Source organism: Marmota monax, unplaced genomic scaffold (assembly GCF_021218885.2).
Source record: "Marmota monax isolate L192 unplaced genomic scaffold, Marmota_monax_Labrador192_F-V1.1 WCK01_AAM20220418_F8-fsc00029, whole genome shotgun sequence".
Lineage (NCBI taxonomy): Eukaryota > Metazoa > Chordata > Mammalia > Rodentia > Sciuridae > Marmota > Marmota monax.
Window position 1 is genome coordinate 7,952,300 of NW_026693024.1, and position 283,163 is coordinate 8,235,462.

At 43.8% G+C, this 283,163-nt stretch overlaps 2 protein-coding genes, 1 long non-coding RNA gene and 1 other non-coding gene across 12 annotated transcripts; 1 reads left to right on the forward strand and 3 right to left on the reverse strand.

Moving 5' to 3' along the window:
* Positions 1-13,455: 13,455 nt before the first annotated feature.
* On the reverse strand, positions 13,456-54,185 carry LOC124098654 (uncharacterized). Of its 2 annotated transcripts, XR_006853654.2 has the most exons (4): positions 53,951-54,185; positions 40,760-40,898; positions 21,121-21,232; positions 13,456-14,911 (listed from the first exon to the last, which is right to left on the reverse strand). It is a non-coding gene; the product is annotated as an uncharacterized LOC124098654 (long non-coding RNA). The 2 variants fall into 2 exon arrangements; XR_006853655.2 differs by lacking the exon at positions 40,760-40,898 and having other exon boundaries at positions 53,951-54,178.
* Positions 54,186-94,400: 40,215 nt separating this feature from the next.
* Rreb1 (ras responsive element binding protein 1) lies at positions 94,401-225,981 on the forward strand. 8 transcript variants are annotated; one of them, XM_058582385.1, is made up of 13 exons: positions 94,401-94,425; positions 156,990-157,110; positions 160,892-161,012; positions 161,631-161,843; positions 166,435-166,524; positions 167,500-167,663; positions 188,736-188,880; positions 189,444-189,580; positions 205,003-205,192; positions 206,026-208,960; positions 215,886-216,047; positions 221,015-221,833; positions 222,541-225,981. In XM_058582385.1, the coding sequence occupies exons 4-13, from the start codon at positions 161,673-161,675 to the stop codon at positions 222,993-222,995; spliced, it is 5,268 nt and encodes a 1,755-aa protein (XP_058438368.1). In that variant the 5' UTR covers positions 94,401-94,425; positions 156,990-157,110; positions 160,892-161,012; positions 161,631-161,672; the 3' UTR covers positions 222,996-225,981. The 8 variants fall into 8 exon arrangements, with proteins under 8 accessions (XP_058438368.1, XP_046309507.1, XP_046309505.1 ...); XM_046453551.2 differs by lacking the exon at positions 94,401-94,425 and adding an exon at positions 94,677-94,761; XM_046453549.1 differs by lacking the exon at positions 94,401-94,425 and adding an exon at positions 94,838-95,057.
* Positions 225,982-245,195: 19,214 nt separating this feature from the next.
* On the reverse strand, positions 245,196-245,302 carry LOC124098703 (small nucleolar RNA U13). Its single transcript, XR_006853676.1, has one exon. It is a non-coding gene; the product is annotated as a small nucleolar RNA U13 (small nucleolar RNA).
* Positions 245,303-248,228: 2,926 nt separating this feature from the next.
* On the reverse strand, positions 248,229-277,987 carry Ssr1 (signal sequence receptor subunit 1). Its single transcript, XM_046453376.2, has 8 exons — positions 277,824-277,987; positions 275,434-275,546; positions 271,583-271,670; positions 269,448-269,710; positions 266,835-266,911; positions 266,073-266,151; positions 263,929-264,022; positions 248,229-257,818 (listed from the first exon to the last, which is right to left on the reverse strand). The coding sequence occupies exons 1-8, from the start codon at positions 277,900-277,902 to the stop codon at positions 257,751-257,753; spliced, it is 861 nt and encodes a 286-aa protein (XP_046309332.1). The 5' UTR covers positions 277,903-277,987; the 3' UTR covers positions 248,229-257,750.
* Between the last annotated feature and the right edge of the window lie 5,176 nt (positions 277,988-283,163).

Genomic DNA, 283,163 nt, shown 5'->3' on the forward strand with positions numbered 1-283,163 from the left:
TCCCAAACTGAAAGCCAGACACCATTTTCCCAGCATCCCCTAGGATGGGGACAAAGACACGTGATGTTACCTTGACCAATCAGATACCCCTATGTAACCTCAACCAATCAAGTACCCCTGTGTAACCTCAACCAATCAGCTATCCCTGTGTAGCCTCAACCAATCAGCTATCCCTGTGTAGCTTCAACCAATCAGGTGCCCCTGGGTAATCTCAACCAATCAGGTAGCCCTGCATGATTTTTCTTCTAGTTGTGTTAGGAAAAGTTTCAGACAAGGATGCAAGTGGAAGAAACTCTGGGAAGATGGAGGAAAAGGCACAGTTTCCAAATCTCCCTGAATCTCTCAAAACAATAAAGACAAAGGAAAAAAAAAAAAACAAACATAAATCAACTAGATAGTGAGAGCAACCTGCCGTGAGCAACAATTACAGCAAAACTAAGTAATGGCATTTCCCCCACCAGTCCCAAAATACCAGCTCCTGAGGACGTACCCCTGACAGTCACATCCTCTGCACGGTCTCAGCCTTCGTGTGGGAGGAAGCAGAGAGAGGTGATTTATTATGAAGACAGACGAACCCTCCAAACAGCCACATATTTAAAGCAGAGTTTAGTGGGACCATTTGCCAAAAGCGGAAGGGCTTCTGCTGAAGCCGGGTGTTGTCATGTGAGTGCGAGGCCTTCAGTAAGGACTAAAGGGTCTGGAGAAGTGTAACTCTAGAGGATTCTAGAAACTGCAAGTAAGGCTCCCTTTCAGGACAGGGCCTCACACTGACCGAGAGACTTCCGGGAGTGGAATCAAAATCGAAGTGGGTGGACAAGAGATGGTCCAGTGAAGAGTGAAAGGAGAAGAGAAGCAGGAAATCTCAAGAAACACAGCTGCCGTATATTTTTTAAATACTTGATGAAAATAATGGAAGATAACGTTAGAAGGAAATCTCAAGGATTCTCTTGTGAAAAGTCTGTTCGTTAGTTTTTATTTATTTATTTATTTTTAGAAGTAACAAAACACCAAGATCAAGGCCCATGAAGTTATCATAAGAAAAAGAGAAAGCTGGGCGTGGTGGCGCATGCCTGTAATCCCAGCAACTCCGGAGGCTGAGGCAGGAGGATGGCAAGTTCAAAGACAGCCTCAGCAACCGAGCAAGGCCCTAAGCAACTGAGCAAGACTCTGTCTCAAAATTAAAAAAAAAAAAAGAAAGAAAGAAAAGAAAAAATGAGATCAGAAAGGGCTGGGGATGTGACTCAATGGTAATGTGCCACTGGGTTCAAACCCTGATTCAAGGAGAGGGATGGGGAGGGGGAGGGGAGGAAAGAAGAAGGAGGGAGAGAAAGAAAAAGAGAAAGTGGGCTTGGTGATCCTCGCCTCTAATCCAATGACTCAGGAGACTAAGGCAGGAGGACAGCGAGTTTAAAATTAATGTCAGCAACTTAACAAAAAACAGTCTCAATTTTTTAAAAAAAGAACCGAGGCTGTAGCTCAGTGGTAAAGTTCTCCTGGGTTCAATTCCTGGTATGAGAGAAAGAATGAGAATAAGAAGCTGAAAAACATTGCTATAGATAAAGAAAACCTACCAGAAAGACAAGTTATGCCTAAAGAAAAGACCAAAACTGGGGCTGGGGCTGTAGCTCAGTGGCAGAGTACTTATCTAGCACGTGTGAAGCACTGGGTTGATCCATAGCGCCACAAAAAAATAAAATAAAGGCATGCTATCTATCTACAACTACAAAAATATTTTTAAAAAATAAAAAGAGAGAGAGATACCAAAATTGTAATTTCAGGGCCAGGGGTGTGGCTCAATGGTAGAGAACTTGCCTAGCATGCCAGAGGTCCTGGGTTTGATCCCCAGCACTGTGGGGAGGGGAGGGGCATGGGGGGGGGGGGCGCAGATGTAACCTTCCATTAGGAAAAAAAAAAAAAAACTAAAAATTTTTTTTTTAATTTTGTTTGTTTGTTTACAATGCTAGAGATGTAACACAGGGTTTCTCACATGCAAGGCAAGTATTCTCCACTAAAACACCCTTTCCACCCCTAAAGTCCATTTTTAAAGGATGTAAGACATAAAAGAACAACATAAATCATGACTAGGAAAAACTCAGAAATTAGGTGAGAAAACTCAGGAAATAATTTTTTTGTACAAGATACTACCATTTCAGAAATAAAGAGAAAACTAGGGTGAGTAAATCCAGTAGATTATATCTTAAGAGAAGTAGAAAATAAAAAGCTGAACTTTGAAGAAGAATTAAAACCCTCTGAGCATCTAGGTGGAAGGAAAGGAGGGAGGGAGGGAGAGAAGGAGGAAAGGAAAAAAAAAACAGGCAAGGACTTCTAAGAAAAAAAACAAGTTTATCAAACTTTCTGATAATAAGACTTTATGCTAGAAGAAAATAGAAAATATATTAAAGTTTTTCAACCAAAAAAAAAGTGATCCAAGCATGTTATACCCCGAAAAACTAACTTTAGAGTGTAAAGGACACAAACTGTTGTGTGTGTGCTGAGGAATGAACCCAGAGCCTTGTGCAAGCGAGGCAAGCACTTTACCTACCAACTGAGCTGTGCCCCCAGCCCAGGACACAAACTTTTAACATGAAAAATGCAGGAAATATTGTTGCCCCAAAAGAATCTTCCTGAAGTCTCTTCTGGAGAACAAGCTTCAGATGACTACAATGGCCAGAGAGACAATGACATAAGAGCTGGCGACAGGCATTTCTGATGTGGGATGGTATGTGTCATAGTATCATGATAAGTAATGGGACTTGCAGAACCAAAACCAACTGAGGTGTAAAGGGGAGAGGGTGCTACGTGCAATGTCTACCTGCTCAGGTAAACTAAGGGTCATACAACTACAGGGAGAACAGGAGCCATATGCAAAAGATCGTTTAACTGTTCACAGTGACTCTATTGATGAGGATAATATTAATATTCTCATTTGAGACTACAATATTTTTGATTTGAGATACAGTAAAGTAACTAAGACATTCTCATTATATCATGCCCTGGATTTTGAGGACCAATATTTTCAGTATGGAAGAAAGGATGTATAGATTTTGATTCAGAAAAGGTCAAATTAAAAAAACAACTAGCCATGGATTTTACCAGGAAGTATGCATGGTGTATGTATACATAGTCACAGGTACAGGTGCATCCCCTAGCTTGGTCCACAGGTGGGGCCTAGAAATAACTGTCAACTCCGTAGCAACAAATGCTGTTTGCAGCCAGATCAAGGTTTTGAAAAGTCATTTCTCTCAAAAAGAAACAGGGCTTTGGGGCAAAAAAAAAAAAAAAAAAGCTGGTTTGACTTAAGACACAAAATGAACCTAAAACTTCTTATATCAGATAGTGAGGAAACTAAGACCCCAGAATCATGTCAGAAGGACTCAGGAGCCAAATGGAAGCGGTTTCTGCTAGCAAAACATAAGAACAATTTGAACTTTAAAAATGCTAACTGCAATTGATCGAAACTCAAGCTCATGAAATGTATTTTAATCCGTGAAGTCATGTTGATTTTTAAAAAATGATTTGGTCATAGAATTTGCAGGGAAATGGATGGCACTAGAGCAGATTATGCTTAGTGAAGCTAGCCAATCCCTAAAAAACAAATACCAAATGTCTTCTTTGATATAATGAGAGCAACTAAGAACAGAGCAGGGAGGAAGAGCAGGAAGAAAAGATTAACATTAAACAGATACATGAGGTGGGATGGAAAGGGAGAGAAAAGGGAAATTGCATGGTAATGGAGGGAGACCCTCATTGTTATACAAAATTACATATAAGAGGTTGTGAGGGGAATGGGAAAATAAACAAGGAGAGATATGAATTACAGTGGATGGGGTAGAGAGAGAAGATGGGAGGGGAGGGAGGGGGGATGGTAGAGGATAGGAAAGGTAGCAGAATACAACAGTTACTAATAGGGCATTATGTAAAAATGTGGATGTGTAACCGATGTGATTCTGCAATCTGTATTTGGGGTAAAATTGGGAGTTCATAACCAACTTGAATCTAATGTATGAAATATGATATGTCAAGAGCTTTATAATGTTTTGAACAACCAATAAAAAAAATTTAAAAAAATAAAAAATAAAAATAAAAAATGATTTGGTCATCTTTAGAGGATGATAAAGTAATAGGAAACAAGTTTATGATCTTGGAAACCAATAAAGGGAAAGAATGAAACATTTAACCTACTATTTGTTGTTGTTGTTGTTGTTGTTACCTGTTATAGTTTGGATATGAGGAGTTCTCCAAAAGCTCAAATGTGAGATATTGCAAGAAGGTTCAGAGGAGAAATGATTGAGTTGTGAGAGTCTTAACCCAATCAGTGAATTAATCCCCTGATGGGGATTTACTGAGTGGTAACTGAAGTGGTAGGGTGTGGCTGGAGGAATGGGGAATTTGGGGTGTGGCTTTGGAGTATATATCTGTATCTGGCAAGTGGAGACTTCTCTCTCCACTTAAGAGAGAGTCTGCTTTCTGATCACCATGTGAGCTGCTTCCCTCTGCCACACTCTTCCACCAGCCTCAACTTGAGCCCTGAGGAATGGACTGAGACCTCTGAAACTGTAAAACCTCCAAATAAACCTTTCCTCCTCCACAGTTATTGTGGTTGAGTTCTTTTAGTCAAAACAGTGAAAAAAAAAACTGACTAAAACATTACCTAAACAACGAGAACCAAAAAAAATAGAGTATTTTTATTAAGTTAATCCAACTAAAAATGCTTAAAGAAATGGCACAATTAGAATATCACCATTTTACCACTCATAGTGAATTAACGTATCTAGGCAATGATTATGAACAGGTGCTATCATCACACAAATAAAGACAACCAGCTGGGGGTGTCACTCAATGGTAGAGTGCATGCTGAGCACACCCAAGGCCTGGGTTCAATTCCTGACACCAAAAAATAAAAAATAAAATAAAGACAGCCAGATGTTATGATTCCTGATAAAAGAGCATCTCACAGGAGAAGCTATATTGGTCATAATGCATCAGGCTACATGGAACATGCCATATCAGATTTTCTCACTGTTTGGGATGCTATATGTGATCATTTGGTTAAGATGGGGGAGGGCACAAGATTTTGATTTGGAAGAGATTGTCAGAAAGAAATTAAAAATTAAAAACTAGGAGTCCTGGAAACCCAGCAGCTCAGGAGGCTGAGACAAAAGGTCACAAGTTCAAAGCCAGCCTCAGCAACTTATCGAGGACCTAAGCAATTCAGTGAGACCCTGTCTCTAAATAAAATACAACATGGGGCAGGAGATGTGGCTCAGTGGTCAAGTGCCCCTGAGTTCAATCACTGGTACACACCCCCCCCAAAAAAATAGGAGGAAGTCACCCATGATCCATTCTGGCAAGGTGGCAGAACACCAGGAAGTGAAGCCTCTAGCTTCCAAGGTTAACTTGGCAGAAGTTCCAAAAGCAGTGCCTTATGCCCAAGGTTGGCAGCAGTTTTCTACTGGAACAATCCAGCAACATGATCAATGCAATTCACTCATTGTTTCTAAGTTCAAACCTTTCCTGGAAATTTTCTGAGCTACCTGAATGCTGTTATTATATGCTTTTTTTTTTCCCTTAAAATGATTCTGTTCTTGGTAACTAAAGGATCCTACCTGATGCAAAAGATTGGCATGTGCTCACACTTAAACTAATGTCTCTAGGATGCTATTGACTTCTCCAAATTCATTTTAAAAACCTAAGTTGGCTGACAAAAATGAATTATTAGCTTTGGTCATTTTTTGCCTCTGCAGGCCTTGAAGAAGACAAATAGAAGCTTGGCGGTGGCAGAAGGCTGTATTTGATGACTCTTGGGAGTGTATGTACAGTAATCTTTGGTTTTTTACCAACCTGACAAGAGAGTGACAATGATAAGCCTTTCTCAGGAAATTCTTAAAGAATCATTTATTTTGGAAGCAATCAAGTCTAAAAGCATACTCAAGGCTAATATTTATACAGCATTACATGTCTTTTCTGTGCCCCACTTTCTTACACTTCCTACAAGTTATTTTGCATATAAATTATGGTAAATTGTAATAGTGTTTCCAAATATGGGTTGTCTTTGCCTAGGGGAGTTTTCCCAGTCGGGTCAGGCTTGACCACGTGACCTGAGTTGGCTATTGGACTGCGAGGAGATGTAAAGCTTATCACCTCTAAAAGCCAATTTGGCACTCCAACAACAAGTGCAGGTAACAACTCCTTAGGACTCTGACAGCTCAAGAATGGATACCAAGAATTAATAAGTGGGGGTGGCATCAAATCAAAAAGCTTCTGCACGGCAAAGAAAACAAGAGCATGAAGAAAAAACCTACAGAATGGGAGAAAATCTTTGCCAACTATTTTCTGACAGAGAATTAATTTTCAGAATATATAAAGAACTTTAGGGCTGGGGATATGGCTCAAGTGGTAGCGCGCTCGCCTGGCATGGGTGCGGCCCGGGTTCGATCCTCAGCACCACATACAAACAAAGATGTCCTGTCCGCCGAAAACTAAAAGAAAAATAAATAAATATTTAAAAAAAAGAGAACTTTAAAAAGTTAACACCCAAAGAAAAACCAAATAACCAAATCAAATAACTCAATCATAATAATAATAAATGAACTAAACAGACACTTCTCAAAGAGAAAAAATACAAATGCCAAACAAATATACAAAAAAGAGTCCAACATCTTTAGCAATCAGGGAAATGCAAATCAAAACCACACTGAATTTCTCCTCACTCCTGTGAGAATGGCAGCCACCAAGAATACAAATACTAATAAATGCTAGAGAGAGTGTGGGGAGAAAGGAACACTTTGACACCGTTGGTGGGATTGTAAATCAGTACAACCACTATGGAAATCAGTATGGAGTTTCCACAGAAGACCAGGAATGGAATCATTATATGACCCAACTACACCATTCCTCTTTTTATCATAAAAAAATTAAAATCAGCATACTATAGTGATACATGCATACCAACGTTTATAGTAGCACAATTCACAATGGCCAAATTATGTGACCAGACTAAGTGTCCCTCAACTGATACATGAATAAAGAAAATGTGGTGATATACACAATGCAGTTTTAATCAGCCATAAAGAATTAAATTATGTAACTTGTAGGGAAATGCATTGAACTTGAGGACATTGTATTAAATGAAATAAGACAAACTCAGAAAGTCAAGGGTCAAATTTTTCTCTCATGTATGGAATCTAGAGAGAGAAAAAATTTTAAAAAGTGGGGGCGGGGGAGAAGCTCATGAAAATAGAAGGGAGACTAGTAGAATAGAGGAAGATGACCAGGGAGAAGAAGGAGGGAAAAGGAGAGGTGTTGGGGAACAGAATTGACCTGATTTTATTGTTCTATTATATGCACATGTGAAAACGTAACAATGAACTTCACTGTTATATATAATTATAATGTACCAGCTCAAAAAAAAAAAGAAATAAAAGACACTTTATTGGAAAAAATGCTAAAGATCATCTGAATGTTGGGGGAATGGGACCAATGTCCTTGCTGGGTACAGGGTTGCCACAAATCTTCAATTTTCAGGAAAGGCAACATATGAATTTCAATAAAGCAAAACTCAATAAAACAAGTCATGCTTGTCCTCTAAAGGAAAATAAAAGCCAGTTTGGGATTTGCTAAGTTCTCTTTTTATTCTACTTCTATTCGATGTTCCAGATAGAAACATATCAGTCATCCTGAGTCTCAAAGGAAGATAGATGCCTTTGGGATTGATAACAGAGCAAGGGCTATAGAGCATAAGCAGGTAAGAAATAAAGAAAGCAATGAGCCACTGGGAATCAGGGTACGTTTTTCCACAGTGTAATTCAGCCCATCTTGCCTGATAGGTCTGTTAATTGCTTATTATTGATACTAGCCATCGTCTCTGAAGCATAGTTGGTAAAATATGCACTTGCCTTCTTACAAACTCATTGTGAGGTATTCATTTTCCCACTTCACAGACGAGGAGGCAAGACCTGTAGAGGTCAAATGACCCCAGATTATAGCCAGACTAGAGATCTGGACCTTAGTCAGTTTGATACCTAAGAATTCTGCTCTTAAAACCAAGACCAAATTGATAAACTCCCTGAAGACATCCTGTCTGTCACGTAGCCTCCCATAGCATGAGTGAGATCTTCCCTGAGCTCACACACTCAGCAACTTTTCTTAACCCAGACTGACTGAAGGTGAATGACTGAGTGTCTGAGCAAATAAAAGACGATTACTTGAATGTTAATGGAGAAATTACATTCTGAAAGTTATTTGAATCTCTCACATAGCACACACACACACACACACACACATACAGACTGTAATCTAGACTGTAATCAGTAAAATCTAGATGAGGGGCTGGGGCTGTAGCAAGCAGAGCCCTTACCTAGCATGCATCAGGCACCACATAAAAATAAACAACTACAAATTTTTTTTTTAATCTAGATGATGAAGAAGCAAGATAAAATTCACACATTGGAAACTTAAATGTGTGGAGAGGTGGAACCCTTTGGGAGGTGTTTAGATCATGAGGACTCCACCCTCACGAATGTGTCAATGCCATTATAAAAAAGGCTTCTTTGTGTGATTGTGCTCTTTACCACGTGAGGACACAGCATTCAAGGTCCCATCTTGGAAGCAGAGAGCAGCCCTCACCAGACACCACCATCTTGGTCTTGAACTTCCCAGCTTCCAGAACCATGAGAAATAAATTTTTGTTCTCTATAAATTACTCAATTGCAGATATTTTGTTATAGCCTCTCCATATTGATTAAGACACACATAGATCATTTTAAATTCCATGATAGGTTGGAATATCCAAGCATGGGATCTGTCTGGAGAAGAAATTGGATGAGTTGAGAAGAGTCTGAAAAAATCCCTCATCCAAGGGGTTGTCGCCCCCGGCCCTTTGTGACAGAGCACTGAGATGTCTCTTTTGCAGAAGATACAATCCACACTGATTTTTTTCCTTTAGTTAAAACTTCCTGATTTAAAAAAAAAACTTACACTCTAAAGCACTGTAAAAATTATAAAGGACGAAGAAAGCTCAATTGGAGGCATCTCCCATACAACATAAAATTCAGGACCTCTTATATTTGGACACTGTGAGAGATCATTTTCTCTCTGTCATCATAAAGAGGCATTTTCTCATCTGTCATCATATGTAAACATGGAAGTTCTCTGCACACATATGTGCATTTGCAATCAGGGCAAAGAGTAGACTGAATCTGCTGAATCTGCTGAAACCAGCCTATATCCACTTCTCTATCTTCTTTGCCCTAAAAAGTCTTCAAGATGGACTTTGTGCTCCCGGTTACTGAACTCTAGTGTGGGAAAGATCTTCAAATCAAGAAATCAAAAAGGAACTCACATTTACTAAGGGCTCTCTGCATGCCAGAAACTTTACATAAGTTATCGCTAATGTTCACAGCAACTCTTCAAGGTCTGAAGTTGAAGAGGATTATGTAACCTACCCAAGGTCACAGAGCTAACGAGTGACTAACGCAATTCAAATCGTAGTCTGCCTGACCCCAAAGTTCAGCCTCTGTCAAATAGACCAGGGACTGGCAGAGTACAGCCTGTGGCTAAATCCTGTCTACCACCTTTATTTTCATACTATCTATGAGTCAAGACTTTTTTTTTTACATTTATAAATGATAGAAGAATAAAAATGGTTTGTGATCTGTGAAAATTCTATGAATTTCAACTTTTTTTTAACTTCAAATTTCAGTATCCATCAAGTTCTGTTGGAATGAAGCCTCTTCTGTTTGTTTACATTTTGTCTATAGCTCCTTCTTTTTTTTTTTTTTTTCCTACAATGGCAAACCTGGGTGATTGCAACAGAAACTTTAAGACTTGCAAAATATAACATATTTACCACCTGGACACTTGCAGAAGAAAGTTTGCCACCTTCTGTCCTAGACCCCAAAGCTTTGTGGGTGATACTTTTACAGTTGAGAAAGCAGATGTTCCTTAGAAATTTAATAACTGTGCTCCAAATTAAAGAGCACATTAAACTCTCCTTACCCATGGACTGCTAACATTCTGCAGTTTCAGTTACCCAAGGTCAACTGTGGTCTGAAAATAATAAATGAAAAGTTCCAGAAATCCATATGTTTTAAATTGCACACCATTCTGACTAGCACAATGAAATATCCCATCTCAGTCCATCCCACCTAGGACATGAATCTCCCTCTGTCCATGACATATCCACACTGTGTACTACCATCTGTCACTTAGTGGATATCCAGGTTGTTATGGGTTGGGTATGAAGTGTCCCCCAAAGACTCACGAGTTGAAGGTTAGTCTCCAAGACAGTAATGCCCAGAGGTGGGGTTTGGGGGAAGTGATTGTCATGAGGGCTCTGACGTTATCAGTGGATGGATCCATTGATAACTGAATGAAGAGTGGGAGGTGGTAGAAACTGGAGGCAGGTAGACATGATTGGAGGAAGTAGGTCTCTGGAAGTGAGTCCTGGATGACTGTTTCCTGTCTCTGGCCTTTCCTCTCTCTGCCCCCAGGTCCCTCCGACATGCTGTCATGAGCTGAGCTGAGCTGAGCTGTCTTCCTCCGCCAATCCCTTTCCCACCATGATGCTCCTCCTCACCTCAGGCCCAAAGCAATGGAGCCAGCCTACCATGAATCGAAACCTTTGAAACTGTGAAACAAAACAAATCTTTCCTTCTCTAAGTTGTTATTCTCAGGTATTTGTCACAGCAACAAAAAGCTGGCCACCCTGGTCATGGGTTCCACTGCAGGCGTATGGCAGTGCTTGTGATCATTCATTTTAATTAATAATGACCCTAAAATGCAAGAATGGTAATATAGGCAATTTTATGACACTACATTGTCATAATTGCTTTATTTTACTTTCAGCAGTAGTGGTTAAACTCTTACTGTGCCTAATTTGTAAATTAAAATCTTTCATGGGTTTGTGTGTATGGGAAAACATAGTAAATACAGAGTTCAGTCCTGTCGATGGATTTTAGGTATCCAGAGTTCTTGAAGCATATTCCCACGAATAAAGAGGGACTAACATATATAGAGAGATCCAGTTTTGGCAATGAAAAAAAAAACAGTTTATAAAATATGATTGTCTTAATAAAAGAAGTTACATATGTATTCACATGTACAAATGCAGGGTGTGGTGTGTGTGTGTGTGTGTGTGTGTGTGTGTTGGTAGAAAAGAAGTAAGGAAATTTACATCAAGGCTTCAACTAGTAGTCCCTCTAAAGAGTAAGCGAGAAGAAGAAACCATCTTTTCCTTTCCACTTTACATATAAATTGTATTGTTCGGATTGTTATCTTGAGAATGTGCTTGTTGCAAAATCTGAAGATGAAAAAGCTGAGGGTGTAGCTCAGTGGTAGAGCACATGCTTACCATATTAAGGCCCTAGGTTCAATCCCCGGCACCAAAGATAGATAGATAGATAGATAGATAGATAGATAGATAGATAGATAAGCCAGGTGCACACCTGGTACACACCTGTCATCCCAGCAACTCAGGAGACTGAGGCAGGAAGATCACAAGTTTGAGGGCCAGCCTGAAAACCTTAGTGACATCATGTGTCAAAACAAAATTTGAAAAGGCTGGGGTTGTAACACAGGGCTAGAGTGCTAACCTACCATGCTGGAAGCCCTGGGTTCCAATCCCAGCACCACTAAATAAGTTAAATTAAAAGTTCTATCACTTACAAAATAAACAGACCCCAAAAGACTGTTAATTGTGTCTGGTGGAAGTAAGCAGGATGTAGGGCGTTATTCATTTGGTAAAATCCCAGATAAGCCTGTGGGAATCAGTAAATTGGCACCAACATTGACACCCCAATTTCAATAATGAAGCCTATTAGATAAGATGTCACTATTGGGAGCAGCTGGGTAATGAGTTCATGGGACCTTTCTATTCTATTTTTTCAACTTCTTGCTTGCCTATCTGTAATTGAAAATTGAAAGAGCTTTTTAAAAGACTATTATGCTGAGCTATGTGAAGTTCTCAATATTGAAAGCTTTTGACCCACAAATAGGGCGATTTCATATAGTTAACTACAAAATGAACCTAAAGGAAGGCTGTCAAGTAATTGTATCTGAACTTGTATTTGAACTTGAAGGAGTTTTGGTAACCAAGAGCGGGTACTCTGCGTGGAGTACAACTCTAAGCCAGAGAGTGTTCTGAGGACTGAACAGCGACATGGGGAAGGTGTGGTCCTGAGGCTGTCAGAGGGACCAGCTCCCTCTGTCCTGACTGCATCCCTGGCAAACAGCACTGGGGCAGGAACATGGGACACCGGTCCCTGGGAAGACATCTCTCACATGCAGGCTCACTGTCATTCCCTTAGGAGTTCATTAGTACAGTGCTGTTGGAACTGTTCTGGTGAGCGCACAAAATTAAGTTTCATGTCCTCCAAACCCAAGGTTAGCCCTTAAGCACGTGACGATCATAAGCCACCCCTTTGAGGACTTGACTACAGAGAGACAGCCAGACTGTCTCTGTGATGTGGATTCTGAGTGGTCAGTACCAAAGACACAACTAGGAAAATGGACTTCAGAGAGACCCACGATGAGAAGCAGGACTTTTCAGAACTGCTCCACAGAACCAGCAAGCTGGGGCTCTGGCGGCCCTTCCGACACGGGGAGAGAATGTGCAGTGTTAGGCTGAAGGAAAAGAGCATGTTCTCAGTTGGGTAGGCAATAGGAACTACGGGACTGGGTTGGAGAATAAACCACCCAGATTATTAGCTTAAACAATGGAATGTTAAGAAAGTCCCTGATAAAAACAGTCAAATAAATTGATCCAGAAAGAGTTTTTTAGCAGGGCACAATGGCACATGCCTGTAATCCCAGCGGCTCAAGAGGCTGAAGCAAGAGGATCTCAATTTCAAAGCCAGGCTCAGCAACTTAGCAAGGCTCTAAGCAACTCAGTGAGACTCTATCTCTAATAAAATATAAAAAAGAGCTAGGGATGTGGCTAGGTGCCACCCCTGGGTTCAATCCCTGGTACCAAAAGAGGGGGATGGTAATTTTCAGCACCAAAAAAAAAAACTTAAAGTCTTAAAATTAAACGGTGTATTTAATTTTTCCTTAATTATTTTTCTTGTTTCCAAGCTCTTTCCAGTACCAAAAAAAAAAAACAAAAAACATTTTATAGAACATTAAATAGGGCTGGGGTTGTGAGGCACTGGGTTCAATCCTCAGCACCATATAAAAATAAAATAAAAGTATTGTGTCCATCTGCAACTAAAAAATTTGTCTTAAAAAAAAGAACATTAAATTTTTAGTGAGAGGGAAAAATACTCACAGAAAACAATACACAAGGAGTGAGGTGCCCATCTGTGAAGAGGGTGGAGTAGGAAAATGTATGAATTTGCTGTGGCTACCATAGATTGGTGACTTAAGCAACAGAAATGTGCTGTCTCACAATTTTGGAAGCTGGAATTCCAAAATTGAGGTAATGGCAGATTAATTCTCTTAAAAGAAAAACAAGACAAATTAAATACAACAGAGTTTATTTGAGTAAGAAAAGATTCATAAATCAGGCAGTGCTCAGACTCAGAAAAGATTGAGAGAGATGCACTCATCGAGGTGAACAAGACCTTTTATAAACCAAACTTGGATGCAAAATAGAGAAATCACCTGATTGGCTACAATAGGATATTTGCCTAATTTGGGCAACATGTGATCAATTGGCTGCTTGTAATTGGCTGAATTTGATGGTCTGTGATTGGCTGGAAACCCACTTGTTACCAAAAACATACTAAGAGGTTATGTTGTGGCTTATGCCCTGGGAACTGTGAGTGTGGAGACATCCTCAGGCAACGACCTCCTGCTCATTTGGTTTAATCCTTGTTTCTGAGGATTGTGAGGGAGACTGCCCCAAGCCTTTCTCCCAGCTTCTTTGCTGGCCATCTTTGGTCCCACAGACTACTGAATCATCACCCAGACTCTGCCTTAATCACCCCAATTCAGCAGGACCTCATTTTAACAACCTATTATCTTCAATGACCCTATTGCCAAATAAGATCACATTCTGAGGTGAGGTGTGGGGGGCTGGAACATATGATCATGGGGTAGGGGGCACAATTCATCCCACAACATGTGCCAAAAGTCCTCATTCGCACTGACCCTTCCCACACGCTTCTCTTGCATTCACTCTTTTCGTGCTTGTCCCCAGTGAGACCTCTTTCATTAAATATGAAATTCATTAAAAGCAGATTCTCTGAAGCACCATAAAACTATCAAACGGGAATAGAAATATCTGATGGAGAATTACTTAAAATTAAATGGATCAAGCCATAGAAGGGTCCTTTGAAGGTATCTTACAGAAGGGGTGTGCTCTTGATGCTGACCAGCTGGGGAAATGTGTATCCCACTCTAGAAGACAGAGGGGCTGACCAGCCTGCTGTGACCCCTCCCTGTCCCCAAGGAGCTAGCGGAGCCTCTGAAAGGGTACGTGAGGAGGTCCACCCACTGGCTGTGGGAACCAGGATGGCGGCCCGGATAGATCCCTTTCTGCCTGGTGCTTTTCCCATGGCACCTACATCCCCCTGAGATTCCAGACGCAGCCCTTTCAGCACTAACTACAGGCTTTAAATCTAACCTGCCCTCAAAACCCCTGACCCACCTAAAGATCAGTAAGTCACCCCATAATCTTTTTAGAAGGCCTGGTGGCTGGACAGCCTATAATTTCCTGGGCTAGAATCACCCATCCCCACAGGACCCAGGATGGCTCTGGGCAGGACAATTGTTGGTATTTAGTAGACTCTGGATTTGCTCGTCTGGGCTGATGGTTTTTCACGGCCACAGTCCACAGAGGGCTGTCTGGACACCCCGTGCTGAAACCGAGTTTGGGCAGTTTTTCAGGTTTGCGTGAAGTCAGATCCAGCAGCCAGTGTTTGGTTTCTCCCCTCCGGTGCCCAGCCAGGATTTCCACAGGAGTCCCACACATCTGAAAACGGAAAAAATCACTAAAACCTTCACCTTAACTTCGACTTTCTGCCATGTCCCACTCACAAATAACATAAGAAGTTCTTTCTCTTCCTACCTTTGGGAAAGTTCTAAAAAATGGCTAACACAGATTGCTAGTTAGCGTTAGCCACAGGGAGTGGAAAATGCAAGATATTAATGTCACTTTTTTATATGAAACATTGGAGGATAATAATAAACTCCTATTTACAGGGTCAAACACCACAATATGTACCTAGCCCTAACGAGTGTTTGCAAAATAGGCAATAACTGCTCTAAATAGACTGTCTCGAAATGGCTAATAAATAATAAGCCTCTCGCCTTTAAAAGTAACAACAGAAAAGAAGTGTATTCTGTGTGTAGGCAGACACAGGAGGAGAGGGCCACAGGATGGTCCCATGACTCAGTTCTTGTCCTCAGCACTGCTCTGGCTCAGTGGGTAGACAGGGCCACGTGAATCAGCACAAAAGCAAAAACTACAAAGTATGCATGGCCTGAAAAAAAGAGAGACAGGGAAATTCCAGATTGTAGATGTGTAGGGAACTTCTGTGTCCCTCAAACTCCAGCTTGCTGGGTCTCAATGTGCAGCAACTTGCCCAAGGTCGTGCAAGGTGCATGAGAAAATGCCCATGGAATCTTCCAGTTTAAGGATGTCAAGGTTTGGGGAGTGGGCACAGAGTTCACTGGCCTTAAATCCAGGTGTCCTGCATTTCTGCCTCAATTCTGCTGCTGTGGGGACCTGGGATACATTGTTTAGTTTCATGGAGCACCATCATATTCCTCTGCAAATAGAAGAGGCAGCTTCCATCGGGCACCACGGCACACGCCTGTAATCCCAGTGTCTTGGGGGGCTGAGGCAGGGGGATCTCAAGTTCAAAGTCAGCCTCAGCAACTTAGCGAGGCCCCAAGCAACTAGGCAAGACCCTGTGTCAAAATAAAACACAGAAAGGGTTGGGGTTGTGGCTCAGTGGTTAAGTGCCCCTGGGTTCAATCCCTGGTACCAAAAAAAAAAAAAAAAAAAGTAGCAGTTTCCATTTCATGAGGTAGCTGTAGAGATTAAATTCCATAGCACATGGAACAGAACTTTGTAAACGAAAAAAGACACTATATGAAATGCATCAGGCCATACTATGAGGAAGAACTGCTATACATTTTAAGGTGATACTGGGTGCAATGATTATGAAATCTGAGAAACACAATTGCTTTCCAAATTGACAAACATTTCCATCTTTGCAGCATGAAATAATTGCCCCTTGGGTTTGTTTTTTTTTTTAATTTTAATGTTTATTTTTTAGTTTTCAGCAGACACAACATCTTTGTTAGTACATGGTGCTGAGGATCGTACCCTAGCCACACGCATGCCAGGCGAGCACGCTACCGCTTGAGCCACATCCCCAGCCTGCCCCTTGGGTATATTAACACCAAATATTTATGTAGATCTTTCCTGGTCATGAAGTGCCTTTAATACAGTCATCTGAAGTGATTCTCACTGAGGAAAGAAATGGGGAACCAAAGCTCAAAGGAACCAGCAAAGTCCCCAAGGCCACCACATTGAGGTGCTCTACCAATGAGATCACATTGCCTCCAGAAAGAAACCACCTGATCTGGACAGACTGTCAGCCCAAAGCAGTTGCCCACTGACAGAACCTCCTCAGGACCCGAGGCTGTTGCTGGGCTTGTTTGCAACATCACATGGAAAGTCCCTGAAGGTGGCACTGAACAGTCAGACTCTGAATTCATCTTCCGCCTGCACAGCATGGACCTCACACAGTCTTTAGGGTGGGAGACAGCCCTTAGTTTTGTGCTCAGTGCAGCAAGAAGTGAGGCTAGATCCATCATATCCTATTAATCAAGGCAAGAGTATAACCCTGATCTCTTTCCGGTTTCTGATCCCAAACCCCAATGGGGCCTGTACGCAGAAGCAATAACTCTATTCCTCAAGGAAAATAACTGTTCAAAGTCCCAAATCTCTGAAAGAACCTGGGAGGGAGGAAAGACATCAATCAAGTATCCAGATATTTTATGTGTATGGTACCCAAAGTGTACACCTGGGAAACGATTCTGCCAAATGCATGGAAGTTTTGGTTTTTATCAGAATACTTTTTCACCGTAAAGAGAGCCAAAAAGACACAAAGGAAGACTCTCTGTGCCTCACTCTCCTCGTGGTTTCAGTTTCCAGTTATTTCTGGAAGACTTTTTGGCATTACCCATCAAGTATTTTAAAATATTCACACCCACTGGCCCAATGACGATTCTTTCTAAGAATCATTATCAGAAATTAAGACAAAAAGACACGTGTGAAGTTCTCATCACCTACAGTTGTGAATAGCTGGCTTTCAACCTCAGTGTTCATCACCAGAAAGAAATGTGATAAAATGGTAACAGCCACTCCCTGCAGGCAATGGAGGGGGTAGAACTTTATATACTTTTTTTTTTTTTTTTGGTGCTGGGGATTGAACTCAGCGGCATCACTGAACCACCTCCCCAGCCAGATTCTACATTTTTTAATTTAGAGACAGGGTCTCACTGAGTTGCTCAGCACCTTGCTTTTGCTGAGGCTGGCTTTGAACTCATGATCCTCCTGCCTCAGCCTCCCAAGCCACTGGGATTACAGGCATGTACCACTGTGCCTGGCTATTTTTTTTTCTTTTTTTTTTTTATATGATTCTGTAATTTCCAAAATTATCTATAATGAGAAACAACCCAAATATATATATCAAAAATGGAAGGGATAAACAAAACCTGGTGTATATATGAAATGTGCTTAGCCTTTCAAAGGGAATTCTGATACCTGCTACAACACAGCTAAACCCTGAAGGCATTACACTCGGTGAAGTAAGCCAATCTTAAAATGAGGAACACTTATGATTCCACTTATAGGAAGCACCTAGAGTTGTCAAATTCATAGAGACGGAGAGGCCGGGAAGCTGTGCTGTAAGGTACAAAGTTTCAAGAGTTCTGGAGGTGGATGTTGGCAATGGGACCACTACAGTGTGAGTGGAACTGTCCACTTAAAAAATGGTCAAGATGGGCTGGATGCGGTGGCTCATGCCTGTAATCCCAGTGCCTCTGGAGGCTGAGGCAGGAGAACCATAAGTCTGAGGCCAGTCTCAGCAACTTAGTGAAGCCCTAGGCAATTTAACAACCTGTCTCAAAATTTAAAATAATTGGGCTGGGGACGTGGCTCAAGCGGTAGCGCGCTCACCTGGCATGCGTGCGGCCCAGGTTCGATCCTCAGCACCACATACAAACAAAGATGTTGTATCTGCCGAAAATTAAAAAATAAATATTAAAAATTTCTCTCTCTCTCTCTCTAAAAAAAAATTAAAATAATTAAAAGGGCTGGGGATGTGGCTCAGTGGTTAAGCACCACTGGGTCCAATCCCTGGTACCAAAAAAAAAAAAAATGAAGATAGTAAGTTTTGTGTTATGTGTATGTTACCAAAATAAAAAAATAATTACAGAAAAAAAATCCCTAAGTATGTAATTTACTCTGACACTTAGAAGAAAACAAGTACAATTAAGGTAAAATTAAGTGACCTTGATGGTTTTGACTAGATCCTCTCCCTTCAACTCCAGCCTTCTGTCCATTGATGGTCTAAGCACCTTTCAGCTTCCACACAGCCAAGGCCAAGCTAAAGAGAATGCATTAGATTCAAACTCACCTTCATAGAGAGGGCTAAATTTAGGTAGAGAGGATGAAGCCAGTTATTGCCTTCTAAGTTGCTTTATGTTGTATACTAGATATTTTTCAAAGGAAATTCCAAATTTAAGCTCCATGCTTTAAGTACAAGATAGACTTGTTTAGACTCCTTTCCCACCATAATTGCAAGAAGGAGAAATTGAGGATACTAATACATTGCCTGTGAATTTTCTCTATTATGCTACATTCATTCCATTTAAACAAGTGCTATTACTTGGCAAAATATGTCACATGCCTTCCTGTCCCATGAGCTACAAAACAAGATAAGGCAAACTCAAGCCATTGTATAAAAACCAACTAAGGAGTTGGAACAGTATAACTCAACTACTTTTCACAGGCTCAGATCAATGAAGTAAGAGAAAATGACTACAAATTAAAATGTGATGGACTTGTGTTTGTTTCTTAACCGATCTCCAATGTTGAGTGTGTAAGTCCAATGCAATTTTATTGTTGTGGTAGTAAAATGTACATAACATAAATTACCATCTGAACCATATTTGAGTGTGTAGTTCACTAAATATATTCACATCATTCTGCAATCATTAGCATCCATCTCCAGAACTCTTTTATTTTCCCAAACTGAACCCATTAAATAACAATTCCCTATTTCCCTTTCCCCAAACCCTGTTAAGCCAGGGTTTTGGATCTACATATTTATCTTTTTAAAAAATACTTTTATTTTATTTTATTTTTATGTGATGCTGAGGATCAAACCCAGTGCCTCACATGGACTAACCAATGCTCTACCAGTGAGCTTAAATCCCAGTCCCAGTTTGCCTTTTCTAACACCTCAAATAGTAAAATCATACTGCGTTTGTCTTTTTGTGACTGGCTTATTTTAATTAACACAACGTCTTTTTTTTTTTTCATCCATATTGTAACAGGTGTCAGAATTTTCTTCCTTTTGAAGATTCGAGAACATTCTGTGCTATGCATATATCACATTTGGTTTGTCCACTCATCCATCCATGGACACTTGGGTCACTTCTACCTTTGAGATATTGTGAATAAAGCTGCCATAAACCTGGGTGTACAAATGTTTAATGCAAATTCTAAGAATCAGTGAGCCCATCTGAGTTCAGGAAAACTAAGTAGGTGACCTCTGTCTCACTGGTACCAAGAAATCACTTATTTCATGGAATCAAAAAATGTAAGAGCAGGAAACAATTATAAAATCATCATCCCTATTTATTTATAGATTTAGACCTGAGGTAACTTAACCAGGATGACTTGTAAAATGTTCAGTTCCTTCATTTGGGGAGGACAGGCTGTTGGATAGGAACCCCTCTCCCAGGCAAAATTATCTAGCCAACTTGTCATGCCACATACCTCAAATTCCCCACCCTGGAGATTTATTTACTTAGATGAAGGCACTGGTAATTTTACCAGGAATCTCCTACTAAAATAAAAATAGCTCCAAGGGAAAAGCATTGTTGACCCACAACTCCTTGCCTTGAAAGACTGGTTTTCCATAGCCCAGTCAGCTTAGAGTGGGGTTCTGACAGACCAGAGCAGGCCAGCTGAGCTCAGGCTGGAGGCAGGAGGAATTTTAAGCATAGAAGCTCCACCAGGATACAGTTATCTCTTGTAGAGGTCCAGGCACCCAGGGATACCTGTGTTCAGATACTTCCAGAAAATTCTTTTAAGAGGCTCAAGACCAACTCGGGCAACATGACCATTTTCTCTCTGGTGAGATTGTGAGGGTATATTGTGCTTCAAGTCAAAGTACAGGACATCCACAAGTGACTGGGGGCCATACTCAAATCTGGATGTCAATGAAATATTTTCCTAAGCTTTCTCAGCCATTTAAGGACAAGCTTTTTTTTTTTTAACAAGAATGGAAAAATGTCCAGATATGTCACCAACTGAAAAAGAATCCAAGTTTCAACAAGTTTCAGCCTCTCCAGCACCAAATCAGTGTCATGGGGGCTCTGGGTTTGCTCTGTCAGGAAAACGCAGTGTTCTGGGACCAAGAAAAGTTCATTATAACTGGTTGGGATTCTTGAAGCCATCTCTAAAGGCTACTCTCTCTAAAATTAGTGAGCTCCATTTTATTTTTCCATTAAAAAAAAAGATATATAGCTCATTAGCATAAGCATCTGAACATTCCTCGGGTCAGAAACTGCTCTCTGTAAATACTACAACTGTATTAGCTCCATAACAATGAGTTTGATTCTTAAGAGGAGTGTGGAATGGCTCACGCTGATGTGGAAGAATAACAAGGGTGAGAGGAGAGTTATGGTAGCCCAGAGAGAGCGTGAACCTAAGATGTACTTCACTGTAACCACAAATGATGTACAGAGCCTTTTGCAATCCCCCAAATCAAGAGCAAAGAGACTAGAAACCTTTTCATTTGTTAAAATAATAATAACGACAATTATCATAAGACATGAGATCTACTCTGAACAGCCACAGAGGAACCAGAGGATGTGGAAATTGAGTAATGGAAACAAAATCAGAGGTCCAAGTAATTGAGAAAGTGTACACACCGTATCTCCATCGTTGATGGAACTAGGAATCTACCATGCTCAGGTGAGAATCCAGAGGACTGTCTACTTGGCCCTTCATATTCACAGATTCCACATCCAAAGATCCAACCATCTAAGGATAAAAAGTATTTCAGGAGAAAAAGAACTGCATCTTTATTAAGCACGAGTAAGCTTGGGTTTTTTATCATAATTCCCCAAACAATACAGCATAACAATTATTTGGATAGTGCTTGATGATCTTGTAAGTAATCTAGAGATGATTCAAAGTAAGAAGGAGGATGTGCAGAGGTTCTGTGTAAATACTACACCATGTATTTAAGGAGCCTGAGCATCCTAGGATTTTCTCAGGAAGGGGGTCCTGGAAACAATCCCTCCAGGATGTGAAGGGATGATTATAATTCCAAGATCTTGTCATTTTTAAAAAATATATGTTTTAGTTGTCAATGGACCTTTATTTTATTTATTTATATACAGTGCTGAGAATCAAACCCAGTGCCTCACACATGCTAGGCAAGCGCTGTATCAGCGAGCCACAATCCCAGCCCCCAAGATCTTGTCGTTTGATCTCTGCATTTGATGCATATTGTATCTGATAAGTAAAGTCCATAATAACAAGATAAATTCATATCAAGTCAAACTAAATAGTAAAGATAAATAGCAACACCCATCTGCAGTTCTTGGTTTTCTTCACTGACAAGTTAATTGAGTCAGCATCTGTTTTATTCCCTCCCCTATCCCAGTAGACCAAGCTCACATTACCTATTAACATCAGAGGGCCTCTTGTCCTCTGTCTTGCACAGTCTAAGGAAGCACATGGGACCCTTTGAAGCTAACCCTCGCTGACAGAGTCTGCAGTACAACCCACTTTCATGGATCCTATCCCATTGGTTGATGGCCCAAGAACAGGGATGGGATTATCAGAGCCATCTCTAAAGGCTACCCTTTCCAGCATTTGTAAGCTCCATTTTATTTTTCCTTTATAAAAAAATGATATACATGAACCATTATATTAGTATATTGTTGTTTTCAAACACTGAGGAAGCCAGGCATGGTGGTGGCACGTACCTATCGTCCCAGCAGGAGAGGCTAAGGTAAGAGGATTGCTTAAGCCCAGGAGTTGTAGGCCAGCCTGGGCAACAGAGCAAGATCCCTTCTCAAAAGAGAAAGAGAGAGACTGAAGGATTGAACTAAATGCATTTTTGACTTGCAATGTTTTCAACTTATAACAGATTTATTAGGATTCCTAAGTGGAGACAGAACCCTATCGGTACACTATTTTGCAAAGAGTGCTTCTTGTTTAACAGTTATGGTCAGATCCTTGGTCTTCTGTACATGCCTGCAGGCTGCTTAGCAAAGATGTGAGAGGGATTGGGCCCCTCCAGTGCCCCTTCAGAATCTATCCTTGAGCCGGGTGCCATGGCACACGCCTGTAATCCCAGCGAATCGGGAGGTTGAGGCAGGAGGATTGAGAGTTCAAAGCGAGCCTCAGCAACTTAGCAAGGCCCTAAGCAACTCAGTGAGACCCTGTCTCTAAATATAAAAAAGGGCTGGTGATATGGCTCAGTGGTTAAGTGGCCTTGGGTTCATCCCCGAGTAGAAAGAAAGAAAGAAGAAAGATGTGTGTGTGTGTGGGGGGGGGGTGTCTGTCCTTGAATTCTCAATCTGGTACCTCTCACCTGAGTAAAAGTCACATAAATGCAAAGAAATCTCTGTCTCTATAATATGCTGTGACCAGACTTGGCTCTGGCAGGAATAGACCACACTGAAAACCAGAGGTGCACATAAAGGTAGCAGGTGGGAGAAGGTACCATCCAAGGAGCCAGAGGGGTGTAGCGTAGGCAGAGCTGGAATGCAGAACAAGGGCTCAGAACAAAACAGAGGAGAGCTCTACACACAGGGTACAGTGCTGTGCGTGCTGGTCTGCCAGATTCACAGTTCCCAGGATGGGACAGATGGGGCGCAAGCCCCTAGGAGCAGGGGGAGGGGATGACAGAATAACCAAGCAGGAAAGTGAGGGAGGAAGATAACTGTGCAAATCTACTGGACTTGCCCCAGTGAAATTTGGAGGGAAAGACAGAAAGACTCCACATGACCTACCTTGGGAGAAGGTGGTGCAGTGACAGATATGCAGAAATGCGGAGTCAGAGCCCAGAGGCAGATTTCAGGGGATGAATGCAATGGATGCATAATGGTGGCCTTTTCTGCTGGTTTCTTTCTGCTCCCTGAAGCTATTGCCATGGTGAGTCCATGGAAGAAAGGGGCGACCGGTTAAGAAAGTTCTTATAGCTCCTTAAATAGGCCTCCTCCCTCGATCTGCCTCTCGTTGGGTTATCACTCTTGCTTAATTTTCCTTAACCTCCACTCAAATACATACTCCCTGAGGGACGCCCATCCAAGTTGGTCAGCCCTGCAGCACTGGATAAGGAATTCAAAAGGGATGTCAGCTTTGAGCGGCTAGTTCCATCTCTGACACCCAAGATAGAGTTTCGGTTACAGTTACGGTCATAACAGAAGAGACTCTGAAGCCCACCTAAGGTTTCCAAGGGTGACCAACTCAGAGAAGGCAAGTCAAAGTGGCTGGAAGCATCTTGCGATGATCAGAGGGGGGGCAATCTGTCTAAGGTATCCTAGTAGCAGCTGAGCCACAGGAAGTTGGAGGGAACGAGAGAGGAAAGATGAGAAAAGGCTGGGTACAGGAGACAGACATAGTAAATTCTGGGCCGTCTTCATGGAGATCTTCATGAAAAACTATCGGATGCCTTCAGGGAGAAAAGAAAGGAGATACAAAATCCCCAAGGCTTAGCAGTATTAGCAACTGCATAAAAACATTTGGAAACACCACAGCTCCTTTTGGGCAAGAGAGCAAATATGACGGTCAATGGGTTAAATTAGGATTTTTGAATGCCCAATGCAGACACTTCTCTGGAAGAATCTTTCACAGGTGTCCCTGCAGATACCTGGGACCAAGGTCTACCAGAAAGCCCACTTAACCAGCAGGAATGACTGACAAATCCAAAGTGACAATGTCCATTTCAGTCAAGGTCCAAGAGAATAAACTCAGGGATAAGGACAGAATAAAGGCTCTTGTCCAGGAACTAGTTCTGCCAGAAGGGAGGGCTGAGGGCCCCCGGGAACCTTTGTTCTTTCCTACTGTGTTCAAAAAACAATAGTAATGCAAGTTTCTCAAAAACAGAAGTAAAGCTACAGGAAGGGAAGCTATAATCATAACAAATAGTATTAATAGTACTAAAGTCACTTTTGGAGATGCATTTGGAGAGTGGACCAAAGAAGGGTCCCCCTGTGGCTTCCTAGTACCTGTGGCTTCACAGTACCTGAGCCCCAGCAGACAATTTCCCTGAGTTCTGGGACACCCCATCCCTCCCAGCACTTCTGCAAGTGCCATGGTAGAGGGACTTATTATCTGGGTGGTCAGTGTCTCTGGGCAGTGGGGGACCTGTATGCAGTACCATGGAGTCATCCCTCCGTATCCATGAGGAATAGACTCCAGAATCCCCTCCCTTCATGGATCCGAGATTCATGGATGCTCAAGTCCCTCATATAAAATGGCATATTGTTTGCATATAACTGTGCACATCTACCTATATACTTTATAAATCATCTCTTGATGACTTAGCCTACCTAATAGAATGTCAATGCTGATGAACGCGGTGGCACACACCTATAATCCTGGTGGCTTGGGAGGCTGAGGCAGGAGGACCACGAGTTCAAAGCCAGCCTCAGCAACTTAGTGAGGCCCTAAGCAACTCAGCAAGACCCCATCTCTAAATAAAATACAAAAAAAAGAGCTGGGGATGTGGCTCGGTGGTTAAGTGCCCTTGGGTTCAATTCCTGGTACCAAAACAGCAACAACAAAAAAAGAAAGTCAATTCGATGTCCATAGTTGTTACAGTGTATTGTTGAGTGAATAATGACAAGGAAGGAAAGCCTATTCATGTTTAGCACAGACTCAACATCATAGGCCTAACTCCAGCCACAGAACTTACAGATGCAGAGGTGGACTGGATTGTGTTGCCAAAGGGTATTTCTTTGTATTAACTATGTGTATTATAACACAGTAAATCAATCTTATTTCCTTTTCTCTCCCACAAGGTCCTGTTCTGCCACAAACTTTCTCCCCTTGCTTTTGTCCTGGTGAGATGCACTACACGAATCCCAGCCTTCTCAGGCCACATCTGCGGCTCTGGTTTTGAACGGGTAAGTGTGACTTAGGATCTACTGGAGGAGTTGGGGGGATAAGGATCAGTGGGGAGCGAGGTGAGGAGAAAGAACACAGTAGGAAAGACAATGGAAAGAGAAAGACAAGGGACACTGATTTAATCAAATTTACCTGGCTTAATTTCTTATTCCCCTGTGGCTCTACTGAAGTGTTTTTTTCTCTTAACGATAAGAACCATATATTTTCTACCCTACATTATTTAATTAATGATATCACTTCGATTTATCCCTACAGTTAGAGAGCAGTAATGGCCAGCCTTGGGGACACTCAGCTGTAACCCCAGCGGCTCCAGAGGCTGAGGCAGGAGGATCGCGAGTTCAAATACATCCTAGGCAATTGAGTGAGACCCTGTTTCAAAATTAAAAATTAAAAGGGTCATGGATGTATCTCAGTGGCAATATGTCTCTGGGTTCAATCCCTAGAACTGCCAAAAAAAAAAAAGTAATAGGTTAATGCCTAAGGGTCTTTTTTTTTTTTAAATCAATCAGCAATCTAGAAAGCCAAATTGTAGCAGTATTCATTCTTCAACACTGTTTGGACCTTAAGTCAAGGAATCTGATTTTTTAAGGTTTCATAATTACTTCACCCAAGTCAGGGTGAGTGAAAACTGCCTTTGTCTAGAATGGCTTTGCAGACAGCGACTGTGAAGCAATTGTATTGTTCCATTTCGCACCATACAATTTCACTGAAAGGCAGATTGATAAAAATCAGCCAGGCCAGTTTCTGGATCTTACCCGCCCTCCCTCCCGGAGGGCGAGCCTCGGGGCAACCTGTGCCTTCTGGCTGGTCCTCCCAGGGACACGCAGACTACCTGGCTCTCCTGGGGAGGTTCTCAGGCACTTGTCCCGAACACGCTCAGAAATGATGTGGCCACAGGTAAAGCCCAGGCCTTTGCTGTGGACGGATGGCTACCTCCCACTTCTGCGTCCTGGAGTCAGAGGACAGGGGTCTGTTTTCTGTCACAGTTGTTCTTCCTCCCTCTTCCTTGTTCACTGACTGGCCAACAGACCTTGGCTGCAGGTGTGTGCTAGGCCAGGAGCTCTGCCACGCTCTGGGAATACCTCGAGGAGCTTCCATCTAGGGATCATGGTGGGGCGGTACTAGCTACTCTCATTATTATGTTGTCATGATTTGTTTTCCTGCTGCATCTCATACTACGGATCACTCGCTTCCTTCTTCATTCTAGAAAATAGTTACAAACCAGTATGGAAGGTGCTGGCCTCAAGAGAAGCCCAAGCTCCAAAGAGCATATCAGAGCATGGCCTACACCAAGCTGGGGATGGAGCGGTCACAGTCAGGGAAGATTGCCCGGGGGAGGTGGCTCCAGCGCCTACATTCATTCCAGTGATGTTAATTGAGCAATTATCATGTGCCTGGCACTGTTCTGAGTACTGTAGATGTACAAGTTTCTTCATACTGGATATTCCCATTTCAGGAGGAAGAGACCCACTAATGGGCAGAGAAATGTGAAAGAAAGAAGCAGGGAGAGATGGAAAGGTGCTGTTTAAGGTGAGACACTAAGGATGAGATGGAAGGAAGTCAAGGAACTGGCCTAAGTCAAGGACAAGCTTGATGTAACGTGGGGAGGGGGATGACTGGGTTGGTTAGAATTTAAATGGGCCAAAGCAGCAGGAAGGGGTGGAGGTCAGAGAGCCAACAAGGACAGATTAGGCAAGGCTTTACAGACTATGGTTTCAAATTTGAATTTTATTGTATGCATCATGGAAAATCATCAAAGGGTTTTTAAAACAGACAGTGACAAGATCATGTGGTTGTGTCAGAGTGATCATTTTAGCTGCTTTGTGAGGCCATGGAGTGGTGAAGAGAGAAAGTGCTCAAAGGAAATAGCCCTGGGAGAGGTGGTCCATTCCACAGGATTGCTAGGCTGTTCTCTGTGGCCACCAGGTGGGATGGAGAGAGGTAAGGCTGGAGATGCAGACCAGGGCCAGATGAACAAGATTCTCACATGCCATGTCCATGTTCTCATGTGCCATTTTAAGCACAGCAGGTTTATATGGAAGATTATGGGTGGCCACTGAATGCCTAGAAGCAAAACTGATGTGGTCACAGTTTACCAAGCTCATTCCATGGTTTTTTGGATTGTGGGTAGAATCGAGGTAATGGATTCTCTGGATTAAAAGGACCCAGTGTACAAAATACATTCTCTCTTTAAAGACCCAAACCTACACTATTTTTCAGAGTTACTAAAACGTATTAACATGCTTCAAGTTCTTACACATGAAACAATGGCTTCCTCCTGCCCCAAAGCCCAGTGGGTAAAGGAAGGGAGTTAGTTATTCCAACTTAAGGCATGTGGCTATAAGACACAGATTTATATCAGGAATATATATTTTCATCAGAAATATAGATCTAAGTCAGAAAATGGGGGAGGTGCTCCTTTAGATAGATATGTGGTATTTTGTAAAGATGTGGGTTCCAGAACCAAGATGGCGCCATATCTTGCCAGTTGTGTGACTTGAGTCCAGTTCTTTGCCTTTCTGGTTCCAGTTTTCTTGTCTGTAAAATGGGAGGCCATACAAGACCCACTCAGAGAGCTGTTATAAGGTTTAAATTAATTAACCCAAGGAGTGTACCTAGACCAGAACCCCGGAACAGAGTGTGCACCCAGTACAAGCCACTCCCATTATTATGTTTTTATGATTTATTTTCCTACAGGATCTCACACTACTGATCACTCACTTCCTTCTTCAAACTCTCCTCCTTCCTTTGGCTTCTAGGAGTCTGGACTACTCTGGTTTTCCTGCTTTGCTCCTTTTGGGGTTATTTTACTGGTTCCTCTTCATCCTCTCCCTCCCTCCATCTGTCCATCCTGTCCTCAGCAACCCCACCCTGTGGCTGGCTGCAGCTGTTCTCTATCTGGACAAGTCCCAAGCCCATCTCCGGGGATCCAACCACCCCTGAGTACCACACCCAAGTCCCCAACCATGCCGCTCCCCCCGGATGTCACATCAGCAGTTCAGACTCAGTGGGGTCAAACAGCTCACCATCTTCCCCAAACCATTTCCTGCTTCTGAAGTTCTCTGGGCTAGTCCATCCATTCACTCAGTCCTCGGTCATTCTTGACTCTTCTCTCTCCCTCACTCTTCACACCCAGTTGGTTAGTGAAGCCCAGTCTGTTATTTCCTCACCGTCTCCAGAATATGTCCCCATTTCTCCTTCACGTTAACTGTTGCAACGGCCTCACAATGATCTCCTTGCCACTGGTAATTTAAAAATGAAATCTTTATTTTTAGAGGAGGAAAGTTTATTCGGAACTCCTGGTTTCAGAGGCCTACTCCGTTGCTCTAAGCCCGAGGTGAGGCAGGACGTCATGGCAGAAGGGTGTGGCCAAAGAAAGCAGCTAGGACATGGCACCGAGAAGCAGAGAACACTTCTGATATTTATTTATTATCTCTACTTTCTCTCCCCTCAAGTTCCAAACACCATCTCTAAGGGGGCCTCCTGATGCTCAGAGTCAAGAGAGACCATTAGGTCTGAATGTTCCCAGCCTTCCCCCCCCATCCAGCCCACTCCCCGATTTCTATGCCTACACTCATCCTCCAGTTCAACCTAATCCCCTCACCTGAACTCCACACTCGAACTTTTTCATCTCTACTCCAATTCAATTTCCTCTCTCCCTCCTCTATACAACCACCAAGATCTGATTTCCATGGTCACTATTTAGGTTCATTGCCAGAATCAAAGGGATTCTCACTAGGGCTGAGAAAATATGCACCAATCACCAATGCCCAGCCATCTCCAGGCCTTCTTCTGGCACGTGAAAGATAGCCAGAGATCACCCCGTGTTTGAGAAACCAGCAGACCAACACTTAACTCTATTCACTAAAGAAATTGGGCCCTGGGGAAATAAGTACTACAGAAAAGAGAGGAGAGCTTTAAATTAAGTATAATTAGTGTCCCGAGAGAAATGTGCAAGGATGCTAAATCCCTGACTGGCTGGCTTCGGAGAAAAAGAGCCATCAGAGTTATAGGGAATCCAACGATGCGATGGATGGCAGAAGGTCAGCCGTGAGGAACGAGCTCACTAAGTGGTAGACTGGGCTGATTGGCCCAAAATAAAGCTTAAAAGACCAAGAGATATCAAATGTGAACTAGAAGTTAAGAGACAAGAAGGCATGATCCATGAACCTAGCTACTTTACAGAAATTGCTGGATAGGACAGAGAGGATGGGGGTGGAGGGTGATAAAGAAATGGCAAGAATACTTTGCAGGGCTGAAGAAAGATTCAAGCATTCATGTTAAAAGGGATCAGTAAGTAATGTGCAAAAATAAACATTTTTAAAAAGTCACTGTAAGTAACCTTTATTTTCATAATTAAAAAAATAAAAGAAATTAAAATAGGCCCAGTGTGGTGGAGCACGCCTGTAATCCCAGCGGCTGGAGAGGCTAAGGCAGGAGGATCTTGAGTTCAAGGCCAGCCTCAGCAAAAGCGAGGCACTAAGCAACCCAGCCTCAGCAACTTAGTGAGGTCCTAAGCAACTTAGCGAGGGCCTCTCTCTGAGTACAACCCGATCTCAAAATGAAAAATAAAAGGGGGTGGAGATGTGGGTCAGCAGTTAAGCACTTCTGGGTTCAATTCCTAGTACAAAAAAAAAGAAAGACACATGGTTGGTCCTGTCTCAAAATTAGGGAAGTCATCTTACAGACCAATTTTAAATATAATAAATCACATGTTCAGTTTTTTTTTTTTTAAGTTAGGGAACTGAGGCTACCAGAGATGCAGAAATATATCAAGCCAGGCACAGTGGCACATGCCTTCAGTCCCAGCTACTCAGGAGGCTCAGGACAGAAGGATATTTGAAGCCAAGGAGTTCAAGAATCAAGACCAGCCTGAGCAACATAGCAAGACCCTGAGTCAAAAAAAGAAAAAGAAAGGAAGAAAAGAAAAGAAAGGTGAGTTAAAGAGGGAAGGGGAAAGAAAAGAAATAACCAGACACCACGGAGCTACACCAAGTGGTAGAAGTCTAATTTGGGGAAAAACAACCCCCCCACACACACACACGAACACCAACACACAAACAAGAGAGCATTGAAAATAATGAAGATATCTTCCTAAAGATTCTGAAAATAGTATAGTTGGTTCATTTTTGTAAAAATATGCCATTTTGTCCAGTACCAAAAAAAAAATTTTTTTTTAAAGTCCCCTTCTAGTGTGAAATGTGCAGGACCCATATGTGCCTGTGTGGAGACATCCCCGCTTGACACCAGTCCTGTGGGTTCCAATTCCATTTTGTGGAACTTTCCTTGTCCTTCTCTGGTCCTAGGGAGTGACAGAAGGCACCTCCTTTCTTTCTAACGCTAGACAAGCCCAGTTTCAAACAATGGTGAAGAGCTACTTGCCAGGGGCCCCTTGTAGGAGCTGGTCCCCATTTTTGTACCCAGTGAGACCAAACACTCCGCCTGCAGAGCCTCGCCATTGCTCTGCAGTGGCAGACAAGAAGTGGAACCATGACCTTGAATTCTAAGTGCTCCAGGTCAATATTTCCTGAGTGGTTTCCCCCTCTCCCTCTGGGCTGTGCACACGCTTCCTCCTGGGCTGCCCGTGTCTGCAAAAGGAAGAGCTGTCACAGCAATATGAGACAGGAAGCCAACGGCCAAACATGGTCAGTGCACAAAAATCAAGAAGGAAAAATGCACTTGGTGATCTAGCAACCCCGGTGCCTTCGAGTAAGCAGAGATAAGTCACATGCCAAGTCCCTGAGGGCATGTAGGAATGTCTTCCTACCCAACTGGCTTCAGACATTTGGTGGGCACTGTGTGCAAGGTAGTGAAGTCCTCCAGCCAAGTTCAAGGTACTGGATCACGCTCTTCTGTAAAATCGATTATTCTCTCAGATAGGTCTGACTTCTGGAATCCAGATCCAGAATTTACAAAAATCAAAAGAAGATCAAAACTAGCAGCACACAACTAAAGTGATTCAACAGAATTTTCCAAATAAGAACCCTTCCCTGATGGTACACTCAGGTGTCCAAGAACTTCGGCCCGTACCTTTGTTGTTGTGCATTTACTGGACACAAAGGCAAGTGCAACCCATCTGAAGCATCATGGGCAGCGAGCGCAAAGTGACACGAGATTGCAAAAGAGCCACTGCCCAGCGATAAAGGGGAAGGAGGGCAAAAAGAGGAGCTCAGCATTTTAAAAGCAGAAAAACAAGTCAGGGACCCCCCTTCCCCTCTCCGTCTCCAAATTTCCTTAGTAAAATGAGGTGGGAGTGGGGTTAAATAAAGATGGACAGAGTTTCCTTCCTATCTGGTCACAAAGGATCCGTGTGGTGCCTGGGACCTGGCCTGAAGGTTCTGCCTTGAGTCATCTATCTGTAAGGGGACAAGAGAGTAAAGGAAATTCAAGCTGCCCATTTAAGTGACTGGGTTGTATAGAAAGTTGGCTGCCATATAAAGTAGCAATAGGGAATTTCCTAAGGGAGAATTTTCTCTGGGAAAAATTAAAAGCAAAAAAAAAAAAAAAAAATCACCAATACTTTGGGAAATAATGAAACACAAGGAGAGTCACATCACAGAGTTGGCATGGGTGACTCCCTTAGTCATGCATGAAACCACTGAATACCTAGCCAATTCACCCCAGGATTATTGGTCCTGCACTGAATAAAACCCATGATTCCAATCATCTCAGGGGATTGTGACAGCTTTCACTTCTCAAATAAAATTCTTTTTATTTGTGTGTGTGTATGTGTGTGTGTATGTGTGATAATAGGGACGAAACCCAGAATCTAGTACACGTTACCACCAATCTATACCCCCAGCCCTAAAATTATTCTTAATTGACTTTAATTTTTTAAAAAACTATTAATCAAGGCATCAAATCAAACAGCGATATGAAAAGAACTAAAAAAAACACTTTAAATATTTGGGGAATTTTTGCCTTTTTTTTTTCTTTGATTCCTTCCTCAGATGCTACTACACATCTTTAAAAAAAAAAAAAAAATCTCCTTTCCTTTCTCTCCTCATTCAAATAGTTGAGGAGAACATGCCCTGGCCTTTGATGCTCTGACTCATGCATCAAACATCCAACCTCCTTCCCAGTCTTAGTATTTGCCTGTGTTAGGCAAAATCTACCAGAGAACCTCTTCTTCTTTCACACTGAGTAGATACAGAGCAGGAATCCTCAGGTGAGCATAGTAGAGTTGCTTCATCCACACAGTCCCATAATATAAAGCTCACAGCTGGGCATGGTGGTGCACGCCTGTAATCCCAGGGGCTTGGAGGCTGAGGCAGGAGGATCTAGAGTTCAAAGCCAAACCTCAGCAGAAGAGAAGCTGCTAAGCAACTCAGTGAGACCCTGTCTCTAAAATAAAAATACAAAAAAGGGCTGGAGATGTGGCTCAGTGGATGAGTGCCCCTGAGTTCAATCCCTGATACCCCCTAACAGCCCCCCCCCACTCAAAAAAAGGAGCTGATGGAAATGGGAAGATATAAAATTCAGGGAAATGGCTCCAAAATATACACTCAGAGACAAGAAAGTGTTCCAAATAAAAGTCTGAGGCAGCAATAACAGGGTTGTTGGGGTAGGGTGACCCTTGCTCTTTATCACTAGTTGTTTAAAAGATGAAGCACCACAGCCACTTCTACTATTATATTTTTTACTCTCTAGAAAATTTTCTTCCACCTAGGAAAAGTTCTGTTGTAGTAGTGCCCAGTAAATATCTGGATGAATCAATAAACAGGGGAGTCTTAACAATAAACAGAGGAGTCTTATATTGGTGTATTTATTCAACACATTGTCATTTATTGAAGTCCTGTGGTGGTTTTAAAATATGCACAAATTCTTTTTTCCTTTCTTTCTTTTTTTTCTTTTTTCTTTTTTTTTAATACTGGGGATTGAACCTAGGGCCTTGTGCATTCAAGGCAAGCACTCTACCAACTGAGCTATATCCTCAACCCCGCAAATTCCTTATACTTTACCCTTCCAAACAAAGATCCTAATCCCCCCTCCCACTGAATTTGAGCTGTATTTAATTACTTCTAATGAACTCAATGCTGTCAGTATGGCTAAAATAATGATTCAAGCAAGTTAGACTCCTGGAGGTATAGAAATTTCCTCTTTGCTCTTTCTCTTGGATCACCCCCACTTAAAGAATGTAATGGAAGGCTCTCAAACAGACACTTGGAGAATACCACACAGCAGTAAGAAGTGCAGGCTTCCTGCCAACAGCCAAGTGGGTGCGCCATCTTGAAAGAAGATCCTTTGGCCCATTCAAGTCTTTGGATGATGACAGCCCTGGCTGATATCTTGACTGCAACCTCATGACAGAACCACCCAGCTGAGTTGCTCCTGAATTCCAGACCCATAAAAACTATGACATAATGAGAGTTTGTTGTCTTAAGCTACTGAGTTTTAGGGCAATTTGTAATGCTGCCACAAATAACTAATATAGGCCTCTGTCCTACTATTTGCCAATCTCTAGAGGTACAACAGTACATAATCGAGTTCTGTCTCTGCCCTCACAGAGCTCACTCTATTAGGCAATCAGATAAAAACTAATTGATGCTCTCATACGAAGATGAAGAGTGAGGTACCCATGGGTCAAAGTTTAAAGGGAGAACATAGAGCAGGATCACCTAGTCCAGTCTGGAAGGTCATATCTAAGTGATATCTAAGCTTTAGACCTAGAAGATAAGCAGGACTCAGCCAGATGAAGGCATATAAGGGAGGAATAGTCTAAGCAGGTGAATTAGCATGTACTGAGGGTTATACCTGAGAGGTAACAAGTGAAATTGGGGGACTGCGAGTGCAGACAGAAGAGCTGGGGCGGGTCACAGAGGGCCTTCTGAGCCAAGGTAGAGCATTTAAACTTTATCCTTGGAGCAGAAAGCAATCGCTGGAAGAGTTTGAAGCAGGAGTCTCCTCTGAGAGTTATGGGGGTTGTCAGGAGCAAGGATTCACACACGGTAGCAGTGACGACACCGTGAACTAAAGTAGCAGTAATGAGATGGAGGGAAATAAAAAGATCCAGGTAATTATAGAATGGAACTGAAGGGAAAGGCTGTCATGGAGACAGAAACTGTCCCAAAGGGGCATCGACATCTTTCTAATGGACAATAATATTATTCTATGAACATTGTAAATAAGATTGCTACGAAATCCCAGGCACCACCAGAAATCTTCCCTTTTGCATTAGACCTTGTGCATATGTGGGTCTCTCTCAGCCCTCCCCGTCACCTCCTGTACCTCCAGCAAGTACATCTGCCCTGTCAGCAACCCTGCTCTTAGAGAGCAGGAGCTAAGAATCATTATTCTTATCACACGTTCAACGTCTACTACAGTGCCTGGCACACAGATAATGCTTATGGGAAGAGTCAATAAGTTGAAAGTGTATCTACACACCCCTTTTTAAAGCAGAGACATGTGGCTTCTAGGAGTGGAAAAAAGTTATCCATGAGGAGCCAGGGAAAGATTGGTCGAAGTCCCGGAGGTTTGCCCATATTCTAGATGAGAGGCGTAGAGATCCACTCTGACATGGAGCTCAGCCAGATAATGAGCCAGGCAACCAAGCAGCCTGACCGCACAGCAGGAAGAAAAGATAACAGCCAAGAAGAGTTTTGTTGGTTTTTCTGTCCTTGCTAGGGGAACTCCCTCAGAGGCAGCAGACCCAAGCAAGAAAGCAGTTGTATCTCTAGGTAAATGCTAAAGCTTCTCTGTCACAGGATGTAGAAGTGGTGAGGGCTCTGGTGACCAATGATGACTTGGGAACCCGGACCAACAAACCCCCCAATGTAATCCAGCAAAACCCAACACATGACATGACATTTCAAACCCAGCAAGAGACAAAACACAGACCCCCCCCCCCCAACAAAGAGGAAGTGATGTATTCACCCTAGCCAAACAATGAAGTCGACACTTTGAGGGGTGGAAAATAATCAAGTACAAAGCAACAGCCTAAATTCCCTGAAAGAGCACAGAGTTGGGACCTAAAACAGCTACAGCTAGCAGGATCCCATCTAGTCAGCCCTGTGGACCAAGACTTAGGGCTACCAGGTTCTGGAAAGAGCCTTCTAGAAACAAATCTTCGTGCAAATGACATTGCAGAAAAGAATCAAAACGAGAAGGGGGCCAGGCCCGGTGGTGCAAGCCTGTAATCCCAGAGGCTCCAGAGGCTGAGACAGGAGGATCGAGAGTTCAAAGCCAGCCTCAGCAACAGTGAGGCGCTAAGCAACTCAGTGAGACCCTGTCTCTAAGTAAAATACAAAAAAAAAAAAAAAAAAAAAGGGCTGGGGATGTGGCTCAGTGATCCCGTGTCCCTGAGTTCAATTCCCTGGTACCACCTCCCACCCACCCCACCCCACCCCCCCCCAAAAAAAAAAAACTGAGAGGGGAGGAAATGCCATGGAGTGGACAGTAAGAAAGGTGACCTGAAAGATCTTGAATGAGATTTATTCAGACGTATGCCTGGAATTGACAATAAAGATGTAATCTTCCACGTGAGGATGCTTTGCAGCGATGCCAGCTATCTCAAAGTGACATAAACATGGAGTTAGGTGTTCCCAGTGCCCCTAGGGGAATTCCATTTTCATCCTTCTTTTCACTGAGAAACTGAGGAACAAAGAAATGAAGGAACTGGCCTTAAGGATGGCAGTGTGAGTCAGCAGCCCCACCAGGAAGCCCGGGCTGTGCCTCCTCACTTCCTGGTTCCCTCTATAAATATTCGAGTACATTCCCTTCCTTTCCCAATAGGGTCTGTGGCCGCAACTCAAGGCTCAGAAATTCGGGTCACGTTGGCGAGGGGCGAGGTACACTGACACCATCAGAAACATGGGTCAGCAGAAGCAGATATTTCTTCTGAGATGGGGCTGTCTGTCCCCTTCCTTCTCTTGGGAACCCGATTTGCTCTGATGCCCTGACGTCCTCTCTTTAGAGGACCATCCTCCCGGCTCCCCATTCTCCAGCCCGTGGCTGCGCAAATTAGCAGCGCTCTTTGTCCCTAGAGCCCCGGAATCCAATTGTGTTCCAGTGCGTGCCAAAAAAGCCTCCAAAGTGTGCCGTGCTTTGTAAAGACACTGGCGCGTGCTCAGGCAAAGAATTTTGTTCTGCTTAAAGGCCACCAGAATGTTTGTTTGGCCATCCGTCCCTCTAAAGCAAAGAAAGGAAAGAAAAGGCTGGGGGACTGCTTATTCGACCCTTCCAGAGCTGAGTGGAAGTTTCACCAACTTCAAGGAAAGCGTGCACACACTAAACCCCCAACTGTCTGAGGACTTTATACTGTTTTAATCCACCGGAGCCAGATTCTGGAGCAAAGGGCAGCTGCGATCATTCTAGAGGTTATGTCATAGATGGTGTAACCTTACCTTCTGCCCACTGGGATCTTATCAGCTCTGTGTTCCTGGTCTATTTTGAGACCTATCTGAGCCAGCTACCTGGGACATGGATAGTGTGAACAAATCAACGTACAGCTGACAAGACTTAAATTTAAAGGGAGAGTATAAATCTGCAACTCTGACTCAAATCAACCAAGTAGGTGGGGTGGGTGGGGACACTCAGACACATCTTTCCACTGAGGTTTCTTTGTTATTCAGGCAAGAGGACTATTTAAAAAGTTGAGCTCTTTCCTTGAGGCCCAGCTAAAAGCGAGCATCCCAGGCAGGCAGGTCAGTCCCAGGCTGTGCAAAGGTCCCTGTTCATGGCCCGGGTTTTATGGATGGGAAATTCTGGCTTCTTTCTTTGCCACTGGCAGGTGGCCAGTTCTCAGAGCTGAACCTCACGCTATACTTCCAGCTATTTCAACAAAGCATGCAGCCTCTCAGTCTGAGAAGTGTTAGCAGCTTTAAGAGGCAGTACTCTGGTTGTCCTGCTGTCCCCAGTACCCCCAGGGCCAGCGACAGTGCTGGCTGCCTGACACGTAGCACATGCTCCCTGCCTGGCTGCCTGGCGGCTTGCTTGCTGGGACCCAGAAACCACAGTTTCTGACCTTGCCGAGTTGAGACACGCCCCTTCCTCCCAACTCCCAAATAAAAAAACGCTTCCTCTTATTTCTCCATTAAGTGACTGCTGAGGACTGAAGCCGGGACATCAGCTGGTCCTATTGCCTCCATTTGGTTTTTGTCTTCTTCATAAGACAGGGGAGGAGTTGGTTTACAGCAGACAATCTTACCAGATTTTAATTAGGGGTGGTTAGTGAAGCCTCATCTCCATCAAAATGAGAGGTACGGGCTGGTGGCAAAGCTCAGTGGTAAAGAGACTGCCTAGCAGATGGGAGGCCCTGGGTTCCATCCCCAGCACTACCCAAAAGAGCAGGGGGAGTATACACCAAGGAAAAGGACCAGCTAAATCATCAGCAGATGAGTCATCGCTAAGATGGCTTGGGTTCCTGAAAAGATGAAAGGTGTGTTCTCATCCAAGCTAGAAAGAGAGGCTTGGTGGGGGGTCGGCAGGGTCAAGCCCAGAAGATGTTCCACATTTTTAGCCGCCATATGTGTCCAATAGTGGGTGGCTCTTCCAGCTTCCACGTGGCATTTGTTGACTTAATAGCTATTGTGTGCAATATCCTTCTAATTGGCTTCTCCTTTGGCAAATAATAAACAAACCATCCCAGAAACTTTTCTGCAGAAAAGTTGGGGACTCATTTGCTTCCAAAATAATTTTCCCTCTTTTTTTTTAAGGTAGACTTAAATAAGTCTTCCAAAGTCTCCCCTTTTGGATGACGATCTCTAGAAGTGAAAAGGCCAGTATAATTAGGTTAAGTTACAGCTAAGCCAGGGCCATCTGTGCATAGAATGTGCGGATGATCTTGGTAGTGGTCAAGCCACTTACCAACCTACTATCCACTGGGAAGTGATAAAGCAAGAAGTGACTAAATAAGGGTGGGCTAAGGAAACAGCTGTCATTATTTGGGTTGTTTACAACAGTTCTTGTCTTTCCAAAGACAAGACATTAGATCGAAGAGCTAATGAGGAGGTTCCCCTCTGTGATCATTAAGGATCTGGATTCACGGAGCTAGGTTCAAATCCTAATTCGGTCACTTACTGGCTGCATGACCTTAGACAAATTACTTAGCCTCATTAAGTGTCAAATTCTTCATCTGTAAAATGGAAGAACCATATCTTCCTCACAGGGTTGTTGTAGAAATTACCATAAAATGCCAGGTGAAGAGTAAGGGCTTAGTAAGCGGTAAATGATTATTAGGAACTAAATAAAATGAAGAGGATTTGCTAATAAACAAGGCTCTTCCAACTAATCCACCTTCAGTGATGATCCGGGAGCTCAGTCTGTATCATCCTTCTCACCGGAAACCTAGCTCAGCAAGGATGCCATCTGCTTGCTTGATGTATGTAGTAATCCAAGACCAAAGTCCCTTTAAAAAAATAGCCTACTGAAGGGAGAATCATAAAGAACAGGTAAAAACTTTAGAGTAAAAATTTATTTTGTAATAAGAACCTTCGGAAATACTCTGAACATCACGTGTTTCTGACAAGAACCACCCAATTTTAAGTCTTCATTCCTGTAAAAAGTCAAAGCAGAGACCTATATCTTGGGTATTTCAGGTCTGATAGTGTGCACTGATTGTGAAAAATTTTTGTAGCTTTGGACACTACAGTCAACCTTTGATATTTGAGGGGGGATTGGCTCCAGAACTCCCTGGGGTTACCTAAATCCTCAAAAGATCAAGTTCAAGAATCTAGGCAATCCTCTCATATACTTTAAGTCATCTCTAGATTACTTACAATACCTAATAAAATGTAAATGCTATGCAGTTAGTTATTGAACTGTATTGTTTAGAAATCATGACAAGAAAAAAATCTGTACATATGTAGTACTGATGAAAATTTTGTTTGGTTTGGTTTGGTTTGGTTTGGAACTGGGGATTGAACCCCGGGGCACTTAACCACTTAGCCTCATCCCCAGCCCTTTTTATTTTTTTATTTTGAGATAGGGCCTCACTAAATTGTTGAGGCTGGGCTCAAACGTGCAATCCTCTTGTCTCAGCGTCCCAAATCACTGAGATTATAGGCATATGCCACCATGCCTCACTATATGTAAATTTTAAAAATATTTTCTACTTTCTGTTGAATCTGTGGATGTGGAACCCATGGCTATGGAGGGCCGATTGATTATTAGATAAATATAAAGAAGTGGCAAAAAAGAGATGCCTAGAGCTTCAAGTTCTAACAACCAAATGCTTAAATAAATACATAGAATAGAATGTTGAATGTCTCCGATAGGCCCACATGTTAAAGGCTTGGTCCCCAATGCATGGAGCCCCTGGGAGTTGGGGGAACTGCTAAAAGGGGAGGCCTAGTGGAAGGAAGTCGGGATGTGCCCTTGAAAGGGATATTGGGACCCTGGCCTCTTCCTCTCTCTCTCTTTGCTTCCCAGCCCTACCAAGTGCTCCTGCCAGGATGCACTGTGCTGCCACAGGCCCAAAGCAACAGGGCCAAGTGATCGTGAACTGAAATCGGAAATGATAAGCAAAAATAAATATTTCATCTTTGTAAGTTGTTCATCTCAGGTATTTTATCACATGATAAAAGGCTGATTAACACAAACACCCTACCATATACAAAAAAAAAAAATCGTATTACGTAAAACAGGACTACAGGGGGAGAGGAAGAGAGTTTGCTTTACCAAATCAATGAAGATGTATCCATCTTTCTGGGCCCCTTCCACATAGGATAGCAGTTGTGTTTTTTAGAATTCACTGATTTTAAAAGCTACGTAAGCACAAAGCAATAGTATAAATCTAGTAACAGCTTTTAAATGAATTTGTGATGTGTTAGTTGGTGACAAAGACAACCATTTGGATAGAGCGCCTTTATATAGGTAAGTACTATTATTGTTTAGCCTACAGAAGGTGCTGGAGCACATAAAGCATCACGAGTCCTTTGCTCTAACCCAGGGATCCTGAGTGAGGATTCAGCCACCAACTGGAAACCACTGACTAAGAGCAGAAACGCCATGTGAAAGTAGGAAGAGTTGCTCAGCACATCCTTAAGTGTTTTCTGTCATTTAAGTAAGACTAGAATAAAATGCTTTCCCCTGAACCTCTGAGCATGTGAAGTTGATCTGTTTTGTACTTAGTTTCTTTTCTGTGGATTTTGACACCCCACCCATGTCACCATTTCCCAGCTTGCTATAAACCAGAAGTATTACCAATCAAATATTTATTGAATGATAGTGATCTCACTTACATCCTCTATGGTGTCTATCCCTTCAATTAGCCACATTTCTATTGTGTTGTCTTTGTGATATTTTGATAGTTTGCAGATGCAGATATATCTTATATGAATAGAAAGGGGGGGGCGGGTCCAAAGTCACTCAAAATGGAACCAGAACTGTTGTGACCACATGTGTTTTAAATATCCTACCCATTCAATTAAGAATATAATATTATAAGCCAGCTCTATAAATCTTAGAATAAAAACAATAACATACCAAGTCTTCTTAGCCACAAAGAGGCCCCGAAGAATACTATAGATTCCATGATGATGTGATTTGGAGACTGTCTTAATTTTCCATAGGAAGAACATTAGTTTTCTGGAATAAAACGCCACACACCCCTTTCTGTACATCCCTAAAATGAAGGAAAAATGTTTTTCTTTCAATAGACACCCCCCAAAAAAACAAAACTTTTATTTTTAAGATACTCAAAAGTAGAGATAGTAGTGTGATGAATCCTTAAATACCTATCACTCAAGTAAGTGTCATCGTGCAGCATCAGATTTCATCTATGTTCATTTCATTTGTATTCATTTCCTTGGTGGGTACCAAGAAAACTGTATTCTTTTAATACCAGACACCACAGCATTCCAGTCAGTGCAAATATTTATTATATAGGTCTAAGACATGAAAACTTTTAAAACTAGCATAATAGCCAGGCGCAGTGGCACACGCCTATAATCCCAGTGAATTAGGTGGCTCAGACAGGAGGATCACAAGTTCAAAGTCAGTTCCAGCAACTTAGTGAGGCCCTTAAGCAACTGAGCAAGACTCTGTCTCTAAATAAAATACAAAAAAGGGCTGGGAATGTGGCTCAGTGATTGAGTGCCCCTGGGCTCAATCCCTGGTGCCAAAAAATAAATTAAAATAGCATAAAAGCCAGGCGTGGTGGCACATCCTGTATTCCTGGGGAATTAGGTGGCTGAGGCAGGAAGATCACAAATTCAAAGCCAGTCCCAGCAATTCAGCGAGGTCCTAAGCAACTTAGCAAGACACTGCCTCTAAATAAAATATAAAATGAGCTGGGGATGTAGCTCATTGGTTCAGCTCCCCTAGGTTCATAAATACAGAAATAAAAATAAAAATAACATAATCACAAATCCACTAATTCTTAAACCAGCAACAGTAATTTTCTAACATTCTCTAATATGCAGTCAGTATTCAAATCTCTCCAAACGCCCTTCCCCTTTTAAAAATCAAATACAGCTTCTGCTTTTAGGGACAGTGGCTGTTTTTAAGAAATTCATATAGTTGATATCCTCCTGCAGTTCCTCTTAGAAATATTGCTTTAAATAAGTGTTGATTCATGGGGTATTTTATCACAAATTCAACCATCACTCTGGCTTTTACTGAGATGGAATAAAGGGTCTGCATAACAGTAGACACTCTATTAAGGCTTCCCCCCCCCCCGCCAGAAAAAGCCTAAACCTAATTCCATTATTGTATAATTGTACAGTATAACTTTGAGCAATTCATTTTCTTCTGTGCCTCAGTGTCCAGGCCTGTAGAATGAATAGGTTAGCCCACATAATCTCTAAATTTCTTTCTGGCTGTTAAGATTCAATGTGTTTGGTTTTGTTTAGTTTCTTTCAAATACAGATGGCCCTCTGTATTCCAGTATTTCGAATCAGCAAATTCAATCAACTTTGGATGGAAAGTACCTGGGAAAAAATGGTATTTGTACTGACCAGGAATTGATCTTCCTTTTTTTCCTTGTCTGTATTCCCTAAACAATGCAGTATGACAACTATTTACATAGTTTACATTGTATTAGGTATTATAAATCATACAGAGATGATTTAAAGTACATAGATAGGATGTATGTAGGTACTATACAAATTTTGTATAAGGGAATTGAACATCTGTGGGTATTGGTCTTCAGCGGGGTTCCTGGAACTAATCCTCCTCAGAACAGAAGGGACAATTTACTACATCTACATGGTTTTATTTGCAAAGATGAGAGCATGTCTATTGTAGAAGACAGAAAGGTATTTGGTTTTGTTTGTTTATTCATTTGTGGAGTTTTGGGGTGGGGGTGTACAGGGGATTGACTCCAGGGGCTTTACCACCAAACTACATCCCCAGCCCTTTTTATTTTTTGAACTGCTAAGTTGCTGAGGGCCTTGCTGAGTAGCTGAGGCTGGCTTCAAACCTGCAATCCTCCTGCCTCGGCCTTCTGAGTTGCTGGGTTACAGTGTTGTGCTATACCCCAGGCATCAGCAGGGTATTTGAAATCAAAAGACCAATGAATCCTAACTCTAGTGCCCTTGGTTAATCATTAACCTTTCTGAGCCTCAATGTTGCACTGTATAAATTGTCTATCATATATTTCATCTCTTCTACCAAACATAAGCTTCTAGAGAGGTTTTCTCACATTCTTCTTTTTATCATCAAAGCCCATTGTTAACATCTGGTGCCTGGTCAAACTCAATAGGTTTGCTACATAAATGAATGGGCGTCATGCAATCTGAGGGTAATAGTGGCTCCTCTATTTGCCTTACAGGATCACTGTATGATGAAATGAGTTAATATATGTAAGTACACATTTTACATTTCATAATAAAATCATAAAATGTTATTATTTGTATTTGAAACATTCCAAGTAGAATTTTTACTTACTTATAAAACCTAGCCTTGTATCCAAGCCTTGCATAAAGAATGTGAGATAGGTATTTTTTTTTCTTTCCTATGCCCTTTATTATCTCTTTGGAAAATCATCCATCTCCCTCTGTTTCTCTTTTTAACTGAAGTACACTTCTGTGCATTCACTATCATTTTTAAGTTTTTCTCTAGGAGTCTTTTGGTAGAATTTTCACAAGTATGGATGGTCCCTGACTTAACAATGATTTGACTTATGATTTTTCAGCTCTATAATGTTGGACAAAAGCAATACACATTCAGTAGAAACTGCACTTTGAATCTGGATCTTTTCCCAGGGTAGCAATATGTAGTACAATTGTCTCTGGTGATGCTGGGCAGCAGCAGGGAGTCAAAGTCACAGCTCAGGTCAGCCAGGCGACCACCAGGGGACACAACACTTACTCTACCAAGCATTGCGTCCCCGGAATTATGGGGATATGGTGCTTAGTTTTCAGAATCATCATGTCTACAAAATGCCTGTCACTGAGTATATACAAGATATTCAATGCTTTAAATGGGCTTTGTAGTAATGATTCTACCCAACTCTAGGCTAATATAAATGTTCTATGCATGTTTAAGGTAAACTAGGTTAGGGTTAGGGTAGATTAAATATATTGAGAGGCATTTTTGAAGGCTGGGGGTGGAGCTGAGTGGCAGAATGCTTGCCTAGCATGTAATGGGCATTGGGTTCCATCACCAGCCCTGAAAAGGAAAAAAATTCAATTTGACATGATATTTTCAACTATATGATGGGTTTATTGGAAGCTAAACTCCGGTAAATTGAGGAGCTTCAGTAATCAGTAGCTTAGTGCCAATCTCATTCAAATAAAGCATTTTACTAACTTCTACAAATCAAAATAATGTCGGAGGCAGTATAACCTTGATTATATGAGATACACGAACTTTCTGATTTAGTGTTTACAGGAACCAGCTCTCTAAAGATGATCCTGATTCAGTTTCTGCTACAGTTCTACCTTCGAATATTTCCTTAAATGGTTCCTTTCTTTCTTCTTGGTAATGACATTAAATTTATTGTTTAATAATTCCTAATTACACCATTTTGAACCATGAACATTTCCCTTGAGTCTTGCACAACCCCTGGAGCAGCAGTTCCTGAAAGGAACTAAGCAATAATCCTCACCAAAAAATGGTGACACTTTTTACATTTAGAAAAGTACATATTATAAACTCTACTTGGTGATTCACTCCTTAGCATACTGAAGACCGAAAGATTTTGCTATAAATCTGTTGTATTTATTGTACATCAAATAAACTTGATTTAACTTGTTTAACTCAGCGTTTCTCAAGCTTCCTTATTTTATGTACCACTGAGAAAGAAAACCATTGCCAATGAGACTGACTCAATGCTAAGGTGCCATTAAACAGAAACCCTCGGGGATGTTAAAATGCAAAACTATGTGTATCTGGGAATGGGTATGTGAGGGTCTCATCAAATAGCACCTATGGGCATCCTGAGGATCCAGTTTTTTGGAACAACACTGGAAAACTATGCTGTGGCCTATAGCTTTCACAATTATTTCAAGGGAAACAAGCAGGAAGTTATTAAGAAGAATAAGACATCTTTTTAATTTAAAAAAATACTGGTCAGTTGTTCACAGTGTGAAATAAATGGGCCTTGTCCAGTTAAAAAGTAATTTCTAGGCACACATCAGAATGTAACTGTCCACCTGTCCTCAATGAGCTTGCAAATCTCTTTAAATTAAGATGGCATGTAATTAAATCATTCAGCTGGTTGACAGGCTTCTCCACGCAGGTAGTTTACTTTCACTTGAAATGACCCCTTTGCTTCTGAAGATCCCCACACCCTGAAGTGACTCAACTTCGTAACAGCACCATTAAAATCTCCAGCTTTACAGGCAATAAGCTTGGGCGTAAAGCATCAGTAACTCTATAGTGAGTCAGATGAAGAATGTGAATGCTGGGGAGGAGGGTTGGAGGCTAAGTTTGCTTTCAGGGCATGGGTGCGGCTGATAGCTTCGGCTCTACCGGCTCCTTTGCATGAGTGCACGGGCCTGACCCAAAACTCCCCTTTACACCCTTCTTCCTCCTTGCCAATCGGACTCCTCCGGACCTGGGGCAGGCGCCCCTGAGGGCTTGACTTCAGGGACATCGGGTACTATCCCAAGCTAGCCCAAGTACCCCATCTTCCGCTGTACGCCGGGTTTAGACCCCACTGATGCTCTGACTCCATCTTCCTGGTCGCGCCCCTGGGGTTTTCCAGACTCTCGGGGCTGGCAGGACAATCCGGGACCTCGTGCTGTCCTTCGAACCCCGGAACAGACATCCGATGACCCCGGGGTCACCTTCGCACCACTCTCTTCCCTCCACCTCACCCAGCCCTCTGTGCTACCACCAGACCGGTCCACGCCGCCGCCTTCTCCCCGGTTCCCGCCAGCCTCTCCAGAAGGCGCGGAGGGCGGCGGGGCTGCGGGGAGGCTCGCGAAGAACCACTTGTGGGAGCTGGGCCGCGCTTCCCCAGGGCGCTGCATCCGCCGCCGAGATGCTGGCAGCCTGGGGATGGCCTCACGCGGCCCTCTCCTTATTTATCCACCCAGCACAGTTTCCATGGCTCCGCCGCCATCCTCCCGCCCCCTTCCTCGCGCGGAGCCCAGCAGCAGTCGCCCGGCCCGCGGGTGGGGGACCGCGGGGGGCGTGCGCGGCGCGGGGCCCGCACGTCCTTTCCAAGGCCGGGGGGCGCGTGGGGGTGCCTCCTGGCCACAACTCTGGCCCCCACCCCGCGGCTGTGGCATTTCCACAGCCCCTTCACAGATCCCCTGCACCCCCGATCTGTCCCCCCCGGCGCCGCGCAGCCCCCGACCCTGCTGGGTGGCGCGGGGGAGGGGCGCGCGGCGCAGGCAAAGTTGCTGAGTTGCTCTGCACGCTCCGAAGTTGCAGCTGCGACGGCAGCTTCCCGCCCCCTTCCTGGACTCGGCCGCTCGGAACGCACACCCACCCGTCACCACCCGCTACCTGCCCGCGCCCCTGCGGCCCCGGCCCGGACTGGCAGCATCCCCGCCCCACCCCCGCGAGGAGCCCAGGTTTCCAGCCGAGTAGGACTGGGGGCGGGCGGCGGGCGCACCCCACCTCCCAGCTCCGCCTCGGGGGGAGGGATTGATGGCGTGGGGGGGGGGGCGGTCGGATCCCCTCCACCCCGTCGCCGCTCAGCCGAGTCGCTTTTGCACTTTGCAAAGCTGAGCGGCTGTACAGGCGTCGCTCGCTCGCCCCAGCGCCCCGCGGAGGAAAGCGGAGTTTGCAGAACCGGAACCGTTCAGGGTTCCCCATTCCCTCCCGCAGGGGATTTTTCCGGGGTGGGGGCGACGGCGGGAGGGGCTGGATTGGGGGCTGAGGTCGCCAACAGGTGCTCGCGAGCTCATGTGACCCGGGAGGGACAGCGCGCAGGGGAAGTCGGGGGGTGGTGGGGGTGGGGACGGGATCCCTCCCACAGGGTCCCCCGCAACGACAGAAACCGGGCGCACCCCGCTTGTGGCGGCCAAGGGAGTGCTAGCGGTGGCTCCTCCGAGTGCCGGCGCCCTCGCGGCCTGCAGAGGAGGAGGAAAAGGAGGGGGAGGGAGGGGATGCGAAAGTGGGTCAGGAATGTAACTGGACGCTGCACCCCCCCATGCACACCCCACCCCCGTGGCCGACCCGGGTGGCCGGCTCCAGCCTTGGAAAGGAGTCATTTGCTGTTGTGGTTCCCCAGCTTTATCGGTACAGGGTTACCAGGGGATCCCGAGGGATGTGTTTCCCTCTGACCTTTTGGGAAGAAAAACTTAGTTGCCTCAGTAACCGGGTTTGGCTTGGATGCAATGATGCAGTGAATGTTCTAGGTGAGCCTGGCCGGTGGAGGAGACTGCAGTTGCACTAGGGGGTGGATTAATTTTTCTTATTACTGAATCTAGATGAGAATGGAACGCTGGGGAGGAGGTGGCAGTTTGCTGTGTTTTGTGTTTTTGTACGGCCTCACAGGACATCAATCAAACTCTTCTGCATTAGGGTTTGAGCCTTCCAAATGCAGACCCGGGCTGCCATAAATTTACCAAAGTTCTTAGTAGTCGCTGACTTAGTTGATAGAAAGTTTTGAAGTTGATACCCTAGAGTTGGAAGCAACTAGGGACAGTGAAGTTTTGTATTTGGGGAAAGGCCTGAGAAACAAACATGAAAAGGCCTTTATTAAAAGGAGAAGAAGAAGGGAGGGGGGACAACCAAAACCCAGCCTTTGAGGAGGCAGCCACAGTAGCAGCGGCAGCTCACACCCCAGGCACATGATGATGAGGGGAAGTATTTAAAAGTGATGGGCTTTGGGTCTGAATGCTGCTGAGACAGAGAAACAAGAAAAAAAAATTTTTTTTTTCTCTTTTTTGCAAGATGAGGCTGCAAAGGAAAAGCCTAGCATGACTGAGTTTGTAACCCAAACTCTTCTTGGGCACCCTTCCTGGTTTTTGTCCCATTTTTCTTTCCACCTGGTTTTGCCTAGTGGACCTTAGTCACAAGGTGTAGGGCAGGTCTGCTGAAGCAAGACCCAAAGAGCAGTGAAGCTGCAAAGAAATATGCAGCTGCTGGAGTTTTTATTCAGAGGGAAAAGGGGTGTGTTATCCTAGAGAGTTTCAGCCTGGTGAGGGGGCACAGGTCAGTAATTCCAGTGACTTGAGAGGCTGAGGCAGGAGGATGGTAAGTTCAAGGCCAGTTTCAGCAACTTAGCGAGGCTCTAAGCAACTCAAAATAAAAGATTTTTTAAAAGGTTTAGGGATGTAGCTTCTGGATTCAGTTTCTAGTACTAAAAAGGAGAGAGAGAGAGAGAGAAAGAGAGAGAGAGCGAGCTCACTGAAAAGCTGCTGACTTAGGAATTAATGTAAATTCCTATTTCAAAGGCATTTTACAGAAAGAAACCTACATTGATAGAGATGCATTTTACTTTTAAAAAGAGAATACACTCTTAGGGGATAAAAACTGAAAAAAGAAATATTTTTGTAAATTAAATTATATTCTAAATATATGAAAGGTTATTTTGTTGTGAAAACTTTCATGGAGATCTAATCCACAAAAAGAAAAAAAAATGAGGGGTGTTGGTGCTGGGATTGAATCAGGGCCTTGTATGTACTAAGCACACACTCTATTCCTGAGCTAACACCCCGCCCCCAGCCCAAATTATTATTATTTTTGTAACTAGGTGACTTTTATTGAGTTGTATCACTAATAGAATGGGAGTAATAATAGTTATTATTAATAGGTGGCCTCCTTTTGGATCATAGATGAGACTTTTTAAATTCAGTTCAACTGGGAAAAAGTCAGAAATTTCACTTAGGGTGTTTGCAACTGTAGTTGGAGGATGAGAGATTTCATACGTTGAAGACATTTTCTGAATGAAAATGAGAGTCACACAAAAGTTTTCTGGGAACTCGATAAAAGTTAACATACACTCTTTGGAGAAGCATGGTTTCCTTTTCTATGAGATAATTAGCCTTTAAAATCTCGGTTTGAACTAGAGCTGTTGTTAAATAAATGAATTGAAAATTTAAGTAAAATAAAGTTGCATACTTCCTTAGTCTTCCCATCATTTCTCCAGATTTTATCTCTGAATTCGTGAAAAAAATATATATATATGATTAAGAAAGCAAATTAAGACTGGGCATGGTGGTCCATACCTATAATCCCAGCGACTCAGAAGTCTGAGGCAGGAGGATTGCAAGTTCAAGGCCAGCCTTAGCCACTTGGTGAGGCCCTAAGCAACTTAGTGAGACCCTGTCTCTACATAAAATAAATAAATAAAAGAGCTGAGGATGTAGCTCAATGGTAAAGCATCTCTGGGTTTAATTCCCCCCACCCCCCACCCACCCCCCAAAAAAGAAAAGAAAGCAAGCAAGTTAAGGAATGAACATCTGTTAAGAAATGGTTAACAACAGGGTTCTTAACATTGTATTCTTATATATTTAAAACACGATGTATACATTTTGGGACACTTTTTAAGAAATCCCCTATGTATAACAGGCTTTCTTGAGCCATTTACTCGTTGATACCTCCAAAATATTTTTGAATGAGCATATGTTTGAAACATCTGAGCCACCCACACTGTACAGAGCTCTGTCAAGCACTGGAGGAATTGCCGAGAAGCCTATGCATGTTCCTAAGAGTTGAGTCTAATAAGATCTAGTTGGAGGTGACGGTTAAATTACAAATATATAGTAAGAAGTTCAACTGTTGAGGAGTTAAGTTAAAACACCAATAAAAAATACGTACATATGTGCGTCAGAGGGATGGTGTAGTCATACACTACAGTCAGAATGAGTTGAGAAATAGAGGAATGGGAGACTTTTGAAAACTTTGTTCTTCTTGCTTCTATTTATTCTCTAAACTGTTGACAGTAAACTTGTATTGATTCTGTAGAAGAATAAAAGATATTGCCTGCCAACCAGTATATGAATGATTGTCCATAAGGGGGGGGGGTCAGAAAAAAAAGAACCATAGTAACTTCCAGAAGGGACAGAGAACACAGTGGGCTGAGCTGAGGGCCTCAGTGGAATGCCAAGAACCCAGCTGTCAACCCAGCTTGGTCAAAGGTGGAGAATACAGAGGGTACCAGGAAGGGAGAGGAGAAAAGGCACGCCCTTGCTTAGGAAGGACTTGGGTATCACAGGGTGCTGGCCATATTCTGGGAGGGTGGCTGCCAGGTGCCAGCCATCAGGAAGTGCTTCAGAGAGAGGTTGTAGGACTTGAACTTAGTCCTTAGAGCATGTACGTGGTTTTTATAGTTGGAGAGGAAAAGGCCTTTTCAGTGTTACAAGCCTGGTGAGATAAGCCAAGAAGCAGGAAGTGGTGGGGCACACTTAGCAAATTCGAGTAGATTCATTTTGCTAGAAAAAAGATGGATCAAGTTTGAAATTTGCCATTTGAATGAGAGATTAGGGCCAGGCCAATTAGCGACCATGAATGCCAACCTTCGTATTAGGATTTTTATCTGCAGGTAATGGGGAATTATGAAAGGATTTTGAGTGAGAGAAATAAGGCAGAGCTCATTTTATTGCACTTTTTATTGTGCTTCATAGATATTGCTGGCTTGCTTTTAAGTTTTTTTGAAAATTGAAGGTTTGTGGCAACCATTGTCAAGTAAGTCTAGCCAATAGCTCAGATGATTGTTAGTATTTTTTAGCTGTAAAATATTTGTAGTTAAGGTATGCCTCTTCAGACATGATGCACACAACTACAGCATCAGTTATCAACATAACTTGTCATGCATTGAGAACCCAAATGTTTGTGTGGCTTACTTTATCATCATGGTCTGGAATCAAACCCACAGTATCTGTGAATCATGCTGGGATGATGCCTGTACAAAGTCAAAGCTGGGTTTGGGGAAGGTTAATCTTGTGGGTTGGTTTGGAGTGGGAGTTTAAGGCCAGTGAGTTTTGCAGAGATTCAAGGGGGCCTGGGTAAATGTAGTATCAATGGGAATTGGTTGGAAAGCAGTGTTTTGTGCTTTTTTGTGAAAGAAAAATCAACAATATTTTATAGCATTTGGATGTGGAGGGCAGTGGACTTGAGCAATCCAAGGTCACTGAGAAGAATCTAGGCTCCTTGAAAAGTAGGATTATCCAGGGAAACAGAAACAGGAAGCCAGGGTACAAGGTCAATTGAAGGACTGAATTGAGAAACCAAAGGTCAAGGTCATGATCGGAGCTGAGTTTGAGTGACTAAGGGAGGATGGATGGGTCAGGTGATTGGTAGACCAGGTATAAATGAACGCCTAAATTTTAACCTGTTGACAAGGGACCAGTTTTTAGGGAGCATCCACAAAGCTTCTAAATATAATTTTGAAACTTCTCCTTCCTCTAGTTAGTCATTCCTGGAGCTCATATTCTGACTCAGCACTGTTCTAACCAAAGCGCTTAAACCTGGTGGTTCCCAAACCTGGCTCATCAGATAAAGGGCCTCGCCCCACATCAGAATCTTCTGGACTAGCAATCAATAGTCCAGCCTGGAACCTCACCTCCTCCTAGGTGACCTGTGTCCTTCAAAGGGAGAGCAAGACAGTTCTAATTTTCCATGTGTTTCTTGCAGCCTGTCCTTTGCTTTTGTATCTGATGGACAGTCATTGATAGGCCCTGCTGGAAGTTGTTTGTATCCAGATGAGCTGCTTTCCAAATTTAGCGCTGGACTGGAAGAGTAGATGGATGGGCCCAGTCCTCTGCCCTGCTAGGTTGCAAGGAGGTGGAGTTTTGAGAGCTCTGTGTGGTGGGGGAGTGACTCAAACTGTGTACATGGGATCATCCTGGGATGATGCAATCACCTGGGCTCCGGGCAGACCACTTCCTGTACCTCTGGGTACTCAGACCCGGGTGTGGTATTTGGCAGTGTTCTCAGGAGCAGACTGTCTGGCTGATCCTCTGCAAGGAAGCTCAGTAGTCCCAAGCCAGGCAAGGCAAGCTGCGGTCTGCAAGCCTACAAGGTCTTCCAGTGTAAAGATACGAGGATGGTTGGAAATTTGTGGTTGGATTTCTAAAAGGGGATGCCTGTGGATGCCTTCCAAGGCATAGCTGGCTGTCTCTCTCTTTCTTGTCAGAAGAGAAATGTCTGTCCTGTTGAGCAGAAGCTGTGTACTTTGTCACAGCCAAGTTTCATTTAGCCTGATGCTAATTATCTGGCTACCAATGATCATTCATTTTTCGCTTTCTTTTTGTTTTTTAAGCTATGAAGAGAGGAACTCCCATGTCTGTATTATTACATGCCTGGTGAATGGGCAGCTAAAAGTTCATACTAAAAATTGATGCTGAAGATGTCAGGGGCAGAATCCTTACCACCCCCACCCCCCACCACACCACCACCCTTCTGCTCCTCTCTGCCACTAAACAACTCAAAATTTAAACTATCCATTAAGTTTAACTGTCTAAGCCAAGGGTGGGTTATTTTACTACTGAGCTTTTTCCCTCCAACAGAGAACAGTGGAAGATGACAGAATCTAAGCCTCTTTCTTAAATTGTAATAAAATATACATAACATAAAATTTACCTTTTTTTTTTTTTTTTTGGTGCTGGGAATTGAACCCAGGGCCTTGCACATGAGAGGTATGCACAAATGAGCCATACCCTCTGGCCTGCCTCAACAGTTTAAATGTACAGTTCAGTGGTATTAAATGTATTCACATGGTTGTGCAATCGAATCTGGGTTTTTAAAAATCCACTAAGAATGTAAAGGAGTGTTCTAAAAATGTCAGAAAATGAAACCCAGGTTACTTAAAAACAAAAAACATAAATGAAAGAGAATGGTATTAAGTACCTGGCATTTAAATACTAGCAGCATGTATATTCTCTTCTGAGAGAAGGTAGCTAGATGGGTTTCTTGGAGGATGGGCTTCTCTGAGGACATCCTTTCATGGTGCTTAATTGTGGAGTCTGTCAGTACAGAGGAAAAAGGCGATTTGATGCCTGAGAGTCCTTTAAGAAGCCAGAAATAGTGCTAGCATCTTAAGAGTTTCAAGTTTTATTAAAGCAGCTGGGTGCGGTGGCACTCACCTGCAATCCCAACAGCTCTGGAGGCCGAGGCAGAAGGATCACAAGGCCAGTCTCAGCCGTTTAAAAAGACCCTCAGCAACTTTGCAAGACCCTGTCTCAACATAAAAACTAAAAGGGGCTGGGGATGTAGCTCCATGGTAAAGTGCCCTGGGTTCAATCCCCAATACCAAAAAATGAAAAAATATATATTCTTGAAGCTGTGAGTACACGAGAGAGGGTACACAGTCAAATGTGAATTTTCAGAATTTAAGTTACCAAGGTTCTTGGCTTTTCTGTACTCCCTGAAAGTATTCTCTTGACACACACTGAGGAGTAGGTAATATTTGCTACTATTATTATATTATCCTCCTTTACCTGGTGAGATACAGCTTATTATTATTTATGATACTATGGGTATCAACTACTGAAAATATTGGAAATAAGCAAGGACCTTCTGATTCATTATCATATAAATTACCATATTGTTAAATGAAGCCATATTTTTAATTTCAGTGCACAGGATCAAACTCAGGGCCTCATGCATTGAAACAAATTTTAACTCCAACAAGTCTAACTGAAGAATCACAAAAAAGAAAAACACTGGAAACGTGATTGGTGTTCACTGAAGTTCTTATTCAACCCAGGTGTATTAGCAGTACCAGGGCTTTTTTTTTTTTTTTCCAATTATAAAATTTATTTTCACAATCACTTACTGTTTGCACGCAGTCATTCATAACACCCACAGAACAGGTTTGAAGGCCGTGAGTCCAACAGGATGTCAACTTTGCTTCCAAAGAAGTTGTGGGTTCGTGTTTTACCAAGGGAGAATAGCTCTCACGGCTTTGGAAATTCATAGCTTATTTAACCACCCCTCCATCTAACCAGCACCACTGGATTGGTGAACACTTAGAGAATCTAACTCGGAGTTGATCTTACTCAAAACACTGCTTTGGTAAACTTTTGCTTATCGGTCTTGAAAAGATGTGTGAAAACCAGTTTGGCGACTTTTTTAATATAGCATGCTAGAAGACTTGGGAAGAGAGCTGGGAAACCATATCAGAGCTGGAGCGAAAAATGGAACGTTTTTAAACAAGAACATTCATGATACACATGTCTGGGTTGGGAGAACCCATCTTTTAAAAGCCAAGATTCCGTGATAGGACTTAATCACCAATGGAAGCTTTTCTAATGGTAGATCCTATCTGACATGGGCAACTCAGAGTCTCACAACAACTTGGGAGACGGTGGATTCAGTGTGAACACTCACCTGTTCATAATCCTGTCTGTTCCTGGCGTAGTTTACTAGAATCTGTTCAGAAGCAGACTTTACATACATTTCCAAGTACTTTGTCCTGCAATCGCATAGTCGTGCAGTATTTCAGAGGAGAAGGCTCTCGTAAAGGGTCAATTCTGGGAGTACCAGTTATTTTTAATAGGATATGGCCAGTCTATTGATTCGAAGGGTACGAACCAACTGTTTCATACTTCAGTTCTAGAATGTTTGCCTTTCCCAATGCAGGACAGTCATGAGTTTCAACACTCATTGCTAAAGGAAAGGTACAATCAATTCATACGGCTACGTCACGGATCTCTGAAAAAAGACAAATTGGGACAGTCCTGAGGGTCTTGCGTGTCTTGATTTTTAACTTTTATTTTAAAGCTGAGATCTTTTTCATTTGACTAGAAAAGTACTTCAACTTTTGAAATCAAATGTCAGCCATCCACATGAGACTTATTTGTACAATGAAACTCCATGATTTAAAAAAAAAGAAAGAAAAGAAAAGAAAGCTTAGGAGATTTGGGGACTTCACGGTAGTACAGAAATACATTGTTCTGTGGCTGCGCCTCTTTGCTTTGTCATTCCTGTGTTCGACGGGACTTTGTGACTCCTGAAATGTCAGCTTAGCTCTCCAACTCATGTGTGTTTTACTTTTGATTACCTTGGTCCTCAGCCAGCCCCACTCTTGACACTTTCAGCCCTGGCACTATAGGCGTTTCTTGATGGTGAGCTGTTAATCTTTTTATTATTTCCTGTCATTTCCCCCCATGATTGATGCTCTTGAGGCTGGGTGGGGATTGGGGGGGGGGTGTTGAAAATGACTCTGAAAACAGTTTGGAAAAAGATTATTTGAGGTTGGACTTGGGTCTTACCTGAGACCATGCGAAAGATTGGAAAGGCACAAGGGTGTGTTTTGTGAGGTTCCACGTGGGCCATTGCAGTGGGGGGACCGGCACTCACTCGCTGGCTGGCTTTCCTGGTGTTTTTTCTTGACTTGGATGATTCAGGTCTCCAGGTCTGTCCTGTGAGGGATGCTAAGACCTTCCAGATGGTCTCTCTTTATTTCTATGGAAAGATGACAGCAAAAAGGCCTTTTTCCATTAGTGATAAAAATAAAATCCTTTTTGAGTTGTGGCATCAGCAAAATCCAGACTAATTTTCCCAATGGTCTCTCTCCCCCACTGCCCTTTTGTTAATTCTTTGTCTTTGGAAACTGCCCTTCATACCCTGCACCCTGTAGCATGCAGTGTGACCCACTGGGGTGTTAGAAGGAGATGCTACAATATCAATTTGCATTTTTTTTTTTTTTTGCCTTTTCCTTTAGCATTGTCCTTAAAAAAAAGTTTTTTTCCTGGTGGTAAAATATATGTAACATGGGGGGGGGGGGCGGTAAATGAATCTAGATAGGGCAAAGGGGAAAAGGGGAGGGAGGGGAAGGGAGGGGGCACAGGGGCAGGAAAGATGGCTGGATGTGAAGGTCAATATTACCCTAAGTACAGGTATGAAGACACAAAGGATGTGATTGTACTTTGTGTACAACCAGAGATAGGAAAAATTGTGTTCTTTATGTGTAATATGAATTGTAATGCATTCTGCTATCATGTATTACAAATTAAAATTTTAAAAAAATTTAAAAAGGCAATTAGAGACTGATAGCCACAGAAAAAAGAATATTCAATGCATATAAATATGTGCGGGTGACCAGTGAAATACTTTAAGCATATTAATGTATTATAATAATCTATGAAAAGTAGAACTGAAATACAAGCTCAAGGAGTAATGATGTACTCTTATTTTTGTTTTTTTCTTTTGAAACTATTTATTATTAAAATTTTAAAAGTAAAAAATACATATATATATAAAACATAAAATTTATTGTTGAAATTATTTTAAGTGTATAATTCAGTGGCATTAATTACATTAACATTGTTGTGCAACTGTTAGCACTCTGTTTTCAACACCCAAAGCAAATTTTTCATCACCCCAAAATAGACCATTAAGAATTAACCCCTCACACATACATATACACACAAAAAGAATTAACTCCCATCTGGGTATGGTGGCACACACCTATAATCCCAACAACTAAGGAGGCTGAGACAAGAGGATTAGAAGTTTGAGGCCAGCCTCAACAACTTAGCAAGACTCTGTCTTAAAATTAAAAAAAAAAAAAATTAAAATATCTGAGAATGTAGCTCAGTGGTTGAGTACCCCTGGGTTCAATCTCCAGCAAACACACACACACACACAAACACGTACAAAAAAAAAATTCTCCACTAAGAATTAACTCCTTAGGGCTGGGGTTGTGGCTTAGTGGAGCACTCAACTGACATGTGTGAGGCACTGGGTTGGATCTTCAGCACCAAATAGAAATAAATAAATAAAACTACTGTGTCCATCTACAACTAAAAAAAGAAAGAAAGAATTAACTCCTTTTTTCCTTTTGCCCCTGGTAACTTTTAATCTACTTTCTGTGTCTTATACTTATTCTAGATATTTCATACAAGTAGGATCATACAGTATTTGACCTTTAGAATCTGGTTTATTTTTATTTAGCATATTGCTTTCAAGATTCATCTATGCTGCAGCAAGGATCAGGACTTCATTCCTTTTTATAGCTGGATAATATTCACTGTCTGTATATATCACACTTTGTTTATCCATTCATCTGTTGATGGATATTTGGGGTGCTTCTACACTTTGACTGTTTTGAAAATGCTGTTGTCAATATTGGGACCCAGTTTTTAATTCTTTGGGGAATGGCATATACTTAGCAGAATTTGGGGGCCATGTAGTAAATTTGTTTAACTTTTTGAGGAACCACTGTTTTCCACAGTGGCTTTACCATTTTACATTCCATAGCAATGTATGAGTTTTCCAATTTTTAAAAAAATTCTAGACTACCTATTGAATATAAGTGGCATCTCACTGTGGTTTTGATTTTCGTTTCCCTAATGACTGATGAGGTTGAGCATCTTTTCATGTTCTTATTGGCCATAGGTGAATCTTGGAGACATGCCCATAACCGTTTCTTTGCATCTTTGCATAACCATTTTTCTTTGCATAACCATTTTTGCATCTTTTATACTGTATAATAGTAGCGTGTAATTTATAAATAAAAACACGCATATACTGGGACCTCTGCAAATTGGTTTTTTACAAATAGGAGCATTTTTTTTAAAAGTCAGGAAACCACTATTTTGGACCATAAGAATGATCTGTTTTACCTTAGAGCCTAATGTTAGCAGGAAACTATTGATAATTATTATTTGGTGGGGGGTACTAGGGATTGAACACAGGGATGCTTAACCACTGAGCCACATGCCCAGCGCTTTTTATGTTTCATTTTGAGACCGGGTCTTGTTAAGTTGCTTAAGGCCTCACTAAGTTGCTGAGACTGGCTTTGAACTTGTGATCCTCCTGTCTCAGCCTTCCAAGCCACTGGGATTATAAGCGTGTACTACCACACTGGGCTTTGCTAAAAATTATTTTTTCTCCTTTATTTTGGACTTTTTAAAATTTATTTTTTTATTTATTCTAATTAGGTATATATGACAGCAGAATGCATTTTGATTCATTGTACACAATTGCACCACAACTTTTCATTTCTCTGGTGTACGTGATGTGGCGTCATACCATATGTGCAGTCACACATGTACCTAGGGTAATGATGTCTGTCTCATTCCACCATCTTTCCTGCCCCCGTGAACCCTCCTTCCCATTTGCCCAATCACAGTTCCTCCATTTTCCCATGCCCCCCCCCCCATTTTGGATCAGCATCCGCTTCTCAAAGAGAACATTTTCGGCCTTTGGTTTTGGGGGATTGGCTTACTTCACTTGGCATGATATTCTCCAACTCCATCCATTTACCTGCAAATGCCATAGTTTTGTTCTCTTTTAATGCTGAGTAATATTCCATTGTGTATATATGCCACGGTTTCTTTATCCATTCATCTACTGAAGGGCATCTAGGGTGCTTCCGCATTTAGCTATTGTGAATTGTTGCTAAAAAATTCTTAAACTTTATCAGGGGGACCTAATTTGGTCAAACATTAGGTCTTTACTGGAGCCTCCGTGGGAAATGAACTCCAGGACCCCAAGGCTGCCCTTTCTTCTGTGGCCTTTGGGTGCTTAAGAAATCAAATCTTCTTGGATGGGTTTCAAGTTAGACGCCGTAAGTTCAGGGCCCATTGGTTACCAGTGGCATTTCGGGGTGCTAAGGTATCTTATTAAGAGAGAGAAATGGTTTTCATGCCATGTCACATGTGAGAACCAGAAGTCACAGATGGGATCTAAGGAGAGAGGTTTGGCTCTAAAAATTATTATTTTTAATTATAATTATCATGATGTCATTTACAAAAACTCATTGACTATATAAAGAAATTGGCTTGGGCTGTGTCTGTGTGTGGAATTGGTCTATTTCATGACCCAGTAAGAGTGATTTAGACCTTGGGGGCTGATTTTTTTTAGCAGCTTAGCTTTCCCATCCTTGCTCTCTTCTCTGGGAGTCAACTTCGTGAAGTTGCCTAAAATGCCAGCTTCGATCAAGGGCGTGACATCATCATCCTGGTACATCCTGGTGTGTTTCTTGGAAAGCATCCACACAGGCAGGCGTTTTCCAAATAAAACATTTGTTTCAGTAAACAAGTGTTTTATCCAGCAGCCCAAGTGGAGAATTTTAAAACCAGTGTTTGTTTTGCCAGCAAACATTTTGTTTCAATCCTCACAGCTAAACAAGTGGGTAAGATTTAAGTGGCCTCCTACTAAAAACAAATGCGTTTTTTCAGAAAACTCTAGTTTTCAGAAAACTCTAGCTGAGCAGAAATCCATTTGCTGTCAGAGAGTCAAGTTAGACAATTGGGGAACTTACAGTACTTTATAGTCCTGTACTTAGTTGCTGTCAGAGTGGAAAGCCTCAGGTTTGGGTGAGAGCGCTTAATTCTTTTTTAAATCAAAAGATGAAGAAATGAAAAGTTATTAAATTCAAAGTATTTTTAGGGCTGCGGGTGTAGCTCAGTGGTAGAGCACTTGCCTAGCGTGTGTGAGGCCCTGGGTTCCTTCTCCAGCACAGGGAAAAAAAAGTTTTGTTATATTTGTTACATTGCTAAATTTAAATTGCACAGTTCATGTTTAAAATTCAACTAAAACATCATCAGCTATTTGCTCTATTTGTTTTGCTGTGGATTTCTTCCCTCTCTTCCAATTTTTTTTTTTTTTTTTTTTTTGGTACTGGGGATTGAACTCAGGGGCACTCGACCACTGAGCCACATTCCCAACCCATTTTGTATTTTATTTAGAGACAGGATCTCACTGAGTTGCTTAGCGCCTCTCTGTTGTTGAGGCTGGCTTTGAACTAGCTATCCTCCTGTCTCAGCCTCCTGAGCTGCTGGAATTACAGGCGTGTGTCACCACGCCCGGCTCTTCCTGTTTTTTTGTATGGCTCTTGGTCCAGGGTGCCACTCAACATCCGTGTAAATTATCAGCCTGTATCTTTTAACTTTTATAAAGATGATCATAAAATCAGATTTGGGGGACACATTGTTAAGGGTCTTTGGAATTGAATGTCAATTGAATTGATCATCCTCTGAAATAGATCTGTAAATTTTTCCATCTGAAGGTTTGACAATGGGACGCTTTTGTGTTTTAAAAGTGGGTCTATTTCCCCTTGAGGAAGAGGCTGTTGAGGGTAATCAGAAATTATGAACAGTGGAGTGTGTAAAATGGATACAGAGGATGGGGCACGGTGGAGCACACCTGTAATCTCAGCATCTCAAGAGGCTGAGACAGGAGGATCAAGAGTTCAAAGCCAGCCTCAGCAACAATGAGGCACTAAGCAACTCATTGAGACCCTGTCTCTAAATAAAATACAAAATAGGGCTGGGGGTGTGGCTCAGTGGTTGAGTGCCCCTGAGTTCAATCCTCCTTATCCCCCCACCAAAAAAAAAAAAAAAAAGAATAGATACAAAGGGTTTAAAGAATCATTGATAGGTGGGCACTGGTGTAACCTCCACCTAGGTTCAGAACATTGCCTGAGAGTCTTCTCTGCTGCAAAACATCTTTCACAACTCTACTTGTCCCCCTAAGAGGTCACATTTAGTATTGCAAGCATTAAACTTCATATAAATTAGAACCCTGGACAGTCAGCCTTCTGCATCCATAGGTTCTGCATCTGGCGATGCACCCAGTGGGGATTGAAAACATCTCAGGAAAAAATTGCATCTGTATTGTGTATGTGTAGACTTTTCCCCTTGAATACCATTCCCTAAGCAAAACAGTATAACAACTATTTACCTGACATTTACATCATTATTAGGTATTATAAGCCATCTAGAGATGATTTAAAGTACACGGGAGGATGTGCATAGGTTCTATGCAAATATGAGGTCATTTTATGCAAGGGACTTGAGCAACTCTGGACTTCAGCTTCCAAGGAAAAGACCTCGAACCAATCCCCAGAGGATAGTAAAGGACAACTGTACATTGACTTTGGCTTGTTTTAGTCTTTCTTTCTTTCTTTTCTTCTTTCCTTCTTTCTCTCCTCCCTCCATTCCTTCCCAGGGATTGAACTCAGGGCACTTAATCACTGGGTCATATCCCCAGACGGTTTTATTTTTTATTATTTATGTATTTATTTGGTTCCAGGGATTGAACTCAGGGGCACTCAACCACTGAACTGCATCCCCAGCCCGATTTTGTATTTTCTTTAGAGACAGGGTCTCAATGAGTTGCTCAGTGCCTTGCCTTTGCAGAGTCTGGGTTTGAACTTTTGATCCTCCTGCCTCAGCCTCAGCCTCTGCAGCTGCTGAGATTTCAGGCCTGTGCCATGGCACCTGGCACTTGTTTAGTTCTGGTGACGACGTGATTGCAAGACTTAGCCGGGCCGATGCCTTGGCTGGGATTCGTTCACTCTACTTGTTTGGTATTCCTCGGTTCTAGTCCAATGCCATTACCCAGGTTATTGTTGATGGATATTTGAACTATTTCCAGCTTTGGGCTCTTATGAACGTCAAGAGCATTCTTCTCTCTCTCTCTCTCAGTACAGTTGTGCAAGTTTTTCTAAGGTGAATTTTTGGGTCAGAGGGTATTTGTATTTTTCATCTTATGCCGTAATTCCAAACTGTTGGCCAAAGTGATCACTTCAGATTTTATGCTAGCAGTGAAAGAGAGATTTTTTAAAAGTTCTTTTCCAGCTTTACTGAGGTCTACTTGATAGCTGCTATTGTGTGTATTTGAAGTGTCAACATGATGATGTGATGCGTACACATGGTGAAATGACTACATACTCAAGTTAATTCACACATCTGTCACCTCGCATAGTTGTCTTTGTTAAAATTCGCCCCGATGAGGATTATTATATCACTCAACGTCTTCACCAAGTCTTAATCCTGTTAGTCTTTTTAATTCATGCCAATATGGTAAGTATGAAATGGCAATCTTCTTGTGATTTTAATTTGCTTTTCCCTGATTCCTAGCAAGAATGATTGGCCATTGGGATACCATTTTTAAGTGTTTATTCGAGCTGGCCCTTTTTCTATGGATTGTCTTTTTCTTATTCATTTGACAGATATTCGTAGAACTTTACCTGTTAGTACCACTCTTTTGTGGAGTGTATGTGTTGCAAATATCTGCTCCCACTTTGGAACTTGCCTTTTTACTGTTTCAATGGTGCCTTCAGGGAAGCACAATTTCTTAACTTCAATATTGGTGAATTGATCTATCTTTTTCCTTATGGGAATTTAAGAAATTCTTTCCTATCCCTTAAGATATTTATAAAGTCATTCTCCTGTATTCATTAGAAGGTTTTTTTTTTTGCCCTTTCACATTTTACTTTATTTTATTTTACTCTTTTGGAACTAATTTTTTGTGCGTGTTGGGTTTTGTGCATGGGGTGCCATGTGTGGATGCACACACGCCGTCTGGAACTGCACCTGTCACCCGCGTGTCCTGCCTCTCTCTGGGTTCTCCTCTCTGTTCCACTATAGTTCTGTCACCCCTGAACCCTGATCCAGCTCTGTACTATCTTGACTATTGGAGCTTCCGGGTGAGTCACACCACCCAGGAGGGCGCATTCTTCCACCTAGTTCTTCCTTGAGGATATCTTAATGCCCTTGGCCTCTCTTTTTGCTGGTGGTGGTGTTTTCCCTAATAATGGAGATAGAACCGGGGGTGTTCTGCCACTGAGCTACATCTCCAGCTCTTTTGATTTTTATTGTCGGACAGGGTCTCACTAAGTTGCCCCGTCTCACCTCAAAACCCTGATCCTCCTGCGGCAGTCTCCAGAGGGCCTGGGATTTCAGGCATGTACCCTGGTGCCTGGCTATATGTAAATTTAAGAAACTGTCCCATTTCCCGAATAGAAGCTGTTAAAGTTTTTATGAGGACTGCACTGAATCCATGTCAGTTGGGGAGAACGGGTATATTTACAAGAGAGTCAGCCTCATGGAAAGGAACCACTGCACCATCATTAAAAGGATGGGACCAGACTTCCTGAGTGCAGATCCGGGTTCTGCTCTTCGTTGGCCACAGGACCCTGAAGAACTTTTTATTGGCCCTACTGGGTATTGAACACAAGGCCTTGTACATGTTAGGCAAGTTCTCTACCACTGAGCTACATCCCCAGTCCTTTTTAAATTTTATTTTGAAATAGGGTCTCAGGATGACCTGAACTTGTAATCCTCCTGCATCAACTTTGTGAATACCTGGGATGACAGTTGGCATCACCAATGGGACCCTGGGACCTCAGGACCTTGAGACCCTGGAGAATATATTCAACCTCATTGTGTCTGAGTTTCCTCACTTATAATAGGGATCATGGGACGGGGATAGAGCTCAGAGGTCAAGGATGTGTATCATGCATGAGGCCCCAACATGAAAAAACTGTAAATAAAAAAATATAGAGATCATAATATAGTATAACCTACCTTATAGAATAATTGAGAGATCTGAATGATTCATTGATTGAATTATTTTTAAAAATTTACTTATTTTTTAGTTGTAGTTGGACACAATACCTCTGTTGTTTTTTTTTCATTTTTATGTGGTACTGAGGATCGAACCCAGGGCTTCACACATGCTAGGCAAGCACTCTACCACTGAGCCACAACCCAGCCCAATTGATTGAATTATTCTAATGTGTTTAAAATACATTAGTATGTCTTCTCCAATGTCCCCCCAAAATTTTAGAACTCTCCTTATAAAATAATACCTATAATATATGTATAATATATATTCCTGTATATCCTATCATACACAAAGTATTTTATATATATATATACATATATATATACACACACACACACATATATACGTACATATATATGTATATATACACACACATAAATTTTAGTTTATATATTCTTCACTGAACTCAAGAACACTTTATCTGGAGTTACACACCCTAACCTTTTTAATTTTCATTTAGACACAGGGTCTTACTAACTTGCTGAGCCTGGCCTCAAACTTGTAATCCTCCTGCCTCAGCCTCCTAGTTACAGGGATTATAGGAATGCACCGCCATGCCCAGCTGTGGGGTCTATTGTTCTACATATGTAGCATATATTTCATATATATGTGTATTTTATATATAACATAGGCATAGATATTTTGTACCAAATTTTTGATAAGTTGTAAATGGTATTTTAAAAGTATTTCTGTGTGTACAATACGGTTGTATTTATTTAGTCTATTTTATGAGCTGATTATGATCCTTTTTGGTTATTACTTGTGTCACATGAGATACTGCTTGGAACAGGTGACAAATATGGAGAGGTCCCTCTAGAGATGACTCATCCTAATTCTGCTCTGTTCTAACGGGGTTGGCCATTTTATCCACTTTGCCTGGTTTTGCACAGTGTAGCCTGGGGATTGATCGATGTGGTGGAAACCTGTCAGAGGATTTTTGCAGCCTGCTTCACTTTCTCCTGTGCACCAGGCGGCTTTCAGTTGGCTCTTTCTCATTTATGAGATCCTGATATTGCAATATTGAGACCCTTTTTAGGTCCCTGGTACTCCTGTGCATCTCTAAAGTTGGTACCACAGGTGGCATAGGCTTTAAGAGTCACAGCACATACACTGACTTGCATCCAGCACCAGTAAACTTCCCATCAACGAAAACAAATGTTCCTTTAGATTTTTCACTCCATCATGCATGTCTCAATGGAGTTATGATTTTTTATTTTAATTCTTTTTTGTACTGGGGATTGTTCAATCTAGGGTCATCTATCAGTGAGCTACCTTCCCAGTTCTTTTTTAGTATTTATTTTGAAACAAAGTCTCACTAAGTTTCAAAGGCTGGCCTCAAACTTACCATCCTCCTGCCTCAGCCTCCTGAGTAGGTGGGATTCCAGGTATGCACCACCTCAACTGGCGACTTTTAATTTTTAAAAGAGAAAAATAAACCTGCCCCTGCAAACACTTGTGCTCCACAGTTTAAAGCAGTGTTATTCAAAAAATACCCCAAATAACCATTTAACTGATGAATGGGTGGATAAAATATTGTATACCTGTGCCCTGGAATGTCATTTGGTAATGAGAAGGACGGATGCTACAACGTGGAGGGACCTGGGAAATATCATCATGCTAAGTGAGATAAGCCCATCAGAAAACACTACCTATTTATAACTCTGTTAATGAATTGAAGCATCATAAACGGAAGAGTTCATAGGAAAAAAAAAAGTAGGGGAGCGAGGAGGAAGAAAGGAAAGGAAAATATATCTGGGTTGTCCCTGCCTTGGGTCTTCCTCTGGTTTCAGTTCAGTGCTCAGCTCCGTCACGTGGCTCCTATCAAAGCTGTGAGGCCCTGCATGGTTTTGCTCTGTGCTGCAGGAGGCAGAAACTCAAACTGAAACCAATGAGAAAACCAATGTGTTCTTAATGGTTTTTACCCAAACCATAAATCCCTCTCTTGGAGGGAGAGGGGAATCACCCAAAATTTGGCCCAGTTCCTTCAGTGTGTTCCAGGGCAGTATTTATATGTGTGTGTGTGTGCGTGTGTGTATGTGTGTGTGTTTTCCCCTCAATATTTGCCAGTTCAATGACCACCTCTGTCCAACTCATTCAAGGCATTTACTTCAAATGCAGATTCCTGGGCCTGACCTCGAACACGGAACAAGATAGAGTGGGAGGAGACGGCAAAGATTCACATCTTTTAAAAGGTCCCCTGGTGACCCTGCCCACCAGATGGGACTGGTTAGTGATGAGGAAGGAATTATGGGTTGTGTTTTCGTTGACCACTACATGTCACTTAGTGAACCATTCCACCAGCTGACTCTAAGTGCCAGGTGTCAGCTGGGCACCTCACATTTAAATGTCGGCTGCTCTTATAAATCCCTTTTCACAGAAAAGAAAACTGAGGCACAGGGAGGTTCAATAACTTGCTCAGGGTCAAACATTTGATGCAGAATTGTCATGTTTTTTGTGGATCTTCAAAATAACATGCTGATCTTTTTTAATGATAAAATAAACTGGTCTTTGGCCAAAAGGGGCCCAAAGATCTACCTGGGTTTTTTTGTTTTTTTGTTTTTTTTTGGTTTGGTTTTTTTATGATGCCAGGGTTTGAACCCAGGGACTTCTACAGTTCTACCACTGAGCTACACCGCTAGCCTTCTGAAAGATCTCCTTGGGTCATGGTGGTGGCTTGGTGTTGTGCTAGGTGCTTTACAGATTATTCCTTGCTTTGAGAGGTTGTTGCTGAGCATTGAACATCCCCACTGCCTGGGGTAAGGATCCCACAAAGAACAGGCATGCATAAGAAGCTATAGAATGCCAGATGTTCTAGAAATTTCTTTGCAAATGCCCATGCCTTCAGGAGAGAACTGAGCACAGGAGTGCTCTTGGGCTCTACAGTTACCTTGTGCCAGCCCCTGTGTGCTCTACATACATCATGGTCGTCATAGGAAACTAAGACCTGTCTGTCTCTGTCTCTGACCTCTGTGCCTTTATTTTCACAAGGGGATATTCAGTGTTTTGTGTTGTGTCACATGCAAGTGGAGATTCAGTGTAATCATTCTTGAGTCCTGCAGAATTGTGGAGTGTTAGGTCGTGAAGCAACCTTAAAGATCTTACTTTCTCCATTCTACTGAAAACAGAAGGAAAATCCTACCTATTAAGTGACTGATTCAAGGTACCATCTCGTCAGGGGCAGGCCTAGAGCCCCGTGCTAACACCCTACACAGTACCTTCCTTTCCCCCTTTAAATCTGGTGGCACTGTGTTAACCCACACTGAATTGTGTCGTGAAGAAGCCGTAGGAAATTTCACCTCAAAATGATTCCTACGGTGGGGCTTTCTTTTTAGAGAGATAGGCTTACCTTCCGAATTATATATTATTTAGGCTAATAATAAAATTTACATTTCTATGACAGATGGTGATAGAGAGTCTCCTACAATATTATCAGGCCTGCTAAAGAGTTTAATATTCAGCAAAATGGAAACCCCACTCATTTTTGCTTTTGCTTAGAGCCTGGCTGAATTGCTGAGGCTGGCCTCAAACTTGTGAACCTCCTGCCTCAGACTCCCAAGCCACTGGGATTACAGGTGTGTGCCACCGTACCCAGCTGGAAACTCCACTTATGAGTGGGCCAGTTGCTTATATATGTTTTTATGGGAGAAAAGGAATATCTAACAAAAAGGATGAGGTACATCCCGTTGTTATCATGATCATTATTTAATTTTTTTTTTTAGTTGTTGGCAGACTTTTATTTTATTTATTTATTTACATGCAGTGCTGAGAATCGAACCCAGGGCCTCACACATGCCAGACAAGCGCTCTGCCACTGAGCCACAACCCCAACATGATTATTGTTTTTAAACCTGGTCTTATGAAGGCCTCAAATGCACGAGCATAACTCATGCCATACGTATGTCTGACCCAGTGTCTTGGAGAATGGGCATACTCATGGAGGGCACCTAATAAAGAATTCACTCATTAAATGACTATTTTGTCCACTAAGAATAATCCCATCAGTGTCGAAAAGTTAAGGCAGCAGCAGCATCGGGGTCCAAGGCTCCAAGTCATTACTTTGTTCTGCTCTTTCCTGTTCTAGATTCTTAATTTTGTCACATTGGCCTCACACTGAGCTATCATAGAGGAAGCCTGTGCCCTTTTTCTTTGTTTTTTTGTCTCCTTTTCTTTTATTTTCGTATTTTCTTGTAGTTTGATATCCAGATAGAAAAAAATTTATGTCATAGATGGACAACTGCTGAATTTTCAAAATGAACCCCACCCTTGTGTTTTGAGTACCACAGACCTGATCTCGAATTCTGGCTTCCCCACTTCCCATGTGTTTAATAAAGTCGGAAGTTTATTTAACCTTTTTGGGCCTCAGTTTTCTTACCTGTCCAATGGAAGAGAAATAACTAATTGCCTTTCTTAAGTGTTTGTGAGGAGTGGAAGGTAACACCCATGAATTACCCGGCATCCTTCTTCCTTTTCTCTAATCCCAGGAGAGCTTTTGCAAAAGGACACCTTCAAAGATATGTAGCTCGGGGCTGGGGTTGTGGTTCAGTGGTAGAGCGCTCGCCTGGCACACGTGAGGCACTACGTTCAAACCTCAGCACCACATGAAAATGAAATAAAGATATTGTGTCCATCTGCAACTAAAAAATAAATATTAAAAAAAAGAGATTTGTAGCTCAACGTCTATAATGATAAGTAACAGTTCCTTTGTTCCTGGGCTAAAGAAAACAAATGGTGTAACTTCTTCCTACTTTGATTTTCCACCCCTTCATTTCTGGGGCTCATCTGAAAAGGCTGGTTTGATTGAAATAGTAGATGAAGCTGGGCACGGTCATGCACACCTGTAATCCCAGCATCTCAGGAGGCTGAGACAGGAGGATCGCAAGTTCAAGACCAGCTTTAGCAACTTGGCAAGGCCCTAAGCAACTTAGTAAGACTCTGTCTCAAAACTAAAAATAAATAAATAAATAAATAAAAATAAAAGGACTGGGGATGTGGCTCTTTGGTAAAACACCCCTGGGTTAAATCTCCAGTAACCCCCACAAAAAACAGTAGATGAAAGATTTGCCCTACTTAACTTCTTCTTAAATACCTTGCTTCATCCTAAAAAGGAATGAAAGAAATACACAGAGTATGTCTGAATTTAAATTAAATAAGTGTCAGGTTTGGGGGTGTAGCTCAGTGGTGGTATGCCAAGCACACATGAGGCCCTGGGTTTGGTCCCCAGTATCAAAAAATGGACAAATTCATATATACATGCCTGGATGAATGGAGGCTAAAGCTGGGGTGAGGTTGATACACAAAATGTAGGTCAGCATCTAGCTCATTGGCTAGATAAAGACCTGGAGTTAGCCTGAGGTTCCTAATAGCACTCAAAGCAAGTGGGGGAAATAATTAAATAAAAACAAGCCAATTGTGAAGGACAAACTCAGATTTTTGCTTGGCCTGGAGACCGCCTTCCTTCCATGGGTCTTCACCAAGAGCACTCGTTGTGAAGTAGTGCAGTTCCCTGTCATGGGTGAAACCACCTGATTCGTTATCCTGAGCCTGGGTGTAGAGAGAGAAGCCAAAGCCGACGCTTCGTTGACTTACAACAGTTTGATAAATGACCAGAAAAGAGTTTAAATCGCCTTCTCCAATCCTACGTTGATTCAAGGAAAACTAATCCAGCCTGGTTACTCAAAATTTCTGATAAATTCCCTTCTGAAAGTCTAATCCTGCCAAGCAGTGGGGTAGGAAATGGGACTCCTGTGTTTAGAGCAAATAAGGAAAGAAAAGCTTCGTACTCCTGTTCCAGAGAAGATCCCAGGGATGAACAGTTTTCAGGAAGTTCTTTGAGAAGGAGTAAGTCTGTGTCATGAGAGACCACCAGGCCTGACTTTGGAAAGGTGAAAAATAGGCTTTTTTTGAGAATTCAAAAAATTCTAGTAGTCCCACCTGACCCTGACCCAGCAGCAAGCTAGCGGGTAGAATGAGGAGGTCAGCTTGGGAATTTGGGGCTTTAAGTTCCCAGATTAAAAAAAAAATTATATATGTGAATATATATATATATATAATTTATATCTATAATTTTATATACATATAATTTTTAACAATATTATATAATATATATTTTATTTTAATATATATTAAATTAGTATTTAATATAATATATAATACATTATATATTATATAAATAATAATATATAATATAATATATTTCAATATATAATATATTTTAATATATATTAAACTATATATTAAATTAATGTGTAATATATAATATATGAATATATAATATATAAATATTATATATATTATACACACACACACACATATATTTCCTTAGCTAGAATATCTGGCAGATTCCAGAGGCAAAATGTTATAAAACAGAGTTCAGTGTTGAAATGTGAAATTCAAATGTTTGCAAAATAAAACCTCAGTTTGAACTCAAAGCAACTAACGGTATTGTATTGTCATCATGGATAAAGCAGTTATTTTGGAAGTTTGGTGTGGGGATCCCTGGGAATCTCTGGTGTCTTTTATGGGGGTGCACAGGGTCAACACTGTCTTCCTAACAAGTGTAAGATAGAGTTTGCTTTCTCCCTCTTTCCCTCTGGGCTTTCTTAGAGGATACGCATTGTATGATATTACAACCGACCGGAGGGCAGGGTAGCCAGTGAGCTTTTGTTAAGAAAGTTATTCAGAGAGATGTGCAAAAAATAAACTTCTCATTAACTTTTCTTTTGGGGAAGTTATTTTTTATAAAAATGGACTACTTATGTTAACATGTAATAAATAGGGTAGATATTCTTTTAGATAAATTAACAAATTTTTTAAATTCATTAGCTTTACCTTCTAATATAGAAAATATGATAAATAGGTGTAACCTATGCAAATAAAAGCTGTTTGAGGCCATCAATAATTTTAAGTGTGTAAAGGAGTCCTGAGACCAAGATGTTTGAGAAACCTTGTGTTAAGCATATGTTCATCATAGACTTCATTAGTATGGTGCACTGATTAATATACAAAACAGTCACTGTCCCTAAAATCTATAGAATGCTACCATCTTTGAATAAAATCAAACTTATGAATAAGTATGCAAATTTGTTCCAAATAGTGTTGACGTCTCCACTTTGCTTATTAATGCATTCATACAAATAGATATTCGTTTAGCACTGGAATTAATTATAGCAATTAATAAAATAGACCAGGTCTCTGCTCTTGAGGAAGCTTATTTCTAATAAAAGTGCTCCAGGAACACAGACTTGCCAAGCACTTCCAGTGTATAAAGGATCAGCATGTACAGTTAGTAATTATGACTCTGGAACTGGTAGAAAGAACCTCTGAAGGAGTGAATCCCGGCTCCTTGCTATGGCCAGACCCTGCTGAGTGCTTGTGTGCTTTATTTAATTTGTACAGCAATTCTGTATAACATAGAAGGTCCTACATCTTTATAGGTGATGAAATGGAAAACACAGGCTAGATAATTTGTCTGAGTTGTCAGCTAATGAGAAAGAGAACCAAGGACTACAGATGTAGCTCAGTGGTAGAGTCCTTGCCTAGCATGCAGAAGGCCCTGTGTTGGATCCCCAGCAGAGAGAGAGAGAGAGAGAGAGAAACGAACTAGGATTTGTGCATTTTTATAGCATCTTTGCTTTAAGTGGTCTTTTGGACTTCCCTCTTAACATCTCCACACCCATTTTAGAGAAAGGGCTACCTGGCCATGCTTATCTGTTGCAGTATATGTTTGGGAACACGTTTTCACACTGGACATGGTGAAGAAATCTCATGTCAGGGTTGGGAATCTTCTGTCACAAAAGCAGCCAGATGAATCTGACTGGCATTGTCCACAAAGGAGTTGCCAAAACTGAGTGCAGGGAGGGGTGCATTGGGGAACCGCCAGGAACCCGGGAGAATGCCAACAGGGGTGCCAACAGGATACTGGACTCTGAGAAAACCCCCAAAGCAAGTCTGTGTCTCATGCCATCTTTTCCTCCGTAGCCAGTTCAGTTTTCAAATCACTTCTTTCTTTGCCAAGACAGATTATTGTGAAGTGTCTGCTAGAGGAGACATTTCCGGGCCTGTTAGGTGATTTTAATTTGGACCTAATCTCAGTGTGCCTTGTAGATTCAAAGCCAATAAGTTTCAGCCACGTAGAATTTTATGGTACCGCCACGAGAGGTATTTCTCATCCACTGGAGCCTCCTTTGAGCCATCTGCACCGTCTCTGCTCCTCTTCTCACCTCCTGGAGAACTTTCTCCATCAACCATGGAAAGGCAGCGACTTACTGGTAGGGTAAAGATCAGTGTGGTGACTGCTTTGTGTATTCACCCCAAGTACAATTGATATTTGTCACCAAAAACCAGAATGCTCTTGGAATCTTCTAGTGTCTTTCAGAAATCTAAGGAACTAGAAATAAGCCTCTTCCAAATGGAGAGAGCATACACATAATCTTGCAAATGTTCATTTCAGGATGGAATTAGGGCCTCTGCTTGCCAGATTTTTGAAATCCACTCTACTTCCATAGGTATCTTTCTAGCATTTGGAACACCCTTATTGCTTCAGCAAGAGGAGGCTGGTGATGGTAGAATCAGCAGCAAGGGGTAACCATTTATCAAACATCTGAGTTCCACCCATTCCATTTCCCCAGTTTCCACCGAGATGGAGCTCAGTGGTAGAGTGTGTGCTTAGCAGCACGAGGCTTGGGTTCGAACCCCAGAATCTCCATCCACCCATTAAAACAAGAAGTTCTTCCTTTCCCGAGGTAGCCTGCTTACTAAACCCTCTCTCTGCACATATGAGGCTCATCTTTCCTCCCTTTTCCTGTGGCTTCTCTTCAGAGCATTCAAAAGCTGCAGAGATCTCAGCTGTGAATCTCCTGCCCAGTCTCTCAGCTTCTCCCTGACTTCTGTCCTGGTCGCTTGGTGAAGTTTTGGTGCATTGACAGGGCAGGCGGGAAAACCGTGCCTTGATGCTCAGTCTTCCTCTTTTATTCCACAGTGCTCCTTACCATCCTGTTCACCAGAGTTTAAATAAGAACCTTTCTCCACCTTTCTGGAATCGGGTATCCTGGTGTGCATTTGGAAAAAAAAAAAAAAATAGAGTGGTGATGATTCCCGTCAGGTATTGACAGCTAGTTGTGTTTGGGGCTAGCAAGAGGTCATGTGAATTGGCCCCCCTTTCTACCATCTCAGCAGATCAGTGCTTCTGTCTCTCAGCCTTGCGTTTCGGGAACCTCGAGGCGAGGTACTCGGACAGGGAGGGTGGAATTCAGCCAGCCACGGGGGGGTCAAGTTTGTCTGAACAAAGCAAGTTAGAATTGTTGGACTGTTTTATTGACAATTGCTTTTAAGGGGGGCAAAGTCATGATTTCAAATAGGGGCTCTGTCCATGGAAAGGCCCCTCACTGATGTGATTGGTGGATGTTGGCAAATGGTGCTGTCATTTCGTTGTCTCCATAGAGTGACAAGGGTGGGTTCTTTGAAGTGACATGAGATTACTCTGTGACCTTGACCTTGGTGATTTAACCTCTGTGAACTTCTCTTCCCTAAACCGGGCATATCGTCTGCCTCGGAAGAGCAGTCTGAAGGATAAAATGAGATCTTGTAGGATGCAGCCTAAACACTTGACTCACATTGGAGCCAGGGCCCTGGTACACGTTAACTTTTATTTTCACCCAACTTCCTGATCCAAATCTGTTGATGGTGCCAATTTTTTTTGTTGAACCCACTACAATTATCATTAAGAAAGTGGATGGGGGGTGGGCACAGCTCTGCGGTAGAGTGCTTGCCCAAGCATGGGTGAGGCCCTGAGTTTGATCCCCAGTACCACAGAAATAAAGAAAATGAAGAAAGAAAACTGAAAGAGATCCAGTCCATAGCAGAATCCTCAGTGCTTGGAAAATAGAAAGAGAAAGAGAACAGAGAGACAAATAAAAGCAATGCCTCTAATCCCAGCAAGTTGGGAGGCTGAGGCAGAAGGATCACAAGTTTGAGGCCCGCCTGAGTGACTTAAGGGAGACCCTGCCTCAGAATAAAATAAAACAGGCTGGGGATGTAGCTCAGGGGTAGAGCAATTGCCTAGCATGTGTGAGATCCTGGGTTCCATTCCTAGTATTGCAAAACAATAAGTAAATAAATAGTTTTCTTTTTTTAAAAGCGATACCTGGAGTGGCTTGAGACCTCCAGAGAACTGGAGAGGCCAGAGGCAGATGAACAGCTTTGAGAGAAATGCAAGTCGGGAGCCCTTGTGGGTTGTTTGTACGCTAGTACGTCCCTGAGTTCCTTTACTACTGAACATGCTGCCACCAGAGATTGGAGCACTGGCGGAGTTCCGGGAATCTGTCCCAGGGCCCCCCCCCCCCCCCCCCGCCTCCTGAGGGCAGAGTGAAGGGCAGTGGTACTAGCACATGGCCACGTGGCCTTGTCAAGTCATTGCTGACCCTTGCTAGCCCTGATGGATGCATTCAGATTTCACAGAATGAGGACTCTCCTCTCCTCTCTGAGGTCAGGAGCTCTGAATCTAAGTCTCAGATTTGGCCAGCTTTGCCATATTAAATAGCTTTGGACCTTCAGCAAGTTACATCAGCTCTCAGAATTATGGTTTCCCCACTTATTTAAAAAACTTTTTTTTTTTTTGGTACCAGAGATTGAACCCAGGGGCGCTTGACCCCTGAGCCACATCTCCAGCCCCTTTTATTTTTTTTTTTTATTTTGAGGCAGGGTCTCACTAAGTTGCTTAGGGGCTCACTAAGTCGCCTTTAAACTTGCAGTCCTCCTGCCTCAGCCTCCCTAGTTGCTGGGATCACAGGCATACACATGCCTGGCTCAAGTTTTCCCACTTATTAAATGTGCACTTGCACATCTGCATTTGAAGTCACCTTTCTGAGTCTTCACCTCCCTTCCCGCCCCCTTTCTTGTTTACAGTGCTAAAGATGAAACCCAGGGCCTCTCCCATGCTAGGCAAGCGCTCAGCCACTGATCTTATACCCCAGCTCTCTGACCTTCTCCCTGGAGGTAGCCCCACCTGTCAGGATTAGCACCTGGCCAGCACAGTCCCCAACTACAGCACCACTCAGAGCCTGAACTGTGTGATTTTTTTTTTTTAATATTATGGTTTTGGACCCTGTAATACACAACCATGACCCAAGTCGCACCCAACTCCACTGCGATTTCGGCATACCACAGCATGGCTGCCCCCCAGCCTGGCCTGCCTCTGTTTCTATCTTTGCACCTGCTCATCTTTCTCTTCTCACAATCCGAGAGTGAGAAACCCATCATCAATGAACGTTTCGCTTTCGGTGTGCTCTTCCTGAATGAGTGGTGACTTCCATTTTTCTAGCTTCCCTCTCTGATCTCCAGGGCCACATCTAACAGAATGCTCGTGTTTTGTTAAAAAAAAAAATGTGTGTGTGTTAGGGGGTCTCCATGGTCTCTTTTTCTCTGAATCAAATCAACTTCTATTTAAATTAAATGCCTTACACGGAACTCGTTGGGACTGTTCATTAGAAAGTGAAAGTAGCTGCTAATCCTTTTTTATATATGAAGAAGAAGGAAAAAAAAAAAAAAACCCTAACAAGTCATTTGGACCATTTCCCCCCTTGGTAACAGCACAAATAAGCAAAGGTACTTGAATCATGTCACCATTCTCCCCCACCCTCCTTTTGCCCAGGATAAAGATGTCATAGAAGCTTTTACATGGCACACTCCTGCTAAACTCCTTAGGTAGGAGAAATAATTGGCTTTTTCCTTGAGGGAAGGGTAGTCAGAGATTGTGTCTGAGCTATTCTCTTGCAAATCCCCCTGGGTACTGAATAATAAAGTCTGTCTAGCTCTGAGTCTGCAACTCTTCTCGCTTTCCTTTGAATAAGGGCAGTAAGTTGCTCTTTTTCTGCCCAGCTCTGGCCGCTGAAAAAAAATTCAGTAGGTGGCCAAACAGCTTTTAGAAGACTAAAGGGAGCTTCAGAGAGCCATTGGTTCTGGTTTTAAAAAGAAAATGTGCTTGTATCTTTGTATGCCAAACAATGATGGAGGAGTTGAATGGTGCTTCAGGACCCCGGCTTAAGGACAGGTGACTTCTTTAGGCATGTTACAATTGACATGTTTGACTATAGCTAAGTTAAGTTCTCAAAATAATCCCTGAAACTGGAGCCCCAGCTACCGAAGCAAGGACTCCAATCAGACCTCTGTGCTGCACCTCTTTTTAACCTCTAATTTATGATGCGGTATCATCCTTCAGGGCTCCCCAGAGAAGCCTTCCAGTGTGCTCTGTGGGTCATGAAAGAACTGTTTCCACACCATAGGAACCAAACCCCAGGAGCTCTGTGAGCTGAGAACTTTGCCCTTTGCAAACTACTTTGCTAAAGAACTCCAAGTTGAGGAGAAGGAGATAAGGAAATTGCTCTGCATTGTTTTATGGTCTCAGTATTCAGTTTCCTGGGGTGTCCCATGTTCTTTAATTTGAGGCATGAAAGAAGCTTAACAAGCAAGTGTGACCTTGCTCTCAGCCAGGGACCTAGAACCAGGGACACCTGGTGTGCTCAGCCATGGTGTATGCTGTGTCTCTGGGATGTCCCAAGGAGCCTTCTGCATCTCTGAGTAAAATACTTCCTCTCTGAGTTAGACTACTCTGAGAACATCATAGAACTAGCCTCATACAGTATTTGTCACTTTGTGGCTGGCTTATTTCATTTGGCATCATGTCCTCAAGATCCATCCACTTTCAGTGCTTGTCAAAATGTCCTGCCTTTGGAAGGCTGAATAATATTCCATTATATGTGTGTACACTACATTTTTCTTCATTGATTCATCTCTTGATGGACACTTGAGTTTCCATCTTCTGACTATTGTGAATCATGCTGCCATTAAACCTGGGTGTACAAATATCTGTTCAAGTTCCAACTTTCAATTCTTTGGGGTATATACCCAGAAGTAGAATGGCTAAAATCATATGACAATTCCATTTTTAATTCTTTGGGGGAATTTCCATACTGTTTCCATAGAATTTGCCATTTTATACTCCCAACAGCAGTGTATACGGGTTCTCATTTCTCCTCATCCATATCAACACTTGTTATTATTTCCTGGATTTTTTTATTTGCTTGTTCATTTTATAATAGGCATCCTAACAGATGTGAGGTGATATATCATTTTGGTTTTTATGCATGATCTCCTTATTCTTTTGTTATAGATTTATAATAATTTTAAAGTCTAGTACCCCTTCTATAGTTCTTTAGCAAAATTTTATTTACTATTTTCACATGTCTACTTCTTCTGATGTACTTGGGAATTATTTTGTTATATGTCTCCCTATAAAATATTTTATACAGTTGGGGGTTTTATTGGAGTTTTATGTAACATATAAATTAATTTAGAATGTCTATTTTTTTAAAAAAAATTTAGTTGTAGATGGACACAATATCTTTATTTATTTATTTTTATGTGGTGCTGAGGATCAAACCCAGGGCTTTGCACGTGCTAGGCAAGCACTCTACCACTGAGTCACAACCCCTGCCCTAGAATGTCCATTTTAAAAATAAAAATTTCAGTCTTTCTATCTCAATCTTCTTTCATCTGACTTCTTCACATATATGTCTGTGTTTATTTTTTCTTTTTTGGTTTTACACAAACCTTGATAAATCTGTTGCTTTGTGAATGAGGTTTTAAATTTTTTATGTATTTGGTGGCCATTGCTTTCCAACAGGAAATGTAGGTATATGTGTGTGTGTGTGTGTGTGTGTGTGTGTTATAACTGTCCATTTTATAGAACTAAGCAATAATATATTGGGAAAAAAAACAGTTTTTGCAGTCAGTAAACTTGAGTTTGAACCCCACCCCTGCTACTTAGTAGATGAATAATCCTAAGAAACTTTAGTTTAGTGTTTGACATATAAGACTTTAATAAAGATGGCTATTATATATTCCTTTTCTCTTTAATATGGTTTTCCATTAATTTATTTGAGCTTTCTAGTTTACCTATAATTAATGATAATGTCAACTTTCTTTCCAATTTTTAAATCTCTTACATCTGTTTCATGTCTTATTGCATTGGTCAGAAAAACTTGCAGAACAATACCATGTATTATTATGGTGGAACTAATACTATATATATTATCTTATATATTCTTTTGGGGGTGGAGGAGAATATTTTTATTTTAAAATGAAGAATAACATTGGCCATAGTGTGAAATGGATACTCTATATATTGAAGAAATATATTTCAGTTCTTACTTTTTAAGTGTTTTTAATTTAGAAATCATTTATCTTGGAAGATTTACACAATACAAACAACTTTATTTCCAAGTTATAATATTAGTGTTATCTAAGATGAAAGATAGAAATTAGGGGTCAATCCTATCTTGAAGAGAGAAGCTATCATTTTCTCCAGAATTACCCATCTCTGAGCCAGGAATGGTGGTGCATGCCTGTAATCCCAGCGGTTTAGGAGGTTGAGACAGGAGGATTGGAAGTTCAAAGCCAGTCTCAGCAAAAGTGAGGCACTAAGCAACTCAATAAGACCCTGTCTTTAAATAAAATTCAAAATCAGGCTCAGGATATGGCTCAGTGGCCAACTACCCCTGAGTTCAATCCCCAGTACCAAAAAAGAGAAAGAAAGAAAGAAAAAAAAGAATGACCCACCTCTGTATGAGGTCTTTCCGAGCATTCTTATAGAAGGCCATTAATTTGCTTAGGGGGAGTTTAAAGGAACAGCTTACTTTTATTGACCAAAACACAGTTTTTTATATTATAGAGATCTGTTCCTTACATTTATGTCTGGTTTGAGACCTCTAGGCATATTTTTATCTCTGAATTTAATGAATAACAAAGCTTGGAACATTTAGTAGAAACTATGCTTAGAGTGTGTGTGTGTGTGTGTGTGTGTGTGTGTGTGATTTGGGGTAGTACTGTGGTTAAATTCTGTATTTTTAAACTAGGTAGTAGTCTTCTGATTTAAATTTTTTGATATTTTAATAATAATTGTTTTCTCAATGTAAAATGTGTTTATTGTAGAGAATTTGGAAAAAGGTGGATAAACACAAAAACAATCATTAAAAACAATACATATTGGGGCCTGGGGATATAGCTCAGTTGGTAGAGTGCTTGTCTCACAAGCACAAGGCCCTGGGTTCAATCCCCAGCACCAAAAAAAAAAAAAAAAAAAAAAAAAAAACAATACATATAGTTTTGTAAGATGCTTTTGGTCTCCTCCTACGTTTCGAAATTTTCCCAGTTTCACATATCCTCACCTGTTGGGGTTGTTATTGGTAGACCAGCTGTTTCATCAAGTACATTGGTACCTTTCCATTAATGTACCCAAACTCTATAGGTCAATGTTTACCTTGCTCCGGCTTTTCATGATGGCAAATAATCCAGAGACAGTCATCCTCCTACAACTCCTAGTATACATCGCTTTCAGATAGTTTCTACAACTATTTTTCTTAGAAGTGGAGTAGCTGCTTGAAATAATTATTTTTTTAAGGCTATAATCCTTAAGTTTCCAAGCTTCTGTTCAGGATAACTGAAAATGGTATGATTTATACAAGAATGCGTATCTATGGGCTTTGCTAAAACTATATATTAAAATTTTGCCAATTTGATAAGGAGAAAAAAATATTAATGTATGTCTTAGTTTGCATTTATCTTGTTACTATTGGGATTGAACATTAGAAGTCGTATATTGTGTATCTAAGTTTTCTTTGTGAATTGCTTCTTCATGTCCTTTGCCCATCTTGCAGTTGAAATCTTCTTTTTTCTTTTTCATTTCTCCTCCTCCTCCTCCTCCTCTTCCTCCTTCTTTTTTCTTCTTCAACTTATGCCTGTAGAGCATAATAATTAAGAGAAAAAAGCTTGGATCTCAGAAATACTCATGCTCAAATCTCTCTCTGCTACATAATTAGCTGTGCCCTGGGCATCTTACTTCTTAGCCACTCACTGTCTTCACTTCTTTATTTTAAAAGTGGAACTAATTGTGTCTTCCTTTTAGGATGAGATAATAATTACTTGCGTGCCAGGCATAGTGGTGAAAGTCTGTAATCTCAGAGACTTTGGGAGGCTGAGGCAGGAGGATCACTAGTTCAAGACCAGCCTGGACACCTTAGCAAGACCTTGTTTCAAAAATAAAAAATCAAATAAAAAAGGACTGTGGGTATAGCCTAGTGGTAGAGAGCCCCTGGGTTAAATCCCCAGTACCAAAAAATAAAAAAAAACACAATTATGTGTAAAATGCTTAACATAACTAACACCAAATAGGGCTCAATAAAGTGTAGCTTTTATTACCTCAAGGCTCTTAACTATATTATCCATGAGCTTCCAAGTTTGTAATTTCCATTTCAATTCAGCCTATAGTGGGTCTTTCCTTTTTCACTCGCATATAATAATGATATATAGTCATGGGATGATAACTCAATACATGTATACATGTTACTCACAGTGGGATTTTAGGGGTATTTAAATTTAAAATTGTTATACAAATAAAAACATACCTTTTCCCTGATGATTTCTTTCTCTCCCTTCAAAAATCTTTCTGTAGTCCCAAAGACCAGATCAATAGTTGCCTACTTTTCTTCTAATGCTTTTTCTTCTAGTGCTTCTTACCATTTAATATTTTACTCTAACTCTTTAATCCATTTGGATTAAGTTTTAGTCTTGAGTGTGAAGCTAGTATGAATTTTCCCCTCAAACTGTTCTAACTTTATTGAGTCATCTATCCCTTCCTCCCCGATTTGAAATGCCATTGTTAGCATATGCCCAATACTTCTAGGTTTTCTGTTTGATTACTTAACCAGACAATCATTGCACTGACACTAACTCTACCATAGAATATATGTAGCGTATGCACCAGGTGTACTTTCTAGCTTTATTGCATTTTTAATACCTGGAGGCACTCATCCTCTCATCCCACAAGCCCCTCTGTTTTCAGAGCTGCATCTTGGTTTACACACATACATATTCACTTGTAGTACAACCTGATCGAGATTTATTTATTTATTTACTTTTTGGTGGTGCTGGGGATTGAATACAGGGCCTTGTGCATGCTAGGCAAGCACTCTACCAACTGAGCTATATCCCCAGCCCAAGATTTCATTTTTCCATCACTCTACACTGCAGTAGAAAGAACTTGGTCTGGAGATTCAGGGGACTTAGACTCCCCGCCTGCGTCCACCACCCAGCAGCTACTTAAGTTGGGCATGGTGTTCATGGTGAGCCTAGGGTTCTCGACTGAAGTAGATATGTTGAAGTCAACACTTAACCCCAAATTCACCTGGAAAAAGTGAGACCAGATTGACCAATCATGGAGTCATATCATTCTGGTTTATAGATTTTTATAAAACAAGCGATAGTTTTAATGACTGCAGAAAGTTTATAACTCAGTATTTGGGATATAACTGTTTTATCTTGTCCGTTGTCATTACAATTTTAATAGCATTAACAAAGATTCCGAGCAACTTTGTTTTATAAGCACTTTATATGCATACGCATAGACATATAAATCCAGCTCTAAAAACATACTCATAAATGAATGATGATGGTGTAGCAGTTTAGAAGTAACGACATCAATGTGGTACTATTCTGTTTTTTGTGGGAGGGGTGGTACTGGGGATTGAATTCAGGGCACTCAACCACTGAGCCACATCCCCAGCCCTATTTGGTATTTTATTTAGAGACAGGGTCTCACTGAGTTGCTTAGCACCTTGCTTTTGCTGAGGCTGGCTTTGAACTTGCGATCCTCCTGCCTCAGCCTCCCAAGCTGGCCTGCGCCACTGTGTCCGGCACAATTCTGTTGTTTTTTTTTTTTTTTTTGGTTGTCAATGGACCTTTATTTTATCTATATGCAGTGCTGAGAATCGAACCCAGTGCCTCACGCATGCTAGGCAAGTGCTATACCGCAGAGCCACAACCCAGCCCACTATTCCATTTTTACGAAAAGATTACAGAGGAATTTGATATAACCCTAACACTTTTATTGGTGTAAGGATATATGTGTTTGATTTGTGAAATGTAACTACGAAACTTCTAGTTTTAAGCTATACAAGAGCTATAGTTCCTTGAGCACCTACAGGGGCACATGTCTAAGTCAAATGCTTTATGCATGTCCCCTCTTTCAACCCTCATGACATTGGTGTGGGTGGTTATCACAACTGTTTATAGGTGAAATAACTGGAGTTCATTAGAGTTAGATGCCTAAGCTAATGGCAGCCAGTAAAGGACAGAGACAGACATCTAAATATGTCTGACATCGCATGCTCTTCCCACTGTATTCTGCAGCTTCCAAGTGCCTTTGACATTCTCGTTTTGTTTAATAAAACACAACTTTTCAAAAATTGGAGAAGAAAGAAAGATTCTTTTAGCTGTATTCTGAAACTTGAACTTTAGTGTAAGAAGAAAATATGGTCAGATATACAGCATTCATATCAGAAATGTGAATAACTGATAAAAACCATAATGTAAAGATAAACTGTGGGGGCCTGGCATGGTGGTGCACACTTGTGATCCCAGCAGTTTTGGAGGCTGAGGCAGGAGGATCTCAAGTTTGAGGCCAGCCTTGGCAACTTAGCAAGGCCCTAAATAATTTAAGGAGCTCCTGTCTGAAAATTAAAAAAAATTAAAAGGGGTGGGGATGTGGCTCAGTGGCACAGCACCCCTGGGTTCAATTCCTAATACCAAAAATAAATAAAATCCAATAAGATAACGGTGAAGGGAAGGAAAGGAATTTTCTGTGAAGTCATGTGTTCTATAATTTGCATTATCAATATTGTCTGTCACATTCTCTAGATAATTGCATCAAATCCTTGATTTTTGTTGGAGATATTGATGACATTAAAGATAATCACTTCACAGCTGGGGGTATAGTTCAGTGGTAGAACACACTTACCCGGCATTCTGGAGGCTCTGGGCTCTATCTTCAGCATCACACACACACACACACACACACACACACACACAAAGTAATGACTTTCATTAACTTTCTCCTTATAACAAAATTACTGTGTGTTCATTGTAGAAAAATTAGAAAATGGAGATTAAAACACAGTGACAGAAGGTACAATCCTTTATGATCCCACTACTTGAAAATAACCACAGATAAACATTTTGGTGTTGGTCCCATCTTTCATATTTATATGTGAGTATAACTTTTGTTTGTTTATAAGTATGAGATTATGTATTTGTAGCTGGCTTATTTTTATTTGAAAATATGTCAGGGACTTTTTGTAAGTGAAACAAAGTGTTCTCCTCTGGGATCATTTTAATGGGGCAAAGCATTTTTGTTGAATGGATGCGCAATAGATTTTAGTGGCTGAGTTCAGATTTTAAACTAGTTGCTTCCGATTGGCAATACATTTGGGATTATTCACAAATATATTTTGTGATAATGTTATCTGATACTGTCTTGTTTCCTTAAGGTCTTCCGTTCTTTCGGGTCTACTCAGAGGCACTTGCATCCCAAGTCTTAGAGTTCTCATGAAATGGTTCTAGCGCAGGTCAACTTTATGCTTTGGAGGCTGTATTAGCTGTGGGTTGCCATAACAAAGGACCACAGGTTGGAAGACTTAAAAACAGAAACTTACCTTTTCAGTCTTGGATGCTAGAAGTCTGCATCGTGGGTATGGGCAGGGTTGACTTCTTGAGGCCTCTCCCCTCTGTCTGTAGGTGGACGTTTTCTACCTTGATCTTTCCAGGATTTCCCCTCTGTACATGCTTGTGTCCTGATCTCTTCTTACAAAGACACTAATCACATTGGATTAAGGCTCACTCGCGTATGTCCTCCCTTTTCCTAGATGACCTCTTTAAAGGCCCTGTCTTTGATACAGTCACATTTGGAGACTGGGGGTTAGGACTTCAACATGTGGATTTAGGCCCAGGGACTGGGGCAGGGGACACAATTGAACGCATAACAGAGTCATACACTGGCTTTTATTTTAAGTTTTTTTTTTTATTTTTATTTTACTTTATTTACTTATTTATTTTGCAGGACTGGGAATTGAGCCTAGGGCCTCTCACGTGCTAGGTAAGCACTTTCCAACTGAGCTACACGCCCAGCCTACTGGCTTTCTTTTAAAAGGTCCCACTGAAGAGGCAACTAGTTATGTAGCTTTTAGAGTGTTCATGGCATTTATTGTTTAAAACATAAGCAATCTGTAGCCTGTGCTTTGTGTGCTGTTCTGTGTAAGCCTGGAAGGGGCTGGTTCAATGAATAAGTGGATGTCCAATTTATTCAGTCATGTGGAGACTTTATTTTTGTGTGTGTGTCACTCTCCGTACTTTAAAATATTTCACTGAAAGCTGGGTGCAGTGGCTCATGCCTCTAATCCCAGCGGCTCTGGAGGCTGAAACAGGAGGATCGTGAGTTCAAACCCAGCCTCAGCAATGGCAAAGTCCCAAGCAACTCAGTGAGATCCTGTCTCTAAATAAAATACCAAATAGGGCTGGGGATGTGGCTCAGTGATCAAGTGCCCCTGAGTTCAATCCCCAGTACCCGCCCCCCCAATTTTTTTTTTTTTTACTGAGATAGACATAGGATCAATATCTGAAATCACTCAGCCATTGCCTTATAGAAGTCAGAGCATCCGGTAGTCATTCCAAATCCCTGTTTTCCAATGTGAAATGACATGCAAGCTCTAGATGTGACTTTATTCATTTCTGAGAATGAGAGGGACAGCCTTCAACTCAGCAGCACATCCACATTATCTTCAGTGTTTGCGAAGAGGCGAGGTTTTTCATGATGACCTAATAGCGTGAGATTCATGTGCTCCTTTGACCTGGGCATGTGGGCTCCTGTTCTGTGAGCAAGGTGACCAATGGCCAGGCAGTATAGACAGAGCCATCATGATAGTAAAGCTCTGTCTGCAGTCTCTGCTTACAAACACCATTTGGGGGCTACTTAAATAAAGTTGTGGGGATTTGACTTTGGTTCTGCGTCTTGCTCAACTGAACACATGAAGATATACATGCTGCTTATTGAGCAAGTGTTTATTTATCTGTACCCTGGTTTGTGAATGAAGAGCTCCATCCTGCAAAGAAACACGGAATAAGTTCAAGTCCTTGGGGTAAAGAACGAATCCTCATCTAATGGGGGGGAAGTCATTTTTAATTTCTGTCATCTTGTCTGAGGGCAGGAGGAATGACTGGCACTTTCCATGTCCCCTGAAATAAGACAAATTAAAAACTTCTCATGGGCAATGAACTTGCATTCTGGAGGGAAGATGGACTTAGAAGAGCTGTGTAACCCTCCCCGATGTTCTGAATATTTATCACACTGCAACAACATTTGTAGTTCAGAAGTACACTCACACCCAGTGGTCTAAAACCACCTGGGGGCTGGGGCTGAGAGCGCTTATCTAGCATGTCTGAGGCACTGGCACGTCCTCGGAGATGCAAACAATAAAAGAAAAAATAAAATAAAATGCAGCCAGGAATCAGGAAGGAGGCCATGTTGGGCTTCTGGGCAGCAAAAGGAGATGCTGATCCTCCTGCTTACTTTTGACACATTTAGAAGAAGCAGGTTATCCAGTTTCCCAACCACCGAGCAGATTAGAAATGATCAATTCAAAGGGGAAGAGCAGGTTGCTATTGGCAGGCACACGGAGTTCAGAAAGAAGTGACAAGGGTCAGCCAGATAGGGAGGGAAGAGGAAAAGCAAAAGCAGACAAACACATTCCAGTTGGAACTCACCGGGGAGTCCCAGGGAATGCTGGCAGGCGGCCTTCGCCCACCTCAAAGATGAAGGGTTTCTTGAGGATGCGGCCACCTGTGGCCCAGTGTAAAAACTGTCCATAAAAAGTTAGCTTTGGGCTGGGGAATGAAGGGTATGCGCTTAGCATGCACAAGGCCCCGGGGTTCAATCCCTAACGCCAAAACAAAAACAAGGAGAAAATTTATTGAATGACAATTGTATAGTATTAGGAATTTATGATGAGTCCAGAATAGGTATTTTTTAGAAAAAAATAACATCACTTCAGATAGTTAACATTTTGTTTTATTATTTATTTATTTAGGTACTGGGGATTGGATCCAGGGGCACTTTGCCACTCAGCTACATCCCCAGCCCTTTTAATTTTTTTTTTTTAATTTTGAGACAGGATCTCCCTAAGTTGCTAAGGCTGGCCTCAGACTTGCAATCCTCCTGCATCAGTCTCTTCCCCGTTGCTGGGATTACAGGCCTGCACTACAGCACCTGGCCAGATAGTTAACATTGAAAGGGAAACTCTTCCAGAGGTGATGACTCATACCTTTAATCCAAGTGACTGGGGAGGCTGAGGCAGGAGGACCATATGTTTGAGGCTAGCCTCAGCAACTTAAGCAAGACCCTGTCTCAAAAAAATTAAAAGGGCTAGGGATATAGCTGAGTGGTAAAGTATCCCTGGATTCAATCCTCAGCACCCCCAAAATAAGTAAATAATAAAGGAAAACCCCTCAACTGTCAGAAGTAAAGCATTCCTTAAGTTTTCTGGGTTGCTGGGGTGTAATGTATTGGGTTGTCTTAAGGTGTTCTCAGTAGCCCATCCCTCTACCACTGTGCTGCTTGTCTGAGGCAGAGAGGTTTGGATTTGTTTGTTTAGGGTACCAGGGATCCAACCCGGGGCTCCACATACATTAGGCAAGCACTACTACTGAGCCACATCCCCAACCCTTTTTATTTTATTTTGAGGCAGGGTCTCGCTAAGTTGCCCGGACTTGACTTGAACTTGTGATCCTCATGCTCTATTCTCACAAATAGCTGGGATTATAGGTGAGAGCCACGGTGCCTCACAGACAGGATTTAATTGGCCACATTACTAAGTAGACTTTGAAATTCCAAATACCATCTCACCACCAGCCTTCCTCCTTCTGGCAAACCCTGCTTCTGGCCACTTCCTCTATGCCCCCCACCCCTTCCAGCTGATTCCCACCATCCTCCCTGACCGGTCCACCTCTGCACACTTTGCAAAATATGCTTAAGAGCCTGCAGAATGCTCAGTTCCTGTGCTTGGTCCAGAATAGAGAAACCATTAGCCAAGATGAGTCCCTCCATCCATGGAGGCTGCGGAACCAAACCCCTCGCTCTGAGAGACAGATACTCGGTCCTCTCTACCGCACTTCCCCTGCCGTCAGCACCCTACTGCAATGTGGGTTGTTTTTAGAGACAGCACTTCCTTCCAGGTCTTTCCTCAAGAAGATTGGGTCTCCCGGTTCGCAGGAAGCGGAGCCTGTGAGTGTGTTTTCTCCTGTCCCATCCACATCAGGGCTCATCCTCCTCTCCAACACCCTCCTTCCTGTGTCCGTTAGCTAGGACTGCTATCACAAATGCCTCAGGTTGGACAGCTTCAACGGAGCTTTTCACAGCTGTGGGAGCCAGAAGTCCCAAGATCAAGGTGTTGGCAGGGCTGGTTCCTCCTGATTCTCAATCTGTTTTCGGTTGCTATAACTCAGTATCACGGAGTGGGTAGTTTATCAAAAGGTCTATTTAGCTCGTGGCTCTGGAGGTTCAAGAGCCCAGTGGGGGACCTTCTTGGTATCTGTGAGGGCCTTCCTGATGCATCCTAACATGGCAGGGGGCATCACTGGGCCAGACAGGAGGTATGCTAGTTGAGGTCTCTCTTCCTCTTCTCTTAAAGACACCAATACCACCCCTGAGGCTCTACCCACTATTCCTAATTCCTTCCCAAAGGCCCTGCCTCTGAATACATCAACATATGAATCGGGATTACCTGGACCATAATGGCCCCTCCTTGGCTTGTAGGTGGCCATCTACTTCCTGTGTCTTCACAGGTCTTCTCTCTGTGTCTGTGTCCTGATTTTTTTTTTTTTTTTTTTTGGTGTGTGTGGGGTGGGTACCAAGGATTGAACTCAGGGCCACAGAACCACTAAGCCACCATCCCCAGCCCTTGTTTGTCTTTTATTTAGAGACAACTCACTGAATTGCTCAGGGCCTCTCTGAATTGCGGGGTCTGGCTTTGAACTTTCAATCCTCCTGCTTCAGCCTCCCGAGCTGCTGGGATTGTAGGTGTGTGCCACCGCGCCTGGCCCTGATCTCTTCATTGTATAAGGACACCCATCAGTTTGTGTTAGGGCCCACCCTAATGATTTCGTTCGAACTTTGAGGGTCTGTCTCTAAATACAGTCTCATTCTGAGGATCTAGGGGTTCACGCTTAAACATAGAGATTTGGGGGGATACAACTGAGGTCATAGCACCCCCTCCGCGGTTGGCACCATCTGTTGATACCTGCCTCTTGGTGTCTTCTGACTTCACTACACATTGCCTTTGTGACAGCCTGAGTAGCCACTTTGTCATTTTCCCCCCTGAGCCCATCCCCTTCCTCATCTTCAGTAACAGGACCATCCCTATGGAGTCCTCGTGTCCCGTTCCTGCTTCACATCTGCCCCCTCTCCTGTGCGGAGTGATTTGGTCCTTGCATTCCTTATCAGCATCTTCTCCCCTGAGGGCTCCGGCCTGAGTCCCCCACGCTCAGCTCTTCTGCCTTCCCTGGCCCCTGCCTGGGCCCTCCGGCCACCGTCTCAGCTCCCTTCCCCTGTCATCCTCCTTGGCCATTTGGACCTGGTCATGCTCACCCCGGCCCCCTATCATGTCCAGAGGCCCAGAGGTTTCTGGACTCCGTCTCTTGTTTGTCTGGCTTGCACATTTAAATTTTGGGAGCCTTCCTCATTCTCTTCTCCTCTGCGGTTCCAAGGCATGGAAGGGAAGCAGAGAAGAGATCGTCCCACCGACCACCACCCGTCACCCCCAGCCTGGGCCTCTCTCCTGCTGATCTGCACTGGTGCTTTACACGTTCAAGGCCATCAGATACTGGCTCCCACAACCTGCCTTTTTCCCACTAGTATTTCTCGGTAGGTTCCTCCTATTCTTTTTATCCTCTCTCCCTTCTTAGAATAAGAAAGATCCCTCTTTTCCTCCCAAGGCCGATCCCTCCTCCCTCTTCTCCTCTGCCACAGCCGGGAACACACTCTATGCCCCTTCCTTCCAAAGCCCTTCTCTGCTTGGTGTGTCAGGATCCACTCCCTCTCTGGATCTACATTCGTTTCCTGCTGACAAGAAATGGCCTGGGTGATTTACCCATTCTAAAATCCCTTCCCCAGACTGGGATCGCTTAGGGATAATTTTGAAATCACTGTTGAGCAGGGCTCTTCAACCTTGGAACTATTGACATTTGGGACCACATAATTCACTGTGAGGGCTGTCCTGTGCATTGTAGTATGTGAAGCAACATTTCTGACCTCCGCTCACTAGATGCCAAGAGTACCTTTCCCCCAACTTGTGACAGCCCAAAATGTCCCCAGGCATTGCCAAACATACCCTGGGGATCAGAAGCGCCTGGTTCAAAACCACTGATGAGAGTGTGGATTCTGCCAGCTCATTGTCTTCAACCTCACTGTGCTAGGTATGTTGAAATTCACAAAATATTCAGCACTTTATTCTGCACATATGGAACATAATACTTGGAGAGTATTCTGTTCATACCTTGTAAACAGTGTGAGGGCAAGACGATTGTAAACCAAATTAGCAATACTTAAAAACGTGTGTTCGTTTATCTTTCCAATGAAATCCTTGCTAAATAACTGCACAGACAATAATAGTAGCCCTTCTGCAAAATTCCAACCCGGGACATTTTATTGAGATTAGTCAAGACAATCAAGTAGTTTTTTTTTTTTTTTTTTTTACCAGGGATTGAACCCAAGGGTGCTTAACCACTGAGCCACACTCTCAGCCCGTTTTTATATTTTATTTTGGGACAGAGTCTCGCTAAATTGCTTAGGGCTCTCCCTAAATTGTTGAGGCTGGCTTTGAACTCATAATCCTCCCACCTCAGCCTCCTCCGGAGCTGCTGGGATTACAAGTGTGTGTCACTGCACCTGGAAAGTAGGCATTGTTTAAAAATTAGATGACTAATTAATTCTTAGCTGGCTATCAATAATGATGCGGGCAATAGTAAAAGTGCCCCCCACCGGGGTCAGCTGCCTGGTCTTCATCTCCTCTCTCCCACTCGCCAGCTGTGGGATGCTGGGTAGTTCTCTCTGTGCTTCAGTTTCTCCATTGTAAAGTGGGCACCCTGGTGGCACCTATCTGACAGGAGGGTGGAGAGGATGAAGCAAGATCTTACGTGGAAGGCCCTTGGCCCGGTGCCTGGGGCGGGATGAGCGTCCAGTGACTGTTGGCTGCTATTATCATTATCATGGTGGTTGTTACTTTCCTTTCTCTCCCTTCCTTTTCTCACTTGACTTCTCCACGGAGCACACTGCCTTCACTTCCTCTTCTGCTCTGCGCTGTTTAACCCCTTGCTCCCTGGCTCTCGCCATCCATGCTCACGTGAACCCACTTTTTCCACACTCACCCCCCTTTTTAGCTACTTGCATCCATTTCTCACTGTGTGAACCTTTTGCTTTGGAAACTTACACTTATACCTCCTTGACTGATCTGCAGCCTTTAGAGAAAAAAAAAAAAAAAGAAAGGAAACCCTGGTCACTCCCTCTTGCTCACCCACAGGATCAGGGGCCCTTCCCTGGGCTCAGGGTTGCCAGCTTTTTCTGTCCCTTGCCTCTCCAGGGCCTTGTCCTGAGCCCAGCATTCTGTCATCTAACACACATCGCTCTCCCTCCGCAAGATTCATGCTGCTGGTGAATCTGTCCAGTGCCCTAGCCCCAGATTAGGGACTCACTCTTCTGAACTCCCTAGTGGCTCCCTATGGAGTCAGCTGGGACCCAGCCCAGTGGATTCCATCTCTCCCTTCTCCTCCCTTAGGTCCCTCTGTCCAGATGTCCCAGTGCTTCACCCCTGCACTGCCATCTGTCACTCTAACGCTGCCTTCCTGTCTTTTGGTGGCACACCTGTTGGAATGCTCTGTAGGAATGGCCTCCGCATTCTCCTATATTCAGTTGGTCAGGTTCTGTGGATTCTCTGGCCCAGTTGTGTCGGAAATCCACTCACCGCCCCCACCTCTGCAGCCTGCCAGTCTTTCCTTTCGGAGCTAACTCTGTATTCATTTCTAAGGAGCCTTCCTGTTTCATCTTGTCATCTTCCAGACTGTTCTCCGCAGTGCCACAAGGGAGGCTGTCTTCCCTCTTCAACTCCATAAGCCCTTTCATTGCCTCACTGTTGGATGGAGTCCAAGTCGGCTTCAAGGTGTATGGTGTTCTTGAGAGCCATCCGGGCCCCCTGGCCATGGCTCCAGCCCCATCTCTTGCTGCCTCCCCTTCTCCCCCTCCGCTGCTACCACAGAGGGAGGTATTTGCAGTCCAGGAAACTGACCTTGTTTTATGCCTCTGTGCCCTTGTGCTGGCTGCTCCCTGCCCCCTCTGTCTGGCACGCCCTGCCCACTCCTCTCTGCCTGGGGGACACCTTCCCATCTTGTGCAATTCAACAGATCATGTCACCTCATCCAAGGAGCCCTCTCCAACAGCACGTCCTTTTCCTTTGGGGTCCGTTTCTACAGCACAGCCATGTATTTCTACCTCAAGGCTCAATGTCACCTACTCTGTCACCTTCCACCTCGAAGGGCTCCCACTTCTGATTTCCCCCTTTTTGGCCTTCTCTTGGTCAGCTGGCTAGGAATCCTCCAAGCCCTGACTTCCTCACCTCCCCTTTCCCATCCCTATCTCTGGTCTACCAGTTGCTTTTCTGTCAATTCTTTCTCTGACGTGTATTTTTTTTTTTAATATTTGCTTAGATGTTTATCGATGTTTTATTCATTTATATGCAGTGCTGAGAATTGAACCGAATGCCTCTCACTTGCTAAGCAAGTGCTCTACCACTGAGCCACAAACCCAGCCCATCTCTGAAGTGGTTCTTGATCCTTCCTTCTCTGGGTGCCTGAGATCAATATTCGAATGCCTTGTTGTGGGGCCCTCACTTTAGACTCATCACTTGTCCACCACTGTTTATTTATTTTGTTGTATTTTATTTTGGCTGCTGGAATCCAGGGCCTTGCACATACTAGGCAAGCATTCTACCACTGAACTACATCCCCAGCCCTATTCTGTATATGTGATAATCCAGCCATGCTAAAATCCTTACTGATCTCAGGACAGGACACATAATTATAACCCTGCCATTGCTTCTGCTATTTGTATAATCTGTGTGCAGGCACATACATACATACATACGCATGCACACATGTATATGTATGTATTTTGTTGCTTCGATTGACCTGATTGTTTTTTGTTTGTTTGTTTTTTTGGTACCAGAGATTGAATCCCGGGGCGCTCAACCACTGAGCCACATCCCCAGCCCTTTTTATATTTTATTTTATGACAGGGTCTCACTGAGTTACTTAAGGCCTCGCTAAGTTGCTGAGGCTGGCTTTGAACTTGCAATCTTCCTGCCTTGGCCTCCCGAGCTGCTGGGATTTAAGGCGTGCACCACCATGCCCAGCCAATCTGATGTTTTGAATCCTACTCCCCATTTCCTAAATTTCTAGCATTTTCCATGTTCAGTTTCATTGCTTTCTCTTTTGTGGAGCTTTCTTTTATCTCTTTGAAGATAGAGGGATTTTTTTTTAAGTATATGTAGAGTTGTGTAATCATAACCATGATCAGTATTTGAACATTTTTATCATCCTCAAAAGAAACCCCATTTGTGTTAGCAGTTTGTCCCCATTTCCCCCAAACCTTTGGCCCTAGGTAATTGTTTATTTACTTTCGGTCTCCTATTCTGGATATTTCATATAAATGGAATTGTATTATTTGTCCTCTGGGGTCTGACATTTCATTTGGCATAATGTTTTTGAGGTTCATCCATGTTGTTGCATGTGTCAGTACTTCATGTCTTTTTGTGGCTGAATAATGGGTATGGATACACCACATTTTTTGGCCCTTTCACTAATAAATGGGTCTTGAATATTTTTTTAGCTATTATGAATAATGCTCCTGCCAGGTTTGGTGGTGCATGCTTGTAATCCCAGAGATTCAAGAGGTTGTGGCAGGAAGATCACAAGCTCAAGGTCAGTCTTAGCAATTTAGCAAGGGCCTGCCTAAAAATAAATAAATAAATAAATAAATAGGACAGGGGATGTTGTTCAATGAGTGGTAAAGCACCCCTGGCTTCAATCCCTATAATAATAATAATAATAATAATAATAATAATAATAATAATAATGCTATGAGCATCTGTATACAAATTTTCCTGTGAACATATATTTTAATTTCTAGCATTATGAATCTATGAGTAGACTTTCTGGGTCATATAATAATTCTATGTTTAACATTTTAAAGATCTTCCAAGTGATTTTTTTTTACATGGTTACACCTACCAGGTGCAGTGGCCTATGCTTGTAATCCTAGCTACTAGGAAGCCTGGACAGGAGAATCACAAGTTCAAGGCCAGCCTGAATAACTTAATGAAACCCTGTCTCAAAATAAATAAGGACTGGGTATGTACCTCAGTGTTAGAGCATCGCTGGATTCAATCCCCAGCACTGCCCCTGCCCTACACACAAAAGGCTGGACCCGTTCACTTTCCCACCTCAGAGGTATGAGGGTTCCAATTTTGCCTTATCCTTGCCAACACTTATTGTCTCTGTTTTTGATGATAGCCATCTTAGTAGATGTGAAGTGGCATGTCACTGTGGTTTTGATAGCATAATTCAGTAAATATTTGTTGGATAAGTAGTTTATATGAAATATGAACAAATAAACCTTTGAACAGGTGGCTTGACTTCCAAGTTTATTAATTAGCTACAAAGGAGGAGGAGGAACACAGGACCCAGTATCACTGGAATCCAATTTTTTAAAAGTAACTTTTAATAAAACAACTTTCTTTTCTTAGCTGCCGGTATTATAGAGATGGTGATTTGTCATGAAAAATCCATGTAGCTTTGGAGGTTTGAATGTATTTTGCAGAATAAACTAAATTACAAAAAAAAGTAAAATTCCACCTTTGATATTGTTTCTAGTCAAAACCTATCACTGAATGAGGAGACCAGGAAAATCAGAAGCAGGCAAGTAAATAAAGCAAAATTGCCCACCTGGCCTTTCCTCTGCCCTCTCATTGGAACAGGTTACAAATTGGAAGCACGAGACACCAATTCTGTGATGACTGTGTGAACGGTGACCCACTGCCCATTTCCTCCAGGGCAAGCCAGTCTTCAAAAAAAGCATTTGATAATAACACTTGGGAACAGGGGGTTGGGAGGTGAGGGCATAAAGCTTAGAAAAACGCAACTGCTAAAATCTCTCTGAATAGAGTTTTCCTCAGTAAACAGTAGACCCTGGGAAACCTAACAGGTTCTGAAAACTTATTTTTAATCACTGGAAGTCAGAGAAACAGCCAGCTGAATCGGTTCCCTCTTGGGCACTAGTTCAGCCTACTTATCTCAAGCCAGGGGTAAATGGTCCAACTGGTTTTCTTTGGTTCCAGAGAGTTCTGTTTTGGTCAAGACCCATCCACGAGTCTATCCTGAGGCAGACACTTCTGCCTGCAGCCTTGAAAACTATAGAGTTTGGCTGAAGGAAGGCCTCAAATTAAAACCCACAATGGGGCTAATAACTTTGTATGGCGTTCAAGGGTTCTTGGAGAAGCTGGTGGGTGGAGCCAGGGTCAAAGGTCAGACTAAAGGAGGAGTAGCCAGCTCTCTGCATGTGTAACATCATCTTGCCTCAGTAGTCTCAAATGCATAACTCTACAGTCCTGTTCTGTGTTCTTTCATCTTTATGGGGGGCGGGGGAAGGGGGTTTATTTTCAACAACCAGGATCATCTTGATCTTTCTGAAGATGTGTCCAAAGGCCGAGAGAACTGGCCCCCTTGGGAGCCTCAGTAGGAAGAGTATCACCAGTTGGAAACATGTCAGCTGCGTTATAGAGGAAGCACAGCCAGGCCTGGTTTCTCTGGGCTCTCTGATAACTCGGGCCAAGAGAGCCCGGGCGAAGTGCGAGGTGGCGGCAGGAGCCGCAGGGATGGAGAGCGGCTCCGAGGAGGGCCCCTGTTTTTCAGAGTTGAAACAGGAGCCCTCTGAGAGAAAGAGATATTGCATGTGGCTTCCCTGACGCCTTGGAGGGCGACGTGGATGACACAGCATCAGCCGTTCCATGGCGGGGTGGGGACACGGTGGCGGTAGGCGCCTCCGCCATCCCCGGCTCCATCGGCGACCAGGAGCCTCCGTTGAAGCATCCTTTTGCGGGGCGTAGGGCAGGGTAGGTGACCCGAGTGGAGGCGCGTTGCGTTTGTTAGACGGAGAGCGAACGCTGGCGCAGCCTCAGGTTGGAAGGACCGACCGGGCAGCGCGAGCGCGTGAAGCTGGGGGCGGGGAAACGAGCCTGTGCCTTAATCTCCTGCCCATCCTCTACTCGCCCCACCTGGATGCAGAGCGAGGACCGCGTGGAGGAGGCGCCGCGCCGGTGGGGCTCCCCCTCCGCCACGTTACCCTCCCCGGCCTCCGAGGTGCCCCTCTCGCTGCCCCCGGGCGTCGCCGCCTTTCCCTCTCCTCCGTTAAAATAGTGAAACAAACCATGAAGTAAAGTGATGGAAACCCGGGGACCGGGAGCCGCCGGCACTGAAGGCTGGCGGGGAGGGGGCGCGGTGGCTGGAGAAGGTGGCCGCGGGTGAGCGCCGGGCGGGGTGGGCTAGCGATCAGCTGCGCCAGCCCAGACCCTTCCCCTCGGGCGGCGGGCCCTCCCCTGGCCCCGGGCGCCTCCGGAGGGCGTGGGGCAAACCTGGGGCTGCGGTGGGGGTGGGGTGGGGACTCCACCTCCATCCATCCCGGGATGGCCCAGGCGGTCACCCCGCTAAAATCGGGGCGGGGGCGGCGGTAGGGACGAGCGGGTACCGCGGTCCTCCCCCCCCCCCCGCCCGAGCCGCCGCCGCCGCCGCCGCGGCCGCTCAGTAACACGTCCCCTGGAGACTCGCAGGAGCAACACGTGATGTGTCTACTTATCAGGGTGAGAGGGGGAGAGCGAGTCTCCGAGCGTGCGGGCGAGGAAGCGGGGCGGGGGGCCGAGGCGGGGGCCGGGACGGCGGCTGGGGCGCTGGGGTCGCCAGCTCCTCGCCCACCTCCCTCCCTGAGGGAGAAGAGGAGGAGGGGAAGTGACTGCGGAGTTGATGAACTTTGCACATCCAGAAACGCCATTTTGATTCCTTTTCCGGAACAAGTTTGCATCTCTCTTCGTTCTCTCCCCGAAGCCCACCGGTCCCCACCGCATCATGCCTGGGAGCCGAGCGCCCTGCCGGGCCGTAAGTACGCGTCCCGGGTTCCGGCTCGCGGTCCTTGGGTGGCAGCGAGATGTCCGGGGCACTGCCGGGAGCGACCTTTTAAAGAACTTTTTGGGGATGGGGAGGGTGAAGTCTGCAGAGTGCGTTGTACTTTTGAAACTCGGCGTCTCCCGGAGCGGAGCACCCGCACACCCCACGCCGCGCAGCACGCGCTGGGGGCGGTGGGGCCAGCCGGGGATGAGCCCGGCAGCCCTCTCCCCTCCGGCTCGGAGCCGGGCCGCTCCTCCTCCTCCTCCTCCCCCTCCTCCCCTTCCTCCGCTCCTTTCCCCTTCCCGAGCTGCCGGCTCTGCCAACCAGCTCCCAGCGCGAGTCGCCGCAGCGCCCCGCCAGCAGGACCTGATGCGCATCCATATTAGCCGTCCGAGCGCAGGAATCCGGCCCGACCCGCGCCGCCTAGTTTATTTTTAACCAGCACCGCGGGGACTCGGATGGTGCACGCACCGCCGGCCAGAAACATCTTCCCAGCGCAGCTCTCCATCTTCCGCCCTCTCTCCCCCGACATCCTCCCCCCCATGTGGGAGGGGAAACTTTTCTCCTACATACTTTCGAGTCCCTCTCGGGCCGGGAAGCGCGGAGATGACGGCGCCCGCCCGCCCGCCGCCGCCGCAAGGTAGCCGGGGGTGCCCGCTTGGGGGTGCCTGCCCGGGGTGCTTGGCGCCGGGGTGCTAGACCGGGGCTGCTCGGTGGGAGCATCCGCCGCGCCCTGCTCTGCGGACTTTGATCCTCCCGGGAGGACGGCGCCGGCCGGGAGGGGGCCGCAGGCAACCCCGCGTCCTCGCGGGTTCTCGGCTCGCGGTGGGGGTCCCGCCGACCACCGCCCCGGGGGACCGGGGAAGGAGGGGACCGGGCCGTGGCGGCGCGTATTGTTCCCTTGTTCTTCCGTTGGCGGGGTACGTGTTTTCGTGGGAGACCTCGGTGAGGATCGAGCCTGCATCGAGGGGCGGGGGGGCTCGGGCCCGGCGCCGTCACGAGCACAGGAAGGAGGCCGGGAGCATCCGAGGCGGGGCCCGCCGCCCGGCCCCGCTCCGCCGCCCAGCTGTGGAGCGCGCTCGGAAACTTTTGTCCGCCGCCGGCTGGACCAATTTTTCGCAAGTTCTGGGGCTTCGCTTCCTCCTCCCATCCCTGCCCGCAGCGCCCAGCGGGGGGGCGGGGGAGGCCCGGGCGGGCGGGGCGGGGTGCGGGGCAAGGGGGCCTGGTCCTCCACCCCCCGCGCTCGAGCCCAGTTCCCGGCGCCCCCTCCCCGCTCGCGGTCTCTTAGGAAACTGCGACCTTAATGGTTGCTAAGGAGCAGGGGAGGTCCTTCCCGTCGCCAGCCCCCTCCTTGGGAAGCGGCGTGTTTTCTGGACCCGGCCAGGGTCGCTTCGAGGATGTGACCCGCACCCCCGCGGCGCGTGAGTGTCGGGCGCGGTGACCGAGCCCGGGTCCCGGCGGGGCGGGGGTCTGGGGGTGCGGGGACCCCACGGGTCGCAGGCCCGACTGGCTACGGGGCCGCTTGACAGGCGCTGCGTGCAGCAGCTAGCGTCCCTCATTCGCGGTGCATCCGTGATGGGTTATAAAAGAGGAGGAAAGTATTTCTCCTTGCTCAGCAGATTTGCCCTCCCTTGCTCCTTACTGGTTAGGAGATAGAACGTGAGCCCAGATCCGGACGAGCAGTTCACATTCCATTACGAAATTCTACACGGCTTCAGAGCCAGCAGCAGCACATATTCGGGGCACTTTGGAGGGTTTTTTTCTTCTTCTTCTTTTGGGGATGCTAAGTAGTGGTGGTGGTGGAGAAAAGTAAAGGGGTGAATAAAGAAATGGAACTTTTTGGTATGCTGAAAAACCTGTCTAAGGATTTTTCATCAGAAGAAAATTCGCCCTAGTTCTTGTTTTTGAGTCTAGGTTTAAGCTTAGCTCTTGAAAAGCCAAGGGAAAGAAAGTTTGCCTGTTGAATAGGGATGCTGGAAATTGCAAGGTATTTCTGTCTTGAAAGGAGATGGTGTGGCTGATGTGCATTCCCGTGTTTTTTAGATCTTTTTTTTTTTTTCACCAGTTAATATCTGTGCTTGTGCACAAGTGTGTTCTGAGAAAAAAGTTAATTGAAGTGAAAGTTGGGGAAATGAGAGCAGCAAAGAAAAGAATGTGTTTTTGTTTGTTCACACCCGTGAAAAGCATCCTCTAGATTTGGTGCTTTTGGGAGTAGGCAGGTATGGTTTCCAAGACATAATTTAACCCGGAAGTTTGAGTTAGAGGCTTGGCTAAAGCCTCTTTTAAAAAACTCTGCTTCCTTCAAGAATCCACAGAACTTTTGAAGGAATGAATTTGAAATACTCTAAATAATATATGCAAAGTGGACCATCGGTTTTTTGTTGTTGTTGTTGTTGTTGTTGTTGTTTTTTTACTTCTGCCCTTTGTAGGGAGACTTCTGGGTACCCGTTGATGGGTTCTGCTTTGATGTGTTTTGAGCTTTGGTTACACTGATGAATTAAACATTTCAGTGGCTTTAATCAAGTTTTAAATGTGTGAAAAAAAATACCTTTCCCCTTTTTACAGAAAAAAGGGAGAGAGGAGCTCTTTGATTTATTTATTTATTTCTCTTTCTTCATTTTAGGTTAATGAACTTGCACTGTCCTATCATTCTTAAAAATACTGCTGAACTGGTTGGCTTTAGAATGCTTTGTTGTTTAAAAAGGATTTGCTGGGTATGTGATAATCTTAAGAAATGCTGCTGATGCTTACTGGTATATGGAATATCATTCTCTGCATTTTCCTACATACCATTTTATTTCTCATCAGAAATTCAGACTGTCCAGCCTCATGACAGACTAGTGTTTGTTACGTGATGATTGTGCCTCTGACTCAGCTGGTACAGGTGGAACATCCCTTCCTAGGCATGTACACCATCCAACAAGTGACCTTTTGATTGAAGGGTCTTTTTATTTTAGATTTCTTCAGGCATCCTTTAAAGTCTTACTTCCTCCAACACAGGTACGGAATATTGAAGGAGGAAAATGAAGCCTAACTTTATTCATCCTGCATCTGATCAACAGCTGTTTATTGGTTACCTGCTTTAAGGCAGGCAATACGTAGCTGCTGTTAGGAGACCCCTCATTTTTAACTCTTTGATTTTGAACTGTTGTGTGAGTTCACTTCCTGGGTCAGTTTGGAGGTCTTTGCTTGCTATCTGTATGCTCACTTGCTAATATAATGATATCAGCTTCAGCTAAGGAGATTTCCTGTTTAATGAAGTTGAAAAATTCTGTCCTTTTAGGGGTTTAATGGCATAATTAATATAAACTTGACTGATATAGAAATTGGTTAAACCTGCTCTCTAGATGCAGACAGAAGTGAATCCTTTTGATGTTTCTATTCATTATCCTTCTGAAAAGTAGGTGGTGCTTAGAAGGTCATAGGATAAGGGTTGCTAAGCAGCTAAACAGAAGGATGCTAAAATTAACCGAAGCATTTTTGAAAGGGAGTCCTTCCCTGTTTTACATTATTTACTGGATTCAATCAATTTCTGAACTCTCCAGGTCCTTTGACCTAGAAAGGTAGAATGTTAATGTTGATTTTGTTTTTGTTGTCATATTTAAATAATCTTTCTTTTGTAATGTGTTTAATTGAAGTTCAGTATTCTTTGACCTAACCCTGTGGTGTCAAATGGCAGCTTGTCTGAGGTGACTTCGTTTCTGTTACCAAATGTGTTCAGGTTAAGCATTCCCAAGGATATGTGTATGTAACTGCACCTTTTCTCACATGTTAATAAGACTTTTTGTTTTGGAAAGTCTACATAATCCATAAAGTGATGCCTTACTTGTATTCTTCATTAAACAGATATGCTCTCAAAAGAAATGCAGCATAGTATCAATAGAGACTATGCAGTATAGTCTCACCTGATAAGGGGACAATAGCTTTCTCTCCCCCTTCACTGAGATTACCATTCTTAGATTAGGCCTCCATATGTCCCCACCCCCATGTTACCCCACCTCTTTGGCTCAGTTTATTCAGCCCAGTTTATACCTACCTTTTAAAAAAGAATTTTATTAGGTTCAGAATCTCTTCCGAGGAACTGAACAAATGTTAGAAAACAATAACAATTGTGGTTTGCATTACATTTCTACCATAAATGTGTTTTAAGTATGTTTGCAGCAAGATAAAAGGTAGAAATCTGAAGCCAGGGTTGGTAACCATCACCTTGATTGAACGCAGCCCCAGTGTGAAGGTAGAAGTTTCAGTGTCTCAAGGTCATTTGTGTACATCTGACCTGTTGAACACACATTGTTGAGTCATATTTTTTTTACATCCAAATATAATTAGGAAATGGGTAAATAAGTGTGCTGTTTCTTCTCTTTCTCAGAAAGTGATTTTGGGGTAGGAATAGTCAGGGCCTTCTTCAAAAGGCAGGGGTCAGATAGTGCCTGCCACACCCTGGGGGGGGGGCCTCGTAAATCAGAGGTAAAAGGTGTACCATCTGAAACCCAGAGGGAGGCTCATGATGTGCTTTCTGAAATGCATCACTTACTTTTAATTTCCCTCACTCCCACATGGAAGGCAGACTACAGAGAGGAAAACCATCCGCTGGTGTTTTCTTTACAGTGAGGTGGAAGAATGAGGAAGGTGGGGAGGAGCTTTTCCTAGCTAGCAGCCTTCGTAGGCAGTGTCATCAGCCCAGCTTCCCCCAGTTTCTCTCGTCCCCTTGCCTGGGTGTCCAATGTGGCCTGAAGGGCAGCCGAGCGTGGCTGGAGATTGTACTCTGCTCCTTGGCAGCGGCGGGTGGGGCAGAGATGGAAAGGAGGGGGCAGGGCGCTGTCCTTCCAGTGACCGGGTGCATCTTGCTTTTGATGGGACTGCAGGGCACGTCGTTGTCTGTCCATCAGTAAAGGTGGCTGCCTGTGAATAGGTGCTCAGACAAAGCAATGGGAGAGGGTGGAGACTGTTTGCTCTGTGTGATTCAAGCCAGTAACGCTAAGAGAATTTGAAAACCTCTGTTAAGTCCTGGGACTGGGGACTGGCTGCTCCTGCGGGGATTCACCTGAGGCTGGAAGACTGCTTGAGGGCGGGTGGAAGTCACTGGGTGGAGAGAGAGAATGAAAACCCCCACTGGCTTTGTCAGACGGCCAGACTGAAGAGAAAAAGTCTCAGTGGGGGTAATTAGATAAAGCTTTTAAATGCTCTATTTGTTTTTCCCCTGAGCTTGCTTGGTATTCCACCACCCCCCCTCGGAGACTGTAGGGTAGGATTGTTATAAAAACGTTTTGAGTCTGCTGGTTGAATTACTTTTCCGCGTACCTTCTTGGACAGAGTTAGTTTCAACCTGCTTTTGTGAAGGCCGTTAGCAAAAGTTCTGAGTTTGAGCCTAGAGCAGCTTTATTTTACTGCTATGCCTTGATCTACCCATGGGCTGGTAAGAAGTCAAGCCAGACCCAGAACTCCTAAGTCCAGCCTGACTGTACAACAGCTGCTCTTTAGAATCAGCTTGGCCTCAGACGGCTTAGCATTAAACATAGGCACTCTGTTTTTCTCTGTGTGTGGGGTTTTAAAATAAGAACTTTTTGAAATTAACTCCCTGTTGCATTTGAAGGTGTAAGGGAATTCCTTAGCTTTTGGCAGCATTGCTATTGATGAATGTGATTATATACATTATTTCGGTAGCTTTTCTCTTTTCTACACACCCCCTCCCCCCAGCCCCAACCTGTGCTGGGAATGGAACCCAGGGCCTGGTGCATTCTAGGCAAGTGCTCTGCCACTGAGCTACATTCCAGCCCATTCAGGAGCTTTTCTACCTTATGGGATTGTTGGAAGGATAAAATTAATGTTCCAGAAAGTCAAGATCTATATATGGAAAAAAGTGGTGTATTTTGAGCTCAGGAAGCCTTGTGGGTATCCACTCTGGATTTCCTTTCCAGAATTTTACCCAACTCAATTATGTTAGGCAGAATTTGCACAGGAGTTTGTGTTCAAATGGGGGAAATGTAGTCCTTTCTTTTTGCCTCCAGGGTGGAGAGCAAACAGAACTAGTAAATTCTTCTTAATAAGATTTGCTTAGGAATGAGTTTTAAGGAAAAAGCCAGTGGCAAACTTAGAACTCACTATTTAAAGGAGTGGTTGTCAACTTGGTGGCTCTTCCCCAGGGGGCATTTAGCAGTGTCTGGAGACATTGTGGAGTGTCCTGATCTGGGAGGGGACAGTTGCTATTGAGTAGAGACCAGAGATGCTGTTCTGCCTCTTGTGGAGCACAGGATACATTCCCCCACCTCCAATATATTATTCAGCCCCAGATATCCTCCAAGGTTAGAAAGTCTGCTTTAAAAGTGCAGTAGCAGGTCGCAGGGTGAAGCTCAGTGATACAGCACTTGCCCAGCATGCAGGAGCACTGTTTTAAAAAAAAAAAAAAAAAAGCATAGTAGCAGTGGCCTGTCATATCTACAAGTAGACTTGAGGTTCTCCCTGTATTGCATGCGTTTTATTTTGAAATCTGAAATTCCATAAAGCAAGTAAGGTCTTATTACATGCCTGTAAGGTACCTTGGTTGGTAAGTTCAAGGTTTCACAGAAAACTGGGGGGTTGGGGAAAACCTTAATGTTTAGTAAATTAAAATTCTAGAACTCGTCTGCTTCTAAAACAAACCAGATTCCCTGGCACCAGGAAGCTGTCCTGATAGGTGGCTCAGCTTTCCGAGTCACTTCTCGAGTCATTAAGGAGACTTGCTCTGGTGCTGTCATCCGCCAGTTCTCCCTGGAATTTTAAGTTATGTGGAGTATACTTTTAAGTGTTTGAACTAGCCCCTACTTGCTTGATGTTTTTGTACTCATGGTCTCCCTTATTTTGTTTCCTCAAGTTTTTGCAAATTTCTTACATAACTATCTGCCCTTCTTGGCAGCGCCTGTGAGCAGGGTCTTCTGTTCAGTGGTCTCCTCTTAAGAGCCAGTGGAGAGTTGCACGGTGGCTGGAAGGGATGGGGAAGGAGACAGTAATTATTTTTATATTCTTGCCTTGGTCTCATCCTTCACCCCCGCCCCCAACGTAGGCAGGAGGCATAGAGGAAATTAGAGTGGGAGAAAAAGGGGAACAGAATTCCAGAAAAGGAAGGGCTGCCTGCGTTGGGCAGACCGTTGCCCCCCCAAGGCCTGACTCCCACTTAATCTTACAGACACAGGTAGCTCTTGATGACAGCTCTCCCTCTCCTTCTTGCATGAGTGGAGTGGACTCACTGCTGGGCGTGCTCATTGCCATAGCTGGGCTGTGTCACTCTGTGCATCCTGGTAGCTGAGCCCTGTCACTCTGAATCCTGGTGCTTCTCTGCCCTCTCTTCTCAACTATGGGGCAACTCCCGGCTCTATCTCCACTTACAACTTCTCCCAAGCCGGAACCTTCAGGTACCTCCCCCTGCAGGTACTTGTAAAAGTGAAAGTCATCTCCCTCCCTTCTGAAAAGTGATCTCAAGCACACGTCCACCCAGTCCTCTAGGCCAGGAACCTCACCCCTGTCCTGGACTGTCTCACAGCCTAACGTTCTGCTGAAACCCTCACCGTGTGGCAGATGCCTCCTGAGTTAACTTCTGCAGTTAGTTCATCTGCACTCTTCTGCCAGAGTCCTCGTCCTCAAAAACTAGAGCTGCGCATGTTGTTTGCCGACTTAAAAACATCTCTTGGCTCCCTGTTGTCTATGGAAAGAAACCCAAGCTCCTTCCTTGTCACTCAGGATCTTCATTGGCTGCTTCCAAGCTGAATGTCTAGTCCCAGCCCTCGCCACCCTCTCTTCTCCACCACTGCCACTCGGAGTCATTTCTTTCTGCTTTTGTGCTTACTGTTCATGCTGCTGTGTCCCAGTCCCCTTCCCTAGCAAAGAGCCTTTCTTACCCTTTTTCCAAACCCCCATGCCACCTCTTCTGGGGAGTATACCGCCCTCCTCCAGAATAACTTTCTCCCCATCTGTTGGGCTTCTCTGCTGCAGTTTGTCTCTAGCATGTTGCCCCAGCGTTCAGAGCAGAGCCTTCTTGCATCCCTTGCACCTAGCCCACCGACTGCATAGTTGGTGCTCGCTCAGCACTGTGTGTGGATTCCTCAGACACAACGAGAGCTGTTGGAGAAGAGCCACATGTAATTTGGAAGCCGAGGCCCAAATAGCACTATAAATTCAGCGAAGGAAATGGATGTAAAGAGTCGTTTTCAGCACACCCATCATGCAAAGATTTGGTGCACACTGGTGGGAAAGACTTTTGAATTTTAGAAATCCTAAAATAAAAGTTGGCTCAGCTTCATTTAAAGAGGGGGAAAAAAAGAAAAACTTTGTTAATGCCTGGTTTCACTAAAAGCTGTCACACTGGGGCCTTTACTAATTATAATCACTTTCCAAGGCTCTTGGTTTGAAGTTTACATTAAATAGGAGGGATGGGCACCCAGATCAAAGACCAAAATCATTTCAGAACTCCAATGTGTGGGCCCATTTTCTCTCCTTAGTTAGAGTTTTGTTTCATTAGTGGTATGAGTTAATAGGAGTGTTGATGTGTGTATAATTTAACTTTTTTTTTTCCCGTTACTCTTTGGATTTAAAACAAAATGCCAAACCAGAAATCTACAGAGTTTAAATCTTCCTTTATTTGCATATGTGTGAGTGTGTGTGTGCAATATACATGCTTGAGGAAAGCTGATTGTAGATCATTTATAAAGAGAATCATTTATAGATTTTTAGGAGAGCTCCCTTTATGCTGAGGCTTTGTTGTGAAACATGTCTCTGAATATGCAAAATCATCTCAAAACCTTTCCTTAATTTTCTTTTAAAAGTGGTACATTTATTTTCAGAAATAGGGAAGATGGCAGGAGAATGGGGTGGATGAAATCCCAGTTGACTATATGTACATTGCTGCTGCTGCCTAAAATGTGTGAGGCCCTGGGTTCAGTTTCTAGCAACCCCCCACACCTCAACACACTAACTTTAAATATTCTTTAATAAGTACTTTCCTGCTGGTTAGAGTTTAGGCTTAGTTTTGGCAGGTGCATTCAGTTATGATATTTTAACTTAATCTTATTTCGAAGAAGGTTTGTTTATTTTCTTCTCTGATACAGAAAATTGATTTTTTTAAAAAAGCTGTTTTCTCTTTGACTACAGGACTTTTAATTGTTTTGCTGGATAATTTTATAAAACTGTTCATCCTAAATAGTTTTTCCATCACTTGGTTAGTTAAATTTTTTTATGTATTTGGTTAAAGCATTCTACTTCAAATTTGAAAACAAGTTTAATTTAGAGGAGGTTTAACTTTACACATCTCTGAATTTGATTTGTATTTATATTTTTGTGGTGCTGGGGCTGAAACCAGTGTCTTATAGGCGGTGGGCAAGTGTTCTACCACACCACTGAGCTAGCCCTTCAGCCCCTTCAATTTGTATTTAAGTCATGAAAATAAGGTTTCTGAGGACCATTTGTTGTTCAAGAACTTCGTAAGGTTTTACCCTTTTTCTTATGGTATGCTAGGTGTCTCCAGTTCCACATCAGATTCAGTCTGTTTTTGGAAAACAAGCAATTTTCCATAGCCAAGCTTGCCAGTCCCATGGTGTTGTTGTTGTTGTTATTATTATTATTATTATTTATAAATGGGTTTTTAGTTAGGTACCAGGGTGCGTGCCTATAATCCCAGTGGTTCAGGAGGTTGAGGCAGGAGGATCGTGAGTTCAAAGCCAGCCTCAGCAAAAGTGAGGTGCTAGTCAACTCAGAGAGACCCTGTCTCCAAATAAAATACAAAATAGGGGTGGGGATGTGGCTCAGTGATTGAGTGCCCCTGAATTCAATCGTCAGTACACCCCCACAAAAATGGATTTTTATTTATTTAATAAATATTTGAATATGTACTAGGTGAAGACACTATGATAAGCACTAAGGCTACTTACTAGTAAGGGAAGGAGAGACAGTTGCTAGCCGCATAGAGAATACATTGCATATAAAGAGACATGTTCCACAACAGGTCACATATGACTGTGCTGAGTGCTAAAAGTAACAGGACATGAACTTAGGATATGAAGTTTAGCCTCTCCATGTGTCAGGAGTGGAGGATGCTGGGAAGCAAGTAGAGGAAGGCATCCTGGCAGAGAATGCTGGGAGGCAGGGGAAGGAAGCTCTGTAGTGGAGGATTCTGGGTAGCAGCTCAAAGAAGGCATCCTGTGGAAGTGAGATTTGAGCTAATACCTGAGGGACAGTGAGAGGAAGAAAAGAGTACTTCAGAGAACAGCTTGTACAAAGGCCCAGAGGTTGGAAGCGGGGATGTGTCCAGAGTAGTGAGAGAAGCCTGGTGTGTCTGGAGGAAGAACAGAACTAACAGATGGCACCGATGGTGAGGTAGGTGGGGGAAAGAAGACCATGTTGCTGGCAGTTCTTAAGAAGTCTGGGACACTGTGAAAGGTATGGGGCTGAGGAGGAGCCTGATGAGATTTGCATTTTTAAAGATCACTCCTACCCACAGTGGAGAATAGACCAGGGTTAAAGGAGACACTGTTTGACCTTCTGTTTGCATAAAGATTAGCTAGGAGGCTGGGTTTTGAAAACCGTTGGTGGCTTGAAGTATGGTGGCAGCAGCAGTGGGGAACTTGGGTGGATTTAATAGAGATTTAAGAGGAGAAAGGACTAGGTGATTGGATGCGCAGGAAGCGGGAAGAAGGAGATGACTTCCAGGTCTCTGGCTTTTGTAACTCTCTGAGATTAGAATGTGGGATAAAGCAGAGTTTATGAATGAGATTTGTTCCCTTGAGTTTTATGCTTATGTTTTCAATTTTTTAAGAGCATTTTTTTATGCTTCTATTATGTTGTATTTGGTTAAAAAGTATGTACCTGGCGTGGATGAAACATGAAAGGTACTTATATAATAGTGAGAAGCGGAAGTTTTATTCTTGTCTCTGGGAGCAAAATGAATGGCTTCCTTCTTCCTTCTCTCCACCTTTTCTTTCTTTCCTTTTAATTTCCTGATGCTTCCAGGCATGGTGGCACATGCCTGTAATCCCTGCAATTTGGCAGCTCAAGGCAAGAGGATCACAAGTTCAAGGCCAGCTTAGACAATTTAGTGAGACCCTGTTTCAAAATAAAAAGAACTAGGGATGTAGTTCAGTGATAAGAACCCCTGGGTTCAATCCCCAGCATTAAATGATACGAATAATTGTCAATTATTAATATTTCCTGATGCTAAAGAGAAAAGGAAAGAGTTCTTGCAGATGGCCTTAGCTTTTTGTTTGTTTGTTTTTGTTTTGGTATTGGGGATTGAACTCAGGGGCATGACCACTGAGCCACATCCCCAGCCCTATTTTGTATTTTATTTAGAGACAGGGTCTCACTGAGTTGCTTAGTGCTTCACCATTGCTGAGGCTGGCTTTGAACTCATGATCCTCCTGCCTCAGCCTCTAAAGCTGCTGGGATTACAGGTGTGCACCACCATGCCCGGCTAGCCTGAGCTTTTGAATGGTTTTCAGATGAAATGTGCACCTAAATCTTAAAAGCATTTAAGTTTTTGTTTATTTAATTTTTACTTATTTTTTTGTGGTTTTGGTGATCAAATCTAGGACCTCATACATGCCAGGCAAGCCCTCTACCACTGAGCCACATTCCCATCCCCACGTTTTTGTTCATTTTAGTGATGCTTTGTGTGTTGGACCTGTGAGCCAAGGGCTCATGGGAAGAGAATCAAGCTAGGACTCTTGCAGTTGCTCAGGTCCCTTACTTAGTATCACATTGCTTCTTGACCTGGTTTTCCAACTGATTTCTTAACTAGAACCACATACAGGACCTTAGTGGTCACCTGACACCCTTTAGTGTCTTAGAGTTACATCAGTATTTTGCTTTACCAGTAATCTGTGTGAAAACAAAGTTCATTCAGAAAAACAAAACAAAATAAAACAAAAAACCTCTGTAAAGAAAAAAAGCATTGTGCACTGGGCTCCCTCTTAGATCTCTGGGTTCCAAAGGCTCAGATTTAACCCATTCCACAAGAAGTAGAACTTGTCCCACGAAATGATTGTCTATCTGGTATTTAAACACCTGGTGATAGTGGACTTGATATTTACCCCCAGGCAGTCCTGGGGGGTTCACTGAGTTAAGTTTTTCTTTTTCTTTTATTTTAATTAATTAATTTATTTCTAAATAGGTATATATGGCAGCAGAATGCATTTTGATTCACTGTACACAATTGCAGCACAGCTTTTCATTTCTCTGATTGTCTACTGATTATACACCATGTAGTGTATATGTACTGTATGTGCAGTGCTACATGTACCTAGGGTAATGATGACCATATTGTTTCACCATCTTTTCTGCCCCATGCCCCCTCCCCTCCTTTCCCTCCCCTTTGCCCACTCACAGTTCCTCCATTTTTCCCATGCCCCCCCCCCTTTTCTTTTCCATGGCAGACAGAATCTTCTTGGAACCAGAAAGAGATGAATTTTGCCCTCGGTTGGTATAGAATAGAAGCTGGAGTGCAGCTGTCATGTGCTTTCTGCTACTAGGGGCGGCAGTGTGTGGTCTGACTCTCAGAGAGTTCCACCAGAGAGTGCTGGAAGTGCTCCGCAGTGGCCATCTCTTAGTTAGGGTTCCAGCTTCCTAGAGATGGGGCTGTCTGCCTCACTGGCTGCACAACTGTCCCCATGTGTCTTGAGTTGGGATCCCCTCCTTTAAGATGTTCTCTCAAGAAAGTCTTATCCTGGGTTTATAAAATGCTTTTCTCTGACGTCATCCATACGATTCGACAAAAGCTCAGGTGTAAGCCCCAGCAGATCCACAAAACTTTTCTCTTTTATGGTATCAATCCTGACAGATGTAACCTGCACATCCCATTAGGCCCCAGGTGATGCTGGTCCTTTACCCACATTGGGGAGAATATGATTTTCCATCTCTTGCTTGGGAACATGGATGTTCCTGTATCAACTGGGACCTATATAAACCCCACACTCTGTTTTCCAGTCCTGTGTTTGATCAAGTGAACTGAGTGGGGTGGGACAGAGACCTTGCCTCTGCTTGCTTTTAAAAATGAAATAGCTTGGTGAGAAGATGCTGAAAAGAACTTTTTAAATGGTTTAAATTTTGGAATTTAAATTTGGAAAAATTAACTTTTAGGGTATTACACTAATAACTCAGAGGTCCTCTTCTCACTATGATCTAAGCAGAAGTGTGGATTTGAACATGTAATAAGTTTGTTATAAATATAACTTACTAGATGATCATCTTATAAATATCCAAAATTGGCATCAGTTACCCATTGAGTAACAAATGTATAACCAGCAGTCTTTTGGACAGCCCATCTGTAGCTGTTTTGAAGAAAGAAATAAATGCTTTGGAGTTTTATTGAGCTTTCTTCAGAGAAGTTCCTGGTGGTATCAGTTAGGGCAGGCCATGTGATATGACCAAGGGTATCTGTGATATGTCCCATCTTTGTGAACCTGGAGCCATTGTTCTCTCGATAAGAATGTGACTTTGGGATGTGCGCTGTAAAATGACTTTTTCCTTGGGAAAGTGGGTGCTCTGCCTTAGAATGAGTTAGAACTCTGTGTGTTTGGTCCTGTTGCTCAGGAAGTACTGAGAGTGTGGGGGGGTGGCACCCTTCTTTTCAGTTTTGCTGTTGTTTATTTTGTTGTTGTTGCTGCTGTTTTGGGGGTGCTGGGGATGGAACCCAGGGCCTGGCGCATGCTGGCAAGGTGCTCTACCACTGAGCTAGAGCCCCAGCCCTTGTTTCTTTTTTAAGCAGCCCTTAGCCCTTCTGTGGGTGAATAACAGTGGCACGTGTGTTCTGAAGCTTGCTTTGTGTGTCTGTCACTCCATTCTGTCCTGGTGAGGAGATGGTGTGTGATCATGTGTCTGTTTTGAGGTGCACTCCAAAGGGAAGGGAGTATGTGTGTTGGGGGGGGGGTGGTATCATTTGGGCTGGTCAAATGATTATGCTTAGAGGCTGTGACTTACTTGATTTTTATTTTCATTGCAAATGGAATTTTAGAAGGGCTCTCTGGGCGACTCGTCTCTAGGAAGCCTGAGAGTAACTAGTGTGACTTCTTGTTTTTCCGCTGAAAGCTGAATACACAGAAATCCACTCTTCAACAGCAGAAACTACCGCGGTTATTCATACAAACGATTCTGCCTAGAGTACACTTAAATGAGTCCCCCAAACAGTGTGTGAGTTACAGACCGCCTTTGGTGAGACATCACGGGCAAGATAGGTCTGAGCTTTACATCTGATAAACCCGAAGGGAAGTAGTAGCCTGTTTCTCTTCTGCCCTTGCTAGACTTACTCCATGTCTCCACTGTGCCAAGTTTGCAATCTAAAGTTAGATTTTCACCTTTTTTTTTTTTTTTGGTCGTTAGGCTTTTGGGTGGAAATACTCTGGGCATGGTAGTAGTGGGAGTAGTAGTAAAGAGGTCTAACCTAGTTACCATCGTCCTGAGTTCTTGGTGTGCATCATTTTACCCATGCTTCTCGACTCCTGTTTGACCCAATAATGTGGGTACAATTAGTTGTCTCATGATTCAGATGAGGAATTTGAGACCCAGAGATAGAGCTGGCTAGTAGGGTTCAAACAGTGCCGGGCTCCAGAGCCTGCCTGCCCCCTGGAACACTGCTAAACTCCCTTCTGTGGTGACAGGATCTACTCTCCAAATAAATATTTCCTGGGAACTTTCTTCACACAGAACCCTCCCTGTGATGCATATCAAGGGAAGAGATGGGCAAGAACAAGGGTCTCTGCTTTCTGGAAACAGCTGATTATAGTTCACCCATGAACCATTGCTTGTTCTATCTGGTATTGGACGCAGTGAGTTAGACCATCACCCACGAGGGTCAAGAGAGGAGATCTGCGTTTCGTAGAGTGAGCAGCATGCAGAGGTGGTGTTAGCATCCAAACCAGCTGACCAGGCCTTTGTGTCTTAGAAGGGGAGATCAGGGGGACACTAAAGCAGAATGTCAAGTGCCTGCACCGTGGGAGATAGCTGGAAGAGGTGTAGGGTGCCGCCCCAAGTAAATCCTGCCTAGAAGGGAGTTTTTACCAGGGCCCCACTGGAAAGTTCACACGTGGAGTAGAGGCATCCTTTCATGAGATGCGAGGTGCCCTGGAAATGAAAGAAGTGTAGGATGTTCCTTTGTGTGATAAATGGTGTGTTGGGGGGAGGGGGTTTCCTCTCTCTTAATTGTGGACACCCCCTTTTAACCTCACTGAAAGTTCCAGAACCCTATTTCAAAATAAGTGGCACCTTGACCACTTCTGAAAAGACTGTAAACTGCGTGCTGCATAAGTGAGGAATTTATTTTGGCTTTGGGTTTCTGCAGGACCAGTGCCTTGAAAAACAGGTTTGTTGTTTTATGTTGTAATAAGTTACTGTTATTTTCTTCAGTATATAAACTGGAAATTTTGCTCTGGAATTGGTGATTCTCAGAGACTCAGTGATGATCTTTGGTGCTAGTGAAGTAGGAACAGCAAGTGAACTGATTTAATTACTAACCTAATCTTAAAACTTGTCTGGATTCAAATAAAGTTGTCTCTAGGGGGTGTTCTTTGCTTTTTTGTTTTTTAAGGAGGAGGAGCCATGCTGGGTAGAGGATGGTGAGAAGATGTCCCATCTTTCCTAGGGTGTTGGAGGTTGAAGTCACCAATGTTTCTTGTTCCATTTATGGGAGGTTCCGTTTATGGGGTCACCTTGTTCCATTTATGGGCGGTGGGGTCTCAGCCAGTTATAGAACTGGCAGATCTTGAATTTGACATGCATTTGAAGGTCTGTTCCCTGTTGTTGTTGGGTCTGTGGATGAAGATTATTTTCAAAGTAGTAACAAAGTAAAGTAGTAACAAAACAAAATTTGAGGCTTGTGAGCTACCGGCTGGAACATAACTGACCTGTGTTCTCTATTTACTACTATTGCTCTCATTGTTATTTTGCTTAGGGCAATTTGGTAATTTCAGCAGAAGAATAGTGAGAAGCAATCAGGATTAGGCAATTCTGTGCTCCTGCTTTTTTGAATGTGGAAGATCACCACGGGAGAACCTGCTTTGGTCTCCAGGCCTTGACACCTAACCCCAGGTACATGGCTCTGGAGACACAAGGATGAGTAAAAACATGGTCTCTGCCCCGAATCTCATAGTCAGCAAGACACACAGAGTGGGAGGTGGCTGGGGACAGAGGAAGTGATGTCCTTGATTCTGAAGAGTGCCATGTGGAGAAGGATGTGGGTAAGGGAAAACAAAACGTTCTTCTGGGCAGAAAAAATAGTTTAAGTACAGGACCTAGAATACAAAAATATGAAGCTTTTTGGGGGGGGGGGAGACTAGGACAGAGAGTGTGGCTGAAGGGTAGAATGCTGTGTCAGGTTGGGGTGTGAAAGGTGTTGACCCTGGAAAAATTGGCTGGAGCTCCATTTCATAGGCTGTTGTGGATTGTGGGCCCCCCAAGTGCCTCGAAGCGGGGCCCTGATGGGAGCGGCCCTGTGTTTGAGAGAGAGCACCGCTAACCCATTAGAAAAATTGAGGAGACAGCATGTTTGGCAAAGTGCAGCATGAACCTGAAATCTGGTGCCCTCTTTAATGGAATAATTTCTTCCCTTTTTTGATTTCAAGAAATTTTGAAGCCCTGGGCTTGTGAGCTGCCTTCTGAAGCAGTGTTAAGTGACAATTAAGGACAGGGGGTTTAGCTCAGCAGTAGAGTACTTGCTCAGCCTGAAAAACATAATAAGAATGATTGAAAGGTGGAAGGAATATTTATTTGCAGCAGATAGAATTCAATTAGACAATGTTTAAACTTCCTTAATTGTATTTTACTAATTTCAATTATTTTAGCTCATCGGAAAGCAGAAGTCTTTAGAGGAAGCTCATTTCTTTTCCTTCAAAAATATTAGTAGGTGAACCCTGGGAGTCAAATGAGGATGACTTATTCATTATAATCTTTCGTTTGTATGTTAGCTGGAGCAAATGCAGGCTAGGAGTGGGAGCAGGCAGATAGCTAGCTAATTTGCAATCTTGATGACCCAGTGGGAGAAAACTTTAGGGGCTGGAAGCTTCTCGTGGAAACAGAATTTGTTCAGAAGATGGGGCTGTCTTACAGCTGTTGCTAGCAACCTGCTCAGCTGCATAACACGACCTCAACCAGGTAGCAGCCCTGCCCTGCAGATTCTCCCATATTCTGCTTGGATCCACCTCCCTAGGTATTGGGGAAAGGGCCAGCAAGGGGAGAGCATGTGTCCAAGGCTTAAAAAATTGGAGTGCGGGCTGGGGTTGTGGCTCAGCGGTAGAGCGCTTGCCTAGCATAGGCGGGACCCGGGTTCGATCCTCAGCACCACATAAAAATAAAGGCATTGTGTTGTGTCCATCTACACCTAAAAAATAAATATTAAAAAAAAATTGGAGTGGATGTGAAAAAAGTCAGATAGCAGGCCCCAAAGTCAGATAGCAGTGACTTAGTAATTATTATAGAGAGAATATTCCCTTGTACGCCTAGGTTTTCAGGGGCTTCTCTCCTCTGGGGAGGAAATATTAATTTTTTTATGGGCCTGACTTTATACATTTCATAGCTTGTACTCACAGACTAAAGGATCCAGCTGAGAGGGTTGTGAAAAATGTGGGTAGGCCCCCTGTAAATTTGGTGGGTTGAGTAGAATACAAACTTTAATCATTTCACACCACCTAAAATGGGTTGATATATTTTGTGATTTTTACATATTCCTGACAATCTTTTTTTTTTTTTTTCCCCTGCTAATTTTTTAAAAATCTGTTTACTCATTGGAGCTAGAATTGTGCAGGAGAAAATGAAATTCTGGTAAGCTGAAGAGAGTCATTGGGGGACCAGGCTTTGGGATAGGGAAGCATCTGGAAGTGTTGCTCATTGGATTCCTTTTGCATGTGTGACCTGCCTGGTTACATGCTGTTGGGGGAAGGAAAACACAATTTATGTCCATGTGTAATGGCCACAACCACAGATAGAGGCTTAGCTACCTTTCTCCTCTTTTTAAAGATAAGGAAGTGAGGCTTTGAGATGTTTAATATTTCTGAGATCATACACTTAGTGAAGTCAGCCAGGAAGCCTCGTGGCCCATTTCCACATTTCCATAGTCTTATAAGACAGTCTTTTTTTTTTTTTGGATGGTGCTAGGGATTAAACCCAGGTCCTAGGTGAATGCTTTACCACTAAGCTATACCCCCAGCTCAAGGATTGTTTTTTTTTGTTGTTGTTGTAGATAATTTCCCTCCATCTTGGTACCTGGAAAATTCCTACCCCTTGACTCAACTCATTTGTCTTGATTCTTTTCATCTTGCTTAGGTTTGAGCATCCCATGATATTTGATTGCCTCCAACTTCAGTTTGAAATAGCCTCAGTTGAGCAACTTCTGTATCCAGGACATTTGGTTTAGGCACGTGGAACATGGTGGTTCTTGCCTTTGGGGAGTTTACGTTGTGAAAGGAATTTGCAGCCCACGTGGACCCTGTGCCAAGTTCCCATGGGAAGGCCAGGGCTCACGGAAGCACACTCGACTGGGTCTGTGCTTCCTGGAAAAGCACAAGCAGGGGCTGAGGTCCCAGTGGGAGAGGGCAGGTGGGTTTGCAGTTCAGGCTGTAATTTGGTGTTGAAGATGATGTACTAGAAGATGATAGGGTTGGAGGTTTACGTGGGGCCAGGGTGGGGTAGGGCAGAAGTCCACCTTTCCTTCTGTAAGTGGTAGGGAGTCCTTTGTTTTTGAGCAGAGAAGTGACAGGTTGGCCTGCTGGGACCTTGGCCACATCCTCAAAAGGGAGAGTGGGGTTTTTGCATCTGTGCTTTGATGGCCACAGTGTCCCCTTCACTCCCTGCTTTTGGCCTGAGGCAGAGAGTGCATCCCAGGGCAGCTGGTACAGGATGAACTGAGTGGCCATGCTCAGGATCTCTGAACTGCCTAGAGCCACTTTCCTGATTTGCACACAAGGAAGCTTTATTTCTTTATAGCCACCAACGTGTTGAAAAGCTGAATCACATCCTCTGGCTTAATATTTGACTTCATAGCTCAATTCTAGGTGAGCCACCTTTGAAACAGATGATGTCCTATGGTAGGAAAGGTGTGTTCTGGCAGCTGGATGCTCAGGTTCCAGTTTGCCCCCCTCCCCCCCATTGGCCTGGGGGAGATTCCTTTTGGGGAGCTCATTTACTTAAACAATGTATGGTGTTTACAATGTTGGTGAAGGGGCTTGTATATAATATAGTGGCCTTCCTGAAGGTACGCCTCAAAGCTTTCCTGCACGTCCATGTCCTGAGATGTGTGGTGTTGAGTAGAGTTGCTGGTCCATTAGGATGACAGGCCCAGAGTGCTGTGGACTTGCCTGTGGTCCCCCATGTGTTATAGCAGCAGCACTTGAGCTCATCTCCTGACTTTCCTTCCCTGGCCCAGTTTTGGAGTCACGCTGAAATTTTGGATGCTGGTGTTTCTGCCTCCGTCCACAAGTAGAGAAGGGTCCTTTCATCTGACCTAACTGGGACAAGAGCAAGTCTGGATGTATAGCTTTTACTGATAATTCCCCCCAGATCATTTTGATCCTCCTTAGCCAACACTCCTTCCTTTAAAAACCTGCAAAGTAGTAGTAAATCCCCTTCCACTGCTCTCCTTTGCTCTCTTTAGCCCTCTGGTAAAGCTGGAAGTGCCTAAAAGAGAGGCAACCGGAGCCAGGGCCGACCTAATCCACACACTCTGGACGTCATCCCTGGTGACTCAGATTCAGTTGCATTTGTCATTTCACAACCACCTGCATCTGATCCTGCTCTGCGGGGAAGCTGCCTGGCGCCTGGTACTAGGAGCACAGTGCTCTTCCCAGGGAAGGCTTTTATGAGCACTGGCCATGGGGTCCATTGCTGAAGGATGCCATCCCTGCCTGCTCCCCATTCTCTAGTCATTTTTATGAAATAAATAAGTGCCATCATACACCAGTCACGCTGAACACTTTCTGTGCATTTTCTCTGCAGCGTTCACCACAACCCTATCAAGTTGGTATGATCTTTGTCATTTTGCAGATATGGAAGGTAGGCTTTGAGGAGATTGTACTAATCATTCCATGTACTCTGAAGGTATAGAAGACACCTTAACCCTCACTTTCTGTACTTCATCTCATTTAATCTTTGCCTCTACTTTATGATGTCATTGTTATTTCCATATTACAGATGAGGAAGCTGGGACTTAGTGTACTTAACTAGCCCAAGGTCACTTCAGCCAGTGAGTCGAAATTCAAATCCAGGCTAGTGTACTCCAGTACATGTGTACTCTTAGTTTCTGCTCTTCTGCATATGTTTATTAAGCAAAAATTTTTCTTCTTGGGGGCTGTCAAAGCTGATGGCTTTTGTTGGTTGTGTTTTCTACTGGTTTTTCCATTGTTAAAGGGAGTTGGGAGAAGGCAGGTAATGATTATTTAGCGCTAAGTATTAGGCACTTTTTTTTTTTTGCCTAAAATCTAGAAAAATCTTGTTTTTTATACTAGAGTGTAAGCTCCATGTAGTCTTTTTGTTCTTTTTAAACATTTGTATTCACTGATGCATCCCTACCACCTACCATAGTGCCTGGTACATGCTGGCTCACTGAGGGAATGAATGAGGCAGGGGTTATTTAACCTGGTTGGCAGGTGGAGACGTTGAGATGGAATGGTTGGGTGACTCAGCAGGCACACATCGTGGGTGAAAACAACTTCTGCCCATCCTCTCTCAGGTCTTTTTTCTGAACAGATCTTTTTTTTACACGTGTAAAATGGATGCAATCAGATCTATGTTGTGGGATTATACAGCATGATGTAAAACATATAAATACTCAGCATCAGGCATAGTGCAGATGTCAGTAAGTAGCCTTGTATTTGTCATGATTAGAGCCATTCATTGTCATGCGCCTTCATTTCAGGCAGAATTGTTCCACAGATTAGTAAAGGTAGAAATTTGCTAGCCACAGAAACTTTTTTCTTTTCATTTTATTTATTTTTTATTTGTTTTAATTAGTTACACATGAAAGTACAATGATCTTGACATATCATACATTTGAATCAGATCCACAGAAACTTTTAAAAGCAGATTCAAATAATCGAATGTTCCTATCTTTGCTTTACTATTAGGTAATACAAATAGTAATACAAATAGTCAGATTGGAAAAATCAGTTCAGATCTATCCGGGGATGCTGTTTAGGACTGGCAAGATTTGATTAAGCTACGTTTGCATCTTTGTTTATAATCACAGAGGCTTGAGCTGGGAAGGGCCATAGGGTCCATGGTTCATTTACTTTCCTTACCCTCCCTTAATTGACAGGTGAGGAAGATGAGGCCTGCATGGGGGGCGGGCAGAGCGGGGTGTGGAGTGGTGTACTTGGGTGGTGGATTACCTTAGATGTCTGCATCCTGCCGAGCCAGGAGCCTGAGGTCTTGTCCTCAGGGGCCTCGTCTATACACTTGTGTGGTGGAGACACAGTTATCCTCCTGTTAGGGTGTTAGTGAGCAGATTATATCATTATTACCACAAGCCGGCAAATCAGAATCACTCCCGTGTAAACGTTCCCACTATAGAATGTCCATATTCACTATAGATAATAGGAAGGCCTATGAAGAAAATCAAAATGACCTGTCATCCCGTTACTCAGAGATCACCAAGGAAATAGTCCTAAGGATTAAAACTTTTTTTCCCCATTAGATAGTTTATTACTTTGTTGCACCTATGACTCATTCACTGAGGAAAAATTTAAATGAACTAAAAGGAAAAGAAAGTAGAATTATTTACTCTCACAGGTCCCAGATCACCATCGTTTATGCTTTACTGTATATCTTCTTCTATCTGGTATGGACAATTAAAAAAAAATTTTTTTACACATGCCTTTAAAATTACATCCGTCTTTTCAAAATTTAATATAATATGACAGGTCTTTTCTGGTGTATTCAAATATTCTTTGACACAAAAACCACATTGTCATTTGGCATAATTGGGGGGAGGGTGGTCATGAGCTAATGTTTTAATTATTTGACATCCCTTGGGCACTCATTGAGAGAGGGGAGAAAAGATTTTCCTAGGTTAAATGAAACCAGTCTAGGATTAAATTATGATTATGGAGTTAATCAGCAATTTATTTATTTATCGAGGAACCAGGAATTAAACCCAGGGGCATTTTGCCATTTAGATACATCCCTATACCTTCTTGCTTTTTTATTTTGAGACAGAGTCTTGCTAAATTGCTGAGACTAGCCTCTAATTTGTAATCCTTGCCTCAGTCTCCCAAAATGCTGGGATTACTGGTATACATCACCCATCCTGCTAGAAATTGATTTACTTTACAGAAGAAAATACTGAACTAACTAAATGTGTTTGTATTTTGGATAGCATATAATCTTTCATGGTACAAGTGAGATTCAACAGTGAATAATGGGACTGAGGATATAGTTTAGTGGTAGAGAATTTGCCTGTCATGAAGGAGACCCTTGGGTTCAATCCTCAGCAAAGCAATAAATAAGTAGATTATTTAAAAAGCAAAACAATGCAGAACAAATTGAGCAGTTAAAAAAAAAAAGTTCTAAAGGATCACACTTGGGGCTGGGGATGTAATGAAGTCCTGGGTTTGAACTCTAGCCTTTCATGCATGCATACATACATACATACATACATACAGGGTCAGACTCTCTTGAGAAGTTTTTCATTTTACCTAAGGCACTATGTTGTGGATATTCCATATGGTGCGATATATTCCTTATTTCTGGTTTTTATTTTAGTGGTATATTTTGCTGTGATCAATGTCATGCTATTTAGATATCCTAGAGTACTTATTCTCAAACCTTTCCAAATATAAGAGTCTCTTTTAATGTTCAAAACAAAAAGTCCAGACCAAACAATTTTAATTATATGTTTAGGATCTGTTGGGGAGTGTAACAACAAAAAACTCTTAATAACATTTTAGTGGAATTTATCTTTTATTAACTATAGCAGTGTTCTCATATACTTGCAAGATAATAATACATGTATGTGTAAATTTACTTGGTTCGTAGATGCTTGGGAATACCTTGAAATAACTCCCTGGAGGGCTCTGCCCCAGAGGAAGACTGGTTCTACATGTGAATAACTAAGGTCTAATGTCAGGAAAATGATGATTAGATCAGTTACTAGCTGCAAGGAGAAGTCACTGACTCCAGGAATGACTAGAGTCAGAGAGGAGCTGAAGGCCACTGTATGTCACAAGCCAGGAAGAGGCATTTTGTTCCCACCTGCTCATAGATGGAACAGTTCCCAGTGTAGCCCCAACACCACCTCTGTTTCAGAAGAAAGCATGGACTTGGAGAAGTGAACTGAATCAGCCAGACTGTCAGAAACATTTCAACAGGGCCCTGCACATACTCCCCTTGGCCCTTTTAATTATTCACCGTGACCTCTTAGAGAGGGCTGCATTTGTTAGCTCCAAGTTCAACCTTGATTACAGTTAATGAAATGATGTTCTTTGTGCCTTGGTTTTTCCATCTCTAAAATGGACAGAATATATTTCTTGTATCATATTCTTACAAGGTGGCATAATAATGCCTCTAGGTAGTATTTCCTTTCTTTCTAATCCGTACCAGCAAACAGAAAAACCTTAATAAAGATAGAAGTTATTGTCCTTTCCATAAAAGTATCATAAATCTAGAGAATTTCTAGGCATCTTGAAAATTACTTTAAGGCAGGGCAGCAACTTAAAGACCATCTGGCCCATTGAGCCTTTCTCAGAAACCTTCTCTTCATTCTCTTATGGTTGTCTGTTCCTCTTATTAAAATGAGGTGCTGGACAAATAGTTATGGTTACTTACCAGGGGTGCTTCTTCTCTCTGCATTCTTGGTTTCTCACAACAGCTTCGTTGCGTTGCTTAACTGCCCAGGATGCTGGTGGGGGAGGAGCTGACTCATTGCTGATGTTTCTGTGTTGTTGTCTCCAGGAAAAGCATCTCCAAGTCTTACCTTTTTCTGAGCTCTCGCTAGGAGCAGGTATTTTGTTTACTATTTTAGTTACTATCTGTATATTTTTCAAAAACATTTAATTTGCCTTTCTTTGAAATTTTTATAGCTTTTTCAAGTTGCTCTAGAGAATCATCAGCAGTTTCTTAGCAAAGCAAGGTAGACAGTATTTATCAGCTGATCTTGGGAAAGAATAGAGTTTGGGAAGCCAGCACCACTTTTAAAAGATCATTTTGTTTATATATTTTTGCAAGTGCTAAACATAGGCAGGGAGAATTGCTTTAATGAAGTAGACCTGGTGGGAGAGGTGACAGGTGTCTAGAGGGCCAGCCAGTCTCAGTTAAAGGACTCTGGCCATTTGTACAGTGGGACCAGTAACCCCTCACCTTTGTACTGTGGGTGAGCTTCACACCCAGATACCTTCTTGAATAGAAAAAAGAGGTGATTTGTAGGGGGAGTAGTGCCCAAAGTCATAAATAATAGTCCTAAACACTTCTAAACCCATAAAGAGTGCATAGATATCTATTAAGAACGGACTGAATTCTGGACATGATGCTTTCAAGGGTTCTGTATTACTAGGTGACTTTTAAAAGGTTGTTCTTAATCAAACATGTGTTGCCCTTAGAATTTTGTTTAAAAAGTCTGCATCAGTTCACATCCTCCTTCAAGAGGGGACAGTGAAACAGAAACCTGAGGGGGAAAGATAAAGCCTCGGCACCTGGCCTCCTCCTTTCACTTCCTTTCCCAGCTCTGCCCCTTTGAGATGTTCTTCCAGAAGATGGAGGAAGCTGCTGCACTTGGGGTCATCACCCTGGATCTGGGGCCAGGAGTGGCTCAGCACTGGGAGTTCCTTCTCCAAAGCCCAGGGCTGACTCGTCACATTTAGCCACTGTCAGGAGGTGGGCAGTCATGTCCCAGGGCCTGCGAGGAACTGGCAGGAGCTGCAAGGGGAGAAGAGAGTAGGGCTCCAGCTGATGCCTCCTCCCTGCCCCCTGGGGTGCAGTGTGGAGGGGGGCAAGGATAGGGAGTTGAAATCCTGGAAGGACAGCTGGAGGGGCTGTTAACTGCCATTGTCTCTGTACAGACCAAGGCATGGTTCAGAAACTGGCTGCTGGCATTTTCTCATCAGATTTTGGCATTCAGGGGGTGCTTCTGATAAATTCGTGGTTGCTAGTGTGAATATAATATGTATGTATGTTTTGGGATGCCTGATATATGAGCAAAACTAAGAAGCCAAATGTTAAGAGAGTTGTTGGTTTACTGAAACTAGCTTAACTGGCCCAGCTGTTGGAGTCATTTGTTCAAACTACTGCAGGTAGTAATTTCTGTTTGTTGTACTAAAGAAATGACTTGGAAAGGTGCAGTATTAGATGAAGGCACGGAAGGCTCCACATTGTGCTCTCCTGCCTGGGGCGCTGGAAGGAAAGGATGGGTGATGGGAGTCTCTGCCCTGGCCTGGCTCCTCCTCTTCCTCTCCTCAAGAGCTGTAGCCTCAGCGATCCAAGTAGCTGCCTGGTGCAAGGCCGAGGGGCTGGATTTTTAAGTATTTCTCAGTAGTTTTCAGTGTCATCAGTCATCACTTCCAGAATTCCTTTTCGTTTTCAAGGGTACCTAGTCTAAGCGTTTAGCTCCGTTTCAATGGCTCTCCTCACTCTCTTATGCCCGGACAGGAAGATTAATAATGTTAACTGATTTACTGTCGCTGCAAAAAAGCATTAGTTAATTAGACTTTTACACCTCAGTCAGATGGCATTAGACACCCTTTGTGCACTCTAACTCAAGGATGTTAAAGACCTAAATCTTTGAGGGGGGAAAAAGAAAGGAAGAAAGAAAGAAAAAGGACAGGCACTTTTCCAGTTTAAGCTGCATGTTGGTCCATGTTAATTAGGCATTTGTGCCTTAGTCTGGAGGTGATAGAAAATGCCAGTTACTGTGGTATTTAACTGACATCAAACTCCTGTCCAAATAATTCAGTTGGGCCCAGCCTTCTTTCTTAATTGGTGGGAAGGAAAACTTCGGCACACACCCAAACTAAGGAGGAAACTGTTACTTTCGTTGGACATTTAAAAATTTCATTCTGAAGGATCTGAGGAGCACGTGTATATTTTTTAAATTAACTACCCATTTGGGATTTTTAAAAACAGTAACAACCAAAATCTCCCCTAAGCCTTGAACTACTCAAAATTGATTAGTTTTTTTTTAAGTTTTCAGTAAAAAAACTTTAGTCATTGCTGTTATCCAAGGTCAAAAAGTAGTTATTGCTATATCCGAGGCCCATATAAAGTATCTCTTTAGCACTGTTTTTTTTTTTTTTTTTTTAAGAGTTCTAGAAATTGTCATTTAATTTTCTAGGTTACAGTCAGATTTCTTATCAATACTAGAAATTCATATGTGGATTAAAGTGCCAAGCAACATATATATTTTTAAAACCAGTATATGGTGGCATATTAAAAGAAAAATGACACGATGGTTTGGCAGGAGTAATTACAGGAAAAATTTTTTTAAAGCAACTTCTTCCTAGTTTTTGGAGAAGGTAATCCTCAGTGACAAGAGTGTAGCTTACCTTATTCATGAGGCATCTAAAACAATTCCAAAAGTAATAAAGACTTTTTTCTAACTCAGGGTAGCCTTACTTGACTTAAACCTCACTTTGTATGAGTTTCTAGCCAAAGGTTCACACATGGGAGAGCACTTCATTTTTAGTACTGAACTACTTTTTGGTGCACTGGATGAATGTAATATGTTAGCACTGCTGTAGGGCCTAGAATTGCTTGGCTGCCCCTTGCCCTGCCTGCCTGGTACTGGCTGAAAAGGTACCATTGTTTGTTCTGCAAACACTGGGTGATGTTTGTTTCCAAGGTGACTGATTCTATTGCTACTCTTTAAGCAAGGGGGGATGGGGGAGAGAGAAAGTTGGCTTTAAACACCTTGAGAGCATCCTGTTCTGGATACAGTCTGTGTATGTGTATATGAGTACGTTGAAATTTTATTTTAACTAAGGTTATTGGAGAAAAAGGGATAGTATAGAAGTGGGAGAAAAACAATATTGGGAAGTCCTGATATTGAATTCAATTTATTTACAGTGAGTTTAATAGTAAGATGTTAGAATTAAAAATCTGATTAGACCGAGGTTAACTGTTTTTACATTTGGAAAACTAAAGGGAGGAATAGTATTTAGACGATAACCATTGAAATGTTAAGTTTATTTTTTCATGGAATAGTTCTTCAGCTGTAACCTACATATAGCTATTAAGATAAATGCTTTAGAGTATAAAGTCAGTTATTGATTAGGTAAATGGTCTTCAAAAAAGTGTGAGAAAACATGAAATATAAATACATTTTAGTTTTAAATTCTGTTTAAAAAAAAAAACTTAAAAATTTGTGTCAAATTTCCAGCGATAACAAAATATACCCAAAGCATCTTTTCATGGTGATATGTATTGACTTAATTCATTAAACTTTGGAAATGTGTATTTCACATCAGTGAGAAATTTTAGGTTCTAATTTTTAAAAAAATTCCTTCTTGGCCCACCCCCCACCCCAGCTTTTTTTTTTTTTTTTTTTTTTTTTATAGTATATGGATGCTGTTAACAGAACTTTGCCTTTTCACTCCTATCGGGTTTAGTACAGTTCATGCGCAGGTTTCAGTAAACATTAACTACTTTTATCAGGGCTTGCAGTGTGCTGAATGGTTAGCAAAGAGTGTGTACTGCAAGAGACAGATGAAAATGAGAGAGTCCAAGGTCACATGGATGTTGATTTTTTTTTTTTTAATTGAGAATTTAGGAGAAAGACATCAGTATCAACGCTTAGTAAATTGCCTCTCTTTATGCGGGCTGCTTTGCCTCTGCTTTTGTGTATTCGGTTTAACAGATGGGTTCAGATGCTCCATCTGAGTGGCAACACAAGAGATTTCAAGATTTTTTCTTCTTTTTCCTGTCATTAAGAGGGGTGGGGGGGAAATCACTCTTCAGGGCATCCTTCTAGGATGAAAAGTGCTCAAGGCCCAATGAAAAAGTAATGTAACATTTATCATGGTGATACTGGAGATTCTTTTCACTGTTACAGGGATTTCCTTTTTTTTTTTTTCTTTCTCAAAGATAATTCGGGATTTCCTTGTGCTGGTCAGTTTGGTTTCCGCAGTTAGCACAGTAACTCATAAACCAAGTGCTATAATGAAATATTGCCAAATATAGAATAAGCATGCAGGTTTCGGGTATCGTGTAATATTCCAAAACTTTTGCCTGTATCATTTTCGAAAATAGGAATGTGCTTATTTTTAGTGAAAAGGATATGCAACTTTTAGACATTATTGACAGTAAGAATTGTCTGCTTGCCTTTCCAGTCCAGCAGGTATGGAAGCACTGACACTAAGCAGTGGGCCCTGGTCATGGTTTTCTTCTCTTTTCTCCCTGGCTGGCTGGTGGGTCTGCCGTGACTGTGGGAGCCAGCTCTAAAGCTGCTACACGAGAGTTTTCTGTAGGGTGGCTCCCCTGCACGGAAGCACGGAGTTTAGGCTTCAGAAGTGCATTTAGGTCCTGTGCTCTCGGCCCAGTTGCTTGCCTGGTTGACCCAGCGCTCCGGGCCAGGGGCCTGTGGAACGAGGGAGCAGGTCGAGCAGGTCGGTGGCCTGGGGTTCCCTGGGAGGTACAGAGGAAGACAGTCGGCGCCGAGCCGGGCCTCACAGCCATTGTGCACCGAGAAGGCACTGAGCAGGCGTGCGTTCGCACAGCTGCCGGAGCCGCGGTGTGGTGTCCCGGCCCTCGAGGGTTTGTCCGTGCCCTCCCGGGCAGAGGTAGCAGGCAGCCGATGGTGGACACTGCCCTGGGTCAGCGGGTTCTGCTGCAGCGGGACCTGCTCCACCGCCCGCCCCTTCTCGGCTCCCGCGAGTGGGCAGCTGGGCCGTCAGTCAGGGCGGCAGGCCCCGATTGGCTGGCTGGTCGCCGGGGGCGGGGCGAGCCGGCCCTTGACGGCCTTCCCCTGCGCGGCGTCTCTGCCCGCAGAACTCGACGCGCTGTTCTTCCAGAGAGGCGCACGGCACCCTGTGGCCGCTGGAGCAGCAGCCTAAGGACGACCAAGGGTTTTCAGGAGCTCGTTTAGCCACTGAACCTTAAAAAAAAAAAAATCCCCTCAGGGAGAGATTAGAAGACGAGTGCGCCCTGAGCTAGTCCCCTTATACTTTATTATTATTACTTTGCTAATTTGAGGACTTTCAGCTCTACCACTTTTCAGTTTTCGGAAGTTCTGCTTAGGCATTGGCTTGCCCGCGCGTGTTGTGTATCCACCTCCCAGAATAAGTCGGTTAGAACATTTGGCCTCCCTGCTGACTGTTTTGGAGTGGAAGCAGCCTGAGGCTCGGAAGCGCCCAGCCAAGGCCTGTGTGACAGGAGGGTGGTCGCCCTTGCTGGAGGAGCCCCGCGGAGCAGCCTCCACACGGAGAGGCTGGTGGTCCAGCCTGGAAGGGGGACGTGACCTGCTTTCCAGAGAGAGAATGGAGGCAAAAGGCCAAAACAGCCGAACCAGCTGCAGGGCTGCTGGGTTTACATCTTCCCGGGGTGTCAGGCAGGCGCTGTCGCCCACCGTCCTGTGCTCAGAACCATGTGCTTGTCTCCTGAAAGCGGAGCCCGCTTGACTTGTCTCACTGCTCTGTTTCAAGTCTCTCCTTTTCCAGGATCAGTTTAATTATAAAAATGAGCCCATTCAGCTGGGTCGTTTCTTGATGTTCTATACTTGAAGTGCACCACCAGTGGGGATACCGTCAGCACTGCTACTCATGGTCAGAGGCCACCGGGCTCTGCGGCTTCTTGTTAAGTGTGCCTTGCCTTACCCACAGACAGTCCATGAGGTCAGCCTTGACCACCTCCCGGCATGTGCTCTGTAAGTTGCCACCTCTGCAGTCATGTGACTCAGACCCACGCTGAAGCCAGGGTCACTGACTGCCCCCAGGGTTCCCCCACCCAACACACACATTGCAGGGCACTGTTGCACCCTAGAACCATGTCAGTGACTTACAAGGCAGGGCCTGGCCTCTCTACTTTTGGAATTTGTCCCATTTTGCTGTGCTGCCTTTGGTGATCAGTTTTCTCAAAACAGTGATCCTTTACCAGGGTGAAAGCTTTTCTACACTGCAGAAGCCAGGGCCCACTCCAGGAGAGTCCATCTTGTCTGGGTAAAGGCTAGAAACAGGTAACCTGCCCATTTCTGTTGGAGACTTCTGATGAAACAAAAGAATGTGTTTCAACCTCTAGAATTTTTGGGGAAAATGATGTTGAAAGGGTTAAGAAATGATAAATCACCAAATTCTCCCATCTGATACTTACTTGCAAAGCTGTTCTCTATTAAATGAGGTATTGAGCTACCTGTGCTATGACCTTGATAGGCCCACGGCATTGGCAGATGTCAGTGCCACTAATTAATTTTTTAAGAAGTTGAAGCTCTTACAAAATTATCAAGGATGCTCAGTAGCTGGTACCAGATGTTTCTTTTGTTAAGGGAATGGAAAAGCAGTGTCACAGGTAATTGGGCTATGGATGTTTAATACCTTGATCTGAGGCTGTGGGTTTTGGGATGATTTTTAAGAAGGGTTAGGGAGAGTGCACATTCTGGTTTCTTATGTGCCCCCCCCCACACTTGCAGCATTATCTTATGTGGAGGTGTTGACTCAATTATCATTAGACCCAGCTCCTGTTAGAAGAGAGTAAATGGTACTTGGGGCCTCTTTATCTGTATGGTTTTGCCACAGCTGAGGTGACAGCCTGTTCTAACTGAATTCAGTCCTTTTTTCCTCCTTCACTGTGGAACAACAGGAAAGTCAGCCGCTCATCTTGTCGGGTACAGACTTTACAGCCTCTGAACAGCCTTTGCTTTTGCAGTTTATGAATGCACCATTTGTTATTTAGAGTACAACTGTTAGATACAACTGGCCTCTGCAGCCCACTCTGCCCAAGACCAGTGAACATCGCTGTGGCCTTTTTTTTTTTTTTTGCATAGGCCAAATTTTTGCCTTAAATACCACCATTTTGTTCACACTAGAATTTCTTTGACCCAATTTACATTTTTCACATGTAAGTTTCAGAAATAAGCCTTTAATTTGTTCAAACTGTTGGGTTGGCAGTCCTAAATAAGTGAGAGTATTGAAGGAAGAGATTGATTTTGTGCCTTAGTTATGTACATGTGCTTAAAAAAAAACAAAAACCCAGACATGTGACTATAGTTTTATTTTAAATTGGCTTGAAATTGTGAAGTTTTACTACTGTTTTCTAGGTCTTATATATATTTCTTTTTGACCTTGCACATCATCTCTTTGTCATCAAGTATTCAGTTAAGAATTTAAGATTGATCTTAAATGTTCTCATAACAAAAAATGAGTATATGAGGTGATGTGTTAATTAGCTTGATGGAACTATTTCACAACATATTTGTACATCAGAACATCTTGTGTACACTGTAAACATGTACTTTTTTTGGGTAGTCTAAGGATTGAGCCCAGGGCTTAGTGCTATACCACTGAGCTGCACTGCCAGCCTGACAAATTATTTGTCACCTATGCCATAATAAGAAAATTATTAATTGAAAAAATAATTTAAGTGAATCTGTCAAAAACTAAACTCTGTAATGTGGTATTCTGAAGTATTTGTAGACAACTTTATCCTTTTTCTTTCCTCCTGAACCAGGGTTTCCTCCAAAAGTGATACTATTAATGTTAGAATTTTTACTAGTGTTTTTTTCTCTTTCACATGTACATTTTTGGCCCTATGTAATTAATTATAATAGATATTGTGTTTTGTTATCTCTGTGGGCACAATTCCTTCTTTACAGTTCATTTCACAGTATTTTAGTTAAAAGAGTCTTAAAATCTTTTTCTTCTGTGTTTTAAATATTCAGCAACTGGGCCAAATTGTTCATTCTAACTGCTATCAGCCCTACTTTGGCTGAGGAGAAGAATTTCTGTTAAAATAGCACTAAGTGTCCTACAGCAATCAACTCCACATCCCTTGATATCCTGGAGATTCCAGAAATGAAGCAGTCATTTGCTGAAAATTAAGATTTCCATATGTAAATCTTCAGGTAGATATATTTATTTGATGTCTTTCAAAGATGTTATGGAGACCCTGGGTTGCATTTGGCTTTTGCTAAAATGGGTACATACAAACATGCTTAAGGGGAAAGAGTCCAATGTTTGAGATCTGTGCTCTTCACTTTACTGTGTGGAGAGGAAGATCTCTTTTTGTAAAGATTAGATCGCTACCTGAGGAATCCTTAGAGTTGATGTGAAGGCAAAGCAGACATAAGCAAGAAGTTGGGGCAGAGGGTAGGCAAGCTCTTCTTCGAATGTATCATCCAGGAACAGGTTTCTTAGCCCTGAATCCATTCTCATTTTCAGAGCGTGTTTTACCTATGTGTTATCCCACATTTTGATGCTTGGATTTGATCTACACCTTTAAACTATGTGAAGTCTCATTGGTCTTTTCTCCCTTTGCTGTAGTTTCTTGTGTGATTAATTAGGTGTATTGCTTAAAATGGCAACTGAAACATCACCAGGAATTTTCACCAGGTAGAAACTGTTTTTTCCTGTGTCAGAACAACCAGTGTGGCTTAGTTGATGCTTCTGTTGCTAAGCAGGTACATTTCTGGTCTGAAGCCTGCCCGTTAACCCTGTAAATGCCTAATGGCAAGCAGAAAAGAAAAAAAATAATTTTGTCATTCTTTCTCACATAGTATTTGTTGGAGTGTATGAAAACTGGACCTAGCTCAACCTAATCCTGAGTTACCCATTTTAGTGGGGAAGGAGAAGAGCTGGGGGACAGCGGGGGGGGGGGGGGGTGGCAGTTTCCATTGAGATGATAGCTCCAGTAGCCGAGAGTCCAGGTCTCAGTTAATGTGATCAAAATTATGAGTTTCATTTCAGTGAGGAATGGGTTTAGCTATTTTCTTTGGGAGTCTTCTCTATACGTCTTACTTTAATCACCAGTATGGTGTGCGAAAGGACAAGGGAAGAAGGGGTTGCAGTTTGCATTCATTTGCCAGAAAGGAGTTAACAGAACTTGCCGCAGAACAGGTTGGGCAAGACTGTTAAAGCCAGTGATGAAGTCTTTCTCTCTCTTTCCCTCTCTTCCTCCTCCTCTGCTGCCCCCACTTCTCCCGAGATTTTAAAACATCTTCAGAGATCACACACACTCTCGCACGCTCCCCGCTCCTCATTTCAGTGTCTGGCTTTCCCTATCCGAGGCAGAACCTTTGATGTGAATAAAATACTTTGTGCAGATGAGGAGGCTGCGCAAGCAGGCCGGCAGCCGGCTGTGGGACTCTGCCTGGCCAGCTGTTTCTCCAGCAGGCGACGGTGCCCTCTGTCATGTAACATAGGCCCCATTCAGCAGCAGCATTCTTGAGTGTGCATTTATGCCTCTGTGGGACTGTGGGGTGGATGGCCTGGGCGGGGGCGGGGGGGGGGGAGTGGAGGCGGGGAGGGAGAAGGAAGTGTGCGCACAGACAGCCGTGGAGGGTGGTGCGCTGGAGTGGCTGCCACTGGGGTGCCAGTGAGTCAGGAGACTTGCTGTTGGAAGCATTAGCAGTTAGCTCTGACTTGTGGCATGCCTGGGGGCCCTAACTGTGGAGGAACCAAACTCTTTAAAAGCTAGTTCGGTCTGATATAAGTTGTGCATGGTGTTTTCATCCGTCTACTCCATAAGCACACCATATATAGTCATGCTGGAGCTCACTAGGACACCATCGCAAGGGAACGTTGCTAACACACAGCTCCTTTGGCCTCAGAAGCAGACTCACTAGGTGCTTTCTATTGTGCTTGCCTTGCTTTCTTCCTTTTGGAGGGCAGGAGGCGAGAGGAGAAGGGACTCTTTTTCTATCTTTACACTGTTGAGTTTGCCTGCCCTCTGAAAGCTAAAGAATTGTATTGTCACGCAGGAGAAACTGAGTTCGGTGTGCATCTGTTTTAGGATTCGAGCCTTGTTTCTGTTTGTATCGTTATCAAGTGTGTTTTGTGTTTTATGGTTCCTGGTCTCCCACTGTCTGCTACTAGAGCACCTTCTGACTTTTGGAGGGTGCGCTGTTCCCTGTAATGTGTATTATTTATTGGTGGCCCTGTCTCCAGGGACTTATGTGTGTGCTTTGTGTCTCTTGTCCCAGCCCTTTCTGAGCTGCTGAGTATGTTTATACATCACCTTCAGATGGCCAGGGCAGGGCAGGCAGCTAGCTCTGTGGAACCCGTGGCCGCCGGTTTCCACTTGGCAGAGCTGGGTCTGTGGAGTGGGGAGGAGACAGTAACGAGAAAGAAATGCACTTTTGTCCCCCCCCCCCCCTTTGGAATACCCTGGGGACTGCATTTCAGCTTGGAGTGAGCTGGGTGAGGCATTTGTGGTCCAGATAAGAAGTCTTCTTCCTTTTCCCTCTGTTTCCTTTTCCTTCCTTTTGCCGCCCACCGCCCTCCACGCCTGATGCCTTTCTTCTTAGGCCATGTAGGTGGGTAAACCTTGAGGAGAAGATGGCTTTTGAGTGGGATATTCGGGTACTATGTAAAAAGACAAGACAGGCGCTTTCTTTGCCTTGTTTTCTCTCGGTGGCCTCAGCAGAGTGAATTATATCTGTGTGACAGTTAATTGTACCATCCTTCCCCTTTCCTAAGCTGATAAGCCTCTCTGTGTCTGTCTCCATCAAGCTTCTTTGTTTGAGAAGTTCCTAATGCAGTAGAAGAACAAAGTGACACTTTTTCTTACTCACTGAAGTCTCTCGAGCATATTTGTAATGTCCTTTATCATATTTTTATTTCTTCAGTTTATATAATTGAATTGTTCTGAGTAGTAAAAGTGACTGATAAGTTAATATTTTCTTAAAAAAATCAGTTTTTTTGAAGGAAGACAATGTTTTGGTTTTTTTTTTTAGAGGTATTTGTATTTATTTCTAAACCCTGAAGAGAATTTGATGAATAATGTTCAGAATCAGACACTGGGACCTGCCAGAGGACAAATAACAATATGAATAGCAGCTGATTTGCTAATGTGCAGTTGACTCAAGGTATACACCACTTATGTAGGGGGTCACTTATTTGGGCATCCTTAGGTCCAGAATATTGAGCTGATGTGCATGTAAGAGCTAGTGGGATACACATTATTGGGGGGGTTGTATAAAATAAAGCTTTCAAAAGTCACAGAGGTGATAGGAAATACTGATGCTAATACTCCTACCCTTGATTTGTGTTGATCCTTTAAGCCTACACTCTAACACTGTTTATTCCTACTGTACAAGTGACTGACCACCTTATGTCTCACATTTCTCAGTCAACTCCAAATTAGAGGCCAGAATTGGGGGTTGAGGGTGGAAACGAGCCATCGGTAGGAGGTACATTAATGACAAACAAGAAGTATGTCAGGGGATGGGACAGGAATGGCTAGTTACCACCAGGGGAAATTAAGGAAACTGGACAGAGGAGCCCTCTGTGTTCTTTCTCACATCTGCATGGGCATCCACAGTGATCTCATAAAAATTTCAATTAAAAATACAAGCACTGCCAACTGAGGATATAGGGGCAATGCTGAAATAGAAGAATATTGACTAGTTTCCAAAGGCAGCCTTGTTAGTAATTATTCACTGTGAAATGATGGTTTTGAGTCATTCCCCCCATAGGTTAAATTAATCACATGTTGATTCATCATACTCTTAGGAAGTTTAAAAGATACTTTTAAAAATGATTAACACTTAGGGTTTTATACAGAAAATTAATTTCTGAGTCCCCCTCCCCTATTTTCAGCAATGTGCAGCTACTCTGTGAGAAAACATGAAGTATTAGAATTATCTTTCAAGTGTAGTCAGATATAAAGTAAAAGTTTATTTTACTTGGACTGCAGGAAAAAAGCTGTTTCTTAATAGATTCAAGTGATGTCCAAGTACCATCATTAGGTGGTTGACTTTAAGCCATCTAATGTGAATTGGAAGGAAAGAGTGTCCCCGCTCCCACATCCCACCTGAAGACTCATTCTACAAAGGATGCAGTCTTAGTCTGGAAGGGACTCAAGTGGTCACTTGGTCTGTTTTTATGAGTTTGTCTATATTCTACTAGATATTCTGGCTAGTGTCTAGAATTGAACAAGTTATATGGAATCGTGTCCATGTGATTTGCTTTTCTGTTTTCTTTTTTTTTTTTTTGGCCAGGAGAAATGTGATACTAACTTGGAACCAAAATATGCTTATTCTGCAGAATTATTAGATTTATGGGGGGGGGGGAGTTGTTTGCTTTAATGTTACTTGCTAATTTTATTCTCAGTAGCTCCAATTTTACAGGTAGAGAACATTTGAGCACTCCATGGTGATACATCATAGTCTCCCTTGATAATCCAGTATGGACATTTTTATAGAAATCCTAGGGTTAAAAACTATCCAAAGTTGCAAATACCTGCTAATGGTTCTCCAAAGGCATTTTGATTTGATCTGCATAAGTACTGACCCAGGTTTCAATAATCAGACTCATAGCTACATCTTAAATACTTGCATATTAACTCTTAATAGTATCAGATTTCTTTTATAGTTAGATTTGCTGTGATGCATTATTAACCTGTGCATAAGCCTGCTAAAAACTTTTTCCTTCCTGATTCAAATAGGTTTATGGTGTTGTTTTGGTGGGTTTTTTGTTTGTTTGTTTGTTTTTGTAGCTTAGGAGTTGTTCCTGTGAGAATTTAATTAGATTTGAAATTTGAAAACTAGAATTCGTGATTACTGCCAATGATGGTGGAGAGTATTCTCTTACAGAATATATGTTTTTGACACTGTCGGGCAGGGAAAATGCATATGAATTGTATATACACAATAGGGACTAGTTTTCTGGATTTAGACTCTCAGGGCAGATGGAAAAGTAATAAAAACAAGGACTTCCCAAGAAGCAAGTAGCAGGTTTACAAGCTGACTCTTTGGGATGGGGACAGCACAGAGTGGACTTGCAGAGTGTGGCTGAGTGGTAGAAGATGGGGGTCAAGATTTGTGACAACCTTGCCCAAGTGATCTGTAGCTGGTTACAGTGCAACTCAGTTTTAGCCGATGTGCACAACTTCTGGGAAGGCTGAGCCTCAGCGACAGTTGTTAGAGATCCCAATGGTGGAGGTAGAGATGCTGGGCACAGAATGGAACAGTCACTGGCTGCTTGGAGATCAGCCTCTGTAAATCATAGGCACCAAAAACTTGTGTGCCACTGGAGTCACTGTGGAGAGAGCAGGAGGGTACATGCTTCCAATTGGTGTTCTGATGCCCTTTAAAGTGCCTGGAGCACTTCAGAGACACTGCAGAAATGTGTTGGACAGTTATTAGCATCTCAGTACATAGCATCCATTGTTTTTTAAAAGCTTTCCCCTTTACAAAATCCTAATCTTCTCTATATAAAGTAAATGTCAGTCTACTGTAAAAGCTGACCAAAATTACTTTTGTTTTACGCAGCATGTTAGTTATAAGGACGGAAGTAAAAACCCAACGAGAAGAATTTGATCAATTGATTTAAGATTGTTGGAGGATTGAAGTGTTACTTGATTGCTGGTCTTATCCAGGATTTTGAGATTTCAAGGAAAAGTGGACAATGGCTGCTTTTATCCTAGGGATTTCAGCAGTCATATGATCTACCAACCAGCCCCCAGGAACAGCAAGCGCCGGCAGTCTCTGTGCTGAGGAGTCCGTGTAGAGGAGGAACGTCAAAGTGGGTGGCATGTGCTGGCTTAGGAATCATTTAGCCAAGAACTGGTTTTGGTCATGACTATAATATATGCATAACAGTTGCATTTTGTAGAGACAGGACACATGAATGGTCTGAGATTTATTTGGTCGAGTTGGTGGAGCTTGAGGAGGCAACAGGAGGGATGCCAGTGGGGATCAGCAGTTTCCTGAGGAGCCCAGGGGAAGCTGTCATGGCCAGGTTGGAGACAGGGACAGTGGATCATCTTGTTAAGCCCTCTCAGAGAAGTTACTGGCGTGTGGACCATGTATGAAATCACACACCTCTTTGGGCATAAGTAAATGGAAAGGGGATTTTGGCTATATAAAGGATACCATTTGTAAACTCCCAGGAATTTACTTAAGCTTGACTCTCTCTTGTGGTGAACATGACTATGGAGAAATGAACTGAGCAAGTCAGATCATAGAAACTGCATGTCATTGCTTTTACATGGCTTCCGATTTCTGAACATTGTATGCTCCATTGTGTTCCTCTCTTGCAGGCACACATGCAAGAACTCTGATTTGAGGAGACAGGATAAAGGTTATAAAATCACCTGACTGAGTAATAGGGAATTGAGTTCTAGCAAGATTGATGCCAAGTTTTTTTTTGGTAAGCTTTTATAATAAATCAACTTATCTAATTGTACATCATTCCTGTTATTGCAGTATTCTAAGAGGAATGTCCCCTCCTGTTAGCTCCTTATGAAAAATAAAGAATAGTCTGGTTTGGGGGAATATATGGAGACTTCATTGGTCTGCCTAATATAAGTAATTCCTGTGATTTTTTTTTTTTTTAAAGTAAGCTCTTACTACTGTTAATTTCGGGGGTTGGTTATTCTTTTTTAAGATAGGGTTTCACTATGGTCCCCAGGCTGGTCCTCATCTCCTGGGCTGGAGTTGTTCTATCATAGCCTCCTAGTAACTGGGACTACAAGAGTGCACTATTACACTAGCCTAGGTTTTCTTTATTTTTAAGTAACTTTTTTTAATGTTTTCTGAAAGACATGAAGAAAAGAAAATCTACTCACTTAAATTATCTACTCACAGTTACTATTTTTAAAAAAATTAGAGAAATTCAACTTTAAGTATTGGGGCCTTTTTATTATTTTCCATTCTGATTTTACAGCTGAGTTACAATATGTGACCAGATGGATTACATGAGTGTTGACCTTTTTGGGGAATGCCACATGCAAGTACCTAAAGAGCTAGAATATGACATACCCAGAGAATGAGGTGTTCAAGGGGCCCTCAAAAGAAGCACTGATGCAACAAGGTCCTATCATCTCAGGGTTGAGCTTTGCCAGTGCTGGATGGGACCACAGAGCATTGAGCTTCTTAATAAATGAGTCTTGTGTCGGATTCCATCTCTTGGGTCCCCTTCTTCCTCTGGGAGAAGTCTTTTCTGCTGTCCTTTAATAAAGCCTCTACTTTCCACTCTGAAGAAAAAAAAAAATGAGTCTTGTGCATGTGTACCAAAGGCCTCCTGCTCTCTATAGACAGAGAATCTTTTTTTGTGTTCCATTCCACATAATCTGGTAGATAGTATACTTTTTTTTTTGCTACTGGGGATTGAACCTAGGATTGCTTTACCATGAGTACATCCTTAGCCCTTTTTATTTTCTATTTTTGAGACCAGGTCTTCCTAAGTTGCTTAGGGCCTCATTAAACTGCTGAGGATGGCCTCAAGCTTATGATCCTCTTGCCTTATCCACCGGTAGATAGTATACTGTGAATAGCTTATTGCCTGCATGTTAAATTGCAAAATGCACCTAGGTTAGCTAGAAACTATGATTTTTTATTTGTTTTTTATTTAAAGCAGTTCAGTAGTTAAGTGCTGATGAGATAACCTAATTTTGCCCAGAGAAAAAGGTAATCAATTCACACATGAGTAAATAAAGTCAAAACCTTGTACTCTTGGTCTGCTCTACAGAGGCTGATTAAAGTCAAAGGATTCCAGTAGTGGGAATACACACACTCACACACATACATTCATACACACACAGATACAGACACTGTATCAACAGGAGATTAATTCCAGGACTCCCCCTCCCCTTGGATAGTTGTAATCCTCTAACATCAGCCTCCCCAAGTCACTGTGATTGCAGGTGCGTGCCATCATGCCCAGGTTCCAAATTCTTCAGTGTATTTACCGTTCACGTTGTTAATACTTCTTAGCATATTGAGGTTTCTAAATTATTAGCAATTGTTTCGTAATCATATGCTACTAAGGAACTTTTATATTTGATGAAACACTCAAAAAGGGAGGTTAAAAAATCTGTTTTGGTAAATGGAAGTTTATGAGAACAAGATAGAAATCCTGGCTGATTATAAAATACCTTTTCTATGCATTTGATAGGTTGGACTGATGGTGAAAATAGGCTTTGTCTAAGTCAGGTTAAGCTAAATGATGCTGAGGTATCAAGTAAACCTTGAAATCTAAGAGGCTCAACCCATAAAACACCATTACTTGTTCATATGAAATCTTTGGTTGGGCTAGCAGCTCCTAAAAAGTGGCTCAGGGAACCAGGCTGCTGCCCTCTTACAGCTACCCCTGCCATTACAAATGATTCCAGATGGACACAGCAAGAAAGAGTTAGCACAGATCTCACACGTAATAGCTTCAGCCTGGAAGTGATGCGTGTCACTTGTGACCACAGCCTATTGGCCTAGAATTAGGCGTGTGGGCTGCCTAACTCCAGAGGGAAAGGGGTGCTGAGAGAGATGCAAAAGAACATAAGGATAGCCAGGTGCTGTGGTGCCCACCTGTTATCCCAGAAGCTTAGGAGGCTGAGGCAGGAGGAGGATCATAAGTTTAAGGCCAACCTCAGCAGCTTTGCGAGACCCTGTCTCAAAATAAAAAATTTGGTGCTGGGGGTATAACTCGGTGGTGAAGTGCCCCTGAGTTTAAAAAAAAAAAAAAAATTTGGTAAGGATATTCTCTGATCAGTGAACCACTCTTTTACTCTCCTTTCTCATTGCATTTCTGGAAGATTTACTGTACACCTAAATAAGCTACGTAAGTTTTAGGCCTAAAGAGTAGATCTTAATGAATTAACTGTGCCATTCAGCAGTGGTTCTCAAAATGTGGTCCCCAAACCAGCAGCATCAGCCTCACCTGGGACTTGTAGGAAACAGATTCTTAAGCCCTTTTCAGGTTTTATCAGAAACTCTGGAGGGCTGGGTACAGTGGTACCTGCCTATAATTCCAGTAGCTCAGAAAGCTGAGGCTTTGAACTGATCACAAGTTCAAAGCCAGCCTCAGCAACTATCTTAAAATAAAAATTAAAAGGCTGAGGATGTGGCACAATAGTTAAGTGCCCCTGGGTTCAATCCCTGGTACCAAAAAAACCAAACAAAAAATTATATATACATAACTGATATTCATTCTCCCCTCCCTCCCTCCCTCTCTCCCTCCCTCTCTCTTTCTCTCCCTCCTCCCTCCCTCCCTCTCTCTCTCTCTCTCTCTTTGGTGTGGCTCAGCAGTAGAGTGCTAGACTGGCATTTGCAAGACCCTGATTCTATCCTTAGGACCACACACACACATACACATGCAAAAGCTGTGGAGGTAGAGTTCAGAAATATCTTATAAAAAGCTCTCTAGGTACATTCCAAAACATAGGTGAATCAAATGTCTTTAGCACCTGTTGGACTCATGGTAAGTGAATTAAGTCTGAAGTAATGATACATACTTGTTAGTGTGTATGTGCAGGACACGTGCTCAGGAGGACACGTGCTCAGGAGGACATATATGATAATAGCAAGCATGTAGGGGGTTGTACTAAATGTTCCAAATAATGTTTAAGCACCTTATAAATGTGACTCATCTATTTCCCACAACAACCATATAAAGTGAGTATTGTTATGATCCTCAGCTTAGGAAACTGAGGCAGAGAGAATTTCTGTCACTGTCTAAAGGCAGTGCCCATAAGGTCAGGCCACTTACGACAGTTGGCAAGTGGTAGAGGCAGGATTTGAATCCAGGTGATGTGGCTCCAGAATCTACTCTGTAACTATTGTGTGGTTCTACCTGCTGATCTTTGGGTGGCCACCCACTAGGCCCTGTGGTCATTTTTTCACTTTTTCTTGAATGGAGATAGTTTGTGAGAATTAGCAGGAAGTGTGGTGTGCTGGTTACAGTTCACATTTTAAGTTAAGCCCCCTCACCACGAGTTTCATTCGTTGGTGGTTTACATGTGTGGTGGGCTGGTGACAGTGTTGGCCAATCTTGGAGGTGCACAGCTAGGCAGCAGTTGCCCGTTCATTTAAAACTGAACAATAAATAGAACAGGGTTGTTAGGGTTAGAACCAGGGAGCTAGTGGGAAGTGGTTTCTCAGTGAGATAGTCGTGCTACAAGAACATTTTCTTCAGTTAACCTATGTGCAATCTCCAGACTCGAGGGAGAGGCCCTGTTCTCATCACCTTCCCTTTTTATTCTTCTGCCCTTTCATTTTCCTTCATCCATCTGCCCTCCCTGAGATGCTCATCGGAGGCCCAATTCCATCGGGGGCTCTGAACAAGGTTTCTGTTAGGTCTTTATGAGCTAGACATCAGTTTTATTAGAGAAAATGTGTTTTTCCTTCCAAAAAACGAGTTAAAAGGGTTTTCAACCTTCCATTTGGGAAGTCTAAATAGAGTTAGACCTTAGACTGACTTTAATTTTGAACTGATCAAATAATATTTTCCAAATGACATTTAGAACTGCTTGTTTCCTTGTATCTTTATTTACAGTTTGTAATTATTAATTGCCTTTTCTTCCAAGTGAATCTGTTGTGTCTGTTGTTTAGGTGGCCTTTGCTGGCCTGTGTGTTTTCTTCCCTGCTTTGTCTCTTGTGTTCAGCAGACTAGAGCTGAAAAGGCTCCTTGGCAGCTCTGCCCGGGACAGTACCAGCTTTGACTCTAGGTAGAGGATAAAGATAGCATCACCCCTTTCGGGTTTCATGTTGGCTGGGAACAGCTGCTATGCTTTGTATAGCCCTTAATATAACATTTCATCCCTGAGTTGCTAAAATTTTTAGTTTTCTCCAAGCCAGGGCTTAACCATGAGGTTTTGACATGCAGATGGAGAGTCTAGAATTTTCCTTTGAGAAACACAGTTGCTTGTCTTGGTTGTTTAGACCAGTACAGAGATACGATGGTGGAAAGAGAGAGAGAAGGTTGTTTGCATAAGTTGCTTTAAAGCTCCATCCACTTCCTTCATCACTTTAAATGGTTTAATTTGCTTAGGTACTCCAGCAGAGGTGTAGATGATAGAAGGAAATCTCAAGTCAAATCTAAACAAAAGAAGAAAGAACTGACCTAAAAAAGAGCAACTGAACTCACACTAATTGAATCACACTTTTGCCCAGACCAGCATAGGGACAGAGTGCTCTTGGTGGTCTTGTGCCTCTTAACAAGGAAACCCTGCCAGTCCTCTTGCTGGTCTCCTAGTGCATTCTGCATGGAGCCACATCTGGGTTAGAGCTGCAAAATGTGAAAGCCATTTCACATTGGCACCTGGAAAATGTATTCTCCCCTCTGGGAGACCTGGTGCCCTTGGTATTTGTATTTGGAATCCTCAGGCATCCTTTGGGAAAAAGTAATAGGCTTGCCTCTTACAGCTAGAATGTGAGATGCAGCCATTTGAAATGGCATGGTATGAACATTCCCTCTCCTTGGCCAGTCATTCCGAATCGGAAACGGGGTGCCTGTGGAGTAGGAGAAGGGGATTCCAGAGTGCCACTTCACTGCTCCCTAGACCTGTTCTCAAGGGAGAACACCTTATGGTCACGTGGCTGTAAATACCTAAGCTAACTAATGGTCTCCCTCTCTGTTTAGCTTCCTTTTCTGGGGCTATTGCAGAGTCAGGAGCCGGGGTGAGGAGGGAGACTTATATCTCTGACTGCCTCCACCAGCTCCCTGGGGTCCTTGTTCCTACCATCAATTTCCCCTTTTCTTCTTCCTCCTCGCAGCATAGGACCATGGCCTATTTCCTGGAGATTCCTGTTGAGGACACTATTTGAATGCCTCTGTGTGCACAGGATTCAGCAAAGGCCATCCTTGGGCACCCCCTCCAGGATTCCTCTTTGCTCTTTCATCTTCCTGACTCAGGCGACAGGCTCCGCCCACTGGCTGCTAATGTGTTCACACTTATCTGGAGGCCATTCTTCTCCCTCCTGAGGACCTCGATCCTGCCAGCCCTTCTTCCTACCCCTTGTGACTAAATAGGGGTGTTCTTCGTGTCCCATGCTTGAGTCTCATGAGCTCAGCGGTACAGCAGCACAGGACCTTCCTCTCTGAGGAATCCATCCCCAACACTTATCAACTGATTTCACTACCATGACCTTCTGGACCCCTCCTCATTTTATCCACATTCAGAGTCTCTAAAAAAAGAACTTATCCCAGTCCCCTTAACCATTGGAAACTTTCCCCAGTCACCATTCTGTTTCCTGTGGCAAGAGAGACATGGTCTCTTCCTCCATGTGCTCTTCACGGGGTTGGTCTCTTCAGCTGCCCCAGGAGCTTCCCTTTCTTTGAAAGTTGTTCTGGTTTGCCTTTCCCTTCCTATTTCCTCTGTTCCCTTTTCTAGTCTGTCTTCCTTCCCTGCAGTACGGTACCATGTTCAAACAGGTTTCTTGAAAACTCTTACATCACCTTTCTCAGCCTACACTGAGCCCACACCCCCCAGTGTCCAGACCCAACCCCAACATTCCCAGCGCCCCATAATTTACACACCCTCTGTAATCATCCCTGCCCTCAGCAGCACCTGGTCCTTTTTGGGTCTCAGCTCCTTCCAGCCTCTTTTCTACCTCCGTGCCCCTCCACATCCACTCTGCCCATCCACGCTGGTCTCTGCTCTTTCTGGACTGAAAATTAGTACTCCAGGGGCAGCACTTAATCCTCTTACCTTTTTGTGCTTCTCTCTCTCTCTCTCTTTTTTTCCCTTCTCACCTAGATGGTGAGCTCATAGGTCATCTCCTTGCCCCCTGCCCCAGTTTAGTACTGGGTCAGTAATTGCTAATTGAGGTAACTAACATGCATTTTTATCATCAAGAAATATTTGAGGGCCTTAGAGTATTTTACCCCAAGTCATTGGAAGTGGGATCACAGGTCCCATATTTTCTCCCCCAGACTTTTTTAACCTCTTGATAGCTTGAAGGCCCGGGTGGGGTTGGGGGTGGATGATCAGTTTTTATCTTCAGAGGAAATGGGAGAAGACAAGGACTGAGCCAGCTCACCCATCCACTACTACCCTTGTCGTGATTCTTAAACTTTATAGTTGATGTAATTTTTCCCATTATAGCCAGTTATGCATTGCAGTTTAAACAGAACTGTTCCATGCTTAGGGGGACTCAGCTTTAGTTCCTGGTTTTTATTTAAAAGTCTCACTAAGTCCCCTATTACCTTTTATTAATTGAAAAATAAACATAGCCCATTAGACCACCCTCTACTCCATGACCCCTTTGAGATTCACAGCAATTGATCGTGTGGGGACCACATTTACACCTACCTGAGGTGCTCTTTCAGAAAACCTCACGCCTTTGATGGCCTAGAGTTGGCCACAATATACACTCCCAAGTTTTAACCTAATAGTTGCCATAAAGAAACTAACTGGAATTCCAGCAATCATTCCTGGAATAACTGAGGTGGGGACAAAACCACACAAAGACAGTGAGGTAGATGGGGCCCACCATGATCTCTCCCCACCCCTTCCTTTCCAGGAAGATGAGTTCTGTTTCAAAATGATCATGTTTACAGCATGTATGGGGGATAGTTTTGGAAACTGATTGGACTAACTTATTGAGTCGTTGTCATTTATTTGTCCACACTGCTTAAGTGAATTCTGTCATTATGTCATTCTATCTTCACAAGAAAAGGGAAGGTTAGAAGGTTTGCTATTGCCAGTAATAGAGTCAAGCCTAGCAAGCTTAAGGCCCTGGGTTCCATCCCGAAGGCCACCAAAACAACTTTAGCTCTCCGAAGGTAGAATCTAGTCTGCTGAGGCTCAGACCACTGCTGTAGTTCTGAGAATCACAGGTTCTTTGGATAATCTGGTAAAATTTATGTCTCTTTCTATGAAGAATGAATACCTTGTAAATTTCTTGTAAGTTTTCAAGGGTCTGGCCTTTGTGCTTGTCTACTTAATAGTGTCTATCAACCTGAGTATGCTGTCTGTTCAGTTTAGCCCATAGTAGGCTTTCAGCACATGTTTATAGAGTGAGGTAAACTAATGCCTACTCTGCCAGGCATGTTTCTGACAAAAGATACATAAGTTGGGGAAGGGAGGACAGGGAGCAGTCCACATTTTAAAAAGGTTTGACTCCTGATTATTTTCTTCTTTGTATGTTTTTTTAAGAAATCCGAATGATTAACAGAGACATCAAATTATACTTGTATTTTTAGAAATCACCATATTGTCATGATACATACTTCATTTTAGGTGATCTTTTCTAGGTTTCATCCGTAAATATGCTATCATAGCACAGAATACTTAAACATACCAATTTGACTTGTGTGTACAGGTGTGTGTATAATGAACATGGAACCCAGGACTTCAAGTATGTACCATTGAGCTACATTTCAAGCCCCCAACATGCTTTTTATTTTTATTTTTTTCCAACCTGCTTTTTAAACATGACGTAGCATTATAAACATTTTCCTGTGTTTTCACACATTGACCTTTATGTTTCAGGTGGACCATGTTCAAGCAGGTTTTGAGTAGATGAGGCAGGGTGGGGATGACTCATCTGGAAGAGGTCAGACTGTTTAGGAGATAACCTTCTCTTGGTGGTCTACTGGGTTATTTTGCTCTATATGCTGAAACTTTTAAAAATACTAAGCAAAATAAAATACTTCTGGGACTGCTAATTCCCCTCCTATGCCTGTAGGCAAAACATACTATACTGTCTTTCTTCCTGCCTCAGGGTCTAAAAACCCTAGACGCAAACAAGTTAAGAACTACTGTGTAGTAATAAAAAGAAACTGGAGTAAAGATCTAAGCTATCCAATGAAACTGCCACTCGTCATGTGTGGCTGGTTTTGTTTTGTTTTTGGTACGTTGGGTCGAACCCAGGATTATCTTACCACTGAGCTACATCCCCAACCTTTTTTATTTTTTATTTTGAAATAGGGTCTCACTAAGTTGCTTAGGGCCTCACTAAGTAGCTGAGGCTGGCTTTGAACTTGGAATCCTCCTGCCTCAGATTCCCCAGTCTCTGGGGATTATAGCCATGTGTCATGGTGCCTGGCTGTAGCTGGTTTGTGTGTGTGTATGTTTTATTGTGGTGCTAGGATAGAATCCAGAGCTTTGTGCATGCTAAGCAGGTCCTCTACCACTGAGTTATATCACCAGTCCACGTGTAGTGGTTTAAATTTAAGTTAGGTTTAACTAAAAATTTCAAAAGTTTAATTCCTTATTCATATAAGCCACATTTCACATTGTGGCTAGTGACTGCCATATTAGACAACATAGATAAAGGACATGTCCACCAACTGAACTGCACTACTAGAGATTGTGTCATTTCAATAAAATGTTTGATGCAGGATCTAACCTGTTTTATTTGATAGCCTTTAGAGAAAAGAATCTGCTGGGCCCAGTGGCTCATTCTTATAATCTCAGCTAAGGAAGGCGGATAACAAGTTCAAGGCCAACCTGAGCAACTTAGTGAGACCCTGTCTCACAATAAAATGAAAAGGATATAGTTCAGTGCTTGCCTACCATGTGCTAGGCTCTGGTTTTAGTTCACAGTTTGGCCACATAAAGAGAGAGAGAGATGGACTTTGTTTTTCTTTGGAGACACCTTAGGCATTTTACATTGGGTGAAGTTTTCTGTGAGCTTGTAACCTTCTGTAAGTTAAGTCTCTTTAAGCACTTTCCCCTACATCAGCAAGTCATGATGGTCAGTTTCATGTGTAGAACACAATTTAACGATTAGTACATTCCTTCCTTTTATTTGTTTGTTTTTGCCATGCTGGGGTGGAACTCAGGGCCTTGGGCTTGCAGGACTGTACCACTGAGCTAGGCTTCTAGCCTCAGTCACATGTTAAATGGCTGCATGTGTTACATGTTTCATTTATTCCCAAGCATTTATCTTCCTGTATCCAGAGCCCACTTGCACTCCTTATCCTCCTCCTCCCAGATCTGCTTTTCTCATCTGCTCTTTTCTGGCTGGGGATGTTTATAGACAAGTTTTCTTTAAAACAAAGCTCCTTTCTTAATCCTGCTGTGTGCTCTTTACTCTTTCCTGCGCGAGGCATTTCTCCATCTCTGTTAACTGCCTTGTCATCCACTGTGTTGCTCCATGCAAGCAGCCCAGGGTCATTCTGGACACTGTCCTGGCCTTCACAGCCAGGATGTCCTGTCTCCTCTCTGTTCTTCCTCTGTGATACCCCCCACCCAGACAGTGCCTCTTCTTGTCTGTCTTTCAACCTCTCATAGTCACCTCCTAATTGGGTTATGTGCCCCTAGTCATCCATTTTTAAAACTGCTGCCAAATCTTTTTAAAATTGGGTAGGATTATTTCATCCTAACCACTGAACCACATCCCCAGCCTTTGTTTTTGAGACAGGGTCTCTTTAAGTTGCTGAGGGCCTCACTAGATTGCTGAGGCTGGCTTTGAACTCTTTTTTTTTTTTTTTTAATGTTGATTTTTTAGTTGTAGATGGACACAATAACTTTATTTATTTTTATGTGACACTGAGGATCCAACCCAGGGCCTCGAACATGCTAGGCAAGTGCTCCACTGCAGAGCCACAACCCTACCCCTGGCTTTGAACTCTTGATCCTTCTGCCTGGGACTCCTGAGTTGCTGGGATTACAGACATGCACCACTGCGCCCACCTCGTCCTGATTTTTTAAGCGGGGGTGGGGTTAGTAGGTTTCACAGTGGCAGGATAAAGTTCATCCCTCTCTGATGGAACCTTGACCTCGGGATCCTTCTGCCAGCCCCATCCTTGCCATTTCCCCCAGTCCACTCTCCCTTCTTTCTCAAAGTGTGCTGGTATACTCTGATAGCTCCCAGGGGGGTGGTTTCCATGGGCTAGAAACAATGTAAAACGTTTGCAGTCGGACATGGGGTTACATTTTTTTTTTCTTTTGCCAAGTAAGGGCATGTAAATGCAATCATCTACTGTCTTTATCATCTCATTTTAAAAAGGGGCTTTTGTAAATTAAAAAATAAAGAATGAATTTAGGAAACAAATTATAATGAAATGCAATTGTCATGTGCTAGGTAACTCTTTTTCTTTTTTTCAGTACTTGGAATCGAACCTGGGGCCTTTGGCATGCTAAGCAAATGCTCTACCACTGAGCTACTGCCCAGTAGCAATTAAGAACTCATTCTTTCTCCAAGCTGTGTTCCAGTTTTTGCATGTGCCTTAAAGCAGGGTCCCTTCCTCAATCTCATGTTTGCTTTCGCCCTACTGCCCTTAAGCTGGGTGACTCTTACCCTGGTGAGCCCATAGCTTTAAAGTGTTTGGCCCACACTCCCCTTTCTCTCGGGTTGGAGTTTTGCTCCTTGTCTCTACTCTGCCTCAGCCCGAGCCAGGAGCTCAGTGCCTTACACCTTTTTGGAATCTCAGTGGACTCTAGTGCCTGAACATGACCATCATTTGCACACTGATACCACATCTTGTCCTATATCTAGGGCACAAAAACAGTATAGGATATTTTAAGCAACTAATTTTAACACCTTGAAGAAAAGGCACACTTTTCTGCACCTTCTTAATGTTTTGGATCAGACGTACTCTGACCTGTAATTCCAACTGCAGCAAACTGAGAAGACATTTTTTAGTGAGATATGTGGTTGGGATTTAAGAAATGATACATAAGTACAAAGACACTGGAAGTTTTAAAGCCCAACATTAGTATGTTCCTTTGTTTTCTCTTTCTACAATTAAAAAAAAAAAAACCTTAGGAATGTTTACCTAACATTGTGATTGTGAATAATAATATTTGACTATGAATTTGGATTAAACAGAATATAGTTTTAGAACCATTAATGTGGTACTTTTTTGAACTTCTGAGTCTTGGCTAGGAAAATACCAAAAAAAGTCATCATCATAATTAGTAGTTCTTTTTTCATGGAGGGATCCTTAAAAGGATTATTCTTACCTTAGCCAAAGCACAGAATTAAGGGATCACTCTAAAGATTAAAGAGATGGTAAGTTTTTTTCTTAAATCCCTGACTTTCTTGCAGGTAGCCAATTATATAATCTTTTAGACCTTTACTTTGTTGTTTTGCTTTGTTTTCCTTGGGAAAATTCTTTGTTCAGATTGGGAACACACCAGGATTTCTGAGTCTTCTATTCTACTTTATGGAACTGTTAGTTACAATTCTAAACTGGTTAAGTAACTGATGCCATTCTCTTGCATTATACTTTGACTTCTGCGTTTTAGTTGTGGTGCCGGCAGAGCATGAAATTGAGTTTGTATGAGCATGCGTGTGCCTGGGTGTAGTGGACTTCGTTTTCTTTCCAGAATTGTAATGAAGCATCTTCAAGGCTTTGAGAAAGTTTCCTCAGGCATATTCAGTGAGCTGGTAGATGCCATTGTTTCGCAAGTTTTCTGTTTTCTTTGTCTGTACAGGTTGTTCCTGACTTCATGGCTGGGAGGAAATTGAGGATGCTGAAGTGTCTGCTGTTTGGCTGGTGAGACAGCCAGTTAGCTGGCGCCTGTTCTCCCATGGTCTCTGACAGGCTGGGTCCTGTGGCCATAGGAGAGGGGCCGTCTCGAAGGCTATGTCCTAGGTTGTGCTCGGAGCAGCATGGCTCCTCTGGCCTCACATTCTGTCTTAGTCTATTATCTAGCCTCATTTAAAAAAAAAAAAAAAACACGTAAAAGAATACTGGCTGCATTCTGGAATATTAGCATAGAAATTGGTATTATGTACTCAGCTTGTAAATAACTTGCTCTGTCACTCATTCCCCACCCCTCTCTCTTTGGCCTGGCCTCCCTTATTGTCCCCATCTCCTTTCCCTCACCCAGCCCTCTTAACTGAGATTGTGAGATTTGTTAAGGGGTATTTGGGCAAGGCAGTTTTTCTTTCCTTTAATTGATTTTGAAGCAAATCCTTATACCCCAAAGTAAGAATTCTCTCTGACAGTATTTTTATAAACATCTAATTTTATCATCTTCTGAACCCATTATCTTCATGTGTGCTGATGCCCAGAAAATGAACTCCTACCTCATATGGCAGGGAGTCAGGGGCCTCTTTTGTCTGATGGGTGAGTTCTTGCTGTTCATCCCATCCTGTAAATGACTCAAACAGCCTTATAATCACCATGATTTTGCGCATAAATAAGTGGGTTTTGCTGCCATCCTCAGTCCTGTGTATTCATAAGAAGGTTCTAGCAGCTAGCAGGTAGAAGTTCTTTTGAGCCCAGAACTCAAAACACCCAGTTTTGAGACCCAATAATTAGGTCTCAGGTGCAGAGTTAGGACCAAGAGAGATGTCAAAGATCGAAATCTGGCTTCCCCCCACAGGTGAAGGGTCCAGGTTATTATGGGTCACGCACGCGGAAGCAATCCTATGCTGTACTGCTCTGCATGCCAGTGTTAAAGGACATTATGGCAAGTATATTAGTGTAAACTACACTTGAGCTACTGCAACTAACTTACTGGGTTTTCTGGACTTTGATGAAGAAGGTGCTTGTGTTTGTTGCAGACAGAAAGTAAATGCGTAAGTGAACCTGCACAGTAAGTTCTTCTCTGGGAAGCACCAAACCCCTCCCACACTGAGGCTCGGGGAGTGCTGGTCCATTGACTGGGTGGCTGTTAAAAGTTGGAGCTGAAATGAATGCAGCTGTTGCTCAGGCCACTGTGCCACAGCCACGGAGGCAAGTATTTGAAAAAATTCACACGGCCCCTCCAGGAGAGCTGCAGGAAGTGTGGCCCTTGGCTCCGAATGGTCAGCAGGAGATAAAAGTGTGGACTGTTGGAGGCTAAGCCCCTCCTATGGCTGGATGGTGAACTGTTAAGGGAAGATAAAAGAGTAGGGATGTTCTTTTTGAACAACAGAAGGGTGACTTTATCACATGCATTCAAGCAAATTAAAGAGGGTGAGCAAGAGGTGCCTCAGCTTTAGGACTGAGTGTGTTGAAGAACTCTTATTTGAGAAGCAGAACTGAGTGACACAAGCTAAAACAATTTCATGTCATGGAAGTATTGGCAGAGGCCAGTCCTTCTGACTGGGAATGCTCACGTTACGTACTGCATACAGTTAATGGGAGTCAGCTTGGGCATCCAAATCTGCGTGTCACAAAGGTTGTCTTTGTCAGTGTGTCTGGGCCATGGGAGCTGTATTGAAGTATTCATCCATCCTCAGACTGGGCAGGGAGGTAGGCAGGCAAGCAAGCAGCCATGTCCCAGTTGGCTGGAACTCTCACAGTTCTCTAAGTGGTGTCGGGGCACCTGTCTCCTCTTAAGTGTGCTTCTGGTGCTGGCCAAGTTATTACTCAGGTATGAGAGGTTTAAGGGAAGGGACCTGTCCTTCAAGGGTTATCTTCCATTTGGGGTTTTTCTTCCTATTCTCTGTAACACTTGGGGTAAGTTTTGGGGCTTGCGAAGGGGTTGTGTGTTTAGGGTGAGTCTTGTAAATCAAGAGCCCACATTTAAGAACCTGGATGCTTCCAGTGCCTGATAGGAGCTCAATCCAAGGCAAATGAACCAATGTGCTTTGGGAACTTGAGGCTTGTTTCAGCCTCTGGGGAGGGACATGGGGAGGGGGGTGTCAGGCATTTCTGTTGGTGAAGCATCAGTGCAATTAGACCCCCAGGGAGTACAATTGCCATGAACTAATCACCCTCCCAGCATGTCAGGGCCAGAGCAAGCTAATTGCCCCCAAGCCCCTGCCTCTGCTGGTCCAGCCTGTTTTCCCACAGAACATACCAACTTCTCTTGCCAACCGGACATGGACCTCAGGAGTGGTCTATCCTGCCCTGTAGTCATTCTTGATTTATTCAGTTTAAGTAAAACCATTTGCTTGCCAGTTGTTTTTGGTTGGTTGACTTGCGATAAACACTTATCAGCCACTTATATCTCAGAGTATTCGTTTGCCTTCACAAATGCAGTGGTAAATACTTTTGTTGGAGGCAAGGAGGGAGTTGGGGGAAGGAAAGATCATCCATTCCATGCTCAGAGGGCCACCCATCAGGTTTCTGGGAGCTGGGGTATGTCAGTTCCCCAGGCATAGTCATTCTCAGCTGACAGTTGGTAATGTCTGATTACCCACTGTGAAATTTTGACCACAGCTGACCACTTTTCCAATGGGCGAGGAAAGATGTGACCTCCCCCTTTCACTGTCTTCTCAAAGCTGTCAGGAGAGGAGCAATTCAAACACTTTTGTCTTCCACAAAGTCATTTTGGTTTTCCAAGGAGTGTCATCCTGCAACTGCCCTCAATTCTGGGAATGTGCAGCCCAGTCGGAGGTTAACCACCTGCTCTGAGGTTGCTTAGCTTGCACACAGCTCCTCCTTGGGAAGAAGAGATTCCTGTTTCTGTTGTACCCTTTCTCCAGCACGTCAGAGAGGCCAGCCTCAACCTCAGGGCCTGTGAAAGAGTTGCAGGATATTGCCTAAAACTCTATGCAAACTGCTACTGAACTTTACCCCAGCTTCTTTCCAAAAGCTATAAATGTGACTAAAGATATTTAGCTCCACTTCAGAGAAGTGTCGAGAACAATGCAATGACTACAGTCCAGTTGCCTGAGGAGACTGGGGCAAGTTGCTGGGTGTCAGCAGCATCAGATTCAGGTGCTACAGCTGGGACAGCAGAAGTGTGTTGGGGAATACCAGGAAGAAAGAACCCCGTCCTTGGAGGAGTCAGTAGTGTGTACTTCCTCTATTAAGCAAATGTAATGTGGAACTGACCAGGATTTGTTTCAGCAGCACACTTGGGTTTTATTTCCTGCTCACCATGCAGCATGGAGAGTGTCAACAGCTGTTCTGCTTGTTACTGTCAGTAGGATTGCATTTGTGATAAGCCAGCTTATATTTATTTTTAATTTTCTGACTTGTGGGCTGGGACAGGAATTTTTTTTTTTTTTTACAAAAATTGTCAAAATTTTTAGGTTCCTGCCCTTAAAGATTTGGCAGTCCAATAGGGGAAGCTAGGTAGGCAAACTGAGGAAAGTAGGGGGGTGGGGGGGACAGCCTAGGGCATAACCTGGAATGTTGGGAAGGAAATAGCATAGCATCAGTATCCCAGACTCGATGGTGCAATACTGTTTGCCAAGTGTTTTAATAAATCAGCTTCACTTCTCAGATGGGAGAACTGAGGTTCAAAAAGTTAAGGGCCTGCCACCTGAGCTTCCGGGTCAAAATTTAAGACTCCACATCGTCTGTTCTTTCAGTAATTATGGTTTATTCTCTCTGTACATTCAGAAGAATTTGACAAAATTCTGATAGAAGATTTATCCTCTCAGAAGTACAGAATCTAGCAGTCAGAAGAGTCATCTAACCTGGTCTCTCACCTACTACGAGAAAATTTGTTGTTGTTGTTATAACATTTGTGATTAATGGTTACTCCCCTCCTTGAATACCTTTAGGGCAGCAAGCTCATCACCTTAGTGGGCCACATTCTGTCTGAAGGCTACTCTACTTGTTTAAAGTCCTGGTTTAATGAGTTAGAATCCCAGCTTGGTTTCTCTGTTTCTCCCACCCATACCTCATTCCTGCCCCAGAGGCCTCACGGAATGGATGTGTGTCCCTCTTCTAGTGCTGCAACTTTGGCAGCCGGCTCTTGTGTGTCTCTGGTTCTTTCTCTTAATGAATGGAGCGTCTCCATTTACTTCAGCCATTTCTTATTCTCCCCCTGACTTGGTGTTCCAAACCTGTATTTTGTCCACTGCCTTTCTCTGAAAGGTTTTCAATGATCTTTGTGGTATATGAGAATTTTGGAGTCAGACAAACCCAACCTAGAGTCTGACCCTACCCCACAAGAGCAGTGTAGAATCCAGCAGATAAACTGATCATTACCTGCAGGATTTGGGAAAGGATTAGATATATGTAATGTCCTTGACACATTTCTGGCACAAGAGTTTATGTCCCATAGTTAATGCCCTCTAGTTATTCTCTGGAAGAAAAATAACTGGATACATCAGACATCTAATACATTCTCACTTTAATCCTGTTATCTGTTACTTATAGCAAAAAACTCTTTCACCTTTAAAATTCCTCAACCCAAGTTGGTTGTGGAGGCTCCTTCCCATCCTTTCCTAGACCTGTATCTACCTGACAAGTCAACAGATTAGATCTTTTTTTTTTTAAAATATTTTAGTTGGACACAACACCTTTATTTGTTTATTTTTATATGGAGCCGAGGATCAAACCCAGCTCCTTACACGTGCTAGGCGAGCACTCCTCCCCTGAGCCCCAGCCCCAACCCGAGATTAGATCTTAAGGTGGGATGGGTAAGACCACTAAACTTAACCCCCTGTCCTGGGGACAGGTGAGGGGACCTTGTCTCCCTCTGCCTCTTCTGCCCAGTATGAGCACTGCCCTGTTTAGACACAGGTCACCTTGGTCACTCACTCCCCACACCCCCAGCTGCCTTAAGCAGAGTAGAAAATGATAAAGGATTCTGATAAGTTAGGCAAGAAAGTGATGAAATACCAGGTCCTGGTGGCCAAACAGAAAAACAGTGTTTAGAAGAAGTCTGGCGTGCTTGTGGAAAGGGCCAGGGACTTGCTCTTCCCACAGCTGGGTGCCAAAAGCCGCCCGAGTACCCTTCCCAGGGGAGCAGGGCACATTGTGACAAATGACTGCCAGGTGGCAGCTGCAGCTTGGCCTCTCAAATCTGGCAGTAGTTAGACTCTGTCAGTAAGGCACACTCCCAGGAGAAGAGCTGCAAGAAGTGGAGTCAGCTTCTTCCCAGCCATCGTGGACCAACACAGAGGCCGCGGTGAGGTCTCGGCCCTGTTTCCTTCCTCCGAAGACGCCAAGATCCCTGCAGGGGGTGCCAGGAGGACAGCTGTGGGGGGACACCTTGGTTTAGCACCTACCAGATAATCCACCTTTCCAGGAGTTTGCATTTTTGCTTTATTTTATTTTATGGAACCTTGGGCCTCGCATATGCTAAACGCAGGCGCTCTGCCACTGAGCTCAATGCCCAGCCCCAGAAGTTCACGCTTTAAGTGCTCAGTTTCATTTGACAGATGAAGCTGCTAGACACAGGCCTTGTCTTCCCAGTCAACACCGTGCTTTTCTCTCAAGTCGAATTTAATGCAGCAGTGAAAATGTCCATGTTATTGTTATTTTTTAAGGGAAAAAGTGTTCCTTTACCTAAGGACCATGGACACTCCTGTGTTATTCCTGGTGAAATGTTCCCCATCAAGACCACTCGGCACCGGAAATCTAATCATAGTATGGAGCAGCAGCCACAGAGGGTAGAAATGATCTCTTTCCTCCTCCTTGTCCCGGGTTCCATGAAGAAGCACGTTGCACTAGATCTTAAGCTGTTTTTAAGGCTGGAGGAGGGAGGCTTAGGGTTGCCTTCCCTGGGAGTCATCCTCCCTAACTGCTCCGTTTCCCTGTGCCCTTTGTTTTGCACATTCCTTACTGCCCAGGATCATCACTGGAGAGAGAGGGAGGGTGCCCAGGGGCCACCAGAAATCCTGACCAAAGGGCTCAAGTGTGGAGGCCAATCCACAGAACCCTCAAAGGAACTTTTCAGGGAATAGCTCAGGCTCAAAGAGTGCCATTTGCTGGAGAGATGGGTTTCAGGATCTTGTGAAGGCTCAGGCTAAGTGCAGACTGGTTTTGCCCTGTCTGAAGCTCATATCCAACATGTCCTTGTTCCTGAGGAAGGTAGAAATAGGTCTTGCAGAGATGAATCCCTTTCCCCTCTCTTATTTATTAATTTGCTTTTTTGGTAAGTAGAGCCAAAGCTGGAATTGGAATCTGAGTCTCTGCTGCAGTGCCTCCGTTTTTGCCTGGGACATGGTGGATCTACAGCTCTCGGAAGGGAGGTTTGCTGTTACCCTTCCTGAGGTGGTTCTCAGTGCAGAGCTGTGAACACACAGATTGTTGGGCCTGCCACCCTAAGGGTTTCTGATTATATGGATTTGGGGTGGAGCTGGAGAATCTCCTTTTCCCATGAAGGGCTATGAAGTTACTACAGATGGTCCCCAACCTATTTTTTTTTTTTTTACTTGTACAATTTTTTTGATTTCTTAATGGCATGAAAATGGTACACATTCATTAGAAACCACACTTGGAATTTTGAATTTGTCTCTTCTCCCAGGATAGCAGGATGGGGTTCAGTCCTCTCTCAGGATGTCTCTCTTGCCTGGCTCCCAGTCAGCCATGCCACCATAAGGAGAGAGCACAGGCACTATACTGTATGCTGTGCTTTTAAACTTTGATGTTCAGCACTTGAGGTGCATTCAGTGCATTTCCACCTTAGGATGGGTTTATTGGGATGGACCACATTGTGGATCAAGTGGCATGTGTGTTCTTCAGGGTGGCTGTGTTGACAGGTCAGCTGTAGTTAACTTCTTGCTGACAAGATAAGGCTGGTGGTAAGGTGCCCTGTGCATGTGTTTGCCTAGTTTTCATCTGTGCAGTCTAGGCACTTGCCCCCCAACTCCTGCCCCCCACTTCTTCTGACATATGCCATTTGTTGGCTTGTCGCTTATTGTCTCAAACCTCTTCCCCCATACCTCTGGACCTGAGCACAGCTCCTCTTGCTCCAAGTCTGTACATGATTTTCATGGAAGCAGAAGTGACCTGGTGGGCTTGTGTCATCAGCCACTGGACAAGACTGGGCTGTTTGGTATCTTAGGCTGAGCCTCAGGGCTTCTTCCCGCCTCCTTGGCTTGGCTACTTCTAGAACCACAGGGTATAGAATGTGAAAACCTCTCCCTGTCCCTTTGCATGGCGGAGGGAATGTTTCTTTTTCCATAGAGGTGAAATCCCGACCTGCCTCTTGCCATAGAGTAGGGGACAGCAGGCACGAATGGAAGGCCAGGTGCTGAGCATTTAAAGGAACAAAAATGATTCAGACCAAGATTTAGAGAAGCCAGAGACATGACTAAGGGAGCACAACTGTGCTGTCGAGCCCCATGCCAAGGGCCACACTTTTTGTTCAAAAGAAACTTAATGGAGTTCAGAAAGAGGATTCACTTGGTTCTCCTACTTAACAGCCCTACAATTTTGGAGACAAGTAACTTTAGTTTTCTCATCTGTACAATGAGATTATCTTCACAGCATTGTTGCTATCGGAATAAACAAGGCAGTGGACTCCGTGTGTGGTACATACAGAGTGCTCAGAATTTGTTAGCTCTGAATATTTAGTGTGATAGTGGAATTAAAGGTCCTTGTGTCTTGGGGTTTGGAACCAAGAGCCCTGGGTTATTAGGGGTTGGGGAAGTACCAGGTGCATAGTGGCCAAGAAGAGGGGGAAGTTCAAGGGGAAAGAACTGAGCAAAGAGATAATCACGGGGACTGGTGGACCACAGGGCAAAAGGCGGGCTGTTGCCAGAGCATGAAGAGCCTTGAGTACCAGTTTAAAGTCTGACCATTCCTTATAGTCTTGAGGGATGGGAATGGGGAAGTGTTTTGAAGCTCAGGAGACAACCCAAAAGGAGGTCCACATACACACCTTGAATCCTGGGATTGACACTCCACCCCCACCCTTTTACCTCCACACTTCACTCCTGAACATGGCCTCTGCCATCGGGTACCTTCCCAACCTCTTCGCAGCAGTCCATACTTAGCCAAGGGGAGAAGATGCAGAGCTGGCTGGAGCATTCACAGTGCCCAGTTGTGCAGGGTCTGCTCAAATTCTGAAAGGCATTATATGACACAGTAAGGCTCCCTTTTACCAAAGCGAGTGCCAGCTGTGGGCAGGGAGGGGCGGGTGACTTTCATGGGTTACCGCCCTATCCAAGGCACAGCATGCACCCTAAGCCAAGAAACACATCAACTTCCTGGAGCCGTCATCCCAGCTGTCTCAGCCTTCAGAGCACATGCAAGTCCATCCTGGTTAGAAAAAGACAGTTTGGCCTCAGGCTTTGCAGGCAGAGAGAGAGCAGGCTTGGCTGTGGTGGCACAGCTAGTCTGGTTTGATTCGGTCCTCAGCCAAGTCCACCCTTCAGGAGATGTCTTTGCTGTTGGTCAAGTGCCCTAGTAGCTCAGACCATTCTGATGTCTGTACTCCTCTTAATTCAAACTCTTTGAGCCTGTCCTGGCTGGCCTGAACTCATCAGCTGTGCTCCAACACACCATGCATCAGCCATCCCACCCCGAGTATTTATGAACATCCAGGAGGCTCAGCACTGCAGCCGTGCAGGTCCAGTGTTGTAAAGCCCAGGACCTCTGCCATCATTGTGGGCAGCTCAGCGTATTCCATATTTCCTGGGGGTCTGAGGACAGATTTTAGATTTCACTTCAGAAACCCTGGAGTTTTCAGAAGCTGGGATGCTGCTCTTTGCTTCTAAACCATCTTCCCTTTTATCTCTCATCTCTTCATTGCTATCTCACTGGACCTGGAGACAGGCTCCTTAATCTTCTCTTCTGGTTTTACATAGCATTGTCCCTTATCTCCTCAGGGGCTGGGGGCTGGCCTTCCCTTGCCCCTCCTCCTCCCAGAGGGACCTCTGCCTTCTCCCAGACATCCTGCCTCCTTGGCTTTGCAAAAAGCTGGTGGGAATGAAAATCCAGAAATTCAGCATCCCGGACCATTCCCCAAACATCCCAGCCTTCTTAGCCGCCTCTCACCAACCAGAGTCATCATTTAGACCATAACTGGTCTTGTTTGTTTGTTTGTTTGTTTTGTTTTGTTTTCATTTTTTCTCCTGAGGCAGTTGTGATGGAGGTAAGAGATGTCTTGAAGTTTCTTCCAAAAACTGTTTTGTACTTTTCCATTCTACAAGTTCTGTGAGTCCCTTAAGCCTAAGGGAACCCAAAACAAACAGGGTAGTGACTCTATTATTCAACTTAATTGAAGACATTCTTGATATTCAGATCATTTACATCCAAGGTCAGAGGATGGAGTTTCAAGGTCAAGCCTAAGCGTGGCCTTTTTGCTCCAAAAGGATCCTCTTCCCCTTTGGTTCTCTCTGTGTATTTGAGGGGAAACTGGTGATTTTTATTTTTTATTTTTTGGTAAGTACTTAAATGAGAAGAGGAAGCAGGACTAAATTTTAATGGCAGTCTTAATTATATTCTGGAGAATGTTCATTCCATAAATGTTTCTCTGACTCTGAAACATATTGTGTGAATATATATGTGTGTGTCTTTTAATTATATGTAGAACTTATTTGGAGATCTTGACAGTTTCTGGGAGAAAAAAAACCTGTGGGCTACTTACTCCTTCCCAGACTTCCTTACTAATAAAATGTACCTTTTTTTACCCCCAACTACGTGTACTTTTTCCTTCTATTTCTCTTTTATTTTGGGGGCTCTGGAAATGGAACCCAGGACCTCACCATGCTGGGCAAGTGCTGTATCATTGATCTATACTCCCAAGCCCCAGTTAATGTAAAAATGAATTAAAAATAGAGAAAGTTTGCTTGCTTTTTAAAATACTTATTAAAAATTATGCTTAATTTTTCCTTAGATAGCCATAAGTTTATATAGGTAGAGATCATCTGAAAGAATGGTTTGTGTATTTCCGAAATCTGCATAACTTTTAACAAAATTAGCTGATCCATGGTTTTGAGGAAGTGGGGGTCATATATCAAGTAAAACACGAATTCTTCCCTTGCTTTTCCAGAATATTTCTGGAGTCCCTGATCCTCCTGAATCTGAATGAAAATGTTGAGTGTAGAGTGTATGTGTGGTTTTTTTGTTGTTGATAGACCTTTATTTTATTTATTTACATGTGGTGCTGAGAATCAAACCCAGTGCCTCACACAGGCCAGGCAAGTGCGCTACAGCTGAGCCCCAGTCCCAGCCCCCTTTTTATTTTTTATTTTGAGTCAGGGTCTTGTTACAGTGCTTAGGACCTTGCTAAGTTGCTGAGGCTGAGTTTAACCTGCCTCAGCCTCCAGAGCTGCTGGGATTACAGGCATGCACCACCTTCCTTGTTTCTTGATACTTTAGAATCCAAGAGAATAACACAAAGAAGATGGAGAATTGAAGCAGAGAGGTATTAAGAAAAATTTGGGGGAGCATCATGGTATCAAAAAATCACTCAGGAGCTGTTTCTGATTTAAAAAAAAAAAAAAATGCTGGTGAGCTTTATTACCCACCCCAGCAGAGCAGCCTAGCCCAGGCTTTTGCCTGCCCAGGGTGGTTAAGGAGCTATCTGTGGACAGCTTGAGGAAGTCTGAAGACGATAGCTGTGTGGCACACTTGGACAGCTTTTCTCCAGACTCTTCAAAAAAGGGATGAAAGTGAAAAAATGTGCCCCGCAATTGCTTTTAGACAAGTGCTATCCGCATGGGGTTTATTTTGCTGCTGCTCCCCCTGCCCCCTTTTCTGCTATGCTGGGAATCATGTGCACAGAGATTTCTTTTTAATGTGGTGCTGGGGATTGAACCCAGAGCCTTTTGCATGCTGGGCAGGTGCTCTATATGCTACATCCCCAGTCTTATTAACTTTTTGAATCTTCTCCCAGTTTTGCACTCTTTAGCTTAGCTGAGAGATGCTGTTAAGAGCCAGAGACAAACATACCAGATGCTGTCGTTCTGGGAAATGCCATATTCCAGCTTTCTCTGACCATTGAGGTCCAAACACAACATTGTCCCAGCTTGGGACTTTTCAGGGCCTTAGCACACTGGAGAAGACTTTCTCAAGTTCGTGAAGGGTGTGTGTAATTAGAGACATTTTCCACATCTTACTCCAGAAAAGAAAAGGTGCGCATTTGGTCCTGTTTGACATGAGTTACAGACACTTCTTGTTTGGGAAAATATGAGATAGTCTCAACTTGAAGGCTCTGTTCATTACCTATTTCTTATTTTATTGCTTCTTTTTTCCTGTTTCTATAGCATTGACTGGTATCCTGTTTTTCTATTTCCTTCAAGTCAAAGGACCATCAGCTTCTACTATTAACATGCATTAGGATTGCCAGAGCTCCTCCAACAGTCACAGCCGGCCGTCTGGACCCCTCTCTTGTGGTGTTGCCCTCGCCATTGCTGGAACCTGCTTGGTGTGGTGGTGGTGGGTGGGGGACCTGTGGAAGTGGACTCAGCTGTAGCCACACTTGTTTAGATGCTACCAGGTCAACTCTGGGTGGAATCGCCGCACAGATTACTTGTAACTGTAGGCAGGGCATGGGAAATGTGCTCTTGTCTCAGTTTATGATTCCTGGTGTTGTTGAATAGAGGAGATTATACAGAAAATGGATCGCTTCTTGTCTTAGCTCCCTTTCACATCAACTTCTCTTGTTTTTGCAGGTTGTTCCAACTCTGCGCTCCAGAAGTGGTGACTTTGAGGTGTGACCCTGCCCACATTTGGGCCCAACCCGTGCCAGCTTCTCAGTAAGGAGGTCGTGACTTGATAAGACGAGAAAAACAGGTCAGTTAAACAGCACAGATTTTCCTTTATTTATAGTAACGGTCAGTGTTGAGTCTTCCTATGCTCTCCCTTCTTCCAGCTCCCTCCCCAGTTGTGCTCCCTCTTTTCCAGGATATCCTGAGACTTAGTGCAAAATCAGTTTAAAATTGTGAGTGCATCTTGCTATTTTTTTCTTGATCTGTTGATCCTGTGGTGTGGGATGAGAAAGCTGAGCATGCTTCACAGGAAGCAGCACCTCAAACCAGATTCCTCTCTTCTCTCCTTTTTCCCACCCCGCAGTTTGGTCTGTGGGTTAAAGACTGGCACACCAGGCTAGTCTACTTGGTGTTGTAGATCACACATGTGTCTTGGGAACTTCATCTGGGGTCCTAGTCCTCTCTGATTCCAGTTGAAGGGGATGGTACTAGAGTGGGGCCAGTGATTATTTTAATGAAAATTCTAGGGCTATAAATATCCATAAAAGGAAAAGTGTTTTATCAAAAGACCATAAACTATTAAAATATCTTTTATTCCATGATATCAAGCATCAGCAAGTTTAGGTATATTAGTTTGGGTTATTCCATTGTACTGTGGGGCATTGGGTAGCGGGTAGGTAGAATGAACTATTACTGGCCACCTTGCATCTAGTTAAAGTATCATAACGAGCCTTAATGTTAAGAAGGATTTTTTCTTTTTTTTTTAATATTTATTTTTTAGTTGTAAATAAAATATAGGACACGATACCTTTATTGTATTTATTTATTTTTACGTGGTGCTGAGGATCAAACCCAGTGCCTCTCATGTGCTAGGTGAGGGCTCTACAGCTAAGCCACAACCCCAACCCTGGGGAATTTTTTCTAATACGGAACAGTGAACTACATTGTGTTTAGCACCAGCATCTTTCCGGTGCCCCATTCCATACTCAAAGGAGAACTCAAGTCTAGGACTCAAGAATAAACTAGAGTAAAATCTAGCTTGTAAAATCCAAGGGACAGGTTGTTATTTGCTTTTGAAACATCTTCCCAGGGTGGATCCAATGATCCTTTTTTTCCTTTCAACCAGCATAGCCAAGTATTCCATTCTATTAATTGTATTGCTATTTACTTACATTAAAATAGGAAAAGGGGGCTGGGGGTGTAATTCAGTAGTCAGGTGCTTGCTTTATCATATACTTGAGGCCCTGGGTTCAATCTTAGCACAGCAAGATAATTAATTATCAAAATTAGGAAAAAGAAGTAAATGGAGGGGATCTTGGTGTCATTTACATGCAGCATTAACACTTACATTTTATCTTCAAGAAGGAAATAAATTTGACCAAGCCAGGAGTGGTGGTGTACACCTGCAATCTCAGCCACTCAGAAGGCTGAAGCAGGAGGATTGCAAGTTCAAGGGCAGCCTCAGCAACTTAGTGAGGCCCTGTCTCAAAATTTTAAAAATAAGAAAGGCTGGAGATGGAGCTAAGTGGCTCAGGAGGGGAGGGGATTGGCCAAAGTCTTCCTGTCCAGAAGAATGAGAGGCAAGTTTATAGTTAATCCCAAAGCATGGCTTTTCTCCTTTTCCAGTGGGCTAAGTCCTTGCAGCGTTCAGCTCTTGTGCTAATTAACTGTAATAACTCTCGCTAGGCATTTTCTATTTCAGACCTAGTTTGCAAGAATGTATCTTAGATATCATGACTGAAAAAATTCTTACTAGCAGTTTGGATCTGTTTAGAGAACATATTTTTGTCAGTTTGCCTGTTGGTTATTTAGTCACAAAGGTGTTTACTGCAACTTCATAGATTTGAGTCAGCTCTACCAGTTTTCTTTTCTAAATTTACTGATAGGACAAAAGTGAGATTATCTTCCATACTCTTCATATAAATTGGTAGGAAGGTTCATATTCTTTTTATCGATACAACATAATTACTATAAAGATAGATTTCTAGTAGTTATTTTACACAATGTGGTGAATTCAGTACTGGAAGCATCTATTTCTGAACCCAATACATATTACATACTGATTAATGATGATACTTTTGTTAACAATTAATTAAGAAAAATGTATCAGGTGTGGAGGCACATACCTATGATCCCATCCATCAGGGAGACTGAGGGTGGAAGATTGTTAATTCAAGGCCAGCCTCAGCAACTTAACAAGATCCTATCTCAAAATAAAATAAAGAAAGGATGGGACTGGGGATATGGTTCAATGGTAGAGTGCTTGCCCAGCATATGTGAGGCACTGGGTTTCTCAGCACCACATAAAAATTAACAAATAAAGGTATTGTGTCCACCAACAACTAAAAAAAATTAAAAAAAAAAAAAAAGATTAAGGGTATGACTCAGTGGTAAACTGCCCTTGAGTTCAACCCCCAGTATGAAAAATAGAAAGAAGAGTGGTATGTGTGTACACACTTGTATGTACATACTGTGTTTACATATTTTTTCCCCTAAGGAGAAATGACCCCATTAAAGACAAAAATAGGAAGTAAGAAGCATAATTTTTAATAGATTTAAATGGATGTTGGCATGGAGAAACAGTTTGGTTTTCCTCTCTTTTGGGGAAAAGATGTGGGAGGTGAGACTGGATCAGGAATCTTAAATTGTATGCTTTTGCATTTACTCCTTTTTCCTACTATTTGGTTATATTTAGAACATCTACTAACAGTTGTCTTAGGTTGTTTTCTGTTGTTATAACAGAATCCCCAAGACAAGGTAATTTATAAAGAATAAAAGTTTATTTGGCTCAGAATTCTGAAGGCTGGGAAGTTCCAAGGCCGTGGCACTTTCTTGGCCTTCGTGCTGCATCATAACACCACAGAGGATATCACATGGCCAGACAGAGCAAGTGTGCATGTTCAGTTCTCTCTTCCTCTTCTTGTAAAGCCACTAATGTAATTGTGGGTGTTCCACCCTCATGACCTTGGCTAATTACCTCCCAAAGGTCACACTGCAAATACTATTAATAATGTATGAATTTCAAGGTTAATTTTCAATACTTGATCTTTTAGAGAACATATTAAAACAAAAGCAACTAAAGCACGTTTTATCACTTGACAAGGAAATTTCTAAGATTGTCATTGGCCCTTTTGGTAGGATTTCATTTAGAGATTTAGCAGATAGAAGCCACTTAATAAAGTTCTATCCCCTTTCCTGCTTTGTTGCTGGAAGGCTGCTTATCTGGAGCTGCTCTGGGTAGACCACCTGACCACCTGTCAGAGCCCCTAAAGTTGGTGGAGAAAACCACATGAAATCATGTTCTTTCTCATGTTGTTTTTAAGCAGCCTCTTCAGCTAAGATTATGAGCTTGATCTTAGGCTGCTGTTATGGCCCTCTGAAATGTGTTAATTCTAACCATAGAATAAGAAGGTACTAAGATAATATTACCAGTAGGGATTCAGCTATAGAGTATAAAATATTCATCCCAGATAAAATGAGGACTACATTTTATGTATGGACTCATTACTGACTACACCTCTCGCCATAGGCCTTCTAGTGGCAAAGAGTACATCCAGCCTGAAGAAGTAAATCCTGGTGTAAAAGGGTCATTACTTTCCCTTTGGTCATTCTTTTCAGGTTACCAAGCTTCGTTTAGGTCTGGCCTGATACTGTCTTGACTCCGACCTTTTAGTGAATTCCTTAATTGTTTTGTCTTTGGTCAATTTCAGGGTGAGACACAAGGTGGGTCAAGTTGGGGTCTGAGGCTCCTTATAAGTAACTGGGGCGCAGTTTGAAAGAAAATTTGGTATATAAATATGAGCTTCAGAAAGTAAAATACAGCAAATAGATATTCCCTGAATCTTTCTACCTCTGTTTCCCTCCAGTGTCAACCAGTGATAGCCGTAGAGGAAAAAAGAAGTAAACACGGAGCCATTTCTTCCTGCGTGTGGATGCTAGTTCTCGCAGGGGGAAATTTCACGGTTTATCAGTTGGCAAAAAATGGAGGTAATTAGCCACAGGGGTGGGGTTTTATTCTTTCTGTTATCTGGGGTATAGGTGTAGTACTTACTTGTGTCTTTGAAGAAACAGGCTATTTTATGTTGATTTGAAATTTGGTCATAATCCTGACAGGGTTGGTTTCTCTAATCTCTTACAGAATTTGGGTTGCCCATTAAACTTACTTTATTGCAGCAATGGAATTAAATGAAACCTGAAGTTTCTCATCCCGTATATTTAGGTCTAGAGCCTTTATGTCACAGAAAACAAATATATGGTTCTGTGGAGGATGACAGTCAGCCAAATGGCAGCTTCTGGGGTTTCTTGTTGTTGGCTTAGCCTTTCCCACCTCTGCTTACAAAGATGAGGAAAGGCAAAGAAACCTTCCTCAGGTCACTTGGAGTCCTGTCTGTGACATGCTCTCAGAAAGGAAGCAAGATCAGTGGTGAGTCTTCAGAAAGCCAAAGTGTCATTAGATGAAAGCTTAAATCATCATTGGCACCACATGAGTATGCGCTTGACTAGAAGGAGGGTGTTGGTGTTTGACCCAGCTTGTAGTTCAGTTACACTTGGCTATGAGGAAAGTCTCAACTTCCCTTGGTAATGTCAGCAATTTCTGGTTTTCAGTTCTATGACAGAGGCTTCTTAGAAGCATAAACTCCTGTTCCAATGACGTCAAGTTCGCCTATTGGCTTGGAAGGCCCGGACCTGTCTTCCATCAACACCATGATGTCAGCAGTAATGAGTGTAGGGAACGTCACAGAGAATGGAGGGAGCCCCCAGGGCATCAAGTCCCCTGTGAAGCCTCCAGGACCAAATAGGATTGGCAGAAGGAACCAGGTAGGCTTCAAGTACATTGGGTGGTAGCATCTGGATGGGTTCCGTCTGTGAGAATGTTGGAGGAAGTTTCCCAGCTCCCTAAGACAAAACCTTGAATGTGTTCTGAATTCAACAGATACACCCAGAGGCCTAATCATTTTTCAGGAGCAAATTTTTCATAGCTTATTTCAGTTTCCTTTCATAGAAGAAATTTTCTTTGCTTTGGTGTCAGTGTTGTGAAAGCACCCTTATTCTTTACCCCATGATTTGATTTAAACTCAGTCTTTCTTCACATGATCAAGGCAGTGAACTTAGTCAAGTTCTCGGCTGTGATGTGGTTTCTTTCCTTATTCGCACAGTTGGTTAATTGAACTTTCAAAGCCAACTCCTTGATTTTTTTTTTTTTTAAACATCTTCAGATTAGGTGGCAAATAAGTCCTGTTTGTATAGGGGCTGCTGTTCAACTTTCCAGTTTTCAAAATGCACAGAATTTGACTCCAGAGAATTCTACTTAAGATTCTGTTTAGTCCTCTTGACAAAGGATCAGGAGAAGTGGGAAAAAGTAAATGGGTAGACAAAGATTGGGAGGTATGATTGCTGTTATAAAAGTCCTAATCTCCTCCATTAGGAAATAAGATGAATCTTTTAATTAATGGACAAATGGGACACTTTTGAAAAGTTGTGCTGCCACAGTAGAAACATGGTGTAGATATACAAAGGAGGGAGGCAGAGTACGAATGAGTCTCTGTTCTCCTCTGGATCCATACGGTGTGAATTTTTGGTTTTATGGGTTTATACTAAACCTTCAGAAAGAAGGCTGCTTCTTCTGAGTTTATCTAGGAACCCAGGGATGGACAAGAGAGCAAGCCCACTGGGCTTTTTAAAAATTTTCTTTTTTATTAGTAATCTTACTACAGCTGTTCTTACACAGAATTCTCTGATCACATCTATCTGGTTTTCTATAACTTCTCAGTAGTAGAACCTTAATTAAGATTTTAATGCAACTTACCCTCCAGGAAATGTGATGCCAGCCCCAACTCCCACCAGGTGTGTGGGACTGCACTTCTTCACAGCTGGCTCAGGACTGAAGCCTCTGTCGGCATCGCTCAGTGGTGTTTGAGGGTCGGAGCACTGACACCTTTCTTTCTCTTTTTCTCCCTTGCCTTCGTGTGCCTCTCTTCTATGGGTACCTGAGAAAATACTCAGCCTGTATGACTGTGGCCTGAGTCAAGAAGGAGCGCTAGCTCTGGGAAGAAAAGGTTTACTTCCATTTTCACGTGCCTGTCCATCTCTTCATCTATCTGTCCATCTCTCCATTCATCAACTTATGTAACAGTGTTTACCAGCTTCTACTTCTAGCTAGCTGCTGTGCCTGGTACCAAGCATTTTGGGATGAATAAGACAGATCATTCATCCTTCTCTGCTCAGGAATGAGTGAAGTATAGGCCGGAGCTTTTCCTCAAGTAGCACAGCATCACCCCCACCCCCAGGGCCAGGCAGAGCTGGTCCAGGGCCAGGCTCCAGTTTCTTCCCAGTTGTTCAGAAATAGCCATTAGAGCCATGGAAGATACCCACGACTCCTCCCATTCCTGCATGATGAGTGGCGCTTGTTCTTCGGAGGAGGTGAAAGTGCAGGTGTAACTGGGCCGCTTGTCCTCTGCTTCCTTTCTCCTAGGAATCCGGTGCACTGACTTTATTTTTCCAAGAGAGTTCCGGGCCAGAGGTAGCCTGCTAAATACAGTGCCTAATTAAGGGAACAAAATGCAATGGGAAGAGAGTATAGGGAAGAAGGAAGCAGCCTCCTTACCTGTGAACTGGATAGGGAGGCCAGAGAGAGGGAGCCAGGAAAAGTCCCATCCTCGTGAGCAGAGTTCCAGGACAGATTAGGCACAGCCGGATGCTGACAAGGGTGCCAGATTGTTTCATTATGGAATGGTTAGTTATCACATTAGCTGCTAATTTTATCTTTCAGCTCAGGAAGTGTGCTTCTTCCACCAGCACAGTCATAATAATTGGATTCAAAATCCTCCAGTAGGCCGTTTCCAACATCACAGTGATCTCTTTTCTGTGTAGTTTAGTTTTGAAGGTTAAATCTGAGCCCACAGCCCACCTGACATTTCATGAACCTGTATTATGGTCTACATGGCAGCATTGCCAGCCTCAGGTTTGGCAGTAGTTAATGATCAACCTTAGAGTCATTATCAGTCAGCTGCACAAGCTGCATGCAGTGTATCTGGTATCTGTTTCAAGCCAGATGCAAGAAAAAATTAAAAAAAACAAAAACCGTCTCTTCATGAGTCTGGTTAGTTTGTTTTTTCTTCCTCCTGCTCTTTTTTTGTTATTGTTGTCGTTGTTGTTGTTGGTGGTGGTGGTGGTGGTAGTTAGTGGTGGTGTTGATGATGAGCTGGGCTCTTACTGTCATGTGACCCTGAGTCTGGCTGAGGCTTGGCTTATCTAATAATTTGACAGAACTGCTCCAGAGGTTTTATTTGATCCTAATTTTGGCCTAGATGTGAGGCGTCCCTCATTATTATAGAAAGTGCTCTTCTTTTGCTGCTTTTGGGGTTTTTTGTTTTTATGGAGGTCCTTGGCCAGCTCTAGTCTGAATGATTGTAGAACTGGCTGAGAAGATAGGACCCCCATCCCCAATTATGCCTTTGAGAGGACTTAGAAGTACCTGAGTAACTTGGTAAGATCAGGACTTGTTTGGTTTCTGGGATAATCGACTTCCTTATAGAATTCACATCCTTAATCTTTTTAAATGTGAGTGTGAGAAATATGTGGCTGACTTACATGGTTCTCAGACCCACTTCCACAGATTGAAGAAGGGTCATCTTGCTTAGAATGAGACTTTCTAGTTTCTGAAAAGAAGTGAGGGAGAAGGCAGCTACAGACTAGACATCATCATGCATTCATTCATTCACTCCACCCATCTGGTTTATGGTGCCATTTGTTTTATAGTGCACAGGGTAACTTTTATTTTCACCATCTCTCATGAGCCAACCACAGGGTGTTTCCTTTCTGTGCCTTGGGGTTCTTTTTTTTTTTTTTGGTCAAACTTTATATAGCATTGTGGTTTAGGGCATGGGCTGTAGAGCAGCTGACCTGAGTTTTAATCCTATGTCTACTTCTTAATTGTTCTCCAGTTTAGGGCAGGTTACTTGCCCCTCTGTACTCTAGTTTCCTCATCTAGAAAATGGGGTCCATAATAGTGTCTCTTAGCAGCTATAGGGGGCAAAAAAAGAAACCTTATGTTTCTGTATATTCAGAGTTTCCACATAGTAAGTGCTCAATAATTGGTATTTGCAGAAACTCAGCTGAATCTCACTTCAAGTAAAAGAGGTCTATTGAAAGATGCTCAAGGACAGGAAATGATGCACAGCCTGGCCAGAGTGTCTGGCCTCTCTAGAGCACTTGCACATGTGTGTTCATGTTCTCTCTCTTTCTTCCCCCTCCCCACCCCATACCTTTGTCTCAGCGAATGCCTGACCTCCCTCTCCAGTTAGCACTGACTTCTTAATTGATTTCTTGTGGCTTGAACATGCCACAGTGTTAGGTGTGGTCCCAGCTCTACATGAATTCTCAAAGTGCTCCTGATCACCTAACTTGGCAACACCCAGGCACATGTCAGTATCTTCAGAGAAGCTTATGAAACCAACAGATTCCTAGGTTTCACCTCCCTTCCTCCCTCCCTCACAATGATTCTGATCTAGCATGTTGAGAGTCTGCTCTAGAAATGTGTTATTTTACAAAGCTCCCCAGGTCCCACTGATGGCCTTCCCTGAGCATTCCAATTTCTGATTCCCTGGAGAGGTGTCCAAGTCTGGATCCATTTACTTGTGAGACAGAGACCCGTGGTGCCTAGGGACTGTGTGAGTAAGGAGACCATGATAGGTAGGCACTCCTAATAGCTTTCCTTGGATTACTTGGAAAGAGGAGCTGTAAAAAGGATTAGTGAATTTAAATTTCCTTTAAAAAGTAAAATAATTTCCTCAAAGGAAGCTTGTCCTATATGTTTTGAGGGAACATAAAACAAGACTTCACCAAGTAGTAAGCTGCTCCGTGTCGTCTCTGTGGAAGTCTCCAGTTTACACTGTCAATCCTATCAAAGTTCTAACATGGACAACATTTTTTTTTTTCTTATTTCTTATTTACAAACAGTGTCATGCCGATGCTAGCATGGGTCAGAGGAGTTGTGTTAATGCCTGTAGGGTACATAACCAGGCACTAAGGGCTCCTGCCTTTGTTAGGGTGGGTTTTTATTATTTCACCATTACGGACAGTGAAATAGTATCCATGTAACAAAACACTGCTGTTTAATAAGAACTTACTCTGTACCAGGCACTATTTCAGTGCTTTAATTTTATTTTAAGTTTATGAATTTAATCCACATCACAACATGTTGTGATTGATACTCTTTTTTTTCCCAATTACAAACAGGGAAACTGAGGGCAGACAGGGAGGTGACCTGCTCACGCTGACACCTGGACAGGCTCTGGTCCGCTGCTCTCGGCTACTTACAGCCAGCTCTAAAGACACAGGGGCTTATGACAGAAATAGAAGGCACTGGTTTACTATGATTTGAAATTCATACTTTGTTTTAATCTCTTAGGAAATGAAAGAGGAGAAGTCTTCCTACAACTGCCCCCTGTGTGAAAAGATTTGCACTACCCAGCACCAGTTGACTATGCACATTCGTCAGGTTAGCTGCTACTTTTGTATTTTTGTTCTAAATTATTCTTCATTAACAAGGTGATGAGATGATTTGATTCTAATGGGTGAAATGTGAACAGTGCCTAATTTTGATTTAATCTTTTACAATCTTTGGGGCAATTATGAAATAATTTTTGTGTTCATGTTACTTTGGCAGAGCCCAGATCAACACAGAATAACTTCAGAATTTAATAAAATTTAGCTAACTGCCCACTTATATTAACAGAAGACTTTTCATCGTATGTGACTTGTCAATATGATTTGAGTTCCTTATGATACATTGAGGTCGTAGATGTCTTTCCTTTTCTTTATTGCTCTAAGTTTATCTCATTCAGTTGTGAATTTGCTTAGTTTGGGATCTTTTTCTTTCATCCTTTTCCCTCATCAGTCATGGCTGATGAAGGAAAAGGATAAAAGAAACAAGACTCTTGATGGGTATTGGATTGATGGGAATGATAATCAGTTGAAGTCATAAACATACTGCTGAATAACACGTTACTAGAGTTACTTGGGTTTGTGTAGAAATCCTCTTTGCCATGTTTGAGAGGCCAAAACTCTACTCTGTAGGTTTCATTTTTCTTTCTCTGACAGCAGGCCTGCAATATCAAACTTGAAGGGATATTGACTCTCTGAGACAACCCTATTTCACCCATTTACTGTGTAGTTGAGTCCTTCTGCCCATAAAGTTAATATATATGGTCAGTTAATCTATATGTTTCAAAGAAAGCCTGCAAAGACTTCATCTTTCTCTGAGCCTTGCAGAACTGCTTTTCAAAACTGGAACACAAGAAGATCCAACAAAATATTATTTGTCCATGTTTCTGATGATACATTTGGACCCTTTAGAAAGATAGTTAAAACAAAAAGAAATGGCCAAGAAGCTTCATCGGTTTTTATAAAGCTCTAGATGTCTGAGGTTTTGCCTATCTTGTCAAGTGACTACTGTGGTGATTATTTTCTGCAGCACAACACAGACACTGGAGGAGCTGACCACTCATGCAGCATCTGCGGGAAGTCCCTGAGTTCGGCCAGCTCCCTGGATCGCCACATGCTGGTGCACTCGGGCGAAAGGCCTTACAAATGTACTGTGTGTGGCCAGTCTTTCACCACCAACGGGAACATGCACAGGTGGGTGAGACACCTTTTGCCTCAGAGATGGTGTCTCTGAGCCATGGAGAACTTACCTGAGGGCCGAGAAAGTTCTAAAGTTCGGTTGCCCAAGAGAAAAGCTAGAAATGGTTTTCTTTACCTTCTTGGGGTGTCAGGCATGTCTGGCTATGAGAACAACACACAAGCATAGCTATTCAAGGTTCATCCCCCTGGGCCAGTTGAAGTTTGTTTTATTTCTTCCTTTCTTTTTTCTCTTCCTGTTGTACTAGGGATTGAACCAAGGCCTCATGCTAGGCAAGCACTCTACTACTAAGCTATATCCCCAGCCCTTATTTTATTTTGAGACAGGATTTTACTAAATTGCCCAAACTGGCCTCAAACTTGCAATCCTCTTGCCTTGGTCTCCCAAGCAGCTGGGATTACAGACATGTGACACCACACCCTGCTGCCAATTGGAGTTTGAGTGCCACAGGTGGGCAGTGTACATATATATAGCAGGACCCCCAGGGAGACACATTCACATAACCCTGCCCTTTGAAAAATATTTGCATGTGCCTACCATATTTAAATAGGTGACCTGATCCTGGAGTTTCAGGAAAGATAGGATAAAATGGAGATAAAGAAAATGTGATAAATGTCAGGAAATTACTTCCTGAGTGAGAAGCATGCTTATTCAGGTGTGGGCATATTAAAATATTCAGCCAGTGGGAGACTGGCTTACTCTTCTTAGAGTGATTGCATTGTTTTGAGTAATTTATACAAAGAATTTTTAAATGCTTACCATTTTTATACAGACATTGTAGGAACATTGAAACTAAAAAAGGGGAGAAAGGAGACTCAGAAATTTCACTTTCTTAGAAAGTAAAACTTTTTTTCTATATTCCTTTCTAATCAATATCCTTCTTTTTCAAAAAATAAGTTACATTTTAATATACTTATTTCAAAATAAAACCTTACATTACCATAATATAATTGATACACTAGTTCTATTTGATTGTATATAATTACTAAGATGAATGGTCCAGTTTATTCTATCTAGGCTCATTTTATAAGCCACTAATGATACACTTGGGGGGATGTATTTGTATGTCACTAAGTTTCCTGATTTTAAATATTGCATACATGAATTCAGGTCTCCACTGTCACTTGTATACTTTCTGTCCTTGTGCAAGTTACTGAATTTCTTGGTACCTCAGTCTCCTCATTTACCCAGGGCCTCACACAATGCTAAGCATGAACTCTACCCTGGAGCAGTACCTCCCACCCTAAAATGAGATTTTTCATAGTGTCTGCTTACTACAGTTAGGATGGGGATTAGGAGATAATGAATTTAGTGCACAATTCTTAGCCCTTGGTAAGCAATTGATAAATATTATTTACATTTCTGAGTAATTCTATAATAATTTAAAGCCTATGGATTTCTCAATCTAAGCTAGAAGTGAGGTGTATAGTATGACTTCAAGAAAAGTATGAATATTTTAAAGAAAGTTTTACAAAGTGTTTTGCTTTTATTTCCCATGTAAATATCATTCCTGAAGGGTCATTCTCTTTGCCCTTTGAACCATTTTAAGTCTTTTGGTACAATTACATGGGATGTTTTTCCATTTATTTAGATCTTCCTGTTTTTTTTTTTTTTTTCAATAATATCTTCTGGTTTTTAGAGTATGAGTTTTATATTTATTTTGTTACTTCTATTTTATTTTCTGGGGTTATCATAAGTGGAATTGTTTTCTAATTTAATTTCTCAAATGTTCATTGCTAGTGTGTAGGTATACAGTTCTAATTTATATATTGACCTTGTTTCCTGCAACCTCACTAACCTCATTTATTCATTCTTATGGTTTTTTAGTGGATTACTTAGGATTTTATAATATAAGATTATGACACTTGCAAAATTACTTCTTCCTTTCCTATCTGGATATATTTATTTCTTTTTTGTGCCTATTTGACCTGACTGGACCTTCAGTATATGTTAAGTAAAGTGAAGAGTGTGGGTGGTTTTATCACAGTTTTAATCTTAGGATAAAGAAAGCATTTAGTCTTCCCCTACTAAATGTGTGTTAGTTGTGGGTTTTTCATGAATGCCTTTAAAGTTGGAGGAAGTTCCTTTCTATTCCGAGGTTGTTAAGTATATTTATGATGAAAGGGTGTTGGATTCTGTCAAATGATTTTTTTTTTTTTTTTTTGCATCTATAGTCAGGTTGTTTTTGCCTGTCTTCCCCTCCCCTCCCCTTCCCTTTAATTCTCTTCCCTTCCCTTTCTTCCTTCTCTCCCTCCCTCCCTCCTTCCCTTCCTTCCTTCCTTCCTTCCTTCCTTCCTTCCACACTGGGGATTAAACTCCAGGGTGTTTTACCACTGAGCTGCATCCCCAGCCCTTTTTATGTTTTGAGACAGTCTCATTAACTTGCTGAGGGTCTTGCTAAGTGGCTCAGGTTGACCTCAGACTTGACATCTTCCTGCCTCAGCCTCCTGAGACACTGAGCTTACAGACACTGAGTGCATCATTGTGCCCAGCCATTTTTGCTTTCTGTTTTGTTCTATTCTATTCTATAGGTTAAACTAATTTATTCCTAGGATAAGTCCTATCAGGGTCATAGTGTACAATTATTTTCAAGTGTTGATGAATTGGGTTTGCTAGCATTTAGTGTTTGTATTCATGGCAGTGTAGTCCTTTTGTGCCGTCATTATCTGTTTTGGGTACCAGGATAATACTGGCCTTGTACAGCGAGCTAAGTAAGATGTATTCCCTCCTCCAATGTTTTTTGGAAAAGTTTGTGATAAGCTGGCATTAATTCTTAAATGTTTGGTAGAGTTCACCAGTGAAGCCACCTGGGCTTTTCTTTTTTGGTAGTTTTTTTAAAATAACTAATATAATCTCTTTGCTTATTATAGATCTGTTCAGTTTTTCTTTTTCTTTTTTTTTTTTCTTGAGTCATTTGTTTCTTTCTAGAAAATTTGGCCATTTAATTGAAAACAATCACTGATCTAGCAGCCAGGTATCCACAGCACCTCATAAGATTCCTTCTGTTCTGGAAAGTCAGTGGTATTGTCCTCTTGTGATTTCAGTGATTTGATTCTTTTTTTCCTTTAGTCATTCTAGCTAAACATTTGTAAGTTTCATTGATCTTTTCAAAGAACGAGTGTTTGCTTTCATTGATTTTCCACTGTTGTTTTTTTGTTCTCCATTTCATTAATTTTCTGCCTTAAACATTATTATTTCCCCCTTCTTCTTGCTTTAGATTTTGTTGGTTCTTCTTTTTCCAGTATTATAAAGAATAAGATTAGATTGTTGATTTGAGAACTTTCTTTTTTCCAGGCTTGTCACTTAAAGTAATAGGTATGAATATTAGAAGGGATAGGAAAGGGGAAAGGAGGAGGAGATGTGATTCCTCTCAGAGAAGAGAGGAACTGAGAACTTTGTGGGGTTTCTGTTGTTGTTTGTTTTTATTTTTTTGGAGGGGGTACCAGGAATTGAACTCAGGGCCACTCAATTACTGAGCCACATCCCCAGACCTATTTTGTATTTTATTTACAGACAGGGTCTCACTGAGTTCCTTAGCACCTCGCTTTTTGCTGAGTCTGGCTTTGAACTTGCAATCCTCATGCCTCAGCCTCCCGAGCTGCTGGGATTACAGGTGTGTGCCACTGAGCCCGGCTGAGAACTTTGTTTTTAATACAGGCATTTACAGCTGTGTATTACCCTATAACCGTGGCTTTCCTTACATCCCATAAGTTTTTTTGTGTTGTGTTTTTCGTTCAGCTCAACATATTTTGTAGTTTCCCTTGTGATTTCTTCTTTGACACATTGGTTATTCAGGCGTGTTCGGCTTCTACAGATTTGTGACTTCCCAGATTTCTTCCTTTGATTGATCTCTATTTTCATTCCTTTATACTTGAGGAACATATTTTTGCATAAATTCAATCCTTGTAAGTTTATTGAAGCTTGTTTTATTACATAGCATATGGTCTCTCCTCGGGAATGTTCCACGTCTGTTTGAGAATGGTGTGTGTTCTGTTGCTATTGGGTGGAGTGTATAGATGTGCTGTTAGGTCAGGTTGGTTTATAGCCTGTTCAAGTCTTCCATTTCCTTGTTGATCTCCATGTATTTTTATGTGCTGTACCTTGAAGATTTGTTAAATGATCATCCCATTTTGCAGAAGAGGAAAGGATCAAAGCATCACGCAGTGCTGAGAGATGAGTACAGGCTCTCTGGCTTCAGAGGCCACGTGTTTACTTACTATGTGAGAAATAAGGAAGAGAGTGTTCATGTCACTGCATATTAGAAAAAAGCACTCCTGTCAGTCTTTTTTTTTTAATTTTTAAATTTTTTTTTAGTTGTAGATGGACACAATACCTTTATCTTATTTTATTTTTATGTGGTGCTGAGGATCGAACCCAGTGCCTTCCACATGTGAGGCGAGCGCTCTACCACTGAGCTATCGCCCCAGCCCACTCCTGTCACTCTTGTCCTCATTCTCAACGTCATTCCATGTTGTCAGAGTGTTATTTTCAATGTTAAACTATTTCTGTCATCCTGGTAGCATGGTCCACTCGTGTGTGGTCAGACATGGAACAGCTTTGGGGTTCCTGTGTTGTTTAGGAATATGTGGATGGACTTAGAGGTGTTCTTGAATTTTTTATAGCATAGCCTTGGATATTATCCTAAGGTACGTTTCTCATTTATAACACTGTATATTAGAATTGTTTGTAGATCTTTTAAAATGTAGGCCTTCAGGAGTCTAATAATTGGAGATTTTTATTTTATTATTGCAAGACATCTTTTTTTTTTTTTTTGAGAGAGAGAGAGAGAGAATATCTTTTTTGTAGATGGACACAGCACAGTGCCTTTATTTTTATGTGATGCTGAGAATCGAACCGAGTCGCGCCCGTGCTAGGTGGAGCGCTCTACCGCTGAGCCATAATCCCAGCCCCAGCAAGACATCTTGATTGGGAAAAGAGGATTAAATTGTTGGAGGCTGAATCCTAGTTCAAATTCTGTAGAACTTTGTGGAAATCTCTTAATGTTTTGACACTTTAACAAAATGGGTTAGTAATATCTCATTTAGAACTTGGTCACAAGTGAAATAATGGTTATGAAAAGGTTCTGAAGGCTTATAGTATACTATGGATCTGTCCTGGATGGAAGGCTTTTTAGTCTGTAAGAGCTGAAAACACTGTAGTGACTCTTTGTTTAAAAAAAGAAAAAGAAAAAGAAAAACACAGACATGTGTGTGTGTGTGTGTTGCTCTGTCAGCTGTGTGATCATAGACACGTTACCAGACTTCTGTCTCAGTTACTTCATCTGTAAAAGCTAGTATTATCCACGCCTACTTTGCAGCACTATTGTTATTCTTTAAATAAATGAATCAATATAAGCAAAGTACTTAGGATAATGCTTGTTAAATAGTATATATAAATGTTTACTAATATTATTGTTGTATGTGCTTAGACGGAAAAATATACTGAGGAAAACATTTATGTAATTCCAGAAAATGGGAAGCTTAAAAAAAAATTTTGTTTCCTTTTCACTCTTGTTAATCTGTAATTAATAGAACTTATTTAGAGCTATTTGAGGCTATCGCACTATATTTATTATCATTTCTGCAGAAAATTACAAACGGGGTTAAAAGAATGGTTTCTGTTAATCACAGTAAAGCCATTACCACCTTCCTTTGTCAGCGGAACTGTACTTTTGGAAAAATTATAAAAATGTGAAGACACTTACAAAAATGTGCCAGAGAGAGTGGAGTTAGATTTATTTGCCCTGGTGGATCCATTCCAGAATCCGAGGCTGCAGTAGTGAGCTGTGATCTCTCCCTACCACATACCTGCGTTACATTAATCAGGAGCCAGAACTCCCTGGGATGTGTGTGCAGGAATCAAAAAGAATAATGAAAGCCCAGGCTCTGAAGAGCATGGAGGGAAGTCAGTCGGCTGAGTTTGGGGCTTAAGACCAAGGTTCTTTTCCCACTTCCCGTCCACTGCTGCCACTTCCCGTCCACTGCTGCCACTTCCCAAGGCCTGTCAGCAGCAGCTGGTGTAGAGGAGCACCTGGGGCTCCCTGGGTGAGAGGACTCTGCCGCAGCTTCCAGGAGCCCACACCCAGGTGTCGCTTCCATCTTGTTTGTGACTTGCTCTAGTCCCTCCCTAAGCTGTGCCTCTTTCCTCTGACATGTCCATGCTCTGGTTTTTAGTCTCTTCCCTGAGGGTACAGTCTCTGCCGTGATTTGATTCCCTGTAGTGTGGGTTTCTAGGTTTCCATCTCTCCAGGGGCTTGATCCCACTGTCTTAGGGACCACACAGTTCCCCCTTCCCTCACTTCTGCTCAGCTCTGCTCTGGAGGCTGTCCACATGGATGAGTGTGGTGCACCCTCCAGGAGTGCAGTCTTGCTGAGCCTGGCCCTCCCTCCACTGTTTGCTGTGGGAGGCTAATTCAGGCTACACCCCAGAATTTTTGTTGCTGAGATACTCAGAGGGCCTCATTATACGTCTCACAACATGGACTGCAAGGACTGCATTCTTTCCAAGTTTCAGGCTATTCTTAGCTGGTATTGAGGTGCTCTTGAGCACCCACCCCATTCTACTCCCTGGTCCTTGGATGAGTACGTGTTGGTTATCCTTGTTTCTAAGCCTAATTAGTCTTTTTTGTAGAGTCTCCTTTATCTTACTTTTATAAAGAAAATCCTCAGTAGGATTGTTACATTAATAAAGAAAAATGAATGTCATAGAATGTCGTGAGTGATCAGTCGCTTTGAAGCACTGATAAAGCCTATTACTTTTTATTTCTTATACATTTTTTATTAAGTAAATTTACACGCTATTTTTATTTTATTTTGTTTTTGGATGTTGGTAGACCTTTATTTTATTTATTTATATGCGGTGCTGAGAATTGGACCCAGGGCCTCACACACGCCAGGCAAGTGTGCTACTGCTGAGCCACAGCCTCAGCGTCTTACATGGTATTTTATTTATTTGTCTATCTGTATATTTTTGAGACAAGGTCTCATTGCAAAGCTCAGGTTGGCTTCAAACTCCTGGGCTCAGATGATCCCCTTGCCATAGCCCTCTGAGTAACTGGAAGTACAGATATGTACCTCCATGCCTAGCATAATGTGTTTAAAAATAATGGTATTTTAGTAAACAGGGAGTAAAGTAGTGCTAATTCCAACTCATGAGAATTTTTTTTTTTTTATTTTGATGGTGCTGAGGATTGAACCCAGGGCCTTGTGCATGTGAGGCAAGCACTCTACCAGCTGAGCTAGCTATATTATAACCCCAGCCCCTCATTATGAGAAATTTTGATGAGAAACCTTTTAATATGTTGCCATATCTGGTACAGTTTTTCAAGTTGCCACTTCCCTGTCTGCGGATTCTTATGTTTTTGAGGTTTGAAAATCCTTTATCCCAAATCTTTTTAACCACAGCTTCGTTCCTGAGTAGTGTAATAGGTTGCCATCAAGTACAAAACATGTTTCATGGAAACATTACTGTGGGTCCAGCTTCTAGCTTCCCAGAACTTTTTATCAGCTGCTCCCACGTTGAATATTTGGATTGAGTGGTGCATGTCTTCCAAAACAAACTTGGGAAACTGAGCCAGAGCACGCCCTCCGGGGGAGCTCAGTGTAGGAAAAAGGGCATCGAGCTTTGCAATTTGCAAAATTTGTTCCAGAAAGTGCTGGGATGCAGAGCTATGAAGAAGTGATACTTGAAAGAGAGATGGAAACAGACCTCACTTGGAATAAATTCTGTCTTTAAAATCGGTATTTAAAAATAAAAAATTGGCAGACCATAATTGCCTTGGAAAAAATAGAAAATTAATTTCCCCCATTGTTCCTCATTTTGCAGACCACAGACTTTGAAGCTATAAAGAGAGATGTGGTTTTGTGTTAGGCTTAAGGACTTGCTGAAGACCCTGGCATCGGGCAAGCTTTCATGACCATCTTGTCCATTTATTCTTTAAAGAACAGGGATGTGTTCTCATTTCAGCCATCATTAGAAAGGTGAAAACAAGGAAGAAATATTCCTGGAACATCATCTACTTGCTTTGTCACAGTCTTTGTTTCTTAATGCGATGGGCACAGTTTTACTGTTGCTAAATATAGGAGACATAGGCCCTGAGGATGCTGCTGGATGACAGACAGACTTCAGGAACAGAGGCTTATGTGTTCTTACTATGCTTGAAGAAAATCTTCGCTGCACAGAAATGTGACCTACTCATGACAAATGAGACCCAGGGGCTCTGAATTTAGCATGCTACTCTTAGATGCTTAGGCTAAGCTATTCCTTGGCATGCACAACTAAACTTGGGTGTCTGGAACAGGTGGCCAGTGTTAAACATGAGAAGGGGCAGAGGTAGCACAGTATCTCCAAGAGCAGGGGACAGTCACTTCTTTACCCTGAGTGCTCAACAAGAGGAAGAGCCCTGTGACTATCCAGCATGGTCTTACTAGGTTTCTGAGGACATTCTGTAATAATTTTGGTATTTGCTGCTTCTCAGGGGTGGAGGTGACCACTTTAAGGTTCATCCAATCCCATCTCAAAATGAGTCTCTTAATCACCTGGTTGCCTATTCACCCTGCCACCATGTTCCCCTGTAGGAAAAAAGGTATCGGAGCAGTTCATGTGGCAAGAACTTAGTTGTAGGATAAAAATCTGTGGGTCACCCTGCCCAAGACTGTGTGAACACTTTATTTCCTTTGAAATATTTCTCCCCTATCTGCTCTCTGTTTTGATACAAGGTCTCACATTATTGCCCGGGCTGTCTTCAAACTCTGTGTGTGTGTCTGTGTGTGTATACACATAGAATTTAAGTATAATACCCCATTCTATAATCATTGCACTTAATATGCTTTTCACTTTCCTGAGAGTCCACATCATTAAATGACCCATCATTTTCCCAGAGAATGAGCATTTACAAATCTGTTAATCACAGAAAAATGTCTTTGTTACCAGTTTCCCCTAATAACATCATGAAGTTCTTTCTAAATATGTTTATTCTTTGGTTATTTATTTAAAATAAACATTTTTAGCCTTTCTTAATATCTCATTGGCCGGACTTGAGACCCACGTGCTTTTATTTTCACCTCAGTAGTAATGTAAATAAAGGTGACATTTTCTGTGATGCTTTTGAGGTCTCTGGTCATTTTTATTCCTTTCTGGCCATAGCTGATAAAGGATTCTCCATGGAATGGTGAAAAAAGTCTCAATTTCTTCATCTTTTTTAATTAATTAATTAATTTTTTACATACATGACAGTAGAGGAATGCATTACACTCATTATTACCCATTTACAGCATCAATTTCTTCATCTTTAATGCAGATAGTTTTACTCACAATCTATTAAGAGAATTAAATGCTAAATTTCCAGCTCACATTAGGTGCTCAACAAATTGTTCCCATATTTCTGTTCTCCATTAAGACACTTAACTCAGCAGCCCCTTCTGTGCCCTTTAATAATGGTAGTAACAGGCCACAGAATCGAGTCTGATAACAGAACTTGTAGAGTAGCTGTGTGCCATATGTCTAAATTTCCATTTATGAATTCTGCAGATCTTTGCTATTATTTGAATACCTCATCCCCTTTTAATGTGATGTTTCTGGGTTTTGGTGTGGATTTGCATTTACACTATTTTCTGGGGTCCATTTTTAGAATTTTTTACTTTGCACTTTAGAAATGTGCAGAGTAGAAAGCCACCAGTATTTTCTAAAGAAAAGGGTAGGCACAGGCAAGAGTGACTTGTCACATAATTTCATTATTCAGGTAAGCTAAAAAACATAAGAAAACACCAAAGCTGAAAGTTGATATTAATTGACAGTCTCTCATGTAGCCTATTTTGGGTTTGCTAGACTTGACGTTCTTCAGAACATTTATTTATTTTTCATGTTTGGATTTTTCCTTCTGTAATACCCCTTAACAATCAGCATGGCTTATTTTATATTTTTCAAAGAACAGTTAAAAACGTACTTGTGCCTATTGCTTATTTCTTCTTTCTTTCTAAAAGATGAGTTGGAGTTAGGTCATTGCAAAAAAAAGAGCTCTCTTATAACAGTCCACGCACCTGGATGTGTTAAACAGCAGTCAGGCCTGTCCTGTCACTACAGTCTGGTTCATAATTCATTTTTCATCATTGGACTGACTAGATGTTAATGTTGATAACTTAGGCTTGTGTCTATTCTGGCAGAGGTAGCGTTGGTCTCTTCATTTCTTTTTGAAAATGAAGCAAATGCAAAACTAGTCAGTGTAGTGTTTTTGACATATCTTGTTGAAATATTTCAAAAGCTCTGCCTTCCCAGGTAGAACTGGCGGATGGCATCAGAATCTGGAGCATCGTGCCTGCCCACACTTGATCAGCCCGGCAGTTACGAGAGCTGAAAATTAGGTCACAGCGGGCAGGAATGGATTTGGGGGCAGGAGAAGGAATGGAGAGCCACCGACACACCCCATCTCCTCTCCTACGGCGTTATTGACCTGATGTCCTGAGAACTTTGAACAGATCCTGAATGTGTATCCAGCTTAGTTTTATAATGTGAAACTAGCAAAATTGAGGAGGAGGAGCCTCATTTCCAGGGCAGCACCTCGTTGGGCTTTATACCTTGCGTTTTTCCACCTTTGTTTAAATATCCAACCTGTTCAACCTGTTTGGGCTGAACAAGCTGGTGCTAGCAAACATTCAGACGTGCCCACTCGCTGTCAGACGTTTTTCTGATTTGTTAAAGGAGGCGATTAGCAGCAACATCTACATCACCCCCCCAAAACCATTCCTCCTAAAAAGGAATGGTGAACAAGAAGCAGGAGACCTTAGCCTGTGTGTTTGTGACACGGGTTCCCAGTCTCCTTTGGTGTGTATATGCGCACCTGTTTCTCCACTTCTTTTAGGGCTATAAGATCCTTCATGGAGGGGTTATTCCTTCAGTGGAGAGAGATTTTGTGTTTCCTTATTCTGTTGCATAATGGGCTCGTTGGTATGTGGTGTCAGCACTTCATTATTATTTTTCATGCTTATATAACCCAGCTCACTCAGGAGGATTGTTATTCCAATTTTATAGGCAGGAAAACTGAGGTTTGTGATACTGGGGGCCTAGCCGTGACCCTCAGCTATTCCTCCTGATCTCCTCCCTCCCTGGGCTGCTGTTGGTAGAACAGTATGCTGCTCCTCCCTTGGAACACATTGTTGGATTCTGTCATCTCTTGAAAGCAGAGATCATGTGCATCCTGCATCCAATAGCACTTGAGAAGAAAGGTGACTGTAAACTCTGCAATCTCTGAGAAGTGTCTCCGTTGCCTTGTTGGTTTTGGCAAGTGATATTTCTCTTTCGATTCATATGTTGTACGTTGTCTCCTGAGGTGGGGTCCCCTTTCCTTCTCAGGTGTCTCTCACTAACCCCTGCTAGCCCGGTATAACAGATGCCCCAGTGGTGATGCCCCTTTTCTGCACCCACAGCTGGGACCTCCACTTTTCTGTTGGGACTAAGGACTGACAGCAACTTAGCCCTGTCTTACTAGGAAGACGTTCCTCTCTTCTTTCTCTGCAAAAGGGAGACAGAAGTGAATGTCAAGGTTCAGCCATCTTGAAGAAGCTTAAAGTAAAACCCTGCAAGATTGATGTGAGAAATGGCCTCAGTGACTTCAGCATTTCCATTCCACCATGAAGCTTAGATTTAGATTGGTCATACACTGTTTTTTTAGTGGTTGCCATAGGAAGACATTCTCCATAGTGAGACTGGTGATGACTTCCCTCAAAGATAATGGCTCTGGGTCAGTGTGGCCACTTTGGGAGTGGTGACTTCATTTGGGACCCCATCACCTAAGGTGGGAGTCACTTCTGGTATAGGACTGGCTGTGGATGTGAGATTTGGACTCTAGGATTTATGGGGAGGTTGAAGAAATCAAGGGGGTTTAACTTAGAAAAGAGGAGTTTGTTGTATCATGATGGTTGCCCTGGGAATATTTAGGCACTATCACGTGAGATATGGTGGCATTCTTTGTGGACTGTTTCTCTGGATTTACATAGGGAAAGCACAAGCCAGGAAGGTTCAGCTTTGTCACCAGTCTGTTTGGTTGTTATTGTTTTAGTCTGTGGATTGAACCCAGGGATGTTTTGCCACTGAGCTGCATCCCTAGCTCCTTCTATTTTTTCTTTTGAGACAAGGCCTCAGTAAGTTGTTGAGGTTGGCCTGGAAGTTGGAATCCTCCTTAGCCTCTCGAGTTGCTGGGATTACAGATGCAGCACCACCTTGCCCAGCCGAGTCTGGTGAAGGTGTAGAGATAGCAAATCGTGTATGCAGGGTGTAACAACTGAGAAATTATTGTCACTAAGCAAGCATGAGCAAAGAGAAAGAAGTACGAGATGGTTTAGGGTGAACTGAATCAAAGGTCTGACAGTTAGGACTAGTGTCTAGAGTAAAGGTTATTTAAAGGTTGATACCAATGTACCTGGGCTGCCCGCCAAGCCCCTCCTACTGGATGTGAAAGTCAGGAGGGAAGGAGAGAGAGTGGCAGTTATGAAGGGAGTGTGTCTCTTTCCTATGTAGACAGTCAAAAGCTAGAGGTCACTGTCCCTCAGTCAACAGCTTCCAGGTCAATAGAGAAAGGAATTTAGGAGCCAAAGGTACCCTTCTGCCCCTAAAAGGGTGGCTGGGACATTGAGGAAGAATACTCTTCAGGTATCGAAAGTCCAGCTCAGTCCATCAATGAAGTAGTGTTTGGACAAAGAATACATAGGGATCTTACCCAGGACCAAGATAGAAAAGGAACTGCCAAAGAAAGTGGCGAGGGGCAGGGGGGGAATAAATAAGTAAAAGGAGCTGCCCTCTCCAAACACTGCAATGAACCTGAGACGAGATAGAAATAGTGGTCCAACCAGAAAGACCAGGACCTCAGAACCCAGAGTTAGAAAGGAGCCCTGGGCTGGAAAGCAGAGGAGTTACCGAGCACCCAGCAGTGTTTGTTAACAAGGACTTGAGGCTAAAGGCTGGTGTGCACCTGCTTTGAACTAAGGTCTCTTCGTTTGAAGTCTGTCCTTACACTGGTGCCATCAGAGTGCCAGTCTTAGGTAAGAGAAGCCCTCTACTCCTGGGTGTGTTGTCTCAAGGAGGAAGTCTGTGCCGGGGAGGATGTGGCCTGTACAGGCGTCTCCCTGAGTGGAAACAACAGGAAGAAATTCCAGTATCAAGGCTAGGTGTAGGGCTCCCCTTTGTCACAACCTCTGCTGTCCATAACATTCCAGTGAGAGGACACCACTGGCCTGTGGTGGGATAAGTACAGTGTCAAGGGCATTTCACCCAAGCATCCCTGGGAGCAGGCGAGTTAAGGTGTTCCCACGGCAAGCCCACAGACAGCAGATTTGTACCTCATGCCCGGATGACTTCTAGACTTTTCTGAGAGGATTGGCTGTTAGGTCAGCACAGTTGCTTATGCTTACGCATCGACAAACCTTCTTCCACACCCTGGCACAGCCGATGTGACCTGCCTCCTGGACAAGCATGACTGGACGTGAACAACACCCGAATGACTAGAAGGTGCCTTTGCACTGACAGGTGGGGCCCACTGGGATTCGCTGTTGATGCCTTGCCATCCCTCTCCCCATAACCCTCCTCCACTCTTGACTTTGTGCCCCATTGTTTGCACAGAATTGATTGACATAACAAGTATCACTCACACCTCTCTACCCTAAACTCCTCTCCTAGGTATTTGCTATGAAAACATAAACACAAATCTTTCTGAAGATGTACTTTTCTTTGGCCAGAAATGTGTATTGTAAAGCTGTGATGCTTCTTAATCTCACTCATTCCCTCTTGATTTATCACAAGGCATTGTTGGACAAGAAAAGCTATCGTCAGTATACATGAGTATGTATCTATAACCAGGCTGCTAGAACCTGTTTGAACTGGTTGCCTTCTGTTTGGCAACTCAGCAGTGCAGAGTGCCCTCTGTGTAGAGTTGTGTGTACTCATGGAGTGACCTTCCTTATGCCATTCACTCAGAGGATCAAATAATTCAACTTCTCCATTAATAAGCCTATGAGGAAATTAAGAGTGGAAAGTTTGCAGGTACTGGAAGTGTCTAGATCTTTCCTGAGCTTTAACCTTCACATGTAAATTAGACATAGGAAGGCTCAAAGAATGCCTCTTCAACTAGGCAATCCTTAGTTTGGGTTACATTTAAACTTGCTGAGGGTTTCCCTGAAGGACTTTTCCACTCAAGGAATTTTAAGAAAATTGAATTTCCCCATTTGCTTTGTTAAGCGTTTATGCCTGGTAAATTTAGAGACTACTGGTATATTGGAAGATGAGTCTGAGAGAGGTTTGATGCATGAATCCAAAATCTATGGACATCCTAGTCAGATGGTTAACCAAACCTGCAGTTAGTATCAAGGGCGTAAGAATTTCCCTTGGATCTCATGGTTCTTACACTTGAGCAAGCAAGACATGGAAACCCATATTGCCAGGCCCTGCTCTAGGCCTCTAGTCTGCAGGCTTTGCATTTGTAACAAGCCAGAGATGATGCTGATGCTGCTGGTCAGAGGCCCATGGTTGGAAAGCAGTGCTCTAAGAGAATGGCAGTATCATCCCCCACTTCACAGATGTGCAAATTGAAACTGAGGTAGCCTAAGTAACGAGTCACCGTGGTTACTAGGTGGCAGAATCAGAATCTAACATCCAAAATGCATCACAGCTCAAAGACATGGGAAGTGAACCCTGTGGCTTCACTGCCATCATACATTCTCTTTATGCTATAAATATAACATCTTCCCTCCAAATTCCTGCTTGCTACTCAGATCAAGCCAGTGCTTACATGGCTAAGAGTTAACTCCCATCCCAGGTCTCAGGATTCCCATGCCTTAGGAAAGTCAGCAGGAAGTATCTGTATTTGAAACTGGAAAAGAGGATGTTCAGGGAGGTAAGGAGTATGTTTAAGGGATTGGTGTTTCTCCCTGGAGTTACTTGACTAGCATTCAGCTCTCGCATGCAAGATCCGTTTGGTTTAGCTCTGATCTTTCTCTTCAGTATGCCGATGGACATCCCACCTTACTGTGGGGATGTAGTTCAGTGGTAGAGTGCTTGCCTTCTGTGTACAAAACCCTGGGTTCAGTCTCCAGTAGCTCTAAATAAATTAATTTTATCTCAAATTTTAGAAGACATGATTACATTTACAGGAAGAAAAATGTTAAGTCGAAAATCAATATATCCACCCCTGTTAGTAAGCAGTATATTCCAACAGATTTGCAGGTGGCACCCACAAAATTTGCACTATCAGTATTAAAAGGTACTCAGATTTTTATTCCAGATTTACATCCAGAATATTTTTGTTCATCACTGTAAAAGCCTGTCTAGGTGTTACGGATGGCAGGAAACTTCTCTTGATTCCCAAAGTGCTGATAAAATTCCTTCCTTAGACACAGTGTGGCAGGATTCTTACTGGTTTTGTTAAGTTTGTCAGGTTTGGTTTTGTTTTATTAAAATACTAGGGATTGAACCCAAGGCAGTGCTACCACTGAGCCACATTCCCAGCTTGCTTTATTTATTTGTTTCGGTTCATTTATTTATTTATTCATGGCAGGGTCTTACTAAGTTGCTGAACCTGGCCTCAAACTTAAGATCCTCCTCCTGCCTCAGCCTCCTAAGGTGCTGGAATTACAGGCATGCACCAACATGCCTGGTTCCTATTGCTGAAGTAACCTGCCTCTGAATGAAAATTCTAGAATTTTATGCAAAAGTACAAGTGTACTTTGATTTTACATTGACCTCTCTACTGTATGTGTAGATAACTGTTTGAATGAATGAGCACAGATTCTATTAAGAGACAAAAATAGCTTATGGGGTACTTGAATATTACTAGTTACTCCACAGATATCAGGTTTGTTCGCATTAAATTCCAGTGACGTAAATTATAAGGAACCTAAGGATATATGGTGTAGTGGTGCTTCAAGTGGAACGGTTTCTGCATATGCTTTGTTCTCCTTTTCTTCATTTATTATTCTGTAATTCAATATATTCATTTGTTTCTTCTTCTAGCCATTTGGTGGATATTTGTCCACCACCTACTGTGTGCCTCCACAGGCTAGTGCAGAGAACAAGAGACAAACTAGGTTCAAGATAATAGAACTAATTTGACTGGGGGCAAGGGGTCAAAAAAGGAAATACACAATCTTCCCTTTCTGCTGTGTGTTTTTGAAGGAAGTAAAACCTGAAAGGGCCTTGGGATAAAGAGGCTAGGATGCTCACCAGTGAGGCCCAGGAAATAAATGGAGACAAGATTTACTGAAAACAGTCCTGGCGGAAAAGTTGAAGCAAGAAGTGGTATGCCGTGACCTCTTTTAGGAGCACACTGGCTGCTGGGTAGGGAATGAACAATAGGCGGCAAGAAGAAGAGCACTGTGAACAGTCTCAAATCCCACAACCTGCTGGTGGGTCACCCTGTAGTTGTCAGTGTTTGCATAGGGTATCCATCTGTGAATTACCATTATAAAATGACTTGCCCAGTTATTAGTCCTTAAGACAAATTTCGTTAAGTGGAGTTACTGGGATAAAGGACATATACATTTAAAAGTCTGGTCCTTATTGCTTAGCCACTTTGCAGAAAGGTGGTTAGTTAACAATTCTCACTCTCATTAACATTGCATATCTTAAGACTCCATCACATTTGCTAAAAGGGAAAATGAAAAGACATGGTTTTGATAACGGTTTGAATGAAGGAATCATGGGCATTCTAGTTGACAAAACTTGGTTCATAGGAACTGGGGATGTAATATCGCTTTCAAACATACGCAGCAACTGGGTCTGGTAGTATATGCTTGTAATCCCAGTGGCATGGGAATCTGAGGCAGGATGGTCACAAATTCAAGGCCAGCCACAGTAATTTTAGTGAGAACTTCAGCAACTTAGGGAGACCCTGTCTCAAAATTTGAAAAGAACCAGTGATACAGCTCAGTGGTAAAGTGCCCCTGGGTTCAATTTCCAGTGCCAAACAACAACAACACACTCATCAGAACCATCCCAAGCTATGTTATGTCATCTCTGGAGGTCATTGTCTCTGTGCTCTGAGCTCTCAGACCATGTCTATGCAGGATCCAGCGTGATCCAGATGTGGATGAAGGATGTCTACAGACTGGAGGGTATCCTGAGGTTAGTGAGCAGTATATTCCAACAGATTTGCAGGTGGCACTTAGGGGCCTGGAATTGTTTAATTTTGAGAAGAGAACTTGGGAGAAATGCAGTGGTCCTCATGTGCTGTCGGAAGAGTATAGGTTGTGTTGCCCCTGACAACTGATAGATACTTAAAGGATGGAATTCCTGTCTGACTCCATATGCGGAAGACTGTCTTTTACCATGAGAACAACTGGTGAAAATGGAGACGTCCTTGTTGTTGGAAGCATTCAAACACAACTAGGTGGTGCTCTCTCTCGTATGCTGTGCAGAGGGACTTTCTGTGCCGAATGCATGACTGGGTCCTATCTTAGCTCCTTTCCAGCTCAGGGCTTGTCTTCATTGAGTCTCAGATAATGAGAATCGGGCAGATTAACCCCGGAAATAAGACCTACGAGGAAAACAGACCCCAGCCACCGCCTCTTTTTTTCTTTTTGCTATTGTTGTTGTTGCAGATGGACACAATATCTTTGTTGTATTTATTTATTTTTTAATGTGGTGCTGAGGATTGAACCCAGTGCCTCACACATGCAAGACAAGTTCCCAACCACTGAGCTACAGCCCCAGCCCAGACCCAGCTTTCTAATCACAATAGTGTTTGCTCTTTCCTTCCACCCCTTTTCTCTGTCTGGTTACCCTAAGGGGGAGGCTAATTACTGGCTCATCATGATGACTCTCGCCCTGCTTCCTGAAAACCTTAGGGAGGAAATGAACAGCTCAAGTTGCTGTCCATGTTGTTGGAGGCTAAGGAATCGGAGCAGGGTTGGGATGGAGGGAATCTGTAACTGCAAATCACATCCAGTCAATTGGACCTCTGTGGACCTCTGAGGCCATTGACTAAATTTAAGTCTTGAATCAGCTTGCTTCTTCTATTGGTCATCATGTCTCTGGAGGAACGAACCAGGGACTCACCCACCGTGTTGTGGCCAGCAACCAGACATTTCATCCTAGACTGGAGCTGTGCTTGTGTTTTGAACCTGAGGCTCCAGCAGGACTCAGAGAGCTAGAGTAGATGGTTGTGTTCTTCAGTTTCATGGGGCCAGTAGGACTGCCTGTCCTTCCTTCTTTCTTTCACCACAGCCATCATGCTGTTCAGGGGCCACCCCAGGATTTTAGACTAGGACCAGGTTTTCTGCAGTCCTATGGGCTCTTCACCTGTTCTGTCTCCTGATAGAATTTTGTCATTTAATGCCAACTATTTCACCTTGGGCCACCGTCACCCACAGAGGAAGTGCCTGGGTTATGGCCCTGAGATTCCAGCCAGTGATCCAGAACCAAGTTAACTGACTGATGTGGCCTTTGGAGGCCATCTGAAGTAGGAGAAAGGTCCCAATTGTTGAAAACTTCATTCTAACCGAAAATTACAGATCCCTCTTTATATCACCACTGTATCTGCAAAATGGAAATAACAGTGTGTGTGAAAGTTCTGCTAAACCCTCACTGAGTGCTGGGTTTAGCCCTTCTTCTCCCTGTGAAACTAGCTTCTCTCATAAATCCCAAGGACAAAATAATAAAGCATCCTTTTATATTTCTGTGTGTATATGTATCATGTGATTGAGAATATGGAGCCTGAAGTGTGCCAATGAACTGTGTATAGTCGTCATTCTCTAATTTCTGATATTCTCACTCTATTGGTAAAAAGGGTATTGTTTTTGTTAATTAAATTGATTTTGAATAAGTTATTGAAATGGCAAATTTGAATAATAATTTATATCTTCAGTATTATCATACTTCCTCAATTCTTAGATGCTTTTTTCTTAAATATATAAAATTGGGATGAACCATATAATAAATGCTGAAAGAAGCCACTTTGGTTTTTTTTTCCTTCAAACTTTGATGTTAAAGGATGTTCTTGTCAAATCACAATCACTTTTGTACTTAACAGAGCTATTTGTGTCTGTTAACTTCTTCAAGTCTTTAAGTGACTGAGAACTAAATAAAAAAGCATCCTTCCCTAATAATTTGGGTAAGGAATTTTGTGGCTATAAGCGTGATTGGAATTCTCATCCATTTTCTCCCACTAGATTTTTCTACTCCACCACATGGATTCCCCCTAAGAAAACAGGTTTGGCTTCTTTTCCTGAGTCCCCTGTCCTCAAGGTCAGGATCCATCTTTAGCAGTTCCAGCTGGTGGATAGCTGTAGGACTGGTGCTGTTTTGTCAGGGCAGAGTCTAGGCAGGGGGTTAATTCTAGAGTGTGTCTAAGGAGTAGAGTGAGAGAAGTCTAAAGCAAACTGTAGCATCTATATCCACAAACTTTAGAAAAGGAGATTCCTGCTGCTGTAGGGCAGAACCTGTGTGTGGGAAATTTGGCATCCTGGCCATCTTGATCATTGGCACCAGCAGCCGTGATTCACAAGCTGCTTGGCCTTTTCACCCCACAGACTCACTCCTCTAAAGAAGGCACAGCAAAAAGGTGAGCTGAGATGGTTTTCAGATGTGTGACAGGGGAATGCATGAGAGCTTTGCTATCTTTTCACATTCTTAAGAACTTTTATAGGGACTGGAGGTATAGCTCAGTAGTAGAGCATTTGCCTAGTGTGCATGAGGCCCTGGATCCAATCCCCAGCACAGGGGAGGGAGTGGAAGGAAATTCTCAAGTAAAATCATCTTATAAAATAGCTTTTTTTTTTTCTTTTTTTTTAGAGAGAGGGAGAGAGAGAGAATTTTAATATTTATTTTTTAGTTATCGGCGGACACAACATCTTTGTTTTGTATGTGGTGCTGAGGATCGAACCCGGGCCGCACGCATGCCAGGCGAGCACGCTACCGCTTGAGCCACATCCCAGCCCCTAAAATAGCTATTTGTAAAAAGCTGCAGCTACATTCCTACATCTGGCACAGTTTAACCCCATTCAGATGATGAGTATGATTGTCATTAGCAAACTGAAACCCTTTTTATTTTGCAAAAAAAAAAAAAGGGAATTGAGACTATTTGTTTGTAATGCCATTCTTTTCCTCTGTATCTTGGGACCCTCTTCTTAGGATGTTTGTTTTAGAACCTGATAAAATAAGGTTATTTATTAAGGGCTGGGTCAATAATAAGGGCTGGAGATATAGCTCAGTTGATAGAGTGCTTGCCTTGCCTTGCACAAGGCCCTGGGTTCAATCCCTAGCACCACAATAAATAAGTAAATAAGGTCATTTAAATCAGATCCTTATCCATAAGACCCCTTTTAATGGAACAAACACATATAATATATATAAAACCTCACTTTCATATTATATGTGTATCTAGATACAAGAGTTGCAACATGTAATTTACTGCACTGTCCACCTATTCTCATCATCTATAAATCCACATAATACCTTGAACAACATGGAAAAGATTTCAGGTCTTAAGCACTCTGGACATGTGCTTTGTCAGCACAGTTCAAATTTGTACCCCAAAATGCTTCCAAAGGCAGAAGAAAGACAATACAACTAGGATGGCTTCTGTGGGCCAATATGGAGTTATGGCTTAGTTTGTGAACTAGTGGAAGTTTAGGAACCTGGGAATTTTTTATTCTGCAGAATTATGTGTCCTAAAATAGTATTTTTTGCCTGAGTACATAAAACCAGTCACCAGCTAGTTGTTTCTATCTCACTAATGCCTGTCAAGTTCATGAATATCGTCCACCAAGCAGTGAGACACAGCACTGCTTCTGGATAGCACTCTCAGGAGCTTGAAGGGTCAAGGAGATTATAAAGCTTTGGAAAGATAGAAGCCACTGTACAAATTGTATTCTACATGCTTAACTAATGAAAATTCGGGGAGTAGGGCTATAACTCAGTAGCAGAGCACCTGCCTCCCACAAGTAAAGTCCTGGGTTCCATCCTCAGCACCACACAAAAAAAGATAAAATCCAAGACCAAGGCCCAGATACAAAATCTAAAATTTAGAATAAGTGAACTAGATATTTGTTGTCGTCACGTCACACCATCGTTGTGTATCTCCCTTTCAGACATATGAAGATTCATGAGAAGGACCCCAACAGTGCTACAGCTGCAGCCCCTCCATCCCCTCTGAAGCGCAGGCGGCTGTCCTCTAAGAGGAAGCTGAGTCATGATGCCGAATCGGAGAGAGAAGACCCAGCACCAGCTAAAAAGGTCCTCTGGGCCCCTGGCACAGACGAGTCTCCTCATGGGGGGGCTTTTGCAGATCTACCTCTCGTGTTTATTTTCATAGTCTAGGGACTTGGCAGACATCCATCCTAGGCTTTTCGACCTATGTTTTCCCACAGTATTTTCTAAAGTGTCTAAGAAAAGAGTACCTGTGTGTGTTTCCTCTTTGGACCCCCTCAACTAGCCTAGGGATGAAACAAAGAGCTCCCAGAATTATTTTCACACTTTTTATGTTGTTTTTATAGCTAAAATGAAGTTTTATCAGTGTTAGGGACTCTTGTCCTCACTCATTCCTAGTGCTTGGCAGATACTAGGTGCTCCATGAGTATTTGTTGAGTAGATAAGACGACTGGGGAATGAGTGAGGGCACAGGCGGGTAAGTGGTGGGTGTGTCTTGTGTGAATGTAGGAATCAGTGGAGTCACATCCTTAATAATGTAGTGAGGTCCACATCCCTTTTAGAAGTCCCTGGGTTGGTGATGGCCTCTTTTCTGAAGCAGTCCCCATGAGAGAACACCTTTATGACTTCACTTTCTGCTTTTCCCTAAGATGGTAGAAGACGGGCAGTCAGGTGACTTGGAGAAGAAGGCTGATGAAGTCTTTCACTGCCCAATATGCTTCAAGGAATTTGTTTGCAAGTATGGACTGGAGACGCACATGGAGACCCATTCAGATAACCCACTAAGGTAGGAGGAAAGGTGAACTAGACCTGTGGTCTGGGAGGCTGTTTTTCATTCCTACTCCTAGCATATTACATTCTTATTTCTCATTACTTTAAACTGAGCTCAGTGATTGAACCTTGAGTAGGATGACATTAATAAGGTAGTTAAGAAACACTCAAGGTGTAGGGAAGAGGTTGGGCTGAGGATCTTCAGGGAGAAGGTGGCTATAGTCACAGGGTGTGTTCATTCTGCCTCTTTTGCTCCTAGCAAGGCCCCTTGAGTAATCACCATTGAGCCCCCCAGCCACTGGGGAGTCTCCTGTCACAAGAGCTTTTGGACAACAGACATATTTTCTTCAAAAAAAGGTGTTGCAACCCACAAGATTATTAGTCATATATGGATATGTGGTCAGGGCAGGGATAACCCACGTGATACATGCCCCTGGCACAATGCTGGCACATACTAGATGTTCAGAAAAGTTCAACCCATAGCAAAAAAAACCCTGAGAAAGCATTGTAGGGTAAGAAAGACTTCTACTGAGTGCAAAGAAGTAAAGCCTTCTCGTTCCAATGAAACAGCGGCAGGCAATTGTTCTCATTCAGCTTTAGTTTTAGATCTTGCTTAGCTGCAGGGTTTCTGATTCTCAACTTTGTGAGGCAGAAAACATGGATATTGATATAATTTTCCATCGGAATTTAGGGGGAACTTGTCTGTCTTTTGCTACCATCTCTGACTCTTCATCAGGCAAAAAGTCCCATGTTTTTTGTAAGCAGATAGGTGTAGAGATTTTTCCTTAAACTATTACTATCATTGATCTTAAGCATTGAAAAGAACAAAGAGCTGTGTGGGAGCCTCTTCTGTAGTTGGGAGGCTTGAAGGTAGCCCATCCCGGAAGTCACACACAGCTGAGGGTGTTCTTCCAAGAGCAGAGGGCAGACCCCTACGTGGTTACAACGTGAGGAAGACACCTTGAGAGTACAGGAATTTGGGCATCTGTTTGCCTAATACATGGACCAGATTTCCTTCCCACAAACATGTGTTAAGTTGTGACCTAGGATTGAAAAGGTCCGAGCCAGCCGAAGACCTCTGTGCGGGGGTAACTAAAAGCCATGTTGAATATCGTTATCCTTAATTGCATTAGTTTGACATATATTCCAGTGGACGAGGAGGAAAGAATTTATGGAGAGCAATTGAAATACTATAAAATATCTTTATGAAACTCCCCAGTCTTAGAAAATTGGCCAATGTGTTGGAGCAGCCATGGGCTGGTTGTCAGGCCTGTCTCTGCTCATGTGTAAGTTCAGTTTCCTCATCCTTCAGATTGAAGGAAGGCTGGGAAACCAGGTCATCCCTTTATTCCCTTCAGGTCTGTAATTCTAAAAACTCTCTTAACCGTTGAGAACACATCTGGTTCTTCCTTTTGTAAAACCCCTCATTCTGAGATTGAGGAACTTGACTTTATGGTTTCATTAATGTCCACAGCATCCCTAGGATGTGGGCTTGTGGTAGGTGGAGAATATTAAAATCCTTCTCTGGATGAAGGATATGAAGTTGGCAGGCAAGCCTCATAAGGAGAGTTGTGGGCAGAGCAGGAATAGCACTTGAGACGCCAACTCCCGTTCAGCATTTTTGTTACGCAGCGCCATGAAGTCACAGCTCATCTCTGTGCTCCTTTATATGTTTTATTTCACTTCCTATTTTATTTTGTGATTAGAGAGCATCATAGGAACTGTCCATTTGCCCCTTCTCGATAATTCTATCTTATAGGAAAAAATAATCTGGCTCTGAAGAGATTTCTGGACAGCCCAGGGTTTGGACAAAGGGCATAGCAGTGAGAGAGAAAGATGAGCTATCCTCTGCTGAAGTGCTGTTGTGGATGAGGGTGTGGATCTTGTGGAGTGGCCTGCAGACCAGGACCTTCTCAAGGGAGAGGCGGGCATCCTCAGAGTGGGTGGAAGTGGGAATTGCACTGGACACTGGTCATGTAGTCCATGTGCAGTCACAATTTGATGGATGATCACCCACTATGGCTCCAAGGCGGGTGGCATAGACAGGCTATGAGGTTGAACCTCCAGCCCTGCGGATCCAGTTAACCTCACCTGTTCAGTGATAATGCCCTTTGTTTGATGAGTGGTTAGCTAAAGAAGTGTCTTTGCCTGGTAGAGTCTTGGCAGGCCTTTATCCCTGGCCCCACAATGACTGGCCTTAGGGTTGCTGTTAAGAAGAGGTGACCTGACATCCTTTGTGCAGGGTGAGCAGGCTAGCTCCTGCCTGATGGCACTCTCTAGTAACTGTTGCTAGATGGGGTGGGGCTGGCATCTGGAAACCAAAAAGGAGTTGATTACAGAACATTGTTAATTTCCCTTTCTCCTCTCTGCTCTGCTGTTCCACATAATAGCCTGCTATCAGAGGAGGCCTTGGGGGCAGGCATGGGCCAGTGAGGACTAGCCAGGCTGTGAACTGTGACAGTAGCTGGTGGGAAAGACTGCTTTTTAACCCAGAACTAAAATAGACACCAACTTCATTTTCAAACCCCAAAGGCAACAGCCACAGTGGGATGCTACCAGTTTAGACAGAAAGTCTGTAACTCAAAACAGCTGTTGGTTTCTGTCTCTCCTGCCCCTACCCGCTTCCCCTCCCACTAATCTGGCAAGGTGCCCGTTGTTCCTTAATAAAGTGTTGGAAATCCAAACTCATGTAAACACTGAGTTCATTTTCCTCCCTTCTGCAGTGTTTCGTATTAACGAAGTGTTAGCATTGAACAAAAGGAAGATAGAAAGCCCATGGTAGATTCCAGCTCTCGGGGTCAGGTATTGCTGGTGACCCTTTCTATACAGCTTCCCAGATGAGGCAGGGAAGGCAGGGGAGGAGGTGGTGTAGAGCTTCCTGGGTGCATTTGGAATCCGAGGTGAGGGAGTGTGTGTTCAAAGAGTAGATGGATACAAAGGGGCCGTCGCCGGTGTGGGGATATTGCTGGACATTGAATACCTGGCTTGGTGGTTAGAATAGAGCAGAGCAGCAGGCCATCCGATGCTGGGAATGAAGTCAGCTGGAGGAAACATCCAGCACCATGCAGCAGAAGTGGAATGTGAGCCCCATGTGTCCTTTGAAATTTTCTAGTAAAGCGAGGGCTGGGAGTATAGCTCAGTGGTAGAGCATGTGCTTAGCATGTGTGAGGTCCTGGGTTCAGCCCCCAGCACCAAGGGGGGGAAACAAAAAAGCAACAGGTGAAATTAATAATGCTTTAGTTGACTATACCCATATAGTCAAAACAGAATGTCAACATAAAGTCATTGTAAGAATTCTCATTAAGACGTTTTGCTGTCTTCCTGTCATATGCCAAGTCTTTGAAATCGGTGCATGTGGTGCTGTCACAGCCCCTCTCAGGACAAACCAGCCACATGTCAAGTGCTCAGCAGCCTGCAGAGCAGGTAAGATAAGTAGGGAGGGCAGCAAGCCCCAGCCTCATGTGTGAAAGACTCTTGTCCTGGGGTGGGCCAGGAGGGGCAATAGCTGGATGAGCTGGATAGTTCCCATGTTGAGGAAGCTGCTGCCAAAGGTGAAGCTTGGCCCAGGTTATTGTATAATCTCATGTGGCTTCTTGATTAAAAGAGATCAGGTAATAAGTAATTTTAACATTATTTCAGTTAAAATGTACCCAACAAATGACTGAATCCTCAAGCTAGTGCCAGGCATCTACCAGACTTGAGGAAAATGGTACTGTTCAAGACAGAGGCCATGGGCTAGTCAGAAACAAGGAGATGAATTCAGGACCAAGAAGGCACGTTTGCCTCTCAGCCAAGCAGAGGGATAGGTTGGTATAAAGTTTCAAGTTTCTCCTTTGAGTGTATCAGGTGTTATGATATTCACTACTTTCTCTCCAGGTCAAGGCCCTCCTCAGTCTGGTCAACGTTACTTTTTATTTATTTATTTATTTTGGTGGCACTAGGGATTGAACCCAGGGGCGCTCTACCACTGAGTTACACCTCCCAGCCCTTTTTTTTTATATAAGTATGTCCTTTTTTTTTTTTTTAAGTTATAGATGGACACAATATCTTTATTTTTATGTGGTGCTGAGGATCGAACCCAGTGCTTCACACATGCAAGGCAGGCATTCTACCACTCAGCCGCAGCCCCAACACCCCTCCAACCCCAGCCCTTTTTATGTTTTATTTTGAGACAGGATCTCACTAAGTTACCTGAGCTGACCTTGAGCTTATGATCCTCCAGCCTCAACCTCCCAAGTTCCTGGGATCACATTCTGTGCCATCCTGCCTGGCTGGTCCACTTTATTAATCTTGGTTGCCTCTGAGGTGATGTTAAGGTTGGGAATCCATTGGAAGCCCAAGGGGGTTCTGGCAGGTACCCACAGCCCTGTGGGGGTGAGGTGGGGAGGTGAGAAATGCTATAGCCAGGAGGGCCACTCCTTGCCATGTGTCTTGGCGGTGGGGCCACTGGGAAGGATATGGCAGAAACTTCTGCATTCTCGACTGTGGGGAGAAATGATCATGTCCTCCCTGCATGTCCCCCACCTGCTGAGAAACCCATTCTTCATGTAGCATTGGTCCCACACATGTCAAATGTCATCTTAAACATAGGCTAAAGGTAAAACCAAATCTGTCAGCATCTTAAGTTTAAGAGTCCAGGGGTCCAAGGCTCACCCAGTGGACACACATTTAAAACTATGCTGGGCATCTGGGATGGAAGGAGAGCCTATGACGGGAAAATAGCTAGTCCGGCAGTTGGTGGCTCCTGGGTCAGGTGGCCCCGCTGTCCGCTGCACCTAAGGGGCAGGATGAACAGCAGGCTCACCAGGCTTCCGTGCTTACTCCACACTGCCCATGGTAAAAGCCCTCAAGCTCTGCCCCATGCTTCACGCCAAGCTGGCTTGGTCCCAGAGGACAGCCTGGGCGGGTTCCTGGGACATGGGGAGGGGAGGTTGCCCCGCCAGGCCCATCGCTGCTGCTCACAGCAACTGGGAGAGATTAGTGCAGCTGTGGATGTCAGTTCTCTTGCCCTGGGATGGGCTGGGAAGGGTGGGCTGAGGAGAGAAGAATGTCTGAGCCGGGTGGGGCTCCGCAGGAGAGATTGTTTGCACTTACCCCTGCTGGCCTCTGGAGACAGAACAGGAAAAATGAAGCATGAAATCCCTTTAAAAGGAATGCCAGTTTCTCGATTAAAACACTGTAATGAGCAAGGAATTCAATATCTTAGGGAAGTGGCTGGCTGAGTTGCAGCCTCTCAGCAGGTATTTCTCAGGTTCTGCTGATGGGGTTGCTGGGAGTAGGGAGTGTCAGTGTTAGGAAATGCTACTAGCAGCCTGCGTCCGGGCTTCACGGATGTGATGCAGGTCCTGTAAGAAGCTGGGGCATCTGCAAATAACTGCCCTCTGAGTAAACAGTAGCAGACAGCTCCATTCTGCACTGCTGCCTGGCAGTCTGGGACCTCAGGCCAGGGGAGGCTCAGTTTCCCCATCTGGAAAATAGATTTGAAGACCTGTGAGGGACTGGGGATGTAGCTCCATAATAGAGTATTTACCTAACATATGGGAAGCCCAAGAACTTTAAAAAAAAAAAATTTTTTTATTAAGACTAAAAACTGTTGTGAGGATAAAGAGAGATAATCTAGTTCTGAACTGTACCAAATACTAAATGAGTTTTTCTTTTGATACTATTATTTAGAACATGAGTCTTTTAAATTTTCTGATTTTTAAAAAATTCTTTTGAGGTATTGGAGATTGAACCCAGGGATGCTGTACTACTAATCTGCATCCCCGGATCTTAGTTTTTTATTTTGAAACACAGACTCGCTAAGTCACTGAGACTGGCCTCGAACTTGTGATCTTCCAGCTTCAGCTTCCTGAGACTCTGGGATTATAGGTGTACGCCACCACAGCCAGCTATGTGTTGTCTTTAACATTTTAAGCCCTCCAACGTTTAGAGCGATGGTTTGTTGTGGCATTTCTTTGGTTATCCCATTCCAGTGAAATTGAGGAGTCAGATTCCAGGGCTTCTCCCAAGTACTGTTGACTTGACAGGGAACATGAAAGCAATTTGTTCTTTACTCTTTATTGTCATAAAGAACCACTTTTATCTAGTTTTGCTTTTGTAAAGATTGGGCAACTGAGTGGCTGTATAAATTTGGTTTGAATCCTGCATCCCAGGTTTTGTAATCCTTGTAAACTGTGTCGAAAGGCTGATATTTAGAAGCTTGAAGGGACCTGACGCCTTTAAGTAACAGAGCCACACATTACTTTTCTTAGTTTCTTGGGGAAATCTGAGATTCTAAAGAAAGAGTTTCCCAATATTTGAAATTTGCCAATAGTCTTTTGAAAATGTGCTTTGTGTAGTTAGTAAAAAATAAAAAATTAACCCTTTATCGCCAACTGGGGAGGGAGGGCGATGCTGCGTGGTAGGCCCTGTGGAATGACAGCTCAGTGAAGATGCCACAGGAAATCCTAGGTGGTGTGTGTCCTTGGGCGGCTCTGTTGGCCTTTTCTGTTGACTTCAGGATTTTCATCTTGTTCTGGAGAGTTAAGGTGACCAGATGAATCAGGCACGAGGGAAGCTGATCCCAAAATCATTTAGCCTCAGGTTGAGAAAAAGAAGATGAAAAGGACTTCTAAGTGCCCTGTTTTCCATGTTCATAAATCGCATTGCTGAAAAATTTACCTTCAAACTTGATTCTTGGGGTCGGGGTATTGTTTGTTTTTGTTTTGTTTCGTCTGGGCGGTGCATGGGATCGAACACAGGGTCTCTCACATGCCAAACAAGCTGCCTACCACAGAACTCCCCCAGCCCTCGGGCTTGGCTCTTGATTCATGCCACGTGTGCATGCTCCCCCTCCATTTTAGGTGTTTCCCGAAGATTATTCGGAAAACCACTTCAGTCAGTGGTTATAAATTCTAGGTTGGTATTTCAGGGCCAGTGCCTCTCATGGTGATAGTCGTTTCTGATAAGTAACTATTGGCCCTACTATGAACCACCAAACCTGCTGGGTCTATTTTGGGCTTGTTCTTTTACCTTTACTCCCTACAGTGAATGTCCACACCATAATAGCACATTTATCACATCACATTTTCTATCCCAGCCTGGCATTAAACTGTTTTGTTTGTTTGTTTTTTGTACCAGGGATTGAACTCAGGGGCACTCGACCACTGAGCCACACCCCCAGCCCTATTTTGTATTTTATTTAGAGACAGGGTCTCACTGAGTTGCTTAGCACCTCACTTTTGCTGAGGCTGGCTTTGAACTCGTGATCCTCCTGCCTCAACCTCCCAAGCCACTGGGATTACAGGCTTAAACTGCTTTCTTTTTAAAACTAAACAGAAGAAAGAAGGATATTATGTCTTTTTACAAGGACATTTTGCTGTCAAAAAAAAAAAAAAACAGATACCACAGGGCCCTCCCTATTTAGGCATTTTTTTTTTTAAGACGAAAACAGAGGGGCTATGAATATGATTTAGTTTTGTTTCTTTGTAATGCTGGGGATCAAACCCAGGACTTCGTGCCTGCTAGGCAAGAGCTCTACCACTGACCTATACACCCAGCCCATACAGCCCGTTCTCCCTGTGACAGCATCTCCCTCTGAACCTGACAACCAAAAGACACTTCTGAGCGTATATCAAAGGCTCCCTGTGATCATGGCCTCAAGGTTGGTAGCCTCTGTGACTTTATATACCTAAGCCATGATCAAAACTGGGCTCACCTACCCCTCCCAACTACTGGGAGGTACTTCCTGCCCTTGGGACCCCCAGGCCCTCTTATCTCTGCTTCTCACCTACCCAGTACCCTTCAGTGATACTCAAGTGGTGCTAAGGGAAGCCAGAAGAGGAGATAAGCTGCAGGCAGCTGCTTCCTCTCTGTTCCAGAGAGCCCCTGACTCTGCATACCCCCACACCACAGCCCTCTCTAAGAACCCCACACCCAGCAACAGGAGCCACTACTGTTAGAGCAGGGGAATGTCCGATCCTTCCCAAACTGCCCTTTGGAGGCTTTCCCACCGACTTATGTTCCTCAAAGTAACCTATTTCAATATGATTCTAAAAGAAAACAAAGGTTTTGTCTGTGAATTCTGTTAACTTCTTTAGATTCTACAAAGAAATGTGCTTTCCTTTATTTATCTTAGTGGCAATAAAGTTGTTTCCACTGGTTTTCATTTGTAAAAGTTACTCTCACTTTCCAGCTTGGGACATCGCTACTGTCAGAAAATCAGAAGGAAGACTATCAGATTTGTAAAATTTCCCTCTGGGCACACTGTCAAAAATTTCTTGCAAAGTGAAATTGTCCCACAGCCCCCTGTGTCCCCTCTGTGGCAATTCTTCAAGTGCAGTTCTACCCCATTTAAATACTTTTGCAATCGTTCTCTATACGAATTCCTGACAGAGAGGAGATATCTCACAAACAGGGCAGGGAGTGGGGTGGAGAACAGAATCCTGGGGGCCATCCCCCCATGGTGGTCCCCCAGAGGTGGTAGCCTTGAGAAGATGGACAAATCCAAGCCAGGTTTGCAAATATCCTAAGAGCAGTGCCTGCAGCAGCTCTGCATCCTGTAGCAGGGTCCACAGATTTACAATGACCTCCACTGTCCTTGAAGTGCTTCTTTGAAACAAGGTTGCAAAATGTTCTTCCTGGGGCCTTGGGCAGGCTCCATGACCCGAGTGTCTGCTTGATAACAGCCTATCCAAATGTTTCTGGGTGATGGTTTTCCACACTAGTTTATTTAAGATCTACCAACAGGTGCAGAGTCTGAGACAGGGAGGCAAGTGTTTTTCTGTGGGTGTTTCTTCCTTTTAACCAGCCTCCCAGTGTGCTTCTGGTTTCAAAGCAGCATGTCTCCCCAGCCCCCCACCTTTTTTCAGCAACTTGATTGTGAGATGACATTCTGTATCTTCAGAAGTAAAATAGAAGGGGGCAGGGGTGTTGTATCCCTGTGGTCATCAGCTACTTGGGAGGCTGAGGCAGGAAGATATCTTAAGTCCAGGAGTTGGAATCAGTCTGGGCAACATAGTGAGATCCCCATCTAAAAAAAAAAAGCAGGCCTAGACCTTGACTTAGACTTAGAAGGCTTCATGTGGGTGTGCAGGCTGGAAAGCTGTGGCTTCAGGAGGGTGGCAGGGAATGAGGAAGCAGGAGGTATAGGACAGAGGACTGACATTAAAAAACACTTGTTTCTTCCCATAAGTCTCCAGATTAAACCGAGGGCAACTTGTGAAGTTTTTGAGTGAAAAGAAAGGGCACATCCATTTGAAATTAAAACTCAATTTTCCCTGCATTTTCATATTTGCCCATGCACGCCAGTACATCACCTTTTCCTGATTTCTTTTTTCTCCCCTAACAAGTTAAAATAATGGTTAAAAACTGTGAAATGGTACCTTGAAGTTCTCAAAGCATTTTGTTATCTGATATTCAAAGTAACCCCAAAGATCCTGCTGTCACAGGTGAGAAGGGAAACTGTTAAGATATTTTCAGACTCTTGATTCTGGCAGCAAATTCTTACTCTAAATTGTTTTTCAAACTTGTCCAACTGTAAGAATCACCTGGGGTGCTTTTTCATAAGCCGATTCCTGGGCTCATCCTCTGACTTCAGGAGGTCTGGGGTGGCATCCAGGAATCTGCTTCTTTTAACAAGGTCACGAGGGCATTCTTATCTCTGGTGTGTTTGGGAAGTTTTCCATAGCAGGCAGCCGAAAAGCAGATGTAAGTAAGTTGTCCAAGGTCACACAACCTGAAGTACTCCTAACTCTGTCCCTGCACCCTGGTGTCCCTGACACCCCACCCCCCCACCCCCGCAGTGCTCCACACTGCCCTCCACTGGGACACAGAGCTTGTGGTTGGTGCTGGGTACTTTTTGCTTTGAGTTTATTCAGTGCCCACTGTTTGAAACTGACCAGAAAGGGGAGGGATTTGAAAGAGAATGGAGAAGACAGATATGTAAGAATCAATGTTTTTTAAAAATTTATGGCTGTCATACAGTGAATTATCATTGTCACATTAAAAGCCACTCTCCATTTCTTTTATAAAACCTACCTATTGATGCCACTCACGGTGAATATTCATGGCCAACAGAGGGACTATACATTAGTATAGTAGTCTCAAAAATAGGGTATGTTCAGAGAAATCTCAAAGGCATAGGAAGAAAAAAAAAATAGAACTTTTGTTTATCTCCCCATAAGAATTTCTATTTACCTGACACGTTATATGTACATGCAAATATATGTGTAAATGCATATATATTTATGTCTACAGTATATACACATTTCTCAGTTAAACAACAGATTGATGCTCAAAAGCTTTTTACCTAATACACAATTTTTATTTGTCAGTTAAAAATACATTCTTTTTAAAGTGAGGTATTACAGGGTTCCATCCCACTTCTCAGGCCCACCTGTTTGCCTTTCACAGCTGGCTCACATGCCACTAAGAACCACTGTTATTTCTTACTAAACCTACTTACTTATGTAAGTAAACTACTTACATAATTTACTATAATTCAATTTTATTTGTATAAGCCAGTGAATTATTGTTTAGAAAAATAGTAGTCTCTGGAAACCAAGTTGAAAAGTCTTATTTACAGTGCAGATTGGACAGTATTTTTTTAATTGCTGTCAAATTTAGGTAGGTCAAGCACCTATAAACAGTTACATGAGATAATCATAGAAATTTGGGATTATGCTCTATCTTGGTTCGAAACATCTAAATCCTTGCTCCAATTAAATGAACTAAAACTGTAAATCGAAGATGTATTATGGGGGCTGGGGTCGTGCCTAAGAGGTAGAGTGCTTGCCTAGCATGCGTGAGACACTGGATTTGATCCTCAGTACCACATAAAAATAAAAATATTGTGTCCACCTATAGCTAAAAAATAAATATTTTAAAAAGATGTATTATGAGGATGATTCATGCACTAATGATGAAATGGAACTAGACTCAAGCATAAACCTTTGGCCTTCTGTAGAAGGACTAGCCAGTGAATGTGCAGTTGTCTGTCAGTGTCCATGAGAGCTTGGTTCCAGGACACCTGAAGATACCAAAGTCCACAGATGCTCAAGTCCCTTGTATTGAATGGTGTAGCATTTGCATAGAACCTGTATACATCCTTTCTTATACTTTAAATCTTCTCTAGATGACTTATAATACCTAACACATGTAAATGTTGTATAAATACTTATTATACTGTATTCTTTAGAGAACAATGACTCAAAAACAATGTGCATGTTCAGTGCAGATGAATTTTTCCCCAAATATTTTAATTTGGTTTTTGATTGAATCTACATGCAGAACCTTTGGGTATAGAAGGCCCGGGTGCTTAGTTGAGATAGTTGTTTTTTGAGATAGTTGGGTTCTGTAAGGTCACTCCAAACACAGAAGTAGCAAATACGCAACCATTGTTCCCTAGGGGAAATACGGGGTTCCTTGGTACCTCCAGTCCTATTTTCATCAACTAATCAGTGCAGAACCTTGTTTTGTGTGTGTGTTTCTGTTTGAAGTACATTCTTTGATATATATTACTGATTCCTACATTGAACTCACAGCCAACACAACAATAACTCATGCTTTTCTAATACATGCAGTACACACGTTTTTCTCCATAAAGCACATTATAACCTCTCGTTCTTAAGAACACAAAACAGCACTTCAGGACCACACGAGGGGGCCATTGTAACACTGAAATCACTAATAAAAAGCACAAAAATGTGAAGAACATGGCATGAAATAGCACAAAGGACATTTATTTATAGCATGAGAGTTGAACAAGAAGGCAAAGTAGTGTCCTTCAACCTCAGCTAGGAATGTGTATATTGGGCAACTCAAGATTTTCACTGCTTTGTACATGTCTGCAAATGACCACAAAATCATTACAAGTATCAATTTTGGATTTGCAAATAAATTTTAGCAACGTAGACGTTCACAAGTACAGAACACAAAAATAATCAGAATCACTGTTTTGTTCTGATTTATTTAAAGTTGTGTTTCAGACATATATGTGTGTATATATATTTTAGGTTAAATACTTAAGATGTATATAAATTCTTTTATGAGCTCTCTCTACCTGGCTTTGAATAAAAAGCCCTTCTCTGCAAGGAGTGAACCCTGCTGGCTTCACAGGTAAAGGTGAGCTGGGAAGAAACGCTAGGCTTTCTGCTGTGATGTTTACTAATGCTCTTTATCTCATTTTGCTTAGGTTGAAATGAGCTTGTTTAGGTGTTGCAACATCTCTGCAACCAGGACAGTGCCTAACACTAGTAAAACCTAATTTAAAACACTGCCAATCATGTACAACTAAGTAGAACAAATAAATAAAAATAAAACACTGTAAATATTCTGCACAAAATATCTATAGTAAATACTATTTTCTGCATGCTGGAAGAGCAAGTTATATTGCAGACTCAGGTGGGAACACCTGCCTGATCTGCTGGGTGGCAGGACCCCCACTACACTTGCTTACAGGTTGCTTCTCTCCTCATTTTCTCACCTTTCAGGGAAGGCAAACCTAACTTCCATCCCCTCCGACTCCCCTGAACTATCTCCAGTTCACAAAGTACCAGACCAGATTGTGTCATAGGCTCAAGTGCCCAGCTTTCCCTGAGTATAAATCCCAAGTCTGTGTAGTTTTCCTGAGCCTTGGCTTTGGCACTTCCCTTGAGACCCTGACTCCCACCCCTGTGTGTGCACAGACATACAAACACACTTCTTTCTAAAGCTCTGGTTGGTCAGTAGGTGTACAGGAAGAAACATGGTCTTGCTGGGGAAATGGGCTCCTTCACATTGTGAGTGCCACAGAGGGACTCAGTGTAGGGACTTTCCTTCTGTAGTTTTATCAATGAAGCCCCCACACTCAAACACACCTGTTGCAGATGGTGGTCTAGGTGTTGTCAAAACTGAAGAAAAGAGAAAAAGTCAGCTAATTCGCTGTTTGCAGTAAGGTAGTTCTGTCTCTTGAATGTATAAGGGATTTTTCAGATGTATACAAAAGTAGAGAAAATAATATAATGAACCCCCACGTATCCCTCACCCAATTTCAGGAATTAACAACTCACAGTCAATTTTGTGTCATCTCTTCCCCAACCCAGATAATTTCTAAACAGTAATTTCTTAATAATATCAAATGTCTGGTTAGAGGTCAGTTTTCCCGATTCAGATATTTCTTTGATCCTTAGTTTAGTGCAGAGCTCCCAGCTGACTAGTGCCAAGGTGATGGATCGGTGATCATGTGCAGTTGAACTTGAACCTGGAAGATCTGAAGTCAGGACTTCCCTTTCCAGTGTGGTAGAATAGGACAAAGGTTCTCAGCAGCCTCCAAGGTGTACTGTCCCCTCTGTGTCCGTAGCTGAGAACATGGAATGTGTTCCAGCCAGAAGACCCTGGCCCTGAGCAGCGTGCCCATGCAGTTTCCCTACTTAACTCTGTTTTCTAACCTATGATTTAGACTTCTGGGCACTTGGGTGAGGAATGGTTCCTGCGGATCATAGCCTATCCCCTAGGACCTGCCTACCCACAAGGTGCCAGCCACACCATCTGGGCCCATGGTGTAACAGCTTCAGTCCCTAAAGCTGTTTTGGGTTATCTGAATCCAGTTCTTCCCTGGGGCCTTGACTGCAGCTTGGCAGCTCAGAGACTCACCTCAAAGGGAGCATTGTGCTTTGAATGGCTCCTAGGAACCCAGTATTCTAAATGTAGTTGAACAATGACAGGAATCTTGCTAGGGAGGTGTCCACAGTTAGCAGAGGAGAGAAGAGAGGTGGATATACAACAGGACCCCGTTCCACCACCAAGTGATAAAGCAAGCAGAGCTGCACATACTTGGCACTTCTTCCTTTCAACGCTTCATCAAAGAGAGCTCAGCTGCTTCGTGGGTGATTTCATTATCTCTTTATTTCCAGAGAAGAATTTCATAGCAAGAAAACTTTCCATTAAAGTGTATGCAATGTAAACAGGAGCCAGTTGCCTTACCTCTGTGTAGCACAGTGGTAGTAAGACCTACTTTAGAAGGTTTGCAAAGGTGTAATGATGCTTGGCATGCAGAACTTTTTGCCTTCAAGGAAATATGCCATAGCTGTATGGCCCCATGCAGTTGAGCCTTGGAAAGGAGGCTAAGGTGAATGACGAAACTTTATTAAATTTCTATTGAAATAGTCACATGTGTCTCAGTGGCTGTATTTAGTATAGATCTAGGAGATGTTGATAATATAATTATTGTATCATTTTTAATATGGTTCTCAGTGAAGACCCAGAAGACAACACTGTGAAAAGTAGAGACAGTCTTAGAAAATGGCGTTTGCTTTGCATCTGAGTAGCCAGAACATTGTAGGATGTCAAAGATTGTCTCTAAAATTAAGGATCATGATTTATTTTTCCTTTGTTTTATTTTTAAGGGCCACAGTTTAATAAAAAAAATGTTTTTAAAGTTGTAGATGGACACAATACCTTTGTTTGTTTATTTGTTTGTTTATGGTGCTGGGGATTGAACCTAGGGCCTTGTGCATGCAAGGCAAGCATTCAACCAACTGAGCTATATCCCTAGCCCTGTTTTTTTTTTTTTTTTTTTATGTGGTGCTGACAATTGAACCCAGAGCCTCACACATGGTAGGCAAGTGCTCTACCGCTGAGCTACAATCTCAGCCCTGGCCACAATGTTTAAGTAGGTTGTATTCGTGAGACTCTTTCAAGGAAGGGAGATAGCCTTGTGATAGGCAAGGGTGGGAGTAAGAACTTGGCCTTACATTTTGTCTTGCTTCTTGGCTCTGTGACTTTGGTCAGTTGATGAACATTTTTAAGCCTCTGTGTTTCCATCTGTAAGAAGAGGATGGTAAAACCTGTTGCCTTGCCGCAGTGTATGCACTGCCCTGGCAGGTCTTACACTTAGTGTGGGCTCAGTATGTGGGAACTACAGTTGTTTTTCAGATAATGAATGCAATAGTAGAATTTAATAAGCAATTATTATTCCTTGCTACCAATTCGGTTAGGGAATTGAATTATATTATCCTTATCAGGAATCTTGCTGGGGAGATTGTCGCCAAGGATGCTGCTACAGTTGCTCCAGGCACTGCATAAATGTATCTTTTTGCCCTTTAAATATTTACAATAATTAGAACCCATTGAGCAGAGGGAAGAACACCACCTCTGAAGTGATCCCTTGACGTTGCATGACTCAGGTCTGCAGCAGTGGCCTCAGGGTCCCGGCTGTCTTCTGAAGATGAGATGTTTGGTCATAGATACATCTTGTACTGCCTGCAAAGATTTGGTGTCCAGGGTTAGTAGAACATAATTTTAAAAAATAAACAGAAGAGATTTTTTTGTTGTTAACCACAAGCACACTGGCTTCTTGGTGTCTTATTTGTATTGTGTTCAGTTGAAATGAAGCAACAAAAGACATCATGAAGCCAACAGACAAGTGGAAACTGACTGAGCTACCTCTTTGTATCTTTGTCCCTCTCTTCTCCCTAGATGTGACATTTGCTGTGTCACCTTTCGAACACACCGAGGACTGCTGCGCCACAACGCACTTGTCCACAAACAGCTTCCCAGGGACGCAATGGGAAGGCCTTTCATCCAGAACAATCCTTCGATTCCTGCTGGCTTCCATGACTTAGGATTCACTGACTTCTCCTGTAGAAAGTTCTCTCGCATTTCTCAGGTATACTGAGCAGCCTGTTGAACCAGCAGCTGCCTCATGGTCTGCTTAGTTGGATTAAGCTCCCTTATCCTGAGGGTCCCTTTTTCAAAAACGTTGTCTGTTGGATTTTTATCTTTTTTAGAACACCTTTTCTCTGAAAACTCCACTTGACCCTTTCTGTATTCCATTTCATCAGCCCATTCTTGGGGCTTTGGAATTTAAAATTGTAAATTGTTCACCACCCCCACCCAAGCCCTGTTGTAATTTGAATTTGTTTTAATTCTTGCTTCTGCATCAAAGCTAAGTATTTCTAACACTGTAGGTTCTGTGAGAAATGAGGGAGGAGCTGGAGGGTGCAGCTCAGTGGGAGAGTGCTTGCAGCAACAGTGAGGCTCTTCCTGTGCACAGAGCCAAGAAGCAAGACAAACTTGTTCCCTCTGTGTACACCACCAGTGCCCCAAGATGTCACCCCTCCTGCCCCTCTCACGCAGTGTTCCCTCTGTCACAATCACAGAGGTAACCAGTTCTCCGGCTTCTGTCACATTACTTTTGCGAGGCACCAATTTTTTAAAAAAGAAAGAATTCTACCTGCAAGGTGGTGCTATTTCACTGTACTTCAGTATCTCCCTGGTGACGGTGTCTTTCATCAGGCAAACACGATTCTTTAGATGCTTTGTAGTTTTCCTAACTCAGTTCCGGGTTAGCCATCAGGGGAAGATCAGCCCCTTATCTATTCATAGAGAAAGACTGCATACTGGGACAGTTACACAACAGATACTTCTCGCATCTCCCTTAGTGATGATTTTTGACTCTTTACCTTTGTTCCCTTGCTTTTGCTGGTGGATTCTACATAGGCCTGGTGTGAAACAAACCTACGAAGGTGCATCAGCGAGCAGCACCGTTTTGTCTGTGACACCTGTGACAAGGCGTTCCCCATGCTCTCGTCCCTCATTCTGCACAAGCAGACCCACATTGCCTCGGACCAGGGACGGGAAAAGCTGCAGGCCAAGACCCTGGCCGGTGATGTTCTGGACCAGAAGGCCTTCCTAACCTTGCTGGGCCTGCAGCACACCAAAGACATCAAGCCTGTGCCCACTGAGGAGCCCCTGCCCGATGACAACCAAGCAATACAGCTCCAGACACTCAAGTGTCAGCTACCTCAGGACCCTGGCTGCACCAACGTGCTGAGTCTGTCTCCTTTCGAAGCTGCTTCCCTAGGTGGTTCTCTCACAGTCCTTCCAGCTACCAAGGAGAGCATGAAGCATCTGACCCTACAGCCCTTCCAGAAGGGCTTTATCATCCAGCCAGATAGTAGTATTGTGGTCAAGCCCATCTCAGGAGAGTCAGCCATCGAGTTGGCAGACATTCAGCAAATTCTGAAGATGGCAGCCTCGGCTCCCCCACAAATCAGTCTTCCACCTCTCTCCAAGGCCCCTGCCACCCCTCTGCAAGCAATTTTCAAGCACATGCCCCCTCTGAAGCCAAAGCCCCTGGTCACACCCCGGACGGTGGTGGCCACCTCTACACCCCCTCCTCTCATCAACACCCAGCAGGCCTCCCCAGGATGCATCAGCCCCAGCCTCCCACCACCACCCCTGAAGCTCCTCAAGGGCTCAGTGGAGGCCGCCTCCAATGCCCACCTGCTGCAGTCCAAGTCGGGGGCCCAGCCAAACACGGCCACCCAGCTCTTCCTGCAGCAGCCCCGGGTAGAACTGCCAGGCCAGCCCGAGATGAAGACGCAGCTGGAGCAGGACAGCATCATTGAGGCCCTGCTGCCCCTGAGCATGGAGGCCAAGATCAAGCAAGAGATCACAGAGGGGGATCTGAAGGCCATCATGACAGGGCCCAGTGGCAAGAAGACCCCTGCCATGCGCAAGGTGCTATACCCCTGCCGCTTCTGCAACCAGGTGTTTGCCTTCTCGGGAGTCCTGCGTGCCCACGTGCGCTCCCACCTGGGCATTTCACCCTATCAGTGCAACATCTGCGACTACATCGCTGCCGACAAGGCCGCTCTCATCCGCCACCTGCGCACGCACAGCGGGGAGCGACCCTACATCTGCAAGATCTGCCACTACCCCTTCACAGTCAAAGCCAACTGCGAGCGGCACCTGCGCAAGAAGCACCTCAAGGCCACCCGCAAGGACATCGAAAAGAACATCGAGTATGTGAGCAGCAGTGCGGCAGAGCTGGTGGACGCCTTCTGTGCCCCCGACACGGTGTGCCGGCTGTGCGGAGAGGACCTGAAGCACTACCGCGCGCTGCGCATCCACATGCGCACGCACTGCGGCCGTGGCCTGGGCGGCTGCCACAAAGGCCGCAAGCCCTTCGAGTGCAAGGAGTGCAGTGCCGCCTTCGCGGCCAAGCGCAACTGCATCCACCACATCCTCAAGCAGCACCTGCACGTGCCGGAGCACGACATCGAGAGCTACGTGCTGGCGGTGGATGGCGGCCTGGGCCCTGCGGAGGTGCCCGCCGAGGCCTCCGGAAGGGAAGAGGAGAGCGGCTGTGTCGCCTTCAGTGACTGCAAGCCCATTGCCGCCTTCCTGGAGCCCCAAAACGGCTTTCTTCACGGGGGCCCCGCCCAGCCCCCCCTTCCCCACGTGGCGGTCAAGCTGGAGCCCGCCAGCACCTTCGCCGTAGACTTCAATGAGCCCCTGGACTTTTCTCAGAAGGGCCTGGCCTTGGTCCAGGTGAAGCAGGAAAACGTGACCTCCTTTCTGAGCCCTTCTTCCTTGGTCCCCTATGACTGCTCCATGGAGCCCATTGACCTGTCCATCCCCAAGAACTTCAGGAAAGGAGACAAGGACGTGGCTGCTCCCAGTGAAGCCAAGAAGCTGGAGCAGGAGGTGGGGAGCAGTGAGCAGCTGTCCCCCTGCCCACCCTGCCCTACTCTGCCAGTGACCCTGGGGCCTAGCGGAATCCTGGAAAACCCCACAGCCACAGTGGTGGCTGCCACCCCAGCTGCAGCCCGGGAACCCCATGCTCAGCCCCTCCAGGGCTCTGTTCAGCTGGCGGTCCCCATCTACTCCTCAGCTCTCGTTAGCAACCCTCCCCTCTTGGGAAGCTCCGCCCTCTTAAGCAACTCGGCCCTCCTGAGCAGTTCAGCCTTGCTGCGGCCATTGCGGCCCAAACCCCCCCTGCTCTTGCCAAAGCCCCCAGTGACAGAAGAGCTGCCCCCACTGGCCTCCATTGCCCAGATCATCTCATCCGTGTCTTCGGCCCCCACTCTACTGAAAACCAAGGTGGCCGACCCAGGCCCTTCAAGCACCAGCAGTAACGCTGTAGCTGCAGACAACTTAGGAGGCACCATACCCAAAGCTGCTGCCACCCCCGCTGACACCACAGGCCCAAAAGAATCCAGCGACCCACCCCCTACAGTGAGCAGCCCAGAGGCAGCCTCACCCACTGAGCAGGGGCCAGCTGGCTCATCCAAGAAGAGGGGCCGGAAAAGGGGGATGAGGAGTCGGCCCCATGCCAACAGTGGTGGGGTGGACCTGGACTCGAGTGGGGAGTTTGCCAGCATTGAAAAGATGCTGGCCACCACGGACACCAACAAGTTCAGTCCATTTCTGCAGACTGCAGAGGACGACACTCAGGACGAGGTGGCTGGAGCCCCCTCTGACCACCATGGGCCCAGTGACGAAGAGCAGGGTAGCCTTCCGGAAGAAAAGCTGCTGAGGGCAAAGCGGAACTCCTATGCCAACTGCCTGCAGAAGATCAACTGTCCCCACTGTCCTCGGGTCTTCCCTTGGGCCAGCTCCCTCCAGAGGCACATGCTCACACACACTGGTAAGAGGGCCCACTGGACGCGCCAGGTGGTGAGGCCTACCTCCTAGCAGGGAGGCCAAGTGGGGAATCAAGGGATGGAGGTCAAAAGTGGAGGACCCTTTTCTCATGCTCCATTCATTCCTTGATTCTCCTGTTGGAAGCCACAGGCTTGCTGGGGGTCCGTGAGTTTCCCTGATATTCTTAGTAACCATAGTGACCTGTGCCCATGATCTGAACCCCTCTGAGGGCTTTCTGGTGAGAAGTGTCCAGTGCAGCGTGGTCATGTGCCCATTGGTCCCCTCACTTCCCTCCTCCCAGCCCTTCCCAAGAAGGTTTTGAGATAATTTGCTGGGTTAAGCAGGGGAGGTGGCTCCAGAGAAGTGGGACTTTGTATTAAGGTATTGGGGCATAATGAGCTCGGTGTTGTGACATCAGAAATTTCAGCCTGTCATCATCGGTGCAGCTTTTTAAATTTTGAACAATCTGAGTTCTTTTGGCCACGTATCTCTGTAAAGGGAAGTACTGCAAAAGGTGACACTGGCCATTTCCTCTCCGTTCACCAAGCTGGCTGTACCTTCCCCTGTCTATTTTGAAAATCAGTGGTGGATGGTGCTAGAATTTTTTGTTTCATTGATACTAAAATTGTCAACTGTCACAGGGAAACATCCCAAGTATGATTAATATTCTAAATAACAGTAAAATTAGCAAAGTTTTCAAATGATCACACAACTCTCAATTATAATTTTCCAGAAATTCTCGCAGGACTTACGTCATTGAACTAATAGTAAATTGAATGAGGTCCTTAACCTTTGGGGGTTCAAAACCCAAATATTAATAGGATCAAAGATCAACTGATATTGTATGTATGGTACAGGATTGCTGGATGAATTACAAGCTAGCAGTTAAATTTGAATTCCAGAACAACAACAAACGATGTTGAGGGTGTTTCCCTGCAGTATTTGGGATAGGTGAAAAATTATTTGTTGGTCTGAAGTTCACATTTTAACTGGGAGTCCTGTGTTTAGGAGGTTTCTAACAGTCTGGTGAGTGTAACTTCGTGGGAACTGGTGTGAACCATGCTCTCTGGCCAGGGGGAAACACCGCGTAGGGCTGGTGTACCACACGTGAGGTGGAGCAGCAGGAAAGAGTTCATAAAGCAGCCCTGCAAACCAGGAAAGTACGCAGAGGCTAGTGGGTGGGGGGGGGAGGAAGCCGAGGAGGCGTGACTGAAAGGATTGGAGTCTCTTGGAGGTGCCAATCTCCAGAGATTGCCACAGAGCTGCAGCATCTCTTCCTGGGATGCTAGGCCCTCGAATCCAGGAAGTTGCAGTGTCGTCCAGGGAGGGCTCCGTAGAACCGGAATTTCTAGATTCATAAAGTACACGCTGCCTTTTCAGTCCTCATTTTCTTTCCACTGAAATAGTTTAAGCCAAACAAACTGAGTAACAGTTCTCAGGAGGAAGCATTTCAGAGAAGTGCCCCCACACAGAAGTGTCTTCTGCTGCCCTTTTTTGGGTGACACCTCTTTTGTCGCCTGCAGAATCTTTGGAGAAGTGAGTATTTCTGTTACAGTTTTTCAAAGAGCAGATGGTCTGGAGCTGGTGGTCGGTTTGGTTCTGGCCCCTCCTCCCCTCTCTCCTCTGCCCCTGCCATCAAACAGCCTCCCATCATTTTCTGATGACAGTCCCATGCTCAATAGACACTGTGCACATTTTCCTTTAAATGTGTTGAGGCCATTTATCCCCAGACATTTCTATTCCCAGTAAACTGGCGATTTCCCTGAGAAGCTGGAGCAGCCAGAATTTCCTTTCAAGAGTTGTGCTGGAGTAGATGCCTGATACCCAGCCCCACTTGAGAATCCAGCACTGTGATTGCCTGGCTTTTGAATGCCAGAATGTCATCATTGGCTTAAAATTTGGTAGCATGTGAGCCAGGTGGAGTGGTGCATACTCATAATCCCAGCAACCTGGGAGGCTGAGGCAAGAGGATCACAAGTTTGAGCCAGCCTTGGGAACTTAATAGGACCCTGTCTTAAAATAAAAAGGCCGGGCACGGTGGCTTTCGCCTCTAGTCCCATCCACTCCAGAGGAGGTAGGAGGATGGGGAGTTCAAAGCCAGCCTCTGCAAAAGCCAGACCCTGTCTCTAAATAAAATACAAAATAAAGCTGGGGATGTGGCTCAATGGTCAACTGCCCGTGAGTTCAATCCCCGGTACCAAAAATAAATAAAATAAAAAGGACTGGAGACCTAGCTTAGTGGAATGTACTTGGTTCAGTTCCCAGTACAAAAATAAAATAAAATTTGGAAACATCTGAGCCTGAGCAAGGAAGATGTAAGACCTATTCGAGACCAGGTAGGATGGATGTAGATATAAACATTCTGCTACTTCTCCCTTCATAGTTGCCGATAACCTTAGTTAGAGGTGTCTCTTTGGGGCCATCTGACTGGATGTCAGAGAAGCCTCTGAGAGCTAGTGTTCATGACATGAGGAAGTCGAGGCTTAGGGAAGCTAAGTCACTCCCAGCAGTCCTGTGGGTGGTAAAGTATGGCCAGAGCGCCACACCAGAGCCACCGTTCCCTGCAGCCGCCCATGATCGCCATGGCCTGCTGGTGCCCTCATGGAGGCCCTCCTGTGCCAGCCTGTCTGCACATGCCTGCATGAAGAAGACTGGGAAGTGGTGTGAGACAGGGGAGAGCACTGCTGGGCATCAGAATGCTATGGATTAAAATCTCAGCGACTGCAGAATTGTGTTGTACACCATGTAAATATTGGTGCCCGCTGGCTTCCGCTCACTTCCTTTCCTTTCCTGTGCACCACTACTCACCGTCCAGGGATGGCCTCGGCATCACCTGACTAAATCACGCCATGTTGAGCACTCTGCTATGTCTGGTGCTGTGTGAGAACATTTCCCACTCATCGAGCATTAGACCTGGAAAAAGACGGGGGAATTGTCTTCCCACAGACCTGAAATTCCCCTGTTCGGCAGCTCTGCTGTCTATCAGAGTCACTTAGCTCCCTGGCTTCTTAGGCTCCCTCCAAAACTTGAAAACATGGCTTGAGGCATATACTTAAGACTCAGCAGCAACCCTGTAAACAAAGGAGGTAGACAGGGTTTGTAAGTGTAGTATTAAAGCTGACAGTCTTTATTCTGAGAATGGTGTTCTAATAGGGGGTCCACCTGCCAGCTGCCTGCACTGTCACAGCGCTGCGGCTCCGCCTCTCCCCGTTCAGGCTCCAGGAACTGCTTCTGAGGAGGAAGCTGGCATCTTCCATGTCCCTGCCTTGTTCTCCACACACACCTGCCCTCTTCCTCCTGTCCCTCTCTGGCTTTCTCCCAGCCCAGAGCTTCCTGCTGATGGGGACAGTTCCTGATTCCTTAACCTTTCTCTCCCTGAACTCACCACCTCCTCAGAGAACAACACTGCCCCTGGTGAGCATCTCATCCTGTGCCTTCAAGCAGCTGGTGGAGGACTGTGCCAGGAAACACAGCCAGTCCCTCTTGTCTCTGCCCTCGGTTTCTTCCTCCTTCCCTTTGCTCTGGTTCCTCATCGCCCAGGGACAGGCTTGGGACCGGGTGATGTCCAAGTTCCCTCCAGCTCTCGACACTGAGATTGTCTGGCTTGCTCGCCTTGTCACTGGTGCTTCAAGCTCCTTTTCCTGGCCACCTCAGGGCTCTTCCCACCCGAGACCCTCCTCCCCACTATCGGGCAGCCAGCATCAGAGTTCAGATGAATAAGATGTCCTCACTCGAGTGCGGAAGGCACCCTGAACACCAGATGTCCTTGACCAGGTGTCCTTACCTTTAATCCAGTCCTGAGGGTTGAACCGAGGCGTGCTCTACCACCAAGGGCCACATCCCCTGCCCTTTTTATTTTTATTTTATTTTACACCTCTGCCAAATGTAGAGGAAAAAATACCAAAAGGAAGACACCTTCGCCTCGAGGGTAGAGGAGTTGCGGCAGGAACCAGGGGCCTCGAGCTGTGTTGTCTTGTTACAGAAATAAAGGCAGCTGCAAGGTTTGCCATCCAGGTCCCAACCTCCCCTCCGAACCCTGATTTCCTTTGAGAAGTGAACAGAAATATTTCCAGATCTGTGTTCTTGGTCCTGATAGCCAAGGTCCTGATCTCCTTGGCAAACTCGCTCTCCCTGTTCATTCTTGCCCCAGTGCCTTCCAGAGAAGACCATTCCACGCAACGTGTCTCTTCCTTTCTGAGCTGGTCTATGCAGAGGATGACTGGCTTGGGGTTGGGGTTGGGGGCGAGGGATGACCCTTGGGTACCAGGGGGATTCACTGTCGTTACAGATGTTCTTACACCCCTTCTAAAGTAGTAACGAGGGGCAGTTACCACATTAATCAAATCATGTGAAACTTTCCACTGTAGGTGACCAGCCAAAAGGGTTTTTAAAACCTGTCTTAAAATACTAAAAGGGCTCAATATTTCTGCTATCCATAGAGACCACTGCTATTTAAAATAGAAGGACATTTGCAATGAAATGAAATGTGAGGTGTTTCTGTTTGTTTTGTTTTGTTTTGTTTTTTTGCTTGTGTTTTGTTTTCTGGTCCTGAGGATTGAACCTACGAGTGTTCTACCACCAAGCTACATTCCCAGACCTTTTTATTTGTATTTTAAGAAAGGGTCTCGTGAAATTGAAAGGCTGGCCTCAAACTTGTGATCCTCCTACTTCAGCCTCCCAAGCTGGGGTTACAGGTGTGCACCACTGTACTTGACTCCATACTGCCTTTTGACAATAAAATGTTAAAGGAGCAGTATTTTATTCCTACTTGAAATCCTTAAATATTATATTCAATTCTTAATGAATAGCAAGAAATAAGTTAGAAGGTGCACCAGTACTTTACAACTAGTTGCACAAAAGCATGATTTTTTAAAAAAAATAATGTGGGTTTTTTTTTAAATATACATTTAGCAAAAAACACTTGCAAAAAGAGGGGCTCTTCTGAGCAATTGATGGGTTCTCCACTATTTTGTGTGGCTCCCCAAAAGTATACGTACCATATCCTGGATTTCTGATTCAGCCCTTCCTGGGTTTCCATAGGGACTTGCACGTCTTAGGCAGGGCTCCACCACGGAGCTACACCCCGAGCCTGACTGTGTTCATAACCAGCTCCAAAGGAGATTGGGAAGCATCGTCTTAAAGTCTTTGAGCTCAGAAAGGAATAAATGTCTTGGATTACTCCTGGCACACAAGTTTGGCCACACTGCTGCTTCAGTCTTGCTGGCCACATGTCTTCATGCCCTGGGAACAGCGCCACCTGGAGTTGTGCAGCCTGGCAGTGCCAGTGGTGCTGCTCCTTCCTTGTCCTGGGAAACCTGCAGCCCCTCCGCTCACCCCAGGCGCCAGGCCTTACTGAGCACTCCAGCAAGCCCCTGACCCTGAGCACTGCCCCAGCCCAGGCTCAGTGGACATTACAACACTAATCTAAACCGAAGGCCAAAGGTCTGTGATTTGTGTCTCCAGGGAGCTGTGCTAGCGGCTCTTCCTGCAGACCTGGACGCTTGTGTTTGGCCCTGGCCGTCCCAAGGTTCAGTATCTAACATCTTTTCCACTGTGAGGTTGGACACTAGGATCTACAGTGTGTGACTGGGGGAGAAAGAAGAAATTAGCGACGTAGCAAAGGATGAACCTCCATTTGTTCTCTCCTGAAGCCTGCCTCGTCCACCTCATCCTTCCCCTTTCTCCTCCTTCATCATTCTCCTCCTCCTCCTCCTCCTCCTGTCCCACCCCTTCTTTCTCAGTCTCCCCCCACACCCGTTTCTCTCCCTATTGGACTTCTCATTCCTCTCCATCCTTCCCTCCTCCTCTGTCCTTTTCCCTCCCCTCTAACTCCCTCCCTCCTCCTCTTTCTCTGTCCTTCCTCCCCCTCTTCCTGTCCCCCTTTCTCCTCTCTTCCTCCCCTTTCTCACCCCTACCTCCACCAGCCCTTGCCCTCCCATTCATCCACACAAACATGGGATGGTATCAGAGGAGCTTCACTTGCATTTTGCAAGTGGTATTTACAGTACAAAAGGAATCCAAATAAAAGGAAAGGATGGGCCCACCAAAGCAGAGACTCCCCTGGGGAGGGAAGGAGGGCCTCTCCTCTCAGCCATTTGCCCATTTGTAGAGCTGGGACTTGGGAGGGGGGGTCCTCTGCTGAGCATCTATGGAGTGAGCAGACTTGCTTATGTGTTGGTCACTCACGTATTTCCAAGCCAGAGTTCAGACCAGGGGGAGCAAAGAATCTTTAATGGGACAAGAAGACACAGGCTCTGCCCGTGAGGACCACAGTGACCTTGGGCAGAAGTCACCGCAGTACGTCCCAACAAGTCGCACAGGTGGGGTCCTAGGAAGATGCACTGCTCCTGCCCCCCATGGGAAGCCACAGCCACCTGTGGCTAGAATGGGGATCTGCTGCGTGAAGGGGGCACTCCCTGACTTCTCCCATGGGCCCCTGAGGTGACCCAGGGATTCAGGAACCCTCCGGGAGGCACGAGCCTGTCTCCTCGTCCCCTTGGGGTCCCCAGCATCTGTATTATTTGCCAAGCTAGAAATCACTGTGTTTTCTTTGTGGTTTAATACAGGTGTTGTCTTACCAGGGTCTGAAATCCCTTCCTTCTTATTTTTTGTTGTCATTATTTAATTTTAATGCTGATGCCATCACTTTATTTAAACGTATATATCTTGGTTTCACTGTTGAATTTCTTTTAGTATTTTGAAGACAAAAGCTCATTCCAATTCACTCAGATGAGGGAAATTTATCATTATAGTCTTTGGTATTTCTCAGTGTTTTGTTTTGTTTTTAATGAATTTTGTTTATTAAAAGGAAGGGGTGGAGGGTGGGGGAGAGCAAATGCCAGTAATCCCAAGAGAATAAATCAAAAGCGATTTTTCTTTTTCATTGCATTAGAAAGCCAGATAAATATATATTTTTTTTCCTGCTTCAGGTCAGAAACCCTTCCCTTGTCAAAAATGCGATGCCTTCTTTTCTACCAAATCTAACTGTGAACGCCACCAGTTGCGCAAACACGGAGTTACCACCTGTTCCCTGAGAAGAAACGGGCTTATCCCCCCAAAAGAGAGTGATGTTGGATCCCATGATAGCACAGGTAGTGCCTCCAGGTGATGGAGAACCAGAGAGGAGGAGAGCGGAGGGCGCTGCTCCGGGCTCCGCCAACAGCCGCAGCCAGCTCAGGGCGTGCTGAGGACTGGGAGCGCGGCTCCTGGGTCAGAGGGGCCTAGACTACGAGACGACGGAGCCAGGAGCCCAGGGAATTCGGGAACCAATGGCAGTGCCCCTAGGTGACGTGTGGAAGTGGCTAGGGAAGATGGACACCCTCCTAGCAGAAGGTGGCCTTTGTTCCTAGTGCTGGGCGGTGGGATCTGTGGGAGGTGTACAGTTTTTGTAGCTCTGGGTATGAACACCTCTAAAAGGAATGTGAAACCTTAAAGGTTTGGGGAGCCCCAGCCTCCGCAGCATCCTGGAGCAGGGAGGGGCTTACTGGGACATCCGTGTATTATTATAGGAACTGGGGGTGCTGAGCCCTTCCAGGGTGGGGCGAGGTGGGGTGTTTTTCTTTTCAGTAACTCTCTTCCAGTAGAAGACTGTCCTTGTTTGAGAAGCACTCTGCATGTCTTTTCTTTAATCACGTCTCTGCCTGACCTGAACCCGGTGTGACTCTCTGTGCTGACGTGTGCTCCTCCCCCAGACCCTACAGAGCAATTAACAGCTGCCCACTCAGCTTCCGCCACCCTTCTCCCTCGGCTTCTGTATTTACCCACGTCCTCTGTTCAATGCCCTCCATCGTCCCAGGCTGCTGGGACACACCACCCCCAGAACAAACGACAATAGGCTACTGCAGGTCACCACGACTTACAAAAGGAACAGTGAGGGTGGTGTGAATACCGGATTCGGTTCTGCAGACCTTCAGTGCTTGCCATCTCCAGATCTCCCACTGCTTGAAGCCAAGCCAAGGTGGTTCCCCCAGCTCTGTTTTTCTGGAGTTTAATTGTGCCCGTGGTGTGGCATAGGAGGCAGCCCACACTATTAGTCCTTCCCTCGGGGTCAGAGGGAATGGGGCACAGTGGAGTGAGTGTGTACCATTTCCAGATGGAGAGCTGATCCCACTGGGGGGAACCGGCCCTGCCTTCCACATACCTCCCACCAAGCCTGAGAGAGATGCCAAGCGCCCTTGACCTGCCCAGCCCTTCCTCCAGTTCAGACCCCGACGGGTAGCCAAGTGCTGGTTTTGCTGACTCCATTCCCACACAGTTTACCGAGTAAAGAAAGCTATGATGCCCACAGCACCCTGCCCCTGGAAGAGCCCTGTGAGCCAAGGATGGTCTACTTGCTGCCCAAGTGGCAGGAGGCCCGCCAGGCTGCCCACAGAGCTTTCCTGCAGACCTTCCTGTTAATGTTTAACCCTCGGCTGCCAGGGCACCTGTTGGTCCAGAACGCTTTCTGGCAGCCTGGTTTACAAAGCAGCATGTGATCCTTTCCACACCAGTTCCGAAGGAGGGAAGACAGCTGGTGAAGGGGCGGGGGCTGGGTCCCCGTGTTTTACCAACAAGTCTTAGAGTCCTCACCGTAGAGTCCTCACCGTGTGCCGCGTGCTCACTTTGCACCCAGCGTCCCTCCCATACGGAAGGAAAACCCTGGGATGCTGCTGACCCCGGGGGTGGCTGTGGATCCCCAGATACAAAGCTGAATCAAGATGTACACTCTGAGCTTTGCTTCAACACCAAACGTTGGCCTCTGGGTGCATTTGGCTTCAAGTTTACAGTGACAAGTTTTGTTTTTTCAAGGCCCTGCCCCAGAAGTTGTGTAGATTTTCTGTAAAGGGACAAAACTTCTGGGAAACAAAAAGTCACTGAATGTTGTAATGTGAAACCAGCCGAGAGAAGTTATAGGTCTGGTTTAATTATGGTCACATTTCATGGTGAGAAGAAACTGAGATTCAGGAGGGAAAGAAAGCAGGTCAGGGAGGCACACAATCCTGGGACTTCAAGGAGAGATTTACAAACAGGTGGGCATGATGCAGGTTTGGGGGGCTCCCTCCGGGGCAGTTAAAAGTGAGACTTTTGAGAAACAGACTATTTTTTAAAGTCAGGGAATTACCCAGGAAGTTCTCAAGGTTTCTAAGTTTATACGCCTAGACTGCATTTTCTTAAAATCTCTAATATTTTCTAATGTCCATGTGACTTTTTCAGTCCCATAAGATTTTTCGTGAAAATGCACCTCAGATATTTTCCCCAAAATGGTGCTAAAAATGCTGTAGTGGGGGAGCGGCTCTCCTTTCAGAGGGCTGCATTGAATTTTAAACTGAAACTGCACTCTGCTGGGCAGAGGTGCCTGGCCCCCTTTGCCCTTGAAGGATGCCCTCCTGGGTTCTCCTTGGACGCTGTCTAGAAGAGCCATGGTAAAGGCAGCTGGGTAGGACTATAAACATGAACGTTTTTAAACTTTTCCCTTAGTGGTGGTACGTATGCCAACCCCAAAATCCCATGTGTCCCTGTGGACTGGACCGCAGCGTTGATCCCAGTCATCAGGCGAAGCGCAGACAGAACAGCTCTACCCATCAGATTAATTATTTAGATGATCATGTCTGCCTCGTCAGGTAGCGTTTCATTTCCAGGAGCAGGAGATCCTTAACTGGAGCACCTAGGAAGATGTGTGCTGTCCCGCAAGGGGAGCTGTGGGTTCCTTACCTATCAGAATTTCTTCAGCTTTTTCCCATTGCCCCCCCCCCCCCATAGAAAAGAGGGACGGATGGGTGGCAGAAAATCAGTGCTTGCTTTTAAAGTAGCATTGCTTATACAAAGCCATCAGCTTGCTACCTGTATTTGGCAATGTGAGTGTTGAAGAGGGTCAAAATAGGACCTGGCCTTTCAAGGTGGATATTAGTGGTATGTGAACAGGTTAAGTCTGTTGTTCCCAAGAATCAAAAGTTGTTTGGAACTTGAGGGGCTAAAACACTCCCCCTAGCGGAAGTTTGGTGGAAGACAGCCACACCTCCTTTGTTCACAGAGGAAGTGAGCAGAGTTCTTCCATTATCCACCCTAAGGAAGGACCTGGGAGTGGAATGGTGTGGTCTTAGTGTTTCAGAATTCATTTTGATTTTTTTCTGGGTCTATCTTCTGAAATAAGTTCTGTGCAGTTCATTCTTGCGCAGGATGTGGTGTGGGCCCAGCCGCTCAGGAGGCTGAGGTTGAGGATTCTTTGAGCCCACAATTAAAGATCAGCCTAGGCAACATAGCGAGGAGCAAGACCCTTTCTTTTCTTTTTTTTTGTTTTGTTTTAGATGGATACAACATCTTTATTTTATGTGATGCCAAGGATTCAACCTAGTGCCTCACACATGCTAGGCAAGCGCTCTACCACTGAGCCACAACCCCAGCCCCACAAGACCCTTTCTTTAATTTTTTTTTTTTTTACTGAAAAAAAAATAAGAGAAATAGTGTAGGATATACTGGAGCAAAGTGGAAGTAACTAGAGATCAAACCTTTTTAAACAGATTACCCACAAAGCCAACAAATAAGTTAAGCACGCTGCATTTTTGTTGTTGAGTTTATCCAAAATCCATTCTGGAGATGCTCTCTATTCAAATATTTCCAGAAAATGAGCATCTGAATTTTCCTTGAAATGTGCCCTAACGTTGGTGTGCATCTCTCAGAAGTCCTAGTTCTGGTCAAATAAAAACATGAATCATGTTCCCCTCTGACATGTCTTGATACCCAACAGCGGTCGGAGTAAAACCAAGGCAGTCTCGTGGGTAGAATGTCACAGAGATGTTTGCAGGTGAGCCCCAAACTCCAGGGGTGTGAAGAGCAGGTATCATCTCTGAGGATATTGGGAGAGGCAATACCAGCTCCTTATCCCAGCCCCAGGACCACCTTGATGGCAGGTAATGGGACATGTGACATTGAAGAGGAGTGAAGGGCCTGGGGTAACATTGTGGGGTGGCTGGCCCCAGCAAGCAAGAATCAGGTTAGGTGTGTGAATCTTTGCTCAGTTCAAGCACTGTGGTCGGAGACGGGCGTGTTGAGGGCGTGAACCTCCCATGTGCTGGGAACAGCGGGTTCCGTCTGTCTGACTCCAAGGCGCCTCTGAGTGCTTACAGTGAAGAACTGGACATGAATCTACACCTGACCAGTAGGCCCTGCCGGCTTCTGCCTCACTGTCACAGCACATACTTAGAGTCCTTAAGTCCTCATTCAGTTCTGACCTGCTTGGCGTCACTACAGTTGCCACAGTGCTCTCTCTTCAGAAGGTCATTAAAAGCCAGTGGACTTTCCCCGTCTAGTTTTGCTGTGGAGAGAGGACAAATGGGAACAAGCAAGAGGCAGGAAGTGTGAGATGCCTGCCACCCACAAGTCCCTGTCCCCACTCGTACGCCCCCCTCCACAGCCCCTCAGGGTCTCCTGCCTTCCTCAGTTGCTCTCCTGGCATAAAGGTGGTCCTCCCCTGTGGAATGTTTCTCCACCCTCCGGTGCTGCAGGTGTGCATGTCTCCTTTTGCCTCTGACCTCTACCTAGAGATGAGCTGGCAGGCGAGAGGGTGTGCGCTATAAACACAGAATTCACGCTCAGGGTCGTTCTCTATGGGACTCATCAGAGACCACGTTTGAGAGGATTGGGAGGGTGGTCCTGTGTGTGATGCATGTTCATATAATTTCTTTGCACGGGAAAGGTAACTTACAACTTGGCTTTCTCAACTTCCCTAGTGCCACCAGTCTCTGGAATGCACCCTCTCCTATCTTGCAGCCCTTTGTCTACACTGCCTGAGTCACTCACCTTCCTGGGGCGGGGCAGTGGAGGCCAGGAGGTCCAGGCACAGCCAGCCCTGGGAACCTCCTGCAGGGATGTGGAGGCTGGTTTGCCCTCCTTAAGTCTCCAGGTTGATGTTGGCCCTCATGAGGGATGTCAGGGGTGACGAGGATCGGGGATGAGAAATCCTCACTGAGCTTGGGGCCCAGGTCACCAGGGTGGATCCAACCAAGTCCCAGTAGAGCCCTTCAAAGGCACATGCTTTGTGCATCCCATCTGAACCCCTTCCCTGCTGTGCTTGCTCACACAGACAGCCAGTCAGACTCGGAAACACTGGCGGTGGCAGGTGAGGTGCTGGACCTCACCGCTCGGGACAAGGAGCGGCTGCCATCAGAGGGAGCCGTGGAGCTCAGCCAGGCTGCAGCGGATCCTCCTGTGGAGGAGGCCAAGGCAGAGGCAGCCTCCCCTGGGAAGGGGCAAGAGAAAGGGGCAGAGGAGAAGCAGGAGCTGGAGGAAGAGTGTGGCATGGAGGTGAGCGCTGGGGAGGCCCACGGGCCGGAGGAAGACACGGCCAGCAACAAGAGCCTGGACCTCGACTTGGCCAGCAAGCTGATGGACTTCAAGCTGCAGGGTGAGGCAGGCCCCGTGGGCAGCCAGGGCTCTGCCCAGCAGGACCAGAAGCACGCCTGTGACACCTGCGGGAAGAGCTTCAAGTTCCTGGGCACCCTGAGCCGCCACCGGAAGGCTCACGGCCACCAGGAGCCCGAGGAGGAGGAGGAGACGCAGCCTTCGGAGGGAGAGGGTGCTGGCGGAGCGGCCGAGAGGCCGCCGTCTGTCCCTGCCTCTGAGCCTGAAGAGAAGCCCACTGAACCCCCTGAAGTGGAGCCGGCCCCAGGCGCCAGGGAGGCCTCCGAGGAGAAGCAGAACGAGGAGACAGAGGGCCCCTCTGACGGGGAGGGCACAGCCGAGAAGAGGTCCTCAGAGAAAAGCGACGATGACAAGAAACCAAAGACGGACTCCCCCAGGAGCGCGGCCAGCAAGGCGGACAAGAGGAAGAAGGTCTGCAGCGTGTGCAGCAAGCGCTTCTGGTCCCTGCAGGACCTCACCAGGCACATGAGGTCCCACACAGGTGAGGAGGGCCCGGGCCACCAAGGGGAGGCCAGGGGGACCCACCTCGGTCCCAGAGCAGTGACGGAGTCAGAGCCCCAGGCCACTGGGAGAGTGTAGGAGAGTGAGGTGACCTGGGCAGGGCCATCCGTCCTTCCCTCCCAGAGAAACCCTGCCAGGCCCTGTTGGTCTCCCCTTTCCTCCCTTCCCAGCTGCGGCCCATGGGCCTCCGCACCCAGCCAGCCTCCGCACAGTCCACTGGGCCCTGTGCTCGTGGCCAAGAGCCCCGGGCCTGGCTCTCAGCAGGGCCATGTTCTTGGGCTGCTGACAGGTGCTGTTCTCAGCTATTGGCCGCTGGGTCTCTGAGCCTTTGGGAAATTCCACCTTGGAACACAGAGATCTGTGCTTTGACTTAGGAGGAGCTGCTGTCCCCGTGGGCCCCGGAGAGGACCATCCTGGCCTTCCACGAGATGCTTTTCTCTGGGCCAGGTCAGACTGCATATCCGAGGCTTCTGCTTCTAGGATCTTGGTTTCGGGATCAGTTGTAGAACTCCTGGGCTGAGGAAAGGGGAGGGGATGCGGCCCTGGAACTCCTGTGTCCCCTGCGCCAAACAGGAGGGCTGGCCCCGAGTGGGGGAGTCCTGGCCCTGGGTGCGCTGTCCTGACTGCCATCGGGGAGGCAGGGTCAGTGGCCTTGGGCTAACAGACGGATTTCTTCTCCCTTCTCAGGGGAAAGGCCCTACAAGTGTCAGACCTGCGAGCGGACCTTCACCCTCAAGCACAGCCTGGTCCGGCACCAGCGGATCCACCAGAAAGCCCGGCACGGCAGGCACCACGGCAAGGGCAGTGACAAGGAAGAGCGGCCCGAGGAGGACAGCGAGGACGAGTCCACCCATAGCGGCAACAACCCAGTCTCAGAGAATGAGGCCGAGTCGGCTCCCAGCACCAGCAACCACGTCGCCGTCACCCGGAGCCGCAAAGAGAGCTTGGCCAGCGCCGGGAAGGACTGCGGCCACCGGGAGGAGAAGGGGCGGGCGGCCCCCAAGGAGCAGGCGCCGGGCGACCCCGACCCCGAGGGCCCAGAAACCCTGGTGCAAGACCTGCTGGAGCTGTGCAGCAAGAGGCCTGCCCACCCCGCGCTGGCCCCGGCCGAGGCCACCTCCCAGCTGCTGGGGATGGAGTGACATCCCGCCTCGCCCTTGCACAGACAAGCCAGCGGAGCACAGCGTCTCAGAGCTGCATTTCAGGAGATTTCGTCATGGTCCTTCCTTCGGCTGTCGGGAGGAGCCAGCAGGAGGGCAGGAGGAGCCGAGCGGGCCACCGGCCCTGTGCCATAGCCTTGCGGGCGCCTTGCAGGCCGCAGTACGTGCCGATTCCAGTGCCTTAACTACTTACGGAGCCTCCGTGTCACCATGGGGGTTGTGTTTGCCCAAAACGACTTTAACAAGACAGATATTTTAAAGAATTGTCTGGGGAGGACCTCTTCATTTAAGCATTAATGTTACCCTTAGTACCGATGTGTGTGAGCTTGTTTCTGTGAATCCGTGACAGTCCTGTTTGTTCTGTGAGCTGGAACAGGAGGGAAAAAATGCCCTGGGATCCCCGTAGCCAATAACTGGAAGAAAATGATGTGAATTTCGTAATTTCATGTAAATGACCAGAGGGAAGATGGATGTGATGTGATTTCTCAAAGACCTTCCTCTTTCTTTCTTTTTCCCTGTTTGCTCCACAGTGGAGCTGATCTGGTCCTTGTTATTAGGAAATGTGGTCGATGAAGGTTTCCAAGGCGGCTCAAGCCAAAATCAGGAAAGATCTCTAGCTTCAACCTCATATTTGTTTCTACTCTTTCCACCTTAGAAATAGTTACTATTTCAAGTTCCAAGACATCCATTCTTAATCTACAGAGAAGAGTTACCTCCCCAACAACTTAACCTATGGAAAACGTACCTGGATGTTGTCTATTTGATTTTCCCCCTTCCCATTAGGTATATGTTATTATTATTATTAATATTAATATTATTGTTATTGTTAGTTCATCAGTTTGCTGGGCTCTGCAGTCAGCAGAAACAAATGGGCAATATTTGTCCTTGGAGACCTGCGTGACCACCCCCAGGTCCCCACAGAACCTGCCCCTGCGGGTTCCTGGGCACGCTCCGGTGACAGCTCTCTACTGTATTCAGACAGGCCTTTCTTCCGCAGCTGCAGACTCCAGCAGGGGCCGGGCCCCCGGAACACAGCTGAGGAAGGCTCGGATCGGGGAGAGCAAGGCTGCATGTGCGGCAGGGAACAGGCATCCAAGACGCCAGGTCAGGCCCGGGGGTGCCACAGGGGTGGTTTTTGAGGAAGCCAGGTGGTGACAGTCCTGTCACTTGTGAGCAAGGTATCCCAGTCTTCCTGCTAAGCCCAGTCCAAGCCTTGCCCCCGGCTGTGCTACTGTCATTGAAAAGTGAGGAAATACTACTACTGGTAATAAAACTACATGCAAGGGTTAAGAGGAGAGATTTCTATTTACCTTCCTGCGACGTGGGGTTGGTGCTTAAAGACCAATGTGGTGTCACTAGTTCCTTAAGAGGCCCGAACCGCTGGGTGCAAAAAGGTAGGATTCCTTTTATTCGTGAGCATTCTGTGCAGACAACAGACTTCCCTCGCTGCAGCGAAAACGATAGGTCCTATAGCGCTGACCTTGTGTCCAGCATCCTGCCCTTGAGTCGAGCCCCTAAGGACACCCGAGCCATACTGCTGCGGGGGCCCCTGCTTGCTGCACCCTGTGGAGCCTCTGGCCTTTCCCTGGGGAGGTGCCCCTCCACTGGGCCTCTCCCCACTGGCCCCTTGTGGCTCCACAGACTCTTCCTTGGCTTAAACCTTGCACAGAGACACATGCCCTTTTGTTTCCATTTCAGTTTCCTGTAGCTAAAACCCAACCACCCTGACATCAAAGGAAGGTGGATAGTCTTGAAAAAATAAAAAGTGATATCTTTGCATGTGAAAGGAAAATCGATGAGGTATATATGATTTTTAACTGTATTGGGATATATGAACCAGTTTAAAAGTGCGGTTTTATTTACTGTAGAGATGAATGCAGATCAGAACCAATGATCCCTTGGCCTTCTAAGTTGAAACCAGTTCATGCATCCCTTAGTTGTTCTTTTTTTATTATTATTATCACAATTGTTATTGTTATTTCTGTCGTTATTATTATTTGGGGTTCCTTGTGTTTTGTTTTTCTTTGCAACTCTCCACACTAAACTCGCAATATTGTGGGGAGAAGCCATGACTAAACTCTACGCTGCGGTGAGATGTAGCAGGGGTCAGCCCCCCGCCACGCAGGTCGCCGGGGCTGCAGCTCGCAATAATCACTATTGATCTAAAGCTTTATTTAGCCTTGATCCGTACCCTCGTAGTCGATAAGGTCTTGCCACGTTTTATTAGTGAGTTTGACAAGTGTATTATTTGTTTGTTGTTCTGCCCCCTTTCCCCTATATTAAACTGTGAAATTTGTGATTTGTTTAAACGCTGGGTGAATCATAGCTTAGTTTGCATGTCCAGCTAATTTGTTTCTATACATTTTGTTTGATTCTCTTTCTCCTTCTCTCAGGGCTTTTGCATATATATATATATATATATATATATATATATATATATATATATATATATATGGATCTTCTGAAAAGTTTTTTGAGGTGCAAGTTTTTTTTTTTTCTTTCTCTGTGATCAATGGACACAATGCTGAGATTCAATCACTACATGAAACACCTGGCTGCGTGAACAAAAGAAACAAAGACCCCCAGGGCTGTCTTCCACGCGGCTCTGGGGAAGCTACGTGGCAGCCGGATGCCAGTTTCAGACAGATTCATCATACGTTCGTCTCTTTCCTCTCCTCTCTTTCTTCAAGAAGGAATTTGATCCTAGTGATTTCAGCCCATGCATTAAACAGGAAACAATAATAAATGTGTAGATTTCATATTTTTCTAAAGGGAACTTAAAAAACTGCTGCTACATGTTATGTACAAAACTGGTTTATGCCACATGAACAGAGAATCACAAGTTTGGTTTTGGTACTTTTTGTTCCTCTTTGTACTCAGTTGTATAGAACTTCCAAATTCAGAATGAAAAGAAAGCTGTTCTGTATCAAACCATCTAAGCAATAAATGTTATATTTTAAAGACGGCAGTTTGCCCGTCCCGCTGTCCTGTGATTCGCTCTAATCCTGTCCCCAAACCTACCGCCTGCCCACGTGGGCCATCTGCGGGAAGCCTTGTGCCACAGGAGCATCTTTTTGAAAAGCCACTTGGCCGAAGCTGTGGGCACTGCCTGGAGAGAGAGTGGACAGGTGGTAAGTCCGCAGTGACGGCGAGAGCTGGGGGGACCTTGCAACCGCTTTCCACCGTCGGTTATCCACAGCTGAGCCAGCCGTCCGTCTGCTGCACCTCGATAACTTTTCCTCTCCCCCAACCCAGCTGCACGGGATGGAGTCCACACCCGATGGAAGGAGAGCTCTGGGAGCTCAGCGGGTTTTAGCCAAGGAAGGGGACAGTGACTCCAGGGCTGGTCAAAGCCCACATGGTGGGGCATGTGTCACTGTAAAGTGGCAACAGGTGAAGTCCTGGACCTGCTACCTCTGGAGTGTTTCTTTAAAAGCAACCTCAGGGGGCGCTGTCAGGGGAGCTGACTGTAGGTGAGGCTACACACTCTGACCATCCTGTTGCGGTTTTTTGTTTTTGTTTCATTTATATTTTGGGGGTGGGGGTTGAACCCAGGGATGCTCTACCACCAAGCTACATTCTCAGCCTTGAATTTTGAGATAGGATCTCATTAAGTAGCCGAAGCTGGCCTCAAAGTTGCCATCCTCGCTCCTTAGCCTCCCATGTGGCTGGGATTAGATGGGAGAGTGTCCTGGACTTCTGCCAGGTCACAGCTAGTTGTAGCCCTGCGGTCCCAAGCCTTCCAGGCTCCTCTTTGGGCCACACACCCTTCCCCCACCAGGCCCTGACACCCACAGAACTCGGGGCCGGGGAGATCATGAACAAGCACGCACAGGGACAGCCCTCGGCTGAGATGGTAGCAGACATTTGCCCTGCTGTGAGCGTGAAGTCACTGTCCTGACAGAATTTGGGCTGCACACCTGGTCCCTGAAGACCAAGGGCTCTGTGGGGTGTGATAAACAAGGCACTGTAGCCCAAACCCCAGCCACCTGGGTGTGCAGAGAGAGCACAGTCCCCAGGGTCAGGGTGACCCTGCGAAGAGGCATTTAGGAATGAAAAGACCGAACATATCTACAGTTCTGCCTGTTACCTGAAAATGAGCCTGGTATTGATGCTGAGCAAATGTCCTTGTTGTTTCTGGTCGGGAGGAGTCCAGGCTAATTCCAGGCTGAGCTTGGTGGCGCATGTCTGTAATCCCAGCAGTGTGAGAGACCGAGGCAGGAGGATGGCAAGTTCAAAGCCAGCCTTAGCAACTTAGCAAGGCCCTAAGCAACTCAGTGAGACCCTGTCTCTAAATAAAATACAAAAAGGGTTGGGGATGTGGCCAGGGGTCGAGTGCCCCTGGGTTCAAACCCCAGTACCAAAAAAGAAAGAAAAGGCTGGGGTCCCAATATCACCTTCAAAGAACCACTCCCCCCCCCGCCCCCCCCCCCCCCCCCCCCCCGTTGACCTAAAGAACTCCCGCTAGGCCGTACCTCTTAATCTTAAGGTTTCCTCCACCTACCAAGAGTGCCACAGGCTGGTGACCAAGCCTTTATTTAACACACACTTTGGGGGACATCATCCAAACCACTGCAGTGTTTTTGACCCACAGGTGACCACCAGCCACTCTGTACCTGTAGATTTATGTCCAAGCCTAGCCCTTCTGATGGGTCCCTGGTAGTTCAAACCAGAATCTTTGTGCACATCTTTGTGTTTGTGATAAAATGCACGTGACATAAAAATTTACCGTCTTAGCCTTTTTAATCGTACAGTTCGGTGGCAGACATCTCCACCATCCAAACCAGAACGTTCTCATTGCCGAAACTGAGGCTCTGCACCCACTGAACACTAATGCCCCACTTCCCTCGGCCCACCCACCCCTAACATCCCCATTCTGCTTCTGTCCCTGTGAAGAGGGCTCCTTCGGGGACCTCTCATGAGTGGAGAGAACATCACACGTGAAAGAGAACTTAACCTTCACAGAGGCCCCGGCTTGTGGCAGCTCAGGAATCTGTCCAGGTGGAGGGGACCCTGGGAAAGGATCCCACACTCAGGTCCCCTGCCTGAAGACAGCTAGCCGTCTGCCCCCCGCGGGCTCACAGGCAGATCCCAGCTCTGCCCCTGTCCTGGCCAACGGCCTTGTGAGTCCCCAGCCCTAAGACGGGGAAGCCACAGAGCCTGCCTGGCGGGACTGCAGGGTAAATTAGGTGAGTTAACAGGCAGGAGGCGTCATTAAAGCTTCTGTGACGTCTTGGCATGCATGGCTCCCATCCTTGTACAGACCCTCCCTGGGACACTTCACCCACCAGTGTTCAGGGGGAGCAGTCGGAGCAGGCGCTGGTGGGAGGTCCAGCCTCTGCCCTCTAAGACCTCTCAGGTTTCACTGCCTCCTCTGGCTCTATAGCCCAGTCACCTTCCCACTCAAAGCACTGCCCTCAGTGTCCCTCGGGGCTGCCTCAGGCCTTGATGCTTATCAGACATCCCCACTCTGCTCAGTCCCCCTTGAAGCCAGGCCTGTCACACACAGTCTCCTGGTGAGAGGAGCCACCCTGTAGACCTGGCACCAGGAGGAGGTTCACTGTTCTGGGTGGGATCTGGGGACCCACAGCACCCACATCCCCTGGGAGTGGGCTAAAAATGAGAACCTCAGGCACACACACACACACACACACACACACGTGCTGAGTCAGCATCCACGACTTAACAAAAAGCTCCAGGGATTCGTGAGCACATTAAAATTTGGGAAGCTCTGGTCTAGAGCCCAAAATAGTTCAGAAGATGAACCCAGAAGAAAACTGCAGACAACTCTTAAAGAGACACTCCATCTGTGTCAGTCAGCATCCTGTTACTGTAACAAAACTCCTGAGAAAAGAAAACGACTTATAAAGAGAAAAGGTTTATTTTTGCTCACAGTTTCAGAGGTTTTAGTCCACGGTCAATTGGTCCATGGGTTGTGGGGCCTGTGACGGCACATCATGGAAGTCACGTGTGGTGAGGAAGTTCTCATGGCATGGCAGCTAGGAAACAAAAGAGTCCAGGGTCCCAGTAGCTCCTTCAAAGGCACGCCTCCAATGACCTAACTTCCTTCCACTAGGCCCCGCCTCTAAGGGCCTCACCATCTCCCAGTAGCACCTCAGACCACACTTGCAAACCTTGGGCCTTTGGGAGACATTCCTGATCCAAGTGCAGCCCCGTCTCAGGAGGAGGAGCACGGAACCCTGAGCCCTCCACCGACCCCACCTCAGCCCCTGGCAGAGGCAGCCACATCCCACGAGTCACCCAGAGGTCCTGTCTGTGGTTCCTGCCGTTTTGCCATGTTTATGGACTCCAGCGGCTCCTCCGAAGGGGCCAACCAGCCAGAGGGCCTCCAGCTGGCTCTAGGCCGAAGCTGCCCTCTGGCCTCAGCCTGGTGCAGAGCCGCAGGCCCCGGGCGGCTCAGCCCTTTCTCTTTCCATTACCAACACCCCAGGGAGGCCGGGAACCAGGGAGGGGGACGGGTTTATTTTAAACTTATAATTGAAGGCTGCTCGTTAGCAACAACAACACAGTCCCTCCAAGTCTAGGCCGCCAAGCCCACGTCCTAAATAAGGAACAAGTGGTCACTCCTTTCCCGTCTTACTTTAAGGGAAGGAAGCCGCAGCCAAACGTGGAAGTGATAGGCTGGCCCCGGGGGGCTGCCCGGCCTCGCCTGCTCTCAGGGCAGGAATTAGTGGGCACAGTGGCGTCTGCTTCCCAGGCCAGGAGGCCAGCCAGGGCTGCAGGCTCACCGGCCCTGCCTCCCCGCGGGACTAGCATGGCTCTTTTTTGGGGGGGAGGAGTACTAAGGACTGGACCCTGGGGTGCTAAGGACTGGATACTGAGTACATACCCAGCTCTTTTTTCTTATTTTTAATTTTGAGGAAGGGTCTCACCAAGTTGCCCATTCTGGTCTGGACCTTGCAATCCTCCTGCCTCAACCTCCTGGGTCACTGGGATTACAGGAAGTCCCACTGAGCGCGGCCCTAACAGCTCTTCTATGGGGCTTCTACATTAAAGTAAGGCTGCTCAGTGGGGGAAATTTAGAAGTGGTAGAAAAATGTAAAGGGAGGTTTTTGTGTCTTGTCTTCACCCAAGCCCAGTGAGGTGAGACCATAAAGTTCCAGCTGGGTATGGTGGTGCACGCTTGTAATCCCAGCAACTCCGGAGGCTGAGGCAAGAGGATCACAAGTTGGAGGCCAGCCTCAGCAACTTAGCGAGGCCTTGAATAACTTAGTGAGACCCTGTCTCACAATAAAAAAGGCTGAGGATGTGGCTCAGAGGTAGAGCACCTCTGGATTCAATCCCTGGTACCAAAACAACAACAACAAAAAAGGTCTTAGTCCTCCCTCAGAGAAGAGATAAGGGTTCAAATGCCTTGCCCAGGTCAGCCAGCTAGTAACTGGCCCTCTTCAGATGAAACTGCCCACCAGCAAATCGTAAAACAGAAGGTCCCCAGCATGGATGCTGTGGGGTGTCCGAAGTGGGGGTTTTGTCCACCAAAAGGGCAGTTCTGAAACGTAGGAGCAGGCAGCCTCTATGAACTACGGAGGCAGACGTGCCTTGGCCCTGTCCATCTATTCTCACGGTCACTCATGAATTCTGGCTTCTCTTTTGCTGTGTGACAAATGAACAGAACTCAGGGGCAGGATTCAATGAGTAAGTGGGCGTTGAGGGATGGCTCAGCCCTTCCCCATGAGGGCACAGCCTCCAAGACTCTTCTCCCTCCTGTCAGGGACAACCTCGGTGTGGACAACCCACCTGCTCACCCAGCCACTAAGAGGCGTTCCCCCCCCCCCGCCCCCCCCCCCCGGGTTCCTTGTGGAAAACTCAATTTCAGACCTACTGATTCAGGGTCTCGGGAGGTGGGACCCGGCCATACAAACTTTTATTGAATTCTCAGAGAATTCTGAAGCCTGGGAGAGGTCACAGCTCCCCGAGTTAAAGGCAGTCCCAGATCTCAGCCTCTCAGTCTCCTTTGGTACCAAGGGAGTTGGCCCCACCCCCCACCCCCCACCTCACCCAAATCCGAGGATGCTCAAGTTCTACTTGTAAAATGCTGTAACTGCCCATGGTAGTGCACGCCTGTGATCTCAGCGACTCCAGAAGTTGAGGCAGGAAGATCACAAGTTCAAGGCCAGTCTCAGCCGCTTAGCAAGACTCAAAATAAAAGAGAAAAGAGCTGAGGATGTGGTTCAGTGGTAGAGTGTCCCTTTAATCCCCATTAGCAAAAAAAAAAAAGAAGGAGGAAGAGGAGGAGGGGGGAGGAAGAGGAGGGAGAGAGGGGGAGGAGGGGGAGGGAGAGAGGGGGAGGAGGGGGAGGGAGAGAGGGGGAGGGGGAGGAGGGGGAGGGGGAAGAAATTCCATAGTATTTGTCTGGAACCCACACATATCCTCAGTACACTCCAAATCCTCTCTAGATGGCTTATGATACTGAAAACAAGGCAAATGTAAATAGATGTCAAGCTGTATTTTTCAGGGAAAATGATAACAAGAAGTTTGGGACGTTCGGTACAGATGCAATTTTTAAAGATATTTCCCGTCTGCAGTTGACTGACCTGCAGGTGCAAGGGTGAGTGGGCCTCTAGCTGCCCCTCAGGGGAACACGAAGGCAGATGGCTTGCAAACATTCGCCTTGGGGACCTTGTTTTGGCTGGGACATCTCCCTGAAGTCTAGGAAACGTGCCAGAACCTTGGAGCACCCATCTGGCCTCTTTCCCAGCATCTGAACACAGGGAGGGTCCTATCTCACCCTGGGACCAGGCCCCCATCCTCCTGAAGGCAACTTCTTTTTTTAAAAGTTTTGAATTTGTTCTTTGCAGATACACATGATAGTGGAGTGTGTGTGAGGCGCTGGGGATTGAACCCAGGGCTTTGTGCACGTGAGGCAAGCACTCTACCAACCGAGCTATACCCCCAGTCCCAACGGTAGAGTGTATTTTGACATATTGTACATTCAAGGAGTATGACTTATTCTAATTGAGATCCCATTCTGTGGTTGCACATGATGTGGAGTTACACTGGTCGTGTACCACGTATAAGGACAGGGCAGTTATGTCTGATGCATTCTACTGTCTTCCCTATTCCTATCCCCCGACCCCCCCTTTCCCTTCATTCCTCTGTCTAATCCAGTGAACTTAGATTCTCCCCTCCTTACCCTCCCTTGTTGTGGGTCAGCATCCACATATCAGAGAGAACATTCAGCCTTTGGTTTTTTGGAACTGGCTTATTTCACTTACCATGATATTCTCCAGGCTCCATCCATTTACTAAAAAATGCCATGATTTCATTCTTCTTTAAGGCTGAGTAATATTTATCCATTAATCTGTTGTAGGGCACCTAGGTTGGTTCCATAGCTTAGCTATTGTGAATTGAGCTGCTATAAATATTGATGTGGCTGTGTCACTGTAGTATGCTGATTTTAAGTCCTTTGGGTATATGCCGAGGAACAGAATGACTGGGTCAAATGGTGGTTCCATTCCAAGTTTTCTGAGGAATCTCTATACAGCTTTCCAGAGCAGTTGTACCAATTTGCCGTCTCACCAGCAATATAAGAATATACTGTTTCCTCCACATCCTCACCAACATTTATTGTTACTTTAATTCTTGATGATTGCCATTCTGATTGGAGGGAGATGAAATCTCAGTGTAGTTTTGATTTGCATTTCTCTAATTGCTAGTGATGTTGGACATCTTTTCGTACATTCGCTGACCATTCTTATTTCTTCTTCTGTGAAGTCCCTGCTCAGTCCCTTTGCCCACTGATTATTGGGTTATTGGTGTTAAGTTTTTTGAGCTCTTTATATATCCTGGAGACTAATGCTCTACCTGAGCTGCAGGAGATAAGATTTTCTCCCTTTCTGTAGGCTCTCTCTTCACGTTCTTGATTGTTTCTAAGAAGCTGGGGCTGGACTCAACTTCAGCATCAACTCCAGGAGCACGTGACTCCACCTGACCCAACTTCTTGGGACGCTGGGCCACCCTCACTTCTGATAGTCCATCAGCCAGGGCTGGCTACATAATGTGCAGGACCTGATACAAGATGAATGTGTGAAGCTCTGTTCCAAAAAGGCAGGAAAACAACTTTTCCCTTGGTCTATATTTCTCTCTCAAAAGTCCTGGTGTTTTTAATTTGTAAGACCACACAAGCACGGGGAAGCCACAGGCAAATGCCCACAGGTGCTTAGGGGCTCACCCATACCCATACCTGATGCTCCCTACATCCATGCCCAGGTCTCCACCAGGGACCAAGGGGCCTGCAATCACCAGGCAAGGTTGAGAGAGTGGGCACCCCAGACCCATCCCAGGGAGGCAGGACCACATGTGAGCTAAAGTTCCAAGCCTCTGTGCACATCCCGTTGTCCATCAAACTCTGCTTACCAAGCCCAGCTCAAAGATAACATCCATTGAGGATTTCAAGATGGCGCCCTTGAAGCCTTGCACTCCAAGCACAGGGCCCCTTCCCAGCCTGGGCTTCCTGGGCAATAGAGCAGGTCACACTGCAGGAAGCCAATCCTGTTCTCAGCTCGGAGCTCCCCGGCTGAGATCCTTGTCCTATTTGGTCTCCCTGCTGTTCACCTGGCACCCCTGCATTCTCCTGTCTCTGAGGCCCTCACCTGTTCAGAACCCAGGATGCTTTGCTTCCTGGTCATTAATGTCCTTGGGGGTGCCTGTCCTCCTGCTCGTCCCTGGCTCTGGGGATGGCTGTATATGCGGCTTCCCTGAAACAGCAACCAGCTTCATGAACAGAACTGGGGAGGTGCCGTCGGGCTGGCCCGTGTGATTGGACTTGGTTTCCAGGTCACTTCACACAAACCCTGGGCCACGCCCTGCCCGGGGGCTCAGTGGGGCTGCTGGGTGGCAGGCACTGGGTTCCCTGGCTCTGAGCTCAGCCCCCCGCAGCCCCCACACCCCTGCCCTGCCATACTCACCCAAGGGGACCCTTCCTCTGGCCCCAGACAGGAGATTCCCCAAAGGAGCCAGGCAGGGAGCCGAGCTTCGCCACCCCTGTCTTGCCCTTGTCCTCTGGAATGTTCCTACCTGCCTTGCTTTCCTAGCTGACCCCTCCACCCAAGTTACACCAAAGTCCTGATTCTCCAAGGTTCGCATCTTGCTGGAAAATGGCAGAGTGAACCCGTGAGGGAGGGAGGGAGGTAGGGGAAGATGGAGTCAGAGGGCCCTGTGAGTGGTCTGGATGGCGCGGGTGAGAAACAGGGCTCTGGGGCATCCTGGAACCCTCTGGTAAGAGGCCAGCGGGGTAGGCGCCAGCTGGGGAGCTGGAGGTGTCACGGTCTGGGCTTCTGTCCCTTCGCCTACAGCACGTGTCCGCTGAGCCCCGACCTGTGCAGGTACCAAGCTCAGCCTGGGAGCAGATCCAAGGTGAGGAACAGACTCTGCCCTCCAGAAGCTCAGAAGAGGAAATGTGCGGCAGGTGACCCTGGGACACAGGGACATTGCTCCATGGGGCCACAAGCACAGCGTGTGAGGTGTCAGAGGGGAAAGGCACTGCTGGCAGGGACTCAGCCCAGGTTCATGGGGAGAGGCGCCTGGAGGGTCTGGGGCCAGGGACTGGAGCAGGGCTCAGAGAGGGACTGGTCATGGTGGTGTGAGCTGTGGCTGGAAGTGGGGTGGCGCTGCCTGACCCTCACAGCACCTGGGGCTTGGGTCAGGTGAGTCGGGAGGGCTCTGAACACACGAGTTCTTTCTGGCTCAAGGCAGGAGTCGCGAAGGTTCTTGAGCCCATCTGATCACTGAGCTCTAGAATGTTCTTTCATCAGCATGAGACAGGAAGCCAGTGATCAAAGCCCTCCAGGCAGGAGGGAGTGCGGGTTGGAAGTGGCAGAGTCATGTGGGGCCCTGCTGGGTGAAGGAGGGTGGAGACGTGGGTCCATCCACACATCAGCCTTGTAGCCTGGCACGGGAGCAGATGGCACGTGGGCAGCCCGGGAAGGGAGATGGCAGGTAGATGGGTCAGGAGACTGCAGGCTCCGTGTGGCTGGACATGCCTCCTGGAAGCCTTTGCTAGCCAGTAACAAAACCCAACTCAGACCAGCTTCTCAGACCCAACCTGAGAGTGTGCTGGCCTACACCATGGAAAAGTCCAGAAACGGTGACCTCCACACATACAGATCCAGATGTTCCAGGGCTAGTGCTGGCCTCCACCGGCTCCTGTCTTCACATCGCTTTCCTGGTCACGGAGGGTCCCCCGCGGGGCAGTGATGATGGCCCCAGCAGCTCACCCCGATGTTGACCCAGCTTAGCCACCTCAGTGGCCCCCCTAATGAGATGCAGGCCAAAGGCAGAGCGGGGCTGGAGAGCAGAGGAAAACCGGGTAACCGCTGAGGCTCCTTTGAACAACAGAAAGACCCTGCTAAGTACACGATAAGTAAGACAGGCGCAGGCTGGGGCCAGGCCCTTCTCTCTGCAGGGTGGCACAGCAGGGCTCTGGGTCTTTCCTGTCGCTTTGGGGATCCCTGGGCAAGCGCATCTGATCAGCCTTGCTAGGTCTCCGGACAGGGCTTCTGGGTATTTGGATGTTTCCAGAAAAGGGAGACTCATGAGAAAGCCAGCTGCCTCCAGAGGGGCAGACGACTGGGACCCAGGACAGAGAGCTCCAGGGAGCTGGAGCAGGGGGAGAAGGTCTCAAGGACGCCTCTTGATCTCCACCCATGGGCCTCGCTGAGGACAGAGTCAACCAGCCCCAGGGCCCTGAGAGTGATTTCATCTGTGGCCTCACCCCGGTCCTGCCTCAGTAGAAAATGGGATCTGAAACAGCTTCCTCGGGGGCCTCAGGGGGGCAGAGCAACACAGGGCCTGTGTCCTGCCTGCCCAGCCACCAGAAGCAGCAGGAAACAATGGGCACATTCTCTTGTCCCTAGAGAAGTCTGTCTAGTCCATATTGAGGCCGCTCGGAGTGCAGGGGGCAGGGGATTCGGAACTGCACCCACCGTCACCACAGGACCCCAGGACACACTGAAGCCGGTTCACACCCAGTGATCCTCCTCAAACACCTCCTCACTCGCGTGTATTCCATGACCAACCTCCAGGGTCCCCTCCAAACCCGGCCCAACTCACCCTGTCTCCTGATGGACCACGCGCCTGAATGACCACACCCAGTTCAGCCATGCCTGAGACCACACCTCAGGCCAGCCCGACTCCACAAGCCGTGCCCAGGATGCCCACCCTCAGTGGACCCTGGGCCCCAGCTGGCTGACACTCCCAGACATGTGTGAGCACACCTGTCCCCTCTTTAGCCCTCTTCTGAGTTCTCCCTGTTGTCCCAAATCTGGCTCTGCCTTTTGAGTCTCCTCACGGCCTCCTGAAGGCCCTCCCTGACTCCTCAGCCTCTGCAGTTCTCGTACTTGGCGCTCCCCACACCCTGGAGCACAGTTGTCTTTATTCACATATTTAAGCACTGTGACTCCCGCTAGAGAGACAGCCCGACAAACCACAAAGGCACAATTATTCTTTCCTGCGTCCCACTCCCCAAACTTAGCACCTTATCTATTTTAGCAGCTCGGACTTTTCATAGACTGGGACAGAGCCCAGTCCTTACAGGACGGAGTGTGGTCTGGACAGTGGGTGGGGACAGCAGGTTTGGGCTCATGCTCAAAGCAGGCCGGTGTGGTGGGTGACGGCTTTGTTTTGTTTTGTTTTTCCCGGAGCCCAGTGGATCTGCAAGTTTCCAACAGAGACTTCCCTTGCACCTCACAGAAGTGTTCTGCAGCTCTGATGTCCCAATTGCTTTTCCTCCAAGGGGGGGGGGGGTCCCCTGTCCTGGCTGTTCATGTCACCTGGGAGCATTCTAGGCCCCCACGGGGCAGGTTAGACTTCACTAAGATAGACCCTCTGTCTCCTATTTCCAGGGATGAATGGGGACCATGCAGCCCTGTTAAAAGAGATGACTCCAAAAACGTCATCCATCATCATCTTACAAAGCTGGGAAAAGAAAAGTCTTAGTTTTTACTTATTTTTTAAGGATTCATGGTCTCCCTAACTTAACCTATCTAAATGAGTTTACCCGTTTTGCAAAATTATCATCCGCAAAGGCGATGTCAGGCTCGAATTCGTCCTTTTCTAAAGGTCAGGGGAAGTGTGGAACAGGGGAACCCACGCTTCAGTTGGGAGGGTGACCAGCTTGATGTGACGCCTGATGTTGGCGCCCTCTGTTGGTGATTCCTGGAATCGCTCTGTGGACGTGTCACTGGCTTCAGCGGAACATTCTTCATCTCTCCACAAGGTGGCGCCAGCCCTTCTCCCTCTGGCGTCAGACCCTCAGTGGGCTCAAGTCACCAGCAGATGCGTGGGGAATGTTGGTCCATGACAGTTCATTTTGTGTCCCAGGGTCGTTGCACACGATCCTCTACATTATCACCCCACATGCCAGGTGCTGAGTTCAATGTTTGGTGTTTGTTTATTTGTTTAAAGTTTTTTCAAGGGCGATATTGCTATGTTGCCCGGGATGGCCTCAAACCCTTGGGCTCAGTTCTGAGTACAACTTTTTATTTTTATTTATTTTTTTATTTTTTTTAAAGAAAGAGTGAGATAGAGGGAGAGAGAGAATTTTAATATTTGTTTTTTAGTATTTGGCGGACACAACATCTTTGTTTGTATGTGGTGCTAAGGATCGAACCCGGGCCGCACGCATGCCAGGAGAGTGCGCTACCGCTTGAGCCACATCCCCAGCCCTCAACTTTTTATTGATACTAGAGAGTGGCCCACCAAGAACTGGCTTGGAATTCCAAATGTGGAAGGGATTTCACATATTTTCAAATGTGAAAGACTACACATCTCATGTTTATTTGAATACAAAATGAATTGGATCATGATGTTAGGAAGGGCAGATTAAACCAGAGATGGTATCTCTTAAATTATTCAAAGCCCTAAACTATATATAAATTCAAGTTTATGGGCTGGAGATATAGCTCAGAGGAGGAGCATTTGCCTAGCATCTGCAAAGTTCCGTCCCCAGCACTGCAAAAAGGGAAGAAAAAAAAGTCAAGTTTTTATAACAAAGAAAATACTGTCTGTTTAGGACTGAATTGTGTCTCCCCTGCCCAGTTTGTTTGTTGAAGTCCTAACCCACAGTACCTCCAAATGTGACTGTGTCTGGAGAGAGGTCTTTGAAGAGGTAGATATTAAAATGAGCTCATATGGATGGTCCCTAGTGTCACAATATGATGTCACAATATGACTGGTGTCCTTATAAGAAGAGATTAGGATACAGACACAGAGAAAAGACCATGTGAGGACACAGGGAGAAAGCAGGTGTCTTCTGGTCCAGGAGAGAGGCCAAGAGAAATCAGCCCTGCCCACGCCTCCATCACCAGAACCGAGAAGACAAATGTGTGGTGTCTCTCAATCTGCAGCGCCTTGTTACAGGGCAGTGTGGCTGACTGATACACCGCCCCAGTTTGGTTTTCTGAATGTGTGTATTGAGGAAGAGTTTCTTCATTCTGGAGTCTTGTGGGCTGCTTCTTGTAAAGCAAAAAGCTGAGGGTGAGATACACAGGTGTTAGGGACTGTTACCACCTCTACTATGAAATGTTCCAGGAAGGGAACACATGGGACAAGACCCAAGGACTGTGCCAGCCAAGTTATGAATCAAAGCAACCAGTCTTTGCTAGGTACCTCCAATGGCTACACTGAGTGTAGAAGGGGGTATATCACTTACACTGTCTGCTCCTCACATTTCACTTAAAGAGTTCACAGATTTCAAAGGAAGGAGAAAGGGTTCTGTTTTTGTTTGTTGGAATGTCAGGAAACTCCCTGTCCTCATACTAGATACCTGTGCTGTGAGCTCTCCTCTGCTGGGATTATTCATTTTAAATGTTTTTTGTTGTTGTTTTTTGGCCAGGTGAAATGGTGCGCACCTGTAATCCTAGCAACTCAGGAAGCTGAGGCAGGAGGATCTCAAGTTTGAGGCCAACCTCAGCAACTCAGGAAGGTCCTAAGCAACTTAGCAAGACTCTGTCTCAAAATTTTAAAAAAATGACCAGGGATACGGCTCAGTGGTAAAGTGTTCCTGGGTTCCATCTCTGGTACCAGAATAAAAAAACAAACAAACAGGGTTTTCAGCTCTGGGTGCCCATTTGTAAAGTGGGTACTATCAATCAGTCTCCTTGCCCAATTTAATGACAAAAGCCCTTCCTGAGAGACAGAGCAGGGGGCTGTGGAAAGCAAGCTATAGTTGCTCACGACTCCACCCAGCTGTATGACCTTGAGCAAGTCATTTGGTGTCTAGAGTGTTAAGGGACTTGACAGGGGAGCCCTTGAGTTGGGCTCCAAGAGTAGCTTTGACAACTCCCACGTCCTGGCCTCCCGAGTGAAGAGCCAATCTTTGGGAATCGTGCTGCCTTTTCAATTGTCAAGTGGCTCCAAGTTCACACACTTCATTGTCTGCTCTGAGACAATGGATCCAGCTCCTCTGGATATTTTCCCTTCCGGTGGACAGTGGCGAGACACTGCAAGAGGAAGGTTCTCGTGCGCCAGCTTGGTCCACTCTGGCACCGCACGTGGATGCCCCAGCACCAGGCCCTGCTGTGCCCAGCGCCTCCCCCTGCACCCCTCCTCAGTGGTTGCAGCCTATTTCCTGCAGGAAGGTGCTGTCCCTTGCACAATCAGCCACCTGACACCCTAGAGACAGACTCCCAGCAGGCCCCATGTGGGCCCAGCAGTGCTCTCAGGCAAGGGCTGAGCTCGGCCCTGGGGAGGGAGCTCCCTGCAGCTCTTGGCCTAGGTGACTTAGACTTCTCTTTACCCCTACAGCCAGGCCTTGCCTACTCTAATCCCTTAACAGCTACATCCCATGTCCCTGTTCAAATGAACCTGTGCTTTCCTCCCTCCAGAACCCTGACTGGGCCAGGTTGGGCCTGTGAGTAGTCCCAGGAGCTAGACCTGCCAGGTGAGACTTGACAACTGGTGTGCTTGTGTCTTTTGTTTTGGGCACAGTACCAGCTCCTTGATGGCGGGAAGGGGGCGCCAGTACCCACAGACTTACCACTTCAAGTGGGGCTTTATTTCAGCTCTTGTGGGCTGTGGATCCAGGCAGTGACCGGCCCAAGAATGAACAGCAGTCCCTACAGTTTGCAGGAAGCTAGGCTTGCTTGGGTTCCCAGACGTGCTGAGTGGCCTCAGAGTCATGACCTCTGTAGGGCAGCTTGGGAGGGCATCACCTGGAGTAAGGGGCCCCAGATGCCCCAAGAAACCAAGGACCCAGGCTCACCCTCCTTCAGATCCAGGGCACTGGGCAAGGCTCCATGTCCAGAGCACCTTCTGTATGGAGGGGAGGGCTTAGAACCTAGGTTGGGTGCGCCCGTAAGAAAGGTACAGCTGTCCAATCTAAGGGCTCCTAATAGCGCCACTCTCCTGGCTCCTCAGAAGAGGCCCTGGGGCTTCCTCCTGTCTGTGTGGATTCCTCTCAGAACCCCCTGGGCCAGCAGCAGCAGCAATCTGGGATTGTAGCCCAGCAGTTTCGACAAGCCCCTCCAGGTGGTTCTGGTGTACAAGGAAGTGTGACAGTTAGTTACTGGACACAGGTTGGGATCCGGGTTCCCCCTGTCCCCCAGGCTGTCTGGATCTTTGAATTCACTTTACAGTGTCTTTCAAAATGCAAGTTCCTGGGCCATCGGCCTGGGATTCTGAGTAGGTGTGGCGGGGGCACTTCCTGGGGTCTCCGTGCTGGGGGTCGCAGGCTGGGTGGGGGCGTTCTCCTCTGTGTGGACGTGTTCTGGCACAGGTAAGCCGGCGTCACCTCTCTTTGGTCCCTTCCTTTCCTCCACTGCAGTGCTACTTCCTACCTTTGCTTTCTCTTTCCCCACTCAGTACTCCAAGGCCCAGCTCCAAGGTCACCCCCCAGCCTCCCTACTCCTCCCTCCCCTCCCCCACCCATCACCCCTGAATGTGTTCTCACTGAAGTCCACAGCACCCTACAGCCCAGCGGTGTGACCAGGGGTGCCTCCTTCAGCTCTGACGCCCCAGGGCCTGGCACTCCACGGGGACGTTCATTCTTGTTTGTAGGCCTTTCAATTCAATTTATTTTAGTCCAATTTGATTCAAGGCAATTCAACTCAATGCACGTCAGCACACAGAAGACCCCAGGAGCCATTAGGGCACCAACACAGAGACGGGCGTCCAGGAGGAGGCCGGCTGGGAGGAAGCTCTGGTCCTGAGGCATGATGGCTCACGTCCACGCAAAGCACTACCCAGCTGGGGCCCAGCGCCACCTCCACGGAGGCCCTGCTGGCGGGGGACAGCTCCACCTTGAGACTGCTCCCCGCCATCTCCTGAGGACACTCATCTTTGAGCATGTCCCTCACAGGGAACTGGAAGCTGCTAAGGCGTGTGTTGCGACTGTCCTGTCACAGGGCTGCTCTCGCTCACTTCACACACGGCCCTCTGGCTCCTGACCCAGCCGCCATCTGTGTCACCAGGTGAGAGCAAGCTGCCCTGAATGAGCCTACAGCTTGGGCTGCGCAGGTCACCCAGGCTTGGCTGACGGGGACCCACGTCGCCCGTCCTCCTGGCTGGCAGCAGAGGCCTGGTTTCCTGGGAAATCACCACCTAGGAACAGCGCACAACAGCTGTTGTTCATCAGCCACGAAGCCCTAGCGACAGCCATTCCCAGCGGTGACTTCAGAGGGACCCACATGAGGATCCGGTTGAGCAGGCCAGCGCTGGCCAACGTCTCACAAAGAGCAAAACAGGACAGAAGAGATGGCCAGGCTTCCGGAACCGCGTCCAGGGCTCTTCCAGAAGCCTCCAAGGCCGAGGGTGCGGCCTCAGTGCGTCTCCTTCCTCCTGCGTCTGAAAGAGCAGAGGGGACAGTGATGTGAGAGGCTGCGGGGTGTCCTGGGGCCACTTCCCTCCCTGGTGTGACACAGAGGCTGCAGGGCGGAGGCCAGCTCACTATGAAAGTCTCTTTATGTGCTCTGCGGAGTCCCAACACTTCACACCATCAAAGGCCCAGAGTGTCCCCCACTCCCACTCTCCTCCCACGAAGAAACTCGTGGAAACCTCTAGGCTGGGACTTCAAAGACTCTAGAATTGGCCCAGTCACCCCCTAAAGGAGGGCTAAATACCATGCTTCTTAACTGAGACGGAGTCAGACTTGCATGCTTTCAGTGACAATCTGGCACAAACAGAAACCCCCCACGTCTGCCATGCTTCCTGAATAAAGCAGAGAGGAAGCGCAGACAGACACAGGCTGCTCTGTAAACTGTACCAGCTCCCACATGTTCTCTCTCACTCATTCACTGAAAAAACACGTTTTAAGTGCCTCTTGCTCACCAGAGCTCAGGCCACTCTGCTGAGCAAGAGGTGGTCCTTGCAGTTAAGGGATGTGGGGACACACATGCTGACTGGGTCAGTGTGAATGGACTCCGCCCCGGGGCCTTATGGAATGGACACCTGATCTAACTGGAGCGGGAAGGGTCCAAGAAGGCTGCCTTAGAAGGTGAAATGAAAACTGAAGTTGAAAGAAAATAAGTCCTCAGTGTTCTTACCACCCAGAGTGGGACAACCCAGCAGCAGCACGTGGCCCTTCGATTTGCTGAGAAGGGCCCAGCATTGTTTCTGGGCTGTTCCCGCGGAGCAGGAAGACTGCGGATTATTCTGAAAATACACCACGCAAACTCGAACTGGGGGATGTTCTGCAAAATAACAAGCTTCAACTCTTTAAAAATGCAGTGTCACGTAAGAGGAAATAGGGTGATGTGACAACTCATGTAACGTGTGATCCTGAACCAGAACTAAAAGAGCTGTAAGGGGCATTCCTGGGACAGTTAGTGACATCTGATCCTAGCCTGTAGATTAGAAAATATCGCATGAATGTTTTCTAATTTTGATAACTATAATTTGATCATGTAAGAGCATTCGTGTTCTTTGAAGACATGCTGATGTATTTAGGGGTAAAATATGTCTGAAATTCACTACCAAATAGCTCAGAAGAAAATATTTATACATGGTGCGTGTGTGTGCGTGCATATGCATGCCAACCAACGCAAAATGCCCACAGTGATCTGGGTGAAGGAGAATTTGCACTATTTTGCAAAGTTTTCTGTAAGTCTAACATTGTATCAAAATGAAGGGTTACCCCCAAATTGGGTATTCCAAGGGCAGGTGTTGGGATCATCCTTCCAGGGAGAGGGCAGAGGCATGGGGAGGGCGGTGGATATCACACAAGCTACACGTTCAGACCAGGGACTGGTGGCCTTCCTCCTGCCACCTGTCGGGAACCACTGGAAGGTTCTCCGCTGGGGAGAGCAACAGGGCAGGATGCCATTTTGGTGACCACAGTGGCAGGTTGGGCTGGGCGGGCTTGGAGGGAACTAGACGGGCATTTGGGATGTGGGTCACAGCTCTCCCAGTGCTGCAGGCAGGGACTGCTGGTACCTGGCGCCAAGTGCGTCCCACGCCTCTTCTGCAGAGCCCTGGTGACAGGGAGTGTAAGAAAGGAAGCTGGGACGTGGACGCAGGCAGGCTTACGCCAGGAGTCTCCCCACAGCTCCACCTCAGCACGGGGATGGTTAACAGGACGAAGAAGAGCTGGATTTAAGAGTTAGGAGACGGGGGAGGGAGGGGACCTGCCACCAGGGAGTTTCTTGTGGAAATGATGGTTCCACCCGAGAGAAATGCAGGAGGAAGTGGTTGAGAACAGGGAACCGGCCAGCTCCTGTTCTGAGTTCAAGATGCCCTGGGGAAGTGGAGTGTGTGTCTGGGTGGCACTCCCTGGAGAGATCCATGTGCCACAGCAGGGCGCATGGGGGACCCCTGGGGTCAGCCTGCCTGCGTCTCTGTCCCAGCTTCTTTTCCTAAAGCTGGGGTGATGAGCAGCAAGTCGTTTACTGTTCTATGCCTCAATTTCCTCATCTGTAAAAAAGTGGTATCAGGACCTCCCTCAAGTGGAGAGCTAAAAAAATGTCAGAGGGGCGGGAGGGGGTGCTTCCTACCCAGCATGCGGGCCCCTGGGCTCCACTCCCCAAGTTCCAATTTGTTTCTCATATGAGAAGTATCAAGAAAAGGGGGTTCTGTATAAGGTTGAGACTTAAGCCAGGTGCAGTGGCACATGGCTGTAATCCCAGGGATTCAGGAGACTGAGGCAGGAGGATCGAAAGTTGGAGGCCAGCCTCAGTAACATAACAACACCCTAAGCAACTTGGTAAGACCCTGTCTCAAAATTTAAAAATTGAAAGGGCTGGGAATGTGACTCAGTGGTAAAGTGTCCCTGGGTTCAATCCCTAGTACAAAAGAAAAAATGCTGACATTAAGGAGCAGCTCGCCACAGTGGCTGGCTGCTGGCATGTGTGTGCTGTCCTGCGTGGTAGGTCAGGGCCTTCCTGGGTGTGAGCAGGGCGGAGCAGCTGGGGTGGGGCCATCAGGTGGGGCCCAGAGCCTCCTGGGGAGCAGCTTGCAGAATGTTTGTGGGAGAGCTGGCGGGGCTGTTGAGATGGTTGTTCTGGGCCCCAGCCACGAGCCATAGCCAGACTCTGGGGACGGCACCCCAAACTTGGCACATGAGCCAGCCCAACCCTTTTCCCCTCCCAAGGTTATGGCAACTCAGCTTGAAAACGCTGAGTAAGAAAAAGAACTCACCGTTGAAGCAATGCATTTGGGGGGCAGAGACTTTATGGAGATTATTTTCATCTTTCATCTCAAGCCATGATTTAGGCCCTTCCAAGGGTCTCACATATGCTAGACAAGCACTCTACCACTCCAGCCCTATTTATTTTTTGAGACAGGTTCTTGCTAAGTTGCTAAGGTTGGTCTTTAACTTGTGATCCTCCTGCCTCAGCCTCCTAAGCTACTGGAACAACAGCATCAGCCACCACATCCAGCTCTGAATCCTTTTTTTTTTTTTTTTTGGTGATGCTGGGGATGGAACCCAGAGCCTCACACATGCTAGACAAACACACTCCATCACTGATATACACCCCAGCCCTAAAAGATGATTTTTGACAAAGGAAGTGATAACTCTCTTCAAATATATAGAGCTGTCCTAAGGGAGAGGAAACCTTTTTCTAAGATATGTAGAGCACAACTAGGACTTAACAAGGAAGTTGATTTGGGTATAAGATGAATTAATGGTTAAATTGTTCAAAGATGGGAAGGCCAGGTGATGTCCACACAGGGTGTTATAGTATCCGGTCCTGCACTGGGCAGAGCTGGACTAGATGACGTTTAAGATTCTTTCACATAGACAGGTAATGTGCTGACTTTGTTACAAAGTTAAAGAAAGGCACATCTCACACAACAGTGTGAACATCCAATCATCATGCTTTTGAACGGAAAAGGATCTAATATTCTATGAGGCTCCATTGAGTAGGGGGAAAATGAAGGAGGACCAAGCCTTTCAAATACAGGTTCACAGATGTGTGTGTGTGTGTGTGTGTGTGAGTGCGCGGGGGGGGGGGTCTGGTGATAAAGGTTTTTAGCAGGCTGATGAATGAACACTGCATAGTAAGGAGATAAACATTCCTTCTAGTGAAAATTAGAAAGGTGTTGGGGGCGGGGGTGTCAGGCATTGATATCAGCTTTTTTTTTTTTTTTCACGCAGTATCTTTAGCCAGGCACGGTGATGCAGCTCAGTGGTGAAACACCCTTGGGTTCAATCCCCAGTACCAAAATCAATAAGAAAAAGTGAACACTTGACAAATAGCAAGCAATTCATAAATATTCATTGGATTAACAAGCCACTCCAGTTACGACTGTCCCCATGTTACAGCAACAGGCTGAGATTCATTGTGACTTGCCTAGACTTACCCAGGCAGTACGTGGGTGAGTCTTGATTCAAACAAGCACTAACCCCAGTAGTTATTCACCACCATCTGACACTAACGTCCAGTATGTGAAAACGTGATCTGTTCATCCGGGACCGGCATGTGTGTATACAGGCATATGGACGTGGAGGAAGGGGGTGGTCAGTGTTGTCTGCCCTAAGATTCTCCCCAGAGCACATTCTAAGTGTGGCTGACCAGCTCTGAAGGTGACCCAAGGGGACAGGGTCTCTTAATGCATTCATCTTTCTACTGATGCAAACCATTCAAATGACTTAAAAATCCAAGATCATGTCACTGACATCTCAGCAAAGCAGGATTTTGCGCTGCACTGTGATGTGTGCTCTGGGGTAGGCTGACACACAGGCCTGCAGGCGGGTAGGCGTGGCCGGCTGGATGAGGCAGTTAGTTTTAGGAGCCAGCCCATCCTAACAGTCTTTCTTCTTTCTGGAATTCTCCCACTTTCTGGCAAACACCAAAGGACAATCCTGGGAATGGCTTAAGTCACAGCTAACCACTGTGCTGTGCCACCTGTGGGCAGTAGATGGCAGCAGAACACACCCGTGAAGCCAGCCATCAAGAGAGCCTTGACGCTAGTTAAGATTCGTGGATCCCGTGGAGAATTCCTGCAGAGGAGAGATACTACTGATTCAAAATTATGAAACCAAACACTGTGACACAAATAACTGATTATTCCCTTATAAGAAATGTAGCGATACTTTTTAAATATATTTAAGATATAGCTTGTCTTCCGACTCCAAACAGTACTTGAAGGGGACTTGAACTTCTACCAGCAGTTTTGTTTGCTCTCTCTCCTCCAGGGGTTCTTGCTATGGCCAGTGGGCAGATCTGTGCACCTGTCAGAGGTTACTTAGTTGTTTCCGCTTGGTATCATTTGGTAAGCTTGGCATTATGCATTCAAGGAAAAAATATTTGAGATCACATTTCGCTCACAATTTAGGGACTAACTTTTCATTTTGAAGCTACAGCTGTTATCTCCTATTGTTTTGCTTCCTTTTTTATAGTCAGGCGTGGCTGAGGCAGAGAATTTCAAGTTCAAGGTCAGCCTCAGCAACTAACTTCCGCTTAGAGAACTCACAACGGAACTGCACACAAACCACTCCTGCGCATTCTGTTGCCAGTTTTCTTAGTTCTTATCTTGGGAGATGCCTCTTGGCCAAGCTGCAATATACAACCAAAATGCCATTCCAGGCTCATTTTGGCACAGAATCCCCCAGGTGCACTGGTGAGTCTGGAAATTCCAACTTGAGTTTGTACATCTGGGAATCCCAGTGTGGGGACTCAACTCCTATCTTCCTCCTGGTTTTCAGTGAATGGTGATTGGGAGGAGGTCTGGAAAAAACTCTCCATGTTAGGAGGGAGGCAGCCTAACCACGTGAAGGCTCCGGACAAGACAAACCTGCGTTCGAATCTCAGTTCTGCCACTTAATAACTGAGGTTTTCCTTGTTGTTGTTTTGGGGATTTTCTGCATTTTTCTTTTTTATGCAAACTTCCTTGTTTGCAAAGTGAGGATGTACCCATTTCACTGTGTGGATGTGATGATTTTAGAATTCACATTTATTGAACAGCAACCAGGTACTGTTTTAAGACAATCTGGTGACTTGAACAATTCTTGTCCTAAAGCTCACATTTCACAATGCAAGGACAGGGAGGCAAGGGGATGAGGGCAACAAAGCTGGCTGTGTGACTCCCACGCTCAGATGGTGCCTCCATGGGGAGCCTTGGCGGGGAGGCAGGCAGCCAGGGAAGCCTGGCTGAGCCCAGGCAGAGGGGATGACAGCCAAGGGAGCTGCTGGATGCTGAGTGTGGTGCTAGTGGATGAGGGGTGGGTACAGGTTGGGGCAAGGAAGGGAAAGACCAGAGCCTACAGAGGGTGGAAGCCCAGGAAGGTTTTTCAGCCAGGCAGGCTCAGGCTCCTGTGGGCGTAAGACCAGGGACAGGGGTGCAGCAGTGAGCTCGGCCTCGCACCACTCAGCTCAGAGCAGAGGGATGGCCTGCGCCTCCTACAAAAAACAAGACAGGAATCTGCAGGAAAAACTACCTCCAGGGTTTTTTTTTTGGGGGGGTGGGGTGGACTACCAGGGATTGAACTCAGGAGCACTCACCCACCGAGCCACATCCCCAGCCCTATTTTATATTTTATTTAGAGACAGGGTCTCACTGAGTTGCTTAGTGCCTTGTTTTCTGAGGCTGGCTTTGAGCTCATGATCCTCTTGCCTCAGCCTCCCCACCTCTGAGATTATAGGTGAGCTCCACCACATCGGCTCCTCCAAGGGTTTTCTACTAATAATCTACCTTGCCTTTCTTGAAATGTGTAAAGTGACAATACATCCAAGTTTTTAAAAGTGGCTCATTTTCTTTTTGGGCTACAGGAAAACTGCCCATAACCGTTGTGATTATTATATTCATTGTCAGAGGCTCAGATAAATTTAACATTCTCATTTATTGCTTCCAATATAAAATATAAGCACATTACAAACATTTTGAAAAGGAAAGATTCACCACGCTAGCACAAAAATTGCTTTAGCATTTTGGTATATTTCTTTAATTAGGCTTCGGATTAATCCGAAATACTGTTTCAAGCACTGTAGAGAAGACAGAAAAAGGCTGCTTCTTACTGTCCTAATTTTTTTTCATTCTTCAAAGCATTTTTTTCTTTCCAGCAGAAGACCAAAAACATTACAGAGTTACAAAGACTGATTCTCCAATTTGCACAGCCTCTAATCAAAAGTTACTTTTTCTGCGAAGAACACAGTTCTACTGCTCAGAACAATTCTTGAAGGAAATCTAGGTACTATTGCCTTTCTGAGTTATCTATTATCTATGCAGAGAACTCGATCACAGCCCCTGCTCTGCGTGCTCAGAATGTTTAACTGGTCAGAATATAAAGTGGATGCAACTGGAGGCATCCAAACTCAGTATGAATGGGAGAAGCAAGGGAGTCACTTATGACCATTACCTAAAGAGTCGACAGTCCAAATGCACATGTGAAACTCATGTGGAGTCACCTTAACTGTACATCACCAGTCTTGTTTGAATGGCAAAATTTTATATGCAGAAAGTGTGTAAACCTTTTCTTATACCTTCCAAGGGGAAATTTAAATTGTAACTTCTTTGTTTAGTATTTTAGATTCCCTTTTGTGCTTCTCATCTTTAAGCCCAAGCAATAATATGTGCTGGCACTTTAGGGAACATTTCATACTGCACATGGACACTCAAGATCAGCTTTAATTACAGGATATGTATAAACAGATGCCTTTGATAGAACAGTGGAGCAGTTCAGCAGTACGTCAGATGGATGGAAATAACAAGAAGGGCACTCACTTAAGGTATAAGTTACCTTAGGTTTACCAGACTTTTCCAGATACTCAAAGAGCAGAAATATTTCTCAAGCTGTACAATAATTCTATGGATTCCTTAATTCCTACTTTCATTGACAAAACCCAAATGATACCCAATGACATTTTCTGACATAATTACCAGAAGAAACCTCACCCTGTTTTACAATAACCCTGATTAAACTATGCTGCCAGGACACATTTCAAGTATGCAAGTGCTAAAATTAAAATAGCAAATCCAAGACCTCTTCAATGAATCAGGAAAGATAAAGGTATTTTGAACAGAGGTAAGATTTTGCCCACACTGAATAAATTTAGATTTCTTTAAAGTTCTTATTTCTTAGATTTTGAAGGGGAGAGAACTGAAATCTAATTTTAATAAACAGCAGGGCTAAAATTAGTAATCATTTATTAAATACCATATTTAGGTCTCTAGGATTCAAAGTTGGAGAAGTGGAGAGCCATGGCACCAGGTCGGACAGGGAGATTTAAGTGAACATTTGTGTTGTTTTGGGTTATAATACACTATAAGTGAAAATGTCTCACAGGTGGTTTGAATGGCATGAAATAAAGTAATTTAGAGCTAAGACATAAGGACTGAAGTAATGAGAGGATGGCCAGCTGTTCGGGGCAGAGCACCGAGCAGAAGAGCAAACCTGAGTGAGTTCCAGGCTAGGCAACAAATCACTCAGAGAAATGGGGGTTGAGATCAGGGTCCTGGAAGCGAGTATAAGTCTGGGGGTCGGTGGTCAGTGGGTGAAATGCATGAGTGGAGGGCGGGGAACTGAGAGCGAAGAAGGTTCTGGCAAGCAGGGTGCCATGAGATCTGAGAGCAGGCTTTGGGGGGCAGAAGCCGAATCAGAAGGAACTTCAAGCCTAAAAAAAACAAGAGGCCAAATATCAAAAGGAGGTATTTTGAGAAATGGGGAGAAAAAACAAGGCGGGGATGCAGATGAGACAGAGACGGAGACTCCTGAAGGCTCAGGAAGGTTCCATTTCAGTGGGCACAAAGGAAAGGAGCCAGAGATGAGCGTCGGGGGAAGGAGGCTTCCGTAATGGAGAGAAAGAACCTCCTGGAACCTGTGAGGGACAGGAGCTGGTGACAATGAAGAGGAGGCTCAGCCATCAAGACTCACAGCTCTGTGCACGCTGGGAGCGTGGCCACACATCACAGTCCTTGTGTGTGGACAGGACCACGAGTGTTCACGCAGGGCTGCTCCTTCAGATGGGACTGAGGGTGCTGTCAGCCAGGTGGACGTCACTCTCCCTAGTGGTTCCTGAAACATGAGGACTTCTTGGCAGGGGCCTTGGAACACACCAGTTGTCTGCTACTCAGGTGGACTTCAACTAAGAAAACAGGACAACATCCTCCTGCTGCCATTAAAGTGGACCTCAGCCACCGTCCTGCCTGTGGACCTGGCTTTGTACGGAGCAGCAAGCAGCTACTCTAGGCCTGATGTCCCCACTGCAGCGTGCCCTCAACCTAAACAGTCAAACCTACAAGTACATCCGTATGAAAAGGTCACAGGATAAAGTATTCAACATATGACCTTACACAGCTCTGAACAAATTGCTCAGGAGATCCAGGGGATGAAAACCCATTCTCATGTGTACTTGGGGTCAACAGCTTTCTACTTTCTATCATGAATGATGGCAACAGGTCTTTACAAACTTGTCCAAAGTATTTGCAAATGTTTCTTGACTCTGGATTGTGTCAGCAGAAAAAATACAGAAAGCCTCTTGAGGTCTATGAAGCACCAAGCAAGGCCCGAGCTGCAGCTAGAATGTGGTGAGGCTACTGTGTGCCACGGCCCAGCCCAGGCCTCCTTACGCCAACCCCTGCTGAGACCGACCCCCTGTGAAGAATGAGAGCTGCAGGGCTCCTGGGGAACAAGAGGGTCCTCTAGGGGAGCTGAGAGGACACCATGAAAATATATGAAGGAGCACAGAGCAGGTGTTGGACAGCTCACCCTGAACACTCTCCTGGCCTAAAGAATCGCTCATCGTCCTTCCCAAAGTGCCTTTAGACTGTAAGCACCTGTTTTGACAAATTTAAGGCAGGTTAACAGACCAGTATGACTTCTGGAAAAAATTTATTCGGAAATAAGACTGTCTCTGGGAAGCTCAGTCTGATATGGAAAGAAATTCTGAGATCACTTGAACACCAATAGCATCACTGGAAAATAGGCAGCCTCTTCAAACATTCTGAAAAGGAACCCACCAGACGTACAGGCTCTAACAGATTGAGTACAAAGATGCCCCTTGCCAGCCTTACTATCTGATTCATTACGAAATCTACAATGCGAGCCATGTTACACACCCATCTCACAACTTTTACCCTTTAGCCAAAAAAGAACATTAGCTTGCATACTTAGTAGAATGTACTTGTTACTACACACTGAAGTCCCCAAAGTGCCATATACTATAGCCTGACTCCTGTGCTTCATGGGGTGTTGCTTTAACACAGTACTTTACAACAATAAGAGTAATCACCCACAGCTTACCCCATACTAGGTAGTGTTTAAGTACTTGACATACAACCCTAGGAGGCAGGTACCATACGGCACCTGACACTGACGTAGTTAAGTTATACAACTTGCCTATAACTAAGAGGGGAGCTGGGATCTGAATCAAGGCAGTGTAACATGAGTTTGTTCATTCTTTTCTTTTATTAAACAACTAGCATTAAAGAACAAACAATTAAATAACTTTTTTTTTTTTCCTGATACTAGGGATTGAATCTAGAGGTACTTTGCCACTGAGCTACATCCCCAGCTCTTTTTTAAAAATTTGAGACAGGGTCTCACTAAGTTGTAAAGGCTGGCGATCCTCCTGCTTTAGCCTCCCAAGTCATTGGGATTACAGGTGTGCACCACTGTGCTGGGCTATATTCATTTAATAATACTGTACTAAGCAGGGGACTGAAGGTTAATGGAACCATACAATTTATGACATTTTAAGATATCTCAACATAAAAAAGACTACACCATACCACGATTTCAAACTCATGATGAAAACTGCCAATGACACTATTGGATTATCACCAGGAATATTTATAAGCCATTATAATCACAGGGAAGAATACAAGTGAAAACTAGCCCAGAGATTCCTGTTGTTTCTTTTAACACTTGTAATGGATTTCCACATAATTGTGAACTAGAAACTGGGGATAAAAAATACAAACAAAATATAGGGCTCAGTTTACCATCAGGGAAGATGAATCGTCAGAGGTACTCCATAAGTGTGCGTAAGGGCCAGCAGAGGTACAAACAAGACACAATTTGACTATGATTTAGAGGTGAAAGCTACACTGTGTTTTCCAGGTACAATACACTGAATTTTTTTTTTTTTAATATTCCACTGTGCCTCAGGGAAATCAATAACTGAAGAAAAAGAAACTAGAAAGAAGCCTCAAGCTGGAACCACAGATCTAGTGCTACTTGGTTGTACCACCCAAGCAGACACCCTACTTTCATCTTAATGCAGATATCTTTCAGCCCTTCACAGCTTAAAACCCAATCAACTTTTTAGACCTCTCTTGCAGAAGATGTTTTTAAAGACTACCCTTCTGTTTAGTAGGGAGGGAGGCAGTCTTTACTTTAAAGAGGTATGTCTTGTAATAAACAGGGTACTGTAACTGATTTATCATAAAAATAAAATGTCAATTTCTAATAACTATATATACATACCACAACAAATCAATTTAAAATAGTGTAGAAGACTGGGGTTTTATGGTGCTCTGGCATTGAGTGGAATGTGTACACTGCTGAACAGCAGGCAAACATTTATGTATGCATTTATGTATATTCAGTAGCAAGGTCATAGGAACTTTCTGGTTGCTCGATTCTGAAAAACAAGAATTTGTTTTTTAAATTCTTTTTTTCTAATATTTATTTTTTAGCGGTAGTTGGACAAAATAACTTCATCTTATTTATTTACTTTTATGTGGTACTGAGGATCAAACCCAGGGCCTCACACGTGTTAGGCGAGCGCTCTACCGCTGAGCCACAACCCCAGCCCTGAAAAACAAATATTTTTAAGATGTCCAAATGCTTGGTTTTTATAAAATTTCCAACTTACACAAGGAATAGAGAAAGAACACTGAATTTTAGAAAAAAGACAATTCTGAAGCAATAATTGATAACTTTGAGCAGTTATTTAAATTCAGGGATCTTCACCTACAGAACAAGAACATTCTGCTTCCCTCAGTGAGCTGTGAGGGTTCAGGGATGGTAAATGACAAGGCCCAACAGAACACAGCTGATGTCTAGTTCACGAATTCCCTTCTCTTTCTGCTTCCTTGAAAAGCATCCATACACGGTGTCCAAACCTAAGCACTCTATTTATTTGAGGTACTGGGGAGTGAGCCCAGGGGCACTCTATCACATTGCCAGACTTTTTTATTTTGGGACAGGGTCTTGCCAAGTTGCCCAGTCTGAGCTTCAACTTGTGATCTCCTAACTCAGCCTCCAAAGAAACTGGGATTATAGACATATACCACCATACCCAGCCATGCTGTTTTTTTCTATTTTTTTTTTTTTAGTTGTAGATGGACATGATATCTTTACTTGTGTGACGCTGAGGATGGAACACAGTGTCCACACGTGTGACAGGAAAGCGCTCTACCACTAAGCCACAACTCCATCCCTCAAACTCTGTTCTTAAAAATGCCAAAACCTAAAACAAACAAACCCAACCAACCAAAAATTCCCAGAATATCAGGTAATATTATTTAGTACCATTAAGAATTCAAGCTTTTGTGTAATCAAAAAAGGATAAAATCATATAAATATTAGTTAGCAACATTCATACAATTCAAAGCAAAATTCAAGCAATTGTTTAGATGTCTGCAAGTCAGTTCATGTTGTTCTTTCTTCCTAAATATCCTCTGAGAGGCTGGGTGCAGTGGTGCACACACATAATCCCACCTACTTGGGAGGCTGCAGCAAGAGGATGGCAAGTTAGAAGACAGCTTTGGCAATGCAGTGAGATCCTGTCTCAAAATAAAAAATAAAAAGGGCTGGAGATGTAGCTCAGGAATGGAATGCACCTGGATTCAACCCCTAGCAGCAAAAGGCAGAAAAATCCTTTAAGGGTGATGTTCTCATATACAGATCAGACTAACAGTGAAACCTAACAGTCCACTCACCCGAATAACAAGGATCTTGTTCTTCACTAAGCTGGAAATGGTAGTTCAAAGAAAATAGGATTTTATTAAGAGAAAATGTACAGACTTTAGGTCTATAGCTATGAATAATGCCATTCAAAACCATGAAAGTAACTTCAAATGTATCTAGAAATGTCCCTAAGTTTATACCAACATCTAATTTTGGAAGTAAAGACTGAAAATTCAAAGATATAGCCTATCAAAATCTTGGCAAGAGACGATGTCTTGAGTTAAAAAATTAACTCATGCCAGGTGCAATGGTGTACATCTGTAGTTCCAGCTACTCCAGAGGCCAAAGCAGGGGAACCTAGTAGTTGAGGCCAGCCTGAGTTAATATGAGACCTTGTCTCAAAAAAAATTTTTTGTTCATTATTTAAATGCACTATCCAAGCAAATCTCTCTTCATACTCAGGGTTTGGATATCTGATATCCCTGTACTGCAAAATAATAACATATGAGCCTTGCATATTATAATATCATCTACTATACCTCCAAAATAAGTCATTCAAGATTTCAATATTATATTATTTACTTCTCAACTTAGCCAAAATACAATTCTAGGCATATGTGCTACAAATACACCTTTTTTTCCTTTGGGGGCAAGGGGTACTGAGATTAAAAACAGGGCACTTAACCACTGTGCTACTTCCCAGTCCTTTTTATTTATTATTTTGAGACAGAGTCTCACCAAGTTGCCCAGGCTGGCCTTGAACTTGTGATAATTGCCGGGATAACAAGAGTGCACCACCACACCTGGCATAAATGCACTTTTAAGGCAACAGCTCTTTATTTATTTTCTTAAGGTCTAAATATACCTTTTCTGCCTCTTGAAGTCACACTTTCTAAAGCTACTTAAGATTAAAAACTTCATTAACATCATGTCAATGCTTCTTGCCTTCTGATTTCTACCATCTCCCCATAGGCTTCTCTGAGGCCCCATTTACCTTTCCTCTCCTCAGGCAAAGCTTTGAGGACCAGCCCTAACTGCGCCTAACTTGGCTAGACCATAACTAGAATAATAAAGCTACACAACCACAGCGAGCTCTATGCTTAGTGAGCACATTCCCACACGTGGAGATGGCAAGTTTAATAGACAAGAGGCTTAAGTTCATATTACGGATTCTGAAACCAAACTGTTCATAAAGTAAATTCTGAAACCATGATTGGTATAGCAAATGAATATATTAAAACAAAGAAAACTTCATCCAAGTATTTACATTTAAAAAAGACATTTAAAAATAGGCTACTTATTAAGTGTGCTTGAACAAACCATGTGTGGAATCGAATTCCATTCATTATGGAGTTAGTTTCTGCTAAATACTTACTGATGCTATGGTAGAGCCCTGGCATCTGAGGATTTAAGAGTTTTCAACTGTTACCAATCTATAATAAAAAATAAAACGTAACAAATAATACATTCTACATTTCTGGGGCACTAATTTGAACCTCAGAAATGGAAGGGCTGGTATATAAGGCAAATTACTTCGGAGTGAGAAGGGCCGGCAGCTGTAACTCTGTACGGTTTTGTATTGCCTACATATTCAGTAATACTCTCTAGAGGTCATTTAAAATTTTGTAATTACACCTTACTGCATTATGTTCTAGTAGTTTCACAAATTAGATAGTAACAAAAAATATTCTGGAAAATTTTCCTTGAGAGGAAGAACAGTTTCCTATATTACAAGTTACTTAGACCTCACAAAACTTTTCAAAATAAACTACTGAACATACATCCCAATTAAAAACTCAAACACTTCATATTAAAGGTTTAGAAAGTTTATAGTCCAGCAATGCCAATATAGATAATGCGACATCTCAGTCCCTACTTGCAAAACAATTATACAATAACTTCTAACGTCATTGGTTTTGGCTCAGATGTTTAAATACTTAAGTAACAGCTTAAAAAAGATTTGTTTGTATATTTTTTCTTTTATCATCATTTCTTTTTTTGGATGTGTGGGCATGAGAGTGTGTGTGTGTGTGTGTGTGTGTGTTGGGGGATTATACTGAAGATGATAAGAGTGAACAGAAGTCAGGAATTAAGGAGCCACTAAAATTTCATTTACTATTTGGTTATAAAAAATATGTGGGAATATGTGGCTTAAAGACGGAAAGGGGGACCAGGGGGAGGGGGGGGATTTGTTCATAGAAACTTTTACTTTATCCTTTATCCAGTCTGACAATAGTGCCAAAACTTAATTTACTACATAAAATCCTACTAAAAGGATTTTATTTTCTCAATCTTTTTGTCCCTAAAGGATTTTATGAAGTCTAACTTAATTTTGGTTCTGAGGTCCTAAGTGCTTAAACTTTTGGAATTTTCCGAATTAACACCCCCCCCCAAAAAAAGGTACATCAATAATCAAAATCCCCCAAATATTATATAACAAACAACTGTGTGACTGCTTTAAAAATTTCCAGTTCATGTTTTTGGAGATTAAGATGAGTTGGAATATATCTGTTCCTACACTTTGATCTGCTTGATCTGCAGAACAAGGCAGTTTTTCTTAAGAAAGGGTACTTTTACTAAGAAGAGCAAAATTTCCTTTTTAAAAAACCAAATAAAACAAGGGCTGGGGCTGTAGCGCAGTGGTACAGCAGTTGCTTATCAGCAAGCACAAGGCCCTGGGTTTGAATCCCGGGACCACAAAAACAAAACCAAAAAACCCAAGTGTGTGTCTAAGATCATTCCAGACCTCTTCCTCAGTTTGCACAAATGTACTATTTCCTTTTTGTTAAAAAATGGGTAGGTTTAGGATTCATATATCAATATCAGAATTTTCATGTTTCACAATTTTGTTGCTCAAGAGATACTAAAATTCCTTGAATCCATATGGGAAGTTTCCTGAAGGTATGCATTATAATAAACAACATAAAAATACCAAAAACAATTCTACTGCTAAAAAAGCAGCATCTCCTGCTTGTGCCTTTAGAATACTAATTATAAGAGGGCAACCACAACCAAAATGCTAATTTGTGCCATCAGTTGGGATTTGAGCAATTCCATGGAAGAAACAAATTATTTCTTCCCTTAAAACAGTTCAAGGCAGGGTATCTACAATTATATTGGAGGCAAATATTCATTGTATTTGGGGATAAAAATCAAAAAGTACCTAAAAGGAAGAGAGATGGCATTATACTTAGTATTCTAAAGGCATGCTTCAGGCAGTTCAACAATGATTCTGGTAAGACCAACTGCTCACATACATACACACGCACACATAGATTTTAATGGTTTAAAAAAAAAAAAAATTTGTTACTTTAGAAAAACGAATGCAGTGCATTTTCAGCAATATTATCGCCACAGACTCTGATTGCTCAGTCCACACATAAGTAGTAGTTGCCTTCTACGGTGATATGGCTTCTCTGCACTAATTCCCATCAGGCCGAAAAACATTAGGTCAGGGTAAGTACAGACTGAATTGTTGCACAAAGGAACATTTACTCATCAGATCCCACTGATCTCTTCTGTGCCCGCTTCCTGGGCAGCCTTCTTGGTGAAGCTTTATCTGAAAAAAAAAAAAAAGAGAGAGAGAGAGAGAATATCTTAAGCTTGCCAGATTACTTATATTACATGCAAAAACACAGGCAAAAGCACTTCTTTCAACTTCATCACCAGTTCAAAACACACATCCATGCAAGGATAACATCTATGGTACAATCTCTTACCTAGCTACAAGCTTTTAAAATAACCTGTAAGATAATCCTTCAAGGGTAATTCCAGTTAAAATGAAAATTTGCAACATTTTTTTTGAGGAAACAAATATCTGATATTGGTAACTATACCATTGCAGACACCATGCAGAATCCTGAATTCTACAATTTAACATGTTCATGCACAAATAAACTCTTAAAAATAGTATAAAAAGTATGGTATGTCTAGCTCAAAAAATACTTGCTGGCTCCTAATGAATTTTTAAAATTTACAGCTGGGTGCGGTGGAGCACACCTGTAATCCCAGTGGCTCGGGAGGCTGCAACAGGAGGATCACGAGTTCAAAGCCAGCTTCAGCAATGGTGAGGCACTAAGCAACACAGTGAGACCCTGTCTCTAAATAAAATACAAAATAGGGCTGGGGATGTCACTGAGTTCCTGGGTTCAATCCTCGGTACCAAAAAAATTAAATTTATAAATGCAGTCCTGCAGTTTACATAATTTTTGGCAACTATACAAATTTATCTGGAATGAGCCATCAGATAAAAGGAAATTAGTATTCAATGTAAAGCCATTCCATGCGCATAAGCATACTTTTAAAAATCTCTTCCTTTATTTCTTATACTAGATTCTTAGTAGCATTTATTTAAGAGAAAATAAACATGTTTTGAGTACTTCTATTTTGAGTCAGTAAGAAAAATCATCTAGAATTTTCTTTTTTTAAATTTTTGTAGTTGTAGATGGACAGAATGCTTTATTTTATTTGTTTATTTTTATGTGGTGCTGAGGTTTGAACCCAGGGCCTCAACACATGCCAAGCAAGTGCTCTAGTATTTTTTAAAAATACTGGTGGTAGAAATTTCTTTTAAAAAAAGAAAGACTAGACATACCTTCTGTTAGTCTTTCATTTTCTTTTGATCCACTGGGGACTGAACCTACAGGTGCTCTATCACTGAGCTAAATCCCACTGTCTTTATTTGGAGACAGAGTCTAAGTTGCCTATGCTGGCCTCATATGTGATCCTCCTGCCTGAGCCTCCCAAGGAGTTGGAACTACTGTATCAATGTGTGTATCAATGACTCGTGCCCTAGATGCTCAAGGCCCCGGGTTTTGATCCACAGCATTAAGCAAAAAACAAAAGTTAAATTACATAAGGCTACATTCTCAAAAGTTTCTGATTAAGGTTTCCCTATGTAGATTTAAAATACAATTATTAAGCAAAAATCCCATACTTTATGAAAATTAGCTAACCTGTCACTTTATAGTTTAAAAAACAAAACAAAAAACTTTGGGGAAGAAGCACCCTAACCCAAAACAAACTTTTATCAGGAAAAACTTGCTTAGTATTGGGTTCGAATTACTTCCAAGTCTCTTACACTGTGATAAGAGGAGAGTTCCCTCACCTCTCAGGCTCTTGAACCCTGAGGTGTCAGACTGCTCCTCTGCAAAGCTAAGCCCTCAAAGCTTAGGGTGCCTCTTACTTCCAAACATATGCTCTGTTCCACGTTCTTCACAATTTTCTCTTGGTTTTCTTTGTTCTGTCCTCAAGTATATAAAGTTCGTGTCCCAACTTTGAAAGAAATAGCTGTTTTTCCTAAGCTATCTGCAATTTGGCTCAAGTCCTTTACTCTAAAACCATCTTCTACCATAGTGGCTCTCAAAGTATGGTCCAGCACAGCACCATCAAGATCACCTGAGAACTTAGATGCTCAGATTCTTGGGTCTCACCCTATACCTGCTCAATTAGAAACTCTAGGGATGGGAGACCCAACAATCTGTGCTGAACAAGCCCTCCTGGTTATTCCAAGGAATGCTTGTGTTTGAGAGTCAGGGCTCTAAAGAATTAAGCAAAAGAGGAAGGAAAAAAAATTCAAGTACAAAATCAAATAAAAATATTGGTTAAAATTGAGTTGAGGGGCTGGGGTTGTAGTTCAGTGGTAGAGCGCTTGCCTCCCATGTGTGAGGCACTGGGTTTGATTCTCAGCACCACATAAAAATAAATAAAGATATTATGTCCATCTACAGCTAAAAAAGAAAAAAACCTGGAGTTGAAAATAAAAATATTGGGACTGGGGATGTGGCTCAAGCGGTAGCGCGCTTGCCTGGCATGCGTGTGGCCTGGGTTCGATCCTCAGCACCACATACAAATAAAGATGTTGTGTCCGCTGAAAACTAAAAAATAAATATTAAAAAATTTTCTAAAAAAAAAAAGAAAGAAAAGAAAAATATTGGTTAAAACTGAGTTGAAAATATCTGTATGAATACATGATTTTTAAAAGATTTTCATCTGAAACAAGAAACCCAAAATTAATGACATCCCAGCATTTTAGTTTCTAGTATCATTCAGGGGTTTTTGAAGACACAACCAGCTCTGTATCTTGAGCAGAAAATGCACAGAATAAATTTGGATTTCCATGGGGACCAGTAGGTAACCAGTCATTTGAAGGTCAAAAGGTTAAGACTGACAGCAATTTAAAAGGGATCCCAAGAGCTAAAAACTAAGAATTTCAGTTTAAGTACGTGCTGACTGAAACATACTAATTTCACGAAAATCCAAGTTTATAAACAGTAATTTTAAAAAAAAAAAAAATGAGGAAAACTTCCTGTCACCATTTACCCTATCTTTACCAATGGAAATTGGTGACTACAGTTCCAGCTGATGAAAGTGCTACTTTATAAAAGTTTGGCAATTAGTTAAAATAGAAGAAATTACAATTGAAAATCATCAATTCTACCTCTTGTGACACATCTTATGAATTATAAACGGGTAGTAAGCAGTTTAGAGAACTGCACATCTCTGTGATGTCAAAATACACCCCACAGGTAACTTCCAGCCTGCAGAAGAAAAGCCTCATCTCTTTGAGAAAGATCCTGAGGCTGGCACCCAGAGCTTACGCTCATTTTAACATCACTCATAGTGGGGCAATCAGATGTTGTACTGCTTCATGAGATGCAGGAAGAATTGCTTATGGGATAAAAATGAGGAAGTTAAAGCTAACCAAACTTAACAGACTTAGCTACCAGTTTCAACAAGTGTTAGCTAAAAGATGCTTGGAGAAAACTATGAGACAACTCTAGAAGGAAGGACTTTTCAGAGCCTCTTAACTCAGTATGAACCGGCAGCACCGAATTGCTGGGGGCTTGTCAGGCACAGGAAAGCTGAGGCCCCACCCAAGAGTTACTGAGTGAGTCCAAGCCTGCAGCAAGACTTCCCAGGGATATGTACACACTGTTCGGAGAAGCACTTTTGGCACAACAACAAAAAGCTGTAAAGGATTATTTGAATTAAACGAAGAAATCTTAACACAAACTGGCATTATATGAAATAAAATGGTTACTTCCTAAAAAGTGATGGTATTTTATCAGACACGGTGACATGCGCCTACAGCCCAGCTATTCAGGAAGTAGTGACAGGAAGATCACTTTAGTTCAAGAATTCAAGGCCACCCTGGGCAATATAATGAGACTCTATCTCAAAAAAGTAAATAATTTTAGTGACCTTAAAGCCAACCATCTTTTGAGTACTTGGGAAACACGTGAATGATACAAACCTATTTTGCCTATTTCCTATTATACAAGATTACATTTTGCTTCACAGGGCAATAATTCTTGGCTTTTAAGTTCATGGATTATGTTTAGGAGAAAGGTACAATGAAACCAACTCCCCAATCTATTTATAACATAAGGGGGGGGGGTGGCTTCATAACCATTTCTATGACTTTAACAGTTTTTCGTTTTTGTTTTTCTTTTTTTTCCCCCCAGTGCTGGACATAGAACCCAGGGCCTTGTACATGCAAGGCAAGTGTTCTACCACTAAGCTGCCCTGGCTGGCCTTTAATTTGAGATCCTCTTGCCTCAGCCTTCCAAATAACTGGGATTACAGGCATGCACCACCATACCCAACAACTTAAGTTTTTAATTATAACTTTTATTGTTTTAAAAAGAAGATAGTTAATTCTGCAGAAGACATTTAGAATTAATTGTTTATGGATAATGTGTATTTTAAATATAAAGACTTCATAAGTAAATCCAATAAACTATAAATAGGCTATGGTCTCTACTTCAAGCTACATACTGAGTGTCAGGATGATGAGCAATTAGTCCTACAGAAATTATTTACTCCCATGAATTGACCTATTTTATCATTTCCCTATGTCTCTAAATCCAGACTCATTTATGCAACTTCTAAACACTTCCCGCATTGCTTTACCCAGGAATTTCCAAGGATCTTCCCACTCAACATGTCTTTTTTTGTCAGGATCAAACCCAGGGCCTTGTGTATTTGTGTATGCCAAGCAAAAACACTCTCACTAAGCCACACCTCCAAGCCCCTACCCAACACATCTAATCCAAACTCATTCCTGTCCATCCTATGTGCTCTGGCTGCTTCCTCAGACAATGGGACATTATTGGTTCCATCTCCCCACAACAGCCAAAAACAAACAAAAACAGCATCACCAAAAGTCCTGAATGCTGCACATCTTTCAACACTTCTGCCTCAGTTTAGGCCCTCATTATTTCTCCTGTACATTCCTGAAATCATCAACTGGCATCTCAGCTTTCAGTAGCTCCTGTAGCCAGCTGTCCTCCACAAAGCTATTATAAATTCTTTTTAAAACATAAAATTGTTATTCATCTACTTTAAAGTGTCTGATGGCTACTTTTTGCCTAGAAGATAGGGCAAAAGTATTTAGCATGGCACAAAAAACCTTGAAGAGTCCTTCTCCAACTGTTCAAGTCTCCAAACAAAGGTCGACTGTTCCTGGGAGTGATTTCCTCCTTTCCTAGAAGATCCTACCAAGCTCTCAAGATTTTGTATTCACTTTTAATAAAGTACCTGTCATATGGAAATTATATTTGGAATAGAGAGCGCTAGCTCACAGAGTCAACTCAATTTTTAAAACTAAGGACTTGAACAAGCAAAGGAAAACAAAAAATCAAACAAACAAAAAAGGAACTAAAAACTAAAGTCAGTAAATGCATGTATAAAAAAGTTGAACCTCATTCTTTAATGATAAATTAAAACACTCATAACATTTAATACTTAAGAATGATTAGTGAAAGTGGAGGACACACTCCTGAGAATATAAATTAGTACTAACTTTTGGAATGGAAATAAGACACTTTCCACAAAAATTAAAATGCACATAACCGGAGACCTATTGATTCTACATTCAAGAAGTCATCCTATGAATTTACACATAAGGGTATTTATTAGCATTTTTTTTTAAAGAGTGAAAAACCACCTGTACTGAACACTCATATAGAAACATATGTACAGAAAATACCTATAATACAAATGTGAACTTAACACCAATCATTTGTTGAAAATGGGATTTGTAAAGCCAGGAGCTGACTTTTTCACTACTGTACAATCTAAAACTGTGCAATGAGGCTATACTGCTTTATAATAAATGCTTCTTAAAAGTCCTTCACTTGGAGGGAAAAAATTCCTACTTTAAATAGTTATTTTAACAAACTGCCTATGTAATAATATCTGTTAGGTTAAACTATCAGGTAGTATTTTAGGTTTAGTGATGGTTTTTCCAATAAAATTTAGTACTAGAAAACTGTTCCATTACTCATCAAATTTGCTATAAAGCGTTCATACACTATACAAGAGCCCCCAAAACTCTAGCAAATGGCATTAGAAAAATTAATTGCCTCACCTCTTCTACTCTGCACTGAAGCAACAGGAAAGAAAAGAGACAGGAAAAAGATTAGGAATGTAAAGAATTCACACATTTGTAAATAAACTGCAGGTTTGGAGGCATTTCTAAATGAAAGTATAAAAAATACTAAAAACAATAAATGTTCAAAGTCTTCATTAGTCATTGTTCTAGATTTTACACAGTGGAAAAGACAAATGCTAAGTAGTATTAGCCACACATTTTTTTGCTAAATCTAAAATATTTAATTTTCATTTAAGAGAAATACTTCCCACCAAGTTTGTAAGACTACTTACTGATTTGATTCAAAGTTTCTTGAGGAATCCAACTCATGTCAACATCATTCTGACTTGATGTACCCATTTCTACTTTCTGTATGGGTCTCTTGCGCTAAGAGAAATGTATTTCAAAAGAGTTCCATTATGTTGCTTATTCTAATTTTTAAAACACAATCAAAAAATTTCATCTGATCTTAGTAAATAAATTATGTTCTTTTCCAGTGTTAAAACATACTCCTAACAAATATTTTATTCACTAGAAGACTAAAATCATGTCTAGCATTAATATAAAGAATTCACTGGATGCAGTGGTACACACCTATAATCCCCACCACTCAGGAGGCTCAAGGTCAGCCTCAACAAATTATCGAGACCTTGTCTCAAAATAAAGAGTTAAAAAGGTCTGGGAGATGTAGCTCAGTGTCAAAGTGCCTCTGGGTTCAACTCTCAGTACTACAAATAATAAAATACTTTTATCCTTGCTATAAAACTCTGTATTATACCACTGGTGGACAAAACAAGAATGTCTACTTATACAATGATTTTCTTTCCACTTAGGAATCAAAATCAAAGAATAAATTTCTGGCCAATGAAATTCAGAATAATTACTAAAAAGTTGCAAAAAGGCTATCTGACATTGTAAGCTAGATACAACTAAACAAGTACAACCTCATTATCTATAAGCAGTATTATTTGTTTAGATCATAAGTTAATTCTGAATACAAAGAATAACTGAAAATAGCTTTGTTTAAATGAAAAAGCAAACTGTAGTCAGTTATACCAAATATGTAAATGCACAGCAAAAATCCAACTGTTATGAAAACAACACAAAGATAGTTATAAACACTCTGAAAATGGAGAGCAACTGTTTAGGGCCTAAAGAATTATATTACAGTATTTGACACAAATGGTGTAATGCATTCCCACTAGAAGAACGGGATGGGTTTTCCTTTTTGTGGTGTGGGAAGAAGAGAATTGAGAGAGAGAGTGAATGAGGAAAAAGGGGAGAGGCGTAGGCAGTGAAGACATGATGGAAGAGTTAGCCACCAAAACCAGAGAGAACCATGATGGGGGTGGGTACTTCAGTGTTACGCTTAATTAAGTAGATGTTTGATCAATAGGACAAATACAGTCAAATTCATTCTTTATCATGTGAAAGAACTCATTCACTAAGAATAAGCTCCATAATTAAGAATAATGAAGTGAAAATAAAAAGCTGGGTTGGTTTCAGATAAAACATGAAAAGGGCTGGGATTGTAGCTCAGTGGCAGAGCGCTTGCCTTGTACATGTGAGGCACTATGTTTGATCCTCAGCAACGAATAAATAAAAAGTATTGTATCCATCTACAACTAAAAAAACTAAAAAAAAAAAAAAAAAAAAAAAAAAACATGAAATAGTGTAATTCTAGGTAAAAAAAAAAAAAAAACTTTCTGAATTTCAGGAATAAAAATTCTAGGGTAATTCACAGTTAAAATAATTTCCAGGTGCAGTAGCACATATCTGATCCCAGTTTATCAGGAAGCTGAGGCAGGAGGATATCAAGTTCAAGGCTAGACTCAGCAACTAGCAAGACCCTTTCTCAATAAAAAATAAAAAAAGGGCTGGGGATATAGATAAGTAGTAAAGTAGCCCTGGGTTTAATCCCCAGTACTGCAAAAAAAAAAAAAAAAAAAAGATAGTACAGGTATACAGGTCACACTAGAGGATGTAGACAAAGGACACTAATTGTGTGCATGTCTCAAAGTCTCAACAAATTCAAGTCGTATATCCAAAGTTTCACCTTTGGGTTTCATTTTAAAAAGGTGCAATGAAGCTGTAACTCTAGAAACCTACAGTGAGAATAAGAAGTCATGAAGAATTAGATCAAGCTTAACTTAGTACTGTAACAACTTTTAAAGAATGGTTTTGAGAGTTGTTCAAGCTGGGCGCAGTGGTGCATGCCTGTAATCCCAGCGGTTGGGGAAGTAGTGACAAAAGGATCGCGAGTTCAAATTCAGCCTCAGGAAAAGTGAGGCACTAAGCAACTCAGTGAGACCCTGTCTGTAAATAAAACACAAAATAGGGCTGGGGATGTGGCGCAGTGGTTGAGTGCCCCTGAGTTCAATCCCCGGTAGCAAAAAAAAAAAAAAAAAAAAAAAGGAATTGTTCAAACATTAATTACCTTTCTAGATTCTAGGAGTTGATGAAGGCCAATAACAACCAGAAGTCCAAGACCAGCGAGGAACATATACATAAAGATTCTGGCATAAAAGAAAAAACATAAATTGGCTGTAATTCATAAGAAATACCACAGCTAATTACAACTATAATTCTAACACATTTCATAATTTTAGTTTATTCTGTGCAAATGGGTTTAAAAATTACTTTAGGTCAACATATATAAGAAATAAGAAATGATTCATCATTCAAAAAGAACATATTTTTCAAGATAAAAATATAATTTACAAAAAGTCAGGAATTTTAGAGGCACATATCTTAGCTTTGGCTAATGATCAGCTTCAGAAAGCATGGAGTAGAAAAGAATTTAGGACAGAAAGCCAACTAATACCTTTTAAAGGATTTTTCGTCAGTTTGAATCATCTTTCCTAGCTTGGTATTATACATACAAAAATCACATACAGGGCTGGGGATGTGGCTCAAGCGGTAACGGGCTCGCCTGGCATGCGTGCGGCCCGGGTTGGATCCTCAGCACCACATACAAACAAAGATGTTGTGTCCGCCGAAGACTAAGAAATAAATATTAAAATTCTCTCTCTCTCTCTCTTTAAAAAAAGAATCACATACAGTATGGATCTATGTAGTAAAGGTTTCACCAAATCTGTATAGTCCATTCTATTTTGACCATTAAAAACAATACTTTGAAATCAGAACATGCCCTCTAGTCCTGCCTTGAGAGATCAAGTTCTAAAACTTTTTCACTTACGTTTCTCCATCTAACCCATCTTCTCTTTCAATAACTGTAACCGTTTGATTGAAGACAGCATCTTGGAATACATTGCCCTGTAAAGAATAAACTTTTTAAAAAAAAAAAAAAATTCACAAAAATTTGAAATGCACTGAGAGAAGGAACTCTCGTAAGATTTGTTAAAACTGGTACTCTGTAACAGATTTCTTATAGCTCTCTCATCATCTAGAAGGAAAGACTTTACAAAGTCATATACTTGCACTATTCAATGCCAGGGACTCAACATTCTGATTTCAATTTCTTCCATAAAATAAAAATGTCTCAAGCTCTGTTATCCTCCACTTTCTTTGAGGAGTGGGGAGATGGCACAAGGACCAAGGAAAGAGTAAAAATGAGATAAAACTTGCAGAAAGAAACAAAACTCAGAGTATTCTGATACCTGCAGCTCAAGTTTGTCTGCAATCCTCCAACATATGGATGGAAGCATGAAAATGTAGAACAGTAGCTGCAGTGGCAGATCACACAGACCCGAACAAAAGTCAAAATTATGTTCTAAACTGACAATGGGATGAAAACCAATTCCTTCAAAATAAATGGGTTGCTGATTTTCAGAATCAAAATATTTTATTGTTATGGTCTTGAAAAATTAATGGGTCATAGACAGCTGTTCTCAATATTCAATGCTCTACACACAGGTAGTATATTTTCAAAACCACCACTTATTGCTAAATACTAATTATGTAATTTTATTTCAAGGTCTTTCAATGTGCACTCAAAACGAAACTGACACTACACTTTACCAACTGGATTTAGTTCGATTTAAAAATAGGATAAAATTGATAATTTTCAAACTACATAATTATAAAGTTCAGGAAACTTAGTATCATATTTTGAAAACATAAAGAATGAAAAAACAGGGACTGGGGTAATGGATCAGTGGTAGAGTGCTTGCCTAGCATGTGTGAGGCACTAGATTTGATCTCAGCACTGCACATAAATAAATAAAGGTACATTGACAACTAAAAAATATTTTTAAAAAAATGAAAAACTTTCCTACTTTCTACTAAATAACTCTAAAAATGAAAAATTTAGGGGCTGGGATTGTGGCTCAGTGGTGGAGCGCTACCCTAGCATGGGTGGGACCCGGGTTCAATCCTCAGCACCACATAAAAATAAAGGCATTGTGCTGTGTCCATCTACACCTAAAAAATAAATATTTTAAAAAAATGAAAAATTTAATTGTAATACAAGAAATTTAACTCAGGTAAACATGTTAACACTAGGATAATGAAAATCATGAACAACTTCTTTTTTTTTTTTTTTAATATTTATTTTTTAGCTTTTCGGCGGACACAACATCTTTGTTTGTATGTGGTGCTGAGGATCGAACCCGGGCCGCACGCATGCCAGGCGAGCGCGCTACCGCTTGAGCCACATCCCCAGCCCATGAACAACTTCTAAGAAGAAAACTTTGAAAAGGGAATTGTTCAGATGTGTTCTCTGAAGAACAGTTTTCACCAAGAAGTCAACTGCCAAAAGTAAAATTTTAGTGCTTCTTGTTCAGTCACTGAATATACATAAAAATACATATCATAAAACATCAGCTTATATTCAGGACATTTGGTTCTCATAAATTAAAGCCAACCCATAAACCCTGCTGCTAAAACTATCTGGCTATAAGCTAGATGTAGAGGTGCACACCTGTGATCTGAGCAACTGGGGAGGCGGACGCAGGAGGATCAAAAGTTTGAGGGCAGACTCAGAAATTTGGTGACATCCTATTTCAAAAATAAAAGACTAGGGATATAGCTCAGTGGTAAAGTACCCCTGGATTCAATCCCTAGTAGTAGGAAGAAAGAGAGAAGAAAAAATTGAAATAAAAAGGGCTGGGAGCAGGGTGCAGTGGCGTACATCAGTAATCCTAGCAGCTTGAGAAGCTGAGACAGGAGAATTGTGAGTTCAAAGCCAGCTTCAGGAACTGCGAGGAACTAAGCAATTCAGTGAGACCCTGTCTCTAAATAAACTACAAAATAGGGCTGGGATGCGGCTCAGTGGTCAAATGCCCCTGAGTTCAATCCCTGGTACCAAAAAAAGGGGGCTGGGGATGTAGCTCAGTGGTAAAGTACCCTGGGATTCAAGCCCCTGTATCACCCCCTCCCCCCAAAAAAGAGAGAGCTGGTTTTATTTTATCTGAATATATAAAATGATGAAAAACCAGCTACAAAAAAAGTAGAAGTAGTAAAATAGGCCAAAATCAGGCAATGACAGGAGCAAATTACATATATTAACCTCTAAATAAGTAGTAGACTATTGAGTGGCATATTGCTTTTTCCTTCTAAGATCCAGATCAAGTCACTTCCACACTCATGTGAGTGCACCTAAACACAAGACACCTCTAGTGCGGGTCACTCAGCAGTTTCATCACTGTTTTCAACCACCTCTCCTGCAAATTATAGACTCCAAGACACTTGCGAATTTACATTCACGACCTTGGTGCCTACCATGGTTTCAACCACAAAATAGGCACCTGTACAGAAAAATATTTAACAATGTTAATTATCCCCAACAATCTCTAACCTTAAAAAAAAAAAAAAAAAAAAGTAAAAAGTAAAAAGGTTTAGAAGGACTTACATTCAAGTCTTTGTAGTTCAGATTGATGACCAGACCAAAGGGTCGTCCACCCATGGGCTCTGCAGGAATGAAGGAATACTCAAAAGTGGCCTGTCTCTGGGGTGGCACTACAGTGTTCAGAGGCAGAGCTGTGAAATTCTGGATATAAAACTGGTAGTCCTGAGGATAACGAAATGAGGCATCTAGGGATTCCACAATAAAATCTTCTGTACCCTTGTTTGTAAAGCCTACCAAGAACTTCACTATGTTATTTGCTGGAAAATCTGAGAAACAAAAAAAGACAAAAAAATTAGAACATATTCAGAGTACAAATGCAACACACATTACTAATGGACGCTGGCACACTTTCCTGCTGTATTCAGACTTGGTTTCAGAATCCTTTTCCAGAGAACAGTCCAGTCACATGCTAACTAGTGAAAGACTGGAGCTAGAGTGTACGCTGACACTCAATTTTGTCTATGCTTGAGCACTCCAACTTGGGAGCTGAACTGAGCATCTTGACTTCAGACTAGATAATACCCAAATTCTGTGGTCTAAGAAAAAGTTGGGTCCTTCTGGTAGCAAGATTATTGTGTAGGGAGTTATACAACTGAGTACCTATACAAATAAAGAGAAAAATGACAAAGAAAAAAATCTAAGGGGTTCATTGGAACACTTGTGTTTACTAGAACAAAAAAAAAAAAATTGCATTTTTGAATTCCTATCCAATTACACAAGTAGTCAAAAATGCAAATTTGAAGGTAAATCAGCTACAAAAATAAATTTTTAAAAATCACTTATACTTTTTGTAGCCTGTAGGTGGAAGTCATAACACATGAGTATAAAATAGAACACATTTTCATATTAAATGTTGAATTATGTCACTGTCAATCAAGCTAAGCTTCATCCAGTATGACATAAGTTGTACAGTCAGACAGATCTAGATTTGAATATGGTCTCCATGATCTATTTATAAACTGGGTAACTCTGGGGTTTGTTAGGATTAAATAATATTTGTGAAATATTGAGAACAGTGCCTACTACGCTATCTTCAATAAACATCAAGCATTACATATTTATAGGTTGAACATCCCAAATTTAAAAACTGGAAATGCTCTAAAATCTGAAACTTGAGTGCCAATATGATGTTACAAGTAGAAAATTCCACAACTGATACTCAAGTGATGGATTATAGTTAAAATATCAGTGCACTAAAAGAACTGTATAACATCACCTTTAGGTGTATATGGAACAAATGGATTTCATGTTTTGACCTTGGTTCCATTCCTAAGATACCTCATTATATATAGACAAAAATATTCCAAAATCCAAAAAAACTTCTGGTTCTAAATATTACAGGTAAGGGATACTCAATCTGTATTTTCTTTTAAAGAAACCTAGGCTCTAATCAAGACCTACTTGGAAAGATTTTAAAATATAGCACAGTTATCTAGGTTCTATCCAAGGACTAATCAAAAGGTACAATATTTCACTAATATTTACATACTCAAAATATAGCAAAATTACTTTGCTGAGGTAGTTTGAAAGAATTTTAAAAACAATATATTTGGGCTGGGGTTGTGGCTCAGCAGTATAGTGCTTTCCTAGCACGTGTGAGGCCCTGAGTTCGATCGTCAGCACCATATAAAAATAAATAAATAAAATTGGAGCTGGGGATGTGGCTCAAGTAGTAGCACGCTCGCCTGGCATGCGTGTGGCCCAGGTTCGATCCTCAGCACCACATACAAAGATGTTGTGTCCGCCGAAAACTAAAAATTAAATATTAAAATTCTCTCTCTTTAAAATAAATAAATAAACAAATAAAGATATTGTGCATAACTACAACTGAAAATAAAATACTTTTTTTTAAAAACCAATATCTTTAAAATGGAAATCTAACTTCTAGTTAAACTAGATAGGATTTATTATTCCCCTTAGTTAAAATACCTGCAATACCACTATACAGGTATTGGTACCCATATATATGAGATTTTTTCCAAAATACTTGTTTTGCACAATACTCCTTATATAAAAGGAGCTTAAAAAAAGACCTTAAGTATTACACCAATGCTCTCCCCGCCTTAAAAAAAAAAAAAAAAAAAAAGGCTTGCATTTAAAAACTCACATCTGAATTGAAACTAGCAATTCTATATTACCTTCTCCTTTCACAAACAGGATAGTTGTATCTGCACTTGGTGATGCTTCAGGTTCACCAGATACATCTTCTTCCTCTTTATCTTCTGCCTAAGAAAGAAAACATTAAAAAGAAATTACTAGGGGTGGGGGAGATCACTTACATACAGACACTTTATCAGATTTGGGACAAAATATTGCTTCTTCATGGCTTTGTCAGTATTAGTGGGATGAACATCACTGTATCTCTTTAGCTAACTTAAACAGTGCATCTAAATGTTCATACCAATTCCCAAGGAATCTGACAGATCTGACTCAGGGTCTAGTGTGAATCCTGAAATTCTTTAATTCTAATAAAAGCATCAAGGAAATGCCAAGACTACTAGTATTCTGACCACACTTTGAACTGCAAGATTCTGGATCAAGGGTTGGTAAGCTAACTGCCTGTAAAAAACTAAATAGTAAATAAAGCTTTGCAAACCATAAAATCCCTCTTGAAAATGCTCAAGGTTATAGCATGAAAGCAGTCACAGAAAATAAATGAATAAGCAAGGTTATGTCTGTTCTGAAGCCAAATTTTGCCCACCCCTGTGGATCTTGTTAATAGTCTACAACAATTTCCATTCTAATTAAAAGGAAAATTTCCCCCTAAGAATCAGTCACATGGGGCTGGGGCTGGGGCTGAGCAGTAGAGTGCTCGCCTAGCATGTGTGAGGCGCTGAGTTCAATCCTCAGCACCACATAAAAACAAGCAAATAAATAAAGGTATCGTGTCCAACTATAACTAAAAAATATTTTAAAAAAAGAATCAGCCACATAATTTGAAAGAAACGTTTTAAAGAAGAGCGAGCCAGGTGTGGTGGCACAAGCCTATAATTCTAGTGATTTGGGAGGCTGAGAAAGAAGGATTCCAAGTTCAAGGCTAGCCTCAGCAACTCAAGTGAGATTCTGTCTCAAAATAAAAAAATAAAACATAAAAACGTCTAGGGATGTAGCTCCGTGGTAAAGCACCTCTGGGTTAACTCTCCAGTGCAAGAAAAAGAGAAGAGAAAGAGTAAGCGATCAAGGATCTTATTGGGGTGATAGAAATATCCTAAAACTGGATGTGTCTTAAAACTTGGTAAATTTACTAAAAATCAGATTGTATACTTAAAAATGGGATTTTTATGCTAAAACTGTATCTCACTGAAAATGTGAATAAATTTAATATTTAAAATGTTAAACCTGAGAGAAGCACCATGTCTTCAGATGAACAATCATAAACTGAGATGCTTATGGGTTATAACATCACCTTTAGGTGTATATGGAACAAATGGGTATATGGGTGTCATTGTTCATTGGCTTTAAACATTCTGTAGATGAAAAGGCACTCAAACCTTCCAATGAATGAGGAACTGCATTAAATTTTAAATATTCTTAATGATACCATTTATTTAAAAGTTTTTACTTTTGGGAAAAGAGACCCCTCAAGAAAGTCCCAGCTACACAGGAAGCTGAGACAGGAGAATCTTCTGAGTCCAAGAATTTAACATCAGCCCAGGCAAAACAGCATCTCAGGGGGAAAAAACAAAAAGACCCCCAAGTAGGAAAAACCATAAAATGTAGGAATAAAGTGGAAAAAAATGTACCTGAGAAACAACAAAGAACAATCACATTTAAGATATGATTAATGGGCTGCAGACTAAAATGAAATGGAAGAAGTTAATAAGACAACAGCTCAAATCACCAGAGTCTATCAAACCAGGAATATGAAGTAGGATGGATGTTAAGTGCTGACTTCCTTTGTGGACATTAAAATTTGAGGTACTTAATGGAGCACCCAGACACTGCTATCCTGTGAAGAGCTGGAGATATCAGTATGGTGCTCAGAAATGAGGCTAGAAAATCACTAATAAAGGGTGGTAGTAGTTAAAAAAAGGTTTCACCAACATTACAGGAGTAGGCAGAGAAAGAGAAGGTAACAGAAAAATCAAAAAGCAGAAACTGGTAAAGGAACACTGAGAGGATTGTAACCAAAGCCAACATTAAAGGATTCAAGGAAAGTATACTTAGAAAATGCTAAAGAGTTCAAATATCATACCTAATACAGGCCAGGATTTTGGCCATCAGGTTGCTGGTGACCTTAGTAAGAATAGTTTCACTAGATATATGGGACCAGACCATGGTAGAGAACAAGCGTGAAAAGGAAGAAACTGTACAGGGTAGTCTTTCTTCAAGAAAGAACCAGACGTGGTGGCACATGCTTCTCTAATTCCAGCTGCTTGGGAGAGTAAGGAAGACATTGAGTGGCTATCATGGGCAGCTTAGTGAGATCCTGTCTCAAAGTTACAAAAAAAAAAAAAAAAAAAAATTACTGGGGTTATAGTTCAGCGCCCCTCGCTTAAATCCCCAGTACCAAAAAAATTTTAAATACAAATAAAAATAAATCACAAGATAAGATTAGCTTACGTGAAGGATATACCCCATGAAAATGAAATCAAAGAAGAAATCTGTATTTAAGGTTAATTACTTTGATATTAAAATAGCAGGAAAATAGGAAATTGGTGGTTCAACCTTAGAAGAAAATGACATTTAGAGTCATGAAAGGTTTTAGGTGCATAGCATGAGAAAACCTATGTTAAGCTGGGCGCAATGGGAACAGGAAAGACAGCAGAATGAATCAGATATAACTTTCCTATGCTTATATATGAATACACAACCAGTGTAACTCCACATCATGTTCAACAATAAGAATGGGATCAAACCTGTAATAGATTGCACTCCATATATATATATGTCAAAATACAACATACTGTCATGTATATCTAAAAAAAAAGCTGGGTTCAGTGGTATACACCTGTAATCCCAGTAGCTTGGAAGGTTGAGCCAGGAGGATTATGAATTTAAGGGCAGCCTCAGCAACTTAGCGAGATCCTATGTCTAAATAAAATATAAAAAAGGTCTGAGGATGTAGCTCAGTGGCAGAGCACTCCTGGGTTCAATCCCCAGTACCAAAAAGAAAAACAAAACAACAAATATCTATGTAAAAAATCTGGGCTGGGATTGTGGCTCAGTTGTAGAATGCTTGCCTAGTATGCGTAAGGCACTGGGTTCAATCCTCAGCACCATACAAAAATAAAATAAAGTTATTGTGCCTACCTAGAACTAAAAAACATATATATTAACAAAAAATCTCAGGCTAGGGATATAGTTCAGTTGGTAGAGTGCTTGCCTTGCATGCAGAAGGCCCTAGGTTCAACCCCCCAGCACCATATAAACACACAAAAAAATCTATCCTATACAATAGGACTACAGTAGTCCCAAAGAGGAAATTAAATTATCCAGAAGCATGCTGCAATGATCATGATTCCAGCCTGCCATTCTGTTTTACTATAATTATACAGTAAAAAAATTCATGGCTAGACAACTAAGAGGTCTTCTCTAACCCCCTCACTCTTTACAGGACATATTTTACATATTATTTGTCATCTGTTCCTTACCTCATCCCACCAACACACATATCCCGTCTGTCCAAAGCAGCATCCAGAACAGCACAGACTCACTACATGAGACTCAATGACTGCTTATTGAATGAAAGCGAGAAAACTGAGACCCAGAAAGAGAAGCCTGAAGGCTAAACACCATGGACCCCAAATTTATCCACTCCTGGTCCACTGCTAGTCCCACTACATTTAGCTTCCTAAATTCATGCCCGTTAGTATGATCTTGAATCATTCTTTAAGTGTGTCATGTCTCCTTCCAGCTCAATACATATGCTCTATCCTCAATGACAAGCTCCTATTCACCCAACTTCAATCCATTTTGATCATAATAACAAACCACTGACAGTAAAAATTTTAATACCAAACTTTGTATTAAATAGTATAACACTAACCAAATCTGTGGGTTCATCTTCTTCTACCTCAGCTTCATCGTCTTCATCTTCAATTATTGAATCTTCCACTGTTTCTTCATCCTCTGTAAGATCCTGTGCCACCGTTAATGAGCCTATTGATAAAATACAAAGTAAGCAATTATCCTTCACCTGGAATACTAACTTTTTTAAATATTAGGTATAAGCAACAAAATGTTCACACTGGAGTAACTTAATCCCCCAGCCACTTGAATGATGACAAATTACATACTACATCTAAAAATACTTGTATTATTTTACTAGTATTCTTAACTGCTTATTAATTTTAATAGAAAATACTGTTTAATTTTAAAAAGCACCCAACAGCTAGAAAATGAACTGCAGAAATTGAAGATCCCCTGAATTCCAGATGAAGAACTTCAAGCAATCTGGTTAAGCAAATAAAAAAATAATAATAAGTTTGGTGCAAAGGAAGGAAACTCCCCTAAATTTAATCCCTGTCATTAACCATATAAAATAAAACAAAAAACATCCAGGTTTAAAAGAAAATAACATTCTCAATATCTAGGCAAGAAACATCAGAGCTGACAACAGCTGAAACTCTTAGAATCTACTAACAAGTAACTAAAAATGACTAATACCTGTATCTTCCCCTATGATAAAAACTAGCTTGTGCCAGGCACAGTGGCGCAAGTGGCTCAGGAGGCTAAGGCAGGAGGAGTGGGAGTTCCTCAAGCCAGCCTCAGCAAAAGCGAGGCTCTAAGCAACTCAGTGAGACCCATCTCCAAAAAAAATACAATATAGGGCTGGGGACGAGGCTCAGAGGTCAAGTGCCCCTGAGTTCAATGCCCAGTACCAAAAAAAAACTAGCTAGCACAAAATACATTGTTTAGTAAAAACATATTGTAACTTCAGGGTTGAGAGCAAAGAAAGAGTCCAATTATTTTTGCATATGGCTTTGCTACTTTTAAATATTATAAGCAAAAGTTATGTACACTCATAATGCCAAGAAATTATAAATCAATTTTGTAGGCAAAAGTATTCTAAGCAAGTCACAATGTATCTGTTTCTGGCAAGACCCTCAAAAGCATTTCAAAGTTCCTGAAACTCTTCCAGCAGAAAGAATGATGATGTGGCAGTTCAGTGGAGCGGGGGAAAATGTGGAAAGGGAAACATGTGCAATATCCAGGGAAAATGGTATTTATTAAGTACTGTACACTTCAAGTTTTTTTCACCTCCTTGAGTTCCTACTGCTAAAATGGTACCTTCCTAATTTTACAAGTCATTTTCAGTTAAAAAAAAAACTCTCAGGACATAGTAGTAGTTTAAAGTTATACAAGCCACTAAACAGAAACCAGTCCCTTCACTCTTCTTTGCCAAACAGCTTGTGGGCACTGGTCACCATCATTCATTAGGCCACAGAGTTTAAACTTATGGAATGGGTTCTAGTAACCACTTAGACTAATTCTTTCACTTTACAAGTTGGACACCGAAGTTCATAATACCAGGGCAAGAAGCCAAGATTCCACATTTTTAGGTTCTGCCATCTAAGTTTTTTCACCCAAGTTTTTTAACTGTTGAAATGAATAAACCTATATAAATTGGGGTGGGGGAGAGTAGGGCTCAAAGTCCACTCTCGCCTCCCAGCATAATAGGGTATTTCCAACCAACAAAAAGTAGAAAGGAAAAATGGAAGGAAGAAAGGGAGAGAGAGAGAGAGAAAGAAAGAAAGAAAGACGGACAGAAGGAAAGCCATTGAATGAGAGATCCCGTAGGGATTCTGCAGTCTGCCTAGGACCAGAGGCTGACAACTGAGTGAGGATGCGGAGTTTTTCGGAAATCAAGCCTCCCGATAACACACAGGGATCAGATGCGGATAAGCAAAGACAGAGGACCAGAAAAACGATGCTCTAATAGCATGGGTGTGCAGAAAACAGGAGTTTCAGCAAATGAATTAAGGAGGACTCCTAGCGTGGAAGCTAAAGACACGTCAGCCCAAGAGCTAGAGGATGGGGGTGGAGCGGCGCTGGAGGCGGCCAAAAGAAAACCGGGCTGCAGCGCTCTGCGGGCGCAGCACCCGCCGCCCCAAGCCTGCGGCTCCGGCCGCACACCCTCCAGCTCCGGCCGCACACCACCCAACTCCGGCCACCTCTGCAGGCGTGGGTCCCGGCCGCGGGAGCAAAGTCGCTCCGGCACGGCCCTCCGCGCGGAAAGGACCAAGGGTCAGGCAGGGCGTGGACTCTGCACGCGCGCCAGCCGCCTACCACGAGCCGGGGGTTGGGGAGCAAGGGGAGGGAGGCCGTCGAGGTGGACGCGGTCCCCAGGAGCCGAAGCTCTGCCGCCTCCAACTTCAAACTTGTCGCCGGCGTCTCCTGAACTGCCAACCCCGCCGCCCACTCCCCTCGCCTCACCTCCCGGGCCGCTTCGGAGCAAAACGGTGGCGGGGAATACCAGCAAGAGGAGCAGAAGCAGGCGGGGGAGGAGTCTCATGGCGCGGCCGGTCCAGTGTCTAGTCCCAGTCCGCGAGTGCTCTCGGCGGCTCCGGCGGTAATGGCGTTACTCTTCATCCGGGCTCCGTCAGGGGCGGGGCGGGGCACGTAACGCGCACGGGCCTTCGCCACACCCCTCCCCTGACTGCCGAACGCCGCAACGTGGCTGCTACAGCCGAGAGGCGGAGAGTACCAGCCGCCCGCCGAGACACGTGGCCTCTTGCCTGGGCCTCGGGTTCCCGCGAGAGTCAGCTGCCCGCGGCCGTGATGGCCGGCGCCTTGCGGTTTGCCGGCGCCTGGATCTCAATTTAGTGTAGTCAGTGCTTAGTTATTTGAATGAGGATCCGCTTGGTGCAAGGCGCGATAAGGATTTTGCACAATTCTTAGTAACGGTGATGTAAGGAACATGAACTGCCTGTGTGACTTTTAAAAGAAGAGACAACTGGGTGAGGGTAACACTGTTCAAAGAGAAATATACAGTGGAAAATCTGCCCCCTATCCGCCCACACCCTCTTCTATAGAAAGTAGTGACAGTTATGAAGTTTTAAAAGATGACTCTACAGGGGCTGGGGTTGTGGCTCAGTGGTAGAGCACTTGCTTAGCATGCACAAGGCACTGGGTTCGATCCTCAGCACCACATAAATGTAAAATAAAGATATTGTGTCCACCTAAAAATAAAATTTAAAAAAAAAAAAATAAAAGATGACTCTACAATTTTCTTTAGTTTCTCTATCCACTATGTCGGATTTGGGTTGCTGTGATAATCTGTTCTTCTTTTTTTTTTTTTTTTATGTCATTTCTTGCATTGGATCAAAATACAAGGTATTTTGGACTGGACCAATGTGAGATGTCATATAGATGATGAAGAGAGTAAGTTAACTCTTGGTTTTTATTATATTGTCAGTTACTTTTCATCCATGAATTCATTAATTAACGTACTGAGCCTTCAAAAAGCTAGCAAATGGGCTGGGCATGGTGGCACACACCTGTATCCCAGCGATTTGGGAGGCTGAGGCAGGAGAATCACAAATTCCAGGACAGTGTCAGCAATTTGGTGAATTCCTGAGCATCTTGGCAAGACTCTGTCTCAAAATCAAACGTTCAAAGGGCTGGGGATGGATCTCAGTGGTATTCCTGGGTTCACTCTCCAGTACACACACACACACACACACACACACACACAGAGCTAGCAAGTGGCAGATACAAGCTTTTATAGGACAGCCTGGTTCCAGACTCCATAACCCTAGGGCATCTGCTGTTGTACTCCTGTATTGTCTCAGCTTAAGATCTCACAGTTCTGGGGTCCTTGTAAAAGCAGCTTGTGACTGCTGCTACTATTTCCATCTGCTAAAGTCAACCTGATAGTGCTGGGATGAATCAACTCAGCCGCTCTGCTACTTGTGGTGGTGCTATTACAAGGGTATCCCCCATTTTGCCTCTTCGCACAGCTAACCAAGCTGCCACTCAGTGCCAAGGCCCCCAAGACTGCTGACCCAGTTTGTTGTGGTGCTGTATCTTGCTGAATTCTCCACTGACAGGAAGAATCTCCCTCCCCGCTTTCTGTTTTATAAGTTTATGTTCAGACCTGCCTGTGCTCGGAAGGTTTGACAGTTTTGTTCTTGTTAGTTTTGTTTATTTAAGGTTTTTTTTATTTTTAAAATTTTTTTATGTGGTGCTGGGGATCAAACCCAGTACCTCACAGGTGCTAGGCAAGCACTTTACCACTGAGCCACACGCCCAGCCCTGTTGTAGTTTTTGTACTGGGGATTGAACCCAAGATGCTCTATCATCACTGAGCTACATCCCTAGCCTTTTTTTTTTTTTTTGAGACAGGGTCTCCCTAAGTTGCCCAGGCTGGCCTCGAACTTACTATCCTCCTGCCTCAGCCTCCCAAGTAGCAGGCAAGCGCACACCACCTGGCCCAGCTGTTTTTTTAAATTTTTTTTTTTAGTTTTAGATGGACACAATACCTACTTTTCTCTTTCTTGATTTTTTATTTATTTTTATGTGGTGCTGAGGATCGAACCCAGTGCCTCATATATGCAAGGCAAGCACTCTGCCACTGAGCCACAGTCCTAGCCCCTGTTTTTTCATATTTGATAAATACATTCTTCTATTTAACTTGCTGTTCTCTCTTAGCACCAGAAAGAAACTAATGGGGACTATACTAAAAGCTAAAGTTGAAAACATAATGCTGTACTCAAAGGCACCTCTGTACTCCATTACTGCATCAACAGTGTCTCCTGACTCTTTTTTCTCAAGACATATTTAGACATACCCTGAACCAGCAAGGTAAATTCAGTTTAGGCCTAACCCATGACTTCATTCCAGTGATTTTATCAATGATTCCTTGTGGATTTTATTTGGGACTTAACTTTTTATACTATTATTTTATTGTTGTCGTACTGAGAATTGGACCCAGAGTTGCTCTACCACTGAGCTATATCCCCACCCCTTTTTGAGTCAGGGTCTTGCTAAGTTGCAGAGGCTGGCGTCAAACTTGTGAACCTCCTACCTTAGCCTCCCGAGTCACAGGAGTCACAGGTATGAACCACCATGCCTAACTTGGGACTTGAATTTTAGATTGCCAGCTACAAAAGATGCAGCAACCAATAAAGTGTTTTCTACTCTGGATGTTACTGATGTGATGAACTTAGGGAAAACAAAATATACAAACGAAAACAAAAGGACCTATGTGACTATTCAGTCAGTATAAAAAGCAGTAACATATATTTCAGGGAAGTAAAATAGTCACCCAGATCTGAGTGCTCACAAATTCTGCATAATTATGATCTACACTGTCCCCATATATGCACTTTGCCTCAGTGCCCACCTAGAACTCTTCCCTGCTGTTGGATAATTCCAAGAGGAACTGGAATTAAGAATTACACCTACTAATTTATTTATGTCCTCCTTGTGTTCTCTGTCTCCCCTGTGCACCTATATCTGCAAAGGTATCTGTTTTCTAAGAATGTTTCACATCTCAGGCAAATCCATCGTTGATTCTCCACTTTCATAATTTTATTCTTTCCAAATTTGTAAGAGCAGAGGATTATTAGCAAATGTGTTTATTGAGCATAGTTTTGTTCTTTGTATTCTCCCCAGGTAACTGCATGAACTTCAAATCTTTACTCAGTTGTCATTGTCTTACTGAGGCTACCCTGACCTCCTGCTTTAAAATTATAACTCTCCCACTTCCCACACTCTCAATCCCCCACTGTGCCCCCTTTTCATAGCTCGTTATCCTCCCACATAATTTCTAGTTCACAGTGTCTCTTATCTGTCTTCTGCCTGCAAACACTTGGCAACCAAGAGGCTTTATGTCTCTTACTTATTGTTATAAAAGAGTGCCTGACACCCAATGGGAACTCAGAAAATTCTTGTTTAGTCAGTGAAGGTGTGGCATTAATATAATCACATTTTTCCTCCATAAATTTACAACCCAGTTTTTATTGTAAACCTAATAATATGGTTTGGATCTGAAGTTCCCTACAGCCTATATGCTACAGGTTTTTGGTTGCCAGCCTGTGGAGATACTGGGAGGTCTTGGAAACTTTAGGAGGTGGGGCCTGAGGACTTTAGGAACTTAGGTCATTGAGGGTATGGCCTTCAAGGGGATATTGGGATCCCCAGTCTTTTCCTATCTTTCTCTGCTTCCTGACTGCTGTTAGGTGAGCAGCTTATTCCACTACACACTCCCTGCTATGATATTCTCCTTACCACAATGAAACTAGAATTTTGAGATAAACTGAACTCTCTGCTTCTGCTGGTGGGTGGGGTCTGTGTAAGGCTGCCGGCCTCTGTAGCCAAGAAACGTTACAGCTCTTACTGGTGGGCTATGCCTGCAATGTTGCAGCAGACCACAGCAGCTCACTAGTCAATTTCTTCTTCTTTCTGGGTTCTTGTCTCATGAATTTGAAGAATGAAATCCATAGACCAGGATGAGTGGATAAAAGAGTAAGACTATTGAAGAACAGAAACAGGAGCAGAACTCTTGCAGTGCAGAAGGGTACCTGATAGCAGGTTTTCTCCCTCCAAGTGTGCTAGTCTAGGGGTTTATATAGCACGTAATTCACTGCTATTGGTCCAAATTTATGCTGATTAGGGTTTGGAAGCTTACTAATACTATTAGTCAATTTTTGAGTCCCAATTTTCATTCAAGTCTGCCTCACCTCCATTTTCTCATGGCAGATCAGGAAGTAGGAGGTTGAGTCATCAGATGGAGCTGCAGTGCTGCCTGGAGCAGGTTTCTGCACAGGCATCCTGTATAGTGCCAGGCCTGGCTGCCAAAGGATGACAGGTTGGTGCTCCTCAGCTTGCCTCAGTGCTGGCTGGCTATGCAGATCCACATGGCCACAGGCTGTGCTTGCCTCTCTTACTCCAAGCTGCCTGGGCACCACTCTGCTGCTTTGCTGTTGCCTTGTTCTGCTGCTGTTCCTTGGCAGGGACCACCAGTAGGCTGGCTGCACAGCTTGGCAGCCAGGAAGCCATGCCAACAAGGCCCAGAGTGATGGAGCCAAGCCACCATGGCCTGAAACCTCTGAAACTGTGAGCCAAAATTAACCTTTCTTCCTTTTAAGTTGTTTATCTCAGGTATTTTGTTAGAGTGACAGAAAGTTAAACTAACACACCTAGTGAGAAATGAAAAAATAGCAAACAAAAAAATGTTATGTTTACTATGTTCAAGCAAAGAGTTAAATGTCCTTTCACCTAGCAAGGGCTTAAAAAAGAATTTTCGTTCTTTTATTTATTTATTTTTTGTACTATATCATTGAGGGAAAAATTCTTCTGGAATCCTTACGTAAAGGGGAAAAGGAAACAGAAAATAAGGATAACTTTTAAGGGAGTGTTAGTTAAAAAAAAAAAAAGGAGGGTGCTGGTTCTCCAGGCTGACTCCCGTTTAGAAGGAGGTCCTTCATTCTTTCCCCAGCTCATACTTCACTGAAAAGAATAGGGGAAGTCACAACCATCAGATCACTCACCACAAAACCCACCACCTACCTGCCTCTGTACCCGCAGGCTCTGCCTTTCTTTCTATTACAATAAAATATTGTTTATTGGCCTATCAAAGTCCAGCAACCATTTGTGGTTTGGATCCCATTTCCTGCTCAAAGACAAGTGATTCTGAAAATAGCCTTCTCTTCTTTACCTCACAATAAATTCTAGTTTTCTACTTCATCACTTCCATCAACATACAAATATATTATAATATTGCCTGTCATGAAAAAATAACTCTCTCCTTGGCCTCTCATTTCATTCTCA

What these genes read in the sequence shown, in the direction of transcription:
- Rreb1 (XM_058582385.1), top strand. Translation starts at nt 161,673, where the DNA reads ATGACGTCAAGTTCGCCTATTGGCTTGGAAGGCCCGGACCTGTCTTCC. An exon ending in GGATTGGCAGAAGGAACCAG is followed by an intron (nt 161,844 to 166,434) that starts GTAGGCTTCAAG and finishes TTAATCTCTTAG; the next exon opens with GAAATGAAAGAGGAGAAGTC. An exon ending in AGTTCTCTCGCATTTCTCAG is followed by an intron (nt 205,193 to 206,025) that starts GTATACTGAGCA and finishes GATTCTACATAG; the next exon opens with GCCTGGTGTGAAACAAACCT.
- Ssr1 (XM_046453376.2), bottom strand. Translation starts at nt 277,902, where the DNA reads ATGAGACTCCTCCCCCGCCTGCTTCTGCTCCTCTTGCTGGTATTCCCC. An exon ending in CCTGTTTGTGAAAGGAGAAG is followed by an intron (nt 269,711 to 271,582) that starts GTAATATAGAAT and finishes TTTGTTTCTCAG; the next exon opens with ATTTTCCAGCAAATAACATA. An exon ending in TGAACTACAAAGACTTGAAT is followed by an intron (nt 266,912 to 269,447) that starts GTAAGTCCTTCT and finishes TATTCTTTACAG; the next exon opens with GGCAATGTATTCCAAGATGC.